The sequence below is a fragment of the Phodopus roborovskii genome, unplaced genomic scaffold (genome assembly GCF_943737965.1).
Source record: "Phodopus roborovskii unplaced genomic scaffold, PHOROB, whole genome shotgun sequence".
Lineage (NCBI taxonomy): Eukaryota > Metazoa > Chordata > Mammalia > Rodentia > Cricetidae > Phodopus > Phodopus roborovskii.
The window spans coordinates 10,608,735-10,893,070 of NW_026126516.1; the positions used below are offsets into that span (position 1 = coordinate 10,608,735).

General features: G+C 48.5%; 7 protein-coding genes and 1 non-coding gene across 12 annotated transcripts; 4 read left to right on the plus strand and 4 right to left on the minus strand.

The window, feature by feature from the left end:
* Positions 1-4,910: 4,910 nt before the first annotated feature.
* On the minus strand, positions 4,911-10,407 carry Hsp90aa1 (heat shock protein 90 alpha family class A member 1). The gene is made up of 11 exons (XM_051196622.1): positions 10,240-10,407; positions 9,500-9,661; positions 9,035-9,401; positions 8,482-8,615; positions 7,865-8,185; positions 7,549-7,714; positions 7,184-7,374; positions 6,851-6,998; positions 6,441-6,709; positions 5,959-6,292; positions 4,911-5,587 (listed from the first exon to the last, which is right to left on the minus strand). The coding sequence occupies exons 2-11, from the start codon at positions 9,659-9,661 to the stop codon at positions 5,478-5,480; spliced, it is 2,202 nt and encodes a 733-aa protein (XP_051052579.1). The 5' UTR covers positions 10,240-10,407; the 3' UTR covers positions 4,911-5,477.
* Positions 10,408-38,015: 27,608 nt separating this feature from the next.
* Wdr20 (WD repeat domain 20) lies at positions 38,016-97,460 on the plus strand. Of its 4 annotated transcripts, none has more exons than XM_051196623.1 (4): positions 38,016-38,321; positions 74,400-74,582; positions 85,670-86,929; positions 89,432-89,540. In XM_051196623.1, the coding sequence occupies exons 1-4, from the start codon at positions 38,073-38,075 to the stop codon at positions 89,492-89,494; spliced, it is 1,755 nt and encodes a 584-aa protein (XP_051052580.1). In that variant the 5' UTR covers positions 38,016-38,072; the 3' UTR covers positions 89,495-89,540. The 4 variants fall into 4 exon arrangements, with proteins under 4 accessions (XP_051052580.1, XP_051052582.1, XP_051052583.1 ...); XM_051196624.1 differs by lacking the exon at positions 89,432-89,540 and adding an exon at positions 96,662-97,460 and having other exon boundaries at positions 38,018-38,321; XM_051196625.1 differs by lacking the exon at positions 74,400-74,582.
* A 2,407-nt stretch (positions 97,461-99,867) lies between these two features.
* Positions 99,868-130,524, minus strand: Mok (MOK protein kinase). 2 transcript variants are annotated; one of them, XM_051196628.1, is made up of 12 exons: positions 130,341-130,524; positions 122,384-122,498; positions 117,182-117,271; positions 115,621-115,691; positions 106,996-107,074; positions 106,831-106,879; positions 105,615-105,793; positions 103,995-104,096; positions 102,787-102,960; positions 102,081-102,195; positions 100,252-100,452; positions 99,868-100,172 (listed from the first exon to the last, which is right to left on the minus strand). In XM_051196628.1, the coding sequence occupies exons 1-12, from the start codon at positions 130,345-130,347 to the stop codon at positions 100,092-100,094; spliced, it is 1,263 nt and encodes a 420-aa protein (XP_051052585.1). In that variant the 5' UTR covers positions 130,348-130,524; the 3' UTR covers positions 99,868-100,091. The 2 variants fall into 2 exon arrangements, with proteins under 2 accessions (XP_051052585.1, XP_051052584.1); XM_051196627.1 differs by having other exon boundaries at positions 99,868-100,449.
* Positions 130,525-134,491: 3,967 nt separating this feature from the next.
* Trnai-aau (transfer RNA isoleucine (anticodon AAU)) lies at positions 134,492-134,565 on the plus strand. Its single transcript has one exon. It is a non-coding gene; the product is annotated as a tRNA-Ile (tRNA).
* Positions 134,566-137,360: 2,795 nt separating this feature from the next.
* Positions 137,361-155,998, plus strand: Znf839 (zinc finger protein 839). Its single transcript, XM_051196629.1, is given in 10 exon segments — positions 137,361-137,552; positions 142,787-143,668; positions 146,715-146,942; positions 148,847-148,939; positions 149,443-149,592; positions 153,422-153,565; positions 153,694-153,829; positions 154,759-155,447; positions 155,449-155,606; positions 155,608-155,998. Coding segments are annotated over 10 exon segments (2,763 nt in total). The 3' UTR covers positions 155,699-155,998.
* A 4,610-nt stretch (positions 155,999-160,608) lies between these two features.
* Cinp (cyclin dependent kinase 2 interacting protein) lies at positions 160,609-173,243 on the minus strand. The gene is made up of 5 exons (XM_051196630.1): positions 173,195-173,243; positions 169,243-169,411; positions 165,672-165,798; positions 163,340-163,469; positions 160,609-161,205 (listed from the first exon to the last, which is right to left on the minus strand). Exons 1-5 carry the CDS (start codon positions 173,199-173,201, stop codon positions 161,003-161,005), a joined length of 636 nt encoding a protein of 211 aa, XP_051052587.1. The 5' UTR covers positions 173,202-173,243; the 3' UTR covers positions 160,609-161,002.
* Positions 173,244-173,723: 480 nt separating this feature from the next.
* Tecpr2 (tectonin beta-propeller repeat containing 2) lies at positions 173,724-258,300 on the plus strand. Its single transcript, XM_051196631.1, has 20 exons — positions 173,724-173,797; positions 179,384-179,671; positions 190,955-191,083; positions 191,896-192,027; positions 198,444-198,601; positions 204,179-204,491; positions 207,433-207,565; positions 208,548-208,877; positions 210,312-211,312; positions 213,679-213,862; positions 215,760-215,933; positions 217,706-217,886; positions 219,001-219,142; positions 221,106-221,346; positions 222,469-222,558; positions 224,401-224,634; positions 232,886-233,034; positions 253,941-254,082; positions 254,446-254,595; positions 255,002-258,300. The coding sequence occupies exons 2-20, from the start codon at positions 179,453-179,455 to the stop codon at positions 255,154-255,156; spliced, it is 4,257 nt and encodes a 1,418-aa protein (XP_051052588.1). The 5' UTR covers positions 173,724-173,797; positions 179,384-179,452; the 3' UTR covers positions 255,157-258,300.
* A 3,119-nt stretch (positions 258,301-261,419) lies between these two features.
* Positions 261,420-264,330, minus strand: Ankrd9 (ankyrin repeat domain 9). The gene is made up of 3 exons (XM_051196632.1): positions 264,075-264,330; positions 263,177-263,343; positions 261,420-262,540 (listed from the first exon to the last, which is right to left on the minus strand). The coding sequence occupies exon 3, from the start codon at positions 262,483-262,485 to the stop codon at positions 261,511-261,513; it is 975 nt and encodes a 324-aa protein (XP_051052589.1). The 5' UTR covers positions 262,486-262,540; positions 263,177-263,343; positions 264,075-264,330; the 3' UTR covers positions 261,420-261,510.
* Positions 264,331-284,336: the final 20,006 nt, after the last annotated feature.

The following is a 284,336-nucleotide window of genomic DNA, read 5'->3' on the forward strand; positions in this document are numbered from 1 at the left end:
TACATAGTGGATGCTATCTTAAAAACAAAACTTCAAAGTGGCCTGTAATCCCAGCACTTGGGAAATACAAGCCAGAAAAACAGGTTCAAGGTCATCTTTAGTTTCATAGGGAGTTAGAGGGCAGTTTGGGCTACATAAAAGCCTGTGTCAATGGCCAGGTGGTGGTGGTGGTGTCATACACCTTTAGTCCCAGAGCTTGGGAGGCAGGGACAGGCAGATCTCTGTGAGTTCAAGGCCAGCCTGGTCTAAAGAGCAAGTTCCAGGGCAGGCTTTAAAGCTACAGAGAAACCCTGTCACCCTGTCTTAAAAAACCAAAAAAAAAAAAAATAAATAAAAAAAAAAAAAAAATTAAATCTTAAACAGCGCTTCAACTGCAGGAGACCCACAGACACCAGTGCTTCTCAGACCCCGGATTAGACACAAACCACACCCAAACACCCGTTTTCCCAAGAGATCTCTTATTTTAAGATTTATTGCTGGGCAGCACTGGCTCATGCCTTTAATTACAGCACTCAGGAGGCAGAGGCAGGTGGATCTCTGTGAGTTTGAGGCCAGCAGCCTGGTCTACAAAGGCTACACAGAAACCCTGTCTCAAGAAAATTATTTTTGTATGAGTGATGTATTTGCATGTATGCCTGCATGCCAAAGAGGACATCAGATCAATTATAGATAGATGTGGGTGCTGGGAACTGAACCAGATCCTCTGGAAAATCAGCCAGTGCTCTTAACCACTGAGCCAGCTCTCCAGCCCTAAGAGATCCATTATTAAGCAGAGAAGAAAAGTTGAAGTAGCTGCTTCCTGACTCAGGCAGAATGACAGAAGCAAATGGCCTTGTAGGTTTAATTTTTAAGAGAAAAAGGGGAGGTCTGTGTTAGAATGGGCTAGGGTGTGATATGGTGTATTTTGACTGGGCATATTAATTAGGTAAACCAAAGGGTTTTGTTGTTGTTTTGCTTTTCAAGACAGGGTTTCTCTGTGTAGCCCTGGCTGTCCTGGAAATCATTCTGTAGACCAGGCTGGCCTTGAACTCAGAGATCCTCCTGCCTCTGCCCCTGGAGTGCTGGGATTAAAGGTGTATGCCACATTGCCTGGCTCCAAAGAGGGTTTTTGATGGTTGGACCTCAATATTTTGATAGCTGGACCTTGTTGGTCAGCCTCAAGAGGAGGAAGTGAACAAATAAACAGACCTTGGGGGCTGGCTTTAGGGATGTAGCTAATGGTTCTGAGCAAGACAGAGGGAATGGGGGAGAAGGGCCAGGCCTGCCAGAGACGTACCTACCTTGTTCGAGCTGGCCAGAGTCCCTTCACTGACACCTCCAGTCCTAGAATTCCCACTGGTCAAGTGTCAAGACTTTCAAGTACTTTCACGGGAAGGTGAAGCAAGCTGCAGGCCAACACTTGGCCAGCAGTCAGTTGAGCTCTTTGGCTCTGCAGTAACATACTAATCTCTGTTCAGATTTCACTGTTGCTATTAATACACTGTGACTCACCAGAAGTGCAGCTTCCTGGAATGTCCTTCCCAAGGAGGTGATGTTCCTTCCCATGGAGACAACTCTGCAAATCATCCTTTAAAAGTTGGAATGCATCCAGAACTCTTAGACAGGGGAACAAATTCCTAAATGATACAAAACTATGTAAATAGATTGCCCTCCTCACAAAGATAAAGAAGGCATCAGTTGTACTTACCAGTTACTCAGCCCACACATATCCATCAGGTGCTGCCTGTGCACCAAGACAGCAGTGAGCAATTTCTGTCTACACCTTTCTTCCCAGCTGTCAGGAGAGGCAGGCTAACCTGGGACCATCAGTCACTTCATTATAGTGTGTAATGCTACCATGGAAGAAGGTATTGGGGGGGGGGGGCAGGTAGCACGCTACCTTACAATGTGAGAGGCACTGGGGTTACATCCCTAGCACCAGAGGGATATTCAGGGGTAGATGTCAAAGTTTCTCAAAAGAGTGGCATCTAAACAGAGACAATGTGAAGTGCTAGCCTGAAACACAAAGGCAGAAAGATCATGTCTGCCAACTTAGTGCCTAGTCAGGGCTGCTCTTTGTGTGGAATGAAATGCTTTGAAAATAGTTGTGTGAGTTGGGCATGGTGGCTCATACCTGTAATTTCCTCAGTGAGGAAAGATTTCTGAGTGTGGTTAGAACAGTTACATAGCAAGTTCTAAGATAGCCTGACCTACATGGAAGTCTCACAAGAAAACAAACCATGGTCCCAGCCATGATGGTATACACCTTTAATCGCAGCACTTGGGATGCAGAGCCAGGCAGATTTCTGAGAGTTCCAGGCCAGCCAGAGCTACACAGAAAATCCTTGTCTTAAAAAAAAAAAATCAAAAAAAGCTATGAATAGACCTCAGCTCAGTGATAAGCACTTGCCTAACGGTGGGTTGAAGCCCTACATTTAACCCCAAGACTAAACACCCACCAAGAGCAGGGAATGATGATGTACACATGACAGGCCTTGGCTGTTAAGACCTTGTGTCAAACTGAAATGAGGTCACTGTGTTGACTAGTTTTGTGTCGTCTTGACATGGTTTAAGTCGAGAGGAGAGAACCTCAATTGAGGCCTCTGGGGTGGGGGTGGGGTAATATTTCAGTAACTGTCTTAATCAGATTAGTGTGGCAGGTGCCTGTAATGGGTGCTGGCTTTTGCAAAATGGTGGTCTAGAACTTGGTGGCAGTGGCCCATGCCTTTGATCCTAACACTTGGGAGACAGAGGCAGGATCTCGGAGTTCCAGGCCAGCCTGGTCTACAGAGCAAGTTCCAGAACAGCCAACACTACACAGAAAAGCCTTGTCTCAGAAAAAGAAAGGCCTACAGAGTTGACTGGTGGCAGCCACATATCTTTAATCCAAGCAAAGGCAGGCAGATCTGAGTTGGAGGCCAGCCTGGTCTAGTTTCAGGACAGCCAGTCTCAGGAGTGAGTGTGGGTAAAAGCAAAGGTCTTCCTAAGATCATACTGTATGCAAGCCTCTAGCCAATTTCTTAATGGTAGATGGGGAGTGCCTAGCCCATTCTGGGTATTGCCACAAGTGGTGGTACTGGCTGAGCAATCCGTGAGAAAGCCAGTAAAAGGCACCCCTTCATGGCATCTGCCTTCAGATTCCTTCCATTTGAGTTCCTGTCCTGACTTCCTTTAAAGATTAACAGTGCTGTGGAGTTTCTGCCATTGTTGGTCATGGCATTTCATCACAGCAAAAGAAACTCTAAGACAATCCCACAACTGTAACCGGGCCAGTGGACTCGAGGTTGTCCACAGTTGCCTCTACTTTTTTTGAGATCTCTCTGTAGCTTTGCAGGATGTCCTGGAACTCAAGGCATCAACCTGTCATTTTCCTCTGGAGTGCTGGGATTAAAGGCCTGCACTACCACTGCCTCTTGTTAATAAACACCTTCCTACTGTTGTGTATTATATAATGCATCATCCACCACCATCATCCAACTCCACTCCCATCAACCCAACCCAAACTGGTTTCAACTCTCTTCCTTCCCCATTACTGGACAACCACCACTCAACTTTCCAACTGCTTTTGAGACAAGATCTTATGCAGGGTAGGCTATCCCCACTTCGTGTGAAGAGATGGAACCCAGAGCTGCATGCATACTAAACTCGTATATCACCTGACAGGCCCAGGTTGAGTCTAAGAAGCAGGCACATGAGTGGGATCCTACAGTACTATGGTTTTTGTTCTGATGGTCATCTACTTATATACCATCTGACGCCCAACTCTTCCAGTTACTACCAGTTTGCTTAGTAACCTACTAAATCTCTCAAAGACTTCGGAGCAATATAAACACTAGGATTTGTAATTCCTCACTCATTGATTCGGTAACCCAGTCTTTAGAGCTATGGTACTCAACCTTCCTAATGCTGTGACCCTTTAATAGTTCATGCTGTGGAGACCCCAACTATGAAATTTTACTGCTACCTCCTAAATGCACTTTCCCCCTCAGTCCTAATGTAAATGTGGTTTCTGATCGATCACCTTAGGGGATTCCTGTTAAAGGGCCATTCTAACCCAAAATGAGAACACTGCCTTCTGAACTTAAGAGAGCCAGGCTCGCATGCTACCACCCCTTCCCAACCAGGCTTTCAGAGCAGGCCCCTAATTTTGTACTACCACCACCTTATCATTCTATCAGGACTGTTAGTTGTACTAAGGACCTCACCCATACTCGAGTGAGCAGATTTCCCTATAAATAAGTTCCCTGGCTTGATGGACTGTTTACCTTCTTAACCCAGCTCCTAACAGCTTATGTCTTCAACACCTTCTACTATTAAGCTACAAAGTTAAGATTCTAGTAAGATTATGAGATTTGGAAAGGAACTTGACACAAGGTCACAGAATTAAGGACTACATAAAACCCAAACACTACCAGCGCCATCAAAAAACCTAGATTAGGCTTTACCTTATTTGAGCAGCATTTGTATAGAATATAGGAAAGCCCAGCTCAATCCTGCCGATGCCAGAAATACTTGACATCACACTAAAAATTTAAGGCTGGATATAACTCAGTATTATCAATATTTGAACAGGGTAAAAAAAGATAATAATTCATGCTTCAAGTTCTCTTGTTCCTCACCTCCCAAAGTACCCAACCTTAAGACAGAATTTCATGAAGCCCAGGACCCTGAATGCAACTCTGGATCCCCCAGCTACAAGGGATTTGTGAGGTGCTGGGACAAAAATCTTGAAGACAAGCTAGGTTGTGTTCTTTAGGCCCAGGTCCTACTCTACCAGGTTCTGAAAAAGAGGACCTCAATATAGGACAGCCAATATTAAACCATCTCTGTTCCACTGGGCCCACATATTCTTATGGAGCAAATAACCAGACACAAAAAAATATACCCTACACCTCTAGAAACAAAGAAAACACACACAAAAACCACACACATTTTACACGTTTTATCGCATCTGTATTTACCTTTTAAAGCAGAATGTGATTGGGCACTATATTTCCATTCACAAGCCTTGCTGAGTTACAAGACCTAGGGAAGCTCAGGGTTTTGTTCTCAGTACTCTGAAAACAAGCCACATGGGAAATTCCTCAGTTGTTTTAGCTTATATATTTACTTCTAAGACTAGTACATGCAGAATTAACTACAAGGAATGAAAAATTTTAAGATGAAACTTTATCCATCTTAATTTTTTTCTTTTTAAACATGAAGCTATCTTAGAGTACTTCCAAGTGACAAATTATTTGGTCTACTAAGGAATCCAGCTCAACAGCTAAATACTTCAGACCACAAAGTTAATAGGTTATGTCTTACAACAAATGTTCTACCAATCTGTTGAACCAAACCTATAAGTATCACAGTATCACAAGTAGAAATTTTATCTTCCCATTAGTTTTCATGCCACACAGATGTTTTAAATGTTAACAAAAATAAACAAAAATCCTCGAAAATATATTATCAGAAGGAATGAAAGTAAGCATCAAACATATAGCTCTGGGTGAAGCTTAGTCTACTTCTTCCATGCGTGATGTGTCGTCATCTCCTTCCAGGGGTGGCATTTCTTCAGAAACAGCAGCACTGGTATCATCCACAGTAGGGTCATCTTCATCAATACCTTGGTTTTGAAAATAAGTGTTGCAGATGTTAATACCAGATAAGGTAAGGAGCCTCAAATGACTTCCCTTATTTAGACTGAGCATTAAAAGAACAAAACAGGAAAACCTCATCCATACCAGGCAGGGCAAATATATGCCGGTAAACCCTAGCATTTGAGAGGTAGAGGCAGAAATCAGTCCAAAAAGGCCCTCAGCTATATAGCTTAGCTAACCCCAGTCTAGTCTGGGCTAAAGCTGTTTACCCCTTACATGTATATAGTTAAGGTCTTCCACAACAGCAATAATCCAATTTTGTCTCAAATGGCTCAAAATAAAGATCCTACTCAACAGGTTTCTTTTCCTTGTAACATGTAGTCTACAGGTAGCTTACCTAGACCAAGCTTGATCATCCTGTAGATCCTGTTTGCATGTGTCTGGGGATCTTCCAGACTGAAGCCAGAAGACAGGAGTGCAGTTTCATACAGCAAGATCACCAGATCCTTCACAGACTTGTCATTCTTGTCAGCCTCTGCCTTTTGCCGTAGGGTTTCAATGATGGAGTGGTCAGGGTTTATCTCCAGGTGTTTCTTTGCTGCCATGTAACCCATTGTTGAGTTGTCTCTGAGGGCTTGAGCTTTCATGATTCTCTCCATGTTTGCTGTCCACCCATAAGTGCTTGTGACAATACAGCATGGAGACGTCACCAATCGGTTTGATACAACCACCTGTAATTAAAAAAAAAAAAAACAAGTGATAACCAAGGCCCAAAAAATTATCAGAAATGGTAGTATTTGCAGTTGATGTAACCATGAAACTAATTATTTTCGGTTCTAAAAGGACCAAGTTACCAACTTGATGGAAACATTCACATACCTTCTCAACTTTTTTCTCCAAGATATCTTTCATAATTTTGCAGAGGTTTTCAAATTTTGTCTTCTTCTCTTCCTGTTTCTTTTTCTCCTCTTCATCTTCTGGAAGTTCCAGCCCTTCTTTGGTAACAGACACCAAGGTCTTGCCTTCAAACTCCTTCAGCTGTTGTACACAGTACTCATCAATGGGCTCAATCATATAGATCACTTCTAAGCCATGCTTTCGGAGACGCTCCACAAAGGCAGAGTTAGCAACTTGGTCCTTGGTCTCACCTAAAAAAATGTTACTTTTAAAAATGGTTTCATGTACTCTCAGCTTTTCTACCCAGCTACAGGTTTAAGTATACTAGACTGGGCATTCTTGCTTACAGAAATAAATGCTTCCTTAGTAACACCCATGTACTTGACCATCACCTGTGATGAAGTAGATGTGCTTCTGGTTTTCCTTCATCCTGGTGCAGTAGTCCTTGAGAGAAACCATCTCATCTCCAGAGGCAGATGTGTAGTATCGCAGCAGCTCTGAAAGCTTCTTCCGATTCTGAGAGTCTTCATGAATTCCAAGCTGAAACAAGCCACATTTATAATAAACACTTTTATCCTAACCTGGGAGGCAGAGGCAGGGGAATTAAGTCTGAAGGCAGCCTATTACTACACAGCCAAGTGCCAGGACGGCCAGAGTACTGCATAGTACAAACCCAACCACCAACTAAAACCAGTTTGGTTTGAAAAACTATCAGTAACACCAACCTTTATATTTTTTGAGAACTGCTCATAAAACTTTTTGTAGTTCTCTTTGTCTTCAGCCAGTTCAGTAAATAGTTCTAAGCATTTCTTGACCAAATTCTTTCTGATAACTTTCAAAATTTTGCTTTGCTGCAACATTTCACGGGAGATATTTAATGGAAGATCCTCAGAATCCACCACTCCTCTAATGAAATCTGGGGAGGAAAAAGATCAAAGATAACCATCTTTTTTCCCCCTCTAGGGCATTGAACCCATGGCCCCAAAACAAATTAGGCAAGGACACTGCCAATAGGTAAAATCCTTGGCCCCAAACCAAATGGGATTAATTTTCTTGACTGTTAACATTGCTTATTCTTATTCATACTTACTCAGATACTCAGGGATTAACTCCTCACAGTTATCCATAATGAAAACTCTTCGCACATACAATTTGATGTTGTTTTTTTTCTTTCGGTTTTCAAACAGATCAAAAGGAGCACGTCTTGGGACAAAGAGAAGGGCCCGGAATTCCAATTGTCCTTCAACAGAAAAATGCTGCAATAAAATAAAATACTTCTTGTAACTACCAGACAAAATGAACTCACTTTCCACTTGCGCTCCAAGTTTACAGGCACGACTGGGTTAGCAGCTAGGCACAAGCTGCAAAGGCAAATAGACTACTTTAAGCACTCAGCAGTCACTCACCTTTACCGCCAAATGTTCTTCCCAATCGTTGGTTAAGCTCTTGTAGAACTCTCCATATTCTTCATTAGTAATGTCATCAGGATTTCTGGTCCAAATAGGCTTTGTTTTGTTGAGTTCTTCTTGGTCAATGTACTTTTCCTTTATCTTCTTCTTTTTCTTCTTGTCACCATCCTTCTTTTCTTCTTCTTCCTCATCAGAACCGACATCTTCTATTTCTGGCTTGTCATCAGACTCCTTTTCTTCCTTTTCCTTTTCTTCCTCTTTATCTTCTTTTTCTTCAGCTTCATCATCACTGACTTCCTTATCGCGTTCCTTCTCCACCTTAAAAAAAACAAAAACACACAAGTAACTTCAGCATCTGCATTGTAGATTCATTAAACAACTAAAGAGCTAAGGAATGAAACATAAATCACTGCATAACCAAGAGACATCAGTGTTATCTATACTTTTTCAACAGCCCCTTTTCATTCAGAGTACAGAAGACCTACCAAACTGGGCCCAAACAGGCTTCACACTGCTCTAGTAAACACCAAGCTTACTGTTTTGAGAACTAGGATTGTATGTAGTTCATTCCCATCAATATAGAAATGCACTCTGCAGTTGAAAGGAAAACTTACGAAGAGAGTAATGGGATAGCCGATAAACTGAGAATGTTTCTTCACAATCTCCTTTATTCTCCTTTCCTCCAAATACTCCGTTTGGTCTTCTTTCAGGTGTAAGATAACCTTTGTTCCACGACCCATTGGTTCACCTGGAGAAAAACAGGTAACACCACAATGGTTAAAATAGTCTAACCCCCATGCTTGCTGGAGACTTGAGGTGACTGACATACAAATTTAAGCGAACTGTGCATCTCACTGTTCCCAGAACCCCTGGCAGCTCGCCTTCATTCACCACACACGCAACGGTCCCCACAGCTTGAATTAACTCCCTAGCACTAGTAGTAACCAAGCAAACATGAGCTGCACAATTTTTGTATTTCCTCCAGCAGCACAGCCCAGGGTCCTCAAACTCCCGGAAGAACAATTTTGTTAGAGGTCCTAACTCCACACACATCAGACTGCTCTTGGGCTCAATTCTCCCAGCTAATATTCACAAGCACTTGACTAATCGAGTCAGGAAAACTCCCCTCCACCTCTGAACAAGTAACAAATTCTGCCTTTTGCCTACCCGTGTCGGTCCTCACTGTGAACGAGCCCCCGGCTGAGGACTCCCACGCATACTGCTCATCGTCATTGTGTTTGGTGATCACAGTCACTTTCTCAGCAACCAAATACGCAGAGTAAAAGCCAACACCAAACTGGCCAATCATGGAGATATCTGCACCAGCCTGCAGAGCCTCCATGAAGGCCTTGGTGCCAGACTTGGCAATGGTACCAAGGTTATTGATCAAGTCAGCCTTGGTCATTCCAATTCCAGTATCGACGATGGTAAGGGTTCGATCTTGTTTGTTGGGAATAAGATTAATGTGCAGCTCCTTCCCAGAGTCTAGCTTACTGGGGTCTGTCAGGCTCTCGTATCTGATCTTGTCCAGAGCCTGTTAAGAAAACCACGAAAAATGTCAAGCTCAAAGTCAAGCCCCAAGGTGAGATTTTTTTACTCAATCAAAACCCAATTCCCCAATGGTACACTCACATCTGATGAATTTGAAATGAGCTCCCTCAGAAATATCTCTTTGTTTGAATAGAAAGTGTTGATGATCAAGGACATCAACTGGGCAATTTCTGCCTGAAAGGCAAAGGTCTCGACCTCTTCCTCCTCCATTGGTTGGTCTTGGGTCTGGGTTTCCTCAGGCATCTAGAGAACAGCACAGGTCCCTTTTAAAGCCACCACACGTTACGTCTACAGCCGCACTAATAATGGCTACCCACCCTAGAAATACGCTTCGAGAACTCTTATTTCGGCGTGCGACAGGGACGAGAAGGGGAGGTCGGATGACAAAGGGATGACCTCATTTCAGAATGCGGTAATTACGAGGCGCATGTGCACGCCTCCGGGAGGGCGTTCGGACCCAGGCGGCTGCACGCACGCACGCCCGCCGTCCCCAACGGCCGCCCTCCCCCACCGCTATGGCGCCTCCGTCCTCCGCCCGCGCCTCGGCAGCCGCGGCGCGGCCCACGCATGCGGTGAGGCCGGTCAGCCGGCGCCCTGGCCGCTGCTCCCGCCCGGCGGCGGTGGCCGCGGCCCGGGGCCGCCTGGGCCTGAGCCCGGGGCCGCGGGTCCCGAGCCATGGCCGCCCACCTCCACCTCCGCGGGCTGACGGAGCCCCGAAGGCCGCCCGGGCTGCAGCCGGCAGCCTCGCCCGCCGCATGCCCCAGCGAGCGGCTGAGAGCGGGGGACGGGGACGGGGACGGGGACGGGGAGGGCGCCCTCACCTTCGCTGAGTGACCACGCACGGGACGTGACTCGCCGCACCACCACACTGAAGCAACTGGCGCGCCGCCCCCCGCGCCTGCCTTTTATAGAGGCGGGCCCGCCCAGCGCGCGGGAGCTTTTTCCAGAAGCCTCCCGAACCTTCCGGAAGAACCCTCCCCAACCGTCGCCGCGGCCGCGCGCCTGCGCCTGCGCCCTGGCGGAGCCCCGCCCCCGCCCCGCCCCCCGCCAGCGGCGCGCCGCAGCGGCGCGAGCCCCTCCTCCACAGCCGCACGCTCCGCACATGCGCGCTCCGCCGGCCTCGCCGCCCGGCGCATGCGCCCCACAGGCCGTGCCCGCGCTCGGCTGCGCGCCCCGTCTCCTGGGTGCGTGTGAGCGGGGACGCCCTGCTGTGAGCGCGCGGGGAAGGGCGCCTGCCTCGGGGTCCACGCTGGAGACGCTGGCCTGCGGCGGAGGCCGCCCGGCCCCTGCTCCCCCCTTGCTGGGACCGCGCTTCCGGGAACGGGGCGAACGAGCGGGCCCAGCGCGCGGCTGCCGCAGTCAGGCAGCGTGCAGCGTGCAGCGCCTGCCCACATCCCATAAATCCGTCCGTAGTGACCAAAAACGCGACCCTCAACTTCAGGGCCGTCTTTCAGGAGTTTAGCTAACAAAGTGGTCCTACCCTGTTAACCCATCGTAATTTGGGGGCCTGAGAGATGGCTCGTCCGGTAAAGGCGCTTCAGTTTGGTTCCTGGAACCCACATGTCAGAAGAAAAAAAATTAACCCCTGGTGCTGTGACACCCACGTGCCCACACAACGGAAAGATTAGTGTAAAGGGCTGGAGAGACGGCTCAGCGGCTTAGGGACCATGCCAAGTTGCTTTGGGTGGTTAAGGTGACCCAAAAGGTAATGTCTGCCGGGGTGGTGATGCACGCGGGGGAATCATATGATCACCCACTATGTTATTAGGGAGAGGTCAGGGTATTCTCAAAAACTAGTCAAGGTTATGGAAGGTCAGATCCCAGGAAATAGAGAACAACCCAACTCTCACAATAAAAAATTATTTTTAAAAATGCAACCTAATGGCTCCTGTCTTTAAAAAAAAAAATGGAGTCAGGCAGGCTCCCTACTTGCTCTGTAGGTCAGGCTGGCCCTGAATACATAGAGATCTGCCTACTTCCGCCTCCTGAGGTGTGCACCGCAGTACCCGGCTGAGGTGGTACTCTTACAGCATCAATTGCTTCCCCTAAGACTGGCTGTTAGGATAAAGTGCTGGGGGACCTTGGCAGTCAAGGTTGACCAAGGCAGGGGACAAACGTGCCAGGCAGAGCTTTTTCTTTTTTCGGTTTTTCAAGACAGGGTTTCTCTGTATTGTCCTGGAACTCGCTCTGTAGACCATGCTGGACTCGAACTCAGAGATCCGCCTGCTCCGCCCCCCCCCCCCCCCAGTGCTGGAATTAAAGGCATGCACCACCAACGCCCAGCTTTTTTTTGTTTTTTGGCCAGGAAAAGCTTCAGAAAGCTTAAATGAGAAGTTTTATTAGAAAGGGGGGAGGAAAGAAACAAGAGTCAGAGAAGACAGGAGGGCAGAGGGAGACAGGGAAAGCCCTGTCTGCCCCAGGGGAACAGCAGGAAAAAAGAGAGGGAAAGAGAGAGAAAAGGCAGGAGCGTAGGTGGGAAGGGGTCTTTCTTTTCACCTGTGCTGACCAGAGCACTGCCTGAGTGCATTCTGCCAGGTGACAGGGGCAGGCCAGCAGAATGCCTGACTCCTTACATTGGCTGTTTGTGTTGGGTGCCAGGAAATTAAGTTTTTGGCTTTAACTCTTGGTAGCAAGCATCACAAATCAAGCTCCAAGCTGTTAGGCTCTCTATGCTAAAAGGGGGAATTTTGCTTTTTATTTTTAGCCCTTTGGTTTCCACACTGGGAACTGAACCCAAGATCTCCTACGTGTTATCTCCTACGTGTTATGCTAGGGAAGCTAGGCCCTACCACTCAATTATATTGCCGGCTCTCTTTTGATTTTTATTTTGAGACGGTGTCAGATGCCAATCCTGACTATAAAGCAACAGTAGCTCAGCCAGAACTTGCTATCTTTGTATCTCAGCATTCCAGGTAGCAGGCAGATCTCTATGAGTTCAAGGCTCACCTGTGCCAGCCAGGGACGTACAGGGAGACCTGGTTTCAAACGGAACAAAGTCCACAGTTGTGGGGCTCGGGATGGCTCAGTGGTTAAGGTGCTTGCCATGCAGAACTGAGCTCAGACCTCCAGCAACCCACTGAATGCCAGGTGAGCATGTAGGCCAGCCTTAATTCAGTTCTGGAAGGCAAAGGTGGTTCTATTACTGTAAAGAGACACCATGACCAAGGCAACTGTTAAAAGAGAAAGAATTTGACTGGGGACTTGCTCAGAGTTCAGAGGTTACTCCATTACCATGGTGGCGGGAAGCATGGTGGCAGGCAGGGTCAGCAGTAGCGGAGAAGGCAGAAAGAGACTCTGGGCTTGGCATGCACTTTTGAAGCTTCACAGCTCATCTCCACCCCCCAGCCCCCCACCCCCGTGACACACTTCCTCCCACAAGGCCACACATCTTAATTCTTCTAATCCTTTCGAATAGTGCCACTCACCAGTGACTAAGCATTCTTATTCAAACCTCCCCAGAGGGGATCACTGCACAAGCTGGCTGGCAAGGTTATGTACATCAGTAAGCTCTGAGTGTGACTGAGAGACCCTGACTCAATAGATCAGGTGGACAAGTGATTGAAATTATCTTCAGGGGCTGGAGAGATGGCTCAGTGGTTAAGATCACTAGCTGGTCTTCCAGAGGTCCTCAGTTCAATTCCCAGCAACTATTTGGTGGCTCACAACTATTTCTAATGAGATCTGGTGCCCTCTTCTGGCCTGCAGGAATACATGCAGGCGGAACACTATACATAACAAATCTTAAAAAAGAAAATGATTATTTATTTATTGAGACAGGGTTTCTCTGTGCAGCTCTGGCTGTCCTGGAACTCGCTCTCTAGACCAGGCTGGGCTTGAACTCACAAACGATTTTCAATATCAACTTTAGCACTTTAAAAGAACTCATATGCATGTGCTATTGCTTATCTGGAGTCAGGGAGGGGTGGGACAGGTGCGCCTGAGCCCCACATTAGCAATTGTTCTAACCTGGAGTAGCACTGCTTAGAAGCTTTCGGGGGACAAGCCAGCATGAGGTGAACAAGCAGTAGGGTAAAATGAGTCAGGGTCCTCAGCCCTATCAGACCAGAGGTCTTGGAGGTGACCTGGAACTTGTCCCCAGAGCGCTGCCATTTCCTTCAAACCTGCTGAGTCGCCTGACTTCGCCCTCACCTTCTGCTCTCCCTTCTGAGCGCCGCCACATTCGGGGCTCCTCTAATGCAACCCCAGCCTCAGGCTCTGGGGACACTTTCTGTCGAGGCTGTCAGCCCCAGGGCCCTGCTATAGCCAGTTCATCTCTCCTGTCCTGTCTGGGACCCAGTCCACATATTCACTGACTGGGGAGATGTCCTCCTATGTCCATCTCCATGCTAGACCCAGTGTCCCCTGTATGGGTAGGCCTGTCACCAGGCTGTGACAGTACTGTCCACACCACCAGGACAGCTGGGTGGGACATTTTTGTTAGTCCTAACCAGACCATGTGGCACACTTAACAAAGAATATGGAGGCATGTTTAATGTGTGCAAGACACTAGGTCCCAGCCCCAGCGCGTAGGCACACAGATATGCATAGAGCCCAGAATGGGTTCAGGGAAAACAGACTCTAAAAGGGCGGTGGCTGCTGCGCAGGTTTCTTGAGTTCCTTTCTTCACCCCTGCACAGCTTCCAAATCAGGACAGGGTTCGTGATGTTTACTGCTCTTGAGGCCGTGTGACCCGGGAGAGAGGGGCCTAAACACTAGGGAGACTAAAGTCTCATGCATTAGCCAACTTTATGCAGAATGCCAGGCAACTAATACTAAGGGATAAGAAGAACCACACAGGTAAGGTTTTTGTTTTGTCGTTTTGTTGTGGAGACAGGGTTTTGGAGCTCTGGAGCCTGTCATGCCACTCGCTCTGGAGACCAGGCTGGCCTTAAATTCTCAGTGATCCCCCTGCCTCTGCCTCCCGAGTGCTGGGGTTAAAGGCGTACGCCGTTGCCACCACCACCGCTCAGCTATGCGTAAGGTTTTAATCACAACGACAAGCTATACCTGGTAAAAAGCACATTTCCCACAGAGGAATATAAACAAATAGCCAGCTGTGATGAATAATCTGAAGTGAATTCACCCCTACCTGATACACCTGGGGGGTGCACTGCGCACATGCCAAGGATAACCCTTGGTCACAAGGTTCTTGTGTTCTTGGGGTTTTCTCACAAGCACTCAGAATTCCCCTCACAGGACTCCATTACTGGACATGTTCTGACATTGTAGAATGCACACGGACCCATCAGGGTTATTCAACATCTGCATCACCCCTTCCTTTATTCAGATTGTGACAGCAGCTCAGAGCCTAGGGACCTGACCTCTCTTCACCCTGAGCGGGCCCCCAGTGTGCCTACCTCCCTTTCAGACTCTCCACTGAGCTCAGTTCATTGCAGGTGCTTGAACCACCGCCCTGAGTCCACCAGGCTGAACTGAACTTACAGGCTGTCATGCTGTCATCGTTCTCCTACAGGCCATATCCAGACCCAGCACAGGGCAGGCAGCCATGTAAGCATATCCATAGACCCCTTCAGCCCTAAGGGAGGTTTTGTGTGTGTGTGTGTGTGTGTGTGTGTGTGTGTGTGTGTGTGTGTGTGTGTGTGTGTGTGTGTTTAGCACCACCTGCTGGTCAGCTGTTTGGGGACTTCCAATTGGAACCTTTAAAGGGAGAATTAGAGAATGTTAATGAGCTCCAGTAAAGATGACTATCATTGGGGTCTTCACTCAGAGGAGTCCAAAGCAAACCTTCTGGTATTTCACTGAGCAAGGATAAGGTGGTGTGTGTGTGTGTGTGTGTGTGTGTGTGTGTGTGTACAAGCATGTGCTCACAAGATAGTCTGGAATTCTGGATAACCTTCCTGCCTCATCCTCCCCAGTGCTGGGACTAAAGATACCCACTGGGTAGTGCAGGCCTATAATCCCAGCTATGTAGGAGGCTGAGACAGGAGAATGACAAGTTCAAGGCCTGCAGAGCTACAAAGTGAGTCCAGGGTAGTGCGGAACTTTCTGTGACCTCCTGTGATCTACTATTGAGCTATATCCCTTAGTTCTCTTTAATTTTCCCTCTTGTCTCTGAGGCTAGGGGACTGAAGGCTTGAAAAGACCTGTCCAGTGCCCCACCACTGAGCGACATTCCAGCCCCCTTCTCTTTACTTTTTGAGACAGGCTTTCACTAAGATGCCTGGACTTGTCTGGAATTTTCCATAATCAGGGCAGGTCATGCCATTTTAATCTGCCCGCCTCCAATGCCTGCATAGTAGGGATTACTGACCTGTGTTATAATTTGGGGGAGGCAAGTTTTGTGAAAACCAGACCTTTCTTTGAGAATCGCCAGGGTATGGCCACTAATGGCTTCCCTTCTTGCCTGCCCACTGGGCAGTTTTGCCCCAGACAGTTCCGGATACATGTGTGGACACCGACAGGATGAACACACGAGCGATGTGAGCAGCAGACATCTGTACTCTGTAGCCCAAAATCCTGTGTTGGCTCTCAGACTGCATTTCCTTGCTTCTCAAGTTTCTCCATGTCTGCCTGACAGTAATGCTGCCTGCTGCCTGTGATTATTTCAGGGTTACACTTCATGATGAGGGGTGAATGTGCTCTCTGAACTAATCCACTGAAACAGAGTGGGGTTTTCTCAGAAGGAACAAAGCTACTTCGGTCAAGCAATGCAGCCTGTGGGAGGGAGGCCATGGCAGGCCCAGTGAGGAATTCATGGTAAGTGGCTGTAGGTCACACACTGGGGAAGAGGGTGGCAAGTGCAGAGGCTACGAGCTGTTTGTTGGGCTCAAGGGACTGTATGAGGTGTGAGTGAGCAGCTGTGGAATGAGGGGTAAGGGAAGGACACCTTCCCGTCCTAACTAAGGGGTTTTGATCACTGAACTGAGGGCAGGGCTCCACTCAGCCTAGTGCTGTAGGCCACATTTGGCCTTGCTTCTGTTATAGGGTCCTCCTAATCTCCATTTCACATGTTAGGGTTCAGTACCAGCAGCGGGGCGTTGGCAGAGATGGTCAGAGAGCGGAGTCACCCAGCAGGTCAGCAGATGCCGGTTGTTCCTCTCACCTGTTGCTTATTTCTGATCTTTCCTGTGACATCAGTACTTTTGTTTCTTTGGGCATGTGCCTTACCAAAGCCTGCTGTGCTAACTCTGATGGGGTAAAGGCTCTTTCACCCTGTAACAGTCCCCCAGACCTTAGCATGACTGACTCCATGCTGGAAGTACCATTCAGATAAAATTTAGCCACCTATCAAAAACAAAGACCCAATCCATCAAAGTCTACAGTTCTGGCTAACTGTTCTTGTTGAGTCAAGTATGTCAACCCAGAACATGGTTTTTTGGTTTTGTGTGTGTGTGCGCGTGCTTAAGAGCTCACCCTGAGGAAGGCTTGGTGCCACACTGGAATCCAGAACAGCCAGTGTAGGCACCAGGCAGCCAATAACTTTCTATTGGCTTAACCCCATGTCTGAGCAGTCTCCTCCCTCTCCACCATGAGCCCACTCAGTAAGTACCTCCCCCAGCACTTCAAACATCCCTGCCTTGAGCAGGATCCCATGGGAACAGGACCACTCAGGTTTGCTTTCCTTCTCTCTCTCGTTGTTGTTTTGTTTTGTTTTTTTTTTGTTTTGTTTTTTTGTTTTGTTTTGTTTTGTTTTTTGAGACAGGGTTTCTCTGTGGCTTTGGAGGCTGTCCTGGAACTAGCTCTTGTAGACCAGGCTGTTCTCAAACTCACAGACATCAGACTGCCTCTGCCTCCCGAGTTTTGGGATTAAAGGCGTGCTTCCTTCTCATTTTTTAAAGAGAATTTTAAAAGTTTTTTTTTTTTTTTATTTTATGTGTATTGGTGTTTGCCTAAATTCACATCTGTGTACCATGTACATTCAGTGCCTGAAGAGGCCAGTTCTCCTGCGACCAAAGTCACAGAGAGCTGAAAGCCGTTATGTGGGTGCTGGGAATTGAACTCCGGTCCTCTGAAGCAGCAGCCATCTCTCTAGGGCGTTGCTCTCCTGCTTGGATTCAGGGTTATGAGGATGTACGCCTGGAGTTTGGAGGCCCTCACCCTCCCTCAGAATAGGCTACAGTCTGGCTGTAGTTTTTTTTTTTTTTTCAGTTAGGTTAATGAGAGTCAGCCTCCTGCTGCTGGTAACCATAGGAGTCCCGAATGCAAACATCCTTCATCATTCCTGGGAATCAGTTGGGCAGGGGTAATCGCAAAAGAATAATTAATTTTCTTTCACAAATAGAGCTCTGTGTCTTACACACTGAGAGGAGGGAGGCTTACTTGCTATTGGGGCAGGACTCCTGGGTCCTGTGAGAAAAGAAGCTAGTTAACGAGTGCTGAGTGCTATTTATGCTCAGTGACAGACACTCCATTGTCTCATCAATCTTTCCCAACAGCCTCTCCCTGGACAGTTCCACTCTCGGGGCTGGAAAGCTGAACATCAAACATGTTTTCCCAGCCTTTACAGCTGCTGGAGAGTGCCATGTGATCCTGCTCCAGGCAATAGGGACATAAATAGTTACTGGATACTTCTGGGGAAGGAGAGAGAAGGGGTATGTATGTTTTAATGAATTTTTAAGTGGCCTCAATTTCTTTCTACATTTATTTGGTGTTAGTTGTGTGTGCATTGCACAGCATGAGTGTGGAGGTCAGAGGGAAGCCTGAAGTGGGTGAGTCCTGGGAGGTGAAACTCAGGTTGCCAGCACTGGGGGCCGGGGCACTCATCTGCTGAACACCTTTTGTTTTTGTTTTGGTGATTTTTGAGACAAGCTTTCTCTGTAGCTTTGGAGTCTGTTATGGAACTCGCTCTGTAGACCAGGCTGGCCTCGAACTCACGGAGATAAGCCTGCTGTGTGCCACCACTGCCTGGCCTGCTGAGCTGTTTTCCCAGTGCACCCAGAGAATTTTTGGAAGATGCAAGGACAAAAATGAAAAAGCTGGGCACGATAGCACCTATTTGTAACCCTAATGCTTAGGAGGTGGAGCAGCGTGAGGGTCGAGAGCTCAAGGTGACTTGGACTTGAACTCCTTGGCTACACAGCACATTAAAAAGAAAGGAAGGAAGGAAGAAAGAAAGAAGTTGGGCTGGAGAGATTGCTCAGTGGTTAGAGCACTGGCCGTTCTTCCAGACCCTGGTTCATATTCCCAGCACCCCCATGACAGCTCACAGCTGTCTGTCCGAACTCCTGTTCCTTACACAGACATACGTGAGGTAAAACACCAATGTATATAAAATAAAATCCATAAAATTAAACAGTGAGTCTTTAATTTAACTTTTCTGAGCAGAGATTTGCTAAAATAGTTTAGGTTAGCCTTGAACACCGGATCCTGGTCTCGGTCTCCCAAGCATTGGGATTAGAGGTGTTGCAACTGTGTCTGAGCCTGTCATTGTTTTATTTTTGCTTGTCTTGCTATGTGGTGCAGGCTGGCCTGGAACTGTTGCCTTCCTGATGCTGGGGATTCCAGACACAAACCACTGAGCACAGCCTGACCTAGCTCTCTGCATGCCAGGGGTTTTGTTAGGTGCGGGGAGACAGAGACCCACAAAACCAGTCCCTGTTCCCACTCAGCAGCTCACTGTGGGGAAGGAGACACAGGAATAGGCCATCGAATGCCCTGACATAAGTGTGATACTAAATATGGCTTAAGGTGCTATGGTGGCAGTGAGGACCAGGGAATGTTTCCTGAGGGCAAACAACACTTGAGCCAAGCTGTGCTTAGTGGCATCAGAGGGACACACCAGATGGTGGGATTTGCATGAGCAAAGGTGTGAAGCCATGTGATGAGTTGCATGGTGGCTATCACACAGGAAACCCAGGGGGGAGATAGTATGCCACTGTGAGTGTGGCCTCCGTCTGGTAGTAGATAATGGGAAGGCTCGCGTTTTATGGAGGTTTTTTTTTTTTTTTTTTTTTTGGTACTTATTTATTTTTGAGCCATAGTCTCAGGAATACCAGGCTGGCCTCAGACTCAATATCTCAATACCGTAGCTGAGGATGACTTTGAACTTCTAATCCTCCTAACTCCACCTCCTGAGAACTAGTACTATAGGGACGTGCCACCACCAAGTCTTGGTATTTTAGGTTGATTTTGCTAGCAGGTAGATTTTGTTTTTAAGAGACATAAGCCTATGCACAAGGAAATAGAAAGCTGTTGTAGACAGGGTTTCTCTGTGTAGCCCTGACTGTCCTGGAACTCACTCTGTAGGTCAGACTGGCCTCGAACTCACAGACATCCACCTGCCTCTGCCAGAATTAATGGTGTACACACTATCCAGCTGCTTGTTGACTTCTAGAAGCATCTGCCTATACAGTTATGTACTTGGTCCTGGTGGTTGTTTTTGTTTTGTGTTTTGTGTTTGCTTATTTGTTTGTTGGTGCTGGGGTAGGATCCAGGGTCTCATGACTACTAGGCAAATGCTCTACCACTGTGGAATATCCTCAACTCTAAATCCATTTTGGAAAAAAAATCTATTTATGGTCAAAATATTAGCTTTGACTTCAGCAATGAGCCATCAAGATCCCTTTGTTCTGTTAATTTGAGGTGGGTTTTTAAAGGGTGTGTGTGTGTGTGTCCCTGCCCGTGTCCAGGACAGGTTGGATTCCATCATATTCCATCATATTGGAGTTACAGGCAGTTGTAAGCCACCTGATGTGGGAGCTTGGAATTGAATTTAGGTCCTTTGGAAGAGCAGCAGCCACCCCTACCTGCTGACTCACTGCTCTAACCCATTTGTCACCAATACCATCCTCACTTCAAACTGTCTCGGGTAATATTTATTTCTTTCATGTACCAAAATCCATATTGAATGGTGAGTTCTGGATGGCAAAAGAGGATTCAGTTTTACACCTGTATATTTGTGCCTATGCATTTCCAGACAGTGTTTCACTAAATAGTCCTGGCTGTCCTATAATTCAATTTGTAGACCTGGCTGGCCTGCAGCTCAAAGATCCACATACTTTAGCCTCTCAAGTGCTGTCTACAAGTCTTGTGCACTAGGTAAATACACACAAATGCTCTTTCTCCTTTTGAAGAGACAGGGTCTTGAGTAGCCCAGGCTAGACTCAAACTCTGTAAGCAGCCACCTCTCAAATACTAGGATTGTAGGTGCTTATACTTCATACTGTGTCTTCTTTTCCCTTAGAACATCTACTTAATCTGAGAGTAGCATGCTTAAAACTTTCCATCTCTTGTATAACCTGTTTCCCTCTGTTCAGGTCCCTAAGTGTTCATTTAGAGGCTTCTCGATAGTCTGGCTGCCTGCTCAGGACTGACGGTGGAGAGTTGAAAGACTAGGAGGTGTGAGGGCATTGGGTCTGAAGACTTAGACTTTGGTCCATTGCATGCTAGTCTGCAGGAATAATTTGTTGGGGAATCTCTTCCGCGTGGGGTGTATGTGTGTGTGTGTGGGGATATCAACATCTCCAGAAAAGAATTTTCTAGAATATCTGCTTGAGCAGTAAAAGTTTGGGTGCCAAAATTCTGGGAACTTTGTGGGGAGAAGACCGGGGACCCTAGCATTTGGTAATCACATGCTGTGGTGAACTGAATAGACTCCTGTCTGAGTGCTTGACATATAGGAAATGGCACTATTAGGAGGTGGTATGGCCTTGTTGGAGGAAGTGTGTCACTGTGGGGGTGGGCTTTGAGGTCTGCTTAAGCTACACCCAGTGTGGCACAGTCTCCTGTTGCCTGCCTATCAAGGTAGAACTTTTATCTCCTTAGGAAGCACCACCATATGCGGCCGTGTTTCTTACCATAATGATAATGAGCTAAATCTCTGAAACTGTAAGCCAGCCCTAATTAATTAAATGCTTTGCTTTTAAGAGTTGCAGTGGATGGAGTCAGAAATTGGCTGACAGGGATTAGCCATAGAGTTGCTGGAGGACTGAAGAGGTCTGCTAGAGAGGAATAGGAAAAGAGGGGGACTGCTGGATTGGGGGGAAATGTGGAGGGTCAGCTAATTAATTCTCTCATCTTTAGCTCAATTTCTGACTCTCAAATTTTTATTATACTGTAACAATTTAGATAATTGTTTCAGACTTTTTTCTGCCTGTCTCTGCCTCCAGGGTGGTGGGACTAAAGGCAGGCGCCACCTGGACCCTTTTAGACTTTCATTAGCTATTGCCAGACTGTTCTGTACTGGCCCTGTGCTGATTTATACCACATTAGCAATATAAGGAAATGTGCTACCTTATTCCTTACAGATAGATAACGAACTACAGTGAATAGATCTTATCTGTTACTTTAATTTGTATTAAGTTTGTGATAGATAACTGTATTTATGATTAAGACATTTGTGTTTCTGTCTTCCCACATACCCTTTGTCAATTACATCATTGGCCTTTCATTTTTTTTTTCTTTTAGTCCTGCTCTCACTGTGTGTAGTCCTGACTGATATGCAACTTGCCACATAGACCAGGCTAGCCTCAAACTTACACAGCCCTACCTGCTTCTGCCTCTTAGCATAGGAACTAGAGATGTACATCACCACAGTCAGGCAAGACAGCTTTCGGAGACAGGGTCTTGCTGCTGCTGTTACTCAGGCTATGTTTCTCTCTCTCTCTCTGTGTGTGTGTGTGTGTGTGTGTGTACACGTGCGCATGTGAGTACACTGCCCTTTCAGGACAGAGAGGCAGATCACCTGGAATTTAGAGTCCTCTACAAGAACAGTATAAGTCCTTAACCCTAAAAGCCATCTCTTCAGCTCCAGAAAAGCCTGTAACTGAATTTCCCCATTACGCCGCAGCACTGTCTGGCTATAAACCTGTTTATATAGCTGAAGATAACCATGAGCTTCTGGTCCTATCTCCACCTTGTAGGCAGTGAGCAGGCATGAGCCATCATGCCCCATTTATGTCATGGGGGATCAAACACAGGGTCTCCTGTATAAGAACTACCAATCCAGCTAGACAGCGGTCATCTCGAAACAGGAAATTCCTGTCTAGCCATTATAGGAAACTTCAAAGGCAGAAGCAAAAGCCTGATAGAGGAAACTTCTGTGACTCCAGAAGTCCTCTTTCTTTTCATCTTCCTCCTCCTCCTCTCTGTCTGTCTCACTGATTCAGAGACAGGGTTTCTCTGTGTAGCCCTGGCTGTCCTGGAACTCACTCTGAAGACCAGGCTGGCCTTGAACTCACTCTGTAGACCAGGCTGGCCTTGAACTGATAACTGTTGCTTCTCCCCCTGAATGCTGGGATTAAAGGAGTGTACCACCACTGCCCAACCTCTCTCCCTCTCTTTCAAAAGAATTTACTATGTAGCCCTGGCTTGCCTGTAATTCAATCTGTAGACCAGGTTGGCTTGGAGCTCAGAGACTTGCTTGCCTCTCCTTCCTGAGTACTGGAATTAAAGGCACGTGCCACCACATCTGGCATGCTGTCTGTCTTGAATTTTTAGAGAACTTCACTACTATAGGTGTGTGTTTTGCCTGTGTGCATGTCTGCACCACTTGTGTGCCTGGTGCTTCTGCAGACAGAAGAGGAAGTAGGGTCCCCTGGTGGAACTGGAGTTACAGATGGCTGTGACCACGGGTGGGTGCTGAGAATTGAACCCTGGTCCTCTGGGGGAGCAGCCAGTGGTTAGAACCGATGAGCCATCTCCCCACACCCGAGTAGTTTCTTTGGATTCCTTAATTTATTATTTTACTTATTGGCATTTTCAAGACAGGGTTTCTCTGTGTAGCCATGGCTGTCCTGGAACTCACTCTGTAGACCAGGCTGGCCTGGAGCTCACTCTGTAGACCAGGCTGTCCTGGAGCTCACTCTGTAGACCAGGCCAACCCAGAACTCACAGAGATCTGTCTCTACCTCACAAGTGCTGGGACTGAAGGCCAGAGCCACCACCATGACCAGCTGTTTTTTTCTTTAGACCAGGTCAGCAGCTGGTTTACTAAGTAGCTAAGGGTGGCATTGAACCCCAGTCCTTCCTGCCTCTATATTCCAACACCCAGCAACCCTTAGAGTACTGCCACAATGGTTCTGACATTTTTGTGTGTGTGTCTGTGTATGTGTCATGTGTGGGGTGTCTGTGGAAGCCAGAGAAGAACATAGGATTAGGTCCCCTAGAGCAAGAGAGACAGGCAATTGGGGAGCTGTCACGTGGGCTGTTGGATTCAAACTCAGGCCATCTTCAAAAGCAGTAAGTGTTCCAAACCACATGAACCCATTCAATTTTAAAGCTTTTTTAAATTTATGCTTGAGAAAGGGTATCACTGTGTGTCATTGGCTGGCCTGAAATCAGTTATGTAGACCAGGGTGGCCTTAAACTGAAAGAGTTCTGCCTGCCTCTGCCTTGTGAGTGCTGGGTTTAAAGGTGTGGCTCTACTAATTTTGTCCTATTAAAGTCTTTCCAGCAAATTCATTGCTCTACCCAACTAAATGGAAATCCAACCATAAACAAAGCCCCCCCAAAACAGTATTTATTTTTAACTTTTAAAAAAAGATCTATCTTGCAGGGCAGTGGTGGAGCACCCCTTTAATCCCAGCACTTGGGAGGCAGAGGCAGGCAGGTCTCTGTGAGTCCACAGCGAGTTCTAGGACTCGCTACACAGAGAAACCCTGTCTCAAAACAACAACAACAGAAACAAACTTATTTTATTGTTTTCTGTGTATGCCTGTTTTGCCTGCATGTATGTTTGTGTACCATGTGTGTGCTTAGTGCCCTCCAAGGTCAAGTGAGGGCTTCAGAACCCCTGGGATTGGAGTTACATATCATTGCAAACTGTCATGTGGATGCTGGGAACTGAACTCAGGTCCTCTCTAACAGCAATAAGTGTTCTGAACTACCAAGCCATTACTCCAGCCCCAGACAGTGTTCTTCTCTCTCTACATCTTTATTTTGAGAAGACAGAAGTGGACCATCTGGGACCACAGTGGAAGAGAACAGTGGACATGCTAAATGGACACATGCTTAAAATCAGCCTACTAACAAATCGATAAGGGACCAAAATTCCCTTCTCTAAGGCAGAAGCAGAACTATCTGAAAACACAGGTAATGTAGCTGGGCATTGGTGGCACATGCCTTTAGTCCGAGCACTCGGGAGGGAGGCAGAGGCAGGCGGATCTCTGTGAGTTCCAGGCTACCCTGGTATACAGGGCCAGTTCCAGGGCAGGCTCGAAAGCAATACAGAGAAAACCTGTCTCGAAAAACAAACAAAACAAACAACAACAACAAAACCACAGGTAATGTAATCCAAAGGCAGGGCTTAATCTCAGGAGCAAGGTCTGAGAAAAGAAGAAAGGAACATGTTCTCAAATATGTGACCTGCAATCAGGTGTAGCTCACACTCTAAGTGAGATGAGACAGGCAACAAATGTCATAGCAATGTCAACATTAACGTAAGGTAATACATGTTACAACATTCATACTAATTTAAGGGGCTAAAGTTAGGGACTGTTCCCATAGGAGGTAGGTTTGGCAAATGCATACAACTACTGCACATCAGGCTCTAGGCTACATCCAAGATGCCATAAGAATGATGGGATTCCAGCCAGGGTGTGGTGGCACACAACTTTAACCCTAGCACTCAGAAGGCAGAGGCAGAAGCAGATGGATCTCTGTGAGTTCCAGGCCAGCCTGGTCTATAAGGCTACACATACAAATCCTGACTTGAAAAAAAATTGGATTCCTTTTTTGTTTTGAGACAGAGTTTCTTTGTGTAGTCCTGGCTGTCCTAGAATTCTCTCTAGACCAGGCTGGCCTCGAACTCACAGAGATCGACCTGCCTCTGCCTCCTGAGTGCTGGACTAAAGGTGTGCGCCACCATTGCCCACCTGGATGTTCTTTTTAGTAGACACACATATAAAGCACCTGTTAGTAGGTGAGAGGGACCAGAGCCCACTCTCAGCACTCAGCACTCATGTCTGGGGGCTCACAGCTAGCTGCTCCTAATTCACTCCTGGGGACCCACAGACAGACAGACAGACAGACAGACAGACAGACAGACAGACACACACACACACACACACAGAGCTTAATAAGAAATCAATGTGAGCTAGGTGGTGGTGGCATATGTCTTTAATCCCAGCCCTGAGAAGGCAAAGGTAGGTGGACCTCTGAGTTCTAAGCCAGCCTGGTCTATATAGCAAGTTCCAGGACAGCCAGGGCTACACAGAGAAACCCTGTCTCAAAAAACCAAAGGGGGGGGGATCAATGTGACAAAATTCAGATTTGGGTTATAGGGGAAACCTCTCAGGGAGAGCAGCCATTAAGTTATAACTGGAGAGACGAAGACGAGTCGAAAGAAGGAACATGGTGTCTCACACTTGTAATCTCAACACATGGGAGATGGGGGCAGGTGAATCTGGAGTTCAGGGCTAGCCTTAGCTAAGCAAGACCCCATTCAAAGAGAAAACAATAAATTCATGCCACGTGTCCTCCCCCAGTACACAGCAAACTAAAAAACAAAGATTGAAAAACACTGAAGCTGAGGTGGTTTGTGGGGTTATTATGTCTCCCAGACCGAGTGGCACGCTACTGCCTGTGGTAAAGGGAAGGAATCTGATTTATGCAGAGGCTGAAGGCACAGGTATGACAGGCATGAGGAACTACAGCTGCCAGAGCACGCAGGAAGGAAACGCCAGGAGAATCAGGGCGAAACATGGCTCGGAGGGAGGACCAGCAAGCTAGGAGTGCCAGTCAGTGTATGGTAAGTATTTACTAAGTGCGTGTGGTCCTCAACTCTCAACCCGTGGCCACCACCTTTACAGGAGTCACCCAAGACCATTGGAAACACGGACATTTACATTACAACGTGTAACAGCAGCAAAATTAGTGATGAAGTAGCAACGAAAATATTTTATGGTTGGGGGTAGGCACAACTGTATTAACGTCACAGCCCCAGTAAGGCTGAGAACCACTGGCTTAGAGTAAACTATAGGGTCCTTTTTTTCCTTTGGTTTTTTGAGACTGGGTTTCTCTGTCTTGGCCTCGAACTCACTGAAATCCACCTGCCTCTGCCTCCTGAGTGCTGGAATTAAAGGTGTGTGCCACCACCACCTGGCTGAGGATTCTTTTCTGAGTATTTGTGTGTGTGCACTCGCATGTGTGTGTGTGTGTGTGTGCGCGCGCGCGCGCGCCGCAGCATGATTGGAGTGAAGGACATCTTTGTGGAGTTAGTCTCAAACCAGGCTGCAACCCTGAGCAACCAGTGCTTTTACCTGTGGGACCATCTCACTCTCACAGGCTACAGGGTAGGGTAGCTGATGCCAGCTTTGTTTTTTTTGTTTTGTTTTTTTTTTTTTAAAGATTTAGTTATTATACAGTATTCTGTATTATACAGTATTCTGTTTTGTCTGCATGCCATGTGGTTGCTGGGAATTGAACTCAGAACCTCTGGAAGAGCAGTCAGTGCTCTATACCTCTGAGCCATCTCTTCGCCCCGGCCAGCCTTGAACTCTTGATCCACCTGGCTCTCCTGCCCAGGTGCTAGGCTTGCACATGGACATCTCCACTCTCAGTTGACGTGATGGAGAGCAAGTCCAGAGCTTTGTGTGTGTTAGGTAAGTGCATACCGACTGAGCTACAGTGCCAGTTCTGTAACTTATCTTTAGATGATCAAACAGTTGACTTTTCCACAGATTCCCAACTACCATCTTCCCAGAAATTCATAGGCAGAGATCTCTCAGGTTTGGTGAGTGCTTTTTTTTTTTTTTTTTTTTTTTTTTTTTTTGGTGACTGCTTCTTAACAACCTGGCAGCACCGAGGCTCTGCAGAGAATCAATGAGAAGTACTTCCAGTTATACATAACTAACACATTAGTTTTTGTTTTGGCAGGGTTTGAAACCGGGACTTTGCACATAATTGCTAAGACTGCCACTGAACTACATCACTGCCCAGTGAATTTTCTGTCATTAAGTGTTTGTCTTTTCCTCCCTCCCTCCCTCTCCCTCTGACAGGGTCTAATATCAAAGCCAAGACTGACTGGAATTCGCTACCTAGCTCAATGGCTGGTCTCAAACTCACAATGATCTTAACCTCTGCTAACCAAGTGCTGCTATTTCAGGCACTCCCCCTCACGCCCTCCCCCACCCCACCCCTGCCCCATTTAAAAAATACTTAATTTTAAAGCTGGGCATAGTAGGAGTGCACACAGTAAACCCCAGGACCCTGTCTCAAATGACAGTAATAAAACGTATGTGTGCTTGTGTATATGTGCAGCATGTATGTAGATGAGCCTGCAGAGCTCAGAAGAGCAACCAGAGCCCCTGGAACCAGGGTTACAGACAGTCCTAAGCCACCACACGGGTACTGGGACTTGAACCTAGGTCCTCTGCAAGAGCAACTGCACTCTTAATTACTGTCATTTCTCCAGCAGCCATTCTGACTTCGGTAAGCTGAAATTCCAAAGAAGTTTTAATCTAATTCATGTCTCCACACTACAAAGGATGCTGAATGTTTTTAAAAGTACTTATTGGTGCTCTAGCCCCAGCTACTTGAGGCTGGGGCAGAGGATTGTGTTGGGTCCAGGAGTTCTGTGCTGTAGAGCACTATGCTGATCAGATATACTAAGTTCAGCATCACTATGGTGACTTCCTAGGGGACCACCAGTTGCCTAAGGAGGGGTGAACTGGCCCAGGTTGGAAATGGAAGTCAAAACTCTCATGATGATCAGTAAAGATACCTATTGGCTGGGCATTGGTGGCACACACCTTTAGTCCCAGCACTCAGGAGGCAGAAGAAGCCGGATCTCTGTGAGTTCAAGGCCAGCCTGGTGTACAGAGCTAGTTCCAGGACATGCTCCAAAGCAATACAGAGAAACCCTGTCTCGAAGAAAAAACAAAACAACAAAAAACAAACAAACCAAAATACCAACCAACCAATAAACCAATAAACCATCTACTGGTCACCTATGTTTCTTCTTTAAAACCTGTTTATTAGTTCATTTATTGATTGGCAGTTTTGTGTTATTTATTTTTTTTTATTTTGCAATTCCTTCTACACCCTAGCAGATATTTTGTTACTACCCAGATATTAATTTCTGAAGCATAGCTGGCAAACAATTCTTCCTGTTCTGGAGTCTGGTCACTTTGGTGACTGTAACCTTTGTGATTTTATGCCATTTTATTTGTCACTTCTTGGGGCTATTTCCTATGCTACTGGGTTCTACTCAGGTTTTTGTCCATGCCTATGCTGCTGCTGCGTTTTTGAGGCAGGGTCTGTGTAGCACTGGCTGGTGTAGGATTCACTACATAGCTCAAGATCCTTACAGACTGGAGCCAGAGCTGTGAGCCTTCATGTGGGTCGAACCTGGGTCCTTTGGAAGAGAAGCCAATGCTTTTAACCCCTGAGCCATCTCCCCCAGCCCCTATGGCTCTACAGTATAATTAGAAGTCAAGCATTGTGATGCCTACTACCAGCAGTGTTTTGTTTACAATTACTTTGGCAACTTATGGTTTTTGTGTTTCTGATAAATTTTAGGATTATCTTTTCTTCTTTTAATAAGTGATTTCTAAAAAAGATTTATTATGCATATTGTTCTGCCTGCATGTATGTCTGCAGGCCAGAAGAGGGCACCAGATCTCATTACAGATGGCTGTAAGCCACAATGTGGTGGCTGGGAATTGAACTCAGGACCTTTTTTTTTTTTTTTTTTTTTTTTTTGAGACAGGGTTTCTCTGTGGCTTTGGAAGCTGTCCTGGAACTAGCTCTTATAGACCAGGCTGGTCTCGAACTCAGAGACTTGCCTGTCTCTGCCTCCCTAATGCTGGGATTAAAGGCATGTGCCACCACCGCCTGGCTTGAACTCAGGACCTGTTGAAGAACAGCCAGTACTTGTAACCTCTGAGCCATTTCTTGAGCCCCAGAATTATCTTTTCTATGTCTGTGATGAATGTCACTGGAATTTTTGGTGAGGCTTGCATTGCATTACTTTTGATAATATAGCCATTTTCACAATATTAATTTTGCAGATCCAGAAGTATGGAAGGTCTTTCCAATACTAGTGTCTTCTACAATATCTACTTTCAGTATTTTAAAGTTATCATTGTAGAGGTCTTTCACCTTTTGCTTAAATTTATTTAAGGTATTTTTTAAAATTGAGACACAATCTTATTTAGCCTTGAGGCTGGTCTTGCATATTTGTAGCTGAGGATAATCTTGAACTACCGGTTCTCCTGTTTCTACTTCCTTATTTAAAAATATGGGGTCTTCTGCACCATAGGGCAAACATTGTACAAACTGAATCACATAGCTAGACCAAAACAGATCACAGTTTTTGGAAGCTAATCTGAATTAAGTATTTTTTCCTAATTTTTCTGTTTTATTTATTTATAGAAACCTACTGGCTTTTTCAATGTTGATTTTGTACCCTGCAACTTTAATGGCGTGTTTCAGGTCTATGATTTTTCTGGTTTAGTCTATAGTCTTTCTTATTTTCTTCTTTGAGACAGGGTTCTCTATGTAGTCCTGGCAGTCCTGGAACTCGCCCAGTAGCGCAGGCTAACCTCACAGAGGTCATTCTCGTGTCTGCAGACTGTGAGACGAAAGGTGTGTACTCTCACAGCTGTAGTCTTTAAATAGAATCCCATCATCTGCAAATACTAAAAGGATGACTTTTCTTACAAAAAAAAAAAAAATTTGTGTTTGTGTGTGCGTGTGCATACACCATGGTGTATGAGGTCCCAGTGACAGCTCAAGTGGCTGGACGTGGAGGCATTCACTGAGCCTTCTCTCCATCCCCCATACTGGGTCTGAACCCTAGCATTATACATGCACTGTATACACAGCTGTAATCCCAGCACACAAGTTCAGGGTTCAAGTTCAAAGGCATCATTGGCTGCACAGCACGTTATGGTTAGTCTAAGCAGCATCAAGTCCTATTGGAATAGGAGGAACATGGGAAGGCGCCCAAGCAGCACAAACACGCAGGTCCATGCTTCCTGAACCAACACCTCTCCCCATGGACATCTTCAGCTTTGTAAAGTACACTCATACCAATGGTTTACACAGATCATCCAGGCCTTCAGCAAGGCTTGGGCCTCCTTCAGTTTCCTCCCATTTTGAGGCTTTCGGTTTCTTGTATTGAACATCAACTACCAGTTTCTTTGTCTGATGGTTACTGTTAGACCATCCAATTTCCAACTGTATAAGCCAACCCAATAAATCTCTGTTAACGGTGTGTGTGAGCACATTTATGTTAAATAGTTTTCTTGAGGTAGGGTCTTACTACATAGCCTTGTCTGGCCTAGAACTCCCTACACAGACCAGGCTAGTCTTGAACTTGTAGAGCTTAGTCTGCCTCTACCTCCCAAGTGCTGGTATTAAAGCTGTGCACCACCACAGCTTTCTATAATACATTTTACTGGATTAGCTCTGTGGCCATAGAAACCATTATACAGATGTTGGCACCTGGAGTGATCTAGAGAAACAAGAGCAAGGATCTGTGGTTTCTGGAGCTGGCGTTCTACTCCCATTAGTCCTGAGGTTACCAGGCGCCCTCTGGATAGCAGAGATCACACTGAGAACCTCTGGCTTGAAATATTTAAAAGATACATGAAGAGCAAATGCATTTTATGCTCAGAGTTCAAAGGCATCAACACTCAGGAGAAGGAATTTTAACGTCTATATACGATACTTTAAAGTATTTCCAGAAAACTAAGGAACACAGTTCTGTCAGCTGGTTACTTCTTGAATCTTTGAATTAAGTGATGAGGAAAAAAACCTCAGGAATTCACTGTCCCAGTTCCAGATATGCAGAAACAACCTAAATGACTCTAGACGTGTTCAGGAGACTCCCTGACCTGTAGTCACACCCTGAAGCTGTCAGAAAACAACAGCACAGAGCTGTATATAAAGGCTCCTGCTTGTAATCCTAGCATTTGGGATGTCGAGGCAGTTGAATTGCCATGAGTCAGAAGTCAGACAGATGGGGCTATGGTAAAAACCTGTCTCAAAATAACAAAACACAACACAAAACAACCAAATAAGACCTTGGGCACAAGCCTTCATGGGATTGGCTGAACTATGATGCAAATTTAACTCTCAGCCTCTAAGGGTATCCACAGTTAAAGGCATGGCTTGCATTGTGACCCAGGAGGCACATTATACTCCTCTGTTCATGAGGAACCTCTTGGGTTTCTAATTCATACAAGTAGGGAGGGGCCTGGGGAACATGTACTGGGAGGAAAACAGATTTTAGGGTGTATGATAGTGGTACAAGGAACATAATATTAGATAGGGTTGAATTCAATGGTGTGGTCCTACTGAGCAGAGATCCTGATTGCAGTTCACCAAGTTAAGAAAGGTGCTAAGCTGGGTGTTGGTGGTGCACACCTTTAATCCCAGCGCTGGGGGTGGGGGGGGGACAGAGGTAGGTGAAGCTCTGTGAGTTCGAGGCCAGCCTGGTTTACAGAGTGAATTCCAGGACAGGCTCCAAAAGCTACAGAGAAACCCTGTCTCAAAAATAAACAATGAAAAAGAAAAGACACGATCTTCCAGGGAGCATCAGGAGCCCTGAGCTGTCACCGTTCTCATTATGGCAGACCTTACAGCGAGAGCCGCAAGCAACCTCAAAACTTAAATGCAATAGGTATACTGGAACCTGGCTTGGTGGGACCCAGTGTATTTGGTCACCAAAGACAAGGGGGGTATATTTAATGGACAGCAAAGGTCAAACAATGATTAAATGATCTGACTCATGTAGACCTATGGTGTTGGCTGATTAGTCATTGTGTCCCCACAAGTTAAACAGATAAGAGGGCTACTGAATTATTTGATCTGTATTAAGCAGAAATTCTATAGTGAAGAACAAAAGGATACCTTGAATCCCAGAGGCAGAGAGCTACAGGCCCTCAACTAATTCTGGGTTGATCCAGAATCCTATGAGTAAAGGTGATGCCAGGTCCTGTCAAGGACATTTCCCTGTCCTGTCCTTCCCTAAACGGACTTGTGGTCTTTTACCAGGGAGACTGTATAATGAGGAAAAAGAATTAGTCAAATTTTTGGGGTCTACTAAACACTAGCTCTACATTGATGTTGATTTAGGGAGGAATCAAACAGCATTGTAGCCCTCAAAATTAGAGACTTACAGAGGTCAGGTCTTCAAAGCTCAAGCGGGTCCAGGGATCCTGTGAGTGCATCCTCTGGCTATTCCCTCAGTCCCAGAGTATATAATTGGAACAGTGATATGTAACACATTGCAAAATTCCTTTATTTGTTCTCTTGTATGGCGAAAAAGCCAAATGGAAGACATTAGAGCTACCTTTACTCGGAAAAATAGTGACTCCCTAACCAATCCTGTATCTCTGGTGGGATCAGAGTGATCAGTAGTAACTACCATTAAGAACTTGAAAGGTTCACCACAGGTGATTTGCTTTCTGCTGGCCAAGGTCAAAAATACACCTGCACTGACCAACCTCAGAGACACTGGGACTTCTATCTCTGTTAATGCAATTCTCAGGGATCTTGATCATCCTTCTCTACAAGTTATCACACTGGCCCATTACACTGATGACATCATGCTAATTGGACCACATGAGCCAGTCAGCAACTACTCCCAACTTTTTGGTAAAGTACTTGTGTGTGAAAGGATGGGAAATAAATTCAACTAAATTTCCTGGGTCTTCTCAATGAAATCTGTAGTTCAGTAGTATAGTGCCTGCTGAGGGTTTGCAATTTCAGGCAGAAAACAAGTTGTTGCATCTAGCCTTTAACCAAGGAAGCAGCACAATAGCTAGTCTATTTGAATTCTGGAGGCAGCATGTTCCTCACTGCCCAGCTATTGTGCCCTTAGTGTAACCCGAATGCTTGGCTGAGCCACTAAGTTACCATGTGACCTGAGCTGCCCATCACGAACTGGCCGATCTGGTCCACAAAGGCATAAGAGATAGACATGAACTGCAGAAGCCATCATCAAAAGTTAAGTGTGCTGGTATAGACCGGACCAAGAAAGCTCCTGTCTCTATGCCTCATAGGATGTGCCCTGTGAGCAGCTGACAGGAGAAGGCTAGTGCCCGGTTTGTATGTAGACGGTTGGACATAAACAACTGGGGCATAACTCATCTCCGCGGCACTCCTGAAGGACAGTAGCGAGGAACATCCTCACAGTGGGTAATCCTGTTACACATTTTACTCAAAAGGAAAATGGCCAGACAGATAACTACACAGACTCATGAGACAGTCAGTGATTCAGACGCATGGTCAGGGACTTAGAAGATCATGACTGGAAAGTTGGTGACAGAGTATGTAGATAGACCTCTCCAAATGTGAAAAAAGACGTGAAGAGATTTGTGCTTTCGTGCAAACTCTCCACAAAGCGACGTCATCAGAAACAGCCTGTAGTCAGGTAGGTGAGACGAGCCACTCCCTGTCACAGCCTAACGGGCTCATGAACAAGGTGGTCATGATGGCAGGAAGGAAGTTTCTTCAAGGGCCCAGGAATATACTCTGTAGTGGTCTGAATGAAAGTGGCCCCACAGGGTTAATGTGTTTGAATGCTTGGTCACGGCTGGTGGAACTGTTTGGGAAGGAGTAGGTGTGGCTGTTAGAGCAGGTGTGTCACTGGGGGTGGACTCTGAGGTGTCAAAAGCCCACATTCCCCAGCTAGTTCTCAGCTACTGCCCCAGCCCCATGCATTCCTGCCTGCCTTCTGCCGTGCTCCCTGTCACAGTCATGGACTCTAACCCTCTGCAACTTGAATCTCACATTAAAGGCTTCTTTTCTAAGTTGTCTTGGCCATGGCTACAGAACTTCTTACTTTAGTAAGAGGAAACTGGCTGTGACTGGTACAGAGTGATCTGCTAGCAGCAGAGGCCGAACCCTGAGCTCTAACCCATCATTCCCTCAGGTGCAGTGGGTACCCTGTACCATTTCCAGCACGGGAGCAGCAGCACTGTCAGAAACACCATGGACTTAGAGAATTATTTATCCACTGCAATGATACCCTGAACAGCACTGTTTGTAAGGAGCTTACTTTACAGCCTCACTGTTTCCCATCCACACCAAAAAATAGCTGGCTTCACACAATCATTATCTTCAGCTTGAATCACAGCAGTTGCACTCACTTGGAAGGTTGGGGGAGGGTGCACATTCCTGTCTGTTTCTGTAAATTATCTTTCACCCATGTTCCTATAAGTAATCACAATTAAACTCAGTGGTTCACCAAGCTAGACTTGGGTGAAATTCTTTGCCATCACTCTGTCAGACACCTCAGGAAGAGTCATGTACCCTTGGTGCCTATCATACAGGAGAGAGCCAATAGTAAATTTGGGGAGATCAGCTGCATTCCCTGACTAAGAATAATAATAAGCCAGGCAAACTGAGGCTGAGCTATCTAAGGGTGGAGCGAACATGGGAAATACCGTGACATGGCCTCTTACCTACCCTATGTGCTATGGAATGGTATACCTTCTTGCACTGCCCCTGCTGTGGGTGAAAACACATGCAGCTGAGCTTGACCTGTAAGCCCAGCCAAAAATGCCTAGTGGGTAAGCTTCTGCTGTTGTTAACAGAATGTGATGTGCTTCTCAAACTGCTTTCTAACATTTGTCTTTTTATTTATTAATTTTTAGAGTTTTTAAGACAGAGTTTCTCTGTGTGGCTCTGGATGTCCTGGGGCTTGCTATGTAGACCAGGTTGGTCTTGAACTTAGATCTGTTACACTCCAAGTCCAGAACATGAATCACCACCACAAGACCGAGTCAGAGTCTTTACTCACAAGTTAACTGAGGCCCCTTTGCCCGTCTAAAGAGGCAGCAGCAACAGCGAGAACAGGGAGCCCATGGGCAGCGAGGGAAGGAGGCTTTTACACAGGAGAAGGCTTGGGGAGTTCCAAGTCTCCAGGCTCGAAATTGGCCGCCCCTCTGGACTAAGGTCCGGAAAGGGTCCAAGTATGTATCTAGGCTAGGGGTTACTACTTCCCTAGGCTTGTGTGCGTTTAGACTAGTGGTTACTACTTTACTACTCAGGGATTGGCCAGATTTTCCTGCTCAAGGGTTATGTGGTTTTGTGTCAGGGGTAGAGATGGCTGATTTCAGGGCCAAACTGTGTCTTTCTATGGTTCTTTTGGCTCTTAGGCTCCAATTTTGGGGCCTGGGTGAATTTCTTTTACAGGTTGTGATTCTATCGGTACCAGTTTCAGAATTACAGTGTTTCCCCCTGGGTCCAGGGTTAGGGATGAAGTGTTTCTTTCACTGGCTCGGGTGCATAATCCAGGGGGTGCTTCTCTCCCTGGGTTGGGAGTACACTCAGACTGTACCCCTGTCAACTGTATTGTTTTGCTCCTTTCCCTCATGAAAGCCCATAAAGTAACTAAGAGTACAAAGATCAGTAAGAACCCGAGTAATGCAGGGATTAAGATCGTTAACCACAAGTATTCAAACTGGCCTTGAGTTTGTTCATATTCCTGTTTTCTCTTATCCAACCTCTCCCTAAGTTTGTCTAATAATTCCCTCACAGCTCCTAAATTGTTAATGTACCGGGGACAACCTTGTGCTCTGGGGAGGGGTGGTGCAGGCTGAGCCAGTATCTCTTGGGGATTCTGCCCTTCTGGCAGGGTAGCAACCAGTCGTAAAGTGAACAAGGTTCCTGTGTGGGATCCCTCATATACTCGGATGCCCCACATTTTCCCTCTATCCCAGCCGGTTGTTTTCTTCCCTTGGTCTGTAAAGACTATTCTTACTGGGTTACAAAGGTGAGGGATCGGCCCTGGGTGCAGGACGTTACATGGGTATCGGATGTAAGGGTTAGTGGGGACACTGCCCCGTTCCCGGCGGAGGGTGATGAGGTCTGTTGTAACAGGGGGCTTCCACCATATGTGCCCAGTGGACTCACAGCCCCACTTCTTACAGAAATAATACTCCTTGCCCCCACACTGCCAAGTCCAGGATCTATTCCACCCTGGGCAGACATAAAAGCTTGCCCTCCGGAGGCGGTCAGCAGCATCCTTTCCGGAACACCCGAGATCTCCAGTGCTCTCTAACCAATCAGGACCCGCTATCTCACAAAGGTCAAATACGATATCAGGGAACCATACTCCTGGTGGGGAAATCCTAGTAATTTGCTTGACCAGGTTTCCACGGGGGCCTAAAAGTTGCCAGGTGAGGTTTAAGGGTTGGTGTGGGTTACAGGCAGTCCAGGCTGGTGTTACTAGGACCAGGAGCAGAGCAGGTACTAACAAGGCCATCGGGAGGTCTGACCTTAAGTTTGAGTTGTTGGGGTTAAGCTTTATAGTCCAATTCCAATGGCTCGGTGCGGTGTGGAACAGTCTCTGGAGACTCCATCAGTTGAGGTACCTGTCAACTTTAATGGCAGTGGGGTGGTCAGGATCATGACATCAGGTCCCCTCCAGTGCAGCTCTAGGTTCCAGTCTCCCAGCTGGAACTGATGTGGAATGGGTGGTGGAGCTGTCTCATACACCTGATGTAACCTCAGCCAGATGCCTTTAAATCCCACGGACGCTGCGTTTAAAGAGGTAATCACATTAACATCACTGAACTCAGAAACTAAGTCGGACCGCAGGTTGAGGAAAATGGAAGGGGCCGACCGGACATAATTTCAAATGGCATGAACCAAGAGTAAAAGGGGAGTTTCGCACCCTATATGGGACAAAGGGGAGGAGAGGCACCTGGTCACTGCCAGTTCCTATCCTTAATTTGGTAAGGGTCTTTTAAGGTCTGATTCATCCACTCTACTTGGCCAGAACTCTGGGACCTATATGCACAATGCAATTTCCAATCTGCCCTAAGCGTTTTTTGCTATTCCCTGAGTTACCTGTGCTGCAAAGGCTGGTCCACTGTGTGAACTGCCTACAGCAGTACTGTACCTGGGAATGATGTCTTCCAGCAATTTCTTGACTACTAGCTGTGCTGCCTCATGCTTGGTGGGGAAAGCTTCTACCCATCCTGAAAGTGTCTACACAAACTAGCAAATATTGATACCCGTATTTCCCTGGCCTCACTTCAGTAAAATGTTTCCCAGAATGATCTGGGGCGGTCCCCTCTCAACCTTGCCTGCGGCTGCCCTCCAGTAGGCTTGGAATTTGTTAACCAAGCAGGTCAGGAACTTATCTGAAGCTGAATACCTTCAGATGGGACCGTCTGAGCAGCCCCTCAATCATTTTGGGGCCTAGACAGGTGGCCTGGTGGATATTTCCTGGGACTTGAAAACACAAGTCCTATACGTTTATGCTTCTTCCCACCCCGCTTCCCCACAAAGAAACAACCGTGAGGTGCAATAAAACCCAACCCTTCTCGATCTCCTGCGAGGCTCCGGACCCCCCTACCCCGACCGCGTGCGTCCTCGCCAGCCCAGGACACAGCGGGGACGCACAGGTCCACACAGCTCGGCTCCGTGCGGACCGCCAGCCGGCCGAGACCACGGCGACGCCGTCCCTCGGCTTCTCCGGGCTAGGGTCCCAGAGCGCCCAGACTCACCTCACCTTAGGAACGCCTGCCCAAAGCTCTAAGCGCGGGCTTCTAGAAGGCAGAAGTTTGCGCTCGCCCCGCGGGACGGAGCGCGCCAAGAGAGCACGCGTGCGCAGTGGGACCGCAGGTTAGCCCGCCCCCTCCGGCTCGGCCCGCCTTCGTGGGGGGCGGGGCCGCGAGTGGGCGGGGCCGCGGAGAAGGGGGTGGGGGGCGGAGACCGAGCGGCCGAGGACGGCGCCTGCGCGGTGGGCGTGATCCGGGCACTTAGGGCAGGATGAACGCTGCTTTCCAAGATGGCGACGGAGGGAGGAGGGAAGGAGATGAACGAGATTAAGACCCAGTTCACCACCCGGGAAGGTCTGTACAAGCTGCTGCCGCACTCGGAGTACAGCCGGCCCAACCGGGTGCCCTTCAACTCGCAGGGATCCAACCCTGTCCGCGTCTCCTTCGTAAACCTCAACGACCAGTCTGGCAACGGCGACCGCCTCTGCTTCAATGTGGGCCGGGAGCTCTACTTCTATATCTACAAGGGGGTCCGCAAGGTACCGACCCGCGCGTCACCGGGGGCACGCCGGCGGTGCGGGCCGAGGCCGCGAGCCGGGCGGTGACAGCGAGGCCGCGGCGCCCGGTGGGGGCGGCCGGCGCGGCTACTTTGGAGTGGGCCGGTAACTCCGCCGGCTGCTCCGGAGGGGAAGGGGTGCAGGAGCGGGGCGGGTGGCCTCGAGGGGACGCCGCTCTGGAAGCGGGCTGCCCCCGGGAGGGCCCGTCAGGTCCCGACGCTGCCGGCGAGCGGAGCCGGCCTGCGAGTCCCCGGAAGAGGTGCGGCGGCCGTCTCCGGTGGCCTGGCTTCCCGGGAGGCTCGGGAGTCCTGCCCTGGCTCCGGCAGCCGGGGCGCCGGGCGGCTGGGAAAGGTCCGCAAGGCGGAACCGGGACGGGGAGGCGGAGGACTTGCAGACTAGGTCAGCAAGGACCTGCTCGGCACGGCACGGCACGCAAGGCTACTCCACCTGCTGCCGCACTGACACTTCCTGGGAGCCTCTCCTCCCGGTGTCAACACTTGCGTCCCAAACCAAACCCTCCCCGGTCGGCCTGCTGTCATTGTCTCCGCCTAGGGAGCCTTCTCCCGAAAGGTTCTTGGAGAGGGTCATTCTGTCCCTTGTATGAGAGGACTTGAGTACTCACGCTTGGGAGGTTGCAGTGATGTTCCCAGTAAGCTAAGTTGCTTCAGAGGTGTTCTGTGTGAGCGTGCCTAGATTTATCTTGTCTAACGAGTCAGGCTGTGTCCCAAACAGGGAGGGATATGCCTTAAATGCTACTTTAAAGTAGCCAGCCAAGAACTTAACAGTAATTCCGTGAAGCATGCCATCGTGTTTTAAAATGTCTCGTTAAAAGCAGCAGTTTATTGGCGCTCTCCCCCCCCCATTGGCATTGTAACTATGTTCTGAGAATTGCTTGTTTTTAACTTTTGACTGTTGAGTGAGAAAATGAATGTACCCCATAGCACCTCGGACGAAATGTAACGAGGTGATGAAAGATTAACTTACAAAGGTTCAGTTAGTGGGAAAATAAACTGTCCATATTGAAGAGTACCCATTACCCAGGATTAATACATCCAAAGTCAGTTTGTATATTGTTGTTGTTTTGTAATGTATTGTATGGTTATGAGAACAAGGAAGGAGATGATAGTATGCAAACATAGCGTGTTGTTTCCTTGGTCCAAGATGAATCTTTGATTTGTGTTTAGTCAGTGTACTGTGGTGTTGGAAGGTTTTGAAAATAGCAGGTTGACTCCTCATTTTTGGGATTGGGAAAGTATGTTGTGGTTTGTAGTGTAGGAGCTGAAGTTTTAGTGTTACTGACTCATTGATGATCTTGGATACTTTTGAAGCTTTTCTTTGCATTTCTTTAAAAAGAGAGGGCTGCAGTGATATAGTAGCTGTCATGGCTGTTAGAGCCCCGCCACACTCAGCAGATGTAAATTATAGAAGGAAGCATTAAGAGTAACTCAAAAAAGAAGCTGTCATCTCAACATTCCTACTCCGAGTACCAGAGTATTCAGGTTTTTCCTGGAGATAATTGTAAGACTTTATTATCAAGACATATTTAGGGGCTGGAGGGATGATGGCTCAGGGGTTAAGAACTTGTATTGCTCTTGCAGAAGTTTCCAGTTCAGTTCCCAGAGCCCATGTCAGGCCACTTGCAACTACCCAAAACTCCAGCTCCAGGGAATCTGATACCCTTTTCTGGGTTCTGAGTACTCACTCACAGCACATACAGGTAACTAATAAATCTTAGAAAAAGTATAATTAGATCCTACTGTGGTTGTGAATACCTGCAATCCTAGCGCTCAAATTGAGATTTCTGCAGCCAGCCAGGACTATAGTTAGCAAATTCAAAGCCAGCCTGGGCTACAGTTAGCAAACGTGGGGCAAACATGAGCTGTATAGTGGGACCCTACCCCAAAATTGAGGTGGTTCAAGGCCAGCCTGGCCCACATAGAGTTCCAGACCGGTTAGGGCCACATAAGAATCTATCTATAAAACCAAAAACACCTTCCTAAACCACAACCAATCAAGCAAAAACAATAATGATGTAAAAATACAGCATGCTTAAAAGTTGAATTCACAGGGGCTGGAAGGTTGCTCAGTAGTCAAGCATGCCTGGTGCTCTTCAGAGCCCATATCCCCACTCCCCAATCAGGCAGCGTGCAACTAACTGTCTGTAATCCCTGCTCCAGCATAGTCAAAGCCTTCTTCAAACCTCTTTGGGCACCTGCATATTGTGGCATTCACACATGTATAAGTAATAAAAAAAAAAAAGCTTAAAAGTGAAATTTACTCACATTAATGATTACTACTTTAATAGGTATTGCTTCCTATCTCCCATTTTTTTTGTTGCCCCCCCACCCAGTGTTGGGTGTGGACAGAACCTCTGGCATGTTAGGCAAGGCAAGTGCTCCCTCACTGGGCTATATACCCAGCCCTGAAAGGCTCTTTGGATCGTTCTCATGACAGACTTCATCTGGATTTAGTAGGTCTGGTTTGCATAGTTAAAGAGACCATTTGTTTAGCAGTCTCCTTATAATGGTGTTTTAACAGCTTTTAAACTACACCAAAACATTCTTTAAAACAAGTCTGAAATACTGCCACATGCCTTTAATTGTAGCATTTGGGAGGCAGAGGTGGTGAATATCTGAGTTCGAGGCCAGACTGGTCTACAAAGTTCCAGGACAGCCAGGGCTACACAGAGAAACCCTGTCTCAAAAAAAAAAAAAAAAAAAAAAAAAAAAAAAAAGGTTCAAAGTCTGAAATACATAAGTTGCCATTATCTGGGTGATTTCAGTTCTTTGGTACTTTGGTGTGTGTGTGTGTGTGTGTGTGTGTGTGTGTGTGTGTGTGTAAAGTTTTACATATAGATACATTTGTACTTTGTGACAGATATTTAAACTCTCCTAGGTGTTGCAATTGAAGCTTTTCATAAGAGAGTTTGTACTTACTGTCATTTCTGAATATAAGTGATTTGATTTTTTTTTTTTTGTTTGATAAGATCTCTAACAGACCAGGTTGGCCTTGAACTTGTCAAGTAGCAGAACTCCTAATTCTTGCCTCTACCTTTCAAGTTCTGGTACTATAAATGCCACAAGATGGTGACCTTTTTTGGGGGGGGCTTTCTGATTTCTGATTTTAAAATCCAGCTCACAATTGCCTGAATAGTGGCTTGGGAGGCTTGAGAATTAGAGGCCACCCTTCACCGTATAACTATATAGTGAGACCCTGTCAACAGAAAGCAAATTGTCAATAATTGTCTTCAGGTAAGACGTCAGAATTTGCTTTTAGGGTAAGTAGTAGATAAGTCTTTTACATTTTTGATGGTTGGCCATTTTGACATGTTTTACAATTTTTTTGGATCACCTAGAAGCCTCAGTTTGGGTGAGATTTGCAACTAAATTAAACACTTGTAAAACAGGTAATATTGAACCCAGGGCCTTGATGTTTACTGGGCAAACACTATTACTGAATTATCTGTTCCCTTTGTCCCCCAAATTATTATTATTATTATTATTATTATTATTATTATTATTATTATTTGAGACAGTTCTTACTTATATAGCCTAGGCTGATCTTGAACCTTGATTTTTGTGTTCTGCCATATAAGTTTCTGGGATTACAGGCATTCATGAACTAGTAGTGTATGTGTTCTTTTTCTTCAGAGGACTCATGGGGTCCTGAGGGAAGTAGTCTGACTCTGAGGAGTACAATATTGGCTCTTTTAAATGCTTAGAGGTCAGAGTCTAGCAGTAGATAGGATTTACAGTATATGTCATTTCATCTCCCTCAGAAAGCCAAGGCTAGAGAGAAGATACAAACATTTATTAGTGTTTTTCATTATAAGGAAAAGGAAGCACATATGAACATAAAAATCGCTTTAGACACTTTTTTTGTTGGTTTGCTTTGTTTTGTTTGAAACAGGTTTTCTCTGTATAATAGCTCTGGCTGTCCTGGAGCTTGCTTTGTAGACTTGGCTGACCATGATCTCAGGGAGATAAGCATGACTCTGCCTCCCTAGTGCTGGGATTAAAGGCCTTTGCTTTCACGCCTGGCCTGACTAATCAGGCTTTTAATCCAAGGATATATGTTCATTGTTACCCCAGTGTTGCATTACACATTATCTTGTTGAGTTTTTTTCTTTCTTTTTTTTTGACATAGGGTCTTACTATGTAGCTCTGGTTGTCCTGGAACTCACAAACCCTGTTGCTTCTGCCTCCCCACCCGCCAGTGTTGAGTTTTAAAGACATGGACCACCATGCCACCAGACTTAACTGAATTTGTACATCCTTTTGAGGGAGATGGAAGCACCTGTTCACAATCAAAGAAATCCAGACGGACCTCTCTCCCTGTCCCTGTCCCTGTCTCTGTCTCTGTCCCTCTCTCCTGTCCCTGTCCCTCTCCTTCTCCCCCTGCTTCCCTCCCTCCCTCCCCACCTCCCTCCCTCCCTCCTTTAGTTTTTGGAAACGGTTTCTTTATAGTATGGCCTGGCTGTCTGGGAACTCACTTTGTAGACCAGGCTGGCCTCACAGAGAGAAATTGCTTATGTGCTGAGATGAAGTTTGTGAATCTATTTTGATTAGCTGAAGACAGTATGAACAGACATCAGTATTATACTGTACTAATCATTTCAACAAAATTCTGAATGACTACCCTGATACTAGTAATGTTGAGGAGGGAGCAATAAGAGATGAGAGAGACACCTCCCACAGAACGGCCTGCTAGCTTTTAAATATTTTATGACTTAGTTTGTCATTTAAAAAGGATTGTTTTAGGAAAAAGGTGCCAAAGGTAACTATTTTACTGGCTCTGTCCTTTTATTCTATGGAGACTGTTTTTACATAAATGTGAATGGTCTCCTTTCAGATTTCAGTTCAGCCATCACTTCCTCCACAAACCCTATGCGATCAGGGAGGGGCCAGTTCCCCTCAGTGTCCTCACGGTACCCTGCTTTGCCTCTCTGACATCGTCTCAGCCTGTGATGCCCTATGAGAGTGCCTCTTGTGCAGGCAGATGTGGCTTTTCCACTTGTCTTCTGTGCCCATTTCAGTGCTCATCGTTGAGGCAGGACCTTCGCTGCCGTGTCTTGAGATTTCTAAGGAGCTGAAAAACATCCAAGTTTGGGTCAAAAAGTAACATGGATTTTATATATATATTTATTCATACACATATACATACATGCATACACATGCATGCATACGTACATACATACATACACACACACACACACATACACACACACACACACACACACACACACACATATATATGGGGAGAGAGAGAATTTGTTTTTGAGACAGGGTTTCTCTGTAACTTTGGAGCCTGTCCTAGAATTCACTCTGTAGACCAGGCTGGCCTCAAACTGACACATCTGCCTGCCTCTGCCTCTCAAGTGCTGGAATCAAAGGTGTGCACCACTACCATCTGGCTATAGTTCATATCTTTAAGAAAATTTTTCCATTACTACCAATAGATAGTAAAAATTAGGTTTCTTAAAATTGCAAGTTAGAGATAGTACAGTAAAGAAAATAAACAAATACTTCACATTATTGTTGATTTTGAGACAGGTTCTTTACTTTGTAGCCCTGGCAGGCCTCCAGGCTCACTGTGTAGACCAGGCTGGCCTGGAACTCAGAGATCTGCCTGCATTTGCTTCCTCAGTGCTGGGCCTGGCTTGCTGATTGCTTTTTATCTATTGCTATCAAACCACACTACTTACAAGACTCATGTACTAGGAACAATTATTTTAAAATTGTGGTCTGTGGGGCATGGTGTTGAACTGTAATACTAGCACTTGGAAAGAGAAGCACCAGGATTTCAGGGCCAGCCTCGGATACATAAGACCCTGTCTCAAAAATCAAACCAACTATAATCACATTTACTCAACTTGCAGACCAAATGTCCTTGCTCCTGCCTTCCCTCCCTTTTCAGATTCCACTCCATGAATGCGCTGCTCCCGTTGTTATTGATGAGATCCCTATGGTACATGGGAATTAAATCTAGATGGCTCTAAGGCCTGTTAGCTCTCAAGAGGGTATGATTCCATACTGAATTTTAAAAGTGAAAATAAATTCATCTTTCCATTGGGGAGATGCTGTTAATGTTTTTAGATTTGTTGCTTCTTTTTCCCCTGGAGACAGGGTTTCTCTGTGTAGCTCTGATCATACCCTTGGCTGTCTTGGAACTCAATTTGTAGACCAGGCTGGCCTCGAACTCAGAGAATCATGTGCCTCTGCCTCTGGAGTGCTGAGATTAAAGGTGTGTGCCACTACAACCCGGTGGATTGTTGCTTAAGTTTACATTTGGTGAGGTATTTACAAAAGCAAGTTGAAAACACTGTGACTTCTAAGCCTTTATGCTAGTTAAGGGTTATACCTGGTGTGCTTGAATGAAGTTGGGGCCGGAAGAACCAGCTGATACCATTTCAGTTTTATTGAGGAAAGTGGATGGATGGTGGATTGATTTGGAAGAGGATGAATGTTCTGTCATATTGTTGAGCACTGCAGGACCACCTGTTGGTGATGTAGGACAAATACATGCTTTTTATGAAGGGTGAACTAGATGCCACACACACTCCTCCACTGGCTTTAGATACTGGATGGCTTTGGGAGGTCATATTCAAATCCTGTTCCTTTCTCCTTCCCACATCTCCCTCCTCTCCCTTCCTTCCCTCCCAAAGTGTTTTTCTTTATCTGTATAGGGAGTTGAATCTAAGGCCTCAAGCATGCTAGGTAAGCATCCTACCACTGACCCATATTCCTGCCTCTTTAAAATTGTGGGTTACAAATGCTTTTTAGATTAACTTAACTTTACTGTTTGGCTAGCATATGTGGCGTGCACCATGTGTGCCTGGTACCTGTGAAGGGCATCACATCCTCTGGAAATGGAGTTAAGGATGCTTGTGAACCACCATGTGGGTACTGGGTCCTCTGCTAGAGCAGGAAGTACGCTTAATTGATGTGTCCACTCTGTAGCCCTTTCTACTTTTTTTTGTTGTTGTTGTAGTTTTTGAGTCAAGGTCTTAGTAACTTGTCCAGGCTGACCTTGGCTTCATGCTGTAGCCCATTACACTTTGAACTTTTTTTTTAAATTTTGTTTTTCCAAGACAGGGTTTCTTTGTGTATCCTTGGCTGTCCTGGAACTCAGTCTGTAGAGTTGTCAGGCTGGCCTTGAACTCACAGAGGTCTGCCTGCCTGTGCTGGCACACACCGTGTTGCTGAATGGCTGGAAACCTTTGCTTACTTCTAATAAGAACTGCTTTCTGACTTCTGTAATAGTGATACATTCCCCCCCCTTTGGAATCTTGCATCCTGAGTGGAAAGCATTGTAGTTATTATGTAAAGTAGGTCCTCTCTAGAGGACCTTGCATCTCTTGAACTCAAAGAGCAGAGTATTGACGAGTAATCCATGAGTGGATTTGAGCAGCAATAAGAAGCACACAGTTACATGGGGCTTTGGTGACGCACACCCTTAGTCCCAGCACTCAGGAGGCAGAGGCAGAGGCAGGCAGATCTCTGTGAGTTTGAGGCCAGCCTGGTCTACAGAGTGTACAGGCTCCAAAGCCTGTCTCCAGCCCCCCATTCCCCCCCAAAGAAAAAGCAGCACAGGGCTGCACAAGGGGCTTCGTGGTTGAGAGCAGGACAGTTCATGTGCAGAGCCCGGGGTTGATTCCCAGCACCCACTTGGCAGCTCACAGTCATCTGTAACTCCTGTTCCATGAGTCTGACACATTAAAAAAAAAAAAAAAAAATAAGACTCAACAGAGAATATGCCTGAAATCAGTGACAGTCATAAATGTCTTTCTTTTTACTATTTTTAATTGTGTGTGTGCGCGTATGTGCGTGTGTGTGTGTGTGTGTGTGCGTGCACACGCGCTTGTGAGTGTGGGTTCTAGTGGAGGCCAGAGGTGTTGGCCTCTTTGGAGTGGGGGTGTGGCTAGCACTGGAGTTAGACGTGGCTTGAGCTGCTTGCGTGGGTGCTGTCAGTGGAGGCCACCTCGTCTGCAGGAGCAGCGTCCACTCTTTAACTGCTGTGCCATTTCTGCCGCAAACAGTAAAGTAGGAAGAAGCAATCTGTAACTCATACCACAGATAAAGTGTTAGTCTAATGATGGATTCATTATTTTTATTTTTTGGAAACAGGGTCTAACTATGTAGTTCTGGCTAACCCAGAACTTGCTACATAGATCAGGTTTGTCTTAAACTCATAAGAGATCTGCCTGCCTGCTTCTGCCTCTGAGTGCTAGGATTAAAGATGTGCCACCATGACCCAGCTTAATGGTGTTGTTTTGAGACAGGGTCTTACTCTATAGATGAGGCTAGCATCAAACTCCCTTAATCCTCCTGCCCAATCTCTCCTAGTGCTGGGTCACAAGAATGTAGCACCACATTGCAATTCAGTTAATCTTTTTAATGCCTTCTGCTGGATAATCAAATAGGACCACAGTTCATAATTCTGTACAAACTAATCTCACTGAAAACAAAAAGAAATGCTCTTTAAAACATCAAATACAAAAATCTTCATATTGCTCTTTAAATTTGTGTGTGCAGTGCATTCATTTGTTAGTGCATGTTATGTGGGATGTGTGTGGAGGTCAGAGGTTGACACTGGTGTCTTTCCTTGACCACACACCACACCCACCCACCCACCCATCCATCCATCCATCCTTCCATTTTTGAAACAGAGTCTTAGTGAGCCTGAGGCTCTTCAACTCTGTAAGATGAACCAGTGAGCTTCAGGGGCCTGCCATCTCTCGCCTCCCTCCCTTGACTGGGACTACAGGCACAGCACTACTGGGCCCGGTTCTTACTGGGGCTCTGGGAATGCAAGCTCAAGACCTCTTTCTTGCTTACGTGATAGGCACTATACTAACTGCATTTTTAAAGTTTCTTTAGCTCTACAGACAAACCAGCCAATGATAGCTCATTGTTGTGGTTCTTGTTCAAGTTCTGTTCCTAACACACTACAACTATGTCACTAGTATTAACTACAAGATAGTAACTACAGCCGGGCAGTGGTGGCACACACCTTTGATCCCAGCACTCCGAGGCACAGGGGTGCAGCTCTGTGAGTTTGAGGTCAGCCTGGTCTACAGATTGAAGTCCAGGACTGCCAGGGCTATTTAACAGAGAAACACAATGAATGAATGAATGAATGAATGAATGAATGAATGAATGAATGAATGAGACAGTAACTACATTAACAAGCTTCTTGAAGGCAGGACTTGGTCTGCACACTGCATACAGTGTTTGGTAGACATGCTTCACACATGCAGTAAGGCTTTTTGCCTTTGCTTGTGATGCTGGGATGTACTCAACAGACTTTTCTTACCCTTTTGTTTTGTTTTGTTTTGTTTTGTTTTGTTTTGTTTTTTGAGGCAGGGTTTCTCTGTGTAGCCCTGGCTATCCTGGAACTAGCTCTGTAGACTGGGATGGTCTTGAACTCACAAAGAGCCTCTTGCCTCTGTCCCAGTGCTGGGATTAAAAGTGTGCTCAACCAACTCCCAACTAAGCCATTTTTGACAGTCCCTGTTTTAATACAGTTTTGAGCCATAGTTAACCATTTTAACTAGTTGCCATTCTCCAGGGTTAATTTTTTTAATTTAAATTAGAGCAATCTTATTTTACATACCAATCCCAGTACCCCCCCCCCATCCACTCCTTAGAGAGAGTGAGGCCTTCCATGAGGGATCATCAAAGTCTGTTACATCATTTGGGGCAGGACCAAAGGCCTCCCCCTGTTTCTAGGCTGAGCAAGGTATCCCTCTGTAGGAATGGGTTCCAAAAAGCCAGTTCAAACACTAGGGATAAATAATGGTTCTACTGCCAATGGCCCCATAGCCTGCCCAGACCCCCCAACTGATACCCACATTCAGAGGGTCTGGGTCTGTCCTGTGCTGTTTTCCCAGCTGTCAGATTGGGGCCCATGACTTCCCACTTGCTCAGGTCAGCTGTTTCTATGAGTTTCCCCAGCCTGGTCTTGACCCCTTTACTCATCTTTCCTGCTTCTCTACAATTAGATTCCAAGAGTTGGGCTCAGTGCTTAGCTGTGAAATCTGTGCTTCTGTTTCCATCAGCTACTAGATGAAGGCTCTAGGATGGCATTTAAGGTAGTCATCAATCTCATTATAGAGGAAGGGAATTTAAGGTAGCCTGTCCACTATTTCTTAGATTCTTAGTTGGGGTCATCCTTGTAGATCTCTGGACATTTCCCTAGTGCCAGGTTTCTCCTTAACCCTATAATGTCTCCCTCTATCGAGATATCTCTTTCCTTGCTCTCCTTCTCGGTCCTTCCCCCAACTCGACCTTCCTGATCCCTCATGTTCTCCTCACTCCCCCCCCTCTTCCCTCCTCTGTCTCCAAGGTTTACATAAGAGATAAATGGTTTATATTTTAATAGTGATGAAATTTAATAGACTTTTGGAAACAAAAGATGAAAATTGAAGTACGGTACAAAAAAGAGTTGGTGGGATGATTCATGGATGTTTTATGAGTTATATACCTGAGTGTTTTGTAATGTTAGATATTTTTTTTTTTTTTTTTTTTTTTTTTTTTGGTAATAGTACGTAATAGGAAACCCACTTCGAGGGATGAGTTGGCTTATATCATTGAGTATTTGGCTAGGGACCAGCTTGTCTGCTAAGATTGTCTTGCTTCTGCTTTTCATCAGCAGCCAGCTTAGCTGCTGTGGCCCAATGCCGGAGAGCTGAGCGGCCCACATCCCTAGACCACATGGGCCGGAGTGAGATCCCTGTTCAGCAGGAGAATGAACAGTTTTTCTAATCAGCCTCTCAGAGGAATAAGATTATTTCTTAGAAGCCTCTGGCAAATCTTTGATTTGCTGTCCCAACTCAGATTACTAACCAGTCTCTGTTGCCACTGGAAGTGCACACGATTGGTCTTTATAAGCCAATTCCCTTTTTGCTCTGGAGATCACTCTGGAACTAGGAAATGCTCTGCTAGACAGGAAAGTGCTCTACAGACAGATACTAAAGAGGCAACCAAGAGAGACACGAGCTGCACTGAGGGTCTTATGCTGGTTTGGGAACAGCTGAGGAGAAGAGCTGCAGAGAACAGCTTCAAGCACAGCACCGTGGACCCAACCCGCATGGTCCTGCCTGCTTTGCAAACCTGTGCTCCCATTCTGCTTGCTGTTTAGCTGCAGTGACTCTTCAGCCTCTTCACTTAGTCCTCAGTGTTTTAACCTGTTTCCTTTTTAGACTGACCTTGAGGACAGAAACCATATCTTATTTGTGCATATCCATTAAACTGCCAGTACATAGTAAGCATGTTGTTTTTACTATCTATGTCCTCTGAGGCAGGATCTCAGTAATTAACCCAGGCTGGCCTCAGACTTGACCGTTGTGGTGGCACACACCTTTAATTCCAGTACTCAGGGGATAGAAGCAGGCTGACCTCTACAAGCTTGAGGCCAGCCTAGTTTATAGAGTGAATTCTAGGTCAGAAAGGAATACAGAGAGACCCCGTCTCAATAGACAAATAAGAAAATAAACAAAGAAAAGAATTGGTTTAAATTATAGACCTCTAAGGACCCTCTTGAATGAATCAGGTAATCCCTTTTAGCAGCCAGGTGTGCTCTCTGTTCTCACCGTTGTGAGGTAGGCTTGGCAGCCTCTTTCCCATGGGTCGAGGACAGTTTAGAAATTAGTCAGCCTTCTGGCCTCTTGGACTATTGGACATCTTCTGGTCTAACTCAGGAGGGAGCAGTGTCTAGTGTCCTGAATGCTTGAAGCTCACTTTGCGTTTCTTCTTGTCCTGGAGTTGCGGGGAGAAAAGTACCTTCCAGAAAAAAATACTGCTGCCTGTCACTTCCTCCTGTCACTTCCAGGGTTGTACAGTCCCTTTCATCCCTCCTCCCCCAGTTCTAGTCTGGGTGTGCATGTAGCTAGTATTAGCTAACTGAAGCATAGTGGCTGCTGTCCTCTGGCTTCCCCTGATGTGCTGAAGTTTTGGGTGTCCATGAGAGCCTAGAGGGTGGAGGTGAATGGCTTCTCAGAGCCTTAATAGACCAGCCTAGCCACCTCTCCTCGTGTCCTTTTAGGACTTTTCTTTCTTTCTCCTGGCTCTGCCCTCTTGGCTCATTGTAGACTTTGTTGCCTGTCTCACGGTCGTCCCTTCGCTAGGACCTGTAATGCCTGCCGTCAAGTACTGTGGTTTCATTTGTGCTGTGTGGCCATCATGCACTGTGGCTATTTGGTTCTGTGGCTTCTGTGGCCATCCCATAGTCCCAGTCTACCTCTGGCATGCTCTACTGTAGTGACGCTCAGGGTCTTATCATCAGCTGGGACATTTCAGCTTGAAAATCTGGGCGTCAGTCAGTTTGGCTCTCAGTGTCAGATTCAGTATGGCACTGGCTGTCCAGCTTCTTGCCACCAAATCCACTGGACACCCTCAACTTCTCAGCAGCTTTCGGCACCGCTGCTTATTTACTTATTATTAATTTTACATTTTTTTAAGTTTGTGTTTGGGGGGACATGCACATGCCACAGCAATTTGTGAGAGTTTATACTTTCCTTCCACCAGGGGGATCTAGGGACTAAACTCAAGTCATTAGGCGTGACCATAAATGTCCCCCTTACCTGTTGAGCAATCTTACTGAGTGCCTGCTCGTTTGTTTATTTATTACTTTTAAGTGAGGGTCTTGCTATATAGCTCAGGCTAGCCTTGGACTTCCTAGGTAGTTCAGGCTGTCCCTAAACTCTGTCTTCTGGCCTACCGCAGCTTCCTGAGTACTAGGATCACAGGTGTGTTTCACCTTGGTTTGTCTTACTTTACACTTTTACTTTACTGTTATTCTCATGGTGTACACACGTGTGTAGGCATGTGTGCCATGTGGAGGTCAGAGGAAGGGTTTCAGGGATGGATCTCTTTCCCACCGTATGGGTTTCAGGTCAGGGATAGCACCCGGGCCTGTACAGCAAGCACTTAAACCTGCTGCTAGTCTTGGCTTTAACCCTGACTTCTTCTTTCTGCCCACATCTCACTGGCTTTTCTTGGTTCATTTCCTACTGCCTAGATTTAACTGGTGGGTTCGTTCAGTGACTTAGTCTAATTCCTTTCTCAAGTTCTATTATGTTCTGTGCTGCATTTGAAACCATACTGTCCCTTTGTCCCTGAAATAGTTTGTTTTTGCCCTTTTCCCTTAGGAAAAAGTATTTACTACAGTAAATGAACCCAGTGGGTATTTCTGTGAGAGCACAAATCAGTTAGGGCAATTAAAACTTACACTAACATATGCTCGCTAAGCGCTGACTCAGTCACCCTCAGCTGCACATCTTCCTTCTTGGTAGTGAGTGGCCTTGCCAGCCTTTCTCCAGCTCCTGTTACCATCTGCTCATTGGGCATGTCTGTGTGCATGCGTGTGCTGTGGTGTGTGTGCCTGTGTGCGTGCCTGTGTGCGTGCGTGTGCTGTGGTGTGCGTGCGTGCATGTGTGCGTGTGTGCGTGTGTGTGTGTCAGAGGGGAACTTCGTGGAGTTGGCTTCCCTTGCACCAGGCGGTCTAGAGAGTGAGCTCAGCTCTCAGAATTGTAGGGTTAGCACATTTACTCACTCACTTTTCCTCCAGGTATTAAAGTTTAAAAACTCCATTTATATACTTGGTAGGGGTGAGGAAGGGCACATGTGTTACATGGCACACTAATGGAGGTCTGAGGACAAGTTGTGGGAGCTGGCTCTCCTTCCATCCTTCCTTCGCATGGGTCCCAGGAAAAGAGCTCTGTCTTCAGGGTTAGTGGCAAGCACCTTCACCTGCTGAGCCATCTCGCTGAGCCGTGTGTCCTTGTCCTCTGCAAAGCACTTTGAATCCCTCTCTCCCAGTTATGCTCAGCGTCTTGAAAGTTTGCCCTGCGTGTCCCTACGCATGTCTGCTGCTCTGTTGCTTAGCTCCTCTGGAGCTGTGTGTCTCATGTCCTAGTCTCCTCCTGTCCTCCTGCTCCCCCTGCCCCGACTCTTCAGACTCTTTACAAATGTAGTGTGATGTCATTCCTAGGCTCAAAGACTTTCAACGACATATATTTGTTTATTGAAACAAGGTCTCATGTGGCCCAGGCTAGCCTCACACTGGCTGTGTAGCCAAAGATGACCTTGTGTTAATGATCCTGCTACCACCTCCAAGTCCTGAGGTTATATACATATTCTACCATGCTTAGAGTACTGACTCCTGTTGATTTTACCCCCCCCCCCACACACAAAACAAAACCCAAAATTATTTTGCCAGCAATGTAGCTCAGCGGTGGATACTTGTCTAGCATGCCTAGCATGCATACTTCATGGCCAGCACTGTAGATGAACAAACCCCCAGGGTATGATCTACTCAAGCGAGCCCTTGCTGCTCTCATTTGCAGCTCTTCATTCTCTTGCTAACTTATTAGCTTCCATTTAATCCCTCCGATAAGCATTGGCTTCTTCAGGTCTTATGTTGTGTTTTCTCGTTGTTTTCCTCGTTTCCCTTTGGTCTTCTCTAAAGGGGCACCACACCCACCCTTTATTATCAACAATGGCTTGAGCTGTGTCCCTCTATGACTGGATGCTTCCCACAAAGCTACAAGGCTGGCTCCCTCGCCCTTCTGCTTTCTTCCTGCAGTGGTGTGACTGAGAATGGCCTCCTCGGGCTCATGTTTACCTGCGTGGCCCCCAGTTGTTGCAGCTGTTTGGGAAGGGTTGGCAGATGTGACCTTGCTGGAGGAGTGTGCTTTGAGGGTTCAAAAGACTTCCACCGTTATTCCCGTCTCTGCCCTCAGCTTGGGGATGAAGCATTCCCTTGGTCTTCCCTGATGCTGCTTTCTCCTCCATCAGGGGCTCTCAACCTCTGAAGTGATGAGCTACAAATCAGGCTTTCCTTCCTAAGTTACCTTGGTCAGCTGTTTTATCACAGCAATAGAAAAGTAACTAAGACAGTATCTAAATGTGAGTCTGCGATTCCTTTCCACACAGAAACTGCCATCTTCCTTGAATTCCTTTTGGGGGCCTGGGGTGGGAGTAGCTTTTCATTTCCACAGTGCAGGTCGTCCTAGAACTCAGTCTGAAGCTCCTGACGGCTTTGACCTCATGGTAGTCCTGCATCAGCTGAGGTTACAGACATGGGCGTCGTACAGCGTGACCTCCAGTGCTCCTGCTGTCCCATTCTCTTCTGTCACGTTTGTCCTTTGTAACCCTCAGGAGGAGGGATTGATTATCTTCACTCCCAAGGCCAAGTTCTCAGCACAAAGGAGGTTTATTAGCCCTGGGGGGGGGGGGGAAGAGGGCAGGGGATAAGACAGGAGATAGAGGGAGAGGGAAAGGGAGTAGGGATGTTTGTCCTGGAGGGACATCTGGGTAGAGGGGAGATGGGTATGGCACACAGGAAAATAGTGGTTTATAAAGATAAAATGGGAAAGATGAGGACACACACACACACACACACACACACACACACACACACTTCTAAGACAGGGTTTCTCTGTGTAGTTTTGGAGCCTGTTCTGGCCCTTGCTCTGTAGACCAGGCTGGCCTCGAACTCACTGAGATCCATCTGCTCGAGCCTCCCGAACTCTGGGATTAAAGGCAGGCATGTACCACCATGCCTGGCATGAGGTGTTTCATTTTATATGGACATGTTAACTAGGTAAGCCAAGGAGGGCTTTGATCACTGGACTTGTATACTTTGACAGCTGGACCTTGCTAATCAGCCTCAGGAGGAGGAAGGGACTGGATCTTGGTGGCTGGCATTGGGAAAATAATCTAGTGATTTTTAGAGAGAAGACCAAGGCCTGCTGGAGCCATGTTCGCCAGGCCTGGCTGGCCTGACTCCCTTCATAAGTGTCTAAAACAGTGCCTGGCAATAGAGGAGAATTGAGTGAACTCTGACAGAACTGACCTAAGGTGAGTTAGTAAGAAAGTCTCTGTCTAGGACATAGGTATATGGCTTCTTGTTAGGCCTGTTTTGTTCTTTAAATAGTCAATATATTCGCATGGTTCAAAATTCAAAGGATACACAAGGAAAAGTCTCTGACATTCTGGCCCCAGGCACCTTGTTCTCCTCACAGATAACAGCTGGACATGTGGTTCCATGGGTAGAACAATTAATTACTTGTCATATACAAGGTCCTGGGTTCTGCCCTAAGAAAACTGGAAATAACCAGCATCAAGTTCTGGAGACAGCCTATAATACAGGACACAAACTTATAGATATATTCTATCTTTACCAAGATGCAATTTTAGCATCGGTATATTTATACTTTTGTCTTATTTTTATCTTTTAATTTTGATTTATTTTTATGGATATGAGTATTTTATGTGTTCACCACATCTGTCTGGTGCCCTCAAAGGTCAAAGGAGAGTGTCAGATCCTCTGGAACTGGAGTTACAGATGGTTGTGAAGCCACCACGTGGATGCTGGGAACTGAACCCTGGTCATCTGCTAGAGCAGCAATTACTTGTAACTGCTCAGTGATCTCTCCAACTCCCTTGTTTTTATTTTTTAAATAAACTAGTCTTTGGAGGTTGCTTTTTGTTTTTGGAGGTTGTTTTCTGTTTGCATGAAAAGCTGCTTTGTTTAATGAGTGCCCAGTATCTGATTGCCTTACTTTAGCACAGTTCCCCCTTTGATGGAGATTAAACTGTGCTGTTTAAAGTAACCTTGTACACAGCCATTTTACCATGTGGGTAGAGTAGCTGATTAATAAACTGAGTGGAATTTCTGTGTGAAAAGATACACATCTGTGACTTGGAGCCACACAGCCACAGTGCCTTGTGCATGTTATACCAGTTTTTACCTCTGGCACAGTGTACTGTGGATCTCTCCCAGTGTGACTGATGAGACATGGTGGTGTCAATAGAGACATTGTGTCTCTCGGTTGGAATCACACTGAGGGTGTGTGTTTAAGAGTCTTTGTATTTCCTTTCCTTCTTTTGAGACAGAATCATACTGTGGTAGCCATTGACTGGCCTGGAACTCACTATGTAAAGCTACCTGGCCTTGGACTCAAATAGATCTGCCTGTCTCTGCTGTCCAGTATACCCCCCACCTGACACTGTTCTGCAATTTGGAGATATTAGTCCAGGCTGAGCTTGCTAAGTGTATATAGCATGTGGGCCTTTAGCGTTTCTCATCATTCTGCTTCCCATCTTAGTGCTGGGACTAATGGTCCATGTTACCACGTCTGGCTGAGAATCGTTGTGTTTTTTATGATTTGTCCAAGGCTGTACCCCCTTTTTTTCTGGTAAGATTTTTGGTCTTTTGTTTGTTTGTATGTTACCCAGGCTGGCCTGGAACCTGCTGGAACCTTCTGTTTCAGTGCCCCAAGTGACGAGGGTTACAATGTGAACCTGGCTTCTCATTTTCTTTTAAATTTACCATTAGTATTCGTGCATGCATGATGGGTGTCGCATCGTGTGGCGGCCAGAAGACAGCAGTGGCAGAGGCCCTGTTCTTGTGCCCACCTCACTCCAGTTGCCTTTCTTCCATCGTGGGTTAAAACCAGTGCTGGGTAGACAGCCTATGGCTACACTTTGAGTTTTCTCATTGGAAATGCAAAGATGGGGAGTAAGTGTCGTAATGGCTAAATAACATTAGGCACCACATTTAAGACACATATATAAAGACTGAAGAAGTATGCATTTTTTCTTCTTCATGTATTGGGGTGAATAACATTTGAGATCTCTTTGCTAATGCCTGGTTGTATCAGGTTGACTGGCTGTAGTTAGGATGAGACTTGACTCTCTTGTACCTGTTGTGCAAACACCCCATCCTACAGGGAGGCTCCTTCATCAGGAAGATAAAAAACTCAAAATAGCTTCAGGAAGTCCCTGAAAGTAACCTGATTCACTAGGCCCCTCCCTTCCAGAGTAAACAGTAAAGAAAGCTGCAGAGAAGACCCTGAGACAGACCTGCTGGGAGAAGCAGATACCAGACTAGTTGCCTGGAAGAGGCACCTGGAAAGGCCATTCTCCAACCTGCAGAGCTGTCTGTCTGCAGGCTGTGAAGTGCTCCAGATTCCCAGCTTTTGTGAGTGGTCATCACCATGCTGAGGTGGCTTTGGTGATGCAGTTAGCTGTCTTTGAGTCATCTCTGTTCCTGTAAGTGATACATCACCCATTCTCCTGTAAGTAACTCCAGTAAAACTCACTGGCTCACCGGGTTGGACTTTGGTGATGCCTGTACTTTGCTCTGTCATGGGTTCCCTATCTTTGATAAATAGCCATGTGTTGCATCTTGCAAGGAAAAGTTTTGTCACACAATAGCACCTATATTCTCATATGTTGTCAGCAATCTTCCTGGTACCTCCCCCTGGTAGCACAGAGGTCCAGTGTGGCTCTAATGGTTACACCGTGGTTTGGTGATCCCTTCATCAGAGTTGGTAAGGGCTCTTTCCTGCTGTGCTCTTCATTTCCTGTTTCATGTCATTTACCCTAGCCTTAACCATAGTCCAGACTTTTCGTAGTCACCATTTTATCAACTTGCCTGTGATGGTTCACTTTTCCAATAACATCAAATCCAAGCTGAGCCTCCTAATAAGCTCATCTGTCAGTGGTTCTCAGAATGTCATGTCTCCTGAGAAGAGTCGTCTCACAAAGATGGAACCGGTTGTGCTGAAACCTTGTTGCCTTTATACTCGTTTTGTACACCTGTCTCTCAGTTTCCTCTTAGGTACCGCACCACGCCTTACTGATTGCTTAAAAACTTTATAAAATATTCACTTCCTACATATACAAAACTGCCAGTCTGGGTGTAGAGGGATGACTCAGCCATTAAGAGCATTTTCAGCTCTTGCAGAAGACCCAAGTTTGTTTTCCAGCACCCATATCAGATGGCTCACTACTGTCCATAATTCCAGTTCCATCCAAGGGACACAACACCTTTTTCTGTCCTCGGAGGGCACCAGGCATTCAGGCAAACGGCCAGACACCTTTTTTTTGAGACAGGATCTCACTATGTAGCTCTGGGTATCCTGGGACTCACTCTGTAGACCAGGCTGGCCTCTAACTCAGATCACTTCCAACTCTGTCTCCTAAGTGCTGGGGTTAAAGTTGTACATTACCACAGTCCTACTCTTTCTAGCTTTTCTTTTCTTTTCTTTTTTTGTTTCTGAGACAGGGTTCTCTGTGTAGTACTGGCTGTCCTGGAATTCATTTTGTAGATCAGGCTGGTCTCAGACTCAAAGAAATCCCCTGCCTCTGCCTCCCAAGCCTTCAGGCTGAGACTCCTTTTCTTATTAATATTCACTCACTTAGAGAATGTCAGGGTTAGTAGGTAAGACAGGCCTTTGAAATCATTTGCTAACTGCATCTTCACATAATGTGGCATCACATAGTGTAGGCCGCCCTGTTTAAAAACAAAATGTATTTCCTATTCTCAAATCACAGTACTTAGCGCTGAAGACTTCTGTAACTGCAAAAGATGTATTTCTCTACCAACGAACAGTTCTGCTGGGGTGGACACACAGCTCCTGGGTTTCCATTAATCTAGTTGTCTTCATGCTAAGTGGAGCTAGCGTCAGCCTATTCAGGTTGAAGCCTCTGCACTTTGAGGCTAGTCCTCACTTCAGGCCCAGGTGCAAGTCAGCCAGAGCATCTAATGGGTCGGCAGCTAAGTGTAGTTTGTTTGTTTCCGAGACAGGGTTCTCTGTGGCCTTGGAGCCTGTCCTGGAACTCACTCTGTAGACCAGGCTGGTCTCAATTCACAGAGATCCTCCTGCCTCTGCCTCCCGAGTGCTGGGATCAAAGGTAGGTGCCACTAATGCCCGGCCTAGTGAAGTTTTCATAACTTCCAGTTTGGATTTATTCTTTGTGTGTTTGTTTTTGTTTTTCAAGACACAGTTTCTGTGTGCAACCACCCTGAATGTCCTGGAACTTGGATTTGTACACAAGGTGGCCTCACACTCAGATCTGCCTGTTGCTGGGACCAGAGGCTGCCACCTCCAGCTTGATTTTTTCTTAGGAAAACACCGCTCTCAACATTTGCCGATTTATTTTAAGACATTAAAAATCCTCTTTATTTGTATTTATTTGTTTGTTCCGTGGGTGTGTGCATGCTGTGACAAGCATGTCGAGGTCAGAAGACAACTTGTAGGAGTTAATTCTCCACTGTGTGGCGTCTGGGGATTGAAAGCAGGTTGCAGGCTTGGCGGCAAGAGCCGACCTGATGAGCATTCTCACTGGCTCTGCAAGAGAAATTTTGAAGGCTACAACAATAAACAGGTAGATGAGGAAGTACATAGAGCAAAGTCTGGAAAGGGGCTGAGCCCAGGGCGTTTGTGTCAGTGGATGGAGGGAGGGTACAGCATTTCCTGCCTGTGGGCAAGTTTTTGTTTGCCTCTGAGCCTCCATGCATTCAGTTGCCCGATGCTCTCTGAACCCTGTCTTTGGGGTTTGTTTTGCCTTCTGTTCTTGTGGATTTTCTTTGTTGTAGCTGCTGTTTTTGAAATACAGTGTCTTACTCTATAGCCCAGCCTGGTTGGGAATTTAATATGTAGCCTAGGCTAGCCTTCAACCCTCAGTTATCCTACTGTAGCCTCTTGGATGCTGGGATTACAGGTGTGTACCACTATGCTAGTCACTTTGTATAGGGTCTTACTGTATAGCCTACTGGGCTTCTGGGCATGGCCTGCCATACCTGGATTTCACTTACACTGTGTTTCCCACGGTGGCCTTGACCTTATGGACTCAAGTGACCCTATCATTTCAGCCTCCCAAGGAGCTGGGACTATAAATGGATGCGTCTGTATCTGGCTTCTTTGGGTTTCTATAGAGACACGGTGGCTTTTAGTAGACTAGGTGAGGAAACCAAGAGGCCTGTCTGGCGATATTCTTCAGCAGCCCCTTCTCCAGAATGGGGGTAGGGCAGGAGAGTCACAAGTCCAGGGTCATGGAATTAAGATCAGAATTTCTAATGACAGTTCCTGGGGGTGGGGAGTGCGGTGGACAGAGACACACATGGTAACAGAGTTACTGTCTTATACATTAACTTTCATTTTCACTGATGGAAGGTATATTACACAGATCTGACTTCTAAATTTATTTTATATCTTTAAAAATTATACAATATCGAGTTCAGTAAATCATAACTGGCTAGAAAGAATTTTTACTACTTTGGCTGTCTGCTTCTTAGTTTCAGATCCACCATTTTTATTATATACACAGTTTTTCAACAGGCAACTGAATAGGAAATAGTTTTAAAATGTAACAGATATGACCCTGGTTGAATGCATTTAACAAATAGTTTGTGGTATATAGATTTGGAATTTCTGGGCATGACCTGCCATACCTGTATTTCATTGAGCCTGAACATGCTCCCAAATAAAGACGTCAAGAACTATCAGGTTTTAGAGTATTTGAGATGTTGGAGTTTTAGGTTAGAAATGCCTGACGAGTAAAGTCTATGCAAGTGCCCCCAAATCTGGAAAAACAAAACAAACAAACAAACAAAACAAACAAACAAACAAAAAAAGAAAAAAGAAAGAAAGAAAGAAACTGAAAATCTGGAAACTTCTGAACCCCTGGCCATTTGGGACAAGGGCCTGGCAAACTGCACCTCACTTATGCCATGCGGCTGACCCCTGCATCTGCCAGGCCTGCTGTTTCTTATGCCATGCGGCTGACCCCTGCATCTGCCAGGCCTGCTGTTTCTTATGCCATGCGGCTGACCCCTGCATCTGCCAGGCCTGCTGTTTGTCTCCCCTGTCCCTTTGTGCAGCAGTGATGTGGAAGGCAGGCAGCTTGTCCACGCTCACATGGCAGAACCTGGGTCAAGTCTGTGTCCTGCTTGCCGCTCATATGTATTAGTCATTCTTCATGTGCACTGCTGGTTTTCATCCAGGTTTTCTCTCCAGATGCCACAGTAGCAGCATCTCTGGAACAGTTTTCCCAGGTTAGGGTCTCTGTGGAGAATGCATCTGCATTTACCACTCGGAGGAATAATCGTGTTGTTTGCCAGGCATTCGGGCACAGGAGTGTGTCTGGCAGTAAAGGCAGGCGGCTTCTAGAACGGGACAGTCCATGAGTGTGAATGCCAGTCTCCTACCTTCCTCAGCCTGACGTGCACTGAGTGAGTCCTGGCTGGCCGTGCCTTTGTCGTTACTCACCCTGGTGTGAGGGCTCTGGGTTTTGCGAAAACAGCTCAAGTACTTGGACTTGTGTGCACAGCAAGAAAATCAGAGGGCGCTGTGTTCTGTTTTCACACAGAAAGCTGCATGTGTTACAGTGTCCTGTGTGAGGGACAGAGCATTGTAAAGAGGCCTGTAGGTAGGAGCTGCTGCCTGTGGCTCTCCTGCAGCTTGCAGCTTAGCCTATGCTATAAGCAGGTGTGTGTATCCCAAGCTGAACTGCTCAGCTTTTCATAATTATGCAGCCTAGTTTTAAGATGTCATCTAGTAGCCTTTACTCTAGCACGCCTTTAATCCCAGCGCTGGGGTGGCAGAGGCAGGTGGATCTCTTGAGTTTGAGGTCACCTGGTTTAGTTAGTTCCACAATAGGCAGAGCTACATGGTAAGACCTGTCTCAACAAAAGAAAATTTCTGCCCTACTTTTGCATGCAGAGTTTAGAATTTTGCATATATTCTGTTGATCGGAATTTTATTAGTGGACATCTGCCTGAGTTGTCGAGGTATAATGTTCCAGAGGGCCCCAGGAGCTTCGGGAAGAGCTCTGGGAGTAGGGCGTTGGCTGTGATTGGTCAGGACACAGCCAGCTTGAGAATTTGTCAAAAGGCAAGTAACTCTCTCCTCCCTGCAGTCCTGTGTCCATCAGGCTGGCTGTAGTCAGAGCTTCGTTCCACCTGCTGAGTGACATTGTGTCTCCTAGACTTCATGGGTTTTACAGAGTTTTTGTGTTTTTTTTTTTTTTTTTTTTTTTTTTTTTTGTGTACAAACAGTACACTTGCAGGTTCTAACAATTAGTTGTCCTAAGAAAGGCAAGGACATTACGGAGTGAAGACTGTGGTTTCGTCTGTTTCCTCAGACAGGTCTCAGTGTGTCCTAGGCTGGCTTCCTCCTGCTGTAGCGTGGCTGGGGGGGGGTGTGTGTGTGAGCGATGGGGGATGGGGAGGGGTGGTGGGAGGGTGTTCTGAATGTAGTGCATTTACAGTGGACAGACCCAGAGCTCTAAGATGTCCTCCATATGAAATGGTGTTTGAGTCACTTGCAGTTTATTTCTTTTGTTTAAGTTACTTTAAGAGTGAATGTGAAGTTTTTATTTGAAAGTGCTGTTCCAGTTTGGTTTCCTGAGGACCTTCTTCCAACTCCCGATGTCAAACTTACTTGCATTAGTCACACTGTTAACTGAATTGCCTTTAAAACCCATGTGGCCTGTCTGGGTCTTAAAGTTCATATATATATATATAGCCAAGGACAGCTTTGAACTTCCGATTCTTCCACCGCTACCTCCTGAGTGCTGGGCTTACAGGTGTGGGCCACCATACCTAGTTGGTGCTAGGCCGGCCCTCACCTCCCGCCGATGAGGTTATTCTTCACTATAGCTGTGCAGACATGCAGATGCAGCTGATGAGGTGATTCTTCACTATAGCTGTGCAGACATGCAGACGCCCTCAAGTGTCTGTGTTTGGGTTTTGGTTGATTTGGGCCTTCACTGTGGGGCTTGTGCCCCCACCCCCCAGAAAGCTGTCTGCTTTCTAGGCAACTTGTGACCTTGTGACCCCTTCCTTCCTCCCTCCCTCCCCTTGGTCTTCTGACTACTGGGATCTCAGGTGTGTCCAGCACTGGGAGCTTCCTTGTCCTTTCCAAGTGTCTTGGCCTGCTAACCTACACTTTAACGCAGCGCTGTCTCCTGTGGACACCATGAATACCCTGTCCTGTCTGCTCAGCCCGCTATTTTTCTTTCAGGCATCTGACTTTTAAGTATTAAATGCTAAAATGTTGTTGAGTGTTTAGAAGCAGTTGTACTATGAAACTTGCTGTTTTCTCCTGTAGGAACTTAGGATTCAGCTTTTCTAAAGCCTTTGGAAGAGTACAAAGTTAATGGTGAGGTCACAGCTCAGTAGGTGTGCGAGGCTCTGGGTTCAGCCTCAGGTAGCACAAAATATAAGAAAATTTTAATGGTAAATGTTCAGTTCAGCTCTTTTGTGAAAGACTTGGGTTCATGGTTTATATCTGTACTGGAGGAAAAACCAGGAAGTGAACTGGGGACAGCTGGACTCAGAAGAACTCTGTGAGAACACTTGCCTTTGTCTGCCATTGTACCCAAGAAAGTGCACTGCCACAAAGGCCAACCTGAGTGACACCAGACTTTAGTAACCTGCATCCATGTGTGACATCACCCACTGTCACAGAAGCACAAAGGAGAGCCCAGTGGCCCATGTGGGTCTGTTGGTCCTATGTCATCCCCACTAAGCCATCTAACTGAGCTAATAGTAAACTTTGTTCTGTGATCAGTTTTACTATTTATTTATATGTGAGCACATGATATACTTAAAGATCTATGGCTGGCATGGTGACACATGCCTTTAGTCTCAGCCAGGAGGCAGAGGCAGGCTGATCTCTGTGAGTTAAGGCCAGCCTAGTGTACAGAGTGAGTTAAAAAAAAAGGGGGGGGATTTTTATGTCATGTATAAGTGTCTACATGTGTGTTTGTATACTGTGTTCATGCCTGATGTCCAAGAAAGCCAGCAGGGGGCTTACAGAAGTCTGTGAGCTGCCCTGTGAGTGCTGGGAGCCCAGCCCAGGTCATCTGCAAGAGTATCAAGTGCTCTTAATTGCTGAGCTGTCTCTCTGGCATGCTTTTAAACTGCCTTCATTACTTAATGACAGGAATCTGTTCTGAGAAACAGTCATTGGGGGACTTTGTTACTTTGTGAACATTGGTAGGATTTATTTTACATAAACGAAGGCAGCCATGAGGTCAGTCATGTTCAGCGTGGAGACGGTACAGTGTAGAATGAAATGTAATGAGCCGATGCTACTAGAAGCGTTTTGAAATAGAGTTAGTATCTTTTTTTTCCCAATAATTTTTCTTTCCCAATGTATTTTGGGGGGAGGGGTATGTGTGGAGGTCAGAGGGTAACTTGTGGGAAGTTGTAGGGTTACTGAGGGTTACTGACCTCAAACTCAGTTCATTTGGGTTAGGCAAGTGCTTTTACTCTGCCAATGGCTCTAATCCTCCCCCCCCCCTTTTTGTCTCTTCCTCCCTTTTCCCCTCCCCCCTTGTCTCTCTCTGTTTCCTTACCCTGGTCTAGAACTCACTATGCAGCTAGCTTAGCTTTGATGCATGGCATATTTCTCTTTCTCTAGCTTCCTGAGGCCACCCTGCACAGCTTGAAAAATATTTTCTGAGAAAAATTCATAGGAATTGGGATTGCATGCAAGGGAAGAGCATGTCAATCTGTCTTCATAGTGTATGTGCTGTTCACACCCGGGTGCCAGCGGAGGCTCCCCCCTCCCCCCCCCCCCGGGCCTGGGCCAGTTCCTCTAGGCTGCGTCTACATCGCCTACTGTTAGATTCCCAGGCCTGTCCAGGCCTAATAAACTCGGAGTCTCTTTTAATGTGGTAGGAAAACAGAAATGTCTGAATACTCGACTGCTAGTGAGTTGGCCTGTAAAATAAGTCATGTGTTTCCCCCCCCACACACACAACTATAGTAGTTGGGGAGGTAAGCTACAGATGATGAACAGTACCAGTGCCAAGTGAGTAGTGCGGTGATGGGATGATTCTGTGGGGGCTTTAGAAGGCAGAGATCCCCCCCCCCCCCAGTGCTGCTTAGATGGAATAGCCACTGTCTTCTGGCTGGATCACAAATGTAAGGAGTACGGTTTTTCCGCCCGCCACCTCTGGTCTTGTCCCGCCGCCGCGCCAGCCCCAATTAACACACTGAGACTCTGTATTAGATATAATTCTGTTGGCCTGGTTGGCCTGGGGAGCCGGCCGGCATACTGCTTTCTCCTGACTCTCCATCTTGGCTCTCCTTCTTATTACTACTTCCCCTTTCCTCCTTGTCTCCTAGTCCCGCCTATCTTCCTTTCCTATTGGCCAACAGTGCTTTATTCATTAACCAGTATAAGAAACATATACAGAATGACATCTCCCATCACACAAACAATGAATTACAGATCCCAAATGAGTATTTTGGCCACTTGTTTTCATAACTGGCCTCCATTAATATGTAGAAGGGTAGAAGGCATTCAGTGACCTTTCTTACTGGCCTTGTGCTTCGTCTTTGGCAACACAACAGCATCGTAAGTCCCTAAATGCCATCACTTATCATTTAATATAAAGTGTATAAGTAAATCTGTGTTATTTATCTTTGAGACAGGATCTCACTATGTAGCTTTGACTAGAACTTAGTATTTAGACCAGGCTAGCCTTGAACTTGAAGAGATCATTTTCTTTTCCTTTCTGAGCACTGTATTACAATTTTATTTACAAATTTTATTTATATTTATTTTATGTATGAGTGTTCTGCATTTATACCTGCATGACAGAAGAGGGCATTAGACTCTATTACACGTGGTGGTGAGCCACCATGTGGTTGCTGGGAATTGAACTCAGGATCTCTGGAAGCCAGTACTCTTAACCACTGAGCCATCTCTCCAGGCCAACCCCGGAATTAGAGATGTGACCCACCATATCTTCACAAAGTAGTTACTTTCTTAAGAGTTTAAAATGGATATATTTGTGCGAAGATAAAAGCTCTTTTCTTTCATTTGTAATATTGGCAGTCTCTTTTTGAAGAGAATTGCATATCTCTATGCATATTTAACAGAGGGGTTTATTAAACATAGGCCATTTGAATATGACAGCATTTTATTGTGAAGAGATCTGGTATTAGAATGTGTACATATCAAGTTTACCTACTGTTTATCATAGTTTTTCTCTAATGAAGAAATTAGTGTTAGTTTAAGTGAGACACCGGGGCAGCCATGTGTAGTGAGTGACCCTGGTGACGAGCGGGATGTGTACACAAAGTGCCGTAGGTGAGGGGTCGTACACGTGCAGGCTAGCAGCTTATTACAGCTCCTGAACATGGTGGGACTTTCCTCTAGTGTCCCAGATACGCACAGCAATCTTGAACTACAAATTGGCTTGGGCTGCACAGAGAGACTTGTCAAAACAAAGAAATGAGAAGTGCACAAAAGAACTTAGAAGAAGAAAAACTGTTCTGAGAAAAAAGAGTAGATTTTACATTTTTTTTTTTTTTTTCAGTGACAAGCTGCTTTGGGAAAAATGACATGATGGCAACAGAAGTTTGTCATTTTAGCAGATAGTTGCTGGCAGTGCAGGGCCTGGAAGATGCTGATTTGTTGTCCCAGGCCTCAGCTTCTTTCCTTGCTGTCACCCCATCCTCCCTGCTGGAGAAGCCAGTTTTTGGTGAGCAGCAAGCCATTCTGGACATTGTTGCTGGGAACGGTTTACCTCTTCCCATCTGAGGCTGACAGAGGCGCTGTGCTCACATTTGGCTCTCACTGGTGGCCTGAGCTCTTAGCAGGCTGCTCCTCGGCCCCTTGTCCCTCTTTCCGCCTGCTTCCCCACTCTGCCTGCCTCTCACAGCCTTGCTGCCGCAGCGCAGCGCTGCACTTGACAAACCTCTGCCGTGTGTGCTGCAGGCGCTCGCCAGGTCAGCTCGCCAGAGCGCCGTGGCAGGCACCCTGCCAAGAGCTTGTTTTGGGGTAAAGTGAGTGAACGGATCTGGAATGCTAGACACTGTGGGCTGTGTGCTAGTGAGTGCAGAACAAGAGGACTAAAACTAGGATGGGAAGTCACACTGGAAGGAAAACAAGCCAGGACGTGGTTTCTCTTTCTTAGAAAATGTAGGGCAATAAGAATTATCCTGGTATTCTCCATTTATGTTTGTTTTTCCTCCTTCCAAAGTCTGTAAGATAAATAGTGGGTCTTTGTGTCCAGAAGAGGAATTAGTTTCCCCCAGTGCCTTTTAAGTGCCAGGCGTTATGCTGGAACCATACCATTATCACCCCACTTTAGTGAGATGGTGCATTAGAAGGGAAGGGAGGTCTGGGATCTGGGCTAAACTGAGCAGGGTGGAGTGGCTGATCCCACAGGACACAGCCACACAGAGATAGCCGTCAGAACTGAGTGCCACCTCCAGGTCTGCAGCTTCTTACTGTGGCAGTGTGACCTTGTCGAGGGAGCATGGAGCAGCTTAGCCTGCCACACCCTTCGGTAGCAGCGGTTGCACAGGCTGAGTGCTGGTAAGGGACTGAAGTGAGACGTGCTCTGCAGACTCGAAGGCCCCACCAGTGTTTGCTGCTGGAGTTTACGGGGTTTGAAGGGTTCGTTTGTTTTCTTATTTTGTTTTCTGTTTTTACAGATGGACATCCAAGAAGGCCATTGGTTGCTAGCATTTTAGATAGCAAAAGGATTATGTTTTGTTTATGCAGGTCTGTTTTGGGTCTCTTGGCTCCTTTCCCTTTATTCTTTTCTGTTATAGACATTTGGTAATACCTGTTTATTAGGAGATAGAGTAGTCAGTAATGTGGACAAGATCCTGGCCCTTGAAACCCTGGCGTGTAGAGCTAATTGGTGTTACGTTTCCTTCTGAGATAACTGAGCCCAAGCCTACTGATTTCTTAGTTTGTTGATGTACAAGTATACACACACAGATCCATGATTGCCCTATGCTTTGGAGGCTGTCCTGGAATTAGCTCTTGTAGACCAGCTGTTCTCGAACTCACAGAGATCTGCCTGCTTCTGCCTCCTGCTGGGATTAAAGGCGTTCACTACCAATGCTTGGCTTTTCTTTGTTTTTTAAAACAGGGTTTTATTGTGTGGCCCTGACTAGTCTGGAACTCACTTTGTGATCAAGTTGGCTTTGAATTTACAGAGATTGTCCACCTGCCTTGTGAGATTTTTTACATAGTATTTATGCTAATTGTGCAGATATTTGGATATGACTGTGGGACTGAAGGGCCTGAGAAAGGTAAATTGTGTGGGTGCTTTACAAGATTAAACCGGCTCTGTGTGTGTGTGTGTGTGTGTGTGTGTGTGTGTGTGTGTGTGTGTGTGTAAAGGTCAGGTAGGTTGGACTGCGCATATCTGTACATGTTGTACAGTTACTATTATTTACACGTTACCTGTTTGCCTCTATATATTATAAATGGAATGAGTATATTTGAGAATGTCTTTTGTCACCAGGCAGTTATCTTGCTCAGCTCTGAATACTTAGTGTCTTCTGTGGCTTAGAAACCTTTAGTGTTTCTCCAATTCCAGAAGATGTAGAGTAGTGGACCAGTCCCAGGCATTAGACTGTGTACTAAACCCTGACAGGCACCAGACACCACACGTCTAAATAAATTAAAATTGTGGAATGATCTTTATAATGTGGTTTATTTTTTATTTCAAGTTTTAAGATAATGCCCCTGTAGCTCATCTTTTCCCCGGAAGCAGGCATTTTTTTTTGTGATCTTGGAAAGACGATGTTTATATGTTTATCCCTATCATCTGAGAGGTGATGGAGAGAGATGATAGTGGAGGGTCAGCAAGACGTCTCGAGTGGATAAGAGCGCTGGTGCAAGCCTGGCCAGCTGAGTGTAATCCTTAGGGAGCTGCGTAAGGTCCAAGGGAAGAGCCCACTCTACAGAGAGGTCTCATGGCCTCCACACATGTGCCGTGGCGTTAGTTGTTACTCCACCCCATATCACACAAACCATACACACATTATAATGGAAATGTAAGATGGATGCTGGTGGGAAACACCAGTTCTTCAGGTCTTCAGAACCACAGAGTAGCGACCTTCGGCGCACGTGACTGCTGTTGCTGTTTTCTTAGTGATCTGCTCAGGCCGTTGGTGATTTGGCAGCCTCCTGACCATTTCCTTCACCACCGTGTGTGGAGTGTTATTAACCCTTTACCATTACTAATGTGTCCCGTAGTGAGGTGCCCTCTGAAGGTGAGGGATGGGAGGGAGCAGCGTTGCGGAAGTGGAGTCTGTGGGAACTGCAGCAGGTCTAGTTTCCTAGGTAGAATGGGGCTAGGCCAGGTTGACAGGCACAGAAGCTCGGAGGAGTGGGGCGCTGCTCACCCTACTGGGACCTGGCATGGCTGACCTGTGCTGTCTTGCAGAGCAGGCCCTGAGGTTTTGTATGAGAGTGACTTAGGGATTCCTCAAGATGGATCTGGCAGATTGTGTGTGATAATTGGACAGCATAGAAGTGGGTGGAAAGACCAGTACAGAGCCGGGGAGCCTGAGCTGTGTTGGGCCAGAATAGACTGGGCAGGCGTTAGGGGCCCATGAAGCTGTCGTTTGGCCAGGGACTGCTATGGAAGAGCACTCCAGAAGGGAGGAATGGGTTAGGTGTGAGCAAAGGGATTGCCACACAGAACACAGAGAGCTGCTCTGCTCTAGAGCATTTCAGTTGTTAAACTTGCCAGTAAACGGGCATTTCATTCTTCTCTTGCAAAAAGACTGCTTCGCCCTGACGTGATTCTCAAATGCGGATGGGGAAGGAGATTAAGTTCACCTTTATCCTTACACTGCTCCCCCTAACAGTTTAGGATCTGTCGTCCAGCACATTTTTCAAAAGAAGTCACATGTTCTCCATACCGTATCAAATGCTCTGAACACCCCAGAGGATCAGGTAGCAAGCTCCCACAAAGACAGCCTCAGCACAGGGCCACATGATATGGCGTGGCATGGCTGTGCTCAAGACACTCAGGCCCACGCTGGGTACCCACTGAGCCCCGGGAGCTAGACTGCCCCTCACAGGCTCCAGCCCATGCGCTCGCTACTCTTCTGCTGGCTAGCGGCGATCTGCAGGGAGCCAAACAGCCTGGGGTGGCAGTGTGCTCTGGGAGGGACAGTTCAGCAAAATTCATCTTTGAAAAGAACCCCAGAGTCTGTGGACCAAGGAAGAAAGAAGAGAGGCGTTTAAGGGTTCTTACTGACTAGAACTCTGGAATTCGGCTCTGATTCCCTAGCGGGATTATTTTATTTTTATTTAAAAAAGATTTATTTATGCACAAGAATGTTTTACTTAGCCAGGCATGGTGGTGTAGGCCAAAGAAGAGTGTTTTATTTGCATGCATATGTACACTGTGTGTGTGTGCCTGGTGCCCGATGAGGCCAGAAGAGGATGTTGAATCCTAAACTGGAGTCAATTGTGAGCTGCCTTGTGGGTGCGGGAACTCGAACCTGGGTCCTCTGGAAGAGCAGCCAGTCCTCACAACTGAGCCGTCTCTCCAGTCCTCTTGATTTTTTAAGAGCTGGGATCAGGTCCCACTGTTGAGCCCTGACTGGTCTAGATTAATTGCCACAGTCTTCTAAGTGCTGAAATGACAGGTGTTGACACCAGAGTTGTGGGTTTTAAATTTGCATTTGTTTCTTTTTGAAATGGGCTAGCCTGGAATTTGTGAATCCCCGGCCTTAGCTGGATATAGTGATGTTGGTTTAGATTTGGGTTTGTGTTTGAGGCAGGCCAGGCCTCATATGGCATAAGTTAGTCACTAGCTTTGAATTTTGTTGTTATTTCGTGACAAGATCTCATTTTATCAGCCTGGCCTCCAGCTCCATTTATAACTGAGGGTAACCTTGAATTTCTGCTCATCTTGCCCTGCTCCCAGGCGCTAGGATCTGCCTGCTCTGGCGTCACCACGGTGCCTAGCAAGTATGTATTCTTAAAGCATTACTTGAAGGTTTTTACCAAGTTGAGCTAATAAGTATGAGGAGACACTGACTCATCGTTATTTTGTAATCAGTAACTCATCATATGTGTGTACTCCAAATAGTGAAAGCAACCAAGAGTAATCATAGTTCCTTCAGTAAATAGTGAGTGTTTGGGGATACTCTATTGAGGTTGCAAATTAATAGGACATGATTTTTTTTAACCATATTTTTATTGAGATGTACATTTTCCCCCACTCCTCTCCCCTCCTCCCCTTTCCCCTTCCCCCCTCCCCCATGCCTGTCATGCTCCCAATTTGCTCAGGAGACCTTGTCTTTTTCCCTTACCTAGGCAGATGAGATCCATGAATGTCTCTCAGGGTCCTCTCTGTTGCCTAGGTTCTCTGGGCTTGTGGACTGTATACCCATTATGCTTTGCTTTATGTCTACTATCCACGTAGGAATCAGTACATATTTGTCTTTTGGGGTCTAGGTTCCCTCATCCAGGATGGCTGTTTCTAGTTCCATCCATTTGAGGACATGAATCTTAAAACTGGTAAGATGTTTTAAGAAATTGGTTCTGAGCTAGGGGGTGGAGTGATACAACCCTTTAATGCCAGCACTCAGGAGGCAGAGGCAGGCAGATCTCTGTGAGTTTGAGACAAGCCTGGTCTGCAGACTAGTTCTAGGACAGCCAGAGCTACACAGAGAAACCCTGTCTCAAGAAAGAAATTGGTTCTGTTCCAAGTTCATGTTTAAAAGGGTTGAGACGGTTGGTAATAATTAGCTTGCAAAGCATGTAGGAGTCACTAGGAAGCTGAAAACTAGCTGGGTCTGTAGAGCAGTGCACTGCAGCGTAATAGAGAGTCTCTGCCCCTCGGGAGCTTTTCTAACTGTCCCATAGAAAAGTGATTCTGAGGGCTGGAAAGAAGGTTCAGTGTGTAAGAGCATGTGTTGCCTTTCCAGAGGACCCAGGTTTGATTCCATGGGGTTCACAGTGACTTGTACGTTCAGCCCCAGGGGATCCGATGCCGTATGTCCTCCACAGGCACAGATGTGGGTGCAGGCAAAACACCCATACACATAAAATAAAAATAAATAAATCTTAGCTGAAAATTCTGAAGCCATGCCTGAGATTGAGCATTTAGACTTGTGGGAGTATTTAACGGGGGAGTACAGAGTAGTAGCCAGAGGACCGGTGAGCCCTGAAGGTGCCAGGGAGATGCCCTAGCTAAGGGCTAAGGGCACAGCATGTGAAAGCTGCAGAGAGGTCCTGTCAACTGAGGGTTGGCCTGGTGGAGTGGAGAATACCTGAAGGTAGAGAAGAATGCGGGGTCTGAACTAGTACCCTTCATAGTTAGCACGTCAGAGATGACATGGCCCCAAGCTGGGAAGCCATCTGCCAGGGAGTCGTGACCCCTTGATGAAGGACAGAGTGTGGCTCAGGTAGTGACTGCTGCTGTAAAGGTCTGTGAGCTCCAAGTAGGGTCACACACTTGTAGAGGTGATGGGACAAGTATACCGAGCAGGCGGTCTGTCGTTGAGAAGACGGGGTGGGGGACAGCCGAGCTGTGTGGTGGGTTTCTCTTGCCTGGGCTAGAAGCCGCGAATATCTTCAGATGTTCATGGAGTGGGAGCAAGTCCCTTTGGGTCACTTCAGGCTTCACGGCAATTGTTTGGTGCATCATTAGGGAGAGGAGCTGGGACAGAGAGGAGCCTGGAGAGAGGAAGTGTGGTAGGGTAACATCGAGCTGTGCTTTTGTATGTCCCAGGGGTGCAGGGGGACCAGCTTTAAAGCTTCTCATCTGTCTTCCTTGTTGATTTTTGTGTGTGGGGACTGAGTGGGTTGGTTTTAAGAAAGAGTCTCACAGGGTAACCTGTCCTGGAACTCATTATGTAGACCAGGCTGGCCTAAAACTCAGAGGCCTGCCCACCTCTGCCTCTGAGTGTTGGGATTAAAGGTGTGCGAACATACACATAAAATATCTTTAAAAATAGTGATTTACTGATTAATGCTTTAAAATGGAGTTTTACTCCCTAGCTGCCAGTTGTATCTTATTTTAGCCATTTCTCCATCCTCTGGTAACTTCATTGTTCTGGGATGGCTTACTCTGGTTTCCTCCTCCTGGGATTGTAGACAGAAGTTCCTGTCCCACCTGGTCCCCCAGCCGTTTAGTCACAAATAAACACACAGAGGCTTACATTAATTATACACTGTTTGGCCGGTGGTTCAGATTTCTTATTGGCTAGCTCTCTCTTAATTATTAACCCATTTCTGTTAATCTGTGCATCTCCACATGGTCTTGGCTTACCGGAAAATGCTCAGGCATCCTCTCTTCCTCGTAGCTACATGGCTTCTCCTTGACTCCACCTACTACCTACTACCTTTCTCCATTCCTGTTTGGGTTTCCCACTTGGCTAAATCCTGCCTGTCCATTGGCTGAAACAGCTTCATTCATCAACCATTAAGAGAAACATATATTCGAAGCATACGGAAGGACATCCCCCATCATGGGATCTTCTTGCCCAACTTTTAGGACTCAGCAGGAGCTTTCCATCGAGCCTGTCTTAGGTGCTTTCTGGTGCTGATCCTTCATCTCTGTCCAGTTGTCCTGAGTCCGTCTCTTCACACAGCAGACACCTCCTCATCCAGTGTCCTTGCAGCAAGGCCTCACCATGAATTTCAGTGCTGTTTCAGTGCACAGCCCCTTGCTTCATCCTCCAAACATCCCCACAGTGGTGAGACAGAAAGTCTCATTTATGCCGGATGGTGGTGGCGCACACCTTTTAGTCCCAGACGAGGCAGGTGGATCTCTGAGTTCGAGGCCAGCCTGGTCTACAGAGTGAGTTCCAGGACAGGCTCCAAAACCACAGGGAAACCCTGTCTCAAAAAAGCACCCCCCAAAAAAAGAAGACAGTCTCATTTATAGTTTTGGGTTTTTGCTTTTTTGAGGCAAGATCTTATCATGTAGCCTGGGCTGGCTTGGAACTTTCTGTAGACCAGGCTGGCCCTGAACTCAAACATCTCGCCTGCCTTTGCCTTTCAAGTGCTGGGATTAGAGGTGAGCACCTCATCTGTGCTGTACCAGGAGCAAACTGGGAAGGTAGCCTGTCTCTTTCACGCTGGGCTCCCAAGACTCTACACGGCCCTCTCTGGGACTAACTGTGAAATCCTCTGGTCCCAGCTTGCTCAAAGTCACTCACAATTTTGATGTCCTCTTTTCTAGTCAGTATTTGCGATTTGGGAAGCAAACAGAATAAGTCAGATAGTGCCACAGGTCCCTTTGGAAGGTGGAGGGGACTGGGGCTTGTGGTTTGTCGTCGGTGCCTGAGGTGAAGAGAATGTTGTGAAGAACAGACAGACAGAGAGACATGCATAGGAATGATATTGTGTCCATCTGTGGTTTTATCTTTTCTTTTGTACTTACTTTAGATGTGTCTGTGTGGGAATGTGCATGTGTGGTCATTAGGCTTGTTGACGAGCACCGGTACCCACTGCGCTTTTTCATAGGTCCTCCATCTATGATTTTCAAACATAGGGGATATGGCTTGCCTTCATCCAACAGAAACAACCTAGTATATTGCACTTACGTGGCACATTTCTTGGAAGAAAGGGAAACCCGACAATCTGAGTTCATTCTGTATGACCCACATCGTGGAAGCAGAGCACTGACTTCCACGACTTGTCCAGTGGCCTCCACGCTCTGTATGGCTCCATACTGTGTGTGCACACACAGTAAATGTTAAAAAAAAAAAAAAAAAAGTATGGGGGGGTGGAGACACATGGAAAAGTCACTGTTTGCCTCTGGCGCTAGAGTGCATTGCATGCATTCTCCCTCCATCTGCTTATGGTCAGCATTAGCCAGGCAGGATGGTGAGCGCTTTCCATGTAGGGTGATGCAGGGCTGCTGTAAGCAGTGATGGCAGCAGAGTGAGAAGCCCTCAGCGCATCCAGGGCATCTGCCTGGGAGCCTTGTAAAAGTACAGTTGCGGGCTACTGCCATGTTTCTAATGTACAGGCGCTAGAGTGGGGCTTGAGAATTTGCATTCTGAGTGTCCAGTTCATGCTGCTGCCTGCCAGTCTGTAGCCCACACTGAGTACCGTTAGCTCTAGGTAACTGAGCAGTGGGCATTCAGGTACTGTAGACATAGCTGAGTTGTATGTGGATAGACTTACTCTGTTAGGATTCTTGGGATGCACGTGGGAATATGGAATTTAGGATCAGAGAGGTTTTCTTTCTGAAGTTTGGGAGTCCTTGTTACACACATTTGGAAGAGTAAACATTGTGGAAACAACAGTCAGAAACGAATATTTTATAGATAGACTAACAATAAATATCTACTTGGCTACATGTGTGACATTGCTTCTATAAAATATGAAGTGAGTTTAAGTCACAGTTGAAGCAATATTTTAAATAACTTTGTTTTTAAAATTGAAGTTCATAATGGAGTATAAAATAACTCAGCTTACTCATCTCAATGTGCTGTTTACCATATGTGTTTTTCTTTCTCCTCCAGGCTGCTGACCTGAGTAAACCAATAGATAAAAGGATATACAAAGGAACACAGCCTACCTGTCATGACTTCAACCACCTAACAGCCACAGCAGAGAGTGTGTCTCTTCTAGTGGGCTTTTCCGCAGGCCAAGTCCAGCTCATAGACCCCATCAAAAAAGAAACTAGCAAGCTGTTTAATGAGGAAGTAAGTAGCCCCGCCTGAGCTGTCGACCCTGTAAGAGTTTCTGTTCTTACTCAAGGGTAGCGGGCCTTAGTTTACATTGAGCGGAGCCGTTTTCGTCTGCTCTGCTTGTCTTCGCCTCTTACTAGCCAAGTTTAAATGTTGTAGACTCGTACTCTGAACTTGTTTCCCCAGGCCGTAGTTTGTGCATTTGTGCAGAGGATGACCAGCCGTCAACACGGATACCTTAATACCTCTTGCATGGGGACTGGGGAGATGGCTCAGTGGGCACAATGTCACTTGAGATTTTCAGCACCCACATAAAGCCAGGCATGGCCAATGTGTCTTTAATCCCAGCCCTGGTAAGTGGAGACGGAAGGGTCCCAGGGATTCACCACTCAGCTAGTGTAGATAACAGTCAGTGAGCTCCAAGAGACCCTGATCCAAGAAATAAAGATACGAAACAGTACTCCACAGGTGTGCTCATATGCACATGCGTGCGCATGCACACATTACCTCTGTAGTGGGGACAAGCATATTGATAACCTGAGATGTGATTTTTGTTTTGTTTTGTTTTGTTTTGAGGCGGGGTCTTACTGTGTAGCCCTGACTAGCCTGGAGCTCTTTCTATAGACCAGGCTGACTTGGAACTCCCAGAGACCCTCTGCCTCTGCCTCCCAAGTGCTGAGATTAAAGACGTGTGCCACCGTACCCAACTCTTGATATGTATATTTTAAACAAAATACAGAATTTCAGACATTTTCCAGGTCACTGGACTATCACACACAGATGGAATGACTTGGTGACATGCCCTAACACTGCTTAAATTGCAGCTCAAGCATCTGTGTGCATTTGACAAGCATTTGGAATGCCAAGGGGTTAGTTCATGCTCTTGAAAATATTTCTTACAGAATTACCTTTGGCATGGTTAGGATTCCCGGAACCTAAAACTGAATCACAAGACACAGGTTTGCCAGTGTCGTGTATACTGGGGTCTCTGGTGTATCTTCAGTTGCATGTGGATAGGACCCTGAACCGCCTGATCTACCTATCCAGGGTCACGTTGGGATTTTCACAGAGCAGACAGAAGTTGCCAAATAGATTGTATTTATTTAAGCCATTACAGTGGCATTTCAGCTCCACGGATGAGCACACATTTGATATCCTTTCCTTCTGTTTCAGTGTGACTGAATGGCAGACTTGGTGAGGTGGGCCTTGGGCTCCAGTTTCTACCTTGTCCCAGCCTTTCACAAAGGGTCGTGTTATTACATGGTCTTCATGTCAGAAGGGTGTGCAGTTTGTACTGCGTTGGTTTTAGCATCATGTGCATAGAGCAGGAGCATGCTCTAAATTAGAGTGTGAGAAGTGATTTTGGGGAGGGGGCACATAGTAGCCTCAGTTCTGAGTCTGTGTAGTCCTTATGGCATAGCTGTCTGCTCATCCAGTGCCATCCTGGCCCTTTGTGTCTACTAGCAGTAAATTTGCTCTGAATTGACAGCTGAAGAGAAAAACTATTTGATCCCATTTTCCTTTAAAACTCTTAATCAAAAAGACTCTATTTACCCAGACTTTTTACTAATGCCATCAGAGGAAGTGATTTGTATGTAGCTGTGTGATTTCGTGTATTTGTTCGTTCGTTCGTTCGTTCGTTCGTTCGTTCATTCATTCATTCATTCATTCATTCATTCATTGGTGGGGGCTGGGAAAGACAGCAAGGCAGGAGGCACAAAGTTACTCTTCTCTGCACTGTTAACAGAAACTGGAGTTGGAGTCATTTATGAGCTTTGCTTGTGTTTGGGTAGAAGAGTGTGTGATGGACTTGGAATGATTGAATCCCGTGCCTGGCTGTTGGTAAACAAGACCCAGAGGCAGTTCTGACTGAGGATGGCACAGAATGCCACTTAGAGAACAAGAAAGGTTTGTGTGTTGTGCTGGGGGAGGGAGGGTAGGGTTAGTGCCCACATGGCTCTGATGGCCAGGCCCCTTCTGCCCTGGTGATGGAGCTGCAGGGTAGATAGAAAACTGATCCTCCCTCTTCATGATGTGTGCACAAGTTCTTGCCTACTCTTCGGTTGCAGTTGGAGTGGCTGTTCTGAGTGCTGGGACTGTGCATGCTTTAATGCCAGGTTGGCATTTGTAGCTCGAGATTGAAACTGAGTGCCCTTCACAAGTCTTTGTGGTGTGAATCCATTTCTCCCAGGCACAAAGGCTGCACTTCTCAGAGTGCCAGAAATGATGCAGAAAGATGTCCTTGTGTTATACTGAGCGTTGGTGCGAGATTTAGAGGGTTCTGGTACTTGTACCCAGGAGAATGGAAGGTTGGTTTTCACTTTACAGATGAAGAAATCTGCAAAGAAATGCTATGTGCCTTGTCCACATCAGGTAGTAAGCTCATAGAGTTATCATGATAGAGCTGAAACCAGAAATTAATTCTAGAAACTCTGTAAGCCCCACTAGGTGTAGTTGCCAGTCTGACCTTGCCTTCTCAGCAGCTCAGTAAGGGTGGACCGGTAGAGTCCAGGTATGTGTTGTCACGGTCATACCCATGAAGTACTGATGGGATACGTACAACTTGTGTTCCTTTGGTTGTTGTTTTGAGACACAAACTGGCCTAGAACTCACTCTGTAGACCAGGCTAGCCTTGAACTCATAAAGATTCATCTGCATTTGCTTCCCAAGTGCTGGGCTCAAAGTATTCTTTCATATGTCAAATTAAAAACATGATTTTAGATTTATTTATATACTTTATGTGTTTTGCCTACATTTATGTTTGTACACCACATGCATGCTTGGTGCCTCGAGGAGGCTAGAAGAGGTTGTCAGACCCTCTGGAACTGAAGTTACAGACCATTCACTGTTAGCCACCATGTGGGTGCTGGGAATTGAATAGATCCTTTCTAAGCTCTTAGCCACCGAGGGATATATCTGCCCCCCGTTGACCCACCACTGGTATTTGAAATTTTTCTTTAGAAGTCAGATTTGGCTGGAAGCATGGGCTAGCTCACTGGGAGGCCGAGGTAGGAGATTACTAGTTTGAAGCCAGTCTGTGCTTCACAGAGACCCTGTATCAAGAGAAAAAGAGGGATTGGTGAGAGAGAAGAGTTAGCTTCAGTGAAGGGGTCTGAGAAGTACTTCCAGAGTGCAGCACTCATCTGGACCTGGAGGACACTTGTGAGGGTAGGGTAAAGGCAAGGGTGCTTTTCAGACTGTCAGAGATTGTTGCCTGCCTGGAATCTCAGCACTAGGGAAGCCAGCCTGGGCTACAGAATAAGACCCTGTCTAAAAACAAACAAACCACAACAAAAAAGTTAGAAAGAAAACAACTTGGCATTTTCTGGAGCATGAAGTGACATCATAAACAAGCCACTGGTGGAGGACAGTGTGCGTGAGGGATGAGCGTGGAGGCCTGGCCCAGGCAGAGTTGCTTTAGGGAAGCTGGGTGTGGGAGCCTGTGGGGAGAACAGAAGCAGTCAGATTGTCCTCTAACTGTGTTTAAGTCTTTTCATTTCTTATTTTATATTTGTGTGTTTTTGTCTCTGCACATGAGTGCAGTGCCTGATGAAGTCAGAAGAGGGCATTAAGTTTCCTGGAGATAAGTTAGAGGCAGTTGTGAGCTACCTGACATGGGAGCTGAGCTTACTCTGCAGCCCCCAGATAGGTGTCACTTAGGCGAACTTACTTCGTAAGGAGTGTGATTCACAAGTCTGAAGGTGCTGGCTGTCACTACATTGAGAGAGACTGGAAAAGGCAGGGCTCAGAAATGGAGGGAAAGATAGAGGTTGCATTTTATATTTGGTTCATTGAAGAGATCTGCAGATGCTTGCAAGTGTGCATCTGAAGGGCAGGTTGTTTGCTAAGTAGGGATTCTTTTGTGTTTGTTTGTTTGTTGTTTGTTTTTTTGAGACAGGGTTTCTCTGTGGTTTTGGAGGCTGCTCTGGAACTAGCTCTTGTGTAGACCAGGCTGGTCTCGAACTCACAGAGATCGGCCTGCCTCTGCCTCCTGAGTATGCCACCACTGCCTGGCTTATGTAGGGATGTTTGTTAGGTAGGCAAGTGCAGCTGCCACGCTGGATGACATAGTAGGAGGAGAGAAACAGCTCATGTTCTGACTTCTACATGCGTGCCACGGCATGCACACGTGAATGCTCGCACACACACACTACATGAAGGGACAGATGAATGTAGTATAAGTTTTAAGGAGCTGAGAGTTGCCAGCGTGTTGTCACAGCCCTGAGTTCCCAGGCAGGTGTCTATGGGAGAGAGCATGCTAAGAACAGAAAGAATGCTGGGAACAGAGCTGATTGTATCCCACTCTGCAGGGTACCAGACAGCCGGTTAATGCCCCCAAACCAACACAGTTCAGTAGCGTCCAAGAATACAGACCCTTACCCTCAAGCGGCCCAGGGTTCTGATCATTTGCATGGCCCCGTTCCTGATGTCTAGTACTGGTACATGAAACTTTCAGATATATGGAAAGAATAGAATTGTAAATTCTTCATATGTGTTGTACGTAAAGATACATGAAGTTTTTATATCTTGAAGCAAGTATATTTTCAAAGGTGATTTTTTTTTTTAACCTGCAAATTAAAGCTATGAGAATTATAAGTGCTTGTTTATAGAAAAATTGGAAAATACAGAACAAAAAAAGCCAGGAAAACATCACCTATAAATCCTGGTGTGTACAGCTAACCATCATAGTCCTAGTCCCCTCCCCACCATGGAGCAGGAATTGAAGGATTCATACCTTTCACTAGAGATGCCTGTGGACCCTGATCACTCCAGATCTGTGACAGAGGGAAGCCCTAGTCTTGTTCCAGGCCTTGGTCCCTGTTCCCAGACACCATAGAAACGCATATAGTTCTGCCTGCTCCTGACCAGAAGGAGAAACGCCTAGTCCTCCTAGATTCTTCTAGGAAGCAAAGTCCCCTTCAGTCTCTCATTGAGGATTTGAGGTTTCTGTTCGTTGCAGCCTGTATGTATTTTGCCACACTGTTCATCAAGATGACAGTCTACCTTTGCAGTGAGAGCCACCTGAACACTGTTGTCAATGTTTTGGACTTGCTGGAACATCCAAGATTTTGTTTTCGTAACTACTGGTTACGAAATACTGGTTATATATGGAGGAGGAAGTATAACACAGAGACAAGGGACACTTGCTGTATTATGATAATCAAAACCTTTCTTTGTACAGGCTCTGATATGAGGGCTGTAGCTATACAACAGTAACTTAATGGAATTTTGATAGTGGATTTTGTTTGTTTTTCTAAGACAGGGTTTCTCTGTGTAGATCAGGCTGGCCTCAGACTCACAGAGATTTGCCCGCCTCTGCCTCCCGAATGCTGGGATTAAAGGCATATACCACCACCAAGCCTGAGAGACCAACATGGTGGAAGACGAGAACCATCTCCCACAGGTTGTCCTTTGACTCGCCACACACACACTCACACATACACACTCACATACATACTCTCACACACATACACACTCACACACTCACACACACACTCACTCATTCACTCACTCACACTCACATACACTTTTTTTAAAAGTGTTGGGCCTGGAGAAATGGCTTAGTGATTAAGAGCACTTGTTGCTCTTCTAGAAGGCCCAAGTTTGTCCTCCCTGAGTACCCTCAGACAGATACACACATACACTTAATAAAAATAAAACGAGTCTTTTAAAGAAACAAATTTCGCGGTGGACCAATGGTGGAGTATGCTCTTTTTTTGCAGAGGGCCTGGGGTGTCCATTATATCAGTTTTGAGTTTATTGCTTTTTTTAATTAGTGGAAGAAAATGAGCAACAATTATTGGCTTCTTAAAGTTTCGATATTGGTGAAAAATGACATCTAATCCTTTCTTAGTGGCCTTTGAAATACCCTTTTCTATACTTCTGAGTGAGAGCTTCAGCCCTTTCCAAATACCTTCATGTTGGTGTTTTGTTTAGATTTTTTTTAAGTGTTTTTACATTGTAGCTTCCTAACAGTTAGTTTTTTTAAATTGTTAGTATTTTTATTACAAATTAATATCTGTATTGTAAAATGCATACCAACCCCCCAATATTTTTTTCCAGTTGTTATGTTAGTAGAAGTAAGAAAAATGAAATGTTTCAGAAAGTTCCAATTCAAATTAATTTATCACTGACACTTAGATGTGGCTGCAGATTTCTGTTCTTGTTCCCTTCTAACTAGTATGGCGGACCCAGAGACTACTGGCGCAGTGGGCATGGTGCCTTTGTCTTGTTTAGTGTTTCTCTCTGGAATGGAGTGTTGATCTACTCCCGCATTAGGAGAGGGTTAGAGCAGATCCTGCGTGTCGGTCTCTGTTGTGCTTGGCCATAGTTGGCTTGTTTTTTTGTTACCTTCACAAAGGTCGTTTTCGAAATGGGCTCTGAGTCTTTTGGAAGCTGGCTCTTTCTTGAAGAGCTTTGTGGTCACCATAGTGAAAATGACAAGATGGCCTTGCTGTGATCCCTCCGGGAGATTTTCCCGGAATTCTACACTCCGCCTTGTTCGACCATCTTCCTTGGAGAACCCAGGATGCCACAGGTTTGTGTTGCTTTTCGTCTGCCTGACTTGACTTCTCTGCTCATTTTCACTAGCTACACACTGACCTTTGCAGCTGTCCCCTGGGCTGAACATAGGGGCCTTGATGTACTTTACCCCTCACCGTCCCCACCCACACCACCACTGACTGGCACATTCACTGTTAATAGATGTGCCCTATTGCCACTGGCTAGTTTGAAGACCCATGACCTCCTGACCTCGTCCCCACTTGACCTTCATTCTGTTCTTTCTGCTAGGGGATCCCTCCTCGTCACTTCCCTTTCTAGAGCCTTTGATGCCCCACAGTCTGCAGTGAAACTGTCAAGGGGGATGCAGAGCGAGCTACTGTGTGCACTCAAATCTTCAAAGGGTGAAAGTCGGGCAAAGTTATTTTAAGAGTACATTGTGTTTTATCTCATACATCTACATGTTTCACTATACAATATAAAAACACAGAATAAGATCATTGACTATCTTTTTCCATGCCAGCACAACAGAATCCAGTGTGCAGTATGCATTTCTAACACATCTCCCTTGAGGTGAGCAATGTGGAAGGGACGGTTTGGGCTTCAAGGTCACAGCCTGGGCCCTGTCCTAGGACCTCACCGCCCTTTGTCCAAGTTCACAGCTCTGTTCCAGGTGCTCCGCTCCAGCCTTTTCCAGTCCCCTGAAAGCTCCGAGAGCCTTGGCCCCTTGCTCCTGCCTCCCCCCCCCCCCCCAGGCAGTGCTACTTGGGGAGTAGGGTTCTGCTGGACTTCGTTTCTTTTTGTTTTATTTTTTGTTTGTTTGGGTTTTTTGTTTTGTTTTGTTTTGTTTTTGGAGACAGGGTTTCTCTGTATGGCTTCAGAGCCTGTCCTGGAACTTACTCTGTAGACCAGGCTGGCCTCAAACTCACGGAGATCCTCCTGCCTCTGCCTCCCGAGTGCTGGATTAAAGGCGTGCGCCACCACCACCTGGCTTAATTGGGCATCTTTTCAGAATGCTAATCTAGATGAGGGTCTGCTCCAGTGAGAACTCAAAGCCAACAAAGAGACCCTGCCACCTACACTGACTCCTAACATGAATCTATCTTTTTTTTTTTTTTTTTTTTTTTTAAACCAAATGTTTTCTAAAATAAAAATGTAACCTTTTTGGTTTAGAGGCTGGGCCGTGTAAAAAGAAATTTTTTGAGAGTCTTGCCATATCCCCCAAGCTGGCATGGTGTTCCTTATGTGCAGCCTAGCCAATGCTGCCCACCTTCTGTCTGTGAAATGTTTGTTCTTATATTTATTGAGTAAAATGTCCCAGGGGTTTCCAGTTTGTTTGTTTTCTTGGTTTTATTTGTTTGGTTTTTGAAAGATAGATATAGGGCACTTTTCTTTCTTTGTCTATTACACCCAAACTGGTAATAACCTAGAAGAGTTGAGGTCAGGTGACCTCTGGTCAAGGATTGCATTTCCCCCTTGCGTGGGGTCTGAGCTAGACTAGCACCTTGACACAGGAAGCTTCTCTGGTAGGCATGGCCGGCTGCTCTTCGGGCCAGGGGACTGAAGACTGCACTTACTGTGCAGTCACTCTCGGTAGCACAGGACTCCTGTCACAGGCTCTGGAGCCCGGCTAAGACCTCCCATCCCAGCACTGTGTCTTCCCTTCCTGGGTAATCTTTTTCCCACACAGTGTGTGCCTCCCCACGCTACATCTACCATGGAGGAAGGGATGGCAGTACCTAATTGATGCTGTATGAATGTCCGACATATGGGATGCCTGAGTTTCAGACAAGTTTGGTGACCTGTGAACTTGTGTCTCTTCGTGGGGCATACCTTCCGATAAGGCAGATAGGCTATGGTGGGAGCATCAACTGTTACCGTCTCCATGGGGGTCAGTGTGGCTGTCCCGTTAGAAAGCTGATGCTGATGACGTTTACACCCCTTTGGTCTGTATGTGTACTGTTTACACTGAAAACTGCCCTGGGCTACGCCAGTGCTGAACAGTACGGGCTTGTAGCTTGTGTCCGTGCGATTGAATGCTTTGTGATTTCAGAGAAGAACGAGGATGCAGGGGGTGGAGGCGAGAGTGGGTATGTCACATGGCATTCTGGGTAGGCGAGCTAATCCCAGTGACGGGGCAGTGGGGCCTGAGTGCAGGAAGGGAGGCAAGTGAGTCTCTCTGCTGTAGTAATGCGTGGGAACTGGGAGGGCTCTGACTGTTGCAGCACTTGGAGCATTAGGGAATGGGTGTAAAGCCTCCTGCAGCACTTGGAGCACTAGGGAATGGGTGTAACGCCTGCAGCACTTGGAGCACTAGGGAATGGGTGTAACGCCTGCAGCATTTGCAGCATTAGGGAATGGGTGTAACGCCTGCAGCACTTGGAGCACTAGGGAATGGGTGTAACGCCTGCAGCATTTGCAGCATTAGGGAATGGGTGTAAAGCCTCCTGCCAATGTCCAGCACCCAGAATAGGTTCTCAGGTCGTCGGAAGTGAGGCCTGCCTGCCCCCTTGCTGTACCGCGCCCTGACTTTAGGTTTTGATCTGTCCTTGCTCATACCAGCCCCCAGGCAGGGCCAACAGTAACTTGTGCACACAACGGGCAGGTACAGTTCACGGCAGTGCAGGGTCTGTGTCAGTGACATCCACAGGCAGCTTAGGGGACTGGAGGCGGTGAGGCGTGAGGGCGCTCTGCATCTGGTTATCACAGCAGTACCTCCTGCGGGTGCCGTCACCGCCGCCTGTGCCTCCCCTGCATGTAACGGCCCTCCCTCCCTCCCTTACCAGGGCTACACTTTTCTGAGTGCCAGTTGTACTTTTTTAAAGGTTACAGGTAAAAATTTACACCTGATCTTACTACTAGAAGCCTTAAAAATTCCACATGTAATGGAGTCGAGTGATTGGGGAAACCTGGGCTGGGATCAGTACAGCCATCTGGCTTTAAATCAAGTTACCTGTGTGTGCAAACCCACCTAGCATGGTCGTCATGTCCCTGAGCTCAGAGCGAGTGGCTGCAACCCAACCTAGTAGACAGTGAGCAGTGAGCCTTCCGCTCCTGAAGAAGATGGAGGGTTCTTCACTTCTGCACCCAGAACTTCTAACCCCTTTTCCCCCAGAGGCCATGATCTAGCCACGAAAATTGACTGACCCCTTGCTAAGAAGTTTCATTCGTTATGAAACTAGGAAATGGTTTAATAGGAACCCTGCAGAGCAGTGCTGGGCGTTTAGGTGATAGGCAGGTCACCAAGCAGGAAGCGCAGTCGGGGCCTGAAAGCAATGGCCGTGTCCCGTGGGTGGCACTTACTGGTGTAAGATGCCAGGCATGCCGTCCTGTGCCGGTGAGCGTCACAGCTGACGCCCTTTCTCAAGCCAAGAATCTGAGAGCCCACGCCTCTGTCCTGTGGGCACTCGGGCTGCTGCGCTTCCCGTCAGAGAAATTTGTCAGCACTTCATCCCTTCTGAGCCTGGCCTCATTTCCTGTCTGCCCTGCTCTTTATTGCTATGGCTGTTGTAGCCAGTGCCATCTATGAAGCCCAGACCCGCATGCACACTGCGTCCCAGCTCCCATTCACCCAACCAACCGGGAGATCCGCATGTGCACTGTGTCCCAGCTCCCATTCACCCAACCAACCGGGAGATCCGCATGTGCACTGCGTCCCAGCTCCCATTCACCCAACCAACCCGGCAGGCTGCGGCAGCTCATTCCATACCAGTGTGTCCTGATGACTTTCTGAGGTCCTTGTTGGGGAACCCAGTCAGTTAGGTAACATGGTAGCGCTTAAGCCCCTGGGACCGTCCCAGTAAAGAGTACAGGGGTAACAGAGAACCCCTGACAGAAGGAGCTCCGGGCAGGGTTGGGAACTTCTGGTGAGTTCTGTTGCCTGTGGAGGGTCTGCGCAGAGAAGGGGGCCCCTTCTGTATATCTGAGTGGCATTCATGTCTGGCTTCTGTTTGGTTTTAAAGATGAGACTGTATATGCAGTTAAAGAGGCCGCTGGGTCAGTGAACCAGGTGTGAGCGTGGGATAGATGGATGGTGGCAGGGCACAGACTCCGGAATCTGCCAGATGTGGTCCAGATACTCAGTGAAGACACAGGAGTCCAGTGCTGTACCCTGCCCAGGAAGTGTGTTTTCAGGAACTGTGTTCTGCTGGTTGCAGGCTGCAGGTGGCTAACAGTCACACAAACGGGCAGTGTGGTCAGCCATGGCCTGTAGTGCCAAAGGCAAAGACAGCTAGCTGTACGGACTGAAACTTGTCCTGTGAGTCCTCGTAGAGAGGAAGCCGTTGTGGCTGTAGGGAAACATTCAGTTGTCTACTGTAAGGGCTGTGTCACAGCAGTGTGCCCTGGGCCTGGGCCCTGGCCCAGAGTAAGCCCTCAGCAGGTATGTGTCAGGTGACTGACACCCAAGAGCAGTGCTAGGATGGGCTGGGGAGGGGACATGCTCTTCATGGGCCTGGCTGACTCAGGGTAGATGTGGAGGGTCTGGAAGGACTCTTCCCTTCTTGCTGAGACCCAGACAAGTTTTTTTTTTTTTTTTTTTTTCTGGAAAAGTAGACCTCAACTTCTCCATTGTGATAACTTGTTCTCCTTTGTCTTCACAGAGACTAATAGACAAGTCACGCGTAACCTGTGTCAAATGGGTTCCTGGTTCCGAAAGCCTGTTCCTAGTAGCGCATTCCAGTGGGAACATGTACTTATATAATGTGGAGCACACTTGTGGCACCACCGCCCCCCACTACCAGCTTCTGAAGCAGGGAGAGAGCTTTGCCGTGCATACTTGCAAGAGCAAATCCACGAGGAACCCTCTCCTTAAGTGGACGGTGGGCGAGGGGGCCCTCAACGAGTTTGCTTTCTCCCCAGATGGCAAGTTGTTAGCGTGCGTGAGCCAGGACGGGTTTCTGCGCGTGTTCAACTTTGACTCCGTGGAGCTGCACGGCACCATGAAAAGCTACTTTGGGGGCTTGCTTTGTGTGTGCTGGAGCCCTGATGGCAAGTACATTGTGACAGGGGGCGAGGACGACTTGGTGACAGTCTGGTCCTTTCTAGACTGCCGAGTAATAGCCAGAGGCCATGGGCACAAATCCTGGGTCAGTGTTGTAGCATTTGACCCCTATACTACTAGTGTAGAAGAAAGTGACCCTATGGAGTTTAGTGGCAGTGACGAGGACTTCCAGGACCTTCTTCATTTTGGCAGAGATCGAGCAAACAGTACGCAATCTAGGCTGTCCAAACGGAACTCTACAGACAGCCGCCCTGTAAGTGTTACTTATCGGTTTGGTTCAGTGGGTCAGGATACACAACTGTGTTTATGGGACCTTACAGAAGACATCCTTTTCCCTCACCAACCCCTCTCAAGAGCAAGGACACATACAAATGTCATGAACGCCACAAGTCCGCCCGCCGGAAGCAATGGGAACAGGGTCACTACGCCTGGGAACTCTGTGCCCCCTCCACTGCCACGGTCCAATAGCCTTCCACATTCAGCAGTCTCCAGTGCTGGGAGCAAAAGCAGCGTCATGGACGGGGCCATTGCTTCTGGGGTCAGCAAGTTTGCAACTCTGTCGCTGCATGACCGGAAGGAGAGACACCATGAGAAAGACCATAAACGAAATCATAGTATGGGACACATTTCCAGCAAGAGCAGTGACAAACTGAATCTAGTTACTAAAGCCAAAACGGACCCAGCTAAAACTCTGGGAACATCCCTATGTCCTCGGATGGAAGATGTCCCCTTGTTAGAGCCGCTGATCTGTAAAAAGATAGCCCATGAAAGACTGGCTGTCTTGGTTTTTCTTGAAGACTGTATAGTCACTGCTTGTCAGGAGGGATTTATTTGCACATGGGCAAGGCCTGGTAAAGTGGTAAGTTTTAATCCTTAATGCTGCACCAGATCTAGAACTTGACTAGGTAGTGATTTTTTTTTTCTTGCGGGAGGGGTGGGATGTACAATGAATGTGAATGACACTTGTTGATGTAAATCTAAATGCATCAGAGCCATACTTTTGGATACTGCATGCCATGTAATTCTGAATCATTTGATAGCCCACCTTAGAGCATTTAAAATATATAATCAGACTAATTGCCAGCCAAGTCAGTCATCCCTCTGGGTATATAGAGCCCCGAAGTTAGCATTCCTGTATCAGACTATTCCAGTTACAGGGAAATCATGACATTGTGGAGAAATAAGGACATTAAAATGCTAAAGCCAAAATTTGTGCTTTAACTGGGACATTTTTGCGACTGCTCAGCTAGACTTATTCACCTGGTCAGTATATGCTCAGCACAGATGGCCACTGATTATCAGCTATAGTCCAACTTTTTATCTTAAGTCATAAGATGTTTAGGAGTCTATGAAGTCTAACTTAGGAACAACGTGTTCACCAGGGTTGATTGATATTATTTTTACATTGTCTGGCAATCCACAGAAAGAGAAGAGCCTTAATTTTTAAAACCCATTTTAGTCATTTTATGACAATTAAAATTGTTTAATAAACATCTTTTTTCAAAGAAGCAGTTTGTAGAACTCTGATTGCGCTTGTGCACTAAACTCTCCACCTGTCCCCGAGCCTGGACAGCTAAGACGCGCTGTGGCCAAGGACAGCAGCCGCAGCTTTCACAAGGGCCCCTTGCCGCAGCGGCTCGGACCTGTGATTCGATGTGCATAGCCTGGGGTTTTCTCCCAATGTGGAAAGGGAGGCTCTGTCTGCTTTGTCTGGGGCAGGAAGGTGTGGCTGAAAGTCAAGCACAGGCTGCTCAGTTCTGCTGTGTGGACTGTTAGGAGTCCAGGGTCAGAGCACCTTCTGACGCAGCATTGGTGGGAGTGGGCGCCAGTCCCTCCACGGGGAAAGCACAAGGCACACCTGTCCCCTCATGCTCTTGGATGGCAGCTGTAAGTCCAGCAGGGCTCTCGGAGACACATGCCAGTGCAGGACTCAGATCCTACCCTGAGTACCTCCCTTGGGGCCCTGGTGGCCTGTGTCCCCTCAGGAACAGTGCTGTGTGGCCTGCCCCTGCGGCAGGAAAGCGGCGGGGATTGCTTCCCACCGCGTAGGTCCTGCTCAGATGCTCAAGGAATTTCTCTAAAGCTCTGGTTTCCACAGTGGAGGGTAGTTAGTTCTTTGTGTTGGGTATTTTTGTGTCAAAATGAGAATTTGTTTGTTAATTTATTTAGAACATTTAAGACTATTTTTTCTGTCTGGTGCACCTGTGTAGTTAACTATAGCAGCGATGATCATTTGTATTGGCTTGAGTAGTGACTATGGCTCAACAGCAAAGATTTGGCGGCTTTTATGTCTCTGCAGTGTCAAGACTCTGGTAGACAGCAGCCAGAGGCCAGGCAGGTCCCAGGCCCCTCCCCATGCTCCAGCTCGTTCATGGCTGGATCCGTGCCCCCATCCCTATCCTGTTTTTCCATGAATGTGGCTTCTGTTTCATGCGACAGCCACGGAAACGTGCTGCCTGTGAGGTGACAGCAGCCACCAGGGTGTGGCGCCTACGTGCCAAGGCATTCATGTCCCTGCCCGGAGCAGCTGGTCACCGGGTGCTCCTGTCCCATCTGCCGTGGAAATACACTTCTTAGTCCTTAGGGTTAACTGACTGAGGTAGCAAAGACTGCCACCGTGGAGACTGGGCTTCACAGGTCAGATTGGGCTGCCAGGCGGGAAGGTTAGAAATGAACACTCCACGTGTGGTTTCCAACATTCACTTTCAAATGCTTCTGAGGCATTGAGTATGCAGTTTCCAAATTCGGGAGTTTGTGCTTTGCCTAAATAGAGTGGCGGACCATAGGTAAGTAATTATGGTGAAGCTTCTGGTGATCTCCCGGTTCTGAAGCGGTCTTCGCTGGCAAGGGAGCCATCACGTGTGTGCTTGTGGACCCCGCAGGCGATGGGCATTTACGGGTCTCCTGCCCTGGTAGCATCCCAGCATCACCTGCTGGGGTGCTGAGATGCCTTAAGAGTCTCTTGCTGATGGGGATGGGGAGAGCGGCACAAGAGACAGATACTACCGTTTCCTTTAAAAGAAAACAAAAACAGGCCTCAGCCGCACTGTCTGATAGAGGCCCGCGAATTCCTTCCTCCATCCCCATGATAATGTCACAATTTGTGATTTGGGGTTTGGTCAAAGTCCCTTCCGATTTCTGCTGCTAAGTGTAGTATCCTTAATGTGTGCTCTGGCTGTGTGTGCCTCTTAATCCCCTGGGCTCCCCTGCTGGGTTCAGGGGCTGGTAGGAGCCCAAGGTTAGCTCTAGAGGGGCTGTCCTAACTGCATGATCTGGCCCAGGCTGGCCCCTGCATGCAGGGCAATACTGCCCCAGGCCCACTCTGCCCCCCTGACTGACTCCTGCCCCCTTTCCTTGACAGCCGGCAGAGCAGTTCTGCAGGCAGGAGGGCAGAGTACAAGGTGTTCTCCAAGACCAGAGCTAAAGGTGCGGCAGCTCCAGAAGAGGGCGCTGGAGGGCGGGGCCCCTTCTCCCTTGTGCCCTGCAGACAGAGGTGGTGGGGTTTAATGGGGTTGTGTCATGGTGGTCCCAGATCGCCAAAGAATGAGGCATAGGGGCCACCCTGCTTCCACAGTAGCCACCCAGAGAAATCTGGAGAGCATGTTTTTAGTTTTCTCAACAAACTTTGAGCTTCCTCATCAAAACTTCCGTTTCTCAGTTGAGCATTTCCATGAGCAAGAATGTCTTTGGTAACTAGCCCCCGGGATAAAACAGCTTTTGGTGAGAAGAGGCTCTTAGGGGCGGAAGTCAAGTCCGCGTGGTGTTGCTCAGAGTCCTGGGCCCCGTGAGGGCGCTGCACACAGGTGGAGACTCCTTTGGGGGACTCGGGAAGCCAGCTGCACTGCAGCTATGGCGAATCAGCCCCAGCCCGTTCCCACGTCCCTCTTCCTGTGCATCCGGTGCAAGGGGTTGAGCCAAAGCAAGGACTCAACACCTGCCAGTCAGGCGCTGTACTTCTGTACTGGCCTCCTGTGAGGGTTGGAAGTTGTGCCTTCTTTTAAAAGCAAATGCCCCAGAGAGATTGGGTGACACCTGTAGCCAGAAGCGGTGACCTCCACATTACCCTGTCTGTTGTGCCGATTGAGTTTAGGAGGTCAGGGTGAAGAGTGGACGCTGTTAGAGGAGGTCAGTGGTGGAGTAAGGAAGGTGGTGGCCAACAGTCCCCTCTGGTGTTTGTCTTAAACACCCAAGGTGCAGTTGTCTTGACAACCCTCTCTCCCCACCCCTCCACGCCCTGTGATACATTCTGAATTTTTATAAATTTTAACATACTGAATTTGTGCTAATAAGTAAGTCTGTCTTAGCACACGTTTGTCCCTGTGTGCAAGGTCCTCTTCTCCTCTGGCTGGAGGTAGGTGTGTGTTCTTTCCTTTGCTGAGCAAGCTCAAAGTGTGAGGGTTACAAGTCACAGGACATATAGGGCCACAAAAGGGTGTTGTGGAAACTTAATGCCACTGCCAGTCGATCTGACACTTGAGGGAAGTCTACAAACAGAGCTTAGAGGTGGCTTTTCCCGTGGTTGGTGTTGGGATGCAGGCTGTGCTGTGGGCATTCGTGGCTAACGGGCCCATGGGCCTTCAGCCTCTCGGCTCAGGGCCGGTTGCTGCACCGAAGCACGTGAGCCTGCTGGTGAGGTCCCCTCCCTCACCCATGAGCCTCCATGCACTTCTCTGGGTAGGCCCAATCCCGACTTGAAGGATTTTCATTTCTAAGGCTGGGGATGCGTGGGCGGGCCACCCCACCCACCAGGCCCTGTTTCTCTCTAGAGCATGCTGTCTGCCTCGGGGTTGGCATCAGAGTACTATGTGGTGTCTGTCTCAGGGAGAGGAGACGTTAGTGTGGCATTAGTGAAGCCCGTGCTTGCTGTGGAAAAATACTTGTATTCAACTTTCACCTTGAGACTCAGATCCCAAGTTCAATTGTAAGAACACGCTCTTCTGATGGAGCAACTGACCCTTTGATGCCGAGTTTTCCATACATGCTGCAACTGTTACGTTACCTGTGCGTCCTTCCAGCTCCTGACTCTTGAGTTAGAGATGAAAATGCTGCATTAACTGCTGTGTACTTGGGTTTTAAAGATTGTTATTAGGTGATGTTGTTTAAAGTTGTATGGGTATTTATCTTCAGTGAGAGTCAAGGTAAATGTGTTTCCTTTCTTATATTTTCATCTGATCTCTCCACAACTTGAACAAATTCATGAAGAGCCCTCCTGCTGTGAAATACAGGAAACCGAGCTCCTAATGTCGCAATAACTAATGAAGCTTGAATAACAGTATTGTTACTTCTTAATCCTAAGAACCATGTTTCTGTTTCATTGCTTTGTTTGTTAGCTGCTCCTTGTCACTGTCACAGCAAAAGAGACTTACCACATACTTGACATTCTGAAGCACTGGAGGCTGTCCTCTGTATATTGACATTGAATAAACGTGTGAATGCATTGTAAATGTAGAAAACTTTCAATAGTCATTTTCACATCTAAGTTTTACAAAAAAGAATCTCAGTGAGCCAAAAAAGAAAAGCTGTTAAATGCTGTAAAATTGTTAATGTCTATCTATAAAACAAATAACCATGGAAGCCACTCTCTTCCTACTGACTCTGTCAAAGTTAGCTAACTAGGTAAAATGTGACTCTGAGCATCAGAGGCGCTCTTCTACGTGAGCCCGTCTGAATGAGGCACTGGGATTGTCTGAGTGCAAAGGTTTCAATGCATTGTGAATGTTAACTCTCTGAAGGCAGCTGGGCTACCAGCCGGCTCTGCAGCCACCTAGGCAGCCTAGTGAGCCAGGGGCACTGTGGGCCTCTGTAGGAGCTCTTCGCTCTCTCCCAGCAACCACACCTCACCTCACCCCTGCTGGGCTCCCGTGGGGCTCCCATCTCCAAATGCTAACATGCAAGAAAGAGTTACAAATGGACAGAGCGAGCAGGTGAAGAGTGAGCTGACCCAGGCAGCTCCTCCGCGGTGCTCCTCCGCAGGGCTCCTCCGCGGGGCTCCTCCGCGGTGCTCCTCCGCAGGGCTCCTCCACGGGGCTCCTCCGCAGGGCTCCTCCGCGGGGCTCCTCCGCAGGGCTCCTCCGCAGGGCTCCTCCGCGGTCCTCCTCCGCAGGGCTCCTCCGCGGTGCTCCTCCGCAGGGCTCCTCCGCAGGGCTCCTCCGCAGGGCTCCTCCGCGGTGCTCCTCCGCGGGGCTGCCACTCGCCCCTCAGCTTGTGTCCTGAGGTACAGGGCTCTTGTTTAGCTGCCTCTCCTCCGGGCTGGTGGTCCTGTGCTCTTGGCCTATCGGCCCTCACAAATAGCTTTAAAGTACTAATAGAGGCTAATGGCATTTTCTGTTTTGTTTAAAGAAAACCATACCACCTGATATTTAAAAAAAAAAAAAACATAGCTACTGTGTACTTTGGAGAGAGTTAATGTTGTCACAGGTGTGGGGCTACCTGTGGATGTGGGTACCGTGTCACACTTAGTGGTTCTATATACAGCGGCACCTCTGTCTCGGGGCTGTGCCTCTAAACCAGCCTCTGCTCTTTGGTGGCAGTTCCTGGAAGGGATGAGCCGGAGAGTTTTTGCACTTTTTCCCCTGTGGCTGGGTTCGGGGCCCAGTGGGTCATTGGATGGAGGCCTTAGCTGGCCGCCGTTTTCTTAGTGCAGAACCCTCAGGGAAGCCTTGGGCTGCTTGCGCCTTTCATTTCCTCTCTTCCCCTAGATATCTGTAAAGAGTGTGACTGGCTCCCCTGTCCTCATCAGAGCCCCTTCGTGCCACCTTCAGGGTAGCCTGTCAGAGGGTGGCTCAAGGCTAGCCTCCCTCTAAACCCTACACCCATCTCACTGAGCCTGGGTACTCTGGCCTGTTCCGTGTACCTTACACAGATCTGTGCTCGCTTTCCAGGGTTTCTCCATTCTTTTATGTAGAGTGAGCATAATAGAATAATGGACCCTTAAGCTCAGACAGATGAGGGCAACACACCCAGGGCTAAGAGCACACTCAGGCTCTGGGATGGTACTCATAGGGACCCATCTAAAGAGGCATCGCTTAATTACGTAGGTCCCGGCCCCTACCCGAGGGACGTGACTGCTGGAGTGTCTGCTGGAGAGCTGACTGACACAGCCGGCCACCCTCATGCCGTGCTCACCTTTGGGTTTAGGGAAAGGGCAACCCCTCCCACAACCCAGAGCTGGAGGCCCATGTGGGACATGTCTTTGCTCGACATTGCATGGTGCAGCATCAGCAGTTAGAATCCCCACCAGAAGCATCCACTGGGCAGAAAAATGGACTCCTTTGGTTGCACTAGCTAGCTTGTAAGGCACGGTCTTGTTTTTATTACATATCCTGATGGAATAAGGCTTAATTCTATTAGCATTGTGTTTATTGTAAATGAGAATCCAATTCAGACCAAGACCTGGAGTATTTTGTTGTCTAATTTTGAAAGAAATATCCAGCAGTGTTGGCAACTTTGGTGAAAGCATTAGAACTTAGGTTCAAGAGTTGTCTTCGTCCCGGGACTAGGGGGACACTGTTGAGATTCTCTGCTGGAGAGACCTTTCGCTTGATTTCTGTGAAGCCTGTGATGGGTGCTGTGCTGGCCGTGGTGCACACTTAGCAGGCCCGTGGAGGTGCTCCCGCACACACTTAGCAGGCCTGTGGAGGTGCTCCCGCACACACTTAGCAGGCCCGTGGAGGTGCTCCCGCACACACTTAGCAGGCCCGTGGAGGTGCTCCCGCACACACTTAGCAGGCCCGTGGAGGTGCTCCCGCACACACTTAGCAGGCCCGTGGAGGTGCTCCCGCACACACTTGGCAGGCCCGTGGAGGTGCTCCCGCACACACTTAGCAGGCCCGTGGAGGTGCCTCCTGTGTGCTATCTATCTCCAGTCTTGGATCAGGATGATGAAGTAAAACAACCCCCTGCCTGCCTGGAGAAGCACCATGCTTTCTTGCCTTGACACTGCTCCAGTGGGTGTGGCTATGTCCCCTCCTACCTCTCAGTCTTTACACTAAAGTCTGGGCTAATGGTGACAGGCTGGGGTATAGCTCAGTGGAGCTCACCCCCACACACACACACACACACTCCCAGGGCATATTTTATATTCTCTTTCTTTAAGGGAATGGGTTTCATACAGGGTCTCTCCTGTAGCCTGGCTGGCCTGAGATTTCCTGTGTGGCTGAAGGTGGCCTTGAACTCTTGACCCTCCTGCTTCCTCCTCTTCAGTGCTGATGTAGGGCCTGTGCCACCATACCCAGCCTCACCTTTTCTTCTGATGTCATCCCACACCCCAGTGCCACACTTCAGTCTGCAGAGGCACATCCCTAAGAAGTAAATAAATGTTGAGGTCCCTGTCCCAATGACTAGTAGCCAAGCTGAGAGGTCTTGACCTGGGTGCTGCTGTTAGGCAGGCTCTGACCCTACCCAGTCTGGCCCTGTGCTGAGGTCCTTCCCTGTTCCACAGAGCTTTCAATTTCCGGTGGCCTGTGCTAGCTTCACACGGTCTTCTAGGAGTGTGGAGCACCCAAACATCCTGGGTCCCTGCTGGCCCAGGGACCAGCAGCCCAGGTTACTCAGAGCCTGTGACCACAGGGCCAGGTCCTTCAGGTTATAGTTTGGCCTTCCCACTAAGAGAGTCGGTCTGTCTATGGTGGAGGGCCCAGGGCCTGGCCTCCACTCCATGGCCAGGGTTGACACTAGAGAAGTGAACCCTACTGACCAGAGCCCGGTTCTCTGACATTTGAGTGGAGATTACAGGAGTTGAAAGGTGGGTAGATACATGATCCACTGGTTGAGTGTGCTCGCCTTGGCTTAGTGGCCAAGACAGTGCGCATGGTGGAGAGTAAGGACTAGCTCCCCTGGGCTGCTGGCCACACCACAGACAGTTAGGGCCTTAACAAGTGTTGACTCTGGGCTGTGGTGTTCTGCAGCCTATAGATAGGCAATGTAACAAGACAGATTCAGTGAAAGCAGTATGTCACCAGGACCTAGACGCCTGGAGCCCTGGTTGTCTATGTTTGGAAACCCCTCATCGACAGAGCCCTGTAAGGAAAGGGCTGCAGAGGCCGCCAGGGTGGGCACATTCACTGCCAGACCCGTGTTGACCTCCATGGCAATCGTGAGTCACTTGGCCACCAAATACCAAAGATGGGGCCTCTCACGATCAATTTTTGATTATATATTGTCCTAAGTTGGGATATATTCAGTTAAAATTTATTTCACCCGGTTTTAAAATCATTAACTATTATTTTTAAATTGTGCATCTCCCAAATGGTCGGCACCAGTCTTCCATTGGTTGGCCATGGCCAGAGGCGACACAGGCCACCTCTGTCTGCAGAGCTGCTTACGGCACAGAGGGGGTCGCATGCTGAAGTGACTGCTGCACGTGTGCTGTCCTCGACCTCAGGTGGGGTGGGCAGGGCTGTTGTACCCTGCTGGGCCTATAGCATCTGCCTTCCCACACTGGCTCGGTGGGTTTACAGGGGCATGACAGGGACGACTCGGGCCTATAGCATCTGCCTTCCCACACTGGCTCGGTGGGTTTACAGGGGCATGACAGGGACGACTCGGGCCTATAGCATCTGCCTTCCCACACTGGCTCAGTGGGTTTACAGGGGCATGACAGGGACGACTCTGCTCACTGACTGAACAGGTCTGAGGGAGAAGAGCTCCTACAGATGCAGAGCAGGGCCAGCTGCTGTACCCACCTGTTCCCGGTTCTGTCTAGGCCAAAAAGTAGATTTCAGCTCTGAGGTAAGAAACTACAGGCCAAATGGCTTGCAGTGGGCCAGCTGCTTCCTAGCTCCCTCCAACTAGGTGTGGGGTGGGGCTGACGACCCATTTATGACGTCAGCCCTCATTTCTGCACCGAAAGTCTCTGAAAATGTAGTAGTGTTTACTTAGCATTAAATGTTGTCATTTATAAATAATACCCAATAAGTAAGTAATTCTTTGTGACAGCTAAAGGATGTTTGTTTCCATGGAACCCATTTTTTAATTCTAACGCTGCACTACTGTAATCTTCCAATTCCTAAGTAATGAGCACCAAGCTCTGAGGTAGCAGCCGTTGGCTCTGAGGGCACTGGGAGCGCTGGGAGCTCGCCCATTCTCCCCTCGCCACCCAGGACCTGGTCCCAGCACCTGTAGGGCCTATTCACTGGAGGCCAGCTAAACTAGGGGCATGCCTCAGCACCCTCAAGAGAAAGCAAGTGCACCCCAGAAGGAGCATGCCTTTTTAAGTGCCACTGGGCTCTGCCCTTGGAGGCCCACCTGGCTGAGGGCCTGGTCTGACTCTTGACAAGCTGGAGGTGGAGCTGGTGTCGCCATCTGCAGCTGCAATGTCTGCCTGAGTCAGTCCCTGTCCTAAAGGCTCCAATGGTCCTCAACAAACACCTCCATCTCCCTTGTAGCTGGTGTTGAGGCACAGCACTCACTCCAGGCAGTGCAGTGCCCTGAGAGGAATTAGCTGGAAGGAACAGGGGATGACTTAAAGCCCTGGCTCCCAGCCCTGGGGAAGGCATGTGAGCCTGTGACCGTGCTGGCCGAGGGTGAGCGCCGGGGCTCTCTCTGCGCTGCCCCGTGTCTGCTGGATTAATGTAAACTGCTTTGTTCACAGGGCTTGTTGTCATCCCCAAACCAGGCCACTTCTCCAGGTGGGACTGTAGTGTAGCAGCTGCACCGCTGCTCCCAGGCTCCCCGGGACACGCGTGGACTGAGTGACAGACGACAACGGAGCCATGAGCTGCGCTGGAGCCACATGCAGGCGGCAGGCGGCAGCAGCCTTGCAGGGCTGTGCGGAGCTGCTAACCCAAAGAGTTGCTTCCATTTTTAAGTCAGTCTGTTGGGGCTGCAGTGGAAATTGAGAAATGGAGTTTTCTTGCTTTTTACTCTAAAATTCAGTGTAACTAAATCCCATATATAATATATACACATATATACATAGTGTAAAGTAAAATGTTTCCTCGACAAGAAACCTTAAATTCAACTGTTACCCTAGCACTTGGCTCTGGTTTTGCACTGATCTATTTTGTACTTTAGGTAGTCGTGAGACAGCCTGGGATGCACTCATGAAGACAGCTGTCACCTTCTGACTTAAATACACAGTTCAGAAAGACAGATGCTGCAATCATAGACTTAAAAAATTGTTTGCACTTAAAATAGTTTAATGCTAATAGAAAATGACTTTGACTATGGGGTAGTGGACTCCCGGCCTCCACATTATGGAGTGAAGAGGTCCTTTTTATCTGTTAACATTTATTTTAATACTGTTGTTTCCAATGCAATCAAGCCTGTATTATATGTGTAAATAATGTAATTCTGAAATGGGAGAAAATAGCTTCACTAGTAATTTTCATTATTTAAGAGTGATATTTCTAATTCACAAAAACATTAATAATAAAATTATCTTGAATATACTGTTTGTTTATCCTTTTTTAACTGAGGTTGTGTGTGGTGTTTGTGTTTTGGCCTCACTCACTGGCTGGTAAAGAATTGCTTCTCTTTCTCACATTCCTTGAGCCCTCACTCAGCCCAGTGTGAATGTGTGTCACTGACAATTCCTGGCTCCGGGCCTGTCCTCACGGCCCACACACCTGGGAGCTGCCCAGGCTGGAGACTCTGGTGTAGGCAAATGACATGGCCTTCCCCTTCTGGTTTAGAGTCCACCTGCTGACCTTGAAAGCTGGGACCACAAAAGTATAAGTCACCACGGCTTCAGCAGCGCTGTGACATCACACGGGGCTCCTGGAGAGGTGACATCAGCAGGCGTGCATTTCTGTGCTCAGGTAGAATGCCTTGCCCACTTGTAACTTGTAGCTCCTGTAGGTGATTCCTAGAGACAATGCCTGTATTTCCAAGCAGGAGGATCTTTCTCAGCTTTTAAATAATCAAACAGAGCTGGTCCTCGAAGGCCTTATGTGCTGAGGCATCGTTAGGAGGTGTCTGAAACATCTCCCCCAGGGACCCCATTAAGTAGGGGCATATGGAAGGGTTGTAGGGCTTGTGCTAGGTTGTCTGAATGTTTAGCAGCTGTGGCTGCAGCAGGGTGATACCACTGCAGAGTCCACACCAATGAAAGCCCAAGCCTGTCTTCATTCACCTTAGGTTCCTGGCCCCCAGGCTGGGGGGGCTTCTGCTGCTGCCTTAGCCTTGCAAAGGTGCAGCACAGGACGCTAAGACTCATGTTTACTTCCCCTCTCCCTCCCTCCCTCCACCCCTTCCTCTCTCTCTCCCTTCCAGCTAGCCTGGAACTCACAGTGTAGCTTAGGCTACCTCCTACCATGTGGGTTCAGGTGTTCAACCTTAGGTCATGAGGGTTGGCAGCACTGGGCCATACATAATGACTATATAAGTAAAACAACCTGTAAGTCATATACTTTGAAAGATCGTATTAGAAGAAAGTGTTGGCACGTTTTAGGCAGTTGGTATTTCTGTCACCTGAGAGCATTGACTACCAAGAAAAACTCAGCCCGAGGAAAGTGATTAGGAGCTGCCCTCAAAACCCGAGCCTGCATGGCACCAGTGCTCTCCCAAAGCAGCGCTACGCTCTGTAGGAAGCAGTGCCCGTCTGGAGGAAGTGACGGGAGGAGGTCACATGGGCACCAGGGCAGCAAGTACCTGCTGTGTGGAAAGCGAAGCAGCGCCTGAAGAGATGCCCAGCTGTAGTGCACAGCTCTCGTCTCGCTAGCCACCACTCAGGGTCCTTGTCCTTACCGTGTCTCAGCCCATCTGTGTCACCGTGTCTTCATCTGACCAACTGTACTAAGAGCTGTAAGATTAGTCCCTAGCCACCTGGTCTAAGACGGCCTCCAGGTGTCTTGTAACTGTCCCGGAGCCATAGGAAGTGGCAGCTCACTTACCTGGTTCTGTAGGACTTGATAGAAGCCACTCCATGGTGGGGAATGGGGTAGAGGGAAGGGTGAGACTTCCTTTCCATCGCAGAAGGCTGAGGTAAGCAAATGCTTGGGGAGAAGTTGCTGTTAAAACTCTGCTGCACGGGGGAACCCACGGTGCGCTGGGCTGGTATGCCAGGCCCAAAGGAGGCAGAGAAAGCCAAGAGGTTTCCCCTTGGGGCCCCTTTCTGGTCCTGGTACTTTGGTCCACCCTCACCCTGCACCGTTCCCTGCCCTAGTGGTAGGGCTGTAGGGTGTGACGGAGCACAGCTTTTCCATGGATGCTGTGGACTGAGTTCAGGCCTCTTCTCGAGCAGCAAGCACTCTGGCCCTCTGTCTGCCCCCTAGCTCCAGCCTTCTTTTCCACAGCTTTCCTGCCTGCTCCAAGCAACACTGACAACCAGACCACGGGTTCTGCATCCGTAAGGGAGCCCAGCACTGGCAATCGACACAGCATGGTACCCACTCAAAGCTGGTACTCAGGACACTTGGGGCCTGCCCAGCTGCAGCTCAGGGAAGCTGACACAAAGCAGTGGCTTGTAACACATTGAATGGAGACCATTCTGATGAGGTACCGTAACAGTACATTTCTCTTTAGAGACAGTCAGCAGTCTGCAACAGCACTCCCGTGAGCGGCCACGGCCACAAGACCCAGAATACCTGCCAATCCTGTCCGGGAGCCCTGGAGGTACAACACACAGCCGCCTCTCAACCAAGCCTAAGTCACTCACCACAGAGGGTTTGCTCTGTCTTTTATTTGTTTTTCTGAAACAGGGTTACTCACTGTGTAGCCCAGGCTTGGGCTTTTCCTGTCCGCCACCTCCCGGGTGATGGACTTACAGGCATAAGCTAGCATGCCCACTCTTATGTTATAATTCATATAAAAGTCACCTCAAATCCTCACATTATGAAAATGAAATAAACCCTTGAATGAGGTGGTTTTACAAATATATTAAACTGGAACATTCAGTACAGCTGCTTTGGGGTTGCAAACACACGAGGCTCCAGTGAGGCAGCATGTCCTGGGCCACCAAGCATGGCGAGGCCACCAGCACATGGCATCCCTCTGGCCTACCCACACTCAGCTGCAGAGGCCTAAGCCTGCCCGTGGCGCCTGCCCTTGCTCTCCAAGAGGGTGACCAGATGGTGTGCTGTTCAGTATTCGCCCCCTTTCCTGTTGATCGTGGGCAGGTGACACTGTCTCAGGTGAGGTTTGATGTCCTTCTGCGTGTCTGTCTGGTGGAGAAGAACCAGAGACCCTGAGTGGAGGCGGAGGTCAGGCCCTAGAGCAGCCCACAGAGAAGCCAGAGACTACCTTCTTGTTCACACCAGTACACTTCAAGGGCCTCAACACAGGGGCTCTTCCGTTTGCTCCAGTGCCCAACACTGACCGCAGCGTCGGGCTCGAACATGACGACAGTCTGGTCACTCCGGACAGTCTGAGTTTGGGCAGCTCCATCAAGCTGGCCGGCCCTTGTCTCCTGGTATGGCTTTCCTCTTGTCTCAGGGGCTGCTTCTTGAAACAGAACACTGATCAGTTCCCCTTCAGGAATCACCTCAAATAAAGGAAGCTAAGTTCTTTTGCCTGATCAAACTTCCTGGCTAGAGCCAGGATGGAAGCTATGGTGAACAGCCAGCCAGCCATGAGTGTGTAGCAACCTTCCCATACCCCACAAGCAAAGGCAGAGCCTCCCAGGAACCCTGTATTCTGCATCTCTTGTCAAGCACTGGTGCTCAGCACCCTTAAGGCTGAGCTCTGGCTGACTTGCAGCGAGGTCATGGGCAAGTACGGGCTCGGAGTACCGCGGCGGGACTGCCAGCAACTGCAGCGACAACGACTTTGAGCCCCGTTTGACCCACAGCCTTTGCACAGCTTCAGGGTAAGGAGGAGTCTGCTAGTTTGCTTTTGAGATAAGGTCTTATGTATAGCCCTGGCAAGCCTGGAACTTTCTGCCTACTTCTGCCTCCTGAGTGCTGGGTTAAAGGTGTGTTCCACCACGCCCAGTAGTTTCTGCATTTTTTTTTTTAGTATGTTTTTAAAACGCCTAGCATGTGAAGAGAATGTCTTAAATGGTCAGTGTGCAGCTCCCTGGAATAAGATTCTGCCACCCTAGGTGCCCTCATCCAGGTGTGGCTTATAAGCCACAGCCAGGAGACAGGCCTTCAGAGAGTGCCCACCTTGGGTGTGACTGCACTTGGAGGGCAGTTTGAGGGCAGAGGGTGACGCAGTTTGGAGACCATTTATGTTAACAGGAGGTGAGGAAGGGGAGATGACCATGTGGGCCTGGGCATCTGAGGGAGCTGCAGGACCCTGGGAAGGACAGCCACGGGGAGTCAAAGTCTGGAGGAGCGTAGGAGATGGTATTGCACAACTGCACCTGCCTCCTGGTATGCAGCAACAGCTGTCCATAGCAACGGACACAGCGGTCAAAGCTCTGGGAGACACTGGCTGCCATGGACCCATGTGATCAACTGCTGCCATGGACAGGGACAGGAAAGGAGGGAGATGCAATTGTCTGGAAAGAACCTAAAAAAGTGAATGTGCATGCAGAGTTTGGCTACTGGTCCCAGGCTGTGCAGCTGGCAGGCTCAGCAAACGGCTACCACGTGTTAGGGTGCAGCAGGGTTAGGTGAGAAGAAAGGCTGAGAGGCTGCACCGTGAAGCTGTCTGTCTGTCTAGCCGGAAAGAGTGCAAGCAATGCCTGCTAGCCAGGCCCCTCTTGGCCTACCATGCTCAGCATTGTAGTTGGGCCGCTGTGCTTTCTCTGCACCTTCTGTGGGGTCATTCTCAGGGTATAAACAGGTATGGACACAGAGGCCTTTGGTCCAGAACAGGAATCTGCACATGGCCCTCAGGTCAGTAACTCGTGAAAGGGTCCCCTCTCTGGGCTTAGCCATGTTCAGTTAGCAATGGGTCTGTGGCTAGTGAGGCAGAAAGGGCCTAGGGAGTTGAAGCCAAGTCCATAGAGCAATTAGAATATTCCTAACATGAGGCCATAGTAGCATGGTGTTCAGGCCATCAGTTGACATGATGCCCTTTGGAACAGGAGTGTCACCACCCTCCAGGGCTTGTGGTGGCCTCCTCAGACGCAAGCTACGCAAAGACCTCCAGTCTCCACACAGCTCACTGATTTCAACTCATACCTGTTTTCTGCCCTCCTTTGAGAATGGCCAGTTGTGCCTGGGTGACTCTGGCACCGTGGGGTACTTGGGGAAGAAAGATCTTCTGTGGCTGGCCAGGGTCTGTGTCTCCGCTGCCCTACAGGGGAGGAAAAGAACATGGCCACCTCTGGTAACGGCTCCAGAACTTAGCTGTTTCTTTCATCTACAAATCTGCCATAAATGAGTAGCTGTTCATGCTGCTTCCCACATGAGCTACAAAGGGGCTTTTCTTCCCACCCTGTGCAAACCCAATGCTGTCTGGGCTGGAAACAAACGCTGTCTTAACCATGCAGTATTGTACATGGGCCTTCCCAGGGCCAAACAGTCAAATTCAGGAGAGTGTAAGCCCCTCCCACCAAGAACTTACTAGAACATACTTCCACAACTAGGTGGCATACATGCTACTTCAACACCAGTGAGCTTATGCTGTCCACCTGGATATGTGCCAGGCTCTTCTAGGGAGCTAACCTACCAGAACTTTGCCATCTACCCCAAAGCAGCCAGAGCCCTCCTTCCTGTGTTGGGAAGCTGCTGAGTACCTCATTTAAGGAAGGACACATCACGGAGACAGTCTCAAGAGGCAATGGCCACTGTCAGGATAGAGCTGTTCCCAGGCCAGTTCCTTGTCCCACGGGTCCCATAAACAAGACTTCCCACTCATCACGAGGCAGTCTGCCAGAAATCCTACCTCTGCACCTGGAAATAAGGGTGCTGAAGGGCTTGGTGAGCTGCGATTCGTTCATCAGGGTCATAGGCCACCATTGCATGCAGGAGGGAGAGACATTGCGGGGACAGATTGGTTGTCAGTAGAGGTATTCCTGATCCCTTTTTAAAAGGAAAATCAAAACTCATAGCTCTCGACCTGTATTGAAAGCCCAATGATAATAAATCATCATGCCATTATTAGAGCACTGGTGGCCATCCCCTGCCTCTAAGTGCCTGCACTGGGTAAGAGCGCACACTCTTCAAAGGGAGTGAGTGTGGTTGGGTGTGGTGGGGCATGTCTACAAGCCTAGTGCTTCCAGGAAGTAGAGGTGACAGGAGCAGGTGTTCAAGGCCAGCCCAGCCTACATAAAAGGGCTGAGGCCAACCTGGGCTTTAAAAAAAGACGATGGATAAGACACATACACTGCCTGGGCTCCAAGAGAGAACCCTACTGTGCCAATGGCTCTGCGAGATCCAACCATCAGCGCAGGCTCAACTACTGGATAGAACACACTGCTCTGAGCTAGTAGGGAGGCTGTGCGAGGAAGGGGTTTCTGCATTTCTTGTCCAGCTTTGCTATAAACTAAAACTATTCCAAGAACAAAGTAGTAAACAGGGGTGCACTAAGGCTCCCTTGCCTGTAAAAGCAGAAGCCTCACCTTCCCACGTGGCTGAAATTAAAGGTGAACAGGAGAAAACAAAATGGGTGGCTTCTCTACTGACCTCCCTTGCACCATGGGGCTTCTGGGATTTCTCTCCTGTCAATCCCCTCCTCCCTACAGGCCTCAGCTTCATCTATCATCAAATCAAATCTCCAATGGGGCTGCAGGGCTGGGCATCACTGCCTCCCTCTCTCTGCTGATTGGCAGCCCCAGGAGTCATCACCGGCAGCCTTTCTGACAAGCAACAGTTCCCACCCAAACAGACCCAAGTCCCATATAAATAAAAGCTCTGGGACGAAACCCAACACCAACCCTTTCTGAGAGACCACGAGAGCTTTCTGTGACTCAAGAAGAGCGAGGCTCCCTGAGCCCCCAAAAGAGATGGCTGGCTCCTCTCTCATGAGAGCAGCCTAAATGGGTAGGTGGCCCAGAAAAGTCTTGGGGGCATGGTAACAGCCCTGGCCTGCTGTGGGAAGGCTGGGCCCCAGACAGTGATTGCAGCACACCCTCTAGGGCACGTCACACTTACTGTTTGAACTTGGTGAGGGTCTTCTGACAAGGTGTGCCAATGACGTCATGGATTTTTGAGATCTGGTCCAGTTCATTCACACCAGGGAAGAGGGGCTGCAGGCTGAGGGGCATAAGAAGGGGCTTTGCAGTGAGGCAGGTCTCCATCACAGGCTCAGTCCACAGAAGCCAACCTGATGCACATGGCAAGCCTCTGGCCTGGGCTTTTCCTACTGCCTCAAGAATTTCTTTTTCTTTCTTTCTTCTTTTTTTGAAAGACATGTTTAAGCTTAATTTTTGTTTGCTTGGTTTTTGTTTTGTTTTTAAGACAGGGTTTCTCTATGTCCTGGCTGTCCTGGAACTAGCTCTGTAGACCAAGCTGGCCCCAAACTCACAGAGATCTACCTGCCTCTGCCTCCAGAGTGCTGGGCTTAAAGGAATGGGCACGCGCCACCACTGCCTGGCATCCCTACATGTAATTTCTTAAGAGGCAGTCAACACATTTCCCTCCTCAGTCAACACCTTGGTTTCTCTATTGCAAAATGCCATAAATTACAAGGACCCTCCTATCAGCCCAAAGGAGTCTGGTTGAGAAACACCAGGTGGTCAAATTCAAGAAGTTTGGCAAATGATTTTCAAGAAGCCTTTCATCTCAAGAGCCGTTCCATGTTCCATGACACAACAAAAACTTAAAATACAAGTCTGGCATTAGGACCCCAGCTTCACGGCCAAAGAGGACATTGTGAGTGATTAAATAACAGCTCTGAGACAGAGGCAGGTTTACTAATGGCTTCCTGAGGCTATCTGAAATTTTGCTCAAATGTTGCTGGCTGCTGTACTCTTAATTATTGTCCTTTAATACCCTTCCAAACTAACTCACGGATCTTAGCACATGACAAAGAATTGTCTATTGGCATTTACAACCTCAGTGAAGTCTCCAAATGGCATTATTAGCATACACACACCAGTACCAAAGAAGACCTGAAGTACCCGTCCACACCGTGATCCCACAGAAGTCAGATGAGCAGGTGGCCCTGGTGACCCTGGGTCCCTGCCTATGCTGGTACTTGACCTTAAGTTCCACCATGAGCAAAGGCTGTCACCTTGGGGCAGGTCCCTGGGACAGCACTCAGCTCTGAGTGTGACAACCCCTCAGTATATTCCAAGCCACTGTTCTTTCCAGGGATGGTATCAAAGAGTCAGAGGAAGAGCAAGCTGGGGCTCTCTAGAAAAGTCTAGTCACGCCAGAAGGAGCCTCTTGCCCTCACTGTGGCAGGCCACTTGCTCTGGATTCCACCCAGGAGGTCAGAGGTGGTGGTGCCTTGTTTCTCTGATCTTGCTTGTGGTCACTGATGGTAAAGCCACACCCCCAGCCCCACCCTGCCACAGGGTCTGTGGGTACTGCAGCCCAGGCCATGCAAGTGAGGGCAAGTACTCAGCAAAAGGTGGGATGAAAACCTGGTCAAGTGCCTGCTGAAGGAGTGCTCAGTGCAGCAGAAACCAAGCGGAGACCAGGATGACCTCATCTGGAGCTTAAAGGAAGGACCTGGCAATGACAAGCACCTTGCCCAGCCTCTCACCACGTGACCTGCCCATGTCACTCCGTGAGGTGCATCAGGCTCAGGTGCTGGCCCTACTCTACCTGGCAATCTCGTAGAACACACAGCCAGCACTCCACAGGTCCATCTTGTACGTGTAGAAGCCATCGGTGAGAAGACACTCTGGGGCCCGGTACCACCGGGTGGAGATGTACTCTGTGTAGGGCTGCTTGGAGTAGACACTCCGACACGAGCCAAAGTCCCCTAGTTTCAGGACATCCTGCTGCAAGGGAGAGAGAGCAGGGTTGGCTCTGTCTCTGTCTGCAGCCACTGTCACACAAACCATTTCAAACATACAAACTATAGGAAAATTCCAGCATCTAAGCAGCTCATAGCATACAATGTACAGGCTTTATAAATGTCTAGCAGAAGAATGTGTTGGAAGAACACAAAGTCCCATGTGTTTGGAGGTGTCTTGAGTTCAGATGAGTCCCTTCACCAGTCACATACATCCTGCTACAGCAGCTCCCAAGGCCTCTGTCTGGGTGGTCTGCCCTGGCCTCTTTGCACACAGGCTCCTTGCAGTCATGTGGCTCAAGGGGACTCTTCTGATAGCGAGTCAGACAAACCATGCATGGTACACTTTAAATCTGGGTAGCAAGGAGACAGCAGAAGAGACCTCAAGTCTGAGAAATCTCAAATTTGGGGGCCTCCAAACTCTCCCTCTCCCAAGCTGACTTTCAGCATGGAAAACAGCTGTTTCCCTTTCTAGATAGGGAATAGCTGTCTACTGAACAGAACGACCTCCATATATTGCATTCTCTCCGGGGTAAAGTTGGTAGTGCTGACAGTACTTGATAAAGCAAGCCTCCTTCTACAAACTTGGGAAACAAAATCCACTAACCCAGGTCAGGGCAGAAAGTCTGTCTAGAATGGCCCTGGGTTCTATTCCAGCAACTCAAAACTCAAACCCAAACCACATTTTTTAGCTACCTGGGACAGAAGCCATATCCAGTGAACCAGAATTTATATTCTGAGTCTGGAGAGATGGCTCAGTGGTTAAGAGTGAGTATTGCTCTTACAAGAGGATCCAGGTTCAGTTCCCAGGACCCACATGGCAGCTCCCAACAATCTGTAGCCCCAGCTCCAGAAGCCTTGAGTCTTGGCTCTTCCATGTGTACCTACACTTGTGTGCACATACCCACACTCATACAAGCAATACACTTAATTAAAAATAAAAAAATCTAGAAAAAAGAATACATTCAGAACTTTATATTCTATCTTTATTTTGATATCAAGTTTCTATATAAAAGTTTTTACCTTTACTAGTATATTTTCTGGTTTTACATCTCTGTGAAATATCCCGTTTCTGCATTGAGTATTAAAGAAAAAAGTGAAGAGAATGACTTGCACCTCACTGATCCAAAGTCTCCGCCTAGAGCCGAGTCCCTGCATGCTGGCGGGGGAGCTCCCCATCCCAGCTACCTGTGCATGTGGTCGAGTGACTTGCATAACTGGTACATGTAATGCATGATCTTTTTCTCTGATAATGGATGTCTTCTCCCTGTACAGTCAAGGAAAGGACCAGGGTGTTTATCAATGCCACACACACACAAACCCCTTTACGAAATAAACAAACCCTGTGGGCTGGGGGTGGCAGCACACACCTGTAGTCCCAGCGCTCGGGAGGCAGAGGCTGGCGGAGCTCTGTAAATCTGAGGCCAGCCTGGTCTACAGTGCGAGTTCCAGGACAGGCTCCAAAGCTACAGAGAAACCCTGTCTCAAAAAACAAAACAAACAAAAAAGTCTCCAGGTGCAAGTAACTTTTCATTCTACATCATAACCTTTTCCTATTACATTGTTTCCCATGACACTATAATTTCCTGGAATCATAAAAACCCATGGGGGCTGGAGAGAAGGCTCAGCGGCTGAGAGCAATTACTGCTCTTGCACTAGGCTGGGCAGTTGTTTTTGGGGACCCAAACACCCTCTTCTGGACCCTGCAGGTCGCACACATCCATTCAGGCGCCCGCATGCACACAAGATAAATGTTAAACATATAACAGAAGGGGCAGGAGATAACACTTTAGTGATCAGAGGCACTGGCTGCTCTTGCAGAGTACCAGGGTCCGGCTCCCAGCACCACAAGGTTGTTCACAGCCATCCATAACTACAATCCCAAGTAACCCGATGCCATGCCTTCTTCTGCCTTCCATTTGCATCACTTTGGCCCTAGGTACATTTCCCCAGTACAAAAAAAAAAAAAAAAAAAAAAAAAAAAAGCCAGTCATAATAATGGCGTACATCTTTCATTTCGGCACTTGGAAAGCTGAGGCAGGAGGATACCCGCAGGTTTGAAGCTGTCTTGGACTACAGAGTCCGATGTCCTTCTTCTACATAAAGACGAGAGATGGAGCATAATGTGTGTGCGGTCCCAGCTCTGGGAAGGCTGCAGCAAGAAGAGCCCTGCTGCAGGTCAGCCTGAGCAAGCACCTCCATCTCCCGCACACTGCTGGCTGGGGGCTCTCCTGAGGCCAGGCCTGGGCTCACACTGGTCCTGACAGCAGCAGAATCAGCCTGAACCCCTCCCCCCCAATTCCCTCTGTCCTATGCACCCTGGAGTTCCTGCTTCATGCCTGCCTTCATACTGCTCCATGTATGGGAGTGGCTTTGCAGTCACATGCACATAGCCAAATCTTTTACCCATTATGTACTATGTATTTATTTACTTACTTTTGGGTATTTTTGAGAAAGGGTCTCTCTATGTAGTCCAGGCTGCCCTCAAACTCACAGAGATCTGTAGGCCTCTATTTGCCATGCGCTAGGATTAAAGGCCTGCATCACCACATCTGGCCAATTATTATTTTTTACTTCACATTTATTCACTCATATATGTGTGTGTGTACCGTGTGTGTGCATATGCTATAAGTATGTGTGGAGGTCAGAGGATGAGAGGACAACTTTAAAACTTCCGTCTCAGGGAGGTCAACAGGCTCTGCAGCAAGCACTTTTACCTGCTCAGCCATCTCACCAGCCCATACATACAGATCTTTTTTTGGGGGGGGGGTTGTCAAGGCATGGTTTTTCTGTGCAACATCCCTGGCTGTCCTACAACTCACACAGATCCAACTGCCTCTGCCTCCTGAGTACATGAAGCTGGCATTATCACCTGAACTGGACTCAGGAGCTTGGGCTGTTAGAGAAGTCTCTGCCATCACCATAACCATCTGGTGATGTGTTAGAGAAGCGAGTGCTAAGACCCATACCTAGGTCCAGCTAGTCTCAAGAATGGGCATGGGGTCCAAGAAACTAGCTCTGCCCCCGCAGCATGAGTCCTGATCAGCTACCCAGCCCTCCGCTATCCCTTAGTCCCCTTTACCCAAGCCCAGGGGACTGTGGCCTTCCCTAGGAGGGTGTCCTCATGGAAGTTAGGCACCAGAGGAACAGTGCCAGATCAGTGGTCTAGACCCTGAGAGTCCATACCCTGGCAAAGGAGTGGGCTAACCACCCACGTCACCATCACCCTACCCACATCCCAGCCCTCCCAGGCCGGTGTATGACTGCTTCCTACCAGTTTCTTCTTTCCAAACAGTCTAAAACAAACTAAAAGAAAAGGGTCACTAGTAAACCACTGGAAAACCTCCTGTCTGCTGGTGAGTAGTGAACCCAAACAATACTTCCCTCATCTGCACAGCTGAGGTCTTCTACAAGTACATTTTCAGAGCACTGTCACTCAGAAAACTCAATGCAATGTCACATACAATGTCTAATGTAAACATCTCCAGTAACCAGTGACAGGTGTTCACTGTGAAGGAAAACTGGCCTGCATTGTAGCAGGCTCTCCAACACCCGCACACGCACCCACACACTCCCATAAAACCCCTGTCCTCTGGTCAAAGCCTGGCTTTCTGATCAGGCTCGGAGGCTGCACCTAAGGAGCACCTCACAGAGTCTCCGAGAAGAGAGTTAGAACTGAGCACCAGAGGGTCGGACGGCAGGGTTAGGACGGCAGGTCTGAGCAGAGCCTGCATGATCTGGGTCGTCCCGACCAGCCATGGCAAATTCAAGGACACAGTCCTGCTTCTGTGCTTTGAAGCTGCATCGTCTTAGGTGACTGAAATGGAAATGTTTCAGTTTTGTTTGAAGAGATTGAATTTCTTCACCTCCCAAACAGGGCTTGGCTCCCTAAGTAAGAAGATCAAAGGCAGAGCCGCCCTGCACTCTGTAACCCTCTGCTTACCCACAAACTGCACTGCACACTGTAAGCTCCAGAGTGACAGTGACGGAGATGGGTGTCCCTGAAGACTCCTGTGGGGCGACACCGCCCTCCACACTTTACACCTGAGAGTTAAGCCTCAAGGCCACCTCCAGAGGTAGACACTAAGAGCTCTGCATCTTCCAGCCAGATGGGACCACACTTCCCAGAATCCCTAACTAAAGGAGAAGTGCTAAGAATAGGCAACTGCTAGACTCAACCACAAGAAACCAACTTGCAAGGCTGAGGGAGCATTGCAGAAGGGTCACATGGAAGATGAAAGAGCCAGGCGCCAGATGGGGGGAGTGCTGGGGACGCTTTCTCCCGGTGTGACAAGGCCACCGCACTACTGACTCCCGGCAGATGGGACTACCTGCACAAGAGTCCCGCCATCAAAATGAGCGCACGCGGTCCCTTGGAACCTAGAGGCCTAAGTGAAGGCACTTTGTTCAGTGGTAAATCTTCTGATAAGGCACCCACACCCCTGTAGAGAACCTCTCCCCATTCCCCTGTAGATGGGACCTCTCCCCCACACCCCTGTAAACAACCCTAAACTCACTGGGCATCACACACAGGAAGAAATGAGCACATCTCTGATGAACATACATATATACATACAAGCAAACACTCATATACATAAAATAAAAAAAATTTTTAAAGATGCAAAAGTGGCCGGGCGTTGATGGCGCGGCGCACGCCTTTAATCCCAGCACTCAGGAGGCAGAGGCTCCTGGATCTCTGTGAGTTTGAGGCCAGCCTGGTCTACAGAGCTAGTTCCATGACAGGATCCAAAGCAATACAGAGAAAGCCTGTCTCAAAAAACAAATTAAAAAAAAAAAAAAAGATATAAAAGTGTGTGTATGTGCATTCGAATAAAAACAAATTAAAAATGCAAAAAAGTATTAAAGCATATCTTGTATGTGTTTTCTTTCTCATATATATACAAAAACTGAAGGGTCCTCTTAATAAAGGGAGAAGTAACCCTGCTAAATGCTGAAGCTGAACTGCAACATTTCCCTCCTGCCTGTAAGGAGGGATCACCTAGTACAACAATGTCCGCGTGACAGTTTTGCTGCTTGGTGGTGAGGCACAAAGCACCAGCCCCTCGTGAGAATGATGCAATACTACTTTATACTCTAGCCAACTCTGTTCCCGTGTCTCCTGCCTCCATCACTCTCCCAATGTCATGGACTCACGTCAGGGTGCCCGCTCCACCCGGTCTCGCAAAGCTACGACTCTAATGTGACACGCACGGCCCTGTCACTGACCACTAATGTCGACACTGGCTGCTCCACTGAGGGCCTCAGGGGTTAGAAGATCAAGCATGCAAAGGAGGAAGGGGACAGGCTGGGGACAGGGCAAAGCAGCCACAGTGGGTGCGTGTGTGTGCAGCTCAGCAACCAGCTCCGTTGCCTCTGCTTCCCAGAGAGCTGGCTGCACCCACAGCGGACAATCCTGTGGCCACTATGTCACGACCTCTAGATCAGCCCATGGCAGGAAACCATGATGGAGACCCTCCTCACCCTTCTGTCTGACTGCCACAGGTCCAGGCAAGCCTACGAGTCTCAGGTTCTCAGTCAGCCCTGCCTCCCCTGACACCTGCTGGACTGAGGAAAAACTGCCACAGCACACTTTCTTCTAGCCATTTCTGCAACAGACTATGTGTGTCTTGAATGTCAAAAAGCACAGCTACATGCCGAGTCTCTGCCCTCTGAGATTCTTGCCTGTCCAGACCTGGCGCTTGTATGCGTGAGCAGACAATCCACTAAAGCCAGCAGGATCTTCCCCCACACGCCGTGATTGTTCTTTAGCATGTGACAGCACTACTGAGTGCTCTAATTACCAAAGGAAGGCGGTCATTAAAGTCATGCGACTGCTATTTGAAGCAAAAGCTTTAGTGACCCAGGGCTTTTAGTAGGTCCACACTGTCCTCAGCATGGGCAAACAGTTAGGAGAGACTCACTGGAAGCTCAAGCCAGGCCAGGGCACAGAGCAGGTTTCACAGACTTGAGTCTCAACAGCAGCGCTGTCCTACTTGGAGAGCTTTACCCTGGATTACTGCCTAACCGGTCTGCAGAGCCAGCAGTAACAAGGCCAATGGAAGTTTGTTCAGCGGTAGTTCTCAGAAGCACGCGAGTGCTTGAGAATATGGGCTCTGGGTCAGACTCTGTTCAGGTCCACTTCTCCCCTCTCCACGTAGACAGAGTAGGCAAGGTGCCTTTCTCTCTGTCTTTAATTCCCTCATTTTTAAAGTCTGGACATGAACAGCAGGCAGGGGTGTGAGGGATGTGGTAAATGTCTTTCTATAAGTATTAAGAACAGCATCTTCTCGGTGTGAACAGCCATGGGGGGTCAGCTGTGGCAGCCGCCTATACTTCATTGACTCTAAGACACCTGCCTCCATGTGTTACTAACTCTGGAATGATGGTGTGTATTTCAATAATAAATGCCTTGGAAATGCTGCCAGCTGTTTTATCCAGATTCTAACATCTAGGGTGCCTGGTATGACTGGCAACAACTTAGATTCAGTGCATACAGCAGAGCCCCTGGCCGGTGAAAGATAACTCATACTCAGATTAAAGACCACAAGCTTCTATTAGACCTTTAGAGGAAAGTGCTTAACGTTTTAAACCTGTATTTTTCAAAGTTCAGAAACAACTCTAGGAACTGTGAGCCATTCTCAATAATGTAACCACTGGCCAAGCATGGTGACATAGGCCTTTAATCCCAGCACCCAGCTGTATCTCTGAGTTTGAAGCAAGACTGATCTACATGTCTACACAGTGAATTCCAGGACAGCTAGTACTATGTAGAGAAAACCTGTTAGGAGAGAGAGAGAAAAGGAAGGAGAAAGGAAGACAGGGGAGGAGGGAAGGAGAGAGACAAAATTAGAGAGAGAAAGGGAGGAGAGGGGAAGGGAGAAAGACAGGTGTGTGTGTGTGTGTGTATGTATGTGTGTGTGTGGTGTGTGTGTGTGTGTGGTGTGGTGTGTGTGTGTATGTGTGTGTGTGTATATGTGTGTGGTTGGTGTGTGTGTGTGGTGTGTGTGTGTGTGTGTGGTGTGTGTGTATATGTGTGTGTGGTTGGTGTGTGTGTGTATGTGTGGTGTGTGTGTGGTTGGTGTGTGTGTGTGGTTGGTGTGTGTGTGTGTGTGGTGTGTGTGTGTGAGTGGTGTGTGTGTGTGAGTGGTGTGTGTGTATATGTGTGTGGTTGGTGTGTGTGTGTGTGGTTGGTGTGTGTGGTATGTGTGGTGTGTGTGTATGTGTGTGTGGTTGGTGTGTGTGTATGTGTGTGTGTGTATATGTGTGTGGTTGGTGTGTGTGTGTGTGGTTGGTGTGTGTGTATGTGTGTGTGGTTGGTGTGTGTGTGTGTGGTGTGTGTGTGTATGTGTGGTGTGTGTGTGGTGTGTGTGTGAATGGTGTGTGTGTGTATGTGTGTGTGTATATGTGTGGTTGGTGTGTGTGTGTGTATGTGTGTGTGTGGTTGGTGTGTGTGTGTGTGAGTGGTGTGTGTGTATATGTGTGTGGTTGGTGTGTGGTGTGTGTGTGTGGTTGGTGTGTGTGTATGTGTGTGTGGTTGGTGTGTGTGTGGTGTGTGTGTGTATGTGTGGTGTGTGTGTGTGTGGTGTGTGTGTGTGTGGTGTGTGTGGTGTGTGTGTATGTGGTGTGTGTGAGTGGTGTGTGTGTGTGTGTGTGTGTATGTGTAACCAGCAGCAGCACTCAGAACCCTCCCAGCTCTGGCATGGCCAGCCTGTGGACACACTGGGCCCTTCCCCTGCACATTTTAACATCCTTGGCACTCTTTCTTTTGAGCGCCAGGTCCCCTCTTGGCTACTTGCCTTTAGATAGTTTCATGGAGGCCCTGCCGGCAAATGAAACACTGCCTTCCTAATATTCTGCTGTAGGTAATGCCTCCGACAAGAGGGTCATGGTGCTAACAGTTGCCTACTCTCCTTTGTTAAGATCACCAACTCTTTACTGGAGGCCTGTCAAAGTATCCAGGGTGGCTCTCTTACATTAGGAGGGTGAAAACTTCACCTCCAGACCACACTGACCCCTCACTTCTGAACCTGGGTCCCAGAAAAGGCCCTGGAGTTTGATTGCGTGCACAGACCCCAGACTGCTCTGCCCCCACACTGTCTCCCACTACCTCCCCAAGAGACCCAGGTCCTGTCGACACCTTTAAGGATTTGGGTCTCCATCACACTTGGGCACCCTGCACAGCAGGCAAACAAGGCAGGCCCATGTGGCTGATGTCAACAGTGAGTGTCTGTCATCTAATAGCATGTCTTTCAGTCTCTGCAGGGAGACACAGAAGAAATGCTTCAGTCTCTTCAAGCACACAGTCCCTCAGCTGTTGGAGATTAAAGATACTACTTCTAAACAAAGCTTCCTCAAATGTCTAAACACATAGCAACACAGACATTTTTCCTTCCCTTGAGTATAAAGTATAAATATATCACACCCTGGGAAGCAAAAGAAGGCTTCTAACATTAGGAATGTATCCTACAGATACACAGGCTTGTCACTAAATAACCAAAGGAAGTGACCTGTGCAGGCTCTTGTTTGGTTTTGTTTGTTTTCTGAGACAGTCTCATTACAGAGTAGCTAAGGACTTGCTCTGTAGTCTATGCTGGCCTCTGGACTCCTGCCCTGCCTCTGCCACTGTATTCTGGGACTGCAGGCATGAGCTGTCTCATCTGCCCTAAGCAGACTCTTTAAAACACAAACTGTGGCTCACACCTTTAATCCCAGCACTTGGGAAGCAGAGGCTAGCGGATCTCTGTGAGATCAAGAGCAGCCTGGTCTACAGAGTGAGTTCCAGGACAGCCATGGCTGTTACACAGAGAAAACAAAACTGTAAAATGTTGGGGGCGGATGTGGCTAGGTGACAAAGCACGAGCCAGAGTCTTCAGTCTGGCCTCAGCTGCTTGAGGCGAACGAAGGGTTAAATCATGTCTGCAGTCCCCAGAGTGCCAGCACAAGGATAGTGTTCACATGACTCTGCAACACCGGTTTCTTCCCTTCCTTTTATTTCTCGTGTATTTACTTATTTTCCTCCAGTACTAGGGATTGATCCCAAGGCCTCTCACATGCCAGACTAGTGTTCTACCACTGAGCTGACATCCTCAAGCCTTTTTTCTTTAACACTTTGAGAAGCTAGAGTCTTGCAACTTAGCCAAGGTTGGTCTTGGCAATCTTCCTTCCTCCATCTCTCAAGAAACCTTGATTACAGGTGTGTTCCACCAGGCCTGGCAGCTGTTTTGCTTGGTTCTGTTTTTATATGTCTTCTGGATATCATGTGATCTAGAAAACAATCTCCTATCTCGATTTCATGGTTACATTCCATCATGACATCTAACATAACCCTGAAGTCAAAGTCTCAGGACATCTGCTCAATGAAGACCAAAGCTCTGCTTGCTGGCACCCTCAGGTTCCTCCGCAAGCATCCAAGGCCATGACAGGTCATCTCAGGCAAGGGAGTTTCTGAACAGTGCTTTACTGCTCAGAGGGAAGGAACAAAGGAGCATCCTGGAATATGAGGTATGTCAGGCGCCAAATGGAATGAGGGGGGATCCTTCCCTGTGAGAGCCCACAAGAGAATGCCAAAGGAAGGTGTCCTCAGAGCGCAGCCCTGTGAGGAGGGCTTGCCTTCGCATTAGCCTCAACCAAATCCCAGGCTCTGCCGGGAAGCTCTAAAAGGCTGTCAGGACAATGCCTTCTGGGCCCAGTTCAGTAGCTCTGTCCTGCATACTTCCCTGTCACTAAAGTCACTGCAGTGACCACAACACGTATGTAACTACAAACATTTGTTACAAGATCATGACATGTTACCTTTCAAAATATTCTACATACCTCGTATTAGCTCATAAATATTCATGTCCATAAGTTCACACATTAGTGCAAGAGAACCAGATTTTCTGTCGCTGCAGAAGAAAGCAGACTTTACTTTTTCTTGTCTTAATCAGAACCATAATCAAGTCTTTTAATATGCATGTGTATACATTCTGGTAAATCAGGCGTTCTCAGGCTACCATAATGGCCATGAGATTATTAAAATAGCACAGATTTGACTTTAAATCAACATTCAGGTAAAACTAATTCGAAACACTATGAGAGCTCCAAAGCAAAGAAAAGGCCTATCATGAAAACAACATTATTCACAGGCAGAAAAAAGAAAGGCTTGAGAGGTGGCTAAGCAAAACAATAGGGGAATGAATTTAGAGCATGCATGTGGCCACATGTTTAGTTCTTCTGTTTGTTTTGTTTTGCTTTTGAGAGGTCTCATCACTGTGCAGCTCTGGCTGTCCTGGAGCTCACTATGTAGACCAGGTTGGCCTCAAACTCATAGAGCCTTGAACTCGTGGAAACCTACCCATCTCTGCCTCCCAAGTGTTGGGAATAAAGGTGTGTGCCACCATGCCCAGGTACACATTTAGCTGTAACTGCCCTATGTTACTGTGATGTAATCAGGATAACTTAGAGTGGGGAGAAGGGGACATGTCAGAGGAGAGAAGAAAGGCAGGTGCTGTCACTCTCGTGGGGTCTGGGTCTGAAACTGAGTGGTTCAAAGGCTGGGTCTGCCAACTCGCTTCCCCTGATTGTACTCGGGCCCTAAGCAGGGAAACTACATTGGCCCAGATGCTCTGTGCACCTCGAGTCTGCCTGTCAGGGCTCCCTTGCCTATGCAGCCTGTCCTGCACTCACAGACCTTGTCTGTGCATATCCCAAATGAATGCTAGCCTCCCCTGCGTGACTCACTTCTAAGAACACTGCAGGCCAAGAGGCCACACACCTAGGACAAGACTCAGCATTTTGATTTTAAACTATGTTGTCCCATGACTGACATGACACTTTTGCTGGCAGATGAGTTCCTTCAAGAATTTGATAAGCTGGGTTCCCCGAAGGCTGTAGCGTGGCTTCTATGCCTAAGGCACCAATCCATAGGATGGCAGGTCCTAAAGCCTGCAGCCTGAATTCCCAGCACAGTGAGTTCAGAGGCATAATGAAAGTATAGTGGTAAGATTGGGGCCCCAGGACGGTGGCTATGCTCTGCCTTCTTGATTCACAGGTAAACTTTATGGAAATTATCCTATTAACATAGGTGAAAAATGCCATGACACTATCAATTACGTAAGTAGGGGCTGTGCTTTCATAAGAGAGTAATTTATAACAAGGTATGGAGACCTGACTGAGCTACAGGAGCCAAACCTTGAAAACACAGGCTTTTCAAACATGGGTACACCAAAATGAAGGCATTTTCATATTAAGAATGAGGCACAATTTACTCAAATAAAAATAAGATGAAGTGATAACTGTCACTCAGCTACAAAGCAAATACTTTAAATGTCTTTAAGAAGAAATTTAATTTTCAGTAAGTTTTCTACTTTAGGTATATACTTACAAATATACTTACAAAACCACTTCATGCAACGTAAGAATGTTTGGGTGAGGATTCAGGCGTCTCAGTGCTTGGATTTCTCGCAGATTGTTCACTTGCTCAATACTATTATGTAGGCAAAAATGCACAACTAATTTACAATTAGGTCAGTTGTAGACTTACAGTATGAAATCACACTTATTTCCCATGATCAAAATGTAAAGCCCCACTCACTTGATTTCAGGCAGTTAATCAAGCTTTATTTTCCCATCAGAAACTGAAATCAAGCATAAATTAGGCACACATCTTCATTAGCTTACAAAATTCAAGGGTTCTTTTTTGGTGCTGGGGATCAAACGTGTGTGAGACATTCCAGCCCTCAAATCAAGGTTCTGTTTCTTTATTTTTTTCAAGACAGGGTTTCTCTATAAAGCCTTGGCTGTCGTAGAACTCACTCTGTAGATCGGGTTGGCCTTGAACTCACAGAGATCCACCCGCCTCTGCCTCCCAAAGGCTGGGACCGAAGGAGTGCGCCACCACTGCCCAGCTTAAATCAAGGTTTAATCACTTAGAACATACATTGAAATTATTATCATCTATTATCACAAGAGGATTTTTGGTTGTTTCTTTTAACATAGAACCATATAAAACCCTAATTAAATGTGTTGAAAATATTTGTTAATAACTAATGTTATTCATTTATGAGAACTAACACTAAAAAGTGCATACTAGCTGAAAGTCAAAGTCCCAGAGACACCACTCTCCTCCTCACGGGGAAAGTCTGCTTTCTCAGCACTCTGTTCCCTGCCACAGAGAGGCTACACCAGGCGTCTGTCTGCGGCCCATAACTCAAAGCCCAACAAAAGCAGTGCAAGGACATGAGGTTGGTGGTTGCTACAGAAGAGCCCTTTTAAGAAACCACCCTATTTTGGGCTATGGGGGTCACACTCAGACAAATGACCCAATGTCCCAGAGACTTCCATCTCTGAGCATCCAAAAGAAACTAGGGATGTCTATCTTCTTGTCAGCTGGCTACGTCTTGTTCTACCACCTTCTCCCACGTGGGAAGGTTAGCACATTGTCTAGTTACTCTGAGAGGTCAACCTAACAGTGCATCAGTACACTTCTGCTTCTGCCTCTGAAATAAGTTTACTGAACCGCGAAAGATGCTGCCCAGATAAAGGCCCAGGAGCCAGGACAAATTCCCACAAGTCTCAGCATCACAGAGCTAGGCATAGCTGCCAGGCTGAGCACTACCTGCTCTCCCACAAGCCAACAGTGGAAGCCTGCTACTGTCCAAGAGCGCTTCTGACTGCCTGCCTGGCTTCTTTCCTTGACCCAGCACAGTATTCAAAAGGTAAGCAACACGTGTCCCGAGACAACCAGAAAAAGCACAAGCTCAACTGGCACCAGCCCTCGGGAAGGTCTGGATGGGAGAGTGTGAGCGCCAGGCAGTACACACAAGGCCTAGAGCAGCTGTCACAACCTGGACGGCAGCATTCGGGCACAGGAGTAAGCACAGTAGCATACTGGTCTACCCAGCATTTTCCTGCTTCTACACCTGCTCATGGCTACCTGGCTGAGCTCCCCCTGCCTCACCTACTTTCTCTGTCACAGCAACAGTGCCTCCCTAAATGCTCTTTGGTTTTTGTTTGTTTTCATTGTCAGGGTTTCTCTGTGTAACAGCCCTGGCTGTCCTAGAACTAGCTCTGTAGACCAGGCTGGCCTCAAACTCACAGAGACCTGCTGCCTGCCTCTGTGCTGAGATTAGCAGTGTAGATCATCATCACCTGGCTCTCATTTATGTATGTATTTATTTATTTATTTCAGTTTTATGTGCATTGGTGTTTTTCCTGCATGTCTGTGTGAGGGTGTCAGATCTCGGAGTTACAGATCATTGTGAGCTGCCATGTGGATGCTGGGAATTGAACCCAGCCAGTGCTCTTAACTGCTGAGCCCCCTAAATGCTTTTTACAACACAGCTCCCTACAATGTATTCCATAGAACATGATTTATCAGGAAAACAGCTTTTTATTATTATTGTTATTATCATTATATCCATCTATTGTGTATGTGTGTGCATGTGTCTGCATGTGTGTATGAGCACATGACACGTACATGCACCTGTGTTATGTCACAAGTCAACTTGGAGGAATTGGTTCTCTCCTCCCACCATGTGACTTCCAGGAACTGAACTCAGGTCATCAGGCTTGCCAGCAAGCAGCTTTACCTGCTGAGCCATTTCACGGGCCCTGGAAAATGTTCTATAAGGAAATCCCATGTCTAAAATGCTTAAGAAACAGGCCCACTCTAGTCCCTCCTAGGCGGCCAGAATTTGGGACTCATATCACAAGTTCCTCAAACCTTACAAACTAACGATGCACGCCTGAAATCCCAGCACTTGGGAGTGTGGAGGCAGAAGGGTCAGGAGTTCAAGGTGACCCTCAGCTGTATAGTGAGTTCAGCTACTTATGGGGTACATGAGGTCCTGTTAGAAGAGAGAAGGGAGGGAGACGGGGGGGGGGGAGGAAATACCTGCCTGTCTGAGTGCTGGAATTAAAGGCGTGCACCACCCCCAGCCCCCCCCCCCTGTGAAACAGCTTACCTTTAACATATTCTGAACTTTTTTTGGTCTCAGAATTCTTACACACAATCTAGACACTATACTGTAGTGAGGTTCCAGGTTATACAGAGGTTTCTGTATAACAGGACAGCTCTGGCTGTCCTGGAATTCGCTTTGTAGACCAGGCTGGCCTCAAACTCACATAGATCAATCTTCCTCTGCCTCCCAAGTGCTGGGAATAAAGACTTGCATTACACACCCAGCTATTGATTGATTGATTGATTGATTGATTGATTGATTGATTGATCATGAGGAGACTATGTTCATAAATAGCTAAGGTATACTATTTGGGGCTGGGGGTTGCTGTCCAGTTGGTAGAGTACCTGCCTGGCACATGAGGCCCCAGGTTCAGTGCACATGAACCCAATGAATTTATGGAATTATTGTTTTCTTCTTCATTTTCTGCTTAAGGATGTGAAGGCTGTTGGGGCTGGAGAGACGGCTCAGTGGTAAAGAGCACCAGCTGTTCTCCCAGAGGACCTGGGTTCAATTCCCAGCACCCATATGGCAGCTCACAACTGTCTGTAACTCCAGTTCCAGGGGAACTGACACCTTCATACCAATGCACATAAAATAATGTAAAAAAAAAATAAATAAAAAGAATGTAAAAGTTGTCAATGCAAATGCAAAGCTCTCACCTCAAAGAGAGTAAGAGATGGTTTACTCTGGACTCACACAGGAGTGACTGAGGCCCAGGAGTTGGCTAATACCATGTTCCAATGTGGGTAACATTTTCGTGAAGTTGTTAATAGTAACAGAACAGAGAAAATCCTCAATCAGTACTTTAAAATACATTAGTTAAAAGAACCTGCTATTCCTGCAGAGGACCTGGGTTCAATTCCCAGAGGATCTGACACCCTCTTCTGGCCTCCGAGAGCACCTGCACACATGAGATGCACACACATGCACTAAAGCCTACATAAATAAACACACATGAGATACTGGCTGCAACATCAGGAAGGCAGGCTTCAGCAAAGCAGAGATCTCTGCAACAGCCTCAGGTGCAATCTGATGGCATTCCTACGCTTTGGTTGGTGGAAACTAGTGGTCTTCGAGTATATTCCAGAAAGGATTTTCCAAATAGTAAAAGGAATATTGATCAAATAAAGAGGTGTGCCATGAATGTCTATTTAGCAGCTAACAACGATCTGTAACTCCAGTCCATGAGACCTGAAAGACCTGATACCCTCCTGGCCTCTACAGGCACCAGGCAAACACAGATGCAGACATACATGCAGGCAAAACACCCCCCACATAAACAAATAACACTAATAACAATGACAACAATTGGGTCTGGAGGAATGGCTGAGAGGTTAAAGCCAGCTACTCTAGCAGAGGACTGGGGTTAAGTTTCCAGTGCCTACATGGTGGTTCACAACTATCCATAACTCTAGTTCCAGGGGATCTGACAGCCTCTTCTGACCTCTGAGGGCACCAGGCACACATGTGGAGCATATACATGCATGCAGGCAAACACTCACACACATAAAATATAAATCTAAAAAATAACCAAAAGCAAAAAGGAGATATATATATATATATATATATATATATATATATATATAAATATATATATGTGGAGGGGTTATTAAGTTTTCTTCATAACTTCTTTGGATATTTACAATAGTAATTTCATAAAAACAAACCTATTTAGCTCAAAACTTTTTTTTCCAGACAGGTTTTCCAGACAGGAATTAGTTTTGTAGAGCAGGCTGGCCTCACACTCACAAAGCTCTTCTGGCCTCTGCTTCCCGAGAGCTGGGATTAAAAGCATTCGACACCAGCTTGGCTTAAGCCCTCTTTCTGCAGCATTTCTTGGTTACAGTGGGGCCAGCAATCACCCCACCAAACAGCAGCCTTTGGCCCCTTGCTGTGCCATTCCCTGAGAAGCTGCTATGTGGGACGAAGCATAGGAAGCAGTCACCCAGGACCTGGAGAGATGGCTTAGTGGTTAAGAACTGCCCTTCCAGGGGAGCCAGGTTCGATTCCCAGCACCGACATTGCAGCTAACAACTGTCTGTAGCTCCAGCTCTAAGAGGACCTGACAACCTCATCTGGACTCTGTGAGCATTGCATGCACATGGTACACAGATATACATGCAGGCAAAACACTCATACACACAATACAAATAAATAATGTAAAAAAATTATAAAAGGAAGAATTACCCATCAGAAACTACAGCTCTAGAACTACCGCTTCCCACAAACAGCAGAAGCCCACTCCTGGGGACTAAATTTCTCTGTTCCTATCTACGCATTATTTTTCCAATGTAGTAATACATTAATTGATTCATGAGAATAAGTTTCCAGAAACTTTATGACATTTCACTGAGGTTTGGTTTATAAAAACCCACCATACACATACTATGCAACTTTTACAATGCATGCTATAGGTGTCAATCACTGACATTACTATAAACTTGGACAAGAAAAAGCTCCAGTGTATTAAACACATTAGCTCACAATCTTAACTGTCCAAGGACATCTGGTTACAGCTAACACACTTTTATATAAACACAAGCTTCCCACTACCATTAAGATGCCTTACTGATTCCAACTCATGTCTGTGTGTGTGTCTTTTGTGACTTCAGTCCAGGATGTGCCTGGTCACATACCTTTCAAAGTGCTGTTTCATTTGTTTACATGCATAGTAGTTTCCATCTCTCAGGCTCTGCATCTTCATAACTTCAGAAAACGTTCCCTCTCCTATCTTGCCAATTGCTTTGTAGTCTATAAGTAGAAATAAAGTTTAATTTATGCATGTATTTCGTATTAACTTCCCCTAACAAACTTCCTACCTTTATGCAACTTCAAGACAACACACTTGGGTCAGTTTCCCTAGCTCCTCGAAGTCTCGGGGCTAAGCTGTGTTGGCAGCGACACAGCTCCTGCTCTGCAATGTCTGCTCTCGCTGGATAGGAGGAGTGGCATCACTGTCCCTGACAGAGGTGAGAGGCTTTGAAAGGCTCCAGCAGGAGTGGGAGGGACAGAGCATGGGCCGTGGCTCGCAGATGTCACAGCATCTGAGCAGTCTTCTGAAATCCACCCTCCCTGGTCTGTAGAGCACCCGGCCCTCCACAGGGTCCCCTCACATTCTCACATAGCCTACTTGTCCACAGCTGCCAGCAGTTGCCCCTGGCTTTACAGCTGCCACCACTACCCCATGCCAGGCGGCGGTTTGTAATTCTGGTCTGTGTGACAGACCTTCCTGCTTGAAATATCTGGAGTTTCCCAACTAATAGCAAATGTGAACCTTCAGCCAGGCAGTAGTGGCACTTTGTGAGTCCAAGGCCAGCCTGGTCTACAGAGTGAGTTCCAGGACAGCCTCCAAAGGAAGCAACAGAGAAACCCTGTCTCATAAATAAAACAAACAAACAAACCAACCAACCAACCAACCACTCCAAGACCCTGTGGCAAAGGGCAGGCCAAGCACCTTCTAGTAGGACTGGAAAATGGCTCAGTGTGAGAGTGTTTACCTAGTGCAGGAGACCCTGAGTTTTATCTTTGGTACCACAAAAGACAAAACCATGTGAACAAACATGGTAGGAAGAAAGTTAGCGCCCCAGCAGCAGAGCTTCAAGGGAGCCCCGGGGAATGAGGAGCAAAGAAAGAAGCCAGGAGGAAGCAAGGTGGAGAGCTGGGTCTATCCAACAGAGAACAAGGGTGCAGAGCAGAGCAACTGTGAGCATCAGGCTCACAGAAGCAAGCCCGGCTACGCCAGCCTTGGCCTTCAGACCCAGGCTGTGCCCACACAAAGCAGCCTTGACCTGGGCATCCCTGAAGGAAGCAACACCCTTAACAAACCTGCAGGCATGCGTGTTTGCATACTGCTCAAATGTCCTTTTCTGTCGGTTTTCTGGGACAGGGTAACCCTATGTAGCAATGGCTGTCCTGGAACTCACTCTGTAGACCAGGCTGGCCTGGAACTCACTGTGTAGACCAGGCTGGCCTGGAACTCACAGAGATCCGCCTGCCTCTACCTCCCGAGTGCTGGGATTAAAGGTGTGCACTATGAAGCCTGGCTTGAAATTCTTTCTAGTGTTGTTGCTTTTTCCTTTGTTTAAATATTTTAGTTGTTGGGCAGTGGTGGTGCACATCTTTAATCCCAGCACTCCGGAGGCAGAGGTAGATAGATTTCTGTGAGTTCCAGGCCAGCCTGGTCTACACAGTGAGTTCCAGGACAGTCAAGGCTACACAGAGAAACACGGTCTCAAGAGAAAAGCCAAAACATTATTTTTACGTTACGTATGGGTGTTTTGTCTGCATGTATGTCTGTGTACCACATACTTGTCTGGTGTCCACAGAGGCCAGAAGAGGTTGTTGGCTCCCCTGGGACCGGAGATAGATGGTTTCACTGGCTCAAAATTCACACAAATCCAATGTAGGAGAAGGGAGTAGACATCTGCAAAGATGCCCAACAAACGTGTGTGTTCCCTACTGGGCATGCCACAACTGCTGGGAACCAATGCACGCGGCGGTGAGCAGTGGCAGTGAGCGGCGGCACCCCAGAGACCTCCTCCACCCTGGCCTGCCCCAGTGTGCTTGGGGGGGGGGGAGGGGGACCAAGCGGCTTTTGCATTCTGCTGACTCACTCACTCCTGCCCTGTGTGAGCAAGCTTTCCACACTAAGTACACAGTACTTGCATGGTAGGAGAAAGGTGCTAGAAAGAGTCTACACTTCTGCAATTACTAGTTTCCACTCTCAGGAGATAACCTCAGAGATGAACATTTAGAGACAAAGGTGGCTATCATATGTCACAACAACAAAACTAGACTAGAAACTTATAAGATCATCTATTATTAAGAAGGTATCATGAAACAGCCAGAAGTTGAAGCATATTTTGCTAGCTTTACTTTCAATAATTAGAAATATGGGAAAATGTGCAGACATAGCAATGAACACACATACATGATATAGCAAAAAATAATACAAAAACCTAGTGTTGTTTTTTGTTTTTTGGCTTTTTTGAGACAGGTTTCCTCTGTGTAGCTTTGTAGACCAGGTTGGCCTCCAACTCATAAAGATCCACCTGCCTCTGCCTCTGCCTCCCAAGTGCTAAGATCAAAGGCGTGCATCACCACCACCCGGTCAAAACCCTAATATTTTACATTCATATCTAGATATGAGTAAAGGCGACTTTAATCTTCTTCCTTACCCTTTTCTATAATGTTCAATGCTCACGATGAATGTATTTCTTGCAAATGTTTGTAAAGATGGGTATTTCAAGACCTTTAAGAACTCAAGGAACCCGCTGGCTAAGCACCGACAGAACATAAACTTAAAACAGACTGTCTTAAAGCTGGGATCAATGTGGAGAGGTCATCTGTGGGCAGGCTGTAGACGAGAGCTCAATTTGAGGGGGAGGAGGAATCTGACACTACGAATTCCAATGAGTTTCACCACAAGTAAATTGAGCAGGCTTGCTTTGAAAATGAAAAAAATAGGTCAAGTGTGAGCTTTAAAGTGGCTAAATACACAAACTCAGAGTGTACTAGCACCCTAGCTGTCTCCAGACCATCCAACCAGCAACAAATTGAACCTGCTCCCCCAGATGGCTGGGATAGATAAAGGGTTGCTTGTTTTCCCCTGGCTCTGCTGGCAGACAGAGTCTGGGGATAAAACAAGGGTGACAGGTAGGAAGAGAAAAAGCAAAAGAAGTCCTATGGGAAAACACATAGGAAATGCACCTTTCTTGCCAAGGGAGTCTGGCCTGTTTCACAGGCCTTCAAAGTTACCCCTAAAGCATGGTGTGCATGGAAGGCGCAAGGTGGAGCTGGGAAGGAGAGTAGGGAGCTCTGCTGTTTGAAATAAAAGTCCTATCCAGAGTTAGTGGGAATAATCAGCTTCCTAGGCAGGAAAGCCACAAGAGTCAAGGGTAGAGAAAGCAGACCATGGCTGAGAGAGGAGTCCATTGAGGCTAATTAAAATTCTATTCATTCTTGTTAAATTAAATCTGTGTATGTGAAATTCAAACCTATTAACACTCGAAAAGTAGAGGTCAAATTCGTTTTTTGTGAAACCCGTGGTGTTGAGTAACACTTTGTTTCACTTGTTGCTTGCAGGGCTCTGTGGGGCAGGTCCTGCTCACCAGGGCACCCCAGCTTCAGTCAGGTGAGAAGGGCCGAAGGGGTTAACTGTTGAGTAAGCTAGAGTTTACAGGAAAGAGAAATTCCACCCATTGGAATCTTTCCGGTAGGTTAAGTAGTCCAAGCCACACTACTAAAACCAGATCAGGACTTCAACAAAAAGGGCTGCACCCAGTTAATTATCTCCTGTGTTGTGACCTGAATTACCAAACATGGCAAAGCACAAAAAGACACACAATTATTCAAAAGTAATAACCATTTGAAGTTAAACCACATTCACTAACCCCGGCAGCCTGCTACGAGGGATGCATGGCACTGGTAACTGCAGTCCCCAAGAGAATCTGTGTCACAAATGTGCATATGCACACAGGAAACCGACACACTTGAAGAATGTAAACAGACCAGCTGTGTCAAGCAGGGAGGGTTCTGGAACCAACTGAGAATTTACTGGTATTGATTTATTACAAAGCCAGTATGACTTCCATTTATTTTTATTTCAGAAGTTGAGAGTAGCGGATCTGTTTACAGAAACAGAAGGTGATATGCACACTAGGGACAAATGGAAAAGGGTGACTTGGGACCCCTTGTACCCCCAGGGAAGCAGTGACACTTAGGAGGGGGACGCCTAAATTGCACGCACTGACAGTGGTAGTCTGTGAGTCTGTCCTGCCACTGCCAGGCCAGCTGCTCTTTCCACAATAAACTTGCTCTCTTCTTTAAAAAGAAAATCTCTGCCAGGCGGTGGCAGCACGAGCATCTAATCCCAGCACCAGGGAGGAAGGAACAGGCCCATCTCTGTGAGTTTGAGACCAGCTTAGTCTACAGAGCGAGTTCCAGGACAAGCTCCAAAGCTACAGAGAAAGCCTGTCTCAAAAACAAAACAGAAAAACCAACTCTCTGGTAGAATAGCAAATCATTATAACCGTATAGTATGTATTTTGCTTTGATTCTGTAAAAAGTTCAGACAGGCCAGGTGGTGGTAGCACAAGCTTTAAATTCCAGCACTTGGTGGATCCGTGACTTCCCAGTCTGATGATCTACAGAGTGAGTTCCAGGACAGCCACAGGTATACAGAAAACAAACAAAATAATTCCAGAGAGGGGAAGAAATGAGGATTCCAATTAAATTAGATAAGAACAAAATTTTTAAAGTAAGGATTTGACATTTCCACGCTTCCCTCTCTCTCGTGTCCCTGTCTACCATCCACTGGGTAACAAGGCATCCATCCCTAATTTCCATGTATCAGACACAATGCCATGACACACACACCATCTCATCTGAACCGTGAACAAATCCTCTGAGATGGTTGTTACTATCCCTGGAGATGGCTGTCACTATGTGTGTTTAAAGATGAGAGCTGAGGGGGGCTGGAGAGATGGCAGTTAAGAGCCCCTATTGTCCCTACAGAGAACCCAAGTTTGATTCCTAGCAGATTGGGGCGATTTATTCTAAGATGGAAACTAGTGCCATGAAGAAAACCAGTGTACGAAAGGTCAGCAATGGGCCTGAGGCTGCCGTGTCCACTCAGCCCTGTGCCTGACTGCAGCGTGCACCGGCTCCTGACTGCCCTGGCCACACAGCCCATGCTCTTGACCCCACCCTGGCACACCTTGCTACTCACTATGCAAATGATGAACATAGCAATGAAAAAGGACAGGAAAAGTGACTAAGCATGAGTGCCACCAAAACTTTTGCCACAATTAAAAGTTTCTGTGGTGGGAAAGGTTTCTGAACAGTTACCACCAGTGATTCAAAACCAAGCAAAGAATACAGCTGAGCGGCTTCTAGCACCTAGCGGGGCTGCGCTGCACACCACTCTGTGTGGCCTCGGTACCGCACACACACCATGCGCACCAGCTTGGCGAAAGCACGGTGACCCTCAAACGCCCTGTATGGAGAATCGCTGTGTTCTCATAACTCTACAGGTTCTGTTCGCGTGGGAACAGAATGGATTGGTTACAGAAAACAAAGGCTGCTAATAGTTTCCCACTGTCTTTTCTCAGTATATGAGGGTTAGTGTTACTTTTGGACTGTTTTAGATTAGAACAGTGGCTCTCAACCTGTGGGCCATGACCCACTTGGGGATCAAATATCAGATATCCTGCATATTAGATATTTACATTACGATTCATAACAGTAACAAGATTATATTTATGAAGTAGCGATGAAACAATTTTATGGTTGAGGGGGATCGCCATAACATGAGGAACTATGTTAAAGGTCACAACATTAGGAGGGTTGGGAACCACTGGATTCAAAAGTCAAGCTGCTGTTCGAGTTTCACTCTGAAAAAACTGTTAAACAGGGCTGGAGAGATGGCTTGGCGGGTTAGGGCACTGGCTGCTCTTGCAGAGGACAGGGCTTTGGTCCCTGGCACCTACATGGTGGCTCATAAGTCACTGTAACTCCAAAGGGTCCCTGTTCTGACTTCCCTGGCAGTGTATACACATGGTGCACAGACACACATGCAGGCAAACACTCATGCAGACAATAAACATTTTAAGATTAATGTTTGCATATATGCTCTTCATTTTATGATGTATCTATTTTTAACTTTTCTGAGTTTTTGTTTCTTTCCTCTCTTTTAAGTATGTGTATGGTGTGTATGGTGTGTGTGTGTGTGTGTGTGTGTGTGTGTGTGAGAGGGGGGGGGTACCATGGCTAAGGTGAGAGGAAAAACCTCTGGTGTTGGACCTCACCTTCTACCTTGTTTGCAAGATCTCTGGGTTTTTGTTATTTGCGCTACACATACAAGCGTGCACAGAACATGGTGAGAATGAGTGCCTCTAGCGCTCGCTGGAGACTGAACACAGAAGATCCAAAGGCAGGGAAGGATGGACAGAGAGACCCAAATGAACACTTCTAACCAGCTGACACCAGGCACTCAGAAAGCAAACAACTGAAGGGTGGGTGGCATGTCACCTGACATACTGCTTATACAACGGTTCTTAATTAAGCTACAGCTAATCATGAGCAAACCACCAGATGAGTCCAAATTTGGAAACCAAAGAAATATGACACCAAAATATAATTTGCAATTCTGATTGGACTCTGGAAAGAAAACAATTATAATGGACACTACTAAGTTAGCTGAAAAGGCTGATATAAGAATTGTATGTTAGGTAACAGTTGTATTGAGGTGTCACATATATCTACACATGGATGACGTGTGTATTAGCATGTGGCAAAATGGGAGTGTGTGACTATCTAGGAGAACGTCCTTGCTCTGTGTGAGGGAGGTGAATGTTGCACAGGCACACACACGTGTGTGGAGGTCAGAGGACAACCTCGGGTATCGGTCTCCGCTCTCCGCCTGATGGAAACATTCTCTTGTTTGCTTCAGAAAAGCCTGTCTCCACGTCCCATCCTGGTGGAGTACAGGGGCTATAGACAGGTTCCACGCCTCTGGCTTTCTGGGGGCCAAAGGGGACAGAACTCAAGTTCTCATTCTGGTACAGCAAGCCCTTTATCCACTGAGTCATCTCCCTAGCCTCAAGTCCCCAGACCTTAAGTAGACACTAGCTGAATTAGTAGAGGTGAAATGTCATTATGTCTACAGTGGAAAGAAACAAATATGCCAAGCAAACAGAACACCAGAACAAAATGAGCACACAAAGACAAAATAATGAAAGATTTAGAAATATGCAGAGCACCCTTCTAATTCTTCTGCACACTTGAAAATGAAATGCTTGGGAGGGACAACATGACTACAGAATAACATATGTGTCTACAAGCGTGCTCTAAGAAGGAAAAGTGTAAAGATGTTCGTAGGCTGTGCATTTTAATTGCAGCTTGGCGAGGCATTAATCAAAATGATGAACATGCTGGACATAGTAGCTCAGCCTATAATGCCAACGCTTGAAACATGGAGTTCAAAGCCAGTCTCAGCTACCTATCTAGTTCAAGGCCAGCCTGGGCTGAGATCCCGATCGCAAAGAAACCCCCCCCCAAAAAAAACAAAATAACCACATGAACACTATTGGACAGAAGATATGAAAATGCCTGATAAAGGGTGAATGAGATCACTTGTTATTTTTTTTAATGTTATGTAATATACAGTACATAGAAATTACTGCACGGCAATCAAAATACAATGTAAATTTAATATTATAACTACACGTAACAAGCTAATCTTCATAGTAAAAGCAGCTGTAATTTTCCTGCACCTCTGGCTCCAGCTATCAAAGGCAATCACTAACTAACTCTATAGCTGCGGAAACCAAGCGGCCCTCCCAACAAAACCGACCCGTTTTGGGCTGTAAGTCACCCCCGAGACCCAACAAGTCAGTTTTGTTGTTTTGCTTTTTTTTTTTTTCCCTCCCCAGTCCTTCTATTTTCTGGAATGACTGTCTGGCTTCCCGACTTCTAGGCGAGGGTCTTCAGCCCCGCTGACAGGATGGCTCAGGAAGCGGACACGCGCGGCCCGCCCTGCCCTGGTCCGCTCGGGCCGGGACCCTCGGCCCTTCCCCGGCCCCACTCACTCACTCTTCATCCTAACGCGGATGGCGGCGACGGCCCCGGCCGGCCCGGGCCGAGAGCACACGCGGAGACTGGTACCGGCCTTCTGCCTTCCTGAGGCGGCTTCCGGCTCGAGGACCTTCGCGGTGGTCCCTGGCTGGCGGGCGTTAGGATCCGGCCGCCATATTGTGTTCCTGTCGCCCTGGCAACCGCCGGACCCCACCCCCCACCCCGGGAAGAGGGAGCGTTCCTGAGGCAGCCGCCCACGCATGCGCAGAAGGGAAGGCAAGCGCGCGGGGGGGGGGGCGCCTTCCGTCCACGCATGCGCATCGCGGCCCGCCGCCCAGGTTTGGTCGCTAAGCAACCGCTCTCGCTGGTTTAAATATAAGTACAAGTTCTTACCGTAGTGAGTAGGCGACCCTGGCGGGGTGGCTCTTCCCAGCTCTGCTGACAAGGCAGCGATGCGGAACTACGTCCGGGAGATTTAACTGACCGCAGCACCCCCTGGCGCCTGTCCTGTGCCAACACCTACCAGCCTGGTTTATAGCGACAGCTATGTCACTTGTAAGTTACTCTTTCAGCAAACATTTAGTTTGCTACAAGCACTGTTGCAGGCATTGAGGGTATAATGAAAAGCAGGGTAATCACGACGATCTCTAAGTTCTCTCTCTCTGTCTTTGGGGGGGAGCGTGTATGGTTTGTTTTGTTTTTTCGAGACAGGGCTTCTCTGTGTAGCTCAGGCTGCCCTGGAGCGCATTCTGTAGACCAGGCTGAGCTCGAAATCACAGAGGTCCGCCTGCCTGGGCCTCCCAAGTGCTGGGATTAAAGGCGTGCTCCACCTAGACCAGCTCCCTAAATGCTTGTTATTGTAAAACGAGGTTGAAAAATCCTCATCCCAAAGGGCTGCAGAGAACATTGCATGAGATGTCTCTTTTTTCTTTTTTTCCTTTTTTTTCCTTTTTTTTTTTTTTGTCTCTGGTGCCTTCGGCCTGACAGGGTCTGTCACACAGCAAGTGCTCAACAAATGTTTGTTCAATGACCAAGGAGCATCGCACCCGTCACCTGTCTGACATTCCTGTCTGATTAGGGGCAGACCTGATTTTATGCCGTATCGAGGATGCAGGACATCCCCTTGAGCCAATTAAATAGGTAAATGACAGAAGAGCTTTTCTGACATAGGCTGCAGAAGCCATATGGTCTATTGTTGGACGCTCAGGGTGGCAAAGGGCTTTGTCAAGCTCACCTACCAGTGTCTGCCTGTGCTCAGATGCCAGTCCATGGCTTCCAACTCCCTGGGCTTCCGATACATTCAGAGGACATTGTGCAAAAAAGGGCTTCAGCAATGTACATATGTCCCGGAGGGATGTGTTTCACATGGGTCCCAGGGACAACTGATTTATTCTAGCAATTAGAAGCAACATCTGAAAAACCCTTCTGTCTGTCTACTTTTTCTTTTCATTCTCTAACAGTTTTGATAGAGCACATGTTATGCAATGAGACATTTAAATTCTAATTTCCCTTTTTGTTTTCTGTCTCTCTTCCCACCCCACCTCGGAATTAACAAGCAGGAGTTCATTTCCTATATGGAAAATGTTTGTTCCCTTCGTGTCTGTGTGTTCCAGGACCTTAAGTCAAAATTAAAAAATGTAAATAGAGCTGGCGGCAGTGGCACACGCCTGGAATCCCAGCACTCGGGAGGCAGAGGCAGGTGGGTCTCTGTGAGTTCAAGGCCAAGGAACACTCAGCACAGTGAGGGTATCATTCCAGACAACAGGTGAGCACCTGCTCAGTTCCCGGGGCCAGCTCTGTGCACTTGGGCTCTAAACACGAAAAGTCCCGCACCAACATGCAGATAGTGACAAAGTAATGGCAGCAACAAGTTAAGGAGAAAAGCTGGCCATATCCGAAAGACTGGGTTCCAGCACGGCGTTGAACATTTCACAGGTCATAAAAGACAAGAATGTGGCCTTCTAATTGCTGAGGGATAGTGATCTCTATATTCTAGAATTCTCCAGTTATTTGTCCAGTGGAGCAGAAACAAAATGTGATCATACAGGCAAGGGGACTGAACACTGTGCATGACCCCCAGTGCATGATGGATGTCCAGAGTCCAAAGGACAGTAAGCGAGAGAGGCAAAACCCTGGGATGGGGAGCAAGGAGACCCAAAACAGGCAAGCAGGGAGGGGACTCAAGGCATGCCAGGTGACGTCACGTCTGGGGCAATGAGTGGGCATGGAGAACAAGCAAGCCAGGTTAAAGCGGGAAGAGAGTCTGCAACCAGGAGCAACTAACACCAAAGCAAAGCAATACAACGGCTCTCCCATCCCACGCTTTAAGAAGGAATCCAACAATCGGGTCAGATCTAAGCTACGAAACACAGGACAACACAAAAAGATCTACCAGAAAGGAATAAATGGCTGGAGGTGAGCTCCTTCAATAGTTTGGTTAGCCGGCATGAAGCCCTGGGCACAGCCCAGCCCCCAGCACAGCATGGCATAAAATCATCAGCGGCAGTGAGTGCACATATTCCCCGCCACTGGGGCATGGAAATAGGAGAAACAGTCCAGTGCTATTATCATCTATGAGGCTAGCCTGGGTTATATGATACTGTCCAAAAAGCGAACAAGTAAAAATTCAGAAAGTGGTCTGTTTAAAATGCTGCATATAAAGACACACATCCACCGCCTCAAGAAAATGTTTGGCTCCATTCGGTTAGTCCATGGCCTCTGAGTTCCGTGGATCTCGGGTGCCCCCTAGTGCCCACTATTATCACTGCGCCTAGCCATGTCCGGGTCACCGGGAGCCCCTCCCCCCGCCCCCGGGCGCCGGGGTGCTTAGTGCCCCCACCCCCCACCAGGATCCGACCGAACTCTTGGGAAAGCGGGCTCGAAATCCCAGTATCCGTTGAGCTCCGCTTGGCTGTGGCCTTCTGAAGAGCAAGACCTGGTGATGGGAGATGATTCACAGTAAACACCTGGAGGTGGATAGAGGCAGAGGGAAGCCTGCGGTCAGCGGCAGTGGGAGCTTGCAGAAGTCTGGTGTAAAGGCAAGCGCAAAAGTCACGTGGCCTCGGACTCGCCTGCACCGCCTTGAATTCCCGATCCCCCTGCCTCCACTGAGCGAGTTCCAGGACAGCCTCCAAAGCCACAGGGAAAACCTGTCTCGAATAACCAAACAAACAACTGTGTTACTGTGGACATGGGGCTACCCGAATTCACACTAAAATGCCGGGGTGGTGGCTCAGTCCTAGGAACACTTCATTATGGTATTTCCAAGCCGGGCGAGGTGGCACGCGCCTGCTTCTCAGTATTCGGAAGGCGGAGGCAGGAGAATTGCCGCGAGTTGAAAGAAAGCCAGATGCGAATGTCAGGCCCGGTCGAGATGAAGCAGAGTATCTATCTTCCCAGCCACCGACTGTCAGAAACTCAGTGGAGTGGACAATGAACGCAAGCTTCGTACAAGCTCTAAAAAAAGCGAGGAGGCTGCAGAATACGCTAAACTTTCGGCCAAGAGAATGGAGGAAGCCGAAGAAAATCGCCAGGAACGGATTTCCAGGAGTCACAGGCTGCCCTCTCCTAGAGCTATTCTGAGTCCAGGCAAAAATAAGTCTTCAAGAGTAACAAGTAAATGATCAGACAAGAAAGAAGGCGGGAAGGAGAAAGAAAGAAGGAAGAAAGAAGAGGAGAGGGAGAGAGAGAGAGAGAGAGAGAGAGAGAGAGAGAGAGAGAGAGAGCACAGGACTCAGGTCCGCAGGAAGGAAGCCAGGGTCCTAGCAGCTGCTGCTGGTGACTGGATGCTGGGGAATTCGGCGGCTCTTTGCTTTTTGTCTGGATTTCCGTGTTCTAGGTTTGATTTAGCCACACTAACAGCGCAGGTTCACTAGATTTCTGGCTGCAATGATTTTCGGAGCTTTGACCTGGAAACTTCCTCACTGCGGCGTCAGGCCTCGGACAGGCACCTGGCATTTTCCATGGAGAAGTAAGTCTGGGTTTTCTGCAGGAGGCCGCCTCCCCTGGAGCCTGGGTGACAGTTTTCCCATCTGGTCCAGGGACAACACAGAGAGAAAGAGCTCGGGCGAGGCGGGAGCGCGTGGGACTCGAGAGAGGAGGAGCTAAGCAGCTGGGCACAAGACGGCTCAAAACCTTGTAGGCGATCTGAGACAGCAGAGCGCTCGTCTGGCCGGTTAGCTCAGTTGGTTAGAGCGTGGTGCTAATAACGCCAAGGTCGCGGGTTCGATCCCCGTACGGGCCAAGCTGTTTAATTTTACAAGAAATCTGAAGATGCAAGCGGCTGCCTGCAGCTTCTTCCTGGGAAGCCGTAGCCCGACTACGCGAATCAAAAGGTTCTGGAGCTCCCCGTCGCCGGCTAGACTTCGGTATTCACGGAGTTCTTGCGGAAAACACCACGGCCCGAGCTGGCGGTCGCGGCAGGGCCGGCCAAGTCACCCTAACCCCGCGGGTCTAGAAGCCGTCGCTTGTCTCTGCCTCCTGTCAGATTTTCGACTGCACACTTCTTCCTCTTGGCTCTCCGTTTGGAGACGGAGGACAGTGAACACATTTCTCCCTCCAGTGTCTGGTCCGGTCGGTCAGCGGTGTTTAACAAAAATCCACCTTTATTTTCCGTAGCCCAGGCCCACCTTAAACTCGAGAGCCTCCTGCCCCCACCCCTGAGATGTGAGACTCGGGGCTGCTCTACCCCAGGCTGTGCCCAGACCCCTGTCCTGCGGCTTCCACTGAGTCACCACACTGAGCTGCAATCGCCAGACTCCAAACTTCCCAGGGCAGGGACTTAATAAGTGTGTGTTCCACTGGCTGCCTGCCCTACTCAGGGAGCTGACGCACACACAGAAGTTACACTGGGCGTGGGAGGTAGTGGAGCTGGATGAACAAACCTGGAGTGTGAGGCATGCGGACCCGTTCACCCACCCATCTACCCACCCGTCCATCTATATTTCCATTAACACCCACCCATCCACCCGTCCAACAATCCACCCATCTGCCTATATTTCCATTAACCATCCACCTGTCCACCCGTCCATCATCCCCCGAGTATTTTAGGCCAGAGCTTGTGTGAGGCACCCAATGAACAATATTTTATTCCTGTCCTCAAGACGTGCACAGTCTAAAAGGCAGGCAGGTGTGGGACGGGTCACCCTGGATAAACACTTAGGAGGCCTGTGAGTATGAATGTTAAAAATGCAAACGTTTTGGGGGCTGCAGAGGTGAGTCAGTGGTTAAGATCACTGGCTGCTCTTACAGAGGACCTGAACTCCATTCCCAGCACCCACACGGTGGCCCACAACCACGTCTACCTGTTCCAGGGCAGCCTATATCTTCTTTTGGCCTCTGAAGGCACCCGGTGTTAGTATTCAGGCATCTGCACTGGCCTGCCCTTGGGGTCCTGACAGGATGCGCCCTCAGCTGCAGCCACTAAGAGCACACCTGTGCACATTCTCTATGTTCCCTTTAAAAGGGCTCTGCCCGCCTCCCATCCTCCCTCCCTCTCCTGCTGCTCCTGTCCCATGATCCCTTTCCCTAATAAAACCCCCTCTGCTTAAACCCTATCGCTCCAGAGTCCAGCTGAAGCCTCTTGCCAACTAATAGGCAATGATTCTAGCATAATCAGTAATTACTGTGAAGGCTGCTAACATAGAGAGAATACTCCTTCTATATAGAAAGGGTTAAAATAACAATGTTAAGAGCTAGGTGTAGTGGCACGTGGCTTTCATCCCAGCACTCAAAGCAGAGGCAGGCAGATCTCCCGAGTTCAAGATCAGCCTGGTCTACAACTGGAGTACCAAGGCAGCTAGGGCTACACAGAGAAACCCTGTCTCGACACCCCCTCCCCATAAGCAATGTCAAGACTAATAAATCATGTACATGGCCTAAGCATACACTGCCTATTCCCTTTCCCATGTGTAAACCTGCAATTTTCTAGGAACCTCACAAGAGACTGCACACACATGAAACATATTAACCCCTTTGTGCAATCCTGTGACCCACGGTTTTATCTGACCAGTCCCATCAAAGGCCCCAGAGCCACCCTCTGAACTCATTTATTGAGGAGGAAAACAGGTTTCCTCGGGCAACCTTTTGGAATGTAACTTGAGAGCCCCAAAATTTATGGCTACTGCTCAGGCATTTAAGCGGACCCCCTCTCGAGAAGCTCCCTGAACATACTGGGGTGCCTCAATCTCCTCCAGAGCATCTGTCTGTCATTCCTGTAACCCTTGATCCTAAATCTATGTTAACCTTTGTTCACGAAATTCTTTACTGTGCTGAACTATCTTCAGTTGAGTAAACTGTAAAACTGTAAAAAACGACTCAGGCCTGCAGGGCTTCTAGCCTGTTGAGCATGGCTACTAACCAGGTGTTGTTCAGAGGGCTGAGACAGAGTCGCCACAAGCGACCTCAAAAAAAAAAAAAAAAAAAAAAAAAAAAAAAAGAAAAAGAAAGAAAGAAAGAAAAAGAAAGAAAGAAAGAAAAGAGAGAGACAAGTAAAAAAGGTAATAATAACAAATTAAATAATTTTATTATTTATTTTTATTTTTTGGTTTTTCGAGGCAGGGTTTCTCTTTCTCTGTGTAGCTTTGGAGCCTGTCCCGACACTCACGAAAAAAGCAAAATTTAAATCTTAGCTTGGCGGAGTATTTGTCCTAGCATTCAGAAAGCAATGGCTTGAGCTCCAGCACCGCTTAAAGCAGGAGTGGCAGGGCGTGCCTGTAGCCCCAAATTCACCAAATGGGGTTAGACAGATGTTCGAACTTTAGGGTTAGGGATTAGTGTAGGTCGGGGTCTCTGGAACGAGGAAGAGCTGCACGGGGATCCGAGACACCGTCGCGGATCTGGTGACAGCTGAGGCTCGAACCACGGAAGGCTGCAGCGGCGTCCACCGCGAGGGGGCAGCAGTTCAGCACAACTCCCGCTTCCGAGCCCCGGAGATAATCTTGGCCTGTGGGGCACTCGTAGTTCCCGCCCCTTGGCGGGTGACGCACTTCCGCGCCGCCGCCACGGGCTATGCGGGTTCGAGTCCCCGCTTCGGCCGCCATGGCGGGCGCGGAAGCGGAGCCCGGGAGTGGCGGCGGCGGCGGCGGCGGGGGTTCGGCTCTTCGCGGCCAGAGCCACAGCGCCGTGCGCGTGGCGCCGCTGGACCCCGAGCAGCTGCGGCGGGTCCTGGAGCAGGTGACTCGGGCGCAGCCACCGCGGGACGCCGGGGCCCCGCGCCCGCTGCCGCCCCAGGTGAGGCGCCGCGGGGGGGGGGGACTCGGGGCGGGCGCGCTCCCTGCAGGCCTGTGTCCGTCGGTCCGCGTGCGCGCGGCGGGCCCCACACAGGGAAAGCGCGTCCCCGCGCCTGCGGGTAGCTCAGCGCACGCGCACTTTTAGGGGGTGGACCCGGGCTTCAGCGAGCGCTGCCGCCGCTCGTTTGCAAACCCCAGCGTCGTACCCTGTCCGGTAAAGTAGCAGATCGGCGCGCCGACGCTCCCGGGACAGCTCCCCAAACTGCAGGCGGAAAAGCACACCCCCTTTACCCGCTGGCGTCGGAAACGGCCAAACACAGCTAGCTCACTGCAGAATGGCCAAAAGGGAGAGCCACTTCCACCAGAGGAATCGGTAGGCGGTGCGGTCCTGCGGTCCTCTGCGTGGGTTTTTTTTTTTTTTTTTTTTTTTTTTTTTGGCTGTGCAGGCTTGCTTCCAGTTGGTTGTCGAGAGTGAACAGTCGGTTCAGGGAATAGTTTAAATAAAAAATAAAGTCTGGACTGCTAGGAGCGGTCTTTGCGGGTCTGCGATCGGAGCCAGCCTAGCGGCCCCAAGTCCATACCTGAGTGGGGGAGTGTGGATGAGGGAAAGGCTGGCTATAGACGATAAAGAAGAGACAGCATAAAGGTCAGGAGGGCAGATCAGCCAATACTGAAATGCCACGAGTTTATTTTTACCTTATCCAAAAAGGGGAACACAGTATCATGCATAAGAAACAAACAGACTTTTCTTCCTCACTTATTCTAAGGGTTCAGTACCCACACCTCGGCTCCAACTTCTTGTTCCCTAGCCTTGAGGTCAGGAGCAGCCACACCTCAGTTCAGGTCTGTCGTTATTTAGAATAAGACAGCAGAAACATCCTTCTGTAGCCATACCTTTGACCTTTAGGTCTTGTGACTTGCTGACTGCTTTGAACTCTGCTGGTGCCAAGATGGAGCGCAGCCATCTTTATGGGCGCCCACAGACGGCTGAACCAGCAGGACGGCCCAGCTTGGCAAAGCACTAGGTGTGTAAAGGCTGCCGAAGCCTGGTAGCCTCACCTTGGTCCTCAGAATCCATGAAAAGTTGGGAGTGGAGAAGCAACTCCACATGGTTGTCCCCCTCACCCCCCCCCCACAATATAATAAACTCTTTAAAGAGCAAGACTGGAGGCGTGTTGCTAGAGTTCGGTAAGGCAGCATGGCTCTTCCTGACAGCACGCTCCTTTTTTTTTTTTTTTTTTTTTAATTATGTGTACAGTGTTCTGCCTGCATGTAAGCCTGCGGGCCAGCAGGGGGCACCAGATCTCATTACAGATGGTTGTGAGCCACCGTGTGGGTGCTGGGAATTGAACTCAGGACCTCTGGAAGAGCAGCCAGTGCTCTTACCACTGAGCCATCTCTGCAGCTCCCTGACGCACTTTTTATTTAGAACAGTGAATGACCCTCTTTGGCCATTGGCTTTCTTGTTTGCAGGAAGGGTGGCTGGCTTTGGTGTGCAAGGTGGTGGGAACAGGTGTCTCCCCACAGGCCCTGGAGTCAGAGTCTGGGTCAGAGTATGGCCCACAAGTCAGTCGTAGAGCCTCCATGAAGGGGCAGTTCCTGTCACAGCCTCTGCCCTGGGCCACACTTTCTCTGAGTGTTGTGGGTGTCAGCAACCACATGATGGCGTTTTGCTTTTTGTTTGTTTCTTGGAAATTAGGGCTCATTTCTCAGGCTGGCTGCAAATTGGATGTGTGGCTGAAGACTTTAAATGCCTCCCACCTTTTGTTTTTTGATAGAGGATTTGTCTGTGTAACTGCCCTGGCTGTCCTGGAACTCGCTCTGTAGACCAGGCTGGCCTCGAACTCATAGAGATCCACCTGCCTCTGCCTCCTGAGTGCTGCATGCCCGACTGACTTTGAATTTCTAATACTTCCTCAACATGCTCCAGATTGCACCACCACACCAGGGCTGTGCAGTGCGGGGGCTGAACTCCAGGTTACTCTGGGGTTAGTTAGACATCACCAGCTGAGCTTTTCCAGCCCCTGAGGAAGCAGCTCAAAAAGGTTAAGTGCCTTTGTCCAGTGTCTCTCAGGCGGCCGTACGCTGGAGCCTGCGTCTTCACCACGCATCTAAATATGGCCACAACTTTGCATTTGATATGACAGCTTTGGGAAGGGTAATAACATAATTTCTGTCAAATAAAAGGAGACTTAGAGTTAGCTTAGTAGAATTGCAGTTGGTAGCTGCTCTATCAGAAATGGTGAGAGCTGAATGTACCTTTGTGGCCTGGGCTGTGGATAACTTTCAGCCTGGCAGACATGCACTTTGCCCTAAGGTGTCTGTGAACTAGCAGGAAGAGAAGTATGACCCAGACGATATCCAACCAAGGTCAAAACCTGCAGATACAAGGAACTGAACACCTTCAGGAAAAGGAGTAGTCTCTGTCTTGAACGCCAGTTGGTGTTGAAAAGGCAGTGTCTGCGCTAGATTGGCAAGGATGGGTTCCGATTGGGAGTTCAGCAGAGGAGAGGCAGGGTACAGGCGCAGTTGGGCCTCGCTGATCACACCCAGGACAGAGGGCCCTGGCTCACCATGAACGCAGTCCCCTGTGGTGGTTTGGGCCTTTGGCCTCCACCTTCCCTGTTCTCAGCCCTACAGGCACACCAGTCCCACCAACACCTGTCAGATTTCCACACTTCGTGGGTTCGCTTGTTTCCCAAAGTGTCTTGCTTGCCTGACAGAATTCATTGCAACCTTCAAGGTACCTTAGAGACATCTCTTCTGGGACAGCCTCTGTTGTGTCACTGTGACATTGTTGTCTGTCTTACCTATCTCTGGAGACTCTTGTCTGCTTTTAGAATGATCAGTGAAACCTTTGACCTGTAGGGACTGAGGAAGGGCCAGGCCAGAGCTTAGCCGATGTCTATAGATGGATGGCAGAGGACTTTACACACTTCTGCTGAAGGAAATAGACAACAGAACAAAGTATCAAATGCTACACTCACTGGCACACTTGGTAAACCCGTCAGGATATCAGATCAATAAATTAGACCAGTTTCTCCAAACAAGGAACAAGGGTGTGTGTGTGTGTGTGTGTGTGTGTGTGTGTGCGCACACGTACGTACGCGCATGCGCGCATTCTTAAGATATCTGGAATATCCTAAGCTTGGAGAAATACCCTGGGTGACTTACAGTGAAGTGAGACACGGTAGTCCTAGAAGATGTGCACATTAAGCTAGGTGTCATTGAGTCACAAGCAGCCCAGGGACCGTGGGCTCATGGGACATCTGCCCCTACTCTACAAACTTCTTCGCATGCTATAATTCTAAAGAGGGTCTGCTGTTTGTAGTGGTGCACCAGGCATGTGAGCAAGGGGGCATTCCAGCTTGACCTGAGTGGTAGTTCTGCCCTGGGCGACACTGTTACCAACCTCCCAGTGGTAGAAGATTGGGTCTGTAGAGGGTGTGCTAGTCTCAAATCATTGGAGCTGCATCCCCAGCCCCTGGAAAAACACAAAATTTGTCACACCTGGGGATGCTACTGGCATCTGGCGGGTCAAGGCAGGGACACCACCCCGTATTCTACAGTGCACAGAATAGCCCTCTACCCCATACCAAGTGACCACCAGTCTTGTGCTGAGGGAATAATCCTATGGCCTGGATGGTGATTGCCTCTGTCTGGAAAGAAAAATGCTAGTTATTTCTGTTCTGCAAGAGCAGGGACCTTTCTCTCCTGCTGCCCTGACCTGCTCCTGGCCTCTTCCTAGTCTGCTTGTTGCTATACACACGGTTGTCTCTCCCAGCGCTCAGTAAACACTTGTTTACTGTCAAAGGGATGCTGTCAAAGGCAACACTTTGCTTTGGTAGGTATCTGGCTGTGACAGACAGTGTTGCCTCAAATCTAGGACATACATCTTTTTGCACAGTTAAGTTTTTTGTTTTTGTTTTTAAATGGAATCCAGAAAGTGAATTACTGGGTCAAAAAACATACACAGTTTTTGTTGAATTAAAAAGAAAAGAAGCCGAAACTGCAACCTTATATCTAGCTGTGCTCCTGGAAAGAAATCTTGGAAAATGCAGTCAGGCTGCAGGAGATGGCCTTGTCTACCGTCTTGATGGTTGATGTTGAGATAATACATAATCTATTGTCATGTAGTTCAGGACAATCCGTGACTTGTGGCAATTCAGCTGCCTTGCCCTCCTGCATGCTGAGGTTACAAGTATGTATGTCAGCACCCCAACTTGGGATGATACTATTTTTAGTTTCTGAGACAGGATCTCACTATGTACCCTTGGCTGACCTTCAATTCACGGAGATCTGCTTGCCTCTGCCTTCAGAATTATGGGATTAAAGATGTGTGCTATTATACTTGGCTAAGATACTGTTCTCTTAAAAACTTCTTATGCGGGGGCTGGAGGGATGGCTTAGAGGTTAAGAGCACTGACTGCTCTTCCAGAGGACCCAGGTTCAGTTCCCAGCACCACATGCGGCGGCTCATAACTCCAGTTCTAGGGCATCCCGTACCCTCACACAAGCACACATGCAGTCAAAACAGCAGTGCACATAAAATACATTGTCACAAATTTCATGCTTGTGGGTGTTCTGCCTGCTACATGTCTGTGGGCCTTAGATACCCTGGGCATGAAGTGACAGTTGTTTGTGAGCTGTCATGTCTTCCTTTGGAAGAGCAGCCAGGGCTCTTAATCTCTGAGCCATCTCTCCAGTCCCCTTTGATACTATTAGAAGCTGTTTTTTTTTTTTTTTTTTTTTTTTAATCTGTCAAGGATGGAGAGATGGCTCCATGATTAAGAATGTCTTTTGCTCTTCCAGAAAACCTAGTTCTGTTCCCAGCACCCACCTTAGCACCTGGAACAACTCCAGCTACAGGGTCTGAGCTGCTCTGGCAGTTTCAGGCGCCTGCACACACACAGCTTACACACACACACACACACACACACAGAGCTTACATTCACACACACACACACACACACACACAGAGCTTACATTCACACACACAACTTACATTCACACACAGACAGAGCTTACATTCACACACACACACACACACACACACACACGGGGCGGGGGTTGCTGTAGAGATGACTCAGTGGTTAAGAGAGGACTGTTTTCTCAGAGGACACAAGTTCGGGTCCCTGCACCCGCTTTAGGTAGCTCACAACTGTCGGGTGGTAGCGGGATGAAGGCAGCACAGTTGTTGGGAATTGTAATGTTTCTTTTCTTTTTGTGTCTAAGCAACTTGAAGCCATTTGTGTCAAGGTGACATCCGGCGACACAAAAAGTAAGGAAGGGCCAATGCCCCCTCTGGCCGCCGTCCAACCTGAAACAGCAAGACCTGGAAGCCAACGACCTGGAAGCTGCCGCCTGAGGCTGTGCGCCCCCAGCCCCCAGCTGCGCATGCGCAGGGTGCAGGCCCTGGGGAGGGCTGGCTCACAGATGTGCTCCCTCGGAGCCTCCCCTCAGCCCCCTGCTCCTCCCGTGCGTGTACAGAAGCCACTGCCAGCCCTTGAGCCAGTCCCCGCAAGGAGAGCCAGGGCCCCTCAGGCTACAAATGGGCAAGGCGTCACCCTGAGCCCTTTGGCAGCCTCTGGGCCTCCCGTCCCATCCAGTTCGGCACACCTGCTCATTTCCAGCTTGCGTACAGCGCATACTGAAAAGCTGAAGAAATCTTTAAAGGTGAAGACACGATCTGGACGCATATCCCGGCCTCCCAAATATAAAGCCAGAGATTATAAATTCATCAAAACGGAGGACTTAGCAGATGGGCACCTGTCAGATTCTGATGACTACTCAGAGTTGAGTGTGGACGAGGAGGAACAGACGGAGAAGGGCGGCCTCTTTGGCACTGAGGGGTGTGCCCTGAGGCCCAAGGCCTTTCGGTGTCAAGCTTGTGAGAAGTCTTACATAGGAAAGGGGGGGCTGGCGAGGCATTTTAAACTCAACCCAGGCCATGGCCAGCCGGAGCCTGAGATGTCGCTGTCACAGAAAGCTAACGGGAGCCTGGCCCTGGGGTGCGTGGGCTCACAGACCAGAGGCCTGCCTTCTCCCGCGCTGTACACACCCGCCACTATCTGCACGGAAGAGGCAGAGGCAGGGTTGGCCTGGCGGATCCCACAGGTAACACTTGTCTGGCGGTGGAGCCCATATCTCTGCACTTTCTCCACCCTTCAATAGACTCTTAAGTGTCACATGGGACTCGGGACCCAGGTCCTGAGGGTCCCACACCCACAGTTGTTAGGCTGATGCTGACCAAGTGGTAGGCGTGATTCTTTTGTCCATGGCCCTCGTGGTGAGGACATTTGGAGGGACATGGCCATGGCTGGTCTGTAATACCACTCACGTGACAGAGGAATGTGGGAAAGGTCAGGTTTGGGCATACTCCATAGCGCTGCCTGCTGAGTGAGGCCTTTCTCCCTGCAGTGGACCGACGGCTACTTTAATGTTTGATTAATTAGTACCCTGGGATCTCGACAGAACGTTTGGGCCCAGGAGAGATGTCCTGGGGCCTGGTGGTAGGGTCCTGGGGCAGCCTTGTGGGGTTAGAAGTGTTAGCATGTCTTTAGCCTTGGTGCCAACTGTACAGCTACCGTTTCTGTAGGCATTGGGCAGTCCTGTGCCAGAGTATCAGTCACATTCACTGTAGCTCTCCTCTTCATCTCCTAGTGGTAAGGACTTCCGCTTCCAGAAAGGTGCTCTGGGCCATCCCCTGGCCCTGTACATTTTGTTTTCTGAGATCCTCCTGCCTCTACCTCCCAGTGCTGGGATTCAAAGCCTGGGCTGCTTCACCCAGCTCCTGTACATTTTTTTTTTGTTTGTTTGTTTTTGTTTTTTGAGAGACAGGGTTTTGTGTTTTTTTGTTTGTTTGTTTGTTTGGTTTTTGTTTTTGTTTTTTGAGAGACAGGGTTTCTCTGTGGCTTTGGAGCCTGGCTCTGGTCTTGAACTCACAGAGATCCACCACCCAGCTCTGTACATTTTCTTAATGAGCCCCCCTAAGTGAGGTGCTGCAGTGAGGCCCAGAGGGGCCTGGATCAAGCCCGAGCCCAGCACTTGTATGTTTAGTTCACAGTGGAGTCAGGCCAAGTCTTTTGGCTTCAAAATCTGCACTGCAGAGCAGGGTGCCAGTGGATATGTACATGGGCCACTTGGTGTGGGTCCTGGGAACCAAGCTCAGGCCTGGTGGCCATGTTTGCTTTTAACCACTGAGCCATCTCTCTAGTCCTAGAAAGCATCGACTTTTGAAAAGCCACTGTGAGCTGGGTAGGGGCACACACCTTTAATCCCTGCACTTGGGAGGCAGAGGCAGGAGGATCTTTGAGTTTGGGACCAGTCTGGTTTCAAAAAAAAAAAAAAAAAAAAAAAAAAAAAGAGAGAGAGAGAGAGCACTCTGTCTCCAGCTGTGTGGGGCCAGGGTGTGCTGGGCAGCAGAAGGTGCCTTCCCTAAATATGAAGGATGATTGAGCTAAAGACAGGGCAGTGGGTGATTGAGCTGAAGACAGGGCAGTGGGTGCTGTGCTTTCTGCTTTACCTCTGTTTGCCTAAAAGCAGGACATAGATTTATGAAGACTAAAGGCACCCTGCCCTTTCTCGACAAGGGAGAGCAGAGGCTAGCCCCAGAAGACAGCTGTAGATTGCTCGTCTGCATGGAGAATATGAACCAGAGTCTCCATTGTTAACAAGCTCTACTAACCAACCTGGACCTGCCAGTTATTTGTCTCTCCCAAGTTACGCGTTTGTTTCTGAGGCAGGGTCTCACTGAGTAGCCCTGGTTGGCTTGGAACTCTCTCTGTTTATCAGGCTGTGTTGGAGCTCCCAGGGATACCTGCTTGGTCTACCTTTGGAGTGCTGGGATTAAACGCATGTGCCACCAGGCCTGGCTTTTTACCTGCTATCTGAGGATGCAGATCCCATGGAACACACAGATGCTGTGAACAGCCATGTGGGTGCTGGGAATTGAACCCAGGTCCTTTGGATGAGTGGCCAGGGCTCTTAACCAGCACTCCAGCCCTTTGGTTTTGTTTTCAGCACATCCCATTGATGCTGTCTAGGAGTGCAGGAACAAGTTCATTTTTTCTGCCAATTAAGCAATAAAAGGCAGGAAAGAAGAGTTTATGGGAAACTTTGGGAGTCCCAGCAGAGCCATCAAATGATGCCTGGGAAGTTGGGGTCCCCTCTTAGGATTCTTGGTCTTATCAATACATGAATTTAAGAACAATACAAAACTTGGCAGTTTACTAGAGTTTAAAAGGAAACCCAGGGCAGGCAACTTGTAAGAGTCAGAGCCGTGTGTAAGGGAGGCCAGAGGAGGGGCAAAGCCATGCTGCATGAGGCGGGGCCCGGAGGGCAGCTACAAGGGGGACGGGAGCTTTAAAAAGCAGTAAGGAAGCCCAGAGCGTGGCTCAGGAAGCTTCAGGTCATACGTAGGCTCTGGACATTACCGGAAAGGAAAAGACAGGAGAGGAGGAGGAAGGCGAAAGAGAAGAAGAAATAATCGCTCCCTTTGAGTTAGGTCTCAGAAAGGGGCAAACCCAGTTGGATCTCACGGTGGGACTGCTCGGGCAGGTGGGGATTCTGGGATTCAGTGAACACATCTTCCTGGCCTTGGTCCCCAGCCAAGGCCCCAACTTACCCTATTACAGTGTTCCCACCTAGTGGCTTCCTTCCTCCTTTTAATTAATTTTATGTGTTACGGATGCTTTGCTTACACGTATGCCTGTGCACCATGTGTCTGCATTGTGTCTGAGGCCAGCAGAGAGCATTGAATCCCAGGGACTGGAGTTACAGGTGGTTTGTGAGCCACCATGTGGGTGCTGGGAATTGAACCCAGTGACTCCTGAGCTGTCCCTCTCTCCCCATGGACTCCATTCTTGTTTATTTTGTTTTGTTGTTTCTCGAGACAGGTCTCACTATGTAACTCTGGCTGTCCCAGAACTCACTATGTAGACCGGGCTGAACTTGAACTCACAGAGATCCTGGCCTCTGCCTCCCAAGTGTTGGGAAAGTTTAGAATGTACCATTATGATTAAAGAGTGTTAACTAAAGAAGAATAGTATAGAAATTCATTGCATTTGACTGGACATTTTTCTGCTTTAAGGTTTCCATAATATAAGGCATGACTTTTCAAAATCTCATTTTGTTTTATTTTTGGGTGTGCACTGCTGTCTAGAATGGTAAGCCTGTTGAAGTTGAAGAGACAGTGGTACCTGAACCAGAAAGTAGAAGTCCCCCGACTCTTCTGGGACCAGAGAAATACCTAGAACCTAAGAGTGGAAGTTGGGCAAGCCAGGCAGAGCCCAGCACAGCCAGCCTCCTGCAGAGTGGAACCGTCCAACCCAACAGCGGCCCTGCTGCCCCTTCGAGGCTGAGCGTCCCCCGGGGAGCTCAGCTCCAGGAGGTAACTCATTTTAATACAGGGTACTGGCAGTCAGCTTGTGTGGGCCAGTATCTAACAACCCCCTACTGCCTTCTCTCTGTTTCTTGTTTGTTTAGGGCAGGGTCACAATGCATAGGCCCCCCCCCACCCCTACCACCCCCCCACCCACCCCCACCCCCCCGCTGGCCTCTTCTTGCTTCCTGAGTGCTGGTGCTACAGGCCAGAGCCAGTACCTCTGGCTCACTGTCAGCTTTCTGAAAAGTAAAACACTGACACCCTAGCCGGGTGTGGCTGGAGCAAAAGGGCAGGAGCGCCAGGCCGAGGCTCAGTGATTAAGACTTGGATTTCTGGAGAGTGATCTTCCCAGAACGCCATTCCCGTGGTGTCAGCAACCTAGGATGACCGACTGTAGAGACTTGAGATGGGACCTTTGGAGTTAGTGGGTGGCATTAGAGTCGGTGCCATCTACAGAGCGGTTCAGTGACGCAGCTCAGCTCCACCTCCTCCCTGGTCCCCGCTAACCCCCCAGCCTCCTTTATTTCACTGTGGACCCCACCCTAACAGATGAGCAGTGGGAACTCCAGGAAAGCAAGCTGCTCGGGGAGGCAGCAGGCAGGGCCAGAACTTGAAGTCCGGGGAGTGAGGCTGGCCCGGACTGCAAAATGGCTGCCATGGGACGCTGTCCCCCGACAGCACCCTCTCTGTCCTGTAGTTGAGTGGCTGCTGTGAACAGGGCCACTCTGATTCATATATGAGAACCCCCTCTCCCCCAAGGAGTTCACATGTATTTTACATGAACTGTGTGCCCATAACATATCAGGCCCTGGTTATACAAACTCAACATAGCTGCCGCTCCGGCAAGTAGCAGGGGAGACAGCCAAGCCCGTCGCTGGCAAAACTGCCAGGTGGGTGTTCTCACTGGCTAACACTAGAGAGGTGACTGAAGTCATGGCAAGGTGACACGTACAAACTGGCTTTCCTGCACACCCATAGAGCTGAAGCCACCGGGTTGCCTTTCCCAAGAGCTTTTGAACGTTCAAGTTAAACTTTAGTGCGTGTGCATGTGTGGCTCTGTGCGTGCTCAGGCTAGAGGCTCATCCCTTCTTGTCTGTCCTCCCTCCCCCTCCTCTCCTCTTCCTTACCTTCCTCTTTCTCGTTTTTGAGATGTAGTTCACTCTGTAGCCCAGGCTGGCCCTGCCAAGCTTTCCTCCCCAAGCCTTCCAAGTGCTGAGATTAATAGGCTAAACCACCACCCTGGCTCAGCCTCTTTCTGCACAGCCCACCCCCACCCACCCCCATCCCTACCTTGGACCTGATAGGCTCTGTCCCTGGCCCCTCCCCATCTCCCTGGTTACAAGTCCTTACCTCCTTCCTTTTCTGGTATGATAGTGTTGCCTTTTGTTGCTGTGGCCCCTGCAGAACCACACCCTCCTCTCTACACCACCACCTGCCTACCCTCCCTCCAGAACCAGGTAATACGATGCTGTAATACTGAGGCAGCGGGCCTCTTTGAGGCTAGACCTTGAGGTTAACCTCGGCAACTCAGCAACACCCCACCTCTAACAGAGCATAATCTCCTTCCATCTGCCACCATGGAAGGAAATCCAGGTCTTGGGCTTCTCCCAGCCTAGCCTGGGCTGATTCCTGCCTGCATGCCTGCCTGCCAATCCCTGGGTGCTGTCTGTAGCTGTGTGGCTCTCTCCTGTGCCCGAGCCCCTGACATAGTTAGCCTCTTCTGGGATGCGCCATGATTGAAGCTAGAACTGACCATGGTGTTCTGTGTTGGACAACAGTGTGCAACTGGGTACAGCTGGAGTCTGGATCTTTCTGCCCAAGTCACACCAGCTCCGGTTAAAGGTGTCTAACTGTGTTTCTGCCCAAGTCACACCAGCTCCAGTTAAAGGTGTCTAACTCTGTTTCTGCAGGTTCTCAAGCTGGGTGGCCGGGAGGAGCTGGTGGAATTGGTTCTGCCTCAGCTGGCTCAGGTGGTGACCCTGTGTGAACTTCTTCTGGTGAAGGTGAGTTAGAGGGTTAGCCTGAGCACACACACCGAGAGTGAGCTGCCTCCCTATTTCCTTTGGAACACACCAGGCCGTTTGGAGTACTTATTTTCCTTCCCCAGGACAGAGCTGGAGAGAGATCTGGTGCCCAGAACCTGTCTGTGTCCCTCCTTTGATTATTTTCACTTTGTGTGGGGAGCAGCAGTGGAAACCATGGTGGCCTTAGGAGGTGGGAATGTGTCCTTAGGAGCCGAAGGTGCCCTTTTGCCAAATGTATGCCCCCTGTGAGGTCACCCTGACCCCGGGGTTTGTGGCCTTCACCTTAAGGGTTTGTTTTCCGGCATCCCACCCCAACCTGGCCTCTCAGAGCTGGGCATGGTGGTGGCATACAGGGGCAGCACTAGGGAGCACTGGCCACCGAGCACTCCTGGGGTGAGGCCCTCAGCTCCCTCCGTCCCCAGGGTTAGCTTATGCTTTTTATTTCCTCGCTTTAAACCCTGCTCATCTTCACCTTCACAAAGGTTGAGAGAAGTCGCGGAGCGAGGCCTTTCTTTCCTGCTGTGTACAAGGAGTTTGAAGAGTTGTACGCCGTGGTGAAGAGGCTGTGTCAGGATTACCTCAGCAGCTCGGGCCTGTGTTCTCAGGAGCCCCTGGAGATAAGCAATGATGAGGTGCCATCTTGAGGGGAAAGCATTGCTCTTAGCCAAGGGAAGGAGTCAGTGAGCAAAGGAGGCTGCTGCTAGTCAGACATCTTCGTATTTACCCTGTTGAGTGAAGTTTCGGTTTTATTAGTATAGTACAGAACACCGAAAATTGGAATAGTTCAAAAAAATTGAGAACACTACCATCCCGTGCCCTGATGTTCAGGGCCAACACCCCATATGCTGATGTTCAGGGCTGTCTCTCTCTCTCTCTCTCTCTCTCTCTCTCTCTCTCTCTCCCCCTCCCCCCTTCCTTCCTTCCTTTCTTTTTAATGTTTACTCTTTTTTATCTGTCTGTTTTTTCGAGTTGAGGCTTCACTGTGTTGTGTAGCTGTGGCTGTTCTGGAACTCACTCTGTAGACCCAGCTGGCCTCAAACTCAAGAGCTCCACCTCTGCCTCCCCAGTGCCGGGATTAAAGGAGTGTGCCACCACTGCAAGCTTCCTTCTTTTTTTTTTTTTTAATTATTAGGTTTATGTAACTGTATGAGTGTTTTGCCTGCATGCATGTTTATGCTCCATATTTGTACCTGGTGCCCAGAGGGCACAAAAGAGGGTGTTGTACCCTTTAAGACGAGAGTTGTAGGTGGTTGTGCACCACCTCGTGGGTGCTGGGAACAGACCCTGGGCTCTTAGCCACAGCAGCAGTTGTCCTTAGTGTGGAATGTTCTCTCTGTGGGCCTGGCTTCCTCTATGCTACAGGGCTAGTGGTTATGTTTGTGGTTGTTCAGACACAATTCTTATTTCAACATCCAGCTACCTTTGACTAGGTTGAGCTCTTTCCACACTTAAGATTGGGGCTAATATGGTTTGTCTTGGTTTGGATAAACTTTGGAACTCAGCTCTAGCTGACTGTGGTGAAGCAAGCCCCTTACCAACCCCGACAGACCTATGCATGCCCCTGGGTCTAACGTAAGTGGAACTTTCTGGCTTTCACACTGCTGCCAAGGATCAACATAGTCTCCTTTCCTAAAACAAACGGTTACACATGTAGAGTGAATGCTCACAAAGGCGTGGGGCCCTGAAAAGGCGGCTCAGCAGTAAGGGCATTTCTTGTTCGCAGAGGACTCGGGTCTATTCCTAGAACTCAGACAACCATCTATAACTCCAGTTCCAGAGAATCTGATGCCCTCTTCTCCATGGGCAACAGGCATGCACACGGTGCACAGACATATATGTGAGCAAAACACTCATACATTTAAAATAAATAAGTCTTGGAAAGAAAAGCAAAGCAAAGCTATGTGGCTCATAGCTGCCTTCCTCGCCACTAACCTGATGGAGCTGCCTGTCTGCAGTGAATGGGTGCTGAGATGATACTGATTTCCACGGCAAGCTACCTGTCTGTGCTGTGGAAGTGTGTCTTAGTCACTCCTCTATCGCTGACATAAAACACCAGGCCAGGTGGTGGAGGAGCATGCCTTTAATCCCCGCACTCAGGAAGTGGAGGGAAGTGGATATCTGAGTTCCAAAGACAGCCAGAGCTACACAGAGAAATCCTGTCTCAAAAAACAGAACAACAAAAATAAGTAAGTTAAAAAGATAAACAAAAGCATTTAATGGGCTTGTGGTTTCAGTGAGTAGAGCCCACGAGGGTGGAGCAAAGGCAGGGGCACCTGGGAGTCAGACAGGACACAGAATGGCATGAATCTTCTGAACCCTCAAGCCCACACCGACTGACACAGCTCCTCCAACAAGGCCACACCTCCAATTCTTCCCGGACAGTTTGTACCAACTGGAAGTAAGCAAACACACGAGCTATGGGGTCATTCTCATTCAGACCACCGAAGTTGCTATGTGCTGGTTTGGGATTTTTTTGTTTATTTGTTTCGGTGGTTGGGCAGCTGTTATTGATCACCATTGTTGGTCTTGAATTTTCGATGTAGACAAGGATGATTGGACTCTAAAAAAATACATATGCTGGGCGTCAGTGGCTCATGCCTTTAATCCCAGCACTCGGGAGGCCAAAGGCAGGCAGATCTCTGTGAGTTCGAGGCCAGCCTGGTCTACAGAGCGAGTTCCAAGACAAGCTCCAAAGCAACACAGAGAAACCCTGTCTGCACAAATTAGGGTTTTGATTGAAATGATAAAGCTCTGTGACCAAAATCTGGGAGGAAAGGTTTTATTAGTTTTATTTCGGCTTGTAACTCTTCCTGCACCACTGAGGAAGTTGGGGCAGGAGCCTGGAGGCTGGACTGATGCGGAGGCCATGGAGGAGTGTTGCTTACTGGCTTGCTCCCCATTGGTTGCTCAGCCTGCGTCCTTAGACCACCCAGGACCACTTTTCCAGTAATCTGGGCTCTCCCACATCAATCCCGAATCAGGAAAATGACCCACAGACTTGCCTACAGGTTAATTCTATGGAGACACTTTCTCAATTAACTTTACCTCTTCATGGGTATGTCTCGGTTTGTGTCACACTGACACAAAAACCAACCAGCACACATATGTCTGTGAACTGTGTGGGTGCCTGGTGCCCAAAGAGGAGGACATCGGGTCTCCTGGGTCTGGGGTTGTATATTGCTGTTACCCTCCCATGCTGGGGTTAAAGGCATGCGCCACCAATGCCCAGCTTCAGCAAATACTCTTAACTATGGAGCCATCTGGTCAGCCTCAACCTTGAACTTCTGATTTTCTTGCCTCTACCTCCTGAGTACTGAGATTCCAGTATTTACCACTATGTCTCGCATATGTGTACTGAGAAGTGAACTCAGCCATGGGAGGTAAGTGCTCTGCCGACCCTGAATAAATATATTCTTAACAAGGCTTTGAACTTTAGTTTTTAAACGATAAAGCCCTGTGCAGATTCTCCATAGATGACAATAGTCGCCCGTGCTGTGATTTATTTCTGTGTTATGCACTTTAGAACAGTGGCTGTGGCTTACTGTTCAGCAGTGCTGCCCTTACCAAGCCCCTCTCTCCATTAGTCGTGTTCGGTTGTCTGTCCTTCCTACTGGTTCTCATTCTGTCTCACACCTAAGGGTGTTCTCTTTATAAAGTCCAGTATAAAGGCTATTAGCTGCCTCTACACCTTTACACTTGTACATAGGCACAAACGTGCGTGTGCGCGCGCGCACACACACACACACACACACACCTGAAACTCAGGAGCGGGAGGAGGGGAGCGTAAGGTGGATGAGGGAGGTAGACCAGGAAGAATTGAAGAGAAGCAGGGTGGGGGTGGGGGTGGGGGTGGAGGGTGCACTCGGGAGGCAGAGGCAGGTGGATCTGTGAGTTGCATTAGCATTCATTAAGGCAGTGACATAAGGCACTGAGGAGAGATTCAGTCCCACCCCCACTTAAAGCAGCACACGGAGAAAGATGGCACCTGACAGCTGGGGTGGGGGGTTGTTATTGGGGGAAAGTGAGTGGGGAAAGGGGGAGGAGAGAGGGGAGACCAGCCTCTGGGGGCAGGAATGGCAGAGGAGACAGAGACAGAGAGAGGGGAAGAGACAGAACAGACAGAGAGGGAGACAGACATGGAAGGGAGAGAGGGGAGAGGGGGAGGGAGGGGGGAGGGAGGATGGGAGGCGGGCAGGGCCCTTTTAAAGGGGACATAGAGAATGTGCACAGGTGTGCTCTTAGTGGCTGCAGCTGAGGGCACATCCTGTCAGGACCCCAAGGGCAGGCCAGCGCAGATGCCTGAATGCCAGCTCCACTGACAGATCCTGTCATCTTTCTCCTTGTTAACTGCACCTCACTGTACAAAGGAGCGTCTTGGGCCTCTACTCAGGTGTAGACAGGAATTAACACACCTGGCACACAGTGCTCTGAGCAGAGTTCATTTCTCCCGTTTCCCTTCAGGTTGCCAGGTCGTTAGGAATCACAGAATTCCTGAGGAAGAAGGAGCCACAGTCAAGCAGCACACCCGCAGGCCCCTGTCTAGAGACAGAGGAGAAGCTGCTGGAAGCCAGTGCACAGAAGAGGGATCGGGGACAGGCTGTGGAGGTGAGTGCTGCTGTGATTGTGTCTGTGAGATCCGGCCTTGTTGGTCACAGCTCCTCAGCCTCTCTAGGCTGCTCCAGGAAAGTGCAGCTGTTTCTGCTCTCAGATAAGGGCGTCTTCTCTCTCCGTAGGCCACAGGGGAGGGGCTGACCTCAGTGAAGAAGGCCCGAACAGCAGCTCTGCCCACAGATGTCCCCGAGTGTCCTGCTGCCATCAGTGGATGTCTGCAGAAGCCTGGGTCCTCATGTGCTCCAGCCACCAGCACGGGTAAATCACATATTTGTGGGTTGTCTCATACCCAGTGAGTGGTCCTTCTGGCAGGCACAGATGCAGCAGGGCCATCACTTTTAGGGGTGGGGCATCCCTTTGACCTGATTTGAGAGAACCCTCTGGTCTCTTGGGTTTTATCCCTACCTTCCAACACTCTTATCATGCCATGCCCATGACCATGTCATGAGGTGTTGGGGTCTCCCAGAGTCCTTTACTGACTTAAGAGCCACTTCATAGTGGCCTCCAGGCTAGTAGACCTAGGCTGCTCTGAGACGTTGGGCAGAGTTGGGTCCCAAGGACACATGTATCTATGGCTTAGCATCTGGGACGTGGCTGCTCTGAACATGTGAGACTTAACATTTGAAAAGAAGACGTTCTCACTTTAGTTCTGGCTATAACCAGATCCTGTCTATTAGATACTTTGAACATACAGCATTGGCAATAGTCTCATGCCTTTGCAAAGACTTACTAGGACTATCTGGTTTCTGGCCTGATGCTAAGGTCTTTAGTGGAAGAGGCCATGCCCATTTTAGAACTCGTGTGCAGCTCTGCCCCAGGGAAAGCAGCTGTGTTCCATGGGAACCCTTACTTTGTCATCTTACAGTTCACTTCCTCCCAGCAAATGGTCCTTCAGCATCATATGTCCTACATTCCTGGGGCCAGGTTTTGTGGGGGGGTTGACTGTGGATCTGTTTTGAAAGGCCTCTTACGCTTGGGCTCCCCTCCGGAAAGGGACCAGTGTCCATTCACGCAGTGAAGTCAGCCCGCTAAACTCTCTTAGAGCATGCAGAATACAAAACCGACCTTTGTGAATAGATACAGAAGCCAATAAAACCGGCTGCCCAGCCCAAGCCTCGAAGAGAATCTGCATTCCTGCAGCCCATCATGGTGAGGGTGTGTGACTGATGTTTTTCTGAACTATTCAGGTTCTGCCCCTGCAGCCACTGAAAACCCTTCTTTCCGCTCTGAAGGAAGCTGTGGGGAGATGGTTCCCGCTAGTGGCAGAAGTGAGCTGCCTGCACGCCAGCAGCTCTCGGTGATGGCATCTGTGGACTTTGAAGCCAGGCATGGCTCTGCAGACCCCACTCTTCCCTGTCAAGGTGTCAGTAGGATGGCTCTTTATTCCCAGGAAGCAGAGCCTAGAGGGCTGTCCCCAGCCCAGTTGTCAGGGTTTTTGGAAGAGAATGTTCCAGAACACTCCGTAGAGCAGAATTCTGGGACCATCCAGAGGAGCACTGGTGTCTGTGGTACCCTACCATCAGGCAGAGGAGTGGAGTCCCTGCTTCTTGGAGAATGGGGACTTGCAGGGGCAGGGGACCTCAGAGAAATGAGCCAACCCCACCTCAGGGGGCAGCAGGGCAGCCATGCCCTGCCTGCAGAGGCTGCAGCCTTTCCACTCCACAGCATCTTGCCTGTGACTGTCCCTCCAGCTGCCTGTGTTTCCAAGACTGTGCCCGAGCCAGGGCCTCATCCCGGGCCTGATGGGTCCTTGTCCACTAATGGGGGTCCCAGTGTTGGAAGCGAAGCTGGGGATGTAAGCCAGTTCCTCTCCAGGATGGAGGCAGATGGCCACAGAGGGCCAGAGACTGTGGCTGCTGTGGAGGAAGCCGTGGCTGCTGTGGAAGGAAGCCATGACTTTTGAAATTTCCGATGTGTGCGAGGAAGTGTTGTCTCAGGGACAGGAACATATTTTTATTCAGACTCCCAATGGTCTTATTTTGCCCAATCCAAGCACTGTGTCTCGGGAAGAGAACACTCTCCCAGTGACCATCACAGGGTTCTCTCTTGAGGTCTGGCCCACCAGAGAGGGTCGCTCTTGAAGCCTTGGAGGCCTTCCACACTGTGGAAGCAGAGCCCTCTCAGTGACCAGGAGTCATGTGAGAGTGTGTGTGTGTGAGTGTGCGCCAGTGTGTGTGATGTGTGTGTAAGTATAGGGTCTTTCTGCCTCCCCTTCCTGAGTTGGTAGGGTGACAGGGATGGCACACCATGCTGGGCAGAACTTTGAACCCATATTGGTATGGATTTTACCCATGGAAGGTCTACTTCAGGCAGCATGTATTTTCCTATGTGAATACCGACACAAAGGAGCCATTTATTTATAAAGAATAATGTCTGTTCTACTATCTCTTTTCCTAAAGAGCTTATTACAATAATGGTACATATGTATATTTGTTGTCTGTTTTTGGAAGCAGGGTTTGGGCAGCCCATGCTGGCTTTGAACTCATGGTCTCCCGGCCTCTGGGGTTACAGGTGTGACCCCTTGCGCACAGCTGAGTAGTTTGCTGGCTATTGCAGTTAATGCCATTACACTCAGTTCCGTATCACGCCACCTCCTTCTCTCCTGGTGACGTCCCTGTACTTCTGCATTCAGTTAGAAAACTTCACAAGCTAGCCACTGGGCAGCATTCTAATGAGAAGTAAAAGAGGAAGTCATTTTTATTTGTTTTCTTAGTGTCCATGGGGATTGAAATTGCCAGCCAAGGCTCCATCACTGAGTTTCATCCTCACTAAGCAGCCCAAGCAGGCTTCAAGTCTGCGGCCTCTTGTGTTAGCATCTCCAGAGCTGCAATGATGCTGTACGGTCTGAGAAGGGTCTCCCAGGTAGCTCTAGCTCTTCTGTAACTCACTATCTAGATCAGTGTGGCTCTGCCCCTGCCTCCCGAGTGCCGGGCATGTGCCACCACTCCTGGCCCCCTTCCATCCTCATACAGATTCCGGGGAAGGAGCTCGGGTTGCCAGACTTGCGTAGCAGGTCCCTTTACCCACTCGCCCACCTGCAGCCTTCCACTCAGGTTGTATGTTCACTTCTTTCTTCCTCTAAGACTGGGTCTCGCTATATAGTTCAGATTGGCCTTGAACTTAGGCTCCTCCTGCCTCTGCTTCTGCAGGGTTGGGATGGCAAGCTCTGTTTACTTGGGTTTTCTCAATGAGGAAGAGGTGTTTGTGAATAGGATGGTTTACTGGGGTCCACAGAAACCTGGAGCTCATGGAAAACTCTGGTTCTTTGATGTCCCAGCTGTAAAGTCCTGCTCCACGCTTCTGTTGTATTGTTTCCATGGTTATATTGTGGGCCAAAGGGAAGGCCGCCTGCCCCCATTACACAAAGAGCATGGGTTCTCAGCTGCTGTCCTCTTAGGAGACCCGGGGCACCGAGAGAATGCTGCAGGGCATAGCTGGGGATCGTGGCTGCTGCTCACCAGGCCCTGCACTCAGGCAAGGCCGCAGATGCCACAGCCCTTGCATCATCCGCAGACACTTCCCTTTTCTCAGTGGGTCTCAGAGCAGGGCTCACAGGGAGAGAAGCAGGCAGGTTTCCCAGCAGGGAGTGGGGGGCATCAGAGCTTCCCCACTGCCTAAGTTATTAGTCTGCATTTGGGGTATGTGGACATTTATTATATTACCTTCAATATTTCTGATTTGCCTGGAATGCTTTATAATAGCAAACTTTTTAAAAAGACAGCACCAGACACCTTTTTTCAAAGTATCCACCATGAATTCATCCTGGGATTCTCTCAGTCCAGGGCAGGCGGGTTCCACGCTTTTGATTTCCTTCTCTGTTAATTTGGCAGGGTTGGGATAGTAGGAGACATCCGTGTCCGTGTGGCTCACTACTGTACTCACCTCGAAGTGCCTTGTTGACTCTGATGTCCTTTTCTGTTCAGACACAGCCCTCTGCAGAGTCAATACTTCCTTTATCTTTAGTTCCTTTATTTCTGCCTGTCCTTGGCAGTATTGATCTTTCCATTAGCTCTCTTGAGCAAATTGCTAGTGGGTGGATGGGGAGCAGATTACCAAGAATAGGATATGCAGAAGTTGGGTATGGTGTGTCCGTGATCCCAGCATTTGGGGCGTTGAGACAGACGTATAGTGATGCTGAAGTCAGCACCAGTTATCCAGCAAAGACCCTATCCCAGGACACTTGAAAGAATTATGAGTGCATGCTACTCTCTAGAAGGGCTGAGTTTGATTCTCGGCATCCATGCTAGACAGCTCACAACTGCTTGTAAAGGATCCAGCCCCAAAGGACCCAACACCCTCTGGCCTTTGCGGGTACCTGCAGCTAGGTGCACATACAGCCACACATATACATAATTAAAAATAAATCTAAAAATCTAATTCCAGGAAACACAAGGTTATACAAAATCTAAAAAAAATTGATGTAGGTGGAGTTTTCCTGTCCAGATCGCCTGCTCCCAAATAACCAAGGCTTAAGATTACTTACAAATGCTTAGCCAATAGCTCAAGCTTGTTACTAATGAGCGCTTAGAGTGTAGCCCTTCCTCCCTCCCTCCCTCCCTCCCTTCCTCTCGCTCCTTCTCCCTCATTTTCTTTTCTTTTCTTTTCTTTTTTTTTTTTTTTTTTTTTTTTTTTTGAGACAGTGTTTCTCTGTAACTTTGGAGTCTGTCCTGGAACTCACTCTGTAGACTAGGCTGGTTTCAAACTCACAGATCCACCTGCCTCTGCCTCCTGAGTGCTGGGATTAAAGGTTCGTACCACTACCCCCGGCCTGCAGCTTAGCCCATTTCTATTAATCTGTGCTGCTCTGAGGCTCATGGCTTTTACCTCTGTCCCATTTTGTGTGTCCTAGTCATCCTCCGCTGGCTCCGCCCTTCCTCATTCCATTTGTCTGTTTGGTTTTCCTGCCTAACTGCACCCTCTTCAGCTATTGGCCAGTCAGCTTGTTTATTAAGCCAATCATAGCAACATGTGTTCACACAGTGTACAGGAGGACTATTCCACAGCAGGTAGACATCGTGTACCACACACTGCTTTAGCTATACATGGTAGTGTGTCCACGTACCCTGGGCTACAGAGTAAGGTCATGTCTCCAATAAACAAACAAAACCTATGGAATGTCCCACAGCGTCTATCCATGGTACTAAATCCTTCAGCATTTCCTCCCAGTATGGCAGGGGCTCCAAGTGGGGCTCTGGCCCACATGGTAGAGTGTGGTCCCTTCTTCCAGGGTTCAGAGGGAGAAGGTTCCATGACACATGGTTGATGAGTAGTCAGTCCACAGTACGTGCTGGCAGTCAGGCTGTCTACGGTTCCCAGGAGGCAAGGGGAAGTAAGGGATTGAAACTTGAGGATGTGCTGGGCTTCCGGGAGAAGTGGTTTTGTGTCTATTAGCCTGGGACCTGTGCACAGAAGAGTGACTTTTGCCCCAAGCATGACCTGAACAGCCTCTTGTCTGGTGTCAGCCAAATGCTAATCATGCAGCAACTCTTCTACAAGGCATCTGCCCACTTTCAGAACAGGTTTTAATAAACACAGAGGAAAGAACAACCCCAAAAAAGATTACCTCTAAATGCTTTGACATGTTAACCAATTTGCACAGTGAGAAATCCTTTCCTCTGTGTCCCTTTCCTTTCCTTTGTTTGTTTTGTTTTTCAAGACAGGGTTTCTCTGTGTAACAGTCCTGGCTGTCCAGGAACTCACTCTGTAAACCAGGCTGGCCTAGAACTCACAGAGATCCGCCTGTCTGTGCCTCCCAAGTGCTGGGATTAAAGGCATGGGCCACCACTGCCTGGCAGGCGGTCTTTTCTTTTGGGCAGTTTTTTTCTCTGGGAAGCATTTCGAAAGCAAGCGCCATCTCTTAAGCCCAATTTGTTTGTTTTTGAGGCTCCAGTGTTGAGGTTACAGGTGTGTGTCACCTTGCCTGGTTTAGAGTCACCCTTTTCTATCTGTACGCTGTCTCAGGTGGCCACGATGCAAGTGTGATGCTGTTATTTTGGACAAGTCATCTTCTCTCCTGGCCCCCAATCCCCGAGGATTTGATGTGTGACTTGTATGTAAGCTGTGCTCTGTAGAGCTGAGCACTTTGTAGGCAACTGGCTAGGGAAAAAAGAAAAGCACACACACGTGCGTATGTCACCCGTGATTTCAGTAAGTCAAGTTGTGGGAGTTGCCAGAGCCTTGGACAGCTTCACACCTGACAGTCTTCATCTGGAAGAGCAGCAGAGCACTCAGTGTGGGAGCCTGGTGTGGTGACCGAAGGCCAGATCCCTAGAAAACATAAAAAAGCCAGCACGGTGGCAGCACAAGTATTTGCAGGCCCCATGGCACCTACAGGAGACAGAGGCTGAGACAGCAGACACTGGAAGCCTGTGGTCCGCTGTTCTGGCGTTTCCTGCAGCCTAGGACAGAGGCCCTGTCCCTGTCAAGGCAGGTGAGGAGCCACGCCCAAAGCCCAAGTGTGCCCCTCCCCCAGTCAAAGGAGGAAGCCGTGTGGCCTGGATATGCCTTCTGAGACAGATGGGAGCAGAGGGCCTGAGTTTGCCCACTCCCACATGGGAACAACGTGCCCCCCAGCAGGGACCGGGTGAGAGGTGTGAGTGGGCGTTCCCTGAGCTCACTTGACTAAGGCAGCCCTTGACTATGAACTTGAGTAGTACACTTGATCATAAGAAAGCTAAACAGATACAGAATACCCAGGTCCCAGGTGTAAACAGTTGTGACCGCTGGTCTTTTTATTGATTGTCCCAAAGGCAAACAGCAGTAATTCTTGGTACATGGCTTTAATTTCTACAATACCAAACTCAGTTAACTCTACAGAACTGAAAAATATATATTTACAATTTCCAAATACATTTGTTAATATATATATTATAGAATATATTTGATATCTCTCTCCAGTGTGAACTGCTCTTCTAGAGGATTGGAGTTTGGTTCCTAACAAGGTCAGGTGGGCGACAACCACCTTTTAGCTCTAGCCCCAGTCATCTGTATGTGTGGCACATACACAGACACAGCAAAAATAAAATCTTAAAAAGTGCTAAGATTTTAGACTTCAAGTGTCCATGGGATTTTACTTACAATTACCGAACTAAAACATTCTCCGAATTTTAAGTGCAGGTTAGGGATGTGGCCCAGTGGTTAAGCATTCGGCTTGTGTGAGATCTGGGTTTGATTTCCACCACCACAAAAAAGGTGCAGATACAAAGTAAAAATCGGAAACCGGGGTTGTCTACACAGGTGTAACATGTACCGTATACTCAGTTTACAAAATGAGGCTCTCAGCCATCCTTCTAATTTATTTCATGGTGCTCACATGATGCCCGGGGACAGAGCAGACGGGGAGGCCTCCACACACGCCTGTGTGTCTGCAGAGGTTGCAGTGCGGGCCTGGGGCACAACAGTTCTGTGCAGCTGTGGTCTGGAGGCCGGGAGTCACAGGTCCCGGTGCCCTGTTTCGAGCAGCATGCTCTCCAGCTGCAGCTTGCTGTCACTGTCTAGGTAAGGCTGGTGCAGCCATATGGACAGGTAGGTGAGGCTGAGGTTGCGGTCGGCTGTATGGGCCAGCTCTGTGCCAATGGTGCGCTTCAGGAGGAGCTCCTTCTTGTATGCCTCAGAGAGCCGGTGGGAGACCTCATCTGCAACAGACCACACACCTGGCCGCATGAGAATGCCTCTCCTAGACTCAAGCCGTGACTTCACAGACTCTCGGTTAAACACCAGAGTCACCTGGCAAAGTGGCTCATCTGGCAGAGTACCAGCGTGCATGACGCCCCAGGTTCAGTCCCCGCTACCCATAAACTGAGTGTGGTGGTGAATGACTGTAGTCCCAGCACGTGGAAGTTGAAGGTCAGACTGGAGGCACAGGATGTAAAGTGCAAGAGCATCCTCAGCCAACACATAAAACTCTCCTCAGGACAAATCAGAGCAGCACTGGGTTAGGGAGATGAAGCCAGTCCAGCCAGGGTAGCTGACTGGTAGGAAGCACAGGCCACCCTTGAGTATTAACTGGGTTTCCTCTGGGTCGCCATCCAACTCCCAAAGTCCCGGAGACTGTTTCCTGCTTCCTCCAAGTTCGGGTGGCCCCAGCGTCTCCTTTCCTTTCTTCCTCAAGCCTAATTCCTCCTCCTACTTACTCTCCTTGCCCAGAAATTCTGCCTACACCTCCTCCCTTGCTATTGGCTGTTCAGTCTTAGGCAGGCAAGGCAAAACAGCAACACATCTATCCCATAATTAAACAAGACAAATGCAACACATCTTTACATGGTTAATCAAATATCCCATAACCCTTGAGTAAGTTGTAATGGCTGTAAAGAGTCACCTCCTCAAGACTCATGTAAGCTCTTGGGGGACTGAAGCAGGGGAATACTACAAGTTTGAGGTCTGCTTGGGCTACATAGTAACAGTAGAGCCTAGGATATATATTAAGTCTAAAAAAGTAAACAAGGGGCTGGAGAAACAGCCGAGCAGTTAAGAGCACTAGATGCTCTTCCAGAAGAGCTGGGTTCAAGTCCAAGCATCTGGCAGCCTCATGAATACATGTAATTCCAGCTGCAGGGGGACCCAAGGTCTCTGGACTCCATGCATGTGTCTATACCTACACACAGATACAAGTGATTACAAATAAATCTTTAAAAGTAAGCCAACATCAACTAGCTTAACTTTAAAAACCATTGCATTTGTTTTGTGTGTATGTATACATGCCATGGTGTGTGTATAGGTCAGAGCAACTTTCAGGCATTTGTTTGTCCTAAGGGACACAGTCAGGTCAGACTGGGAGCCACGTTACCTGCTCCATTAGCCCTGCATTTGAGCCCAGGCTGCCCTTAACCTTGCTGTGATCCTCCTGCCTCAGCCTCCCCAGTACTGGGATTACCAGTTTGCACCATGTGCCGGTCAGTTTTATGTCAACTTGACACAAGCTGCAGTCTCGGGAGCCTTGGCTGAGAAATGCTTCCATGAGGTTGGGCTGTGGGGCATTTTCTTTGTGATTGAGGGGGAGAGCCTGGCCATTGTGGGTGGGGCCACCCCTGGGCGGGTGGTCCTGGGTTCTATGCCACCCCTGGGCGGGTGGTCCTGGGGTCTATAAGATGGCAGGCTGAGCAAGCCATGGAGAGGAAGCCAGTGAGCAGCACCCTGCCCTGGTCGAGTCCTGCCCCGATTTCCTTCCCTCTGATGATGAACAGTGATGTGGAAGCGTGAGTCACATAAACCCTTTCCTCCCAAGTCACTTTTGGTCATGTTTCATCACAGCAATAGACACCCTAACTAGGACAGCCCATCCATCACGCTAAAGTTTTTCAATGGTCTCCTCTGAGGTTGGCCAAAGCCCCCAACCTCAAGGCTGGGTTATTGTTGTCACTTTAAAGAGAGGCTCTCAGTTTACAGTCCAAGTTAGCCTTGAACTGACAATTCCTGCTTTTACTTCTCCATTACTGGCATTATAGGAATGTGCACTATTTATCTGGCTTCATATTACTTTTACATTTATTATATATTTTTATACGTTTATTGTATATTTTTTGTTGTTTTGGCTTTTTCGAGATAGGGTTTCTCTATGTAACAGCTCTAGCTGTTCTGGAACTCACTCTATAGACCAGGCTGGCCTCAGACTCATTGACCTCTGCTTGCTTCTGCCTCCCGAGTGCTGGGACTAAGGGCGTGCACCACCACTGCCTGGCTCATTGATGCCCCAAGTCCTTTCCTAAGTTCTAGATCTAACCAATGCTGACTGACGCCCCTCTTAAAACCACCTCCAGAAGAGCTACTTACAAAAGAAGGCCGTGGGCCATGTGTGAAACAGCAGAGGCCGGTTACATTCTCCCCTGTAATGATAACTTTCTAGTTCACAAACACCCTTGGTGGTTGAAGACAGCTTTTCCATTTTCATTTGAATTTTAGTCTGAAAGAGATAGTAATTTGGAGTATGAGAATACTGCTTAGAATGTGTACACTCAGATTTAGTAACTATGGAAGACTTGAAGACGACGCTGTAGATCTGTAGTCCTGGTGGGGTTAAAACCCCAGTCACTCACTCACCCACTCCAAGGACAGCAGATTTCCAGGGTGGGGCGTGGCCAGGTGGTTGCTGTGCTTTTATTACTTTGGATTACTTTGGCACCAAGCCCTGCATTTTCACAGCCTCAGAGAGAAGAAAGCTTCTGCGTCCCGCCTCAGTTAGATCTCTAAGCAGCACTAGTGTGTCGGCTTCAGAGACCAGGAGTCCCAGAGAGACAGGCAGAAGGGCACTGCCCCAGCTCACTGCCGCCTCTGTGAGCCTCCATCCCCGGAAGAACACAATGAGAACGTGAAGCCCACAGATCTCCCTCCCTCTGCAACGGTGTCCTCTGTCAATGGTGTTGCTTCCAGCAGCACACCCCAGGACTGTCTCCACGGTGACAGAAAGGACGGCACAGATGAGGCATCGAAGCACCTGGTTAGTTAGGACTGACCACTAAGACAAACAGAATTAGCAAAGGTCTATTACAGCCAAATGTCTGAGTACAGTTAACTGTGTGTGTCTGGGAGGAGAAAAGAAATATACAGCATCAAATCATAACCCTTGTATTTGGCCCTCCCAACCACCAGCCCGTGGCTTTACCATGTGGCACACACTAAATTTAGCAAATGTTAATCTTTAAAAGGTCTCTGCTTCCTTCTCAAATAATTTTAGGTTCAATATCTCATTTGGCTTAACCTCCATCATTTCCAGTCGCAGATCGGAAGGTGGGAAGGCAGAGCCAGGATGGGACCTGTGCTTTCTGTACCCATGGCTGTGAAGGAAAGTCTGCACCCACAGCACCTTCCCCACCCCTCAGGGAAATCTGGAGGGAGGCTCTGGCCTGTCATACCTGTAGTCGGCCACCAACAGGGGCAAAGGCACATCTGTCTGTGCTTTGTTGAGCTAACAGTGTAACAGCCCACACTCACATACCAGCATCTGTGGTGTCTCCCACAGCAACTCAGACCACACATAAGTGGGGTACAGCTTTGAGGAAAGGCTGCACCTATCCCCCAAGAAAAGGCACGTAATGGCTGGGAATCATGAGAGGCAGCACTCAGCCTCCAAGCCGACTTTTGGGTTTGAACCCTGAATGAGAATACATTTCAAAGATAGGCTGAAACAGATTCAAGTCAGCCCGTGGTGGTGTACGCCTTTAATCCCAGCACTCGGGAGGCAGAGGCAGGTGGATCTCTGAGTTCGAGGCCAGCCTGGTCTACAGAGCAAATTCCAGGAGAGCTAGGACTACACAGAGAAAACCCTGTCTCAAAAAAAAAAAAAAAAAACAAAACAAAACAAAAAAAAAAAACAAACAAACAAATCAAAAACAGATTCAGGATCACCACAGCAGAGAGCTTCTAACCTGATGGTTAGCATTCACACCTTGCTTTTTCTAATAAGGTTTATTTTATCACTTGTGTATGTTGGTGCCTATGGAGGCCAGAACTGGGTACTGGATTCACCAGAGCTGGAGTTAGAGACGTTTGCAAGCTGCCTGATACGGATGCTGGGAATTGCACTGCAGTCTTTAGAAGGAGCAGCAAGCACTCTTAACACTCTCCAGCCCCAGAGCTAACAGGTTCCTAACGGGACTCTTATACAAAGGGCCTGGGCTCCATGGGGGAAAAGGCTCACTCTGGGATGGAGGCAAAGTAAGCCTGGAACAGCTTCAATGCTAATCAGTAAAGAAATGTCAAAACCATACCCAAACCACAACATGGCTAAGAAGACAGTATTTCAGGCAGAGCTCCCACGCCAAAGTGCAAACAACCTGAACAAGAAACACAACTAATAACTAACGACTGTGGCTCTTTCAGTGTTGTGTGGCAGTACGGGAAAGTCACCATGACACAGATGGTCTGGGCTGGCCCACAAAGCCTAAATATTTGATAGTCCAGTCCCTTGAAGTGGCTGAAACTGCCCAGCAGTGCACCGGACATCATCGTAGGAGCACCAGGATTTGTTAGGTAGGTGGAAGAGGCTGAGGAGGAGACAGGGCCTTTGACAGTTTTGAATGCCCGCACTGGTGAGCAAACCCCAAGCTGTTCCACTGGACCCAAGTGACAGTGACGTAGGTGACCAGCACTGTGAGTTGGATCTTACCAAGCCATCCAAGGTGGCCTGCAGCTCCTCACACAGTGCTTCAAGTTCCTTGCTGTAGTCCAGATTCTTTTCTTCCTTCTCACTGGAAGCTGGGCTGCTGCTTTCTAACTCAACCTTCTCTTTACTCCTGGACAAAGCAGAAAATAAAGGGTGCAAATTACACGCTTTAAACTCAGCTCATGCTTGGAGACCAAATGCCTCTGATCCCTGAGCTTGAGGAGGAGTTCAGAGTCAGCCTGACTACACTGAGACCCTGCCTCAAAAAAGCAAAACAGAAGGGGGAAAAAAAACAAAACAAAACAAAACCCTTCACCTCATTCTGTGATAATGAATTCTGTAACAGTCATCACCCACATAATCATGTTAATGTTGCAATTGTCATTATAGTAGAAGTTTGTTTACACAGTGAGCACACCCATTGGTCAGGAATGAACTGAGGGCCCCCGGGTGTCCTGCAAATGCTCTACTGCTAAGCTATACTCCCAGCCCTGGCCACTCAGCTTTGCACTAGGGGAAGTTGGGTCCAGCCATGAGGCATCCTTGGTGCAGAGCTTAGTTGTACAAAGATGCCTAAGACACGGGTCATTTCCTAAAGGAGTCAAGAGCTGGTGAATGGTTTGTAAGCTGAAGTCTGTGCTCCATACAGTGTGGACGTCAAAGGCTTGGTTTTCCGCCGCCAGTGCGGTGATTAAGGCTAGGGTCTACTGGGAGGCATCTGTTTGTGCCAGGGCATGTCCTTCATAGGATTTCAGGATCCCAGCATCTTTCTGGTCCTGGCTATGAGGCAAACAGAATCCTTGGCCATGAGCATCCACTATGATGCATGCCACATTGCTGAGTGCATACAAAATCAGGGGTCAACCTCTGGTGCTCCTCAGGAGCTATCTGCTTTGTTTTTATCTTTTGTTGTTGCTTTGTTTTTTTGAGACAAGGTTTCTCTGTGTAACAACTCTAGCTGTCCTGGAACTTGCTCTGTAGACCAGGCTGGCCTCAAACTCATAGAGGTCTGTCTTCCTCTGCCTGCCGAGTGCTAGGATTAAAGGCATATGCCACCATGCCCAGCCACCATCCACCTTTTTGAAGAAATGGTTTCTCATCACTGGGACCAGGGGCTCACAGACTAGGCCTGTGTCTTCTGCCTCAATGCAGGGATTACAAGCACACGTTGGGTGCAGAAGTTTGAACTCAGGTTTTCATGTGTGCATAGTGAGTTTCAACTCCTCCTTTGTCTTTTTTTTTTTTTAAGGTAAGACCTCACTATGGCTTATAACTTGATTTGCAGTCCAGGCTAGTCTCAAACTCACAAGATCCAATTGCCTCTAACTCTCAAGTGCTTGAACTGAGTGCATAAGCCATCATACTTGCTTCCTTTCCTTTCCTTTTTTTTCTTTTTCTTTTCTTTTCTTTTTTTTTTTTTTTTTTTTTTTCTTTTTTGGAAACAGGGTTTCTCTGTGTAGCCCTGGCTGTCCTGGAACTTTCTCTATAGACCAGACTCCAGACTCAACCTCTCAGAGATCTGCCTGCCTCTGACTCCTGAGTGCTGGATTAAAGGTATGCACTACCATTTGTTTCCTTTGGCTTTTTATCCATTTATTCAATTTTTTAAATTAATATGTATGAGTATGTCTATCTGACTGTATATGTGTATGTGTACTATGTGTATGCAGTGCCCATAGAGACCAGAAGAGGGCGTCAGGTCATCTGGAGTTACAGACAGCTGTGAACTGCCCTGTGGGTGCTGGGAACTGAACCCAGTTCCTCTGTAGTCTAGTCTCCCCACTCCTACTTTGTCTTTTTTAGAAAAAAAAAAAAAAAAGAGGCTGGAAGTGGTGGCACACACCTATCCCAGTTCTTGGAAGATGAAGGCAGAATGGTAAGAAGTTGAAGGTCATTTCAACCACATAGTGAGTCTGAGGTCTGCCTGGACCTACATAAGGATGGAGGCTGGAGGGATGGCTCAGTGATTAAGAGCACCCCAGTTTCATCCTCAGCATCCACATGGAGGCTCACGACTATCTGTAACTTCAGTTTCAGGGTGTCCAACGCACCCTTTGGGCCTGGATTGGCACTGCACCTATGTGATGCACATACATACATGCAGGTAAAACACTCACCTATGTGATGCATATACATACATGCATACATGCAGATAAAACACTCACCTATGTGATGCACATACATACATACATGCATGCAGGTAAAACACTCACCTATGTGATGCACATACATACATACATACATACATACATGCAGATAAAACACTCACCTATGTGATGCACATACATGCATACATGCAGGTGAAACACTCACACACATAAAATAAAGTCAATAAGTCTAAAAGACAATTCTAGCAGCCAGGTGGTGGTGGCGCATGCCTTTAATACCAGCACTCAGGAGGCAGAGGCAGGTGGATCTCTCTGAGTTTGAGACCAGCTTGGTCTACAAAAGCTAGTTCCAGGACAGCCTTCAAAGCTACAGAGAAAGCCTGTCTTGAACCCCCCCCAAAAAAACCTCAAAACCAAAAGAACCCCCCCACAAAAACCAACCAAACAAACAAAAAAGCCCAAAACCCCAAAAAACCCCAATTATAGCAATAAGGTCCGGAGAAGTCAGGCTTAACTACTAAGAGCACTGGCTGCTCTTCCAGAAGACCCGGGTGTGTTCCCAGCAACTCCCATTCACCTATAATTTTAGTTCCAGGGTAATGCCCTATTCTGGCCTCTGTGGCACACAGATTACACACAGGCAAAATAGCCATGTGTACAAACAAAGAGGGACATTAAATTAACTGGGTGCAATAGTGCACATGTGTGGCTCCAACCACCGAGGGAGGCTGAGGCAGAAAGTCAGCCCAGTAGTGTGAGATTAACCTGGGCCAACACTGAGGTCCTACCAAATGTAACCCAGCACTTAGGAGATCGCGGCAGGAAGACCACTGGGGTTCAGGGCCAGCCTGGGTGAGGCAAACTATTTAAGACAGAACCAAAGAGCAACCAAACAAAATCAATGCATGCAAGGAAGGCAGGAAAAGATAAATGGCAGCCAGCAGTATACGCATGAAACCCATTTATCTGCCACCCCACATTCCTGGAAGACAGTATGACGCGTCTGAGCCTTTTCTCTTCCCAATCTTTTTATAAGATTACAACAGATATAAGCAATATGTAGCAAAATTTTATACTTATTTTACATTTATTTGTGTGCATATAAGAATGGGTACAGTTATTCCACGGTGTGACGGGGAAGGACAACTTGCGGGAGTTTGGTTCTCTCCTACCATGTGGGTTTCGGGGACTGAACTCATCAGGCTTGTTGGCACTGAGCCCATGGCTCTAGCCCACGGTGTCAGATTTATAATCCTCGTCCCTATCTTTTCAGCATACCCTACCCGTGTGTACTACAGCACCTAGTATACACTTGCATTTAAATACACATGTATGGCTCATTTTGACATTCTTTTGTCCAATATTTTGTTTTACTTATTTACACCAATAAATTCTCACTGTATTGACTCCCCCACCCAATGGTTAAAGGTGATAATACAGAGTGTGGGAACTCGGCATATACTTACAACAAGCTGACTTTTAGGTTGGCAATATTGCTCGCGGTGGTAAAACCAGCATCACTGAGGGTCTCCCATTTCAGGATTAAGTTATGCCAATCAGCTGCATTGTCCTTAATTTTTCTTGCACTGACAGATAAGACAGGTTTTCTGGGTGTTGCAATTCCAAGAGTCTTTGCTGATAGGGATCAAGAGGAGCATGGCTGTTAGGGACACGTGACCACAGCCCTCCATAGTACAATGGCCTGGAATGCCACACCAACTGCATGAACCAATGTCCCAGAAACTAAGAGGATGTCCTCAGCTCACAGCTCCATGAACACTTGTCCACACTTCTTTCTGAAGACAGTGTCTCAAATGTAGCTCCAGCTGGCTTTGAACTCACACAGATCCTCCCGCCCCTGCCTCTCCAGTGCTGGGATTAAAGGTGTGCGCCACAGCACCTTGCCTACCTTGACACTCACGAACCAGTAAAGCTGTGACTTTTTGCTAATACAGCTTGGTTCCCATTCTCCCTCCTACGAGATAATCTAGTCTTGACTAACTCCAGCTCTCTCCTTCCAGGCTTCTGACTCTTGAAAGCTCTTCACACAACATAACTGAGCAAGTGGGCACTGGACTGCAGAGGTGACCCTGCCAGGCTGCTGTTGCTCGCCTAGGGGTGGGAAGAGAACCACACATGTGCCTGTATCGCCGCTTCCAACACTCATCTCCCTCCCCACCTCCAGCCCCCATCGCTGCTAGAAGCCCCTGGAGAGGTCTTCGCGTGTTCATCTCCCTCCTGGGAGGCTCCTTCCATAAGCTAGTGCTGATGCCCATCTAAGACTCACCTGATCCCACTGTTCAAGGAAAGCAAGACCAAGAGCAGAGAGTTTGTGCTGCCTTCTCAACTTAGAACCCTGCATGGCCTTCTCACAGCTGGGAGGAATCCAGGGCACACCACAGCTGCATGCCCTGGAGGCTACACTTCCAAGACCATGCTTCCTAGGCATGGAGACAGCTCGTCAGCTCTGAATGCAGATGCCTTTGTCAGGCTCTTGGACCTTCGGTGCTCTCATCTGCTCCACAGGGCTCTTAAAAGTGGGGACACACGAGTGTGAGGCAGCCTGGTCTACACAGTGAGTGTCGGGCTGGTCAGGACCACATAGGGAGACCCCGCCTCAAAAACCAAAGCAAAGTATATAAATAGTATTTGAGGCTGTAAGGCCCTGACACATAACAACCTGTATCACAAGGTCTACTACTAGTACCCAGGTCTGCCCATTCCTTCCCCAACAAGGTCTTTTATTTACTCTGTGCCCTAGTGCCGGCTCTGTCCCATTCCAAGCCGCATCACATTAACCATTCATGTGTGTCTCTAGGGCTGTTCTTTTTTGTTTTAATGGTATTGGAGACTAAACTAAGCTCCTGTGCATGCCCTTCTGGGCTATAGCCCCAGCCCATTTTACTGAATGAGACAGTATCAGTACATTGCCCAGGCAGGCAGAAGCTACTTTATATACATATCTTAGACAGACTTTGATCTATCTTCCTGCCTCAGTCGTCCAAGTAGCTTGGATTGCAGCCTGTACAACCATGCCTAGCCCATACCTCTGCTTTTGAATATACTGACTTTTTTTCATTCGGTCTTTGCTTAAACAACTAACAGTGGTAGGCTACTGCGATTGAACGAGACATGGCGCGCTTACCTTCCAAAAGAGAGTCAAACAATATTCATGTCAATGGTCTTACCAGTTCACACCACAAGCATCACCAGGCTGAAATGGAGGGAAGGCGGCGAACAAGGAGGGGCTCACACAACTGGAGCCACACAGGCTGAGCCAAGCAAAGAGTAGGCAATGGCAATGCAGGGGGGCAGGGGCTTGGAGCCCCTGCCCGGCGAGACGGCCTCCTTATCTCCTATTCCACCCTCACTACCACAGGACGTAAAGACTTGGTGAAAAGTACTCCCACATGAGGTATGGAGGTGGAAGGGGGTATTGGGGTCAGAGGGTACTGTAGGTAGAAGTTTAGTATGAAAATGCCATAAAGAATCCTGCTACTCTGTAAGTTAAGTAAATAAAAACTTAAACATTACTATGACTTCCTACTATATAAAGGGCCAGGGGGTGATGAGGACAGAACAAACTGTTTAAAGATTGACCGGGAGAATAACAGAATTCTCGTCATTTTCATTTCAATCTTAAATGCTAAAGCCCACTGCCGCGAAAGAGAATGTCTAAGGGAAGAAAACCCTTGGGGTTTGTAGTGGGATATTCCCTATGTTAAAGTCTTATGATGGTACTGTAAGTGTCACTACTTATTTGTATCCTGACACCTAAATGATCAGACTTTAGAGGTGTAGGTGCACTCTGTGGGAGTGCCTGCCAAGGCCAGAGGGTGACTTATCTCCTGGAGCTAGAGTTACAGGTGTTTGTTAGCTGCCTAATGTGGATGCTAGGGACCAAACTCCAATGCTCTAGAAGAGCAGGAAGTGTCTTAACTGCTAAGCCATCTCACCAGCTTCATATTTTATTTTTCTGTAATTTAACCTTACCATTTGGGGACTAGAATATTTTGCGACTCATTTCTTCTGATGCAAAAATTTAAATGCAGAAAACTTATAGTCAAAATTCTATTTGTATGTCATCATTATAACTTTCCTGTAAATTGCAACAAATATATTTGCAATAGTTAAAACGCAAAAATGAAACAAAGGAAGGAAGTCATTGCCTGGGTTAGTTTTCCTGTTAACTTGACATACTTGGGGAAAGCCACAATTGAGGAACTGTCTATGAGGATATCTGTGTGATAAAAGGGCCTAGCCCACTGTGGTAGTACCACCCTTGGGCAAGTGGTCCTGGCTGTATCTGAGGGCTGGAGAGATGGCTCAGAAGTTAAGAGGACTCAGCATCCACATAGTCTCACAATAGGCTGTGATGTCCAAGTCCAGGGGATAGTCCTCTCTGGCCTCTGTAGACACTACATTCGTATGGTGCATTTACATAATGCAGGCAAGCAAACACTCATACACTAAATAAAAATAAAATCTTAGGGAAAGCAAGCTAGCTAGCAGTGCACCAGCCTGGGAGGGATCTGGAAAGCAAGCCAGTAAGCAGCTTTCCTTCATTGTTCCTGCCTCTGCTCACACTTGGGTTCCTATGGATTTCCCTCAATGACTGTGACCTGAGAGGGTAAACCAAATTAACCCTTTCCTTCCCAAGTGACCTTTTAGTCATGGTATTTTACCACAGCAACAGGAGGCAGATTTGGACAGTTCCAGCAAGAGGTCTTCCTGGATCCCCTGGCTTTGTTAGGAATCACTGACATCTTCACCCCCCAATACGTTGCCTGTCATCACATTTACCAGTCAATCTATTTGCCTGCTCAATGTCTACAATCCCCGCTGGACTGAGTTCAGCCGAAGTAGGCGTTAAGTCTCGTTCCCTCCCACATCTTGCACACATAGTATATGCCGAATCAAACACGTTTCAGGGAGGAGCTTCTCTAACTACCTGCAGTCGTCCCTCAGCGGGGTTCCCGAGAGCGAGGATCACGTCTCACTCAGCTTGCAGGCCCCACTCAGGAACCCAAAGACGGCACAGCTCCGACTTGTAGATGCTCATAGGCAAATCGGGGGATGCCATCCATCAGTGATGTGCCACCAGCCAGCGAGGGACTAAAGTTACTCCACGACACTGAGCACGGCCACAGGCAAAGCACTGGCCCACGTGACACTGGTCGGCACACAGAGACAGCCTTTATTACAGACTGCCGGTGTTCAGGCTTCCAGAGGGGCGTGCAGGCACGTCGGGCTTGGCTGCCTGAGCTGCGCGTCACGCCCGTGACAAACCCTGCACCCTCATCACCACGCTCAGACGTCACTCACAGCACGCCCAGCACGTCACACCCACCGCGGGCCCCCGGCTCCCCCCGCCCCGCCCCCGACCCGCGGCCTCTCGGTCCCCTCGCTCGCACGCACCTTCCATGCGGCCCGCGGCGGATCTCAGCACGCAGCCCCGGAGCCCCGCCCGCGGGCTGGGGAAGTGGCGTCACTTCCGCCCGCACGGTCCGCCGACGCTTGTGGCTCCGCCGCTCCGGCCGTGGGCGGAGTCGCCGCGGCTCTCCGAGGCCCAACCCGTTGCCCGGGCAACAGGCTCCCGGCAGCCCCCGCGGCCCCGAGTCCGCCCCGCCTCCCCGGGCTGGCGGGGTTGCCGCGTCCCCAGCGGCTGCCGCGGGAGGTGAGTCCCGAGCGCTGGCGGTCCCTGCTGCCGACGCCGGCCGCGCGCCTCGCCCGTCCTCCTCCCGGCGGAGCCGCCTGCCCTGCCGGGGTCTGCGCGCCCGCGTCCCCCTGGCCGCCACAGCCCGCGGCCGCGTCCGTGCGTTCGCGTTCCGCCCGCGCCGCCCCGGCTCCCCTCGCCCCGCCCCGCCTGCCCCACCCTACAGCCCGCGGCGGGCGGCCGGCGGGCTCCGGGCCCCTCAGCCTGGAGGTTGGCGTCCCCTTCTGTGTGTCCCCAGCAGGAACCAACCCTTCCATTCGCCCGCCAGCGCCAGGCAGCTGGCTTGGGCGCCCACTCGGACTTGAGTAAGTGTTGGTTAACTGCATAAGCGAATGCCTCCCGGTTGATGAGGACCGTGAGGGTTAAGGAATGGGGTGACTACCCCGGGTCAGACCCGAGGTCAGGTCACTGCACTTCTCCTTTCCTGCGCGTTTGCTGGGGCAAGTGTCAGCTTCCAAGCTTCCGGGTGGTCATCCGTGAAATGCAGGTGATAAGTTCTTATCTTGGGTTGGTGGAGGATTAAATGGGTCAGTGCATGTGCAGTTAAGGACAGGGTCTGGCCGAATGATCTCAATAAAGGGTAGTCACCCGCATGGCTCTGCTTACTTAGTAGCGTTTTCCTCTAGTCCCTTCTTAAGTCTTCCCTCTCAACCTTACTCCTTTTTCCTGCCCTTTTACAAAGTACCTCCTCTCTTTCTCGCAAATATCCAGGGAATTTTCTGTTCCATTTGTTGGCAGAATGTGAGGTGTATCGTTTTGTCATTGACCAGAAAGATCATTTGCAGCCGAGATTTGAAAAAAATTGTTGAAGACTGGAGCTTCGGGAAAGCCAGGTCTTAAAAAGTTGCTTTAGCCCTTCATCACCAGAGTCTGTCTTCTAAGCTTTTTTGTAGCTTCTCCCACGCTGCTGCAATGCCGATGTACCATTTTGTTTGTTTTGTAACCTGACTTAAAGTCCCTGTTTGTTCACTCATCGTGTGTTTACGAGGGCCCACCAACGTCAGCTGCTGTGCCATGCCTTAGGGATGCATGGCTTACTCTCACACACAGTCACTACCCTCGGGGGCCTTGTAGCCTGGCTCTTGAGAGCTCAAACCTAAAATTCTGTTTGATTTTTTTCAGGGTGGGCTTGGGAGCCAGGGATGGATAGGGAAGATGAAATAAGGCAGCCTTCTATCACATCATCCAGTTTGGAAACCTACATGTGTGGGTGTTTTGCATGGATGTGTATCTCTGCACCACATGTGTTCAGTGCCTGCCGAGGTCAGGAGGAGCATCCGATCCCCCAGAACTGAAGTGAGCTGCTATGTGGGTGCTGGGAGTTGAACCCTGGTCCTCTGGAAGAGCAGTCGCTGCTCTTAGGGGTTGAGCTACCTCTCCAGCCCCTAGCAACTTTGTTTTGATGTAGCCACATTGTCTTCAATGGAAGACGGGTTCTTAGTGGGCTTATTTTCTAGGAAGTTATCCTTTGGGGTCGAGGAGGATTCCTTTTTAACAGTAGCCTCTATATAATTTGAACCAAATGGCTGCTGGAACTTAATGGGGGGAAGGAAGGAAGCAGATTGAATTTAGAAAGGTGAGGAATGGTTTAGGAGATGGCTATACAAATAAAAAAATGGGCTTCGGGGTCAAGCTTGGGGAGTTCTGTCAGTGTAGCTACATAGGGAGCCTGGGAGAATCAGGAAACAGAAATGAGGTGGCTTTGTTGCTATGGATTGCTGAGATAGAAACAAGTTCAGAATGTATGTTTCCCATGGATCTGGTCATGAAGAGTTCCAGTGAATCTTTGCTAAGGTCTTGGGGCAATGTGGCTTAGTATTTGTTTGTTTTGGGGACAGGATCTCACTATAAGCCACAGACTTACTAAGACCCTCTTGCCTCAGACTCCTGAGTGCTTGAATTATAGGTACACATCATCATGTGGGTCAGCACAGGGTTTCTGAGAGAGAGATTAATCCAACAGATATGTGCTCAGTGTTGATTGTGCTGTGCTCTGTTAGTTGTTTTGTTTTCATTTGTTGGTAGGGGATGGAGGTTGACAGAATCTCGCTGTGTAAACTGTGATTGGGCTTGTGACCTCTCAGTGTATACCAAGCTGGCCCTGAATTTATGGCAATCATCGTTCCTCTGCCTCCCGCGTGCTGGGATTACACGCTTAGTTAGGGGCCATCATGATGCCTCATGGGGAAAGGGCACTTGCCTTGCAAACCTGGTGACTTGAGTTCAGTTCCTGGAGTCCATGTAAAGAACTGAGCCCGCAGTGCTGTCCTGGCTCCTACAGAACACTGTGGTACAATACACCTCCATATGCACAGCTCTCTCTCACACCCAATACATAAATAAATATTTAACATGTGCAGAAATGGTAGATGGAGATGAAGTTAGACACAGTGCTTTGTTCAGATGTCTGGTTTCAATGCTTGGGTCGGGCTTAACCTGTGAACAGTTGGCTAGCTACAGGGATAGAAGCAGGGAAGTAACAGCAAATTGTAAGATAAATTTTTTCCTGCCCCTTTATGTTCTACTTTAAAATCTTAACACTTCATCTGGCCATGGTGGTGTACGCTTGCACTCCCAGCAGACATGAAACTAAGCTAGATGACCCCTGGGAGTTCTAGGCTAGCCAGAGCTATGGCGTGAGACTCTGTCTCAAAACAAATGAATAAATATCTTAAAAGCCAAAACAAAGATGGATTGTAAGAGCTAGGTGTGGTTGCACCAAATGATCTTAGCAGATTGTATTTACAAATTTATACACACACACATATATAACAATTATAATTAAAGACTAAGAAGCCCAGGCAGTGGTGGTGGACAACTTTAATCCCAGCACTCAGGAGGCAGAGGCAGGCAGACCTTTGAGTTCAAGGCCAGCCTGGTCTACACAATTCCAGAGCTACATAGAGAAACCCTGACTCGAGAAAACCAAACCAAACCAAACCAAACCAAAAAAACCTACAAAGAGTAAGAAGTCATGGGGCCAAAAAAGTCAGGCATGGAGGTTCATGCCTGTAACCCCGGCACTTGGGAGAAGTTTGAGGACCATGGGCTACTGAGATTGGAAAAAAACAAACAAACCAAAAGCAGGAATACTAATTGTTATTACTTTGTGAGTTTAGAGAAGGTCCTTGAGATGTGTTATCCAAGCCTGTGGTGACAGACATGTGACAATTGTACTGCTGGGTGTATGGCTGGATTCTGGGTTGCTTCTAGCTCTAGTTTTGGGAAATGCTCATTAAAATAATGGTTGGCCGTAGCCCACTTTATAGAATTGATGGGGATGGGAAGAAAATTATGACTTTTTTTTTTTTTTTTTTAAAGCTTTTTTTTTGAGACAGGGTTTCTGTGAATTGTTTTGAAGGCTGTCCTGGAACTAGCTCTGTAGACCAAGCTGGCCTCAAACTCACAGAGATCCCCCTGCCTCTGCCTCCTGAGTGCTGGGATTAAATGCGTGCACCACCAAAGCCCGGCCTTAGAAAAGCTTTACTTATGTGTGTACCTGTTTTTGTGTATTCCACCTGTATGTGGGGGCAGGCAGGAGAGGGTATTAGATCCCCTGGAGCTAGAGTCACAAGAAGTTTTGAGCCACCTAAGTGGGTACTTAAGTCCTGTCTTCTGGAAGAGTAGCAAGTACTCTTAACCACTGATATGCCTCTCTAGCCCACAACCTTGGTTTTTAACTTGCCTCTTGGGCTTTAAATTGAAATACTCATAGCCAAGGAAGTATTTCTTACATAGTTTAAATTTATTTTTATTTCTATGTGCCTGCTTGTCTGTTTGCATGCCGTGTACATGGAGTGCCTGAAGAGGCCAGAAGAGGCTCCAGGTCCCTCGGCACTGGAGTTAACAGGCAGTTGTGAGCTGCCATGTGGGTGGGTGCTGAGAACCAAATCTGTGTCCCCTGGAAGAGCCACAGGTGCTGAACCTTCTCTCTGTCCCTAGCATTATTTACTTAAAGACTGGGATAAAAAGGCTGGGTGTAAATGGCAACTTCGAACCATTAAATAATTTCCCCAGGGCCCTATAGCTAATCTCAGGGTGTCATTGGGATTTCGGGTGCAATCCTCCCCCCCCCCATGTCATTATCCACTCCGACGTGCTGCCGTTTTTCTACAGCACAAACTTTAATTGTGGCAATGGGTCTGAACTGAGGGAGGGCAAAATGCACCTTTAGGCTTGGGTGAAAATCGGGCAGGTAGTAACGTAAAAACACTAGTCAGGAGCGCTGCTTGAATCTAAGTCGTTTTCATCAAATGTATCATAGGACAGGGAGACAGCGGCGCTTGATTTGTGCACAGCCCGCCCCAGACACGCCTTTTCCCGTGGGCCAGTTTGTCTGAGCCTGCTTCTTCTCATTAGGTGAGAAGGCAGGCACCCATTAGGTGAAAGGCACAGGCCTCGTGCTGAGTTCTCCCAGAACACCACCTAAACAGATCCAGTGGGGCTCCTGGCTGTCTTAGGCTTGGGTTCTGTGACTTACTGACCTCAGCAAGTCCTCGGATCAGCATGTTTAAAGCATATGGCAGCTGGGGAAGACAGTCTGGCAGTGCATTTCAATATTTCCGGCCAACCTTTATAATTGTCACTGTTATTATTAGTTAGTTCAGGGTGTCCCACTACCATGGACCTTTACTGTACTGGCTGTTGCAACTATCAAAGACTGTGATGATGCTTGGGAACTGGAATTTTCCCAGCCTTGAACAGAAGATGATGTTTTGATGCTGTTCCATTGCTGCCGCTCATTCTTCCCCTATCTGCCATCCTTTCTTGCCATTCGTTCATTTGTTCAGTGCGTATTTGCTGAGTGCCTCAGTGCATGATGGGAGTGCTGGGCTGGGCTGGGTGGCCAGGGTGCAGGAGGGCATTGTAGCAGAGAACCATCTATTGAGGCCCTTTGTTGGGGCCATTCAGTGAGACCATTCAAGACCATTAGGTGAGAATGGGTTGGATGAACCTTATCAGAAGAGAACTAAGGACTCAGTCACTCAAGTGTATAGTAATAGAAAACTCAAAAGTGTCGGTGAATGGAGCACTGCCCAAGGTGGGGGTACTTAGGAAAAGGACAGGACATACTGGAGTCAAGAAAGCTGTCTCCTGACTCACTTTAGTTCACACTAACCCTGAATCTTCTCATGGAAGCCCATGGCTAATTCCCGTAGTTTTGTGTCTCTTGGTTGTTGCATTGGCCTTTCTGCCTAGATCATAAACTCCTTGAAAAGAATTAGGCTTTGCTTTTCTGACCTACCGCAGTGTTGACTGTAGTGTTAGTTATAGGAGCTGGTCCTAACTGAGTGCGTTTGGGACTAAGTGCTGAAGGTGTCTGCTCCCCACTTCCTTTCCTGTGTTAACTCCAGCTGCAATTCCTTTGTAAAGATTTCTTGTGTACGGGCTTGCCTGCACGTAAGTCTGTAGTGTAGGCATGCTTTGCCTATAGAGGCCGAAAGAGAGCTTCAGTCCCTGGACCTGGGGTCAGAGATTGTGAGCCATGATGAGGGTGCTGGGGATTCAGCCCAGGGCCTCTGGAAGAACAGTTAGTGCTTTTAACCACTGAGCTGTCCCTGTCATCCCAGTTTATTTTTATTTTAAATTATGTGCATATGCCTGTGTCTGTATGGGGGTGTGTGCGTGTGAGCGCAATATGAATGGTGGCTCTAAGAGGGCTTGCGATCCCCGGAGCTGGAGTTACAGGAAGCTGTGGGCTGCCTGAAGCGGGCACTGGGAACCAAACTTGGGTGTTCTGCAAAAGTGTCACATGCCTTTAGCCATTAAGCCATCTTTGAACACCCACTCCAGCCATGATTCTTACCTGCTGAAAACAGGTTCCCACTGCTACACTTTACTACGGTTGGTATGACTAGGCACTGAGAGAGTTACAATGCTGTATTCTGTAGCCTGCAGGTTTCCCTGGATGATGCATAAACATTCCTTCTGCCTGAAGAACATCCTTGGAAACCTTGACCATGGCATCGATATCAGAACCTGTAACATTCCGAGAATTCTGCCCTTTGTACTATCTCCTCAATGCCATCCCCACAAAGATCCAGAGGGGCTTTCGCTCTCTTCTGGTCTACCTCACAGCCCTGGATGCCAACGGGGACTACATTGCAGTGGGCAGCAGCATTGGCATGCTCTACCTGTACTGCCGGCACCTCAACCAGATGAAGAAGTACAACTTTGAAGTGAGTATTCTTTTCTTTGCATCTGAGTGTGTACCTGTGTGTGAGTGTGTACCTGTGTGTGAGTGTGTGTGTGTATGTGTGAGTGAGTGTGTGTGAGTGTATGTGTGTGTGTGAGTGTGTGTGTGTGTGTGTGTGTGTGTGTGTGTGTGTGTGTGTGTGTGAGCCCGAAGCTCATTGGCCAGCCATAGGTTCAGTTCCAGTGAGATCCTGCTGAAAACAAGGGAAATACGGCCCTGAAGTAAAGGCGCTTCCTGCTTGGAACGCATGTAGTGGAAGAAAAGCACCAATTTCCACAATTTATCCTTGAACCCCACACGTGTACCGTGGGATGTGCTCACTCACACACACCAAGCAATAAGTAAATGCTAAGCAGTTTTCTTAAAGCAATTGAGGAAAGGCATCCAACATCACTCTCTGAGTGTCTACATGCACACACACGCATGCATGTGTGCATCTACACTAACAGGTACACAACACACACATTAACACATTCGTGCCGTGCCATACCATACTCAAACAAACAAAAAGGGTAAAATAGGTATAGCACTAGTCAGAGATTCAGTTAAAATGCAATGATAGAGGTAAGTTAAAGTTAACAGGCTAGGGCTGGGGAGATAAGCCGAGTTGGGGATGTACCTGCCGCACAAAGCAGGAGGATCTGAATTCAGATCTCCAGGTTCAGCTGGAGATCCTGTCTTAGAACATAAGTTAAAGTGTGGAATGGCTACTTCATGTCAACTTCATACAAGCTGGAGACATTTTGAAAGCAGGAATTTCAACTGAGCAAATGAACCCACTAGATTTGGCCTGTTGGTAACCTTTTGGTGCATTTCTTTTTTTTTTCCCCTTGGTTTTTTGAGGTAGGTGTGTGCGTGTGCGTGTGCGTGTGCGTGTGCGTGTGCGTGTGTGTGTGTGTGTGTATTCTTGACTGTCCTAGAACTGGTTCTGTAGACCAGGCTGGCCTCAAACTCACAGAGATCCACCTACCTCTGTTTCACAAGTGCCCAGCATGGTGTGTAACTGCCTGCCTGCCTGCCTGCCTGCCTGTCTTCCTTCCTCCCTCCCTCCCTCCCTCCCTCCCTCCCTCCCTCCTCCCTCCTCCCCCTTCCTCCTCCCCCTTTTCTGTTTGTGATGTGTTTCTTTATTGGTGATTGATGATGGTTTCAGCTCACAGTAGGCAGTACTGCTCCCTGTTGGATAGTAATTCTGGGTGCTATAAGTGGGTAGATTGAGCAGCTCATCGTGCGGAGCAAGCCGGTAAGCAGGATGCTCCATGACTTCTGCATCAGCTCTTCTCCAAGACCCTGCCTTGTTTACCTGCCCAGGCCTCCCTTGTGAGGGACTGTGATAGGGACATGTAAGCTGAAATAACCCTTTCCCTCCCAAGTTGCTTTGGTTATAGTGTCTTCTCTATCTCAGCAATAGGGACCCTAACCAAGACAAAGGGCAATAAAAGTGGGTATAGTGAGTTCCAGTCCAGCCAGAGTTACACATTAAGACCCTGTTTTTAAAAACGGGAAGGGGAAAAAGATGGGAGCTGGGTGTGATGATGGTGGTACGCCTATATTCCCAGCACTTGGGAGGTAGAAGCAGGAGGATTTATGTAGTGAGACCCAGGCTTGCCTGGGCTGTGTGAGACCGCATTTATGTAAATACAGATCAATAGAAAGAAGAGTAGACGTGTTAATATCAAGACTGTGTTCTAAGCAGAGGGTAAAAAGGGATGTACACACTGAACAAACCCGTCAAGGCCCTCCTACAGTGGCCCATTCTAGCACAGTGATTGGAAAGGCCTGGAGCTATTCCCTGTGAATAACCCCTGGATCTGGTGACTGGGGGCCTATGATGTCTGCTCATTGGTGTGTTGGTAGTATTGCAACATGGGGGCCTTCACATGTCCTTACCATGGATTGCTTCAACTCATTGATAGCTAGGAATTTAATTTTCAAATCTTTTTGATAGTAAGAAATACATAGTAGTTGAAAATGGTAGCTTCTGGACCCTTAGAAACCTGAGGCAGGAAGATAGATCTGTGTTTACAGCCATCATGGGCTATGTAGTAAGTTCCAGGTCTCTTTTTCAGAGAATATCTTATGTAGATTCTCTGTGTAGTCAAGGGTGTCTTTTAGCTCCTGGTCCTCCTTCCTATACCTCCCCAGTGTTGGGACAGCACATGTGTGCCACCGGGCTCGCTTCATGAAGCGCCGGGGATCATGTATGCCAAGCAAGGGCTCTCACTGACTGAGCCATGTTCTCAGTACCGACTGAGCCATGCTCTCAGTACCGACTGAGCCATGTTCTCAGTACTGGACACATTTCTTTTTCATGGAAGTTAACAAATTGATTTTTAAAATGTAGATAAAATTGTAACAAGTAAAATAGCCAGTATATTAGTTCAAAAAAACCAGATGGGAGACTATGACCTCCTGGGAACCAAATTTGCAAGGCTTCTGGAGATAGTGTGGCATTAGCCCAAACAAGGGCAGAGCCACAGATTACTGGCACAGAGCGAGGGGGTGACACCACATTGGTCATTGTAGAGGTGTAGAGGCTGAGGGTCACTTGTCTGAAATGTTTGAGAGCAGACTTGGTTCCACTTTTTGAGCTTTTGGATTTTAGACTAGTTGCTTCCTCTTGTGTTAAGGAGGAGGCCACAAGGCTGGCTGAGAACTCTAACAGTAGTCCTTTGTTAGTGTGAAGGAAAAAGGGGATTCTTATGAATCTCTGTCTTACTTGGCCGTCTGAACTATCTCAGAATGTCTTGCCCTTACCAGGTATTTGATATGCTAGCAGGTTCTGCTGAAGTTTAAGCTTTGGCTCCCCACAAGAAGCTCATAATGAGAGCTTTGTCAGACTCCATGGCTCCCATGAGCCAGCTCACAAAGAGCGCTTTCTCCTGATGTGGTTTTGCCACAGATAAAGGAGAAGCAGCCTGCCAAGGGCCTGAGGAGATGGGTGGACACAGCCTGATGCTTTGGTGTGGCCCAGGCACCTTTCACATCAAGTCTTACTGAACAGCTTGTTTCCTTTTCTCACAGTCTCGCTGGGTTGTTCAGGCTGCCCTTGAACTCAAGGCCATCCTCCTGGCTCCGTCTGCTGAGAACTGGGAATTAGCAATTTGTACTTTCTTGCTGGGCTTCTTTGCATTCTTTATTACTAGATTTCTGTTTCAGGAGGTTTTGTTATTAGCCAGAGAACAGAAATATGTGGCGTAGGAAGTTGGGAGTGAGGGAGGCAGGAGAGTTAACACAGTAGATTAGAGCACAGATGGCCAAAGTCATCTGGAAGAAACCGCACGATGGCTGGATGGGTAGGAGCCTGCGCCGAGTTCAATCTGGAGGACCCACATAGTGGAGGAGGAGAACCTACTCCTGCAAGTTATCCCCTGACCTGTATACAGCATGCACAGTATGTGTGCACAGAGACACACATCCCAGATAAACACGCAGAAGTGTTTCCCAGACTAGAATGAGAAGTGCTGCTTTTATACCAGAAGAGAATGTGACAGAAGGAGCTTGTGTAGCAGGGAGACCCAAGAGTCATGTCCACAGATGGACAGCTCTGTACGAGGCCTTGCTTCAAGCAGCTCTCATGGTGGTCTGCAGGCATGAGTGTCTGATCAGAAATTGCTCCCAACTGTTCTCCACGTACTCGCTGCTCATGGTGATAGGTGTGGGGGTGGAATATGCAGGTCACTCCTGGGTGTTCTCGTTTGCACATCCATTTGTTTGTTAGAAAATAACAAGGTGGCTTTTGGGTCAAGGGTGCTCATTAGTCAGTCTCCTAGGCTGATGAACAGCAGACACCAGAAAGACTGAGTCTGGGTCAGGAAGGTTGAGGGCCAGACCTTCATGTGCTGAATTTCCATCAGGAGATGACCCATTCCAGTGGTCAGGGTGCATACACTCTAGAAAAAAACTGATTAGAAACTCAGAAGGCCCAGAGCCCAGAGCTGAGACAGTTGTACTTGTGCGTGAACTTTGACTTGCTTCTGTCTACCTTTGACAAGTCATCTAGCTTCTTGGAGCTCGGCCCCTCTTCTAAACATAAAGACAGCATCTCCCTTCATAGATCAACTGTAGATGCAACAATGCAGGTACAGTGCTTATCGAGTTGCCTGTTACAGGAAGACATCAATTAAAAAGGTTGTGATAGCCAGACATGGTGACACAAGCCTTTAAACCCATTCTCAGGAGGCAGAAGCATGAGGAGCTCTGTGAGTTTGAGGCCAGCCTGGTCTACAGAGTGAGCACGAGTTCCAGGTTACCCAGGACTATATAGAGAGACACTGCCTTAAAAAAGAAAAAGAAAGACAGAGAAGGCTGTTGTGCTGTTGATCCTGATGGAGTTTGTCTTCACTGTAGCTTTCCTGCCTAGGGACCCTTTTATTAGCCGGTGGTTTGCTAGACTCGGCTCTTGCTAAGGCTGGCCTGAACTGTTGCTGCAGGCTGGAGCTGGTCTTCTGCCTGGCCCCACCCGCTGTCTTGTCCCTATTGCCTGCTTCTCAGCATGCTTAAGAGAGGCCCGACTGGTAACACTAGCGCAAGACCAAGACCCTCCAAAGGGTCCCTGTGTCCCTCACCGCATAGGATCTGGACGTGTTGACCTGTGCTGTGTCACCATCTGGCCTTGGATTTATTTGTAGCCCACAAGAATTATTATAGCACACGAGAGCTGTAAAGTACCGCATGAAAATGAGCTGTCGGCACCACCCCCAGCTGCTCTAGGCAGCTTTTTCGTGTGCATGTCTCGTAGTTACTCTGTAAGAGGACCAAAACTATAACCTATTTTGGTAAACCATAGCTTCACTTGGTACCTAAAATATGGAGGATATTCTCACTTATTTGGCAGGTTGATTATTGTAGAAATTACTACGTGAGCAATTAAGGGGGTTTGCCAAAACAGTTGTGTGATTTTTGTGAATAAATGACTTCAAAATAAAAGATGATCTCACGAAAGATTTGAAGCTTGAATAATTGTGTGCTGTGCTGTGGTTTTAATAAACTCACATGAAGACTGAGTCGGTGTTAGTTAATAGAATTACTGATCTAAGAACCAAACATGCCAGGAATCAGTTTATAAATCCTTTCCAGGTATACTCTTTAATTAATTGGGCAAACTCAGTGGCTCTGCGCTTGTCCATGCAGGCATCAAGTTGGTTTTGGCTCTGGGGTGGGCTCTTCTGACTTCGAACTTTCCCTCCCTCCCACGGTTTTCCCTGAGACTGGGTCTCTCTCCATATATCCTTGGCTGTCCTGGAACTAGCTCTGTAGATCAAACTGGCCTTGAACTCACAGAGATCCTTCCAAGAGCTGGGGAATAATTTCTTGTCAGAGTTCCTTCATCATGTTCTTTCTTCCTTGGGTTTTTGAGACAGGGTCTCTCTGTACAGCCTTGGCTGTTCTGGAACTCACTATATGGACCAGGCTGGCCTCAAACTTACAGAGACCATCATGTCTCTGCCTCCAAGTGCTAGGATTAAAATCATGCACCACTACTCCTGACCTTTAGTTCTCTCTCAGTAAGAGCTCAGTTTGTTCATGAATAATCATTTCTTACATATATGACTTTAAATTTTTGTTATTTTGAAGATTAAAAATTTAGAATGGAAAGGAGGTTTCTGGGAAGGTAGTGGATTGGTAGGAAATCAGTAGGCATCATTTTCTCTCCTAGCTGAAAGTTGTTTGTGCAGGATCCATCTAGTAAAATTGATTTGGAACTCACGTCTATTACTTTGTGACTTCTAGAGAAGCTTGTTGGTAAAATGAGGTAGATTTGGTCAGTTTTAGTCTTTACCGTAACAGCAGACACCTATGTTTCACTGCTTGCCCTGTGGAAAGCGGTTCTGCTCCTGGAACACCTTACCCTGTCCTCTAAATATTGGGGCGGTAGGTTCTTACTAATGCTGATAGCTGCTTCTGATCACAGATGTCAGGAAGGTAGGTAGCCATTTTGAATTTTCCTTATTGTTGTAGGGCCCTCTCTCTTGCAGAGGACCCAGGTCTGGTTCTCAGTATCACATCAGGCATCTCAGAACCACCAGTAACTCCAGCTTCAGGGCGTCCAGAACCCTCTTTTGGCCTTCAGAGGCACCCTAACCCACATAGTCATATATATATATATATAATTAAAAGTAAAATAAATTTTTTTTATTTTTTGAAAATATATTTATTTTTGGTCTGGAGAAATGGCTCAGCGGTTAAGAGTACTGGCTGCTCTTCTAGAGATCCTGAGTTCAATTCCCAGCAACCACATGGTTGGCTCACAACCATCAATAATGAGATCTGGCGTCCTCTTCTGGCGTACAGGCATGCATGCACACAGAACACTCTACAAAATGAATAAATTTTTAAAAATACATTCCTTTTCATAAAACATTCCAATCACAGTCTCTCCTCCCTCATCTCTTCCCAGATCCTCCTCACCTTCCTACCCATCTGTCTTAGTAAGGGTTCCTATTGCTCTGAAGAGACACCATGACCACAGCAACTCTTATAAAGGGAACATTTAACTGGGGTGGCTGGCTTACAGTTCAGAGCTTCAGTTCATGGTCGTCATGGCAGGGAGCATGGCAGTGCTGGAGAAGTGACTGAGAGCCCTACTATCGCAGGCAACAGGGAGTTGTATAACACTGGGAGTAGCTTCAGTATAGGAGACCTCAAAGCCCACCCTTCTCCAACTCCAAAATAGCCACACCTCCTCAAAGCCCACACTTCTCCAACTCCAAAATAGCCACACCTCCTCAAAGCCCACACTTCCTCCAACTCCAAAATAGCCACGCCTCCTCAAAGCCCACACTTCCTCCAACTCCAAAATAGCCACACCTCCTCAAAGCCCACACTTCTCCAACTCCAAAATAGCCACACCTCCTCAAAGCCCACACTTCCTCCAACTCCAAAATAGCCACGCCTCCTCAAAGCCCACACTTCCTCCAACTCCAAAATAGCCACACCTCCTCAAAGCCCACACTTCTCCAACTCCAAAATAGCCACACCTCCTCAAAGCCCACACTTCTCCAACTCCAAAATAGCCACACCTCCTCAAAGCCCACACTTCCTCCAACTCCAAAATAGCCACACCTCCTCAAAGCCCACACTTCCTCCAACTCCAAAATAGCCACACCTCCTCAAAGCCCACACTTCTCCAACTCCAAAATAGCCACACCTCCTCAAAGCCCACACTTCCTCCAACTCCAAAATAGCCACACCTCCTCAAAGCCCACACTTCTCCAACTCCAAAATAGCCACGCCTCCTCAAAGCCCACACTTCCTCCAACTCCAAAATAGCCACACCTCCTCAAAGCCCACGCTTCCTCCAACTCCAAAATAGCCACACCTCCTAATTGTACTACTTCCTTCTAACCCACCACATTCTGCTCTCTGGCCCCCAAAGTCTTACAGCCACACCACAATGCAGAAATGCATTCAGTTCAACTTCAAAAGTCCCCATAACAGTTTCAAACTTATTTAAAAGTCTAAAGTTCAAAGTCTCTTCTGAGATTCATGCAGTCTCTTAACTGTAATCCCCTATAAAATCGTCGTCATCATCATCATCATCATAAAACAGATCACGTACTTCCAACATATAATGGCCAGGATATACATTACCATTCCAAAACCTAGGGAAGGGAGCAGAGTGAGGAGATACTGGACCAGAGCAAGCCAAAAACCAGCTGGGAAACTCCAAACCCTGCGTCTCCATGTCTGACGTCAGTGCTCTTCAGATCTCCAATTCTGGTCAGCTTTGTTGAGTGCAGCTGGTTGCACTCCGGTAGCAGCTCTCCTCAGCAGGTACCCATGACTCTGGAGTCTATAACATCTTACATTCTCCAAGGCAAGTCAATCCAGGCTTCACATTCGCAGATCCCTGCAGTGGCCCCTGCAGGCCCCCATTCAGGGACACCTCTGACACATGCCCCCATTCAGGGACACCTCTGATACAGGCCTCCATTCAGGGACACCTCTGACACAGGCCCCCATTCAGGGACACCTCTGACACATGCCCCCATTCAGGGACACCTCTGACACATGCCATACCTCAGCAGCTTTCCTTGCTCCATTCCTTTCCTAGAACAACAGTATTTAGTCCCCCAGGCCCTGGGCCTATGTAGTCTCGTATTCTTGGCCACCCAGGCAGGTTAAGGCATAGAGTAGGTCTTAGATCCAAGCAGCCGGTGATTGGCTGCTCCTCCAGCTGTGGCCTATCATGCATGCAGGTCACTGTCGGGGATCAGAGGGTTTGTAGCTGGTGTCCCGGCTGGTTTTATGTCAGCTTGACACAAGCTAGAGTCATCTGAAAGGAGGGAGCATCGATTGGAAAAAATGCTTCTATAAAATCCATGTGTAAAGCATTTTCTTAATTAGTGATTGGTGGGGGAGGGACCAACTCATCATGGATGGTCTGTCACAGGTCTGGTGGGCCTGGGTTCTGTAAGAAAGCAGGCCCAGCAAAGCAGGGAGCAAACCAGTAAGCAGCCCTTCTCCATGGCCTCTGCGTCAGCTCCTGCCCCCAAGTTCCTTCCGTGATGAACAATCATATGGAAGTATCAGCAGAATAAACCTTTCCTCCCTAAGTTTCTCCAGTCAGGGAGTTTCATCCCAGCAGTAGTGACTGAAGACGCTAGCTTGTTATTTACCTTTCTCCTCTTGTAGTGTGCAGAGCACCTTTCAGTACCGTGAACGCTGGTCGCTAGGGGTAAAGGCTCCAGTTAGGCACCGGTTCAGCTTCTCTGTGTTCAATGAGAGATATAAGGGTTGTCTTCAGCAATTGGGCCTTTCCACACACATACATAGACGTATAAAGTAAAATAAATCTTCAAGAAAAAGAAAACAGTGCACCTCTATTAGTAAGGATATCAAGTTAGTACTAATGGCAGCAGTAAAAACTGGTAAAGCTAGTGGTACATGATGGCCATCTGAGGAACAGTAAATCAGTTGTCCTCCGCCCTCTACACATGCTGTGGCAACCCTCCCCTACACACAAAATAAATAAATGTTAACAATTTAATACTTAATTAAGGGATGATGATATAGCTTAGTGGTAGAACCTTCACCTAGCATGCACAATATCGCAGGTTCAATATTCAATACTGAAAACACAAGAAAAAAGGTGAATTTTTGGCACAACTAACAACATACATCAGTGTAAGGAACAATAAAAGAGTAGAAGTTGCTCAGTGCTTAGTAACACGTGTCTCCGGCGGAAGACCTGGGTTCTGTTCCCAGAACCCTGTGGGGCTGTTCACAAGCAGCTGCAACTCCAGTTCCAGGGATACCTCTGTCCTCTGTGAGAACTGTTCATAAGTGCACGCACATGTGTGTGCAAATACACACACAATTAAAAATAAACCTTAAAAAACATGTAACACTAACTTTGATAACAAAGCCTGACAGATGACCAGATTAAAACCTTGCAGGTTCATTCCTTGTGAATATCCGTACAAAAATCCTCAAAAAAAAAAAAAAAAAAAAAAAAAAATGCTAGCAAACTGAATTCAGGAGGAGGTTCAACGAATTATATTCCCCGATCAAGGTAGAATTGATCCCTAGAATGTAAGGTAGTGTAATGTATGAGGGCCACTGTAAGGCCTGGGATGTACTCAGCTGGTAGAGTGCTTGCCTAACACGTATGAAGCTCTGAGTTTGGTCCCCAGCACTGCATCAAACCGTGCATAGTGGCATATTCCTGTAATCCTACCACTCGGAGGTAGAAGTGGGAGGTTCAAGAAGTTCAAAGTTAGCCAGGCAGTGGTGGCGCATGCCTTTGATCCCAGCGCTGGGGAGGCAGAGGCAGGTGGATGTGGAGTTCAAGGCCAGCCTGGTCTACAGAACAAGTTCCAGTATAGTCAGGGTTATACAGAGAAACTCTGTTTCGAAAAACCAAAAAAGAAAAGGAAAGGAAAGGAAAACGAAATCCTCAAATTTGAAGCTACCCTTGGCTGCATGTGACTGTCTCAGAAAAATTACAAATAAATAAGGTAATTAATTTACATTGTGAAATTATAGACATGCACTGTCACAGCTGTCATGAATCAGGGGTTCAAGAGGTATTTGAACATTCTTCATAGCATTATTTTCAATGTCTACAGTGATAAACAGAAGTCTTCATTAAAAGATGACTGAGTACTGAGATTGTCAGGGTAGCTGGGAGGGGAGGCAAAGGCAGGTAGATCTCTACGTAAGTTCAAAGCCAGCCTGATTCACATAGTGAATTCCAAGCCAGCCAGAGAGAGTGAGACCACATAGTGAGATCCCGTCTGGAAAAAAGAAAAAAAGACAGACAGACAGGATAATGGAATACCTGTGGCTCAAAGTGACAAGGATACCTGGGGGGGGGGGGGGGGCAGGAACATAGCATAACGATGTGTATGTGTGAAAATGCAGTAAGGAAACCCTTGGCTTTATGTGCTAACTTTAAAAAGTAATAGTCAAAAAAGAACAGGAGTGGCTGAAGCCAGGCATGATGACAGGTGACAATAATCCCAGCATGTGGGAAGCGGAAGGGTCAGGATGAGCAGCTTGTTCAAGGGCATCCTAGGTAGTATAGAGAGACCCTGTGTCAAAAGCAAAAACATCCATGACAGCAAAACGAGATAGTGAGCAAGCTGTGTGAGTGTACAGGATGGAGTGAGGAGATTCTGATCCATGCCGCAGCAGGCTTCATGGACTCTGTGACATTGTGGTAGGTGCCGTGGCAGTCAGAAAAAGACAGACGAGGCCCTAACAATCATAGAGGTCTAAGTAGAATGGAGTCGACGGGCTGGGTGGGGAGGGGTTCTGTGGGGGAATGGGGCTTGTTGGTTTTTGGGTTTGGTTTTTGGAGGCAGGGTTTCTGTGCATAGCCCTGGCTGCCCAGGAACTCACTTTGTAGACCTGGCTAGCTGGCCTTGAACTCAGACTCTGTGGCCTCTGCCTCCCCGTGCTGGGATAAAAGGTGTGCCCATCACACCCAGTGGGCTTACTGTTTGATGAGTGTAGAGTTCCCACTTTACTGCATGGAGTAACTCTGGAAATGGAGACTGATGCTGGGTGTCTATATATTAGGGATATAGTGTGCCCAAATGTATACAGAATGGTAGTTTGGGGCTCTGTACATTTTAAAATAATAATTAGGCAAAGATCTTAGAAACATCTAACTTTGTCTTTCTGGCTTATACACATTCCCAGTCAGGAATGTATATGCTGTGGCCCAGACCTACTTTCATGGTTCCGGCTTTACGGCTACTTTCCCCTTTCATTCAAGTGCCTCTGGTCACAGCTCATTTGATCTTGTGTGTCCCTGTAGGGGAAGACAGAGTCCATCACTGTGGTGAAGCTGCTGACCTGCTTTGATGACCTTGTGGCAGCAGGCACGGCCTCTGGGAGGGTCGCAGTTTTCCAACTCGTGTCTTCATTGCCTGGGAGGAACAAGCAGGTAAGTGCTCAGGGTCTAGCATCGCCCCCTTCTTGGCAGGCTCCTCGTGGGTTTTTAAGATGAGAAATTCTCAGAGCTGGGTGTGGTGGCGCACACCTTTAACCCTGGCACTCCCGAGGTAGAGAGAGGCAGGTCCCTGTGAGTTTGAGGGCAACCTGGTATACGTAGTAAGACCCTGTCGAGAGAGAGAGGGGGGGGGGTGGCAGTCCTTATCTGCCTAGAAATCATATTCAGCATGACATTGTACTACTTATAACTGGGTGATATCTTTGTCCCTGCTTAGAACATTTGGCATAAAGCACAAATCATCGCTCTTATTTTTCTTAATACCCTCTCGTGTTCTTTGGGAGTTTTTAAAAAATTGTAGTGTGTGTGTGTGTGTGTGTGTGTGTGTGTGTGTGTGTGTGTGTGTGTGTGTGTGTGTAGATCAGAGAACAATCTGGGGTAATCAGTTTTTTCCTTCTCCTGTATAGGTTCCACAGATCAAACTCACATCCCCAGGCTTGGCTACAATTGCTGTTATCTGATGAGCCATTTTGTTGACCCATCTGTGAGGTTCGAATGTGGATAGGTAGGTAGGTAGGTAGGTAGGTAGGTAGGTAGGTAGGTAGGTAGGTAGGAAGGAAGGAAGGAAGAAGGAAGGCGTGTAGGTAGACAGGTAGGAAGGTAGGAGAATAGGAAGTAGGTAGGTAGACAGGTAGAACCTTGTGCATAGTTCTGTGTGTAAAGCCAGCTTCTCCAGAGTAGGAGTGACCCTGTCATGAATGCAGTCACCCAGCTGTCCTTCCCTTGTGCTCTGTTGTCACCCGTAGCTTCGGAGATTTGATGTCACTGGTGTTCACAAAACCAGCATTACAGCTCTGGCTTGGAGCCCCAATGGGATGAAACTGTTCTCCGGAGATGACAAGGGGAAGATCGTCTACTCCTCTCTAGATCTAGACCAGGTGAGGTGACTCTCAGAGACATCGTCCATCGCCGCCTTTCGTCTGTCCTGCGGTGCGGTCTTCTTACGGTTCAGTGGCTTGTGCTCTCCACCACCGTGCCCAGCTGCTGCCAGTTGTCACAGTGGTTTCTCTAGACTTTTCCAGTGTTTTATAAGCTTCTTCTGCTGTGACTAAAGAGTGGGTCTGCAAAACCAACAGTAAAATTATATGCATTTGAGTCGGACATGGCGATGCCCTATAATTGCAGCACTTGGGAGCTGAAGTAGGAGGATCTTCATGTGTTTAAGGCCAGCCTGGGCTGCATAGAAAGTGCCAAGCCAGCTAGAGTGACATAATAAGAACCGATCTCAAAATGAACAAAGGGAAAATTGTACATGTCTCCTGTCATGTCAGTGAACAGAGAACTGAACGTCTGGCCTCCGTCTGCACGGAAGACCTGTGGGGAGGTGGGGAGGGGGAGGCGTGACAGTAGCATGATGTTCTCCCCATCACGTGTCATCATCACGTGTCATCACGGACACTTCATCACATGTAGTTTAAGCTTTTTCAGCATTTATTTTGTATGTGGGGCATGGGGCCTTGCTTTCTACAGTATTTGTGTGGAGGGTAGAGGACAACTTGCAAGAGCCAGCTCTGCTTCCCCTGTGTGAGTCCCAGGGACTAAATGCAGGTCATCAGGCTAGACGCAACGCACCTTGAGCCACTGAGCCATCTTGGCAGCCTGTCAGTATGTTCTTATTTCCAGGTTCAGTCCAGGGGCACAAACATGGGCCTGGCAAACTCTTCAAATTGGTTCTGCTGCAAAGCCCATGCTTTCCTACTGCAAATCAGGGTTTATGATTCCTGTGCTGTGCTTTGTCACATGCTTTCCAGATGGACTCGGCATTCCCCCTTCATGCCCTGTGTTAAATCCTAAGAGCTTAGTGGGGTTTGTTTTTTACTTTGAGATAGCTACTCTGCCTAGCAGAACTTAACTATTTTATTAGCCCTCAGGTCCAAGATTGAACTATAACTCATACTCCCTAGCTGTAGTTACTAAACTTCCTGGCCTCAGAATCTTTTATGCTCTTAGAAAGATGACTCCAAAAGTTTTTTTCTTGTGTGGAGTATAGCTATAAAATATACCATGTTAGAAATCTAACTCAGAACTGGAGAGGCAGTTCAGTGAGTGAAGTCACCTCCTGCCAAGCCTGATGACCTGAATTTGATTCCCTGGACCCATGCGTCAGAAAGGAATTGATTGACCCCTTTAAGTCATCATTTACTGTTCATACATGTCCTATGGCATGGGCATACAGCTCCCCAAGTAAATATAATAAGAAAAGTAATTAAAACTGACTGAGCACTTGGGAGCCAGAAACAAATGTATTTTTCTCAGTTGAGAGCAGCCTGGTCTACATACTGAGTTTTGCATAGTGAGGACTAGCCAGGACTGCATAGTGAGACCCTGTCTCACAACAACAATAAATAAAATCATTATTATTATGTACAGAGTGGACTCATAATCTAGGCCTTGCTTACGGCACACAAACACCACTGAGCTGTTTTTCTAGCCCTTAGTTATATAAACTCACTGCAAGTTAATATAAAACAACATAGTTTTGTGAAAATAGCACAATATTAAAACAAACGAGACGTGGCGTTACTTTCTACTGGTGCACATCTCTTCCACATTCAGTGTAGTGGAAGATAGCTGGCTTCTCTTCTCAGTTTGCTATGATACTGCTTTGTTTGGAGTCTATAAAGAACACCCAGCCTCACATAGGCAAGTATTGGAAGTGGTGGGCGTGTTGGCTTGGCCTTTTCGTGTTACTATGGATATTCTGTTTTACTTATACTCCCACCCTGGAAAACAGTCATTTCCCAAAAGGCTACAGTTAAAAATTACAGCTGGGCAGCGGAGATGCACATCTTTAATCCCAGCATTTTGGAGGCAGAAGCAGGCGGATTTCTGTGAGTTTGTGGCCTGCATGGTCTGCAGAATGAGTTCCAGGACAGCCAGAGCTACACACAGAAACCTTGACTCTAAAAGAACCAAACAGGGGCTGGAGAGATGGCTCAGAGGTTAAGAGCACTGGCTGCGCTTCCAGAGGTCCTGAGTTCAATTCCCAGCAACCACATGGTGGCTCACAACCATCAGTAATGAGACCTGGTGCCCTCTTCTGACCTGCAGTAATACATGCAGGAGGAATGATGTATACATAATAGAGAAATAATCTTTATAAATAAGTAAACCTTAAAACACACACACACACACACAGAGGTTTCTTTCCCATCCTTCCCTCTCTCCTCTACCTCATACTGAAAGGGCTGATCTGTCTCCATGAATCCTCAGACTACATCTGCAGTTTGAATGCTGCATGAGACCCTGATCTCCTGACTTACATACCTCTCTAGTGCTGAGATCAAAGGTATATGCCACCACCATCCAAGCCTCTAGGACTAACTACTGTGGCTGCTGGGATTAAAGGTATACACACCCCTGCCTGGCCTCTATGGCTGTGGCTGGCTTTGCATTCTGATCTGCAGGCAAGCTTTATTAGGTTATAAACAAGACATCACCACAATATCATGCCCATAAGATAACATTCCACAGCGCTCTTCACTGTCTTGAGGCTTTTGTGTCCTCTGTGACCCCCTCTTCTGAGATGTCCCTTGTGCCTTGAAGGGGATAATACAGACATCCTATTTAGGCTTAGCATTCAATGGTCAGATAATACAGTCATCCTATTTAGGGTTAGCGTTCAATAGTCAGATAATACAGATGTCCTATTTAGGGTTAGTGTTCAATTATCAGATAATACAGACGTCCTATTTAGGGTTAGCATTTTTAATAGTCATGTATTCTCAGCATTTTGGCCAGGTTTGATTTTGCAGTTAACTTCCACTCACTGTGAAAAGAAGCTTCTCTCACTAACACTAACAGAAGCTCTAATCTAAGGGCATAAACACAAATGTTTAGAAGGTAGTTTGGTGGGTACAACTTGTCCATTTAGCAAAACAGCAATAGTAGCTTCCACCAGATTTGTAAGAACAGGCCTGAATTCCCTCCTGTGGCATGGGCCGCATACCTAAGCAGAGACTGGCTCCCAGCTCAGTCTTGTTTGATTTCTCTGTCCTGCAACCTAAGCACGCAGTGTCTTCAGGATAGGGTCTTATCATCCAGTGTTTGTTGAAGAACTGCTGTCTTGGTCAGTGTTGTATTGCTCTGAAGAGACACCATGATCAAGCGACTCTTATAAAAGAAAGCATGTAATTGAGGCTTGCTTATAGTTAGTCCACTTTCATGGGGAAGCAGACCTGCCTGGCACAGGAGCAGTAGCTAATGGTTTTCTACCCAGCTCTGCAGGCAGCGGGAAGAGAAAGGGACAGGGAACCTCAAAGCCCACTCCCACTGACACATTTCCTCCCACAGGGCCACACCCATATGAGCCCATGGGGTGCAAACCACCACAGATACCATAGAGATTAAGAGCACTGGCTGCGCTACCCAAGGAGCCGGTTCTGTTCCCAGCACTCACGGTGGCAGTTCACAACTGTCTGTAACTCAGTCCTAGGGGACCCAGCACCCTCTATGATCCTGGGAATGAGGCACCAAGTGGTGCATAGGTATGCACGCAGGCAAAACACTCCTACACACAAAATAAAAGGAAATCTTTGAAAAGTAATGGCAGTAGCGTATGTTATTCCTAAGGCTTTTGAGGACTGCTTCACAGACAACTCAGAGAGAGGCAGCCTACCCTGTGGCTTCAGGGAGCTGCTTTATCACGTGGGGTTGTTTGTTTTTCAAGACTGGGTTTCTCTGTGTAACAGCCCTGGCTGTCCTGGAACTCACTCTGTAGACCAGGAGAGATGGTGTTAGTCCCAAAGATGTCAAGAAGAGAAACAATCAACCCAAATTATCATGGCTAAATTTATTAAGGCAAGTGTTTTTAATCTGTGTACATGGGCTGTGTCCCCCTAAAGGTGGAATTCAGGAGACCGGCATTGAACATGGGCACCCAGATTAGGGTTCCCAAAGGGGGATTTGGCAGGCAAATAGGCAAAATTACAGGAGCAGCATAACAAGGGCGTCCTAACAACCTTTAGAAACAAACACATGGTTGCCATTCCCTGGACAGGCAGTATAGAACCAATTGTAGCTAAGGTTACAGAGGAGGCATAGCCCAATCCTTGAGAAACAGATTTAATCATAAACATGAATATAGTTTATGTTTTCTTAGAGTTTATGACTCTTAAGCCTAAAATGGAGGCAGGCTGTCTGGGAGGTTAAGAGTACAGGCCGCTTTACCAAAAGACCTAGGTTCAGTTCCCAGCATGTGCATGGTAGCTCATAACCATCTGTAACTCCAGTTCCAGGGGATTGGACACCCTCATCTGGCCTCCATGGCTACCAGGTACATATATGGTATACAGATAACACCAGGCAAAACACCCTTACACATAAACTAAATTAAATTTAAGATAAAGGGCATATGACTGCATCTCAGTATTCTATGAAAATGGTTTGGGCTGGCATATACTGTAAGAGTCCCTTAGTCCTGGGGACCTAGGGGTCTGTGGACCCCACTTAGAACTGCTACTCTGTGGGGGCGTCTCTTGTCGAGGTTATCAAGGGTTTATTTAGATTCTGCGTGTCCCTGGTGCTTCTGTGGTGCTGTTTCTCCCTGTCAACCCTTCCTGTCCCTGGGAGCAGACTGCTAGAGAAGCAAAGGCCACTCAAGACTCACTATTCAGGGAAATACAAATTTTGGGGGGAGATGTCCAGAAACACCTTGAAAAGTTATTTCTTTCTTTTTAAAGATGTATTTTTATTTCGTGTACATGAGAGTTTTGCCTGCATGTGTGTCTGTGCATCACTTGTATGTAGTGCCCAGAAGAGGGCATCACATCCTTTGGAGTGAACTGGATCTGGAGTTAGAGATGGTGTGAGTCTCCCTGTGGGTCTTGGGAACCAAACCCAGGTCCTCTGGAAGAGCAACCCATACTCTTCACTGCTGAGCCATCTCTCCAGCCCCTGAAAGCCCATTCTAAAAGACAGGTGCTTAATGAGATTGGGGGGGGGGGGCTGAGAGAATACTCTTTGTTCTGAAATGTGCAGCGTAGGCTAAATTAAAACGAGAAAGTTACATTTACATTCTAACTCACACAAGGGGGGCTCTGCCATCAAACTTCTCAGTATTTGGAGAGAATGGAAATTTCACCATCTTGATCGTAGTGTAGTTAGATAACTAAAGATATATCAAAATTGAAGTCAGAAACCTAAAAATGGTGGATTTAATGTGTATAAATTTTATCAGTGGATCTCATTATTGAGACACACAAAGGGTCAGTGATTTGGCATTATTCTTTTGTTTGTTTTTTTGTTTTGAGACGGAGTCTCTGTGTGGCCCTGGCTGTCCTAGAACTTGGATCTGCCTACCTCTGCCTGCTGGGCGCTGGGATAAAAGGCGTGCACTGTGCCCAGCTCTTGCAGCGCTATTCCTAACAGTCAGTCACATTTTTCTGTAGTTGTTGCTCATCTTCCCCTCATCTCTGTGAGCAGACTTCTGATGGAACAAGAGGAGGCCACTGAGGTGACGAGTGACAGCAAGAAACAGGTTGTTTTGAGACTGGGTCTTGCTATATAGCTCAGAGGCTGGCTTTGAACTCAGCAAAGCCTATCTCAGCCTCCAGCATGCTGGGGTTAGAAGCATGTACCACCATACCTGCATTAAAACCAGAGTTTTGATACATGGATGTGCTGAGCCATCCCTTCAGCCCTTTCTTTCTAACATGTTTTCTGTGACCCTTCCAGTTGGGAAGGATATAGGATATAATGCCTACAGAGTTGCTTCAGACTCTTCGTAGAGAGGATATGAGAGCAGATCACTGTCATAGTGATTTCAATGACAGTCATACTCTCTTACATGCTATAAGAGACTTAATACATGGCATGGCATATTTGTGTGGATTCCTTTGAACTGGTTACTAGAACATTATTAAAGAAATATGTAGGTTTTTGATGTTTCTTTTCAGCCTTGGTATAGTATGAGATAGATAGATGATAGAGTTTCTGTCTCATCTCAAGTAGATGTTAATATATATTTTCTTGTTGGTGAGAATTTTCCAAATGTCATTGCAGTACGTTAACAATGAATCTGGAGATGTTAAAGTATACTTTTTGCTGTTTTGTTTTGTTCTGTTTTGTTGAGACGGGGTCTCATGCAGCCCAGCTGACCTCAGACTCACTGTGTGGCCAAGGGTGACCTTGAACCCTTGGTCTTCTTGCCTCCGGGAGTATGGGTGTGGCCACCATGCCTGGCACCACTGGAAACTTTCTGTGCTTTTGAGTTCTGTATAGTCAGCAGAAGCATGCTTAAGCCCTGGGAGGGAAGCTGGCAGTTTTGACCCATGTTGGCCTGACTCTCTCGCAGGGCATCTGCAGTTCACACCTTGTGCTGGAAGAGCCGTCATCCATTGTGCAGCTGGATTACAGCCAGAAGGTGCTGCTGGTGTCGACCTCGCAGAGAAGCCTGCTCTTTCACACAGAGGAGAAGGCCGTCAAGCAGATTGGATCCCAGCCAAGGAAAAGGTAAGCTTCAGGCATATTCGCGTGGCTCTCAGTACTGGCCCTTAAGTTCTCCTAGGTTTCCTGAAAGCCAGATGTGAGACCACAGCCACACCAGCTGGGGTGGGGTCCCTGGTAGCCTGTGCTTGCCAAAGATGATTTATGGAATCTGATGGGAAGAGGAAGTGCTCGAGCTGAAGAGATCAGGGCCTGGGAGCAAAGCCCCTGCAGCCCAGGGTTGGGTCAAGGGCCTAGGAGACAGTGTTGTGTCCACCCCAGGTATGGTTTCCCTCTGGGGTCCTCTCTTGTGCCCCGGGTGCCGGTGTGCTTCACATTGGCATATTATGGCCAGATGAGACTACCCAGTCTCCTCTAGCCTAGCAGATGTGAGCCTTTCCCATCATGGAGACCAGAAGGCAGACCCAGCTCTTACTGACGGTCTTGCCAGCGGCTATGGAGTACAGTTCCAAGTTCTGGAGAAATCTGAGCAGGGGCAGGGCGGTGGTGCGCACGTCGTTAATCCCAGCACTTGAAGGGAAGAGACAGGCGGATCTCTGTGAGTTCAAGACCAGCCTGGTCTACAGAGTGAGTTCCAGGACAGCCAGGGCTACACAGAGAAACCCTGTCTCAACAAAACAAAACCAAGCAAACGAACAGACACACACTGAGCCTGGGATCAGAGAAGGGTCCTGCAGGTGTGAGGACTATGTGCTGAGTAGGAGAGGCTAAGAAGGGGCAGGTTCTAGGCTGAGAGAGTGTGTCTACCCTTTGATAGTCTGCTAGAAGAAGGACAGCGAAGAGAAGGTGAAGGACAAAAGGAACATATGCACCCTGCGCATTACTGTCCTCCTGAAAGAAAAAAGAAAGCTGTGACCCTCAGTAGCCACTTCGTGTGGAGGGGGAGGGCCGGGAGCCAAGCAGGTGTTGTGAGCTTGCTATTATGTTTGGGGGTTAGGGGCCCCATCTTGTATGCTCCTTTCCGTAAAGGGATATTTTCACCTGCCTGGGTTTGGGACAGGGTGGCAGCTGGTTAGGGAATGTTGAGAGGATTCCAGGCAGACTGGGGAATGAGGAGGCTGACTGGCACTGGGAAGGCCTCCCCGGGGCTGGCGGTGCCGTCGGTGGCGGTGTGGGGTGGGGAGTGACGTCAGTCTGGTGCACTCATCTGTCCCAGCCTTGTGTGCTACAGCAACACTAGGCTTATTCTCTTTCCTGCCTGGCATCCTTCCTGCTGGAAGGATGCCTCACACCCACTCTTTGGCTCCTGTGTTCTTTTCTCAATACCTTCTTAATGCCATCAGTGGTCTGCCCTCTTTATAATAGGGATCTTCCTGTTGGCCCTGGAAACTGCTGGAATTATGCAGCCTGGTTCTGCAGAACTGGGTTCTCACTTTATCTTTGTGGCTATCCCCTTCTGCGTGATGCCAAGTCCTAGCTCTTTGGAGGACTGTAAGGAAAGGCCTGGCCTTCCTAGCTTGTGCTTGGAAACCTTCTGTGCCTGCCCTGGGTGCTATGGTAGCCTTTTGGTAGCCTTTACTAACAGCACTGTATGCCAGGGACTGGTCCAGCATGCAGAAACAGGAATGTGTCCTCCTCATCAGGGGAGTGATGGTTTTTATAGCCCCTTCAGGGTAAAGCAGGATAAATGCAGGAATTTTAAGCTCGTGTCTTAGGGCTTTTCTTCTGTCATATGCTGCCTGCCCGTGTCCACAGGCTATGCCTGTGCACATGCTTCGTTCAGCAAGTGTTTGGGAATGGCTGCTTCATGGGCCAGTTCTTCCCAGCTAAATACCTTCTGCCCACTCCATCCAGAACCTCCTGAACACACAAATACCCTCAAAGCCAGCTCTCCCTGGGACCTCTCTTCAAGATGCCCACTTTCCCTCCTCACAAATGCCTGCTGTACTGTGGGGTGAGCCCTGGTGAAGAGCTCATCTTCATCTTTGACAGACACACACCCTCTAGCATCACAGCTTTATAGAAAGTTTCAGTTCACTGAGGATATGTTAAAACACATGCTCTATTTATATACAGCCAACAAAACAGAAGTGACCAGAGAGTTAAGAGGCCCATAATTAGAAAGAATACAGACTTAAAAATTGAATCTCCAAACATATGATTTGACAGGTAGGATGAAGAGGCACAGGTTTGCCTAACTAGAATTCCTTTTGGGCTTTTTTGTTTAGGGGACAAGCATCAGACATATTCCTATTACATAGTTGTCTATTAAAACTCTGTGGACTCAAAACAGTCGATTATTCTAACTAGCTTTGTTCCAAAGCTGAATCTGACATGTGATATCCTCCCGGGACCCTCTCCAGGGGGATTTAATTACTAAGCTGCCAGTAGGATCTAGTGAGACCTGCTGAGGAGCTCCCCACCCCCAGATAATTACCTCCCGGGGTTGATGGGGAGTGAGGAGGGATGGGCTCTGGATGGAGGTGGATGGAGGGACAGGGTGGCTTCTGAGGCAGGGGACTGAGAGTGCCACAGGGTGGCTCTGAGCTTTCTCATGCAGTCTGCACCAGTCCCCAAGTATGGACACTATGCTTCCCGTGGGTTAGCACACGGAGATCCCAAAAGGCTAGTAACTGCACGCTTAAGCCAGTGAGTGCCCTTTCTACTGTCTAGAGCCAAGAAAGAACTGTTTAGAAAAGGAATCAGCAAGGCTTAGAGTTGAGCTAAAACTCTTCAGTTTGAACTCTGGTAGAAACTTGAGCATTGACAAGGATGTAAAACAGTAAGAACTGGGAACTCCAACTGTAGGGCAGAGGCTGAGGTGGAGGGGTCTCCTCATGAGACTGGTATGAGCTTATTGAATGCAGAAACTAAGCAATCCTGCTCCAGAAATAACGGAACAAACTCTTAGGCCTGTATCCTAGGAAGGATGTACAAAGCAAATGTTTATGGAACATGGTACTATTATGGAAAATAGCTTCACAAGGCTAGGCATAATAGCACATGTTTTTAATCCCAGCAGAGGCAGGCTGGGTCTTCACAGTGACTTTCAGGCCATCCAGGGTTGCATAGTGAAACCCTGTCTCAGAAACCAAACAAATCAAAAATAGTTGAAGAAAAAGGTGTAGTGCAGTGGTCAAGGATCTACCTAGCATGTGTGAAGCTTGGGTTCCATTCCAAGTTCTGTGCCCCCTACCACCACCAAAAAATAATAATCCAAATACCAGACTGATAGCATGGTGGCAGAATACTTGCCAAGCTTGGATGAGGCCCTGAGTTCAACCAGCCATAAGGGAAAGAAAACGAAAAGGAACAAAATGCTTAGGTGGGCTCCTTGGTACACCTCTGTAATCCCTGTAAGCTTTTAGGAAACGGATACAAGATCAGAAGTTCAAGGTCATCCCAGGGTATGTAGTCATGTAGTCATGGACTAGCAAGTTCCATGCTAGCATCGGTTTCATGAGACTGTGCCTCAAAACCAACAAATTAACAACAGCAACAATCCAATAACAAGACTGAGTAAATTATTTACTTTAAGATTTTATTTAGATCTAGGCATAATAGTCCAGCACTCTGGAGGTAGTAATGGGCAGAGGGACAGCCAGGGCTGTTACAACAGAGAAACTGTCTAGGAAAAAGAGAGAGAGAGACAGAGAGAGGAAAGCAAAAAGATTTTATTGAGTTATTTGTAATTAGGTATGTGTGTTTATCGGCGTGAGTACAGATGTCTGAGGAGGCCAGATGGGGCACTGGCCCTGGTTATAGGCTGAGCTACCTTGACGTGGGAGCTGGGAATCAAACTCAGGTCCTCTGTGAGAGCAGCAGGTGTTCTCAACCCCTGAAATAGCTCTCCAGCCCCAAAATACATTCTCTTTAAAAAATAAGAATACTTCATGTGTAGCTGGGCAATAGAGTGCTTGCCTACCATGTTCAAGGCTCATGGTTCAATTCCTAGTAACATAAAAAGTAAGATAAATATTAGATTCATAGATAATGCATGCTTTCCCCAATCCATGCATATTCCAGTATCCCAAGGAAATAATATATGTTTTTAAAACAATATAAAGTCAGGTGTAGTGACTCTAGAATCTAACAAAGTGAGGCAGTAGAATCTTGAGTTTGAGATTACTCTGGGCTATATAACAAGATCTTATCTCAAAAAAGGGATAATTTTAAAAATTGAATAAATTGTAAAAAAAATTTATAGCAATCAAAATGATTAAGTACTATAGCTTCCTGTTTTAGATCAAAGATAAATCTTAGAAACAATGTTAAGTATAAAAGACAAGTTACTTAAAATTGTCCAAAAGTGGGGTGTGCATGTGTACACTGTGTGTGTAACTTAAAAGTGTGTGTGTGTGTACACTGTGTGTGTAACTTAAAAGTGTGTGTGTGTGTATATTGTGTGTGTATAACTTAAAAGTGTGTGTGTGTGTATATTGTGTGTGTGTAACTTAAAAGTGTGTGTGTGTATATTGTGTGTGTGTAACTTAAAAGTGTGTGTGTGTAACTTAAAAGGCGGGTGTGCGTGTGTACACTGTGTGTAGAGCCGGAGGTCACCCCAGTCATCAGTTAGAGCATCACTGCTGTCGCTGAGGACAGAGCCCTCCTCCATCCTGCATGCTGGGTGATCACACACCCCCGCCTCTAGTCCCGGGGTCCTGTGCCATCTTCTGGCCTCCACTGGCACTTGCTCTCATGTGACCCCCCCCACACACTGCCCGCCTTCTTTTTCTCTTTTAAAAAACGTTTATTGCTGAGTGTGGTGATTCACCTGGGAAGCAACAGGCAGAAGTTTCCAGCTGGTTTACAGATAGAGTTCCAGAGAATCCCTGCCTCAAAAAATAAAATACAATTATTTAGTGTGTGTGAGTGTTGTGCCTGGTGCCTGAGGAGGTCAGAAATGAGCATCAGATCCCCCAGAACTAGAGTTACAGCTGATTGTGAGCCACTATGCTGGCACCAAATCTGGGTCATCTGCAAGAGCAACGGTGTGCGCTTCACTGCTGGCCACGCCTCCAGCTCCCACACATGCTCCTTGGTGTGTGCCGGGTATTTCAGGGTTTTGTAAGGAAATAATACCAAGCTGGAGAATGGAAGAGAAACTGGTACACATGATGGGTTTGGAGAAATTTTGAAAGAGATAAAGATGAGCTACTCTAGACATGAAACTTTTCATTCAAGAAACTGGAGTGAGCACGTCCATCAGACTTTAGAAGGAACAGCATTGCAGAGCAGAGTTGGGACAGCCCTGGTTTGTCACTTTTTGTTTGGTAACAAAAGTTATAATTGTCATGGAGATGCAACAAAAATTAAAGGGAGGATGGGCGTAAGCATGGGACACAAGCGAGCTGCGTGGGTACCATTGATGATATTGAGGACCCTTGGAATCTAGGATGTATGCTCCAGGTGGTGCGTATTTATGGAGCTGTGGTGGGGCCTGGTTGGTACAAAGGTGCCAGTGTGACTTGGTGACCAATAAACAGCAGACAGAACAAGGAAAGCAATGATCTGTGTCAGTCAGCAGATTCTTAGAGCTGATATTAGGAGTTGACAATTGTATCACTTCAGGTCAGTCCATGCCTGTTTTGTTTTTGTTTTTGTTTTTTCTTTCTTTCTTTCATTTTTTTCTTCCAATTTTAGTACTGGGAAATTTGGTGCTTGTTTTATACCAGGACTATGTAAGCAAAGTGATCTAACCCTATATGCAGCCCGGCCTGGGCTCCGTCTGTGGAAGGCTGATGTCCATGGGACCGTTCAAGCCACCTTTATCCTCAAGGACGTCTTTGCTGGAGGAGTCACACCTTTTGAGCTCTACCCTCGTCTGGAGCCCTCTGATGGGGGAAGCTGCAGCGCTCCCGAGAAACACCTGGGGCTTGTGTCATGCTTCTTCCGAGAAGGCTGGGTGTTGAGCTGGAATGAGTACAGTATCTATCTTCTGGATACCGTCAACCAGGTGTGTGGGGTCATAGGGCAGGAGGGTGCAGGTCCACAGGGGTTCAGCGCTGGGCTCCTGGGAAAGGAAAGGAGCAGCGTGCACTCTGGGGCTTTTTCTTCTTTTTTTCCCTTTTCATTTGAGACAATCGAGGAAATCAAATGGAGTTCAGTAATTTTTGTACGTTTGAAAAATAATTTATAAGAAACTCTCTCAAAAAAACAAAAAAGAAAGAAAAATAATTTGCTTTTTGATACTCATGGTCTTAGTCTACCAAGAAATTAGATGTTTTTGGGGGGGGTCTCTAAAGCCCCAAATTAAACGTGTTCATTATAACCTTTCTGGGTCATTTTAAAAAATTGTATCTATGTGTGCGTGTTGTGTGTGTGCGCGCACACATGTGCCTGCTTGCCTACTCCTGCATGTCCTTGCACCTGTGTGGAGGTCGCCTCCGACCGACCTCCACATTGGCTTTCAGGGATTGAACTCAGGTCATCTGGTCTGATGGTAAGTGCCTTTACCTTTGCTACCAAGCCTCTCACCAACCTACCCTGCCTTCCCATGCATGTGTACACTCTTCTCGTGATTGAACTCACGGTGTGTGTGAGTGTGTGTGTGTCTGTGTGTGTGTGGTGTGTGTGTGTTTGGACTGTGTATGTGTGCATGTGTGTGAGGACTGTGTGTGTGTGTGTGTGGACTGTGTGTGTGTGTGCATGTGTGTGTGTGTGGACTGTGTGTGTGTGTGAGAACTGTGTGTGTGTGTGTGAGGACTGTGTGAGTGAGTGTGTGTGAGGACTGTGTGTGTGTGTGAGGACTGTGTTGTGTGGTGTGTGTGTGTGAGGACTCTGTGTGTGAGGACTGTGTGTGTGAGGACTGTGGGTGAGTGTGTCTGTGTCAGTGTGTGAGTGTGTCTGTGTCAGTGTGTGTATGTGTGTATGTGTGAGTGTATGTCTGTGAGTGTGTGAGTGTGTGTGTGAGTGTGTGTCTGTGTGTGAGTGTGTATGTGTGAGTGTGTGTCTGTGTGTGAGTGTGCATGTGTGAGTGTGTGTGTGTGTGTGTGTGTAGCTCTGTCTCTTAGCTACACCCCTTCTGTGTGCCCTTCTGCGTGGTGTGTTTTGTTTCCGTTTGGCATTCATGAATGCTGGTCAGTGCTCTGCTTTGTTTTTGTTTTTTCTTTTTATTTAGAGATAGGGAGTCACTAAGCTGTCCCGGCTGGTCTTGAACCCTTTTTTGTAGCTCAGGGAGGCCTTAAACTTTTGATCGCCTTGCTTAGCCTGCCAAGCACCTGGGATTACACCTGCGCCACCAGGCCTTTCTGGGCCAAGTGTTTTCTGACTACCAGATTACTATAGTCTAATCCAGTGACGACCGAAAGGCTAACTCTGAGGGCTGTCAGGGCTCACAGTGGTGCCAGCCCGGGAGCAGGTTCCTCCCTCCCCGGGCTGTCCTGGTTTGTTTGTGTCTTCTTTTACTGTGCTTCTTATCCCCATATTATTCTGCTTTTCCCCTTCCTCTTTAGAAACTTACTGGCATATCTTGGCAGTTTCCCAGGTAGAAAACGAGTTCTGCCTGGATCAGGTGATAACAGGGTTACTTCCAGAGTCGGGTTTAGGACAGAGCTGTTTAGTTGTTCTGGCCTGCCTCACTTCCTACTCTCTGCCTCCAGAATCCAGGCCAGACTCTCTTCCTCCACATGAGCTCTGTGGGCCTGTGGTGCCACATCTCTAGAGAGAGCCTCTGCAGAATCAAACTCACCTGCCCCCCCCACACACACACTCCCTGGTCACCAGCCGTGCTTGGTGACACTTTTGGTGCACAGGTAACCTGGCCCTATAAGTCTCTGATCTGCCTGAACTTGGCTCTTTTATCTGGACAGTGGGCGCCGGGGTTCTGGAGTAAGGGGTCACCTTCTAACCCTTCATTTGTTTATTTGGTTTCTCCCATTGTGGATGACTTGATCTTTCTCCTGGGCTCCTGTTGCACTTCTTAATTGGTGGCTTTAAGACATGTTGCAATTATACGTCAGTCCTTTTCATCTGAGCACATCCCCTGTGACTGTCAGCGCAGGTGTAATAGCTTCACTTAATAGCAGGGCAATGGAGACAGTGTGTCTGAACAGACGCCACTTCCACAGCAACAGTCTGCACCGCCCTGAAGCAACATGCTATCGTGTTTCCTGCTTTCTGTCAAGACTGCCTAAAAATTACCAGAGAACCGAGTCTCGGTGTCTCCTGCAGTGAGCTCATCTCTCGTGCACGCTGTCAGCTGACAAGAGCTGCTTTAGATTTGTGTGCACTCAGGCTTTTAGCCGTTTTCCTCCTCCTCTTCATTCACTCAAAAGGCTCGGGCTGCAAGGCTCCCGGTCTTCTCTTCCTTAGGAAAGCACACAGCAGAGGCTCTTGTTGGCTGCTGTGTCGTTCCTAGCCAGCCCAGGACAGAAGAATGACATACAAGTTTGTAGTACATGCTGTCAACCGTTGGGGACGCTTGGTCTCTCCTCAGGGTGACAGTGCTCAAGCAGCACTTCCTGAGGCTTCCTTCCCAGGGATAGGAAGGGAAGCCCAGCAGGAGAAAAGCCCGTGCTGTGTGCATAAGCCACGGGGAATAGGCTAGTCTTTGGCCGGCACTCACCAGTTCCTTGAGGCACCATATAAACTGATGACAGGCAGGTCGGAATGGCCTGACGAGGAGTGTGAGCTTCATGTCACGAGAAGGGTGAGGGCTAGCAGGTCTCAGAAGGGAATAGATGAGAGGTGGGAGGGCTGTGCATTTCCCTGGTACAGTCATGGTACTCAGTGCTCAGTCACGTGACTCAGGTCCCACGTATGGGTTGAATTGCTTTCACAAGTTTTCCAGGAATTGCCATAACAAAATCTAACAATTACAATTGTTTGGATTATCACACTTACTTGTTTATGTTTTTGTTTTTATTGCCTGATTTCATGTTTGTTTATTTTGACAGGCCACCATTGCTGGTTTGGAAGGATTGGGTGATATTGTGTCTGTTACCTGCACAGAAAATGAAATATTTTTCCTGAAGGGAGATAGGAACATTATAAGGATTTCAAGCAGGCCTGAGGGACTCGCATCCATAGGTTTGTATTCATTGCCAAGTGTACTGTGTGCACTGAGTCCTATGCTCTGTAAAGCATCCTTCCTGCCTGTAATAGATAAACCAGCTTAAACCAGCTGTGGGCCTTTAATCCCAGCACTCAGGGAGAATGAGGCACATGAGGTCAGCTTGCTCTACAGAGGGAGTTCCAGGACAGCCAAGGCCACACAGAGAAACCCTGTATTGAAAAACAAACCAAAACCGAATAACAACAAAAAAAGAAAACAAAAGAAAGAAAGTTGGGGTTTGTTTAGACGTGGACGCTTTTGGAGGCCTGGGACCCTGAAAAGGTTCAGAGTGCTTGTCAGGGAGGTGGCCTGCTTTAAGAATGTATTGGGCAGTCGCACAGCGCTGGAAGAACTGCCTCTGCTTGTGAGGAGGGGTGGTTGAGTCAGTGGGAAGCGGAGATCAGAAGCAGGTGCCCTGTCTGAGACACAGATTTGGGTAATATAAATCAGTGGAACTTATAATCGGGTGTGTATCTATTGCCCTGGACTCAGAGTGTCCTTTGATTTTTAATTTTATAGTTCATGCAGGCCGTTTTTTGTTTTGATTTGTTTTTAGTTTTTTAGTTTTTAGACAGGATCCAGGTTGGCCCCTAAGTTGCATTTCTTCTGCCTCAGCCTCCAAAGTGCTAGAATTATAGGTGTCTGCTACAGGACCAGGGTCTTGTTTTGTTTTATTTTGCAGTGCTGGGATTCAGCCCCGGGCTGGGCCTTGTACATGCTGAGTACAGGCTTGGTAACTACTCCTTGTTGTTTGTTTGTTTGTTTGTTTGTTTGTTTGTTTTTATGTGCACATGCACGACTACCTGCCTCTGGGTTTGGAGAATTTGGAGTTGCTCAGGTTTTTAGTAGGAGAGATTCTTGGTCTTCCTGTGACTACTGGTGTTCAGGCTAGCAAACTGAGAGATGCATGCAGATGTCTCTGGAAGAACCATAGTAAACTAAACTCTTCTTTCTTAGCGAGAGATGGTCTGCAGGCAAGATGTTCAGAGCAGGTCCATGGGCAGCATCTGGAAAAATCACCAGGGGCCACTGTTTGTGAAACAAGGCTTCGAGGCTCTTCAGTGGCCAGTTCTGTGGCCAGTGAGCAACGGAGCAGGAGCAGTTCACTCAACTCCACGGACAGTGGCTCTGGACTGCTGCTGCCGGGACTTCAGGCTGCCCCTGAGCTGGACCAGGGCGGCCAGCCATCCTCACAGAGATTCAGCGTTATCAGCTCTGAAGACTTTGACCAGGAGCTTATTGTGAAACCCATCAAAGTGAAGAAAAGGAGGAGGAAGAAAAGGACAGGTACTGTCCATGGGCAAGCGCACTCTGACTCACTCGTGTGGCACCTAGGGCCTAACCGTTGGGGATGTGCACATCTACCAGGGGTGCCACTGCTCTGAAAGGGTGCTCGCTACTCCAGGCCAGACAGGGCGCGTCACACCCTGAAAGCGCTCCTGCCCACAAAGTAACAGTAGACACGTGAACACAGAAGCTCTGTAGGACCTGCATTGGTAGGGCATTTATGCACGTGGCCAGGCCCTGATCAATGGTCTGGATTTTACTCCTTTTAATATTTAAGATGATATTTAATGTAAAATCCTCACTTACCCTGTCTTGGGTTTCTATTGCTGTGAAGAGACCCCATGACCATGGCGAGTCTTACAAAGAAACATTTAAGTGGAGTGGCTTGCTTCCAGTTTCAGAGTTCAGTCCATTATCACCATGGGAGGAGCATGTCAGCATGCAGGCAGATGTGCTGGAGTAGTAGCTAAGAGCTGTACATGTTGCAGCCAACGGGAATTCGACTGAGACACTGGGCAGTGCCCTAAGCATGGGAGTCCTCAGAGCCCTCCCCATACACTTCCTCCAACAGAGCCACGCCTCCTAACAGAGCCACTCCCCATGAGACTATGGGAGCCAATTACATTCACACTACCACATCCACATACACCATCCATCAGACCTGAGACCCTACAAACACGCGGGACAGTCATCGAAACGGGGTTTATGCTGGTATCATTGTTGGGCGTCTTACATTTTGTGTTTTTGTGTTGACATGTTACCAAATATGGCATTTAACATAGAATCCACCCCCTTTTTTTTTTTTTGAGGTAGATTTCTCTATGTAGTCCTGACTGCCCCAGAACTTACTGTGTAGACCAGGCTAGCCTTGAAGTCACAGAGATCTTGCTGCCTCTGGCTCTGGGATCAAAGGTGTGTGCTGTCATGACCAGTGACAGAACTTTTTAAGCCCTTACTCCTTGGTGCCCATTGACTCTTCTAGCTAAAGTTGCTACATTACTAAAGGAATGGTACTTAATTCCTATTCCACTTTCTTAGCATTTCTCTCACGTGCCTTCTGGGCATTCCTGACATGAGATCATTTCTGCTTTTAAATTTATTTATTTATTTTTTTGGAGACAAGGTCCCAGAACTCACTCTGTAGTCCAGGCTGGCCTTGAACTCAGAGATTCTCCTGCTTCTGCCTCCCGAGTGCTGGGATTACTGCCTTGTTTCCTCCTCCTTTTATGTGGGGTGTGAGAACAGAGTCTCAGTAAACAGCTGAGGCTAGCCTGGACCTCAAACTCCCACGTTCTGGGGCTGTAGGGATGAATTTATACCCTACTAAATATCCATCGTGTACAATATCTTCCTTCTGAGCCGAACATTTTTCATATTCTGGTTATTTATGCAGAGTCGTGCCTGATTTTGAATGTTCTCATTTTAAACTAGAAGGCGGCGGAACCAGGAGTGCCTGCCACAGCTCCCTCTCGTCAACCCCCTGCTCTGAGTTCCCCGGTGACAGCCCCCAGTCTGTGAGCACAGAGCTCTTGTCCATGACCTCAAGTGTTCTGGCCAGTAGTGTGGATCGGTTGAGCACAGGCTCCCCAGACCAGGAGAGCACCCCCAGTGCTGAGGTGAATGGGATCGTGCAGGAAGACAACGGCCCTGAAACTTCCCGTGTCCTCGAGGTGCCCGAGTCTGCCCCTGACCCAGTGATTGAAGAAACCGGTACTGGAAAGGGAGCTTCCCAGTGTGACCACACACAGGACATGGGCCTGCTCAGTGGAGTGTTAGGTTTACCCTTTCTGCCCGGGGAGGATGGAGGTGATGACATCATCCCAGGACTTGAAGGGGAGCCCGAGCCTGCCGCTGGGGCAGCAGCACAGACACAGCTGTGTCTGCAGAGACAGCACGCCTCTGCTGAGGGGCAGGAGGTGCACGCCAGTGAGTTCAGTGACCTCCAGAGCACTTGTTCTGAAGCCCCTCCTCCGGATTCATTTATGGTACCTTCCAGCCTCGGCTGGCCCCCAGGTGCTGCGCAGTGGCTGCCCGGGATTGGAGCTTATGAGGTGAGCTCTGAGGAGGCCAGCCCAGAACTGGACATCTTGACCCATGTGAGGGTCCCTAGCCACCTGAGCTCTAACCCTTGGCATGTGGTCACCAATAACGACACAGGTCAGAAAGAACTGCCCACTTCTGAATGTAGCACAGGAAATGTGGAAGGCCAGGTAACTCCTCTTGTCTCTACGTTGGTGGCCAGCACCCACGAGCATTGGCTGGACCAGCCTTTCCAGGATCAGGCAGTGACGTCCAGTGATGAGGAAGACATTTATGCCCATGGGCTTCCATCTTCATCCTCGGAGACGAGTGTGGCAGAGCTTGGAGCTGGTCAATCTCTGCAGGACCTGAGCCAGCCAGGGACTGATGACACCATGCTGCTCAAGACAGATCAGGTCAGTGTGCTGATGGCGGGACTGTAACTAAGGCACAGCTGCTGTTTTTCCTTTAAGGGGCACCCTTGGCTCACTCATAAAATCCTACTCCTGTAAAATGTGCAGCTTTGAAGTCTGGGTTTGGGGCAATGGCCTATGACGGGCCCTGAATAATTGGCACTGTAGTACTTCTTACAAAGCCGGGCCAGTTTGGGTACTTAAGGTGGCCTGGGGCCATTGGAACACCAGTGGGCATAGGACTGTTTGCTCTGAGCACACACACGAGGTGGGTAGTCCCTGCCCTCCTCCACGGTCTGTTGGCTGCTAGGAACATCAATATGAATTGGGGCCTTTCCAGAAATTCTGTTTCCTCAGCATCTACACAGTGCCCCCAGGACACACTTTACAGAACGAAACCCGTAATCTGCCATAGGGCTTCTCAGCCAGTGTAATTTATTGTTCTGAGGACTTTTATATAAATTATTTTTTAAAAACAGGGTCTCTCTACATAGCTGGCTGTCTTAGAATTCACTATACGGGCAAGGCTGGCCTTGAAGTCAGATGTCTACCTGCCTCTGCCTCCGGAGTACTTGGTTTAAGTGTTTTACCACCAGGCCCAGCCCTAAAAATCATTTTTAAGTACTTATTTTCTTCAGCAAATAAGTCTTAGCAAATATATTTGGCTTCAGAACTAACCCCGAATCATCACACTCCCTCGCAATTGATGCAAGGCCACCCTACATCTTCAGAGCTAAGAGCATGGGGTTTAATCAGTTCTCACCACGTGCTGAGCACGTCACACGCTTAAGTCACTTTGTTTTCTCTTGGGTGGGGTGGAGACAGGTTATCTCCCGTTCTCTGTTGTGTCTCAAAGTTTTGAGAATGTCCCAGAAGTTTGCATTGTTCTGCATCCTGTACTCATCTCTTCGGTGCACTGGCTCCTAAGTGTTCGTAGCCGGCAGTGCATGTTTCCTGCTGAGGAGTTCGGTGCAAGCGGCAGCTAGCCGTGGGCCCGGTGGCTCTGGGAAGCCAGGCTCATGTTGAGAATATCAGTTGAGTGGGGCTTGGGTAAGGGTGTTGAGCCAAGTGCAGGGCTGTGGGAAGCCACGGCAGGGTGGTCACCTGACAGAACACTACCTGGCAGCTCATACCTGTTGGTGGGTGTTAGGCCTAACTAGCTGGACTCCTAGGAAAGCCCTCACTTGAGGGCAACGATCTCGGATCTCTGAAGTAACCTACCAAACTTTGCCACACCTGGTCTCATTCCATATAGCAGAAAAGCCTAGAAATGTTGGTTGTTGTTGTTTTGGAGAAGGAGGGCTAGGAGAAAAAAGTTTGCTGTGGTAAGCAGAGTCAGGTGGAGAGGAGGTAAATACCATTCTCTTTCATACACCAGCTTTCATATCAAGTGTCTGTGCAACTATGTATAATTAAGTGTATGACCTTATTTGACTTTTAAACAAGTCCTAGCAACAAGGAACAGCGTGCCAGGTGAGTGGGTAACGGCTAATGCCTGATGGCCTGAGTTCCAAGTCTAGGATCCATATGATGGAATTCCACAGAGAACCAACTCTCACAAATTGTCCTCTGACTGACACACATGTGCTACTTCACACACATGTGTACACACACATAATTACATTAAATAAATGTAATACAAATGAAAAAATACAGCAACAAAGCCTTAGTGTACAAAATTCAGGCAGTGCCTCGTCCACCCTTCCCCCAGCTGTTCGCATACAGTATACCAGGTGTACAGAAATTAGACCAGTTTAGAGCAGTGCTTGAAAATCTAATGCAGGCAGCATTATAATGCATCTGTATAATGAGTATACAGAAAGTTGATTTTCATATGTGTGTTGATGAACACACCTTCTTGTGTAAAGTGAGGTATGCATACAATAAGGCCAGACCTCTTACAATGTGATGTTATGCTCTACCACATGTGTAGTCTGGATCCTATGTGCAGCATGCACACAGGGATAGCTATAAGCACATAAAATCAAACGTTTACTTAAAATGTTAGGTTTTCTTGGCAGACTTCTTTTGGGAGATGGGGTAACTCAGGTGCATGCTTCCTGAGAGTGGACTTACTGGATGACCGTGTCTTCTTGTTCTGTCCAATGGTTGGATACACCTTTAAGCATTGCTTCAGAAAGGTGCCACGCCATGAGAAAGTTATCCAGGGAAGTTATGGGGTCTTCCATGAGGACCACAGCTCCTGTTCCAGAATGTTTCTGGGATTGAATCCCAGGAGAGCAGGGGTAGGTAGACAAGGCTTGTCAAAGATCCCTTCACTTTAAGAATCTGCCCACTTTCCATGTCGGTAACAATATGATGAAGCTGTGTGTCTTGCCACAGAACTCACTAGCCTCTGTTCTTGTTAGTTTGCAGAGAGCTGGATGGGCTACTCAGGTCCTGGCTACGGAATTCTCAGCTTGGCCGTCTCGGAAAAGTTTATCTGGTGCCTGGACTACAAAGGTGGCCTGTTCTGCAGCGCCCTGCCCGGCGCAGGGCTGCGCTGGCAGAGGTTTGAAGATGCTGTCCAGCAGGTGGCAGTCTCTCCCTCAGGTTCGCCTCCCAGCTCCCATTTCCCAACCCTCAACCCTGCCCCCAGCTCACAGGGCAGCTGTCCTCTGGCAACAGCATACTGTCATCAGACTGACCTTCCTGCCAGCTTAGGCAAGGTCTGTAAAGACCATGAATGCTTCCTTTGACACCCGCTACGATAATGGGTGTGCAGCACACTTGCTTGAATTTTTGGTTTTTTTATTTTAATAATTGCAGTGACAACATAGCACATGAACATATTTTTGTAAGCTATACAAATAATTTGAATTTTGAGGGCTTCTTTTAGCCATGTTGGCATACTAAATCCTCATAGAAATAACATATATTTCTGTTTGTCAGTATGGCTATAAAGTAGCTGAACTGTGAAGACAGGCCTGTGGATGTGTGCTGGATGTGTACCAGTCATCTGCCTGCCTTTTCAGAAGTCTTTCGTGACTGCAGTAGGAAAGGCCCTCAGATTTTCATGCCACCCCTTAGCATTTTAGTGAACCCAAGGACCCTGTTAAGAATGCAGCTCTGGTAGGCTGAGATAACCCTCTTATCTACCGAGACTTATTTACTTGCTTGTTAGTGGGTTTTTCTTTGTTTTGTTTTTAGACAAGACCTCGCTATATAGCGCAGACTGGCCTTGAATTCACTGCAGTCCTGGCTGGCCTCAAGCTTTGGGTCTTCCTGTGCTGGTCTCCCAAAAGCTGGGGTTATAGGCATAATCCACTATGCTGCGTTTGCTTTTTGCTAATGCTAGACACATGTTTATTCTGAAGCAGTGAGGATCATGGCAGAGAAGCAAAAGAAAGGGAGTTCCTGTTAAAAAAGTTAGTTTATTAGGGTAGTTTCCTTATTTTCTTTCACTACTTGCTTGAAAATTATTTTCCTCTGGAGATGTTGGAGATAATAGCCACTCCATTAGTTGGCATTGTATAATTGTATGCCTTGATGTTTTTCCTGTTTCTGCCACATACTTTTGGTTCTCTGCTGATGGGAGATGTCATTCTGTATACCTTTCTCATACTGGTCAATGAATAAAGCACTGTTGGCCAATAGGAAAGCAAGATAGGCGGGACTAGGAGATGAGGAAAGAGGAAGGAGGAAGGAGGAGTCAAGATGGAGAGTCTTAATTGTATTCATTACTTTTTATTTTCCCGACCATTCCTTGCTTGCTGTGGTTGGATCTTTCTGTCGCTGTGAGGTCATTATTTACATCTGGGATAGCTATGTTCTGGGTTCACATAATTGGATGCCTCAGGCCCTGTGCCCCACACATGGGCACTCTGCAGACCTTGTTTAGCTCAGATCATGCTCATTCATTCCCTCACCCAGTGTTCAGCCGCCGTCTGTAGTTCCCTGGCCTGCCTTCCACCTTCCCTTGCCTCCTTTATCAGCGCCTCAGAGTCCTCTTAATGAAACGTGCCCACCCAACTCAGTGGTCCAGAAGAGGCCCTCCCTTTGAGTCCCCAAGGTTAGTATTTGGCCATTAATTGTGCCTCACTTAACTAATCAAGCCTACAGTACTCTCTCTCTCTCTCTCTCTCTCTCTCTCTCTCTCTCTCTCTCACACACACACACACACACACACACAGACACACACACACATCATTGTGAATGGCTACCTCTGTCCAACCCTGTGTGCTCTGTGGTGGACTTCCCCTTACCTTTAGCCTTTGGGTCAGCCCCAGAAGGTAGGAATGCCCCCATTTTTCAGTTGAGGAAATTGAGGCTTGGACTCACTCACACTGATGTCCAACAACAGTCCAAACTCTGGCATGGTGGGCTCTTCCCTGAGTAAGAAGCAACAACACATATTTTAGGAAGCTGTCCCTTGCAGTGCCCAAATTGAGTTTTTGTACAGGTGAATCGTATGTTTGTTGAGCAGTGAGTAGAATTTTTTTCCTCCTAGGGGCTCTTCTCTGGAAGATTGAACAGAAATCTAACCGTGCTTTTGCTTGTGGCAAAGTTACCATCAAGGGAAAGCGGCACTGGTATGAGGCTCTGCCCCAGGCTGTGTTTGTGGCCCTGAGTGATGACACAGCCTGGGTCATCAGGACCAATGGAGATCTGTACCTTCAGACAGGTAGTCGAAGGCCATGTTCATTGTCCTTGTCATTTGCTGAATCTGCTGCTAGTCACATTCTGAGAGCAGTCACAGGATGCAGAGACCGAAAACCAAGTTAAGTGAAAATATTCCTAGAAGCCCAATGGTTGCCATGGAGGAGCAATCCCCTCCCCCCACTGAGTCTGGACAAGAGTGACTAAATGACTGGGTTGCGGTACAGCGTGCCACATGCCAAGCAGGACCAGAGCCCTGCGCTCCTACAGCTACTGATGCCATCTGCAGGCCGTGCTGTATTCATTCGACATCACCTCCCTTTCCCCCGCTAGGTCAGAGCCAGAGCCTGTGCTTGTGCTAACATGTGGATCGGGGAAAGACAACAAGAAGTAATTTGCTGTAAATAGCAAATTGACTCGTCCTAGGAAACTGCCCTTAGGGAGACCTTCAGCTACTAGAACGGGCACAGTGGGGCTGGTTTATTAAAAATAAACTGTAATCAGGCAGTGTTTGTGTACTGTCAGCACGGGGGAAGTGGCCTGGTGGGCAGGGGTTGTGTTGGGGCTGTCAAGGGGCCATATTGGATTTACATGAAGATTGATCTAGTCATTTAATAATTCTGACTTTGAGAGCATGGTTTCGTCTTTGGAATGAACCATCAGCCAGGAACGCTCCTCCACACTGAGAGCTCATTTCTCATCGGCTGCCCAGGTGTGGGGGAGCCTCACACTGCCAGCCACCCTGCCAGCCTCACGGTGTGGGGCTAGAGCCTTCACATGTCTTTGATTGGAAACAGGCTGCTCTGATAGGCACATGCACATGCAGCTGGCAGGGCGTTTGATTTTGGTCCTGGCAGGGAAAGGGTTACTCTGAACCTGCAGGTAAGGAGCATGACATCAGAGCAGTCACTAGATCAGTGTTGAGATTATGCTGACCTTCCCAGACCTGCTGGGTTAGTGCAGGCTTGGCAGGATTTGCAGGAAGATGTCCACAGCAGCTGCACAGGCTGTGGGTGCCTTTGTGACTGGACCGCCAGGGCCTGCTTGCAGGCCAAGGCTGTGGTGCCTGGGTTTAGATATTAGCTGCGCTGCCTGCTCCCTCAGTACCCTCATTCAGGTGCTTGGCGCCAATACTGACAGGCCTCCAAGAGCCCTGGAGCCCTGACTCTCACAAGCACTGCACTATGACAGAGCTCTGGTTTCACCCGGGAAGCAGAGGTCTGCACTTTAGCATGGTCACCCCACACTGCAGGCAGAGAACAGAGCTGCCTGAGCTGCTGGGTCTGCAGCTGAGGACCCACTGTCTCCCAGGCCGCTGAGGGACACAGCCTTGCTGGCAGAAGGGAAGCCCTCTGTGCTCTTATTCTAGGCTGTGCTTTCCTGCCTTGAGAACTTTTTTTTTTCCCTTAGTTTTTCGAGAAAGGGTTTCTCTGTGTAACAGTTCCGGCTGTCCTGGAACTCAATTTTGAGATCAGGCTGGCCTTGAACTCACAGACATCTGCCTGCCTCTTCCTCCCGAGTGCTGGGATTAGAGGTGTGTGCCACTACTGCCCAACTGAGAACTTCTTTGGAACACCAGAAAATTCTGAATTATATTTCTTTAGTTTCCAAATGTCATCCAAAGTTGCCTCAGACAGATGCCACCTTGAAGCATAACTTGTTGTTGTTGATAAAATCTCAGAAAAGGTATTTATTTTGGGACCCTCCCCATAGATAGCACCAAAAGAGAAAACGACAGACCAGAATAGGGTATGACATGCTGCTGATGAATTGCGGGCTCTTCCCCTCTCGCTACAGGTCTCAGTGTGGATCGGCCCTGTGCCCGAGCTGTGAAGGTTGACTGTCCCTACCCGCTGTCCCAGATCACTGCCCGGAACAGTGTGGTGTGGGCACTGACGGAGCAGAGGGCCCTCGTGTATCGGGAGGGTGTGAGCAGCTTCTGTCCTGAAGGGGAACAGTGGAAGTGTGACATTGTCAGGTATCATGGGCCCCAGGGATGGCATCACATTCATCTGTGACCAGGCACCTAGGTGGCGCCTACAGGGTTCAGGGTGGTGTTGTCCTCAACACACTGGCCTTGGGAATACTCCATGTTCCTCTGCTGGCAGACTGCCAACGGCGGGTCCCATTTCAGCATGTGTGGGTTTTGGTGCAGAGTGTTTACCTGGCGTGCACATAGCACGCACGCGCAAGGCCCTGAGCGCTATCCTCAGTGTGACACCAGCTGGGCCGAGCAGCGCGTGCCTGTGGTCTCATCGCTCAGGGGCACCCTCAGCCGTGGACACACAGCTCAAAAAACAAAAGGAAAGGAAAAGGAAGTGTGTCCCTGAGCATCAGCGCCACCAGCTCTCACGGTCTCCATGCAGAGCTGCGTGCCACCACGTGCTTCTGTGGAGTCTGAGATGTGGTGGCTACAGATGCTTATTTGTGTTTTATCCTAGTCAGCTGAAATTAGCTCTGGACTACAATTTATTTTACTTTTTACCATTTAAGATTCGGGCTGGGTGGTGGTGGCACACACCTTTAATCCCAGCACTTGGGAGGCAGAGGCAGGTGGCTCTTTGTGAGTTCAAAGCCAACCTGGTCTACAGGGTGAGTTCCAGGACAGCACAGGGTTACACAGAGAAACCCTGTCTTGTAAAACAATAAAACAAAAGACAAAACAAAAGTTGGTCTTTATATATGCCTGGTCAGAATGGTGCTTGTTGGGATCAGCCAGCCAGTAAATCTTAGGACCCCTGCTGGGAGCCACAGGGTTCTCTGGGGCCTGTGTATTGCAGGATAGCCAAGAGGCAACCCTTCCAGCTCCGTGGGGAGCTGTGCAGCGGGCAGTTGGGTGCCAGTTGTTGTGAGGGTACTAAGCAAGGAGGAAGGCACACAGCAGCGAGGAGCTATTGACTGCCTGCAGTGCTGGTGAGCAGCATGCCAAGGCTAGCCTCAGCCGAGATGGGAGAAACGACAGTAGACTCATCTGTCCACCTCTCAGCGCCTTTCCTGTCACTCTATCACCCTGTGACAGATCCGTTTCTTCTCAACGCCAAGCTGTGCAGAGATGATCAGTGAGGTAGCCTTCTGTTTCCTCTCACTTTCAGTGAAAGGCAAACTCTGGAGCCTGTCTGCATAACTCTAGGAGATCAGCACACACTTTGGGCCCTGGACATTCATGGGAAGCTGTGGTTCAGAACTGGCGTTGTCCCCAAGAAGCCCCAAGGAGATGATGACCATTGGTGGCAGGTAGGTGATGGGGCTTTCTGCCTAGGAAACCCACCATCCCTGCCTTCCTTCTTTTCCTTAAGAAACTGGATTAAATTAGTAGTCTCGCTTTTAACGTTTGGTAGGTTAGACTTTCCTGTAGGAGTTGGGTGTACTAAAAATGCACACAGAAAAACTTTTTCCTCATAGGAAATAACTTGTAAGGCTTTCTTTGCTTTAATACAGGCTGGAATTTATTATTTATTTAAATGTTATTTGAGCATTCATCATTATAGGCTAAATACACCCCATGACATCCATTTAAAGACAGACCTGGGTAATAATGATGTTTAATTCTGAACAAATACGCTAAGAAAAGAGACTAAACAATAGGTTTGAAAACCCAACCCACAATTAAAACTCATCTATCTCTACTTGCTTGAAAGGCCTTTAAGTAAGTGATATTTCAACAAAGAACTGAGCATTTCCCCACGTGCTCCCAGGGAGTGAGAAGTAAGGAATGCAATCCAGCCAACTTTCCATGGTTTCAGCTCGGCCTTGGGTAGATTGTGTAAGGAACATCCACTCTCCCCTCTTGGTATCCTGCTCCCCACATTGGACCTAAGGTTGCTTATGCCTCACTTCTGTGTCTATAATTCGATATTCTAGGTAATATTCAAGAGGTTATATATGATTTAAAAGTACCTGCCATATACTTTTAATCATGTATGAACATGCACATGTATACAGTCCATAAATATGTATACATACCCATATGTGCTCAATTCCAGAGGGAATTTTTACATGTGTCTGTGTATAATGTGCACACATATGTATATGCACATGTGGAGGCGTGTGTGTGTGTGTGTGTGTGTCTGTCTGTCTGTCTATCTGTCTGTGTCTGTGTGCATATAGCAGCCAGAGTTGCTGCTGAGGCTCCTCTTTGATTGCTTTCTACCTTATCTTCTGAGGTAGGGTCTCTTGCTGAGCCCAGAAGCCCACACACTTGGCTAGTCTAGCTAGCCAGCTTAACCCAGGGCCGCACCTCTGCTTTTCAAGCACTGAGTTGACCAGCAGCCCACTCTGCCTGCCGGTATTGTGCATGAGTGCTGGGGATGCAGACTCCAGGCCTTTTATGTGAGCTCGGCATTTTATCCACAGAACCTTTGTTCTCTTGGTTTTGTGTGTTGGGGTGCTGTGGTTAAGCCGGGCCATGTGCTACCATTGTGCTGCATACCAACCGCTGCCCTGAAAGTCCATTTTTAAGTGACATAAAGAAATCTCATGGTTTTTTTCATCGTACATGGAACTTTAGCTGGACAGAATTGTCATGAAGCAAAGAAGCAGAGTGAAATTCTTTGCTTCCTTTGGCTCTTACATGTGGTTGCTAAGTCTTTCCTCTCTCTTTGGTTGAAACCCTGCTTACATGTCCATCTGTCTTGGGTTCCACAGACTTGCTGTGTGGCTTTGGCATAGTCTCTGCCAGTTTTCCAGTGAGAAGCGCTGGTCTGAGCTGCATAACTTTTGCACCTGAGTCTCTGAGTGGAGCCCATAGGATGCACCTGAGTCTCTGAGTGGATCTCTGAGTGGAGCACATTCTTTGGCACTCAGAGAGTCTCAAAGCCAGGCTGCACAGAACTCACAATGCTGAATGTGGCCACAGGCTCTGCAGTGGGGGCTATGTATGCCAGCTTCAGTGAGGACAGCACTCACAACTATCCTGTCCCTTCACAGACCAAAGGGAAGCATTTATGTGTGATATGCACTTCTAATGGTTTCTTTCGTGTTTTGCTTTTTATAAAATCAGATTCCATGTAATATTCTCACTTAATATTTCATTGTGTGAACTGGGACCGTGTCCCAGGAATAGGGTATTTGTGTCAACGTCTGTAATAAATAAATCCAACGGAGAAAAGATGGTGAGATTGCTCATCACGTTAGAGCACCTGCTAAGCCTGATAACCTGAGTTCAATCCCCAGGACCCACAAGGTATCCTTCCTGCAGGTGAGCATCACAGACTATGTGGTGTTCGACCAGTGCAGCTTGTTCCAGACCATCGTGCATGCCACACACTCGGTCGCGACAGCAGCTCAAGCCCCTGTGGGAAAGGTAGCAGATAAACTGCGCATGGCCTTTTGGTCTCAGCAGCTCCAATGCCAGCCCAGCCTACTCGGGGTTAACAACAGTGGCGTCTGGGTCTCCTCCGGCAAGAGTGAGTTCCATGTTGCTAAAGGGAGTCTCATAGGTAAGCCCATCACTCTTGTTTTCCCATTACTTTTACTTTATTTGTTGTTTATGAGGCAAGGTTTCTCTCTGTAGCCCTGGCTCTCACTCTGTAGACCAGGCTGGCCTCGAACACGGAGATCTTCCTGGCTCTGCCACCTGAGTGCTGGGTCTAAAGGTGTGTGCCATCATCCCAGCTCCCAGTGGAGGGGGAAAGAGATGGTTAAGAGCGCTGGCACCTCTTGCACAGGACTCCTGGCTCTGTCCCTGCGTGGACACTAACAAGGGATCCAAGTGGCCTCTGGTGTGGGAACTAGACACACAAGTGGCACACAGACATGTGTGCAGGCAAATAGAGCTCGCTTTTGGTGGTCGTTTTTGTTCGAGTCAGAGTCTCGTGTAGCCCAAGCTGCCAGACTGGCCTTGAACTGCTAATCCTCTGTCTCTACCTCCCAAGTGCCAGGATTGCAGGCATATACCATAACACCTGGCTTTGGCTCAATTTTATATTTGGTATTTCAAAATTCATGCAGGGGGTGGGTAGAGATGGCTTAACAGTTAAGACTATAAGGGCAGGAGTTCAGATCCCAGCACTTACACAAGAAGCACTTACACAGATATCGCACACATACCTGTAACCCAGCAATAAGATGGGCAGAGGCAGGAGGATCTGTGTGACTTGCTGACTTCTAAGGTGACAGAGAGAACTTGATCCCTAGGATCGGGAAGAGAGAGAGAGAGAGACCCTGTTTCAAAGTAATATGTGGATAATGATAGATAAGAACACCCGATGCCCTCTTCTGGACTTCATGAACATGCTTAGGCACACACCCTCATACTAACACATGTATGTACACTCACAGACACATACACACGCCTGTGGATGAGCTGGGTGTTCATTTCTGATTGACTTCCCTCGACGAGTTTCCTCTAGCTCTGCCCTGTTACCTCCTTGGGCTTCAGTGAACAAAGTATGGTTCTTCTTGGTGATGCTTAGAGAAATGAGTAGCTCATGCCACTGTGTTTAAGGACACTAGAAATCGTTGTAAGAGCTTCGAAGGCCAGTTATAGTCTAGAACCAAAACTGAAGTGTTACAGGTTTGTTTTTCTTACCTTAACCCACTTTTGTATTTATTCTCTCTAGGAACTTACTGGAATAATGTTGTTCCCCGGGGAACGGCTTCAGCCACAAAATGGGTCTTTGTGTTGGCTTCTCCTGCTCCTACCCAGGATGGTGAGTCAGTCTTAGCCTGACTGAGAACCCTGGTGCACAAGGTAGTGTGGCCTCATAGACCTTCTGGGCCAGCAGCTCTGTGGGCTCGGCTGAGTGAGTGAGGGCTTTTTACCTGGAGAGGTGTGTTCAGGAGAGCCACAGAGGGGCACCAAGGATGGCAAGGCTGAATCTGAGAGGGTGTCGTTTGGAAGGAGGTCACCGTGAAGTGTGGTCCTGGGCGCTGGCAGCAGATGACTCTGTGTCAGTTTGCGTGGCCATGACTTCCTGAAGTTCTTCCCCATTTCTTCTGGAGCATTCTGTCCCTCCAAGCAGCTTTGTTCTCCTATGCCTCTTGCTGCTGGCCCCCTTTGCCCTGGGAAGTCTCACGCCTCAGACTTATCTTATCCCTGCAGAGATGGGGCTCCTGCTGCACAGTCGCCCAGTTAGCTGGGGGCCCTAGGCTGGGAAAGAGCCAGAGCCTCTCTCAAGGGCTATGTGGAGGGCTAAGAGAGAAAGTGCTGTGATGCCTGGGGAAACAGTTGGTTCCATTGAAGCCATCGGCACTGAGTAACTTGCTTCAGTATAGTAAACACTTAGCCGTGGAACTATACTGACCACAGTCCTACCAGGAGTCTTGTAAGATGGATCATAAGTTGTTCCTCAGTCTGACACAGCTGCTTTTGGTAGCAGCATCTGCCCTTAGCTGGAAGGAGGGGCCTGCAGTCTTCACTGATGCTCAGCTGTGCATGCACACGCACCACTCCCTGGGGAGTTCCTGGCACTCCTGACTGACTCTTTGACTATTTTATCAAGATTTTGTTTGTTTGTTTGTTTGTTTGTTTGTTTGTTATGCAAGATAGGCTCTCTCTGTGTAGCCCAGGCTATCCTGCAACTTGCTTTGTAGACCAGGTTGGCCACAAACTCAGAACTCAGAAATCCACCTGCTTCTGTCTCCCTAGTTCTGGGACTAAAGGCACGCGCCACTGCCATCCAGCCAAAGTTTTTAAATTTAATAAAAAGGGAGTTGGAGAGATGACTCCATGGTTAAGAGTACTGGATACTTTTCCAGATGACATCGGTTTGATTCCCATCACCCGCTTGGCAGCTCACAACTGTCTCAAATTCCAGTTCCAAGAGATACATATATTACCTTCTGCCCTCCATGGCATGGGTACCAGGTACACACATGATACAAACATACATGCAGACAAAGCATTCATACACAATAAAAATAAATCTCAAAAAAATTAAAGAATTCTAAAACATCTGGCCACAAGTTTTAGATAATACTTTATATTACATAGTTTTAAGTCCCCAAGGATGATTGACATTTCAAACAGACACTATTAAACCTGAAAGTTCTAGAAAACGGAGGATACAAGCATAATCTTAAGGCCAGGGTGGGAGGAGAAAGATTTCTGCCTTCTTCAGCAGACCACATTAGCAAAGGAACCAGGGAAGTGCCTTCCTGGGGCTGCCTGGCCCCTCTGCTTCACAGGCATCGGCAAGGTTGATAGCCCTAATACTCTGTATTAAAAGTGCTCCGAGGCCTTCATTCATATTCCTGGGCCAGAAGAAATGGAGGTCAGAGCCACTACCCCAGCCATCTAGCCTTTATAATGTTTCATAGCCCTGCTCCCTTTCCAGTTCTTTAAAGACTCAGGCTTGAGCGTTTTAATGTCTGACGGTGGCAACCCTGTAACGTCAGAGGTGTCACACACCTGTACCCTGTACGGTAATGGTAGCGTCCAGGCAGTCTGTGGCCAGGTGTCAGGGCTGTGCCTGAAGAGAAAGGCTGTGCTGTGCACTCGGGCCGGTGGCTCGGTGAAACTGTTGGATGACAAATGTGAACCTTTTCTGTAGGAAGCTCCTTGTGGCTGTGCCAAAGCAGCAAGGACCTGTGTACCATCGGTGCCCAGAGTGTGCAGTGCCGCCCCTCCACGGTACAGCTGCCCCCCGACGTGGAGATGAGGACCTACGCTGCCTGCCAGGATGCACTGTGGGCCTTGGACAACCTTGGGCAGGTGTTCATCAGGACTCTTTCTAGGAGCTGTCCCACAGGCATGCACTGGACGAGACTGGACCTTTCCCAGCTAGGTATGGCCATGATGAAAGTGGGCTCCTAGGGGACACTCGTTAGTTGCTGGGTTTACAGTGTAACTGGCCACTTATCCGAGTTAAAGGAGCCTCTCAATGTGCAGAGAGTCACTGCTCAGAACCAAAGGAACTATACGGCATCCAGAAGGTGTCGCTAAGATTTGCTTAAATTATGGCACTGGGACAGCTGCCCTGTTGGCTCTCTGATCTGTCACTCTGAAATGGTGTCTGCCCTGTGACTGGATCTGTGCACACTGATCTGTGTCTTGGAATCTGGAAGAGTGACCACTGTGGGAGCCGTGTGGAGTGGGTTCTTTCAGGCAGTGAAATGGTACTGTGCTCTTAGTAACCACTTTTCTGTGAACTGTCCTAAGAGTTACAGTAGGCATAGCCTGTGATGACACATGGAAATATTTCGTACTCTAAGAGACGATAAAATGAGCTCAAAATATTACATTCTCAGTTGACTCAGCAACTTGTGTGGTTTGTCTGATACTGGAGGCCAAGATCATACTAGGCAGCTCCCAGGATCAGAATGGGCTTGAACTTCAATGGTATTGTCTAGGAAAAAGACATTGTTGTACACTGGCAGCCAGTATTTTGTGGCCTCGAATCAGTGTTTAATGTACAGTAACTACATGAGAGATGGGTTAGGGGAAGAGACGAGGAAGGGCTGCCTCCTACATTGACCTATACACATAGCCATCCTTATAAAGTATGCTTTGCCCTAGGGCCTGGGCCAGGCCACTGCTCTTAGCAATGGGGTTTCTGCTGTGAAGACTAGCTGTGTGGAACACCTAGGAACTTCCATAGGAACTGAGATTATTTATGCCTTGGGCTTCATACCATCTTTGAGGTTTCTTGGTCATCGAGCTTTCCAAGGGCATTTGTATTCCAGACAAGACTGCAGCTAGTTGTGGCCTGGACGTGGGTGCCAGTTGAGCCTGTTGCCTGGCCTGGGAGTCCTTTCATCCGCCCAGAGTCCCACTGACCCTGAGCCTTTCTCCAGCAGGCTCTCCCAGACCATGCAGGGAGGCTGCTAATGTCTCTGAGAAAAGCCAGGGGTTAACGTGTTTTCTCCTCACTACCAAACCTTGAGCGCTAGGGAAGTCAAAGCTCATTCACCTGGAAATGGAGTCTTTTTCCCCAAAATCGGCCCCTCCATATGGTCACCCCATCTCAAATGACCCCAGAGAAGCTCCTGTCTATATGTGAGATGTCTCATCCTGTGGTGGAAGACTCCTGGAACTTGGTTGTAGCACTGGCCTTTGGGCTAAGTGCAGTATGCTCTTAGCCACTTGATTTGCACCACCATATTGTGTACTGAAGTCCTACCTCCCTTAAGTTTGTGTCCTGCTCTGTGCTTTTATATGACTGACATATAAAACCGATATATATAAAATATAAGTATGTAAAAGTAATAGACTCTTGGCATCCTGAACAGTGGCTTAAGTCTAGCTGGTAGTCTTGGTGTTGGGGCAAGGGGATTAGGTAGAGCTTAGTGAGAAGGGAGGTTGGCTGTTGCACCAGAAGCCTTCCTTGTGCTGTCCAGGGCACCGAACTGCCTGCCACTAGAGGCGCTAGGCTGTCCTGTACTTCATTCTCTCCAGGTGTGGCCGTGTATCCAGTAGGGAAAGCAGCACGTCAAGATCACTTAGAGACTTCTAGGCAAGTCTACGCTACACAGTGAGACGATGTCTCAAAGCAGGGTCAGAGAGAGAGAGAGAGGTTAGGGTTTTATTTCTTTATAAAGTATAAAGTTTATTATTTATTTTATGTATATGGATGTTTTGCCTGTATGTATGTCTGTTCACCATATTCACACCTAGTGCCCAGGGAGGCCAGAAGAGGACCTTGGATCCCATAGAGCCAGAGTTAGAGGTGGTTGTGGGTACTGGGAATTGAACCTCTGGAAGAGCAGCCAGTGCTTTTAATCACTGAGCCATCTCTCCGGCCCCAAGAAATAGTTTTAAATAGCTAGCTAACGCCAGCAAGATGACTCAGAGGTAAAGGTCTTGACGCTGCCCTGATGACCTGAGTGTGACCCTGGAACTCGGTTGGTGGAAGGAGAGAACCAGCTCCTGCTAGCTGTCCTTGGACTCCTTCTACACATGAACATGGCGCCTGGGCCCACAGAGGGAGGGCAGATTTTGCACTTAGCTGAGCATTGTCAGTCTAGAGCCATTGCATCCTTCTCTGTTTCACCCTTACAAACTATGTGATTGCCAAAACAGTGGCTGCACCTGTAACTCAGGAAGCCGAGGCACTAGGGTCACCAGTTCAAGGCTAGCCCAGACTACACTGATGTCAGAGCAGAGCCACAGCAGCCAGGAAAAGGAATAGATTAAGAGACTTACTAAATGGCTGTCTGTTGAACCCAGTTAAAGAGATAGGACATGGAATTTTACAGTGAATTTTACAATCCTGTTTTTTTTTTTTTTAAAGAAAATGTGCATCATTTAGCAAATATTTAAGATGCTCATAACATTTCATTTCCCATTATTCATAAATATGCATGTCAGGCACTTGGCTGGTTAGCAAACTAATGCAATTTGTGGTTCAATTCATCTGGTCACAGAATGTAATGAAAACATATTTGGTGTCAGTTTGTGCCTTTAGGTAACCAATAAGATTATATCAGGCGCTAATTTATGTGAAGACGTGTTTTATGATTTAGGAGACAACAAGCAAATGCTACTATTATTCTATACTGCATACTTAAAAAGATTCTGTAGTAGAGGGTGGCGGACCATTCCTGTGTTCCCAGCTGAGTGGGGCTCATACAAGCTTGGGGATAGTCTGTGCCGTATAGTCACACACAGACACACACACACACAGAGACACACAGACACACACACACACACACACATAGAGACACACCAACACACACACAGAGACACACCAACACACACTCACACACACTTTAAAAAGCAATTTGAAGAGGAAAGTGTCTTTTTGTGGATAAAGTAACTAAAAGTCTTTCTCCTTGATGAAGCAAATGAACTGGAGGTTGTTGGGGTGGGCCGGGCATCAGCAGCTTGGTGTAGTTGAGAAGTCGCAGATCACTTCTGTTTACTAGGACCTGTCACAGCTACTAACTCTGAAGGGACATGAGAAACACAGAGAGGGGTTGCAGAGAGAGGAGCCTCTGTCACTCCACCCTGTGGATCAGACTTACAACACCTAAAAGTAAAAGCTCCAATACATAAGCCCTCAGCTGTTTTTGTCTTTGACCTGGTTCTTGAATTCTCGGCGTCTGTGAAGGGTGTACTCAGTAGGCTCTGTTTTCTCTACACACATATGCGTTCACCTTCTGTGAACTCCCAACCCTTAGTGGCCAACTCTAAGAGGCAGCAGTGTGCTTGTCCCATATCACTATTAGCAGCTCAGCTACTGCCTGAAGTCCTCAGCTGGCAGATTATAGAGCCAGCATAGAATCGGCTTGTGGTTAGCCGTTTGTACTATACACTATTGTGGAAGCTGCTTTCCATGTATAATGTCAGGATTCTAAGGAGTCGGTCATAACTCCTTGGTAAGACAGCAAGGAAAGGAAAACATAGTTTATCTTAGAGTAAGAGAGTCTACCAGGGTTAGGGAGAGTAAAGGCAGCACGATCATCCTTTCGTATTCTGCCGTATTTGGTCCTTTCTAGATAGCACAGCGCAAGCATGCACAAGTCCCTTACATATAAATAAAATGTTGCAGGGTTTCCTATCACCTATGTGCCTTAACCCTAATGCATGTAAGTGCCAGGGGGAGAATTTCCACGTTGCCTTATTTAAGGAAGGGTAACAAGAAAACATCTGTGCATACATGTCAGGTCTGTACAGTGCCGCTTCTTCGTGTTTGTTTGTATGTAGTATGTATGTGTGTGTATATGTGTATGGGTACACATATGCAGGGGCACATGTGGGGAGCCAAGGTTGATACTGGCTGTCTTCACTTTATATATGGAGGCAGGCTCTTTGATTTGAACCCAGAGTACACCAGTTTGATTGTTCTAGCTAGCCAGCTTGCTCCAGAGATTCCCCTGACTCTATGTCTAATATGCTGGGCCACCACAGCAGTTAGCATTTATGTGCTGGGCATCCATAATCTGGTCCTCAGCCTGACAGCAAGCTCTTTACCCTGTGAGCCATCTTTCCAGCCTTGTTTGTTTTGTTTTTAACTTTAATGAAACTATAGATGGAGAACCCAAGCTACAGGGACAGTTCTGATGGCTGTTGTGTAGCGAGGAATAGGTAGTTTAAGCCTATGGCACGAAGCTACATAGCTAAACCCCACATGGTGCAGCTGCTGTGTTTTGATGCCATCACAGGGTTGTCAGTGACCTATGCCAGTGACAACTGTACCCACCCAGCCCACAGCACTGCCAGTTGAGCTCATGGCTCATGCACAGAGGTCAGTGTGACTCATCAAAATTAAAGCTTCTCTTCAGACAGTAAAGAAACCGATACAGATAGATTTATGACAGACATGCCTGGCACAGCTACCCCAGACCATGCAGAGAACCCCTCCAGCTTTTGTCCAGTCACAGGTCTGCTCAGCTTTTAAAATGCAATCGGACAATCACTCATAAATGAACACATGCCATGCTGTGTAGTCTTAGCTGGCCTCAGATTTGCTTTACAGACAAAGCTGACCTCAAACTTGAGGCAGTCCTTCTGTCTCTACGTCTTGGGCAGTGGTTCTCAACCTGTGGGTCACAGCAGGTTTGGGGGTGTTGTATGACCCTTTCTCAGGGGTTGCATATCAAATGCTTACATTACACTCCATAATAGCAAAATTACAGTTATGAAGCAGCAATGAAAATAATTTTATGGTTGGGGTCATCTCAACATGAGGAACTGTATTAAAGGGTGGCAGCATTAGGAAGGTAGAGAACCACTGGTCTAGAGTGATGGGATTATGGGTTTGCATCGCCACACCTGACATGCATGTGTTCATTTGTGAATGCTTGTTCAAAGAAGGCATACAGGTGGCCCATAAGCACAGCAAAGGCTTCTCAGTATCATTCCTTAGCAGAAAATTGCAGATTAAAGCTATGACAAGTTATAATTTAAATGTCTGCCATTAAAAAGATACCCAGTGATAGGAGAAGCCTGACCAGAGTTTGTTCTTCACCATTGCCATGAGGATGCTCCAGCCAGAGGAGGGTGTTCTCCAGTATCCTCCATTGTCACAAAAGGCCTGCTGGGATCCTAATACGGCCAATGATACTGTCAATGCCAGCTCCCATCAGCAGATCCAGAAGCTGACCAAACATGGGCTGATCATCCACAGCCCTGTGGCTTCATTCCATGGCTTGGTGCTACAAAAACACCTCGGTTTGCTAGTCCGGTAGGCATCTTGACATAGGTATATAATGAGAGAAGTCAGCGCTCAGATGTCCAGGGCTGCAGTGGCCACTCGGGGTATACTGCTGTGTATCTGTGAGAGCTGGTTTCCACGTGCATCCTAGCCTGTACTTACTCTAAACAGTTTCAAGAATAGATTCACAGGCTGAAGCGAAACAGCTGCCAGAGCCCTTGGCCATCCCCAGACGATGCAGGATACATGAGGGCACCTGGGGGCCAGGGAGGAGACCCGGAGTCTCTAATCAGAAGTCAAGGCAGGCTCTTGGCTACATAGTAAATTGTCGGCCAGCCAGGTTGGGTTATGTGAGACCCTGACTCAAAACAAATGAAAAGGGCTTTGTCAAAGACAGAATAAGGAAGAATAGTTGTTATATAGGAAAGGCAGTAGAATAAAACAAGCTTTTATTAATTTTAAAAATCCAGTGGGGAAGCTGAGGATTAGGTCAGTTGGTAAAGCGTTTGCCTAACGTGTGAGTCCCATGTCCACTGCCCAGCAGCACATAGACATGTCCTAGAACTCATTCTGTAGACCAGGCTGGCCTCAAACTCAGATCTGCCTGCATCTGCTTCTCGAGTGCTGGGATTGAAAGTGTGCAACACACTACCCAGCTTTTTCATGAGGCACTGTCTTAAAAAACAAATTGTTAATAAGGATATACAAAACCAGATTGGACGTGACATTGCTGGCAGGTATGTAAAATACTGCAACTTGGCGAAACTGCATTCCCTTTGAAAGTGATGCTGCCAGTCCTGATGACCCGAGCCATGTGGTAAAAGGAAAGAATCAGCTCTTACAAGTTGACTTCTGACTTAGGATTTACACACATGTACACATGTGAGTAGAGGCTGGAGAGATGGTTCTAAGAGCTTGCTGCTCTGGTGGAAGCTCAACTTCCGGTCTCCAGCACGCTGTGTCAGGAGGCTCACAGACACCTGTAACTGCAGCTCCAAGGTCTGTTGCCGCTGGTTATGCAAGCACTCACACACTCACACCCAACCCCCTCCCACTCTGCGTGTGTGTGTGTGTGTGTGTGTGTGTGTGTGTGTGTGTGTGTGTGTGTAATGTAAAATAAAATAAAATAAATCCAATGAAAACTTTTTCTAAAAATAAAAAAGTGAAAGTAAGACATCTAACCTGACACTTGTACTATATGAGAAGGGTTGGGGCTGGAGAGATGGCTCAGCAGCTAAAAACACTGGCTGTCTTTCCAGAGGGCCTGGAACTCCCAACACCAACATGGTGACTCACGACCATCTGCCACTTTACTTACAGGGGACCCACCTCCCTCTGCCCTCCTCAGGCACTGCACACACATGGCACACTTACATACATGCAGGCAAAACACGTAAAAATAATTTAAAACTCTTCCTGGAAATAACAGTGGTATATGCTCTGCTCCCCTCACTCTCCTTTTGAGACCTGGCCTCATTGTGCAGTCCAGGATAGCTTTAAGCATAATCCCACTCCCTCAGCCTGAGATTACAGGTGTGGACTGTCAGGCCTGGCTTGCCACAAGAAAACCAGACTTACGCAGAGAGTGGCTACAGCAGGTTTGCTGATAGCGAACATGGAAATGACCCAAATGTCCACCATTACATAAGTACAGAAACTACCTGTGGCATTTGTGTGCAATGCAATGACACTTAGCAACAAAGGGAGGGCTCTGCCTGAGGCACATGGACTTTGGCTCTGCCCGTGTGAACCCTAGAAGACCGATCTAAGCTCTGGTGGTAGATGTCAGCTTGGAGTCGTCCTTGGCTACATAGCAAAATTGAGGGCAGCTTGAGGTACATGAGACCTTGGCCTCAAGCAGAGTCCATGGCAGGAAATTCTTAGGGAGACAGAATGTCCTATATCTTGGTAAGGTATGGATTGTTCTGGTAGATTAATTTGTCAAATCTGGACTTGAACCTGAACATTATCTGTTCATTTGTTGTTTATAGACTTGGAAGTCAGAGGTAGCTGGCCTGGGTTCAAACCTGCCGTCCTTCTCTGCTTCCTGGGTTGGTCACCTCCTGGTGACCTATGATCCAGGACCTGGCCTGTGATCCAGGACAAATTCCCTAATGGCTGCACCCTGCCATTGTCCAGTGCAAACCATGTACCTGTCGTCGCTGTCATGTCTGAAGCGAGGCTGAGGGCCTGCCTTACAGTAGATAGGAAGCGACTTGACAGCTGTACTTAGTTGCTGACTGTTATCAAATACGATGTATGATTTTCCTTGAGATGCTTTGTCAAGTGCTCTCTGTTAAGCCACACCCTTCCAGCTCAGCTCCTTCTCTTTTTAACTCCTTCCAGTACATTCCCTCTGTGGCTAGCAGCTAGTTTAGTTAGCAAAGAGAAAGTGCAAAAATAAAAGTGAATAGCTGGGCATGGAGGCACAGCCCTGTTATCCCAGCACTCAGAAGGCAGAGGCAGGTGGATCTCCCTAAGTTAGGCCAGCCTGGTCTACGAAGTGAGTACCAGATTGCCAAGGCTGTTACACAGAGAAGCACCGTCTTGAAACATCAATAAATAAAAAATAAAGTGCAGATTCTTTAGATTTTTTTTCTTTAGGAGACTTACTCTTAATTCTAGTCAATAAAGGTTCCCTTTCCACACATCCAGAAATAACTAGCAATGGTCACATGAGTTAATGGGGAAACTCACATGGAGATATTTATCTCAGGATACTGTGCTTGATGGCATTGTGGCTACTTAGCCAGAAGTCTACATAGGATGCTCCAAGGCAGCAGGCAGTTAAGGGATAGCTTCATACCCAGTGTAGAAGCGTGACACACGCCAGCATTCAGCTGCAGGTGTAGCCTCTTGTCTTCACCTGAAGTAGCTTATACACTGGCTGAAAGATTGGTTGTTTGACAAAATAATTACAGTGTAAGTTGTTTCTCTGCAGGAACTGTAAGACTGACCAGCTTGGCGTGTGGAAATCAGCATGTCTGGGCCTGTGACTCCAGGGGTGGGATTTACTTCCGTGTTGGAACCCAACCTCTGAATCCCAGCCTGATGCTTCCAGCCTGGATCATGATTGAGCCCCCTGTCCAGGTAAGTAACGCCAACTGCACAGAACCTGCTTCAAAGTAACAGAGAAGCTGTTAGGACGCCTTCCAGGGAGGCGTGGAGAGGTGGGCCCTGTCAGTATTCCAGAGCTAAAGAGGGTATTGGAGATTATCTGAGCCAGCACAAGCTTTTTCCCTTTTAAAATAAAGATATATGACTTGTCACCAAATGAAAATTACCTTTAAAAAAAAATTAAACACTATCAAAAATACAAAGAAAGTAAAATTTGCATAAAGTGTTGCCATGGAGATATCTGTTCTCTGGGTTTTGTTGTTTTCCCTGGCAATAGTAGAGCCTGAACTTAGGGCCCCACAAATGCCAAGCAAGCTCTCTACGCGGAACTGCAGCCTCGGTCCTGGTATTAGTGTTTTGTGAGTGCCTTTCTGCTCTTTAGAACTTTTGTGTGCGAGGTTAGTGGTGCATTTGCCTACCGTGGGGGGTGGGGGGGATGTTCAGTTCCAGCACTGCCCTATCCCAAAAGCCACTTCCCGGCTCCTGTGGGAGTTCAGTTTATTCTGTGTTCTGACATGGGTTTTTGTTAGTTGCTCCCAAAGATCTAAATATGCTTGGTTCATGTACGAAGTATATTTCTCTTAAACTATGTGAGGAGAGATGGCTTAGCAGTTAAGAGCACTGACTGCTCTGCTAGAGGACCATGGCTCAATTCCCATCCTTAACTCCAGCTTAAGGGGATTCAACATCCTCTGCTGACCTCCTTGGGTGCGCAGACATACATGCAGACAAAACACCTTATACACATCAAAACATATAATTAAACAAAGGCAGGGTAGTGATAGCCCACACATGTAATCCCAGCACTGGAGAGGCAGAAGCTGGCGGATCCCTGTGAATTCGGTGGTCTACAGAGTGAGTTTCCAGGACAGGCAGAGCTGTTACACAGAGAAAACTGTCTTGAAAAACTAAAACAAAACAAGCCACTTTATGTGAGGGCCTGTGGCATCTCCAGAATTATTGCCCATCTCCTGCTCATCCCTGCTTTGTGACTTTGTTGGAAAATATGTGAAGTTACCCCGTGTAGAATGAACGGGGGCAAGGAAGACGTCCCTACGGAGGCAGGAAGGAATCTAGAACAGGCGTAGTTGTCTACCCTCTGGATGTCCTGCAGCTGTCAGGTTAAACAGGATGAAATGAGCTGTGTGTTTCCTCCATGTGCAGTAGCACACTGACCGCAGGACTGTCAGGTTGGTGGGCGCAGCCTGATGGAGAGGACGCTCACCAGTGAGTGCACTGGCGCAGCCTGATGGAGAGGACGCTCAGCAGTGCACTTGGTTGACGCCCAGGTGCAAGCAGTCAGCTTCACCGCTCTTGAAACCCCAGCCTGCACCCAGGTGGACCCCTTTCTACGTCGTTGCCAACACCTCCTCTTTTCTCCTTTTACTAATGACTATATTATTTAAGAGTTTTTATTCAGCCATCCCTGATGTACAGGCTTGTAACTATAGCTACCTGGAAGACTGAGGCAGGAGGATCTCGAACTCAGGGGTTGCCTTGGCTACAGGGTGAGTCCAGGGTCACTGTGGGCAACTTGAATAAGATCCAATCTCAAAACACAAAAAGGCCAGAAGTACTAATCCTAGCATTTGGGGAAGAGGACATAAAAGGAGGTAAAGATCATCCTCATCTACTACATAGTGAGTTCAAGGCCAGCCTGAACTAAAGGGGGCTTTGTTCCAAAGACTCAAAAAGGAAAAAAAGAGATGCTAGGTGTACTAGTGCATGCTTTTAATCCCAGCACCCAGGAAGCAGAAGCAGGTGGATCTCTGTAATTACCATAGTTCAAGGACAGTCAGGTCTACATAAACCCTGTATCAATAAAAAATAAAAGAAAAAAGAAGTTATAACCCACATACCATAAAACTTACTCTTCTATAGTTTACTGTATAGGATACTCCACAATGACTTTTAATATATTCACGAAGTTGTGCATCACCACTGCCCAATCCTAGAATATTTCATTATCCCAGGAGCAGATTCTCTGATTAGCAGATTCTGTTTGCCCTCAGAAACCTGAAGTCCCTAAGCCACTGGTCACTTCCTATCTGCCTATTCGATACAGTACATGGAAATAGAATCCTGATAAGTATATGGCCTTTTTTGTTTGCTTGATGTTTGGTTTTGGTTTTGGTTTTCAAGACAGGGTTTCTCTGTGTAACATCTCTGGCTGTCCTAGAACTCACTTTGTAGAGCAGGCTGTCCTTGAACCCACAGAGACCCGCCTGCCTCTGCCTCCCGAGTGCTGGGATTAAAGGCGTGCTCAGTTCTTTCATGCTTTAGCACTCATCAGCTCTTCATTCATATTTATGACCTAATAACACTCCATCAGTGGAGGCTACAGTTCATCCATGCCTCAATCCCAGGTACTTGGCTTGTTTCTATTTTCTGGCTACTGTGGAGGCTCCCACCAACATTTGTGTGAAAATCTTAGGGAGACACATTTCAGCTCTGCAGGGCCCTCTGCTCTGGTGAGGGTCCCTGGTGTCCTGTAGGATGGCTCGCTGTTTCCAGAATGGGAACTTCCTGTTTTCTGCACTCTGCCAGCGGAGTATGAGGTTTGTTTCTCTACATACTGGCCCCAAAAAAGCATTTTTCCTAATTTTTTTTTGTATCCTTAGTACATGTGAAATGAGGTTTGTTTGCTTGTGACAAGTCTCTCACTGGCTGGTCTACAACTCTGTACGTAAACTAGGCTTGCCCCAATAGGAGAACAGGCATATGCCACCACACCTGCCTCTTTTCTCCGTTTTGTTTCTGGGGTATTTTGTCACAGCAGCAAAACAAGTCCAGTGAACACAAATAGAGCTCACTATTCCTGGCATAGATCCTATGCCACGATGATATGTAACCCTGTGTGTGTGTGTGTGTGTGTGTGTGTGTGTGTTGTACGTGCTGTTAGCTTTGACTTGCTGGTACTGTTGAGGAGTTGATGTCCATATTCCTGAGGAATATTGATCTTTGACCTCCTGTTCTTGTCAAGAGCTTGTGTAGTTTTGGTGTGGGGATAATGCCGACCTCTAAAATGCTTGGGGTGTAGCCACTATGGAGACGTAGCTTAGTAGCAGAGCTTCTACCCAGCATGCATTAGGTCCTGGTTTTAAAAAATAGACATTATTATTGAAATACTCCTCTTGTTTCTGGAAGAGTTTGTGAAGGATTGGTGTTCAGTACTTTTTAAGCATTTGTTATAATTTTATCAGGGTAGTCATACTAGCTTGGGCTATTGTGACTTTTGTGTTTGTTGCTGTTGGTTTCTCCTGCCACCCTGGGCTCCCCCTGCTAGCTGGGGTCATCAGGCCTGTGCAGCCACTGCTGTTTGCTGCTGAGCCTTCTCTCCAGTCCTGGTGCCATTACTCACTCTGTCTTTATTTGTTACATCTATTCTAGTCTTGATTCAGTTTGAGCATTTTCTGCTTTCGCAGTAATTTATTCATCTGCGTCATCTAACTTATCAGCATCCAGTTCCCATATAGTGTTCTCATGATCCTTTTATTTCTTCGAGACTGCGGTAACATGTCTTTTATTTCTGCTTTTAATGATTCAGGTCTTTTTCTCTTTGTGTGTGTGTGATATGTGTAATGTACATGAGTGTGTGCTTGCACACTGTACATGAAAGCGGTCCAGTGTCCTTACCTTCTACCCTGTTTGAGGCTGGCCTGTGAGATTCCTGGGACTCCCCTTTCTCTGCCTCCCGTCTCCATGGAGTGCTGGCTTACAGATGCACATGGCCACCTCTGACTGTGTGGGCTCTGGGGTCCAAACTTAAGTCACCGTGCTTACTGTCCAGTCCTCACTCCCTCTCTAAGCCATCTCCCCATCAGAAAGTTTGTCAACTTCATCATTTTTTCAAAATACCATTTTTGGTTTTATTGATTTCCTATTCTAACCCTTCTCGTGTATTCATCACCTTCTTGTGTACGGTGCTTGGCTTCACAGTGATATTCCACTGAAAACTCTGAACTATATTTATTGCAGCGATGCATTTTTGAAGGCAAGTGATGACAGTGGGCTATATGTAGAGCTTTGGCACATAGCAGTGGCCATGGTAAGTTATGGTGGCGAAGCCCTGTCCACAGCCTCAGCCATAGGAGCCTCCCTGCATGCTGGACAACAGGAGTCCTTGGGTACCTGGCAGTAGTGTTGCAGTAAGGACTGTGTCGAGTCACAACTTCTGCTCCTGTCTCCATCTAGATTCCAGTTCCTGTCTCCATCTAGATTCCACAGCTCCTGTCTCCATCTAGATTCCACAGTAGCCACAAGAAAGCAAAGCTAAAATGGGAGAGAGCTGTGATCTGGGTGACTGGTAGTGATGGGCAGTTTGACCCAGGAAAACACCAAACTAGAACAAAGTCACCTGAAAGAGCCTGGCTGTGCTCTGGATAAAGCGTTGCCGTTAAATGGCTGTTAAACTGTAGCTCCTGCGCAGTCCTGCTGAATAGAGCTGTGCTTCCTCATTGTGTACACTCCAGTGCGTTCTAGAAGGAACTCACTTTGCACAACTGTGGTTTAGTAAATACAAACACTTTCTCGGTGGTTCCTAGGGGCAGCTTCTTATGTGTGTTGCCCTTCATGCTGTACTTTTGCAGGAAGTGCCCTTTCCTTAATCCTGTTTTGCCCCAAGAAGCAGAAACCAGAGGAAGTTCTCCCTACTTTATAAGGAAGTGGTTTCGCTTAGAACAATTTAGCAGCCTGTCCAGCATCACAACCCTGCTGTATGATGCAGAGCCTGTACTGGGACCACCCTGGCTCCTCCTAACTGCCTCTGCAAGGCTCCTGGTAGACTCCTCAACGCCTGAGGACTGACTGTCATTTCCAAGGTTTGAAGCAACAATGAGCTGTTGCAGAGGGTCCTCTTGTGCCACCTTAAATGCACTGTGTCCTCCTTCACGGCAACCCTTCAAGAAGTACTTACTCCTGTCCTTTTTGTTTTGTTTTGTTATTTTGTTTGTTTGTTTGGGGTTTTTTTGTTTTGTTTTTCCAAGACAGGGTTTCTCTGTGGCTTTGGAGCTGTCCTGGCACTAGCTCTTGTAGACCAGGCCAGGCTGGTCATGAACTCAGATCAGCCTGCTTCTGCCTCCCGAGTGCTGGGATCAAAGGTGTGTGTCACCACTGCCAGGCCACTGGTTTAAAGACAGGGTCATGTCATATAGGCTGATCTTGAATGTACTATGTAGCCAAAGATAAGTTTGAGCCCCTGGTCCTCCGATCCGGCCTCTGCTTCCTGAGTGGTAAGATTACAGGCTTGTGCCACTATGCCTAACTTTTTCTTTTGCTAAGGCACAGTCTATATATTTATATAGACTATATTGAACTTGTAGTGATCTTCCTGTACCAGTCTTCCAAGAGCTGGGATTACAGGGTACAGAGAAGAAGGCTACAGTTCAGAGTGCTTCGGGAAGTTGCCTGAGGCTTTATCTAAACCTTTGACCCAAGATGGAATCACCTAAGACACCAAGATTTATGATCCATGTGGGAGCCAGCCCTGTCGGGAAAATGGTAACTGAACACTTTCCACTTCCCAGAAGTCTGCTGACCAATTGTCTCATCGTCAGAACAGCTAACCACAGCCTTCGGCTGTTCTAACGGCCAGAGCACCCAAACACACACCATCACACACACACACACACACACACACACACACACACCGTCATACACACACTGCCTCACACACACACACCGTCATACACACACTGTCTCTCTCACACACACACTGTCATACACACACTGTCTCACACACACACACCGTCATACACACACTGTCTCTCTCACACACACACACCGTCATACACACACTGTCTCTCTCTCACACACACACACACACACTCAGTTTATTGCAGACCCTTTGCCTACAGCTGTTTCTTTTTCCATAATGCTCTCCCACCACACCCCTGTCCAACTAAAAACCCAACACCCAAACTCCTCGTGGAGCCAGCAGTTCATACCCTGTGTAAAGCTTTGCCATTCTGCTACAGTAAGCTCTGGCTCTCTCTAAGCCACACAGGTGGCAGAGCTGGAGTGCCGGCAGGGGTGGGTGCCACCTGGGGTGTGTGACACCTGGAGTGGGTGACACCCGATTTGGCTCCTTCCCCGTGGCTCTAGGGTCCTGGGTCATACTGGGACACGTCTCAGGGAGCCATGAGGGTGGCCATTGATGAGCATCCTGATCTCACTGGCATCACTCAGGGTTAGTGGTGAAAGCAGCAGAGATTGCCCCACAAAGCCCTGAAAAGTTCAGGAGTGAGGATGGCGAGGGCTCAGTAAGGAGATCTGAGAGTCAGGAGCTGCAGGACGTATGCAGCGGGCCCGTACCAGACTGTAAATATGACCTGTGTCCTCTGCCCCCTGCTCAGGCTTTGTGTATCATGAAGGACATCCTCAGAGCTGAGCGGTTAGCCACGGAGGGTACCACAGGCGCATGAAGGGAGCAACCGAAACCTTCCCAGTTAGCAGCAGTGCCTCTATTTCTGTTTGATGGTCTCTGGTAAAGCCTCCCTCTTATAGTGGTTTTGGGGTGAAGTTTCTACAAAGCACTCAAAACAAATGAGTCAGTTTTCAGACTTGCTAGTTTTGGGAGGACTTGGGGAAATATTTTTAGTTGTATTTAGCAGCTTTCAGAATTGGAGTTTGCAGAGTTTTCTGTGCATATTCGAGGTGCCTCTAAAGCCAGTGCAAGTGATGGCGTGTCCTTTCTTATCACTGTGCTCTGTGGACTGAATGAAAAAGGAATCCTCAGTGCTGGAGGGAGGGCTGCTCTTCCAGAAAACCTGGGTTCAACCCTCTTCCGGCATGAAATCATACATGCAGATAGAGTACTCATACACATGCATGTATTAGCGTCCCCGGGCGGGCGTTCACACCAGCTTGGCCCCACCTCTTCTCCCTGGAGGGCCTGGCATTCTTCACCCTGAGCAGGCTTGCTTCTTCCTGTCCCCCTTGTTGCTCAGCTGCTGAGCCACTGCCTCCAGGCATCTGCTCCGCCGTGCCAGTGTTGGGCATCCAGGGTTGTTTATTCTGCCTGGACTGTGGAGACTTGGCCTGGCCAGTGCACTGTATAAACCCAGGTCTGATAGAGCTGGCAAGTAGCCAAACTAACACGTGAGATGTTACTTGCATTTCATTGCTCTTTGCTGTCAGTTTATTGTGGTTCTGTGAACAGTTTCATAGTTCTGTGCTGGTCTGCGAACATGGGAGGTCTTCCCATCTTCTAGTGTCTTCCATTCTTAGTGTTGTAGAATTTTCATTGTAGAGGTCTCTTACCTCCTGGGTCAGTTTAGTTCATTTCATTTGTGTATCCTCTATTGTTGCTTTTGGAGTCTTTGCCTTTTGAAGCGATCATGGATAGATCTTTTATTCCACTCTGTGTGTGTGATGCATGCATTTGTGTGTACATGTGGGTGCAGTTACCTGTGCATGCTCGTGTGGGAACCAGAGGTCCGCATCTCCTGCCCTCCACAGCTCTCTGCTGTTTTGTTTGTTTGAGGCAGTATTTCTCACAGGACCTGGAGCCAACACATGAGCTACATGAGCTAAGCAGGGAACCCGCTAGGTCAGTCTGCTGGTCTGTTGCACCCTAGCACTGGGTTACAGGTGCATGCTGTCATGCCCAGCTCTCACCTGGTGCTGGGTGTTAGCGTTCAGGCATCTGCACTGGCCTGCCTTTGCAGTTCTGACAGGATTCGCCCTCAGCTGCAGCCACTAAGAGCACCACCTGTGCCTAGTCACTATGTTATAGCGCCCGCGCTACCACCACGAATCCGGCGAAGGCCTAGAGATTGAAATAAAGACAAGACAGCGGGTCATTCGTCCAATGGCAAAGTGGGAACGCCAAATGCCGAATGCCGTTTATTGAGGGGCAAGAACGGGCTTAAATACCGACTTATAGCACAGTGGAAAATTACAGGAATTGTAGGCTTAGCTCCTCCCTACGAGGTGTGTGTTGTCACCAGGCATGTATTGTCATGAGGTATGTGTTGTCACGAGGTGTGTGATCAAAACGGGAAGAGTACCAACAACAGCCTTGGGGCAAGGAGTTCCGCCAACAGCTTCAGGCTTGCTCAAGGCGCCTTGGGGGTCCATGCAGGGCCCTACAGGTCCCCCTTTCTTTTAATATAAACTAACATCTGCCTTAGGTGGATTCCTTACCCGTCATTGGAGAGGTCACCCAGGCCCGTAACCTTTCTGTCTTAGGCTGGATATTTGCCCCCTCTGCCTTACCCATCACTGGTGAATAGTTTGTCAGCCACACGTGGGCAGAGGCATTTTCTCTTGAGCCAAAGACAGTACCTTGTCTTGTTAGAAAGTTGGCCTGGGCCTGTCTAATGCTGTGGCAAAGTAGCGGCAAGTGCAACGGCTACAAACCCCAATGATCTGCCCACAAGTTGAAGTCCTTGTAAAAGGCCTTCTGCTTTGGCAAGTGGTACTCAGGTTCCATTGATGTTAAGGATCTTCATGGTTAAAGTATGTGTATAATTTAAAAACTGATCACTCCAGGATTTCTGGAGAAAAATGATGCATTAACACAGTTATGTGTAAAAGATAGAGAACAAGAAGCCATATGAGCTTCTCACAAATTCAAGTGTTCCTATAAGAGATTAGTTTGTAAATTTAGTTTAAAAATGCCAATTTGTACTAGATAATCATGTGTGCTTCGGGTAGCTAAGGCTTAAGCAAAATCACCTGCTAGTTGATCCGCTGTGCTTGCAGTATTTACAGATTGGGAGAGGGCTATGGTAGAAACTGTTGCTTCAGTGGTGAAGGTGGCACTGGCAGCCGTGATCCTGGAATCTCCTTTCTTCTCTGCTGCACACCTGGGTACGTGGCCCACGACAGCTGTTACAGCCAGCAGACCTGCTGAGAACAATTGAAACTTTCTCCAAAATTAGTAGCATTGGTTACAACAAAAGAATGGAACCAGAATACAGTGCCTAAGATGAAGGTGAAATTCTTGTCTTTTGGATCAAAGTGTAAATTTATAACCGCTTGATCCAAACTATAATTAATGGTCAGGAAAAAAGGCCACATATGGCTACTCAGACGCACAGGCATCAGGATGGGTAGATTCTGGAAGACCCATCGGACCTTCTTTCTGGCTGTTACAATCACCATCCCTCCGCATATGGCGAATCAGCCGCTCAGGCACCCAAACAGGGTTATCTGTGTCTTGTGGAAAGACACAAACCGACCCTCGGGCCCATACTAGAACTGGGTCGGGGCCACACCATTTTCCGGTAGTGACATTCTTCCACATAACTGAGCCATAGTCAGATGACCGAGGGCGCCAATGCCAGTCAGTCGGCCACAGATCGAGCAGCACCATCAATAGTTAAAAATTTTAAAATAAAGGACAAGAGAAAGGTGATTATGAGGAGACCCTGTAAACTCCCCCTTTTTTGTTTTATGAAGATAGGCTTTAATTGTGCGTGCGATGTGCACGCTCCACCATGGCCTGACCCTGAGGATTATAAGGAAAGCCCATCTTATGTGAAATAAAAAAATTTTTGCAAAAAGAGTTAAAACCCTGACGAGTGTAAGCAAGGCCATTATCAGTTTTTAATTGTCTGGGCACTTCCATATAAGCAAAGGCTTGTAAACAATGGCTCTTAACATCCTTAAGCCTTTCTCCAGTATGAGCAGAGGCAAATATGAGATGAGAATGGGTATCCACAGATACATGAACAAATTGTAGTCGACCAAAGGAAGGAACATGGTAACATCCATCTGCCAGATATCATTAGGTGTGACACCATGGGGGTTAACTCCAAGATGTGGAACAGGTAAGAACTCTGAACATAGGGGACAATTTTTAACTATATTAATAGCTTGGTCTCTAGTAATTTTAAAATGGAATTTAAATGACCCTGCATTAAGGTGGAAGGTGGTAAGAGCTTTGCAGGCTGCTTCATAACCAGACTCTCTCATCATTATGGTGGCATTATCTTTTTTAGTGTTAAAGTCAGCAATGGCATTTCCTTTAATTAAAGGGCCAGGTAAGTCAGAATGCGCTCGGAGAAGTCCTACAGAAATTGGATGAGAGCGCCTCCATAGTAGGCTTTGTATGGCTAGTAAATATTCTTGTACACGAGACACTGGAGCTATATAAGCAGCAGTTTCTAAGGGAGCCAATATATGAAATCTTTTAGGACTGATACTAGAATATAACAATTGATGACCCAGGTATTGATAGGGAAATTTTTGTTGTACCTTTTCTGGGGGCTATTCTTAAGCCAGCTAGTTGAAGATTATGTTGCAATTCCCTAAAAGCCTCATTCACTTCCTTAGAATCCGGGCTGACTAAAAGAATGCATCCATATAATGTATAATATATAGGAATTGAAAATTTTCTCTAATGGGGGCAATCAGTGGCCAATGATACATAAATTTGACAAATAGTGGGACTATTGGCCATTCCTTGAGGCAACACCACCCATTGATATCTCTTATAGGGCTCTTTAAAGTTAATAGAAGGAATGCTAAATGCAAATCACTCACTCTCCCGAGGATGCAAAGGAATGCTAAAAAAGCAATCTTTTAGGTCTATAACTAATAAATGATAGCCTTGAGGAATACCTACAGGGGAAGGCAAGCCAGGTTGTGTGGTTCCCATAATTTGTAAACAATTATTAACAGCTTGGAGATCTTGTAGGAGTCTCCATTTTCCAGATTTTTTCTTTATAACAAAGATTGGGGTATTCCATGGGAAGTGGAAGGAACAATATGTCCTGCCTCTAATTGTTCCTTTACAAGTTGATGTGCAGTCTGTAACTTCTCAATAGATAAGGGCCATTGCTCCACCCATACTGGGTTATCAGTTTTCCAGATAATAGGAATGGGAACAGGCTGCCCAGCAATAGCCCCTAGGGAAATATTTCCAGCCCAGAGCGATCTCCAGCTCTTTTGATAATTAAATTTTTAGATACAACAGACTGAGGGTCACCTTGTAGGAATTTACCCAGTCCTTTTCCTTGTACATAACCTTGGTCAGCCAGCATATTTTTAACAGGCTCAGTAATAAGGACTGCTCCCATGGCCTGAAGCACATCTCTCCCCCAAAGATTAACAGGAATATGACTTAACACAAATGGTTGACAAAGACCTGTATGTCCATCATCTAACCATTTAAGAAACTGAATACTACATTCTGGAGCCACAGCAGTTCCTTTTGAAATGTCCTGGTTGTCCACACCCAAAGCAAGTCTTTGGCCTGGCTCCTCCATTTTTCCCACCTCTTTAAATGACTGAAGCTATAACCTGGCCCATAAATGTGATGACCATCTATGTCCCGACATATGCGTATATAATCATTAAGACTTTTGGCCTTATGGGGACATAAAGCCTCTTTACAATACTTATTTGTATTTTTGAATGCCAATTATTTAATTGTTTAGCTATGGGCATGGCATTTTCAACATCACCAAAAATGCCACCTGCCAGCTGTAGGAGGTGGTCTGCAAAATCTGAATAGGGCTCAGACGGTCCCTGCAATACCTTAGATAGTTGATCTCCTGCAGCCTTATTAGGCAGGGCTTTCCAAGTTCTAGTAGCAGCAGCAGCAGCAATTTGCGCATAGATTGCTGGGTCAAAAAGAATTTGAGCTGTAATGGTAGCGTATTGACCTCCACTTGTAGTGTTCGTGAGCATATCTAAATTCCTTGCAGGAAATCCGGCAGCAGCATTACTTTGCGCAGTTTCCTTGTAAAACTCTTGAAATTCGCCTCTCCAGAGCAAGTAGTCACCCCCACTCAGCCCGGCTCTACAGAGCTGCATACAATCACTAGGGGTGCAATTTAACACTGGGAAAGACTCAAAAATTGAGTAAAAGGAGCATGAGGCCCATAAGCAGTGACAGCCTCTTTAAGCTGTTTTATATCCTTAAAACTTAATGGGCTGTGTTCCCTAACCCTGCTATCCTGAGGATCCATTGTCTCAATCACTGGAAACACCTGTCTTTTCTACCTTGTTCTAAATCTTGTACTTCCTCAAAAGTCTTATTTATCTATGTCATTTCTTTTACTTTATGGCAATGAATTCTTTAGCTGTCTTGTTTTAATCCTGGTGCCCTGCCTTTTCAATAGGGCCACTAATTGCCCGCTGAGCTTTTCCTTATAGTTACTGGCACCCATCCTTCAATACACCCTCATTTATTTACTTTTGCCGGCCGGCCTTTGAGGGCGATCTCTTGGGTGATCCTTTCTTTCCCGATCTCGGCGGGGCCTCCACCACGCTACCATCTCTTCCACGAATCGGGCGAAGGCCTAGAGATTGAAATAAAGACAAGACAGCGGGTCATTCGTCCAATGGCAAAGTGGGAACGCCAAATGCCGAATGCCGTTTATTGAGGGGCAAGAACGGGCTTAAATACCGACTTACAGCACAGTGGAAAAATTACAGGAATTGTAGGCTTAGCTCCTCCCTACGAGGTGTGTGTTGTTAAGAGGCATGTATTGTCATGAGGTATGTGTTGTCATAAGGTGTGTGTTATCATGGGGCGTGTTGTCACGAGGTGTGTTATCAAAACAGGAAGAGTACCAACAACAGCCTTGGGGCAAGGAGTTCCCGCCAACAGCTTCAGGCTTGCTCAAGGTGCCTTGGGGGTCCATGCAGGGCCCTACACTATGTTCCCTTTCAAAAGTGTCCTGCCCACCTCCCTCCCTCTCTTTCCTCTCCTGCTGCCCCTGTCACTCCTGCTCCCGAGGCTGGTCTCTGTCCTCCCTTTCCCCTTTTTACAATCCCTTTCCCTTCATTAAAAACGCCTCTGCTTGAGCTCTGTCACATGGCATGTCTCTTTTTTAAATTACAGCACTGGGGGTCTGAACTCAGGTCTTCATGCCAGTGGGAAGCCTCAGTACTGATCCATCAGCATTCCCCCTGGTTTTTAGAGGATTTTTTGTTTGTTTTTTACATGAAAGTATTTGCCTGCGTGTGTGTGCATGCGTGCGTGCGTGCGTGTGTGTGTGTGTGTGTGTGTGTGTGTGTGTGTGTGCATTACATTCATACAGTGCCAGTGGAATCCAGAAGAGGGCATTGGAGTTATAGTTGTTTTGATTCATCATATGGGTGCTGGGAACTGAACCCAGGTCCTATAAAAGTAGTGAAAGCTCTTCACTGCCAAACCATCTTTCCAGCTCCTTTTACAGTTTGGAGACAGGGTCTCATGTGCCCAAGCTGGTCTCAAATGTAGGCTGGGGTGACCTTGAAGTACTGGTCCTCCTGCCTCTGCCCCTCAAATGCCGGGACGATAGCTGTGTACCACCATGCCCAGCTTCTATTTCTTTCTCAGCAGGTTTGGCATTAGTGTATAGAAAAACTCCTAATTTTTTTTTTAAGATTTATTTATTTATGATATATAGTGTTCTGACTGCATGCACACCTGCGGGCCAGCAGGGGGCGCCAGATCTCATTACAGATGGTTGTGAACCACCATGTGGGTGCTGGGAATTGAACTCGGGACCTCTAGAAGAGCAGCCAGTGCTCTTAACCACTGAGCCATCTCCTCAGCCCAAAACTCCTAATTTTTTAAAAGATTATTTTATGTGTGTGCACACCTCCATGAGTTAATATCCATCACGTATGTACAAGTGCCTACTGAGGCCAGTGTGAGCTCCCTTGTGGGCACTGGAAACTGAACCAAGGTCTCCTAGCTTTCAGTGCTCTTAGTGGCTGAGCATCTCTCCAGTTCCAGATAATAAGTTCCTAAGTTTTAATGTTGATATGTTGATTCTCTCTCTCTCTTTGTTTTTGTTTTGTTTTTATTGTTTGTTTGTTTTTGTTTTGTTTTTTGCATAGCTTTTAGGATAGTTTAATATAGAATTTGCAGATTTGGGGTAATGCGGTTTCTTCCTTTTCCTTCTCTTGCTTTATTTCAGTCTAAGAGTGAAGAGTGCACACCCTTGTCTCTTTGGAGACACTTTGTTTTTCTCCATTTATATAATGCCGGCTATAGGCTTCTTAGCTAAAGCTTTCAGTGTGCTGAGGTACGTCCCTTCTATTCCTAGCTTCTTTGGAGCTTTCATTATGAAGTGATGTTTAACTTGTCAACATCGTGAGAGATGTGATTTCTGTCTTACCTATATACTGTAATCTTCTACTGGTTTCCATGCAATGCATACTCCTGCGTCTGATATTGAAACCCACTTGATGGTGATAGATATTTTTATGTGTTGTTGAATTCCCTTTGCAAGTATTTTGTTAGAGCTTTTATGTCTGTGTTCACCAGGGCAGTTGGTCTGTAGTTTATCTTTTTGTTCTGTTTTTCTCTGATTCTGGTTGAGTATATTAGCTAGCTCTACAGCGTGTATGTAGTAGTATTCGAATCTCTGTCTTGTGGAATGGTTTCAGGAGTTCGCTCTGTTCTTTTGTCGGTTGGAGGGGGGGGCGATTGCTGCCCCATGTCATTTCCCGTCAAGGCATTTGCTTGCTTTATCTTTTTGAGTTAGTTTTGTAGCCTGCATATGTCTGAGACCTCGCTCACTCCCTGCAGAATTTTAAGTTGTTTTTAAATACGCATTTTTGGAAGTATTCCCAAATGGCCGTCTAGACTTCATTGGTATCATTTGCAGTTTCTCCCTTTTCACCTCTGATGTTAGTAACTTGTCCTTGCTCGCTCTTGTCTGGTTAGCTAAGTGTCCATGGATCGTAATTAACTTTTAAAAGAAACGTCTTTGTTTCATTGGTGTGTGTGTGTGAGAGAGTGTGTGTGTGTGTGTGTGAGTGTTTCAGGCACTGCGGTGTATATGATGTGTGTGTGTACAGTATGTGTGCCTTGTGCACCCATACAGTAGACACAGGGTCTCACAGACCTGGGGCTCATCATGTTTCAGCGAGGCTGGCAGCCAGGAAGCCTCTGCCACCCTGTGTGTACTCCCTTATGCCACATCTAGGGGCTTTCCCAGCCGTGCGTCCTGCACGGGTGCTGGGTTCCAAGCGCAGGCCCTCATGCTGGCTGGCACACGAGCATTCTTACCCACTGAGCCAACTTCTACCCCAGAGGGTGATTCGGAAGTGTCTGCTCCCTGCATGGTCCCTGTTCGGTCTCAGTATCCCCAGCTTGCCTGCTGGTGTGTTTTCTCTAATAGTCTTTTCCTCCTTCCATGGGTGTAAAGAAAGGTTTGTCGGGCAGAGCAAACCATCGTGGAATTTAATTGTGATAGTCAGCAGAATGGGGTCTTTGCAGGCTGTTCCCACTGACTAGAAGCCCTTGCAAAGGTAATTGAGCCTTCGGTGGTTTAAGAATGGTCCCTCGGGTTAAGGGAGACACCTAAGGCTTCAAGGATCCCCCCCTAGTGAACAGAAGCTCCCTTAAGGCCTCCGTTTATCTAATAACAGTCCTGTTTAGGACAGCGTTCCACTGGACTGGCTTGGACCTAACACGTCCCTCCCTTTCTCCCTCCCCCTCTCTCCCTCTCCTTCCCTCCTTCCCCCTCCCTTCCTCTCTCCCCTTCCTTCTCTCCCTCCCTCCCTCCCTGTTCCCTCCCTCCCATGTTTCTGTTGTTTGCTTTTTGGGTGCTGGGGTTGATTTGAGAGTACTAGGAGCTCACAATGCTAGGCAAGCACTGACCGCTGAGCCATACTCCAGGTCTCATTTCATGTGTTGTCGCTGTTGTTCTTAAATAGGGCTTCTCTGTGTAGACCTGGCTGTCCTGGAACTCAGAGGTACACCTGCCTCTGCCTCCGAGTACTGGTGTTAAAGGAGCAATCTCATGCTTTTGTTGGGTGGTGGTTTTGAGCCAGGATCTTGCTTAGTAACCCAGGCAGGCCACTTTGAAGTTGTGCTCTCTTGTCTCTGCCTTCCAAGTTGCTGCGACTGCTGCTGTGCTTCAGGGTTTCTCATAGCAGGCACTTTGTGTACATGTGACCATCTCTTGATTCTTAAGAATGGGACAGTATAGCGCCAGCGCTGCCATCTGCTCCACGAATCGGGCAAAGGCCTAGAGACTGAAATAAGAGACAAGACAGCAGGTCATTCGTTCAACAGCAATGCCGTAATGCCGTCTATTGAGGGAAGGCGCAGGCTTGTATACTGACACAGTGGAAAACAATCAAGGGTCAAGCGAGCAAGTTCTCGGGCTTAGTTCCTCCCCAGCAGATGTGTGTTAGCAAATCAGGCAGAGTACCAGTAACAACTCGGGCAAGATGTCCCAGCCAACAGCCTCAGGCTTGCTCAAAGTGCCTCGGGGGTCCATGCAGGGCTCTACAGGTTCAGGAAGAGGCTGATCAGAAGCCCTTCGAGGTTAGAGTGCACCTCAGTGTGAAGCACCTGCCTGGCACACAAGAGGCCTGTGTTCTGTCTGCAGCATCCAGAGCAGGGCTAGGCCAGGATGTGGATCAGTTGACAAGAGTGCATGCCTAGCATGCATGAAGGCCTGGGTTTGATCCCCAGTACCGTGTAAACCACATGTGTGCTGCCACATGCCTCTAATCCTAGCAAGGTAGAAGCGGGAGGGTCAGGAATTCAAGACCAGTCTGGGTTCTATACTTTACTGAAAAATGTTTTCATCAGGCATTGGTAGTAGATGACTTTAGTCCTAGCACTCAGGAGGCAGAGGCAGGTGGATCTCAGTTTCAGATCAGCCTAGTCTACAGAGTAGTGTCCAGGACAGCCAGAGCTAGGCTACATTGAGAGAACCTATATGTGTGTGTGTGTGTGTATACACACACACACACACACACACACACACACATGCACAAATGGATAGATGGGTAGATAGATAGGTAGATAGATGGCGCTGTCATCTGGGCTTCCCTCACCTGCAAGGTTAGCCACACACTCCTTGTGTGAGAGCTCCTTGAGCAGCCCAGTGATAGCTGTAAGGAACACAGGCATAGTGCTGCATGCTGAAGATGTGTCAGTCACAGTGGCGGGCAAAGTGTAGTCCAGTTGTTTTTGCCTCCCTACTCAGGAAAGGCAGGCTGTCAGAGCTGCGCTGGAGTCTATTTCTGAGCATTTTTCTGCAGAATATCCCCTGTTACTAGCAAATGCTGTTCTTGCTGGGTTCTGAGACATGCTGTAGTCCAGATGGAAGGTCCACTGGCATTAGCATCTGGGTTTCAGACTTTTCTGACATGAAGAGAAGAGACCAGAAGCGGAAAGAGGGTTAGCTGGAGAAAAGAACGGACTAAGGGATCCATAAATGAAGGTGCTGCCCGTCTGATGACCCCACCCTCTCAGTGCCCTGAGGCATAACTCTGACAACATGGGAGCAAACAGCAGAGACCCCTCTGTCCTCTGGGAAAAGCAAAGTTCAGGGTTGTGTCACACTTTCAATGGATTACAAGTTAGAAGAGGAGAAGTTGTCGAGGGAACCCATGGGAAAAGAACCGGCAGCCTTTAAATGGTCCCTGGCTCAGGCCACCCTGCTTGGGCAGCAGGTCCCCTGATGAAGAAATCCTCTTTTCTTTTGACCTGGGCTCAGAGACAGGTGATGTGTGCAGACGTGCACATGCCTGCTAGGCCCCTGGTGGTAGGTGTGAGTGTCAGATAAAGGCTCAGCTCGGCAGTGTGAAAGACTCTGCTGTAAACCCAGTTACTCCAGCCTCAAGCACTCGTTCTGGAGTTTTTCTTACCCAGAACGTAAAGGCCTCCTGGGTCCCTTTGAACCCAACATGGTACCCTGAGCTGTGGAAGAGAGAAAAGCCAGCTTGTGTTAGTATGAGTCCGGTTGCTCTACAACTGAATTGTACTGTCCGCTGGTTATTGTTTGCCTTTCCCCTGGCTTTGCTCATTTTGTTAACTTTTCTCAACAGCAAAACCACAGACACAGGAGCTGTTTGAGGGGCAAAATGCAAAGCATGGCTTGCCTTCCTCAGGGATCTGCCCAGTTTAGGGCAGAGGGTGGGTGGTACAGAGGGAGCTGGGGGGTTTGCAGGAGGGCTGCCCTGGCTGTGGAGAGTATGGGAGCCCTGAAGCCTTGCTGGCAGCTCACAGGAGAGTGGGCTCTGGCTCTCTGGACTCAATATGCACTGGGGCCATGACAGCAGGTATGAATGGCCCAGCGAGTGGACAGGGAACATACACAGACTGTGTCTTTCCAGACGGGTGTGGCTGTGTCCCCAGGGAAGAGGTGACAGCAGCCTCCTCTCGCGAAGAGTAAGGTCTTACTGTTGTATGCTGGCTCATCGGGCAGAGCCCTTCTCACAGATGTATGCCAGGTGGGTGCTACCCAGCACAGTCCTAACTCAAAGGCCCTGGGCCTGGTAGAGGGCGAAGTCCTGCACCTTGGAATCCCAGCACTCAGGAGGAAGAGTATGATTTAGAGGCCAACTTGGTGTGACCCTGTCTCAAAGAGCCCAGGGCTGGGGATGTAGCTCAGGGGTAGAGAGTTTGCTTGGTGTCCCTGAAACATATGAACTCATGCACACAGTCACGCGGACCAGGCCTTGTCTGTGGTAGCTAACCCAATATAAATGGAACAGAACTTACATTGCACCTGATGCTTAGGGGACCCACTTTTTTGTTTTATTTGTTTTGAAACAGGGTTTCCCTGTGTAGCCCTGGCTGTCCTAGAACTCATTCTGTAGACCAGGCTGGCCTTGAGAGCCCAGAGATCCTCCTGCCTCTTCCTCCCAAGTGCTGGGATTAAAGGTGTGCTCCACCATGCCTGGCTCAGGTGACCCTCTTACTTCAGGACCCGAGAACCCTCACTGTGGCCCCAAACGACTTCCTCCGCCCACATTGGGACCCTTCTCATCTTAGGAAGGTGTCCACAGGGATGCTGTGTCAGGGTCACAGGAAATCTGCAATGTTCTGATGATGGACAGAGGAATGGCTGCTCCTGCAAGGGGCTACTTAGGAGGAAGGAATGTGGCCTTGGTTGTTTCGACCCTGGGAGCATGGAACAGCATCCCCTACCCTAGTGTATTTAAAGGAGGCTGTGGACACAGCAGCCCCTGATCTACAGACATTTCAGCACAGTGATGGCTCTATTTAAAGTACTCCAGAAAGGGGGCTTGGTCCCTCCCACCTTTACCCTCTAGTCTTTATAAATGACACTTAGCAAGTGTGCACATGTCCACCCACAGACTTTTTCTCTCAGCTCACCAAGATTCTATGTAAGTTCTTAATGTTTCCATGTTATTCTTGAGTCTTTAACCATTTTTATCACATTTAGCTGTCTTGTGGGAGGGGGTCGTGCTGCAGCGCACATGTTCAAACAAAAGGCGACGTGGGGAAGTCCGTCCCCTGCCAGTGGGCCCTGGGACTTGGCTTGGGGGCCAGTGGCGTCAGCAGCGAGCTGCCTTGCTGACCTCACTCTTACCCGTTTACTCTGTGCACAGGTTGCACTCTCTATTCCATTTTTAAAAGCTTATAAGTCTAAAACAAACCAACATTTTAGCTTCCTGCTTCTTTTTTAAAATATTTTTATTTTATGTGCATTGGTGTTTTGCCTGGTGTATGTATGTCTGTGTGAGGGCATCAGATCCCCTGGAACAGGAGTTACAAACAGTTGTAAGCTGCCATGTGGGTGCTAGGAATTTGCCAGTGCTCCTAAGCCCTGAGCCATCCCCCCAGACCCCACTTTTTACTTCCGTACGCACTTGAAATGTTTGTACTTGTAGACTCACGCATGCGCATGGTGGACAGAGGCAGCACCAATGTGTTTACAGGCTGGGCCCAGGGCCCCTCCTCTGTCTCAGTGCTTCCCCACTCTGTCTACTGTCCCTCGGCTTGTGTCTGTCACCCTCTAGTATTGGGACTCGGCCTAGATCCGTGCTCCTCAAAATCTATACTTCATGATCCCAGACTGAGCTAGAATAGGCAGCACGTGGTTAAACTGTAAACATTTTGCTTAGAGGAGACTCCCTAAGACATATTGTTTGGGCGCAGCCAGCACTGCAAAGCTGGGCACAAGCCGCAGGCCGAGGCACTGAGCTCCTGTGCTCACCTGCAGCATTGAGTGCAGAGCTAGAATGGGCAGGTCCTCTGTGGCATATTACCCTTGGCCATGCTGGCCTAGAAGCTGACTTTTGAAAGTAACTCCAATTCTTATGCTCCTGCTCATGTTCCCTGCGGCAGATGCTGCAGGGTCATGCAGAGACCTTATGGCATCTGCTGCAGCCCTGTACACTACAGCCTTGACTCTGAACCCTTTACCCACTATCCACACAGCAGATGCCTACATCTGCCTTCTCTCTACCCCGCGTCCTCACACACTCATCCTTCTGGTCATGTGATCAGTGATGGGCATAAGTCCCCACTGAGAGTGCACACTGTGAGTGCTTCAGGCGGCCTTCGGGACGGGTGGCTCCACACAGAGGGTGCCCTGAGAGAGCCTGGCATCTCGAGCCAGCACGGGCATGTGATGTCTCCATCGTGACAGGAGCTAAGTGGAATGAGGCTTGAGGCATGCACCATAACCACATTCAACACACCCTGGAAAGCAAGTTGCAGGGCAGGGACTGCATGTCAGTAACTGGCCAAGACCCAGGAAAGAGCCCGAGAAGGCATGCAGCAGAGACGCTACGGAAAGCTGACACACAGCATGGCGTGTTCCCTGCACGAAGGCGCAGCACAGCCAGCTCTCTCCTTGCCTCTCCCCTACTGCATAACGCAGAGGACTAATAGAATTCAGGGAAGCCTCCAGGTAGAGGCCAGGGCCCAGTGAACCTGGCCGGCTGGTGCCCATGAGCTTAGTGAATGTGTGTCTCCAGCTGAAGTCTGGTCGTCTGGTGGGTTCCCCAGCCTTGTTGGTGTGATACTACGAGGACAGCCTGGTGCAGGTCTGTCTTTCCTGTGAGGCTGCATGCCACATGCAGGACACCAAAGAGCCCACACCAGCCTCGTCCCTTCTGCCCCTGCCTGCCCCTCCACCCAGCCTCGTGTTGAGCTGGCCTTCTGCAGTCGCCGGTTGCCTCCAGCTCCCTAAACCTCTTCCTGTTTCCAGCCTGCTGGGGTCACCTTGGTCAGCGTCCACTCTAGCCCCAATGACCAGATGCTGTGGGCCCTGGACAGCCGATGGAATGTGCATGTCCGAACTGGGATCACTGAGGAGATGCCTGTGGGGACAGACTGGGAGCATGTGCCAGGTAGGGACAGCCCAACAGGTATCCAATCGCCACCCCCCTCCCCCTTCCTCCTCCCCGTGCACGCGTGCGCGCACACACACAGCTACAGTTGTGTTATCACACACACAGCTACAGTTGCGTTATCACCACAGCTCATGGTTCTAGGCAAGACAGGTGCTGAAATTCATGTGGGGCTGGCTGTTTCACATGAAATCTCACAACCCCTTTGTAAAGGGGGCCGTCACCCACACAGTGGCCACATGGAAGCCCTGGGTACCCTGTTGGGTCTGAGATGCTCGGAAGCAGAAGCCAGCTCTGTGGGTTTGTGGGAATACAGCTTTCCCGGTGTGCTCCAGAGATGAGCTGATACCCAGTTACCCACAGGGTTACAGGCCTGCCAGCTGGCACTGAGTACCAGGACCGTGTGGGCCCGATGTCCAAATGGTGACCTCGCCCGCCGTTACGGCATCACAGACAAAAACCCTGCTGGAGACTACTGGAAGAAAATTCCCGGAAGTGTGTCGTGTTTCACAGGCAGGTGCTGGGGCATGCAGACTCCCCTGCGGGAGGGGGTGCATGTGTGAAGAGGCTACCCCAATGCAGCTACACATCCAAAGCCACACCTGTGGGAGGGGTCTAGTCAGGGACAGGGTGCTAAGGTGCTTGGAACAAGCTGTTGGTGACCCCGCACTTGAAGGGCTGAGGGGCCACTGTCAGGAGCTCCAGGTTAACCTGACTTACATTGCGAGTGCCAGGCCAGTCCGGGCTACAGTGTGAGTCTCAAAACTCTAAACAATTAAATTGAGTGGCCAAAGCACAAGGCGGGGAAATGAAAATGAGCCCGAATGTCACCAAGTGCAGACTGGACCCAGGGCCCTGCTCACTTCCTATGCCCTTTGTCTCAGACTGTAATACAAGACCATGCTTGTCATCTTTGCAGTGACTTCATCAGACGAACTATGGGCAGTGGCACCCCCTGGCTACCTTCTCCAGCGACTGACAAAGACGTTCAGTCATTCACACAATCCCCAGAAGAACAGCCAGGCAGCCACCTCCCACCCGGAGGACCTGGAGGACGAGTGGGAAGTCATCTGAAGGAGCCCCAGGCCGTCAGTCAGGGAGGAAACTGAGGCTGTGTGATGGATGCTGCCGTTTCCCAGAGACTCACTTATGGACATGCCTCATCCACCAGGCTGAACAACCACACTTGCTTTCATGTGTATTTGTTTCTGTCTCATTCCAGAACCCACAGCCTCAGCCATGTACCCAGAGCTATTGCTGTAACAGTCACGTGGACCTTTGACATCTTGCCAAGGTCACCTCCAGGTAGGAGCAGTGGCTGCTGCTGCTCAGTTGCATGCACTAAGTTACCCATGCACCACAGTAAATTCTCTTCAGCAACTACAGATCGTGGTGTGGGGGCCAACAGGGACACCGCCATAGGCAGATGAGTCAAAGCCAGAAGAGTCATCCATCCCAGAACCCCAGGCCAAACAGGTCAGAGCTCGAAGCCATTGGATGTGTTTGGTGACGGTGTTGACTAGCTCACAGGGTCCCTTACATCTCTCTGAGAGATACAGGCCACAGTTAGTTACGTCCCATGCAGACATTGCAGGTGGGGAAGTACCCACCCAGGACGGGGATGCTGGACTGTGCAAGCCACACACATCCTTGCCTCATCATCGGGGTAGCTGCCCACCTGCCCATGTCAGTCAACGCAACAGCCAGTCGGCCAGACCTAACACAGAGGTGTCCTCGTGGTCCCTTTAATCCAGCACAGGGTGCTGATCACACAGACACAGGCTGCACTAATGTAGAGACATCTTTAGAAAAACATTTGACCAGTGTGCTGGTGGGCATCCTAAAGCCAGGCACATTCTCAGATGATGATCTAGTAGTTGCCTTTTTATTTGTTGAGTTACAAACCTGAATAAGATACCTCATTTTAAATGAAACCTCACAAATTTAGGAGATAAATGTATCTTCTGAAAACAGTGAAGGTCTTTTGTTCCTTCGGGATGGTTGGTTATCCTAAGCCTAAGCCTACCTTGTCTTGGCTATAGTTTTGCAGGGGTGGCCACCCCGTCATGCCCTCCACCTAAGAGCAGCCAGTGTCTTCAGTGGGCATAGCATGGGGCTGCCCAGCAGGTGGAAACTGCCTCCTACTCACAGCGGTTGGGACAGCAGCATCTGAGCTTCAGGGCCGGCCGGTCGGTCACTGTGTGTCCTTCCAGGAGCCCGCTGTCCCACCGGAGGTCCCCATCACTGCTCCACTCTGGCTGCTTTTTTTTAGTCCGCCTGGTCCAGGCAGTTACTTGATGTCTGTTCTCTACTGAGCATGTCAGGACCCCCAGTCCCGGGTGAAGGCCCAGCCATCATGAAGCGGAGGCTTCTGGGTCTCAGCAGTGATGAGCTACTGAGGGCCTTGACTGCTCTTCATTTTATAGACTCCTTTTGGAAGAGCTCAGTGACAGCAGAGCTGTCTTCTGTGAATGGTGTGCCTTGCCTGGCTCCTCACAGTGGCATCACCCCCAAGCCCAGAGGATAGCAGTGCAATTAAGCCCCTTAAGTGGACACTTTTAAACTACTTTGAGCTTCAGTGCTCTATACGATTCTCTTTGGTTTTGAATTTAGCTGTGCTTTGAGATCATGAACAGTGGACTTTTTGCCGATGTTGACGGTGATTACTGAGGGAGCGGCCTGCAGCAGACCGTGTCCTGCTGACCCACAGGAAGGAAGCTGCAGCCCCCCCACACACACACTGCAGCGGAGCACCTGTCAGGTCTCGGCACCCAGGGAGTGTTGGGCCACCTTCCCCGGTGGTATAGTGGGCAGAGGCTGTTCCCCAGATGGACACACCCTCTGGCAGCCCTGGAGAGAATGCCCCAGGGAAGGCAGAAAGGAGGGTTGTCCCAAGACATTAGTCTTTTCTCTTGTTTTGAGACAGTCTTCTGTAGCCCAAGCTGGCCTCCAGTTCACCATATAGCTAGCCAAGGATGGCTTTTTCTGATCCTTCCGCCTCCGCCTTTCAAGTTCTAGGATTACAGGTGTGCACCACCTCGTCCTGCTAAGATGTCACTCTATAGCTCACTTTCAGAATCCCCACCGGGGTGTTCTCCTAGACAGGAATTCTAAAATCATGACAGTACCACACACACCCGCGGGTTACTGCTCAGGTCCCCTCGCTCTCTAGAGCCCCAGAGGTTGCTTACTTTATTCACACACAGTAAACATGGGCCAGGGCTTAGCTTGGCCAATCTGCTGTCCTGTGCTGATGCCACAAACTCCTGGAGTCACCCTAGCCAGGACCAGCATGTCAGGTACAGCCCAGACCATGGCCGGGGCTCACCAGGAGCATGGCAGCATCCCATAGGCATTGCCGGTGGGAGGGGCAACCGCCCAGCTGCTGTGCCTACTGTTTCCGTCTGGAGGGCAAATGATGGGGCAGCCACAGGAAGCCCTCCTGGAGATGTTTACGTATCCAAAATGTAGAGCCTGTAGGTCAGGAACCCATGTGGGGCTGGGGAATGTGGCTTAGTGACGGGCCTACCATGCACACCGAAACATGACCAAAACCCTAGACCAAAACCCAGAGCATGTCTGCCATCCCAGCACTCAGGAAGCAGAGTCAGGATCGCCACACATTCCAGATCAGCCTGGACCACACAGTACAGGCCTGACTCAAAAACACTAGAGTTAAAAGTAAACCCAGTGAGAAAGGAACAATTGCCACAGTGTGGACATTCACCGTAGGAGCTTCCCCAGCCCAGTAGGAAAAACAGGACACAGACGGACAGAAGCAGCTCACCGAAGCAGTGCAGCAGGAGACCCAAAGCCCTCACACTCCCGCCAACTCTGGGATCCTTCGAGAACAAAGTGAGAGCTGAGATGTAACAGCACAGTGATCCAGCTCTGGCCTAGCACCGAGCTGTCCCTAGTTCTCAGAACGCAGGGGAAGTGCCACTGTCTATGAACTTGAACACACGCCTGTAATGGCCCAGGATGTGTGCCAGCGGGGCCCCACAGGGGATCTTAGCGTGAAACTCTTCCGGTCTATCACTACAGCACGGCTTACAGATGGAGAAGGACCCTTCAGGAGGGGCAGGGAGAGACAAGCTCTCACTTGGGACAAGTTGCTGGCCAGTGATTGTTTCCAAGTTGTCTTTTTTACCCTTTGAATGTTGAGCCATGTAAATGTATTATTTATTTCAAAACTAAATAAAATTTACATTTCAGAAACTCAATCCTCATAATTTTGCAATATTAACAGGTACTTGAGTCAAATATCACAAAATCAACACTAAACACATTTTTTAAAAGCCTTGCCACAAAACACTGGGAAATGCTTATACCATGTGCATTGGTGTGTGAGGGTGTTAGATCCCCTGAAAGTGGAGTTACAGAGTTATGAGGTGCCAAATGGGTGCTTTATTTGGTGCTGGTGATCAAACCCAAGGCTTTGTAGGTGCTAGCAGGCACGCCACCCTCTGAACTATATTCTGAGCTCTGAAATCAGCTTTTTCCCCTAAGATTTACTTTATGTGCATGAGTGTTTTGCTCCCATGTAAGTTTGTGCACCATATGCATGCCTGGTGGCCAAGGTGGTCAGAAGGAGGCATAGATCCCCTGCCTGGAAATGGAATTACAGACTGGTCAAGCCGTCATGTGGGTGCTGGGAATTGAACCTCAGACTGGAAGAGCAGCCAATGCTCTTAAGCACTGACCCATCTCTCTAGCCCTGGCCATCAACGCTTGATCCTCTGGGCTGGGGTCACCGCCAAGCACCACTGTGGTGGTCTGCAGTTACTGGAAAGCGTTCCAGCGTGGTGGAGCCTGTGTGCTCCTCCCCGGGGAACCACCTTGTCTGTAAAGGGCTTGAGGTAATGTTCAGAACTTCTGTCCATGCTGAGACCAGTAAAGACATGAAGCCAGAGTTCAAGTATGGAGTCTGTGGGAAACAGACACAGCTGAGGACAGGGACAGAGGCAGCAGCAGGCCACACCAGCTCACACTGCCCTTCCAAAGAGCCTCGCCATGCCTCAGTTAAACGGTCCTTCCAAATAGGCATCAGGGGCCAGAAATTTTGGCTCCTGAACTCTTTAACTGGAGTGTGGTACAGATCTCCTACGGACACATCTGTCATTTGATGGGGACAGACTGCATTGGTGAAATTTCATGAAGTGAACATGCGAACCGTGAGAAGGACGGGCTTGATTGTATGTTTTGGAACCACCAAAGTCACCCACCACTAGCTGATGGTGGACAAGGCCTGCTAGGCTCTAGTCCCCTGCAGATCTGCTCAGCATTGCAAGTCAGGGTGGTAATGGCCAGGGTGGTAATATGTCAGGGGCTGGGGGGCCTAGGGGACAGATAAGTCACACACTGAGCCACCCACCCTCTCTCTCTCAGAAACTACTGCCTGCCCGATAAGTGAGGCCTTGCTTATCATTGGGCGCCACCTCTCCAGGCCCTCTGCTCCCTGAAGAGCAGGCATGGCAATAAAGATGTGTGGCAGGAATCAAGCCTTCCTCTGAGGAGACTGGCTAGGCTTCCCCACCCCTCCGGGCTTGCCCCCTCCCACCTCCCAATAGTGAGGCCCCACCCAAATCAGTGTCCAAAGAGTCTCTTCTGCCTTTGTAACAGTCCAAGGCACAGGGGCTGGGGGCCAGTCAGCGATGGCGAGTACCATGACACGTATGTGCTTGTCACCATGAGCCAAGCTACCCCTCTTGGGCCTGATCTTCGCCCTATAGTGCCAATTCCTCCCACAAGGTCCCACCCTGACTCTTCCCTGATGGACACCGCCCCTCCCCCCAGGTCAGGTAGCACTGGTGAAGCTGCCAAGCAGCAGTCTGCCTACCTGAAGGAGACAGACGCTCCCAGCCCTCACCAGCAGCCCCCAAAGAACACAGGGCTAAGGAGGCATGCGGGCACCCTCAGCAGCAGCCCGGCTTCCTAGGCTCCCTGAGAAGCTACTGCAAGCCCTTGTTCATGTCCTGCAAATAGGGAAATCCAGACTAAGGACCTGGGCCCTCCCAGATTGGGGGACTGACCTTGAATGAGTCAAACTCGGGGCTGGGGAGGGTGTTAGCCTTCATCACCCACAAGTGCCAGGCTCAGAGGTGACAGAGGGAGCATAGCTCTCATCCAGGTGAGGGTCAGTACCGGCTGGTAACCTCTTGCTCCACTTTCTGGAATTGGTGGGGGGGTTGGCAGGGTCACATTTTCAGGCCTGGAAAATGGCCTAAAATCCCTTGGTGGTAACAGTGGGGCCCAGGACATAGGTGGCAAGGTCTAGGACCCTTTCTGTTCTCCAGGCTTTCCCCATCCTCCCTCCTGCGGCCCAGCACTCTGGACTTTTCCATCCCTAGGCGTGCTATACAGGAGCACTGAGCAGCAGCTGCCCGGGCCAGGCTGGCCGCTTCAGCACGGTTGGCTTTTACTGCTGGCAGCACACCATGGCCCACAAGCCCATGCCACAAAGGTTGAATTTCACAGCCCAGCAAAATCCCTGGGAAGGGTAATCCGGCTCTGAGTCTTGACACTCCTCAGGCAGGGTGTGAACCTAGCTTTGCAGCCAGGGTCCCTTTGTCCTGAAAGATGATGGCGCATTCACTAACAAACCTCCACTCTTCAGAAGGTTCCAGCAGAAATCAGCTCTCCAGGCTGGGCAAGAAGCTTGCCCAAAGTGATAACACCCAGCCAGGAGCCCCGTAAACACCTCGTGACACCCACTGTGAGTGGGTAGGAGTCCATCCCTGTGGCTGGGCAGGGGGCATAGAAGGCACCCCTGGTCCTGATGAGAGACAAGGATGCAGGGAAGCAGGGGCAATGGCGGAGCAAAGCACAGACACACAGGGCCAGCACTTGCCAATACTGACTGAGGGCCAATTCCAGGCCTGGGTAGGAAACCTAAGATTCAGTGTGAGATGAGGCCACACACACACACACACACACACACACACACGCGCGCGCGCGCACGCACGCACGCACGCACGCGCAGCCTGGCTCCTCCTACCTCTCAGCTCCTGCCACAGCTGCCTGCTCAGCCCTGCTTGTCCTCCGGGACACAGGATCAAGTCCACTCCATAGGCCATTATTGAGGCTGACAGCACAGGACTCAGCACATTCTGTCCTCTTGCTCAGCCATGTCAGTCCCCACCCTCTGTTCCTGCTTCTCTTGCTTGGGTCAGCTGTCACCACCCCCGGGACTCCAGGCCCTCACCCATATCCTCAGCGGAGCAGGGAGCTAGTGAGTGCACTTGAGCAGGAGTGTGGCGAGCCACCGCTCTCTGATAGCCCGCCTGACCCGGCAGCCCTACCCCAAACGCATGCAACAGACCAGGCGGATTCTTCCGTACAGTCAGAGATCCGTATATGTAAAGTGCTAGGTACAATACTCTCAAAAACACTTCTGTCCCCAGTTACAGTGCCAAAGGGGGCCCAAGTCTAGCTCCTGCCCGTGAGGTCCAACGGCTGCAAAAATGGTGGCAGGGGCAGCTCCTCCAAGGCCTCGGGGAAGCGGCCAGGTGAGATGGTGGTGATCAGCACCTGCATGGCTCGCACAAAGAGCGAGGGTGGCGCCAGCCCTGCTAGCCACTGGAATTTGTCCTCACCCAGCAGCCTCTGCCAGCGTAGCCGGTCTCCTAGCAGCTCACATCGAGCCGGGCCCGCAGCACCGCCTTTGGTGTACAGTGCCAGCAGGTCAAGCAGCATCAGGCGGCGCTGACACAGCTCCCCGGGTGGAGTGGTGCTGGTGGTGGCAGCGTTGCCGGTGGCAGAGGCCTCAGCAGCAGTAGGTGAGTTGGTGTCCCGGCCAAGGTGGTGCAGCAGCAGCTCCAAGGGTGTAAAGCCGCCGCCATCTCGAAGGCCTGGAGAAGCTCCGTGGCCAAGCAGCAGGAAGAGGCACTCGGGGCGCGCAAGCTCACAGGCCACATGCAGGGATGTGCCACCGCCCTCCACGCGGCTGCAGCCACGTCGGTCCAGGAGGCGCATGCGCTCTTCCAGCGGGAAGTCCCGCACGGTTCTCAGGATGCAGCGCAGGATGCCCACGCGGTTGTAGCGCACCGCCAACGCCACGTGCGGTCCGGGTGCGGCGCAACAGCGGAAGCCCGCACTAGGCGGGGCGAGCGCCCGCCGCGGGAAGGTGGCCAGCAGATAGTGAGCATAGGCCTGGTGGTCGTGCACGAGCGCATACAGCAGGGCCTCCGATGGTGAGTAGGCGGCGGCGCGCCCGCGCTCGTCCCAGTGGAAGGCCTCGCTGGCGCGCATGTCCTCGAGTAGCCACACAGGCAGCAGGTCGCGCACTGCCTGGTAGAAGGCAAAGGACGACTTCCGGCATTGCTTCTGCACCCGCAAGCGAGCTGAGCCTGGGCCTTCAGGCCCGCCGTTGGCGCTGCGTCCGGGCCTGGTGTCCCACGGCATGCTGGTCTTGGGAGTCTCCTGGCCTCAAGGCATGGGTTGCATCACCCAGACCAACCTGTGGGGCGAAGGGGCCAAGTGAAGGCTTTGGTCACAACTCCCTCGGCCTGAGAAATGGCTTCTACCCTCACACAGACCTTAGGTCTTCGTTTCGTGTATCTGGCTTTTCGAGACAGGGTTTCTCTGTGTTGCCCTGGCTATGCTGGAACTCTTTGGAACTCTCTGTAGATAAGACTGGCCTCGAACTCACAGAGGTGCACCTGCCTCTGCCTCCGGGGTGCTGGGATTAGAGGCGTGACTCGTCAGAGCCCCTTTTCCTTCCCAGCCTCGGCTGCCCCCAGCTCTATTCTCTCCTAGGCCCAGAACCACGCTTGAATTTCTGCATCTGCACCTTCTCTCTAGCTTCTCTGCTAAAGACAGCTGGTCCTGCCCGAGCCTTCAGTCTCCCAACCCTCTGCAGCTCTGGGACCTTCGAGAAGAGCTCCTGTTCACGCCTGAGCCAGGTCCCTCCAACCGCAAATAAGGAGGATCCATGTGACAGCGAAGACAACTCAGGCCCACAATGCAAGCTGAGCCCAACTCATCCTCCCAGCCCCAAACCCAGACAACTCCCCTTCGACCCTGACCCTCTGCAGAGTACCCCAAGAGCTTTTTTCCAAGAGGGTAATGGACATAACTACTCAATCAGACCTACCCGGTTCCTGCCAGCGGCCCTGGATTCTACAGACACGGTTATTCACTTTGCCTCACCAGCAAGAAGCGTGGTGGCCGTGGCTGGCAGTGCGCCCCACAGCCCGACTTGGGGAGTGGCTCCGGCTCCTTCATCCACAAACAGTTTTGGGACCCATCAGGAATCAGCTCCTGTGAGGAGAGAAAGGGTGAAGTCAACGGAGGGATTGGAGCGTTCACCATTGTGCACTCCACTCCAGGTCTATCCACATGAGGTCGGTAATGCCACACCATTTTCCAATAAGGGACAAGCTAGTCCAAGGTCAGTCACCCTGTCAGGCTGAGCCAGGACAAGAGCATAGGTCTTCTGCGTTCTATGTGTGCCCACCCCAGACACTGCAGATCACAGCTTAAATCCTGCCTCTGCCCTGGGCCCCCAGCCTCAACCTGAGCCCTGGCCACTCGCCCTTGGGTATCACCACCACCACCACCCCGGCCTAAGTGCCCTGCTACCCGGCTCACAAGGGACCCGGGACGGTGAGTGGGCCTTGTCCACCACACTGTGTGTGTATCACGACCACTCGCGGTAACCGGGTTGCAGAGGAGGGCACTATGGAGTGGGCTGCGGCAGCCGCCCCTCTGGGCGATGCCATGACTGCAGCGCCTTCGCGAGCCTGGGCCCCGCGCCCCAGGTGTACTGTGTGGGCACGCGTGGGGTGCCGGGCGGGTTACGTAAAGTTCGGCCGCCCCACGTCACTCCGTGACTGGAGGCTGGGCCGCCGGCCAGATCCTCCCTGACCCTTCCCGGCAAGGACCGACCGACCTCTGCCGCGGCGGCTGCGGGCGGGCCCGAGTGTCTGCTGGCCGGCGGCCAGGGCCGGGGCTGCACCTGCGCGCGGCGGAGCCCGGGGCAGGCGACTCACCAAGCCGCGCGACCCGGTCCCTGCGGCGGGTCGGAGCGCGCCCCGTCCATGCAGCGGCGACACAAGGAGATCCCACGACGCCGGACGTGGAGGGCGCCGCCGCCGCCCGCCGTGCTCTGATCCGCCGCGACCGGGTCTCCCGGTACTGGTGCCGGGGCGGCCCAGGGGCGGGCGGCGGGCGGCGCAGTGCGGCCGGGGCCGGGCAGCACCGCGGGACGGGCCGCCGCCTCCATTGGCTCGCGCTGCCGGCCCCCGCCGCCACCCATTGGTCGCCGCGCTGCACCATTGTTGCGTCACGGGCGGAGGGGCGGGGCGCTCGGCGGGACCCGCGGAAAACTTCGGAGAAACTTAAGGGCGCGGGGGTGGGGGTGAGAGAGGCCGGGGACGGGGCGGAGCTGGAGGGCGGGGCATGACGGGGGCGGGGCGAGTTCGGGCAAGAACCCGAGTTGGGGTGCGCGCGCCAAGCCCTGGCGGCAGAAGTAGGCTCCCTGGCGATCGTTGAATGTGGCTGTCTTTGCTCTTCAGCTGGAGCAAGAGTCGTATCCTGGGCCTTTGAAGGAAGCTGGCATTTCAGGCTGGTTTTTTTACTCAGGAAGAACTGGGCAGGCCACAAAGGACCCTGACTTTGGGGGAGTTTAGGAGCCCAAAGTCCATTCCAGAAGCACCAAGCTTTGGATCTCCCTCGCTCCCACACTATCCCACATTCCATACACAGGCTCTTCAACCTTCTTTTCCCAGAATGCCTTAGCAGCCCCGTCTTGGCTCCTCTGTGCCTGCCTCCCTGACAGGTTGAAGGACTTAACCAGGCTGAAGTCTGTCTCATCCGGCTCCTCTGAGAAAACCCCAGCAGACATCTGCACAGAACCCCGGGTACACCCACTTTCACACCCTTGCAGTTTTGGGGGCATCCTGTAGCCCTGTACCCTAGAAGGCCAGAGAAACAACCCCCATAAGCAGACAGGCTCTGAAGTTCAGAGAGACCACAGACAGCCTGGAGTATAGGCATTTTTGTAACCCAGACTACAACACATGGGACACTAGTCTGTCAAACGAGACCCCCACACACACACCACCTCCAGACCGTGTCACCTTCAGGACTAAACCAACTCCTAGGAGATCCATGGCAACTGCCAATCATGGCCCGAGAACACTAGGCTCGAGGACCAAACCCTGCCTTTCCCAGGTGTCAGCTTCCAACAGTCTTCTCTGTTTTCTTCGGATTTTTCTTCTGTCTAAATGTGATGGGAGTGTGGCAGAGTGAATGGCCTTTGGGAGCTCCCAGCTGCCCTTCCACTCTCCGGCAGCTGTCACGTGGTCCCTTACCCAATTCTGCTTTAACAGGGCTTAAGGTGAGACATCGCTCTTTCCACAACAGTTGTATAAAGACGGTGAAAGGGCACAAAGGCACTGGGCTGTTGTCCTCTGACTTCCTCTGCCGGCGGGGGCTCCGGGAGGAGGACCCTCAGTCCGGCCTGGTCCCGCTGGGGAGCACTACTGCACAGGGCCTTCGCCAAAAGGTCCAGGTGCCCTGGTGAAGGAGGAACTAGAGAGTGGGAGGTACAGCCCAGCGGCCAGCGGAGCACAGCCGTGCCGTGGGTCTCCCTGCTGAGACAGCAGCGAGGATGTGCACTGCACACTGGTACAGCGGGAGGTGGAGGAAGTTATTTTGCTCGTTAGCTGGGGCACAACACAAAAATAACACTGGCTGCCTGAGAGCCAGTGAACGGCAGGCAGGACAGCCTGGAGGCATTCAGTCGGCTGGGGTAGATGGACTGCCATGAGTTCAAGGCCATTCTGAGCCATGGAGTAAGACCCCGGGGAGGAGAGGGACAAGAGGCCAATAGATCTGACAGCTGGCAGCTGCCCTGCCCTGTGGCTCTTTGGAAGCAGATGACTGTACCTGTCTCCATCATGGCCCTGAACAGCCCTGCCCTCAGCAGCTTGCCTTTTCCCCAAGGTCACCGCCATGGTTTGAACAGGGTTGGAACATGTCCCTTGGGGCTCATGTGTTGGAAACCAAGTCCCCAGGGTAACCATGTTGAGAGGCGGTAAGGTCAGGAGGCCTTGGCCCTCGGCAGTGGTTGATGCTTTTTCTGGAGAGGCCACTTGATAAAAGTCCCACCGCTCAGTCCCCTTCCTGCTGTCCTTTACCCTCCTACCTGGCTCCTCGCTCCCTAGCCCAGAGCTGGGAGGAGTGTGTCCCTGCACCTTCAGAGTAAGCCCATCCTCAGTGCTCTGTGGCTGGACACTGTCTGCAGGCTGTGTGTGACAACTGACACCTCCCATCCTCCCGGCCTGCCCACTGCTTGCTGGGTAAAGTGTAGCCCGTGCCCTGGCATGCAGGATGCCAGTGCTGTGAACGTCCTTGCCCACACCCACCACAGCCAACCATAACCCCACCCCATCATGTCATCGCTGCCCTTCAAGCCTACCCAGGTGATGACGTGCACAGCCGTGAAGGGGTAACTTCCTCTTTAGAAGGTCTAATGGGAATGGGAAGTGAAGGGCAGCTAGGACAGGGGACAGGTTCCCGGAGAGATGGGGGAGGCCCTCGTGGAGGACTTGTCCCCTGCCAGGGTAAAAGCTGCTGTGTACACATGGGCAGGTGGGCTGCTCAGAAAGGGCAGAGTGGGGGAGTAGAGAAGGGACCGCAGATCAGAGCACCAGTGCAGGCAAGCGCTGGGACTCAGGACTCAGGGAACTAAGCCGCAGGGAGGGCTCGCAGCACAGAGCCAGGCGGCCTCTTCTCTGGGGTCTCTAGGGCTGCTGAGGATAAACTGCAGGACTAGCCCGTGTAGCCACTGGGGGATGAGCTGAGGGAGCACATACTGCATGGCTCCCACTTGTCTGGGTGTGTGAGGGGAGAGGCCCGAAGCTTCAGGCTGAGTACCTGGAAGCTGGAGAGGAACCAGGATAGGAGCCGGAAACGGCAGGTCCATAGCGACAGGAGGCTGGGGAGAAGGCCTGCCTGATGATGGACAGCTGGGGTCATGGGTACAAAGAATGTGCTCAAGAGCCAGGGAAACCTCAGCCAGGACACATCCTTGCTGCCAAGTCTGATGTGAGTTCAATCCCTGGGACCCCAGGGCGTGGTGGAGGAAGAGAACTCATTCCCTTGGGTTGTCCGCTGACCCCACTCAAGCTGTGGCATGTATGCGCACATGTGCACATGCGCGCGCATGCCCACACAAAGCTAGGACGGCACAGAGATGAAGTCCAGAGCAAGAACTTAGTACTTCCAGCAAAGGGGAAAGGCACGTGGGCCCTAAAGCTCAAGTGGCCTCGGGAGCAGGGTGCCGTCAGCAGGGTTGCCAGGCAGCTGGGACAGGAACATCGCCACTCAGGTCACGGTGCCCTTCACCAAGGTTGGGTGCAGTGAGAACAGCATTTGGACAAGGTTCAGGACCCAGTGAGCAGAGGACGGGAGAAGCTTCTGAGGGGGTAGAGGAAGGGACAGAACTGGATGGCGAAATACGGTGCAGACAACAGACTTGTGCCGCTGGTGAATGTGCCCAGGAGTGTGGGTGGGTGTGCACACGGGCACATCCAGTGATGCTGTGTGGTGTGCGAGCCGCGTGCAGTGCACTCACGCGCCCAGTGGGGAGAGTCATTCTCTGCCCTCACACGTCGGTCTGTCCATCCCTCCTGCGAAAGCCCCTTCACGGCGGTCGGTCCCAGGCAGCCTCAAAGGGCAACTATAAAGCTACTGTGCGGCGGCCCGGGTGTGGAAACCTTTTAGAATAATGTCTTGATAAGACTAGCAGGGGCGGTGCCTGCCTGGAGGGAAGGGGCCTCAGCTAGGGACGCGGACGCCCCTTTCGTGGGGGCAGAACGTCAAGCATGGACGCCAGGGAGGGCACAAGTGCAAGTGACGCCACAGCTACTCCAGAAATTTCTTTGTTAATGTTTGGGTGACATTTTCACACATGTACATGACGTGTGTCAATCATATTCACCCCGTGACCTCCCCCCTTCTCCTGCTGCCTCGTCCCCTTGCAAGCCTTTTTGTCCTTTTACCTGCCTGTGGGTGCGTGCCTATGTGAGTCTATGTACCCATGTGTAGTGCCTGAAGAAGCCCAGAAGAGGGTGTCAGATCCTCTGGGACTGGAGTTACAGAAGGTTGTGAGCCACTGTGTAGACGCTGGGAATCAAACCATCAAAGCTGGGTCCTCTGGAAGAGCAGACAGTGCTCTTAACCACTGAGCCATCTCTCCAGCCCTCACAGCTGTGTGTGTGTGCGCGGGTGCGCGCACGCGTGTGTGTACGCACGCGTGTGTATGTGTGCGCGTGTGTGTGTGCGCGGACGCACACACGCGCCCCACTGCGTTTTGTCAGGTTGTTTACAGGACTGCAACCCTTCCCTGTGAAAGGCTATCTGCACTCTCTTTCTCCTGAGACGTGGTTGTATATTTCCTAGGCTGGCCTCATACGCATTATACTCATTATGTACTGAGTAGGATGATCTGGGACTCACGTGCGTGCGTCCTGCCTTCACCTCCAAGGCTCCGGGATTACAGACACACTCACCGCACTTGGTTTGTATAATGCCGGGGATGGTTTTCGTCTTCAGTGAGAAGGGGTGGGGCTGGGGGAGTCCATCCACGGATTACCTGGGGTGTTCCCTGGCCTGAGCTCCAGCAAGGAGCTGATATAGGCAGGGCTGGCCTACTGAAGCACAGTGCAGGCTCTGAGATGTACAGAGGATACAGGCGATTGCAGCCCTGGAGAGGCTGGTGCCAGACTTGCTGGGCCCTTCCTAACCAGCCACTCACCAGCCTAGGACATGCGCTAGGTGACTGCACACGTCTGAATGCTAGCCACATCCCTGCAATATGAGTCAGGTGCAATATGAGATTAAGAAGAAAGCATCCCATTGGGCAGCATGGAGGGAGCAGGAGCCTGAGTTGGTGGACACCTCCTACGCTTGTCCCTGCCTCAGCCAGGCGGTTTCTCTGCCGCCTGGCTGAACCAAAACTTACTTGGTCTTTAAGGATAAGCCTCTGCCCTCCCGGGGCCTTCCTTGGAGCAGAAAGACTCCAACCCTCCCACCCTCCTCTTGGCCCACGCCACTGATCTTTCAAGGCTCAGTTTGAGTTGTCAGTGAGACCAAAGACAGGACAAAAGCAGGCAGACATGGGAACTTACTAGAAGAGAAGAGTCTAACACACACAGCAAAGGAATGGCAAGCCACAGCTGTACTAAAGGCTGCTGTAAGCCAGCTGACCTAACTCGGAACAATGGTCCAGCATGAATAGGCAGCTCACACACTTGCCAACAGAGATGTGCGGCTGCGCCAGGAGTCCATAAATGGGCAACCTCTTGTTTTGCCTGGTGGCCAGGCCAAAACTGAGTTGAGTGAGGCCAGCCTTACCAGCCAGATAGGGGCTACAGATGGGCCAAGGGGGAAGCCTTGCAGACATCATCAGGCAAGCTAAAGGGGAGGAGCTCCTTTGAAGGTCCTGGCAGTACCTAGAAAGGCCTTATTTTTTTTTAGTGCTAGAGACTGATTAGAGAGCCTCTCATCGGACCACCCCTTCTGTAGGCATCCTATCCCGGTTAAATGCTGGTTCTCATGCTGTTACATGTGTGGTGCTTAGTGCAGTGGCTCTTTAATGTTTCCTAAAAGGATTGAGTCCTGGGATTGATATGCTCATCAGTTAAGAGCACTCGATGCTCTTGCTGAGAACCCATGCTGGATGGCTCCCAATCACTCTAGTTCTAGGGGATCTGATGCCCTCTGCTGGTTTCTGCAGACACCTGCACTCAGGTGTGCATACACTCACACAGACACATAATTAAAAATAATCTTCAAAACACACTCGAGCCTGAACTTCATATTCAAATTCATAACTGCTATTACATAGTTAGACAGGATAATAGGCATCAGCCAAGTTCCTGGGAGATGGATTTTTGTTTTCTGTTTAACGTGCATTTCTGCCTTAGTGTTAGCCAAGCCCCATGGCTTCTCTCTTTTGTGTCTTTGTAGGATTCCTGGATCCAGCCATGTCTGATGCTGGTGAATTATCTTTTCACTTAGAATAGTAGGAGACACACTCTTCACTCATAAGGGGATTGGCTGTGACAACCCTGCTCTCGGGGCATAATGGTGACAGTGCCCTGTGTTCTTAACAAGTTACTCATTCCATGTCAGCCACAAGCAAGAAAGGAACCTACACTGCATCTCCTGCCCAGTGGAGACATAGAACCTTGTCCTAAAGGACAGTGAGGGTCCACTGGGACCCTTGGGCACAACCCTGCCAGCCACAAAGACTACCCCAGAAACTAAGTTGCTATGATTGCTGTCTTATTTTAATATTTACTTACCTTTTCATGAGTATGAGTGTTTACCTGAATGTATGTATTGCACCACATGCGTGCTGGTGCCCATGGAGACCAGAAGAGGGTGCCCAGCCCCCTTGAAGCTGGGGTTACAGATGTTTGTTTCCTACGATGTAAGTGAGGGGGAATTGAACCCAGATCCTCTGCAAGATCAGCCATTGCTCCAGGCCAGGGCTCCTTGTTTGTATTTCTACAGGAAAAAAAGGGGTTAAAAGAAAAACAAGCCTAAAGACTCAGCCTGCGTGGGTAGAGCTGGGGCATCACTCAATAGCAGAATGCTTTCGTAGCATATATATGGTCCCCGCCCCTGGGGAAGGGGTGGGTGTCATCACAGCCTACTGTATGCCCAAGGGTTCCAATAGTGGATTAATACCAGGGACTATAAAAATTAAACACCAACAAGAAGCCACCCGATCAATAGACTTAAACCAGCTGCATACCCGGTTCTCAAAAGAGAAAACACGAACCCATTCCACTAAGTATTTGAAAGAGGTTCAGCTTTTCATTGTGATCAAAAAAGTGTTCAATGTGGGTGTCCCTCAAGGGCTGAATACAGTTCCTTTTGAGCCAGCTGTGTGGCTTCTGGGCGCATGCCTGAAGCAATCTAAGCCCTTTGATAGGCACAGTCAGCAGTCACTGTTTAAAGGGACAGGGCCTGTTGACAAAATGCTGTGCCACTGCCCTTATCTCTGTGCTGGGTGGGGATAGGCAGGTCACCATAGGGACTGAGGCTGGCAGGAAGGTCAGCAATGTCCTCCTGGAAGAAGATCCTTAAGACTCAAGTTGCAAACTCAGAAACCTTAGGAAGTCCCTAAAATGTACCAGATTCACAAGGCCACCATCCCCCTACGTTACATAAGCAGTAAGAATTGCTGAGGATGGGAGCTGCCCGCAAGTTGTACAGAGAGGTTGAAGTTTGCAGCTCCTATGAGTCATGGTACATGCCGGCGCAGGCCTTGGTGATGCAGCTGCCTTTGAGTCCCTTGTGCTCCTGTAATTTAACCCCAATAAACTCATTGGGTCATCAGGTTGGACTTTGGTGGCATCATTACTTTGATGTCATTTGGAGTGAGTAGCTGCTCGTTGGCGTCTGCCCAGGAATGGCTGTCACCTTGTTACCTCTATTCCCTCCCAGGAAGGGAAGGCTTTAGCTATGTACTTTCTGAATAACCCTGCTGGGGGCTGCACTGTAAAAGCTGTGGTCCCTCCCATCGTAAGTCCCCACCCTGCCGAGTATGGGGCACAGACCTTGAATCCCAGCACTCGGGAGGCAGAGGCAGGGGGATCTCTATGAGTTTGAGGCCAGGCTGGTCTACAGAGTGAGTTCCAGGACAGCCAGAGCTACACAAAGAAACCCTGTCTCAAAAAACAAAACAAAAGCCCCCATCACAAGACACAAGATAGGTGGAGAGGGCGGGTGTAGTGATGTATTTTTATGATTTATTAAAGTCTGCCTGAGGATTCAGAAAGCAAAGTCAGCCACAAACTTAGAAGCCAGGCACACACTTTTAATGCCATCAGCCAGATGCTAGGAGATAGTGGTACACACCTTTGACCCTAGGACTCAGGATTAAGAGGTAGACGGAGCTCTGTGAGTCCAAGGACACACAGATCTACACAAGGTTGAATCAGTCTAAAAGAGTAGCAGATCCCAACTCTAAAGGGTATAAAAGATAGAAGCAGGGTCTCAGAGTTCCGTAGGAGGCGTCCATTCCCCAGCCATACTGGAGATAGAGGCAAGTGGATCTCCAGCCAAAGTTACAGAGGCTCGGTGAGAGCTCGTGGAGACAGGATCAGCCCACTCAGCCTGAGGTAGAGGTAAGAGCTGCTTTGCTTTTCTGATCTTCAGCTTGAAGTTTGAACCCCAATACCAGTCTCTGGGTCATTTATTATTCATGTTACAGGTGGGCCAGGATCTTCCAATCCCTGGCCAGGGGAGAGAAGTTATCACAAAACTTCTGAGAAAATTCATTGGTTTTCTCCACAAATGATGCCCTTGGACCCTTGGTGTGTAGACATGGAGACCTCCTAGAGGACAAAGAGCCTTCTTGTAACACCCACAGCTAGCCAAAGCCAATGATATCTATGCCGAATGCCCTGATGGCATCCTTCCTGGGGCAGCCCTCAGCCTCCAGGAGCCTGAAGATGCTGTGGGCTGACCTTGACTGTCAGTTGATGAGTTGAGAGCCTCCTAGGAGACTTGTCAGGCAAACTCCTAGGGTGTCTGTGAGGGCATTCCCAGTGCCAACTGACTTGTGGGCCAGTAACTGGATGTATGTAGCAGCACGGAATAGGCTAGGGGCTTAGGTGGAGTGAGAGTAGGAGCTGCTGGATGTGGTGGCCTGTGTCTTTAATCCCAGCACTCGGGAGGCAGAGCCAGGCAGATCTATCTCTGAGTTCAAAGCCACCCTGATCTCCCTAAGGAGGTCTAGGCCAGCTAGGGCTACATAGGGAGACCCTGCCTGGGGGTGACAGGGAGAAGGGAGAGAGGGAGGCAGCCAGCATGTTGCCGTTGTCTCTGCAGTAAGCTTGGGCTTTGAGAGTCTCACATTGTAGCCTCGCCTGCCTTAAGCGCATGATCCGATCCTCCTGCCTCAGCCTGAGTGCTGCTATGACAGCATCACCAGTCTTTTCACAGTTCAGTGTCCACGAAAGGACTCCTAGGAGACATCCAGGCCTTCTTCCTGTACTGTGGGGATGTCTCACATGACTGAGCATGCTCAGACTCCTCAGCCTTTAATCCTAAATTAATCTAGTGAGCCCCCTTTTATAAAATTATGTATGTAATATACAATTACATGCAACATAGCCTACACACATTCTATTTGTCCTGCCCCTCTAAAGACCCCCTAATACACCTGCTACAACCAAAGTCAGATGTGACCCCTCTTTTTCTCCAAGCCATCCCCACCCCACTTTTCAAACTAAAACCTCCACCCCACTGTAGGGCCCTGCATGGACCCCCGAGGCACCTTGAGCAAGCAAGAAGCTGTGGCCAGAACTCCTTGCCCCGAAGCTGTTATTGGTACTCTTCCCGTTTTGGTCAATTGTTAATAAGCATACTGGAATCATTAATGTTTACAACCTGTGCTATATTAGATATGTTATGGATGGAAAAGTCTGTTAAGATTTAGACATGATGCTTATGAATCATTAGATACAATGCAATTGAATAGGCAGATTTCGATTTTGATAGAGCAGAAGCCACTCAAGATTTAAAAGGCCGTTTTCATCTTGACTCCTGCTCTCCTTTTGTAGGAGATACCACAAAAGCATATGCATTATCAAGCGTGCTTGTGAACTCTCCATGAAAAGTTGGCTCAGGTGTGTTGGCATGGAGCCATGCACTATCCCCTAATGTTCTTTAGTACAGAGGCTGGTAGTCAGAGGCAGGTGAGTTTTTACCTACAAGCAACCTAAGCCAGGACACACATGACAGAATGTGTGCTTCCCATGACGGGTAAAGCTGGAAGGCTGAAGAAGACGACCTAAGACAGACACAGCCATCTGTCCTGAGCAGAAGCACAGGCATTATTTATGTTAAGAAGGGGGAATTTGTGGGTGCCCATAAAGATGGCTGCACTCCATCTTGGCACAATGACAGAGAGTTCAAAGCCGTCAGCAAGTCACAAGGCCTAAAGGTCAAAGGTGTGGCTACAGAAGGATGATTCGGCCATCTTAGTCTAAACAACAGACCTGAATCTGAGGTGTGGCTGCTCCTGACCTCAAGGCTAGGGAACAAGAAGTTGGAGCTGAGGTGTGGGTACTGAACCCTTAGAATAAGTGAGGAAGAAAAGTTTGTTCCCTATGCATGATACTGTGTTCCCCTTTTTGGATAAGGTATATAAGAGTGGTGAAAAATAAACTCAGTGGCATTTCAGTATTGATCTGCCCTCCTGGCCTTTATTCTGTCTCTTCTTTATGGTCTATAGCCAGCCTTTCCCTCATCCACACTCCCCCACTCAGGTACGGACTTGGGGCCGCTAGACTGGCTCGGATTGCAGCCCCGCAAAGACCGCTCCCGACACCATAGAACCTTAGCCTGATTCAGGCCCTTCGCAGGTGCTGTTCCCTCTGCCAGGTACGCTGTCCCTCGGTGTGAGCACGTCTTCATTTCCGATGTGGCCTGGAAAAAGGAGTACACCTCCCGCCACCCCAACCCAGCCTTAATCACCCAGCCTAGGAGGTGGTGATTCCTTTGGTGATTCCGAGGGTGGGGCCTGCCTGTCCTGCCAAGAAGGTAGAAGTTGCTCCATAAATGAAGATGACTAAGTGGAGTCACAGTTAATCAAGAGGGTGGGGGCTGACCCTGAGGTGGAGAGGGAACAGGTAAGGAGTGGGTTGTGTGAGCCCAGGGCTGGAAGCAGGAAGTAACCATCCTGCTGTGTCAGAATGCAGACAGCGCACAGCTAGGCTTCTGGGAAAAGGGTCAGTGGCCCCGCCAGATCCTGACCAGGGCCCAGATCTGCCCTAGGTGGAGACAAGCTCTGACGCCCTGGGGGGCTGGAAGTTGGTAGATGAGAAAGGCTAGGGGGAGAAAGCCGGCTCACCTCCCCCCTTGCTGGCTTAAGAGCTCAACTGCTCTGAGGACTCAGTCCCACCTCTCTGAACCTCAGGGTCAGAGGGTCAGATGGGGCTCTGCACGAATAGCTCCGCGTCTTCTGCGCTCGCTACCTGCATTATTTACATTCCAAGCTGTCAACTCGAGGAGGAGCGGTAAAAGGCAGTAAAGCAAGGGAGGAGAATAAACTGAGGCCGGGTCGGGGCAGGACTAGCCCAGGTCACACAACTCAGACAAATCCTAGTGACTCAGAGGCCCCTGCGTGTCAGCCTACCGTCGAGAGCAGCATTGCTCTGCAGTCGCCCACAACCCAAGCGGCCCACACCCTAGCTTGCATCTTCACTGTCTCGAGTGATGCAAGAAGACACTCTAGAAGGGCCCAGGGCAGGGAGGGCGTCCAGCCGGCTTATCCCACCCCGGGGGCCACGGAGAGCTCTAAGAGGGCAGCATTGTCCTGCACCTCCGTCTGAGAGGAGAGGGAGGGGCGTGGCCTCGGTATTCCTGCCTGCGCAGCGGAGCAGCGGCCAGCACTGCCCTCTAGCGGTAGAGGAAGGGATCCCGGAGCCTCCGGGGCGCGGCGCCAGCGAGGGTGCCAGGTCCCCGGCCACCGAGCCTCAGGAATCCGCTGGGTCGGCAGGTTCGGGACCCAGTGCTGACAGCGCTACTCATTCCTCCAGCTATGTACTCCCCGCAGGCCCCTTCCTACGCAAGTTTGCCTCCTGCACTCGAATCAGCCCCCGTCCTGGCCACCCTACCCTGCGGTCACTCAGGGGCCCCTCAGCATCCTGCAAGGCGCTGGCCTTCCTGTTCTCCACGAACCGCTCCTCTCGTAGGTAGCGAGGCTAGTCCTGCCAATCCCCACCTCTCCTTGGGAGTTTCATAGGCTCCCAGGCTTAGGGTTGTGCAACACTTTAAGTTTACAGTGCTTCAAGGTGCTGGCGAGGGCTGTGTCGACACGCCGACAAGGCGTTTCCCTTTACCGGCCAAGAAACACACCGGCCTGTGTCTGCACAGTGCCCTCTGCCTGCAGGCGAAGGTGGCACAAGTCCAGCGCTCAGCACAATTCCACCCCTCTCTTCCGGTCACAGCTAACCGTGCTCTGCACCTGGAATGCTGTCCTCCCAGCCTAGCTTGCTCACCAAGCATAACTACACCTCCAGGGAGCTTCCCTGGTCCCCTCGGGCCCTGGCCTGGTCTTCCCCAGGTGCACATTCGTGAAGCTGGGCGCCTGCCTGCAGGGCCGAGGGCTGAACACAGGAATACACAGACACTGAAGCCAGAACAGCCTCGAGAGAAGGCTTCACGGGACCCACCTGGCACCTCAGAGGCAGGTGTCGGTTGTGACCCTGCTACCCGCACCCCTGTGTCTGCTTCGAGGCAGGGAACCCCAGGGACACACCAATAGAGCACAGAGATAAGACATCAAGGTTCTCTGGGAAGCTGTCTTCCAGAGAGACCAGATCAGGAAAAAACAGTCTGGCAGGGAATCCCCAACCGGAAAAAAAAGGGGGGGGCATCTGTCAACAATTTCAGGCCTTTAACCCCAGCACTGGGAAGGCAAGGGCAGGCTTGGGCTACATAGAGAGTTCTAGGCAGCCAGAGATACATAGTGAGACCTTGTCTCAAAAATAAATACACAAATGAGAGCTGGCTCAGCGGTTAAGAGCTTTGGCTGCTCTGCTAGAGGTCCCAGGTTCAATTTTCGGCAAAGAAAAACAAAACAAACAACCAAAGAAAGTACAGGACCAGAAGGGAAAGGAGGTTGAGGGCGAGAGGTCTGCTTGGTAAACCGGTGCCTCCTGAGAGGCACCCAGACTCCACAGGTGTAGCAGGTACTCAGGCTCTGCAGGGTGGCTTGAGACAGGAGTGTTCTTCAGTGGCCTGGCTGGTTCTGCTTGCCAAGGTATCAGCTGAGATCACTTACACAGCTGCAGCGATCTGGAGGCTGAATAGGAGAATGTCCCACCCACAAGGCTTCACCTGTTTGAATGACTCCGTAGGAACTGGGGGCTCAGCTGGCCGCCTCTCCATAATCTGCTGGGGATCTCGTTCTAAGCAGGGCCTTCGGCTCTCCTCTGTGTGGCTTCTCCTCATGGCAGCTTTGGGCTTCCTTTCAGCATGCACGGCAGCCTGGATTTCATTGATCAGCATCCCCGGGTGATGGAGGAGACGTGCAGGGCAGCCGCTTTAGGTAAGGCAGGAATGGAATGCAGTAAAGCTCAGGATGGGCTGCAAGAGATGTGAAAAGTGAATCCAGGGTTGTGGGAGCAGCTACCAAAAACGGTGTGAACTACGAAGTTGGTACGCTTGAGATGTGACAGAAAAGCCAATGAGAGGAAGCAGGGCCGGGTGGTCTGTGGCCATGGCCGTGTATGTGGGCCCTGTGGCCTCGACCTTCAAGTAGGACTTTCACTAGGGGTAATGAGATCCAGGATGCTGCTGCATGGAGTGGGCATGCCAGCTAGGTGCGAAGCTGCTGCATCCTTGGGCTGGGCGCAGTGGAGACAACCTTCTGCTCCCCTGGACTGACTGCCGTGTGGCTTGGGAATTGAGGAACATCATTTATGCCAGACGTGATGACAGACCTTTAATTCTAGCCCAGTTGAGACAGAAACTAGTGGATCTCTGTGAGTTCTAGGCTGGCCTGGTCTATAGAGAGTTCCAGAACTGTATAGCGAGACCCTGTCTCAAAAAAAACAAGGGGAGAGGGGCTGTTGACAGCTTACAACTATCTGTAACTCAGTTCTGGCCTCTGTGGGCATCAGCATGCACAATACATACATGAAGGCAAAAGACCCAGACATATAAAATAAAATAAATAAATCTTTAGAAGTAATAAAAACCACGGAGGCCTGAAGCGATGGCTCATCAGTTAAGAGAGCATGCTAATCTTGAAAGGACTTGGGTTCCTACACACATACACATAGCTGAAAATAAAAGTAGATGCTGAAAAAACACACAGCACTAAAGGCCAGGCTCAGTGCTGTACTCCAGCACTTGGAAATAGACACAGGAAGATCAGGAGCTCAAGGTCATCCTCAGCTAAGTAGTGAATTGGAGGCCAGCTTGAGCTACATGAGATCTTGTCTCAAAAAGAGAAGAAAACCTGGGCAGTAGTGATGAGCGACTTTGGTCCCAGCACTCGGAAGCAGAGACAGGAGGAGCTCTGTGAGTTCGAGGCCAGCCTGGTCTACAGAGCAATTTCCAGGAGAGCTGGAGCTACACAGAGAGACACTGCCTCAAAAAAAAAAAAAAAAAAAAGAAAAGAAAAAAATTAATCAGCAGTTACGAGTACACCAATCTGTTATCACTGAGTTCCCAGTACCCACATTAGGTGGCTTACACCCTACTTTAGCTCCAGCCTCAGGGGATTCCTACACCTCTGGCTTCAGATGCACCTGCTCTCAGGGTCACACACATACTTTAAAATACATTTGTAAAAAGGACACAAAGTGAGAGAGAGACTGCCCAAGTATGAGGAAGAAAACCCTTAAACTTGCTAGGCTTCAAGGGAAGTGGATGATGGAGAAGGCTGATTCAGGAATGAAGGTGAGGCCGGGTGATGGTGGTGGGCACGCCTTTAATCCCAGCACTCGGGAGGCTCTCTCTCTCATGGGTGCTGGGAATCAAAACCCTATCCTCTGTAAGAGCAACAAATACTCTAAACCTACTCATCCCTTTCTCCAAGGCAGACAATTCCTTCTATTCCCCTAAGGCAGGGTTCCTCTGTGTAGCTCTGGCTGTCCTGGAACTCACTCTGCAGACCAGGCTGGCCTTGACCTCACAGAGATCCACCTGCCTCTGCCTCCCCAGTGCCACCACCCAGGCCCCTAAGAATTCTTTTTTTTTTTTAAAGATTTATTTATTGTGTTTACAATGCTCTGCTTCCATGTCTGCTTCAACACCAGAAGAGGGCACCAGACCCGATTACAGATGGCTGTGAGCCACCATGTGGTTGCTGGGAATTGAACTCAGGACCTTTGGAAAAGTAACCAGTGCTCTTAACCTCTGAGCCATCTCTCCAGCCCCACCCCTAAGAATTCTTAAAGCACTTTTGTGTGTGTGTGTGTGTGTGTGTGTGTGTGTGTGTGTGTGTGTGTGTGTGTGGCCTCTGCCTCACAGGTGTTTGGCATAAAGGCATGTACCACCATACCCAGCCTTAAGCCTTAATGTGTTTTGTTTTTAAAAAGCATTTTTTTATTTTATGTTTATGGTTATTTTGCCTTCATTCTATACAGTTTCAGGACAACCACAGCTACATAATGAGACCCTGTATCAAAATATTTTTTTAAATATATATGCTAGTAAACACAAAATACACTCTCTTCAGTTTATTGGGGGGGGGGATCTTTTTATTGTTTGTCTTTTTTTTTTTAAAAAACGGGGTTTCTTTGTGTAGACCAGGCTGGCCTTGAACTCAGAGATCTGCCTGCCTCTGCCTCCCAAGGGCTGGGATTAAGGCGATCACCACCACCACCACCACCACCACCACCACCACCACCACCACCAGGCTAATTGGACACTCTAATCCCAGAACTTGAAGGGCTAATGCAGGAAGATTGTGAGTTAAAGGGCTGCCTGTACTATATAACGAGACCCTTTTCTCAAAAAACAAAAATAGGAACACCACCAAAATGGAGGCTGGAGATGGCTCAGTGGTCAACAGCATTTCTAATTGGTCACTACTGCCTGTAACTCCAACACCAGGGGTTCCAATGCCCTCTCTGTCCTTGAACACATACCTACAAGTGTGCGTGTGTGCACGCGCTCACACACACACACACACACAAAAGCTAAAGATTAAGAATATTCTAAGGGGGAAGATATAAAAAGCCAAAGCCAGGCTCCCACTGTTTTGGAGGCTGAGGCAGGAGGATTATCAGTTAGGGGACAACCTGATCAGCCACATAGTGAGACCACCATGTAAAGTGGCAGAATGAACATGCTTTATTTTCATTTATTTCTTTATTTGTTTTTGGTTTTTCTAGATAGGGTTTCTCTGTAGCAGTCCTGGTTGTGCTGGAACTCTCTCTGTATATCAGGCTGGCCTTGAACTCCCTGAGATCCACCTGCCTCTGCCTCCCAAGTGCTGCGATTAAAGGCATTCACCATCACCATCATCTTATTATTTTCCTTACATGAACTATTTAGGAAAGGCAGTCTATAGATAGAGAAAGCAAACCAGTGCAGTGGTGGCCTGCAGGGGTTGGCTATAAGCAGGCTGAAGGGACCTTGGTGAGGTGACAGAAATAATGTGAGAATGGACACAGGCATTAGTTTGCACAACTCTATAAACATAAAAATGCAAATGTAAAATGTGGATGTTGCAGTGTTTATATGTACATCAATAACATTCTTAAAAGGACAGCCTGAGCCTTCCCAATGCCAGAGCATGTGTGTCAGCCATTTCTGGTAGGTCAGGACCCTCGGCTGGGCTGGGAAAAGCCTGGAGAGTTGTTGAGGAACTGAGGCCCACTTTGAGTCCATGAGGCAAGTGTGTCCCCCAGGCTGAATTCTTCCAAGCTGGGGAATTCAGTTAACTTCCAACAACAAGCTCAGCTCTGCCTCCTGGGAGCTTGGCCCAGCTGCACAGGCAAGCAATTAGCACAGGGCAATTAGGGGCACTCCTCATTTGGTGGGACCCCTGTGGGAGCAGATCTGGTGGGAAAAGCAAAAAAAAAAAAAAAAGGGCTCCCCACAAACAGCTCAGAGCAGTCCTCTCCCTCCACCCAAGAACAAAAGACCCCAGGCAAGGTTAGGATCCTGTGAGAGTGGCAAGGGTTACCCTTGCTGCTTACCGTCCAGAGCGATGTGGCAGGACAACCCCACCTCACACCAGCCGAGGGCCCAGGGCCAAGCCCCAGGCGCCCTATTAGAGGCGTTGGGGTTTGCATCCTTTGTTTTCCTCAAGCTTTCCGTTTAAGGGGCAGGGAGACAAGCCATCTTCAGACCTTGACTGTCACCCTTCCGGGCTGCCTGGGGCCCTACCAGAGCCGGGTCAGACGTGGAGGGGAGCCATGCATACATAGGCTGACCACAACCTGTAGGAGTGGCCTGCTGATTGTATAGCCAATCAGATGCCTCCCCACATCTTAGTGGCAGTGACAGATCCTAAGGGGCTGGTGAGCAGGACCTGGCCTCTTGTGGGTCTTAGTCCAAGTCATCTGTGTGGAGCCAGGAAGCCAAGCACCTTGGGACACGAAGAGAGGATTGGAGCCAGGGATGCCCACTGGTCCTCAGTGACTTTAACCTGGCCACCATCAGCATTAAACATCATTTTAAGCCAACTGATTCACTTGAGCCACACCTCAAGTTTACCTGTGTTGAACTGAATTCACCATCACCAAAATGCTGCGCCTCCATCTGTGAGTCCATATTCACAGCCTCACTATTCACAATGGCCAGAAGGCAGAGGCTGCCCACTCTTCCACAGAAGGATACTTGAAACACACGGCATGCTACTCAGCCTTAAAAGGGAAGGCCGTTCTACCATGTGCTTGACAAGGACAGACCTTGAGGACATCCATGCTTCCCCAGTTGTTAAAAGGTAGACTCAGAGGGAATCTAGAGTTCAGGGAGAGCTGGCTCTGTAGTTAAGAACCCTTGCTGCCCAGTGCTGAAAAGGCAGAGGCTGGCGGATCTCTGTGAGTTCAAGGCCAGCTTGGCCTACATAGTGAGTTCCAAGACAGCAAGGGCTGTTATACAGAGAAACCTTGTCTCAAAGCAAACAAACAAGAAGTAGAAGAAGAAAGGAGAATGAGGAGGAGGAGAACTAAGAGGAAATAAAGAAAGGCTCCAGACATGGTATATATCTATAATTCCAGCACCCAGGAAGTGAGTTTGAGGTCAGCCTGAGCTATATAGAATTTCAGGCAAACTTGGGCTACAGAGTGAAACCGTGTCTCAGAATAATAAAAATAAGCCTGCCATGATGGTGTAACAGCTTTGATCTCAGCGTTAGGAGGCAGAGGCAGGCAGATCTCTAGGAGTTTAAGGCCAGCCAGGGTTCCGTTTTCTTCCTGTCAGATTGCTTGGGATTCTGAGCCTCCTGCTTCCTCGGTCCCCACACACAGAGGAATGCTTCCCTCAGGTCTAGGAGCAGCTCCAGCTGAGAAGAGTTTCTGGGCCTGGAGCCATCGGTGGGGCAGGGTTCCTGCCTGTGGTCTCCTCGGGTTTTAGCCTCCATCTCCCTTGTCCTTACCTCGACTCTCCCAGCCAGATGTTCCCACTGCCACCCCAGGCATGTCAGGACTGTGTGTGCCACTGGTCCTTGTACATACTCTCAGGCCACAGCCGGAGGGGGGCTGTGTGTGTGTGTGTGTGTGTGTGTGTGTGTGTGTACGCGCGTCCGAGTCCTGAGAAAGGCAGCCAGAACACAAGGCAGAAGCATTTCTTGACCTGCCTTCTGCGGACGTGTGGGTGGTTGATTGTGGTAATGCCTAAGGATCAGAGGGCAGCGCTAGCCACTAGCTAACCATAGGGGAGTGGAGGTCTGTAGAGACAGACAGGAAGTGAGGTGGCTGGGCAGAGAGCAGCCTATAGGCAGGAGACAGGAGCACGCTCTCTTTCCAGTCTGAGGATTTCATAGAGGTTAGAGCTCCAGTGGCTGGCTGCTCTTTTGCCTCCGAATAGCTCGCTCCAGGCTTTTACTATTAAGACCTGTTAGAACTCATTTAACAGTTGTGTGTGTTACCATACAACTTCTAAATGGGGAACGGGCTAGGGATGTCTTGAGATAAATCTATGTCATGCACACACAAACATTTAGACACACAATACTGCCACACACACTCACACTATCTTATCTGATGTTTTGCCCCCTCAGCATCTCCCTTGGGGCGATGCTACATATTCCGAAAAGCCAAAACAAAACAAAACAAAAAGAAAATATATTTCCTAAGATGAAGGGTCTGCAGCCAAGCATGGGCTGAAGGCTAAAGCGCGGAGTCATGCAAAGGCAAGGACCTGGGCAAAGGATTATCCTGTCCATCCTAGAACTCTCACGCCTGGATGCCCGGTACTCTGGAGTTTGTGCTAGCATCTAATCCATGTGTGCTCTGTGAGTACTCAGCCACCCTTGGCTGAACCAGAAGGGAGAGACTTGTCCTCCTCTGCCCTGCCTCTGGAGGCACAGGTCCCTGTTGCCAGGGTGCCCTTTCCAGCAGGGGACAGTGAAGAGGGACCCCGGCTCCTCCATCCAGCTACCTCAAGATTCCTCAGAAATCCCCACTGATGGGAAGGTGGAGGATTACAGGGCCAACTTCACCAAGCCTGAATGAACCGTGCATTCACTCCCATTTAGAGGGAGAAACTGAGGCTCAGGCCTGCCTGCCAGAGCACAGAGGGTGCCCTGCCTCTCGAGAGAGAGCCAGTCTTTCTTGCTCCCTTCCCTGCCTCTAAAGAGTGTGAGTGTCTTGTTTATGGTACAGCAGTGTGAAGGTGACTGCCCTGATGTGACAACATTTACTGCCCTCCCCATTCAGTTTATCTTCTGACTTTACACAGAATTAAACCTTTTCAGTGGCTGGCACTCTGAGCTGGAGAGGAAGTTCTGGAAGAGGTGCTGGGAGGGATGGACACAAAGTACTCAGAAAGACAGAAGGTGGGCATTTCTGCCTGCACAGGGGATTAAGGCAGGAGGCTGCCTGGGAGTTCAGGGCCATACTGGGGTAATCAAAGGCATAAAAACAGAGCTGTGGCAGCTTGTGGGACGTGGGTTCGTGGGAGAGGACTTTTAACAGAGAGAGTGAGGTCCCAGAAACTGGCTAGACCATCGTATGTACCTGCAGGTAATTAAACATGATGCTGCCCCTGAAGACATCTTAATCACTCACCTCACAGAGGCAATGGGCAACGTCTGTAAAGCTTTAAAATGCTTGTAAGCTTAAAATTGCTCATGGCCATTCCAAAAGGCATGTGTGCTCATACAGATTTAACAGGTTCACTTTGCAGGAACTCCTGAGACCTTGGATCCATCCTCTCCCCCCACCCCCTACCACCCATAATTAAAAATTCTTGTTTGGAATTGGGTGGTGGTGAGCCAAGCCTCTAATCCCAACACTCAAGAGGCAGAGGTGGGTAGATCTCTGAGTTCAATGCCAGCCAGGTCAGTCAGGGCTACATAGTAAGTCTCTGTGTCAAGAAAAAAAAAAAACTTTATATTAAAAATTTTTTATTTAAGGGTAAGGAGATGACTCAGCAGTTAAGAGCACTGGCTACTCTTCCAGAAGACCCAGGTTCAATTCCCAGCACCCACATGGCAGCTCATGACTGTGGCTCCAGTTGGAGGGGATCAGATACCGTCACACCGATGCATATAAACATAAATTTAAATAAATTATTTAAAATTTTTATTTAATTTT

What these genes read in the sequence shown, in the direction of transcription:
- Hsp90aa1 (XM_051196622.1), bottom strand. Translation starts at nt 9,661, where the DNA reads ATGCCTGAGGAAACCCAGACCCAAGACCAACCAATGGAGGAGGAAGAG. An exon ending in GTTAATCCCTGAGTATCTGA is followed by an intron (nt 7,375 to 7,548) that starts GTAAGTATGAAT and finishes TTTCCTCCCCAG; the next exon opens with ATTTCATTAGAGGAGTGGTG. An exon ending in TGGAGAAAAAAGTTGAGAAG is followed by an intron (nt 6,293 to 6,440) that starts GTATGTGAATGT and finishes TTTTAATTACAG; the next exon opens with GTGGTTGTATCAAACCGATT.
- Wdr20 (XM_051196623.1), top strand. Translation starts at nt 38,073, where the DNA reads ATGGCGACGGAGGGAGGAGGGAAGGAGATGAACGAGATTAAGACCCAG. An exon ending in GCAAGCTGTTTAATGAGGAA is followed by an intron (nt 74,583 to 85,669) that starts GTAAGTAGCCCC and finishes TTGTCTTCACAG; the next exon opens with AGACTAATAGACAAGTCACG. An exon ending in GGGCAAGGCCTGGTAAAGTG is followed by an intron (nt 86,930 to 89,431) that starts GTAAGTTTTAAT and finishes TTTCCTTGACAG; the next exon opens with CCGGCAGAGCAGTTCTGCAG.
- Mok (XM_051196628.1), bottom strand. An exon ending in ATGAAACAGCACTTTGAAAG is followed by an intron (nt 117,272 to 122,383) that starts GTATGTGACCAG and finishes CCTACATAATAG; the next exon opens with TATTGAGCAAGTGAACAATC. An exon ending in CAGAAAATATACTAGTAAAG is followed by an intron (nt 105,794 to 106,830) that starts GTAAAAACTTTT and finishes TCTCCCTTGCAG; the next exon opens with CAGGATGTCCTGAAACTAGG.
- Cinp (XM_051196630.1), bottom strand. An exon ending in AACCTAAAAGTCAGCTTGTT is followed by an intron (nt 165,799 to 169,242) that starts GTAAGTATATGC and finishes TGCTTTGTCCAG; the next exon opens with GAGTAAAGAGAAGGTTGAGT. An exon ending in ATGGCCCACGGCCTTCTTTT is followed by an intron (nt 161,206 to 163,339) that starts GTAAGTAGCTCT and finishes GGTCTGTTGCAG; the next exon opens with ATGAGGTCTCCCACCGGCTC.
- Tecpr2 (XM_051196631.1), top strand. Translation starts at nt 179,453, where the DNA reads ATGGCATCGATATCAGAACCTGTAACATTCCGAGAATTCTGCCCTTTG. An exon ending in TGAGGGACTCGCATCCATAG is followed by an intron (nt 207,566 to 208,547) that starts GTTTGTATTCAT and finishes CTTCTTTCTTAG; the next exon opens with CGAGAGATGGTCTGCAGGCA. An exon ending in TGATTGAGCCCCCTGTCCAG is followed by an intron (nt 233,035 to 253,940) that starts GTAAGTAACGCC and finishes TCCTGTTTCCAG; the next exon opens with CCTGCTGGGGTCACCTTGGT.
- Ankrd9 (XM_051196632.1), bottom strand. Translation starts at nt 262,485, where the DNA reads ATGCCGTGGGACACCAGGCCCGGACGCAGCGCCAACGGCGGGCCTGAA.